General features: G+C 41.7%; 4 protein-coding genes, 1 non-coding gene and 2 pseudogenes across 14 annotated transcripts; 4 read left to right on the forward strand and 3 right to left on the reverse strand.

The window, feature by feature from the left end:
• The first annotated feature begins 13,204 nt into the window (after window positions 1–13,204).
• Window positions 13,205–117,917, forward strand: FBXO34 (F-box protein 34). 9 transcript variants are annotated; one of them, XM_054239959.2, is made up of 3 exons: window positions 13,205–13,343; window positions 101,759–101,895; window positions 114,707–117,917. In XM_054239959.2, the coding sequence occupies exon 3, from the start codon at window positions 114,717–114,719 to the stop codon at window positions 116,844–116,846; it is 2,130 nt and encodes a 709-aa protein (XP_054095934.2). In that variant the 5' UTR covers window positions 13,205–13,343; window positions 101,759–101,895; window positions 114,707–114,716; the 3' UTR covers window positions 116,847–117,917. The 9 variants fall into 9 exon arrangements, with proteins under 9 accessions (XP_054095934.2, XP_054095933.2, XP_035116473.3 ...); XM_054239958.2 differs by having other exon boundaries at window positions 101,783–101,895; XM_035260582.3 differs by lacking the exon at window positions 101,759–101,895 and adding an exon at window positions 107,108–107,243.
• On the forward strand, window positions 20,290–21,069 carry LOC100408928 (peptidyl-prolyl cis-trans isomerase A). The gene has a single exon (XM_009006071.5). It carries the CDS (start codon window positions 20,337–20,339, stop codon window positions 20,829–20,831), a length of 495 nt encoding a protein of 164 aa, XP_009004319.3. The 5' UTR covers window positions 20,290–20,336; the 3' UTR covers window positions 20,832–21,069.
• On the forward strand, window positions 57,864–57,970 carry LOC118145244 (U6 spliceosomal RNA). The gene has a single exon (XR_004730372.1). It is a non-coding gene; the product is annotated as a U6 spliceosomal RNA (small nuclear RNA).
• LOC108593483 (tubulin beta-8 chain pseudogene) lies at window positions 91,719–93,867 on the reverse strand (annotated as a pseudogene). Its single transcript, XR_013521234.1, has one exon. The product of XR_013521234.1 is annotated as a tubulin beta-8 chain pseudogene (transcript).
• A 13,172-nt stretch (window positions 117,918–131,089) lies between the features above and the next one.
• On the reverse strand, window positions 131,090–177,196 carry ATG14 (autophagy related 14). Its single transcript, XM_002753930.6, has 10 exons — window positions 176,968–177,196; window positions 160,905–160,967; window positions 159,140–159,182; window positions 156,101–156,182; window positions 151,141–151,378; window positions 147,165–147,394; window positions 145,843–145,960; window positions 143,033–143,123; window positions 142,869–142,954; window positions 131,090–134,565 (listed from the first exon to the last, which is right to left on the reverse strand). The coding sequence occupies exons 1-10, from the start codon at window positions 177,186–177,188 to the stop codon at window positions 134,259–134,261; spliced, it is 1,479 nt and encodes a 492-aa protein (XP_002753976.3). The 5' UTR covers window positions 177,189–177,196; the 3' UTR covers window positions 131,090–134,258.
• Window positions 177,197–180,454: 3,258 nt separating this feature from the next.
• TBPL2 (TATA-box binding protein like 2) lies at window positions 180,455–210,569 on the reverse strand. The gene is made up of 7 exons (XM_002807237.6): window positions 210,357–210,569; window positions 205,873–206,318; window positions 204,527–204,614; window positions 202,482–202,573; window positions 196,992–197,159; window positions 192,480–192,574; window positions 180,455–180,744 (listed from the first exon to the last, which is right to left on the reverse strand). Exons 1-7 carry the CDS (start codon window positions 210,408–210,410, stop codon window positions 180,668–180,670), a joined length of 1,020 nt encoding a protein of 339 aa, XP_002807283.3. The 5' UTR covers window positions 210,411–210,569; the 3' UTR covers window positions 180,455–180,667.
• LOC108593485 (large ribosomal subunit protein uL23 pseudogene) lies at window positions 188,670–189,153 on the forward strand (annotated as a pseudogene).
• Window positions 210,570–288,358: the final 77,789 nt, after the last annotated feature.

Below are 288,358 nucleotides of genomic sequence, written 5' to 3' on the forward strand. Positions count from 1 at the left end.
TGACCTTCTAAAGCATTGAGATTACAGGCATGAACCACTGTGCCTGGCCTTAGAGTCACATAATTTATCTTTGACAACAGTGTGCAAATAGTCCCATCTGTGATAATAAGGTCCAATCTGCCAACATTTGAAATCAAACCTCCTGAATAGAACATGTAAGTCATCTTACCCTTGAAAAGGCACCAAAAAAAATCTGACCCTTTGGAAAGGCCAATAAGATTTACTCTAGCACATTCAGGTAATGAAAACTAGTTAACTATTCAGGAAAAGATTATAAAGCTATGGCCTTTAGGGAGGGTCATACTCTTTAATTTTGTTCCATTTATATAATATTGACAAATGTGGCAATTTAAATATTGCACTTAATGAAGAAGTATTTTTATCTCGGACTATGTGATATAGTAAATGAAATTGTTCTTATTGATTATTCATCCACTCACTGATTCAATAAATCAGTAGTGTATGCCCTGTGTATACCCTTAAAGAGCTCACATAGGAAGAGGGGTAGTTCTATTCATAAATTACATTAAAATGTTTTAATGGTGGGTCACACCTATAATCCCAGCACTTTGGGAGGCCGAGGCGGGGAGATCACCTGAGGTCAGAAATTCGAGGCCAGCCTGACCAACATGAAGAAACCCTGTCTCTACTAAAAGTACAAAATTAGCTGGGCATAGTGGTACATGCCTGTAATCCCACCTACTCGGGAGGCTGAGGCAGGAGAATCACTTGAACCTGAAAGGCAGAGGTTGTGGTGAGCCCAGATTGTGCCCTTGTACTCCAGCCTGGGCAACAAGAGTGAAATTCCGTCTCAAAAAAAAAAAAAAAAAAAAAGAAAGAAAAAAGAAATAGCAAACGTGTAAACAAAGTATACCATAAGATTATGGATGTTGGGAATGACTAATTTGTTTAGGGAATCAAGGAAGAAGTCATGGGGCAGTGACACTGCAATAGGTGGGTAGGAACATGTTAGCTTGGACCACAGTGCTTGCCTCTTCTCTTGGCGGCTTGACAGCCACCCAGGAGAAGAGTAAGGGTGGAATTGAAAGAGGCAATGAATACCAACTTTACTCATTTTATACTTTGTAGTCTCTTGAAAGAAGGATGACTCAGCCAAAAATTTGGGGGCTTGAAAAACTCCACAACTGCTTTTTTTTCTGTGATGTTTTAATTGGGCTTTTATTTATCAGAATACAACTTTCTCCTTAAAGCAAGAAATTAAGAGTTGGATGTGCTGGCTGGGCACAGTGGCTCACACCTGTAATCCCAGCATTTTGGGAGGCCAAGGCAGGCAGATCATGAGGTTAGGAGTTCGAGACCAGCCTGGCCAATATAGTGAAACCCTATCTCTACTGAAAATACAAAAATTAGCTGGGCATGGTGGCACACGTCTGTAGTCCCAGCTACTTGGGAGTCTGAGGGAGGAGAATCACTTGAACCCAGGAGGTGGAGGTTGTGGTGAACTAAGATCGTGCCACTGCACTCCAGCATGGGCAACAGAGCGAGACTCCATCTCAAAAAAAAAAAAAAAAATTTGATGTGCCAACACACAGAATAACATAGATGTGAAAACATACTTAGGGCATTTTTGAGAAGAATGTAATGAACTTAAGAATGGAGCTGGTGACCACACTGTTTTTTTTAGAAACAGGGTCTCAATCTCTCACCCAAACTGTAGTGCAGTGGTGCAATCGTAGCTCACTGCAGCCCCAAACTCCTGGGTACAAGCAATCCTCTAACTTCAGCCTTCCAAGTGTCTGGGACTTCAGGCACACATCACCATGCCTAACTAACTTATTTTTTTGCAAAGATGGGGTCTCCTTATGTTGCCCAGGCTGGTTTCAAACTCCTAGGCTCAAGCAATTCTTCCTCCTAGACCTCCCAAATTGCTGGGATTACAGGCATAAACACCCATACGCAGCCATTACCACACGTTAGTGTTATTCAGAGGATGGAATGCTAGAATTTTTCCAGTACTGAAAAATGTAAAAAAGAAAATGCATGCATCCATGCAAAAGCAGCCCCTGAGTAGCAGGGAATGGAAGAAAGAGTTGAGAAAGGGAGAGGATTCAGATCTACACTCGACATGCAGAGACCAGAGGGATAACATGTGCAGATCAAGAGGAGTCTCCTTGGCTAGCGATGACTTTCTGTTGGAAAGAAAAACAAAATATATGGGAGATACGGTGGGGACAGAGACAGGAGAGAGAAAGAAACATACAGAAAGCTAGAAAAGTGCAGCAATAGTAAAAGTAACAGATGGCAAAAGCCACAGGAGCAATGGGGCATTAAGGAGCATATAATCTGGGTGTGAAAATGTCAGCTCCAAGCTAAGAAAACCAGAATAGCTCTGAACCAGAAGGAGCAATGAGATGCTCACACCTTCAATAATTTTATAAGGTCACCCTTATGCTACTTTGAAGGTACACTTTGGCTTTGTTGAGGGGAGGGACATCAAGAGAAAAGACAAAAAGGGCTCAACTGACTTTAGTGATACATGTAGGCATTACTGTTCAAAGTGTGTCTTGCTGAAGGCACACAAAAATACATATAGCTCAGCAGTCTTAAGAAAGGCCAAGGTGTGAGTTGCTGTGAAAAGTCAATGGGCTTCTCTGTCAGTGACAGTGAACTGTATAATACAGTGGCATGATGGAGAGTATATAACAATGCATTCCAAAAAAGCCAAATCTCCATAAACTTTTCCAAGGAAAGTATCTGAAGGCACCCCTCTTCGGGTTCAATACTAATTAACAAAACAAATGATTTTTGTTTGGTAAGGAAATGCTGATATCTGAGCTCTGTGCTTTTTGAAAAGTTGTCTTTGGTATTTCAAAGTAAGACTTGGCAATAAAAGCATAGTTACGCCTGGTAAGAAAATGTCAGCAAACTCTAAAACTGCAGAATAAGTTGCTGGTTTTTTTGTTGTTGTTCAAAGAACCCAATGCTGAGCAAAATCTATCCCCACGACCATTTTTAACAGGCTGATGTAACTAGGTTATTTTAGGCAGGCAGTTCCTTCTGTGCTGTAGCAGGTGTCTGTGAATTAGGTGGGCTAGGGCTTAAGAAGAATAAGGACAGGCTGACTGGTCTCATGCTAATGTTGCAGACTCCCTGACTGGAAAATGTCATTTTCTTAAAGATTTCAAAATGTCACATGAGAGCCTACTCATTTACTTAAAAAACACAATCTTATGCATTAATAGACAGATGTTTTTCCCCCACTGATTTTATCAACTTCCAGTATCATAAGATCATGAGTTAGTTTCCAGGCCATTCTGGAAGCACAGCAAAGCAAAATTATTTTATCACTAGACAATTGTAGAGCTTGCCCCAAAGGAGGTTAGTATCTTTCCTCCTATGTTTTATTTTTTTTTTCCACATATCAAATAAAAATATAAAACGTATGCCAGGATGTTTTCAGCTATGAAAAAAATTTAAAGCCCTATACATGACTTAAACAGCAATGGAATTGATTATCTCATATAACAAGAATTCTCAAGGACTGGTTAAATGAGAGGTGTACTGATGTCCTCAGCCTCAGGTAACTTCCATCCTTCCACTTTGCCATCCTCCTGTTTCTTCAGCTAACTCCTCTCATGGTTCCAAGATGACAGCCATAGTTCTAGACACCACATCACAGACACAATGGCATCTAGCAGGAGATAAGGAAAGGTTCTTGCATGTTTCTCCTTTTCTCATTGTTGGTAAACACAATTTTTTTTTAAGGGAAGTAATGCAGTTCAACAGAAAATGACTGTCTCTTTTTAGGGGTAAGAAAAGGTAGTATCTCAGCCAACTTGCCATTGCATTTTATTGGCTAGAATTACATCACACTACCATATGATTATTATGTGAGTTGAATCAGTCACTGACAGGGAGATGAGGACCACACTGATTACCCTAGAGCAGGTTCTCTGAACCTTGGCACTGCTGACGTTTTTGGTGGATAACTCCTTGTTGTAGAAGCTGTTCTGTGCATTTGTAGGATATTGAGTAACAGCATCCTTGTCTCTCCCTTCTGGATGCAGATTGTGCTTCCTTTCAAGTAGTGACAACTGGAAATGTCTCTAGACATTGCTGATGTCCTCTGGGAGGCAATATCAATCACTCCATGAGAAACATTCACACAATGGTTCTGGGCCCACGTCCCTGGAAGCACAGATAGGGTAGCCCGGATCAGGATTCTCTTAATAAGCAAGAAAAGGGGAAATTGCTGTTCAGTAGCCAGTCAGAGGGCAGTGACTCCCACACCCCTACCATTTTCCATTTTTGCTATTTTCAACAGACAGACCAGGAGCTTATTAAAAATATAAAAAATGTCAACATGAGTTATTTGGCATTACCTAATGAATACTAGTCATTATCTAAATGCCAAGTGACTAATGTTAATATCCTTGTAATCAGTGGGTGATCTAGATAATTAAATCACAGGTAATTTGTGTTGAAGCACAAAAATCATGACTGGCTGGTTGGCTAGGTTCTGTAGGGTTCAGATGTTCTTACTTTTGGTCATGTAGTTGCAGCAATGCCTTAGATTCTGCCTTTATCAGGTCCTATTTATAATGTACATGTCTCTCTACTCGTGTTACTTTTATTAGTCATCCACTGTAACATTTGTGTCCTGGATTAAATCTTTTAGCAAAAAAAGTATATATATTTTTTATTAATTCAACAGATAATTATTGGGTACCTACTATGAGTCAGGCATGAGGTGCTGTAAAGGAAAGCAACAAGGCTGAAATGCTACACTGGATAGTTAGGGGAGGCTCTCTGAGGCAATGACATTTTAGCTGAGACAAGTAGGGAGAATGAAGAGAGGCTGATAAAAGGAACATGTCTGATTATGCTGGGCCACAGTAAAGGGTTCTGATTTTATTCTAAGAGTGAGGAGAAGAATCAAAAGGCTTGAGGATTTTCTCTCTCTCTCTCTCTCTCTCTCTCGTGGTGTGTGTGTGTGTGTGTGAGATGAGCTGCTTCCCTTTGCCTGTTATATTTTTGTACTTGGAATGCAGCTGGGTTTAATTCCTTCTGTGCTATAATAATTAGTGGGATATGCAAACCTGCGTTCTCCTTTTGTGATTTTTTTTTCCTTCTGTTTTTTAAGGCAATGTTACTATTTTGGCTTCTGGTCTCCTATGCACAGCTCTTACATCTCCTGGCTCTTTAAAAGGACCCAACCTCTGGGCTCAAGCTCCAGGGTCTATGGCCTCATCTGGATGTTTTGTTTTTTTTTTTAATTTTTTTTTTGAGACAGGGTCTCACTCTGTCACCCAGATTGTGCAATGGCACAATCTCGGCTCACTGCAACCTCCACCTCCCAGGTTCAAGTGATTCTCCTGCCTCAGTCACCCAAGTAGCTGGGATTACAGGCACGTGCCACCACGCCCACCTGATTTTTGTATTTTTAGTAGAGATGGGGGAGGGGTCTCACCATGTTGTCTGACCTCAGGTGATCCACCTGCCTCGGCTTCTGAAAGTCCTGGGATTACAGGCATAAACCACCTCACCAGGCCTGGATCATGTCTTTTAATCTTACTCCACTGGCTGGGGAGAGAACACTTCCTGGGGGAACATTCCACTTTCCTAAGGAGCAAGATTCCTTATTTTCTTCCATCTCCCTTTCAAAAACTTCTTCCATCTTTCATAACTGCAAGGGTTAAATGATTCTAAATATAGATCACTGTTGTCCTTGCAGAACATCTTCCTAGCATTTAAAAACAAAGTATTCTACTATTGTAGAATCCCAAAAGCCAGATTCAAGCATCTGGTGTACAGTAAGCCAAATACAGATACATCAGCCTTAGTAGAGAAAGGCTTATTCAATTCGGCCAAAGTATGAGGATAGGAGAGGTACATTCTGAAATCCAACCTGCCTGTGAACATAACTGTTTTTATGAGAAATCTCATGGAATAGGTGAGACTTCTAGGCTGATCAAACTTCTGAATGCCATCAAGGTCTGCATGACCTATGAAGCATTGTTCTTTGAAAGAAAAACAAGTTCATTTATCTCGTGGGCAGCCCTTGAGGGTTAGGATATGAAGTTAATCAATTAGTAGTGACTACCCTCCACTGAAATGACTATGTCTAAGCAATCACACATGGGGGAAGAAAAGAACAAAGAAGAAAGGAAAACAAGTGTTAAATAAGTATAGTCTAAAGCTTCCTCCATATATATTTTAAGTTCAGCCTAAAAATTTCTTCATTCATAGAAAACTGAAACCTAACTGGATGTGTAAACAGACTAACCTATTTGTTAGTACTAACCCTCTGGCTTGGCCAATAGGTGGCCAACTATTCAAACTGTGTTCAAATAAGGCAAACAGTGAGCTGTATCCAATCTGGCTGTTTCTGTACCTCACTTCCATTTTCTGTAAGTCACTTTCCATTTTCTGTCCAAAGATCTTCTACCATATGGCTGTGCTGGAGTCTCTCTGAGCCTACTTTGGCTCAGGGGGCTCCCTGATTTGTGAATCTTTCTTTGCTCAGTTAAACACTGTTAAATTTAACTTGCCTAAAGTTTTTCTTTTATCACAAGTAAAACAAACACCTTATAATGGTGGTTGTTTTTTTAAAAATAATATAGGCTCAACCAGGCATGGTGGCTTATGCCTGTAATCCCAGCACTTTGGGAGGCCAAGCCCAGTGGATCACCTGAGGTCAAGAGTTCAAGACCAGCTTGACCGACATGGTAAAACCCATCTCTAATAAAAATACAAAAATTAGCTGGGTGTGGTGGTATACCCTTGTACTCCCAGCTACTCAGGAGGTTAAGGCACGAGAATTCCTTTAACCTGGGAGGTGGAGGTTGGAGTGAGCTGAGATCACGCCACTACACTTCAGCCTGGGTGACAAGAACAAGACTCCGTCTCAAAAACAAAAATGTATGTGTGTATGTGTATATATATGTATATATGGGCTTGATTACACACCACCATTACTTATTGAGTACCTTCTAGGTAGCAGGCACCAAGGTTCGTATTGGGATAAAGTAATGAATAAAACAGTTCCCATGCTTTCCAAAGCTATCATTCTACAGAGGTTATAACAAATAATCTCTAGTGTAATTAGTGTTTTGAAGGAATTAAACAGCTTTGTGAAAGAGAATAATTTTGGGGCAACTAGATAGGAAGGCTAGAGAAATCCTGGCTTGAAGAAGCTCTAGCCTTCTCATGCCACCCCTAAAAAAAAATCTAAGTAAAAACCGTGCTGGCTAGGCAAATGTACGTTAAGTTCCCCAGTTTTGCACTCCCCCCGCCACCCCCAGCACCTCCAAAATACCTCTAAATATAAATTCTGGCACCTTCAGTGCCCCAAGGAGACTGTTAAGCCAACATCTATGGTAGCGTTGGGACCAATCAGGTGAAAAGGGGAGAGGAATCTTCCAGGCTGAGGGACCTCTAGATGGAACAGAGATTGCGTGACTTGACAGAGAAGCTAACATAATGCTTTCATTGATTTCTGTTGCACTGCGCTTGAGTTCCATACACTACATAGAGATTTTCAATGTAGGGACATCAGGAATGCAGATTGGCACTTCTAGAATTCTAGCAAAATTTCAAACATTAAGAAGTAACTTGGAGATCTTTGTGGCCTGTTATCTAATCTGCCCAAGTGTTAATTTTGATGAAAAGAATGTGGAGATTTCAGTCTAAGCCTTGCTTATAACTTTAGCAAGAGAAGGAATTTCTCCTTTTATATGCTGTCAGAAGTGAGATATGGGCACAGTGGCTCACACCTGTAAACCCACCACTTTGGGAGAGTTGAGTTGGGAGGATCATGTAAGCCTGGGAGTTTGAGACCAGCCTGGGCAACATAAGGAGACCTCATCTCAGCAACAACAAAAAATTAGCTGGGAACGGTGGCGGGCATCTGTGGTCCGAGCTACTTGTAAGGATGAGGTGGGATGATCACTTGAACCTGGGAGGTCAAGGCTACACAGTGAGCTGAGTTGGTGCCCCTGCTCTCTAGCCTTAGCGACAGAGCAAAACCCTGTCTCAAAAAAAAAAAAAAAAAAAAAGCAAAAAAAAAAAGCATTGAGATATGTGTGGAAATTGTGTAACTTACTGTATTGACAGTGCAGAAACCATCTTCTGTGTGTTCTGAGGGCAATACCATGGAAATAGGAGAATCTGGGATGTTGATTCATCTCCCATTCATTTTACTGGAAGAGGTGCCCTTGCTCTACATGTCTCTTACACCTGTTTATGGGAATGCAGATCACCATAACACAAGTTGATCTAAGGGACTTTAGAAAAAGTTAAAATTATCTTCGAAACTGTGTATGTATCAGGGCGAATATTTTTATTTCTGCCAAGAGTCTCCAAAGACTCTTGGTTTTTAGTTCTTATTAGATTTGTATACAGGCACAAGATTTAAAAAGAAGGATAAAAACTATGATTTTCTGGTTTCAACACTTATTTATGTCCCTCACCATCCACATCTCAATTATAATAGATACCCATATCTGTTCAACAGTCTGCTGCCTTGGTCCTCTAGTTTCACGTTAGTTGTTTTATTTATTGTGGATAATATTTATATTCTCATGGTTGAGTAGCCCCTGCCCATCCCCCCGTCATCACCACTGAACTTCATACATGCATAAACCTGGGCATAAGATCAGGGCTTGAAGCATGTTCCAACGGCCACATTCCAGGCATATTTAAGCACGTGCTTTACCTTTGCAAAGTTGAAACTTCTAAAAGCACTTTTGCTTCTCTTTTTTTATTTGGTCTTTATAATAACACCGTCAAGTAGATAGAGAAAGGCACCCAGTGGCCTAGGTTCTGCAGCAAAGATAGGTCTAGATGCAAAGTCTTATGGCATCTGCTCTTGGTTTCCTTTCTCCAGCAGGCGGAAAGTAAGTTTGATAAGGAGGGGCTGGGGGTGAGAGGGAGAAGATGAAATGGTAGGTGTCCTAGTCTGTTTTGTGCTATTATAACAGAACACCTGAGACTGGGTAATGTATAAGGAACAGAGATTTATTTCTTACAGTTCTGGAGGCTGGGAAGTCCAAGGTCAAGGAGTTCACATCTCCTGAGGGCCTTCTTGCTACGTCATTCCATGTCAGAAGGTGAAAGAGCAAGAGAACATGTGACAGAGCAAGAAGGTGCAGATCACCAAAGGCAAATTGATTTTTTTTTTTACAGTCCCTTAGATCAACTTGCCTTATGGTGATCCCCACTCCCATAAGAGTGAGATAGGGCCAAGCTTGCTTTTTTCTTTTATTTAGACAGTCTTGCTCTGTCATCCAGGCTGGAGTGCAGTGGCACAATCTTGGCTCACTGCAACCTCCACCTCCTGGGTTCAAGCAATTCTCCTGCCTCAGCCTCCCAAGTAGCTGAGATTACAGGCACCCACCACCATGCCTGGCTAATTTTTTTCTATTTTTAATAGAGATGGGGTTTCGCTATGTTGATTGGCCAGGCTGGTCTTGAACTCCTGACCTCAGGTGATCCAACAGCTCGGCCTCCCAAAGTGCTAGGATGACAGGCTTGAGTCACCATGCCCAGCCCAAGCTTGATTTTATGGTAACTCACTCTCTTGATAACTAATCTACTCCCTTGATAATGGCATTAATCCGTTCATGAGGACAGAGCCCTTATGACCTAATTGCTTCTTAAAGGTCCCACCTCTTAACACTGTTGCATTGAGGATTAAGTTTCCAACACGTTTGGAGGACACATTCAAACCACAGCAGTGCGTGTTGAAGCAAGCTTATTAAGGAATAAGTGATAGGTTTTTAGTTTTTTGTTTTTTCCTCAGCAGAGAACAGAAATGAAACCAAGTCTATACAAGACAAGCCCATTGCACTGAGTTTTAATTTAATCTGATGCTAGCTTGAGACAACTAAATTTTAATTACTGATGGAATACCCAAGCTTATATACTATCTATATTTGGAACTTTTCTGCCGCTGTGCCACCTCGGTCTTGTTCTTCTTTCAGCTCTTACCAGTCCCATGGCCTCAATGTGCCACTGCCTCCCCACTTGGGGAGAACCTTCCTGAGGACCTACCACAGGGCCTGTGGCTTCATGTACTATACTGGCTCGACTAGGTTTGTTTCCAGGGGATCATTGCCATTATACAAATGGAGAAACAGAATCAAGAGAAGGACTTGATTACACGGTTACATTCTCTCCTAGCTCTTTCTCCTAGACAGGGGCTATTCAAAGTGTGGTCTGCTGGCCAATCTGAGGCAAGAGCAGAAATTGAGAATACGATTTTAGAAATTTTACTAGCAAATTGATGGAATAATTTTGTGTCTGTGGACTTTAATTATCAATAATTCATAGCAAGGTATGGTGGCTCACTCCTGTAATCCCAGCTACTTGGGAGGCTGAGAAAGGATGATAGCTTGAGGTCATGAGTTTGAGACCAGCCTGGGTAACATAGTTAGACCCCCCCCATCTCAAATGAGATGAAAAAATACAATAATTAATCGTTTGGGCTTTTATTGTGTCTTTTAAAATTAATTTTATTTTTATAGTGGTTTATTCCATTTTATAATCAGTTCAGAATGTATTAAATATTTTAAAAAAAACAAAATGACAACAAAACTAATCTTTACAAATTGTTTGAGAAACACTGCACTAGAACACATGAATTCTGTTGGAACTTTTGACAGTGATGTACTATTCACATGGAAACCACTATCATTTCAGTTCAATGATACCTGCATGGTGCTTTGTAGTTTCAATGTCTTTGAACCATTTTAGGCTCCCAATAACAATATAATGGCATGGTTGGGGCTCCAGAATCTTTGCTAACTAAGTTTGAGTCTATACCCTGGGCCAAGTAGCTTAATGCTCTAAGCCCCAGACTCCTACTTTGAAATAACAATAGTCCTTATCTCACAGAGGTGTTTTTCTGATTAAATGAAATAATGTATGCAAAGTACTTAGCATAATGTCTGGATGATACATCATAAATATAATTTTGGATACTAACACTATGCAGTAAACACCATTAAAAAATATATATGCATATGTTTATTTTTTTTTTAGAGACAGGGTCTCCTTCTATTGCCCAGGCTGCAGTGCAGTAGTATGATCTTCGATAACTGTAGCCTTGAGCCCCTGGGCCTGGCCAATACCATTATAAAATATACATTATACTCATCTATCATCATGAGAAAAGTGTACATCACTAATATGGTTATAATTATTAATTAAACATTTAAGCAATATTAAGTGCAAAACCCTTTAGTGAATGCTAGAATATAATCTTTCTCTTAGCAGTTTAGAATCTAGCAAGGACTACTAAATACACATATGAAACATGTGTGCAGATTAAATAAGGGCCATAAAAAAGAGGAAAAAAATTGGAGGAATCAACTTTTTGATTCCCCTAATCAACAGGAATCAAGAGGTTTGTTTTATTCGTTTGAGATGAATCCAAAAGGATATATTGAAGTTTTATAATTTTGAGCTGACTATGACAAAAAGAAGTTTCAAATGATCATGATATATTGGGCTAATATTGATCATGTATTAAAGAAGACATACAGTTTGATGCCAATGTGTACCATATAACATCCCTCCTTAATTTTTTTTCTTTTTCTTTTTTCTCCTGGGTGGAGAGTCTCACTCCTCCACCCAGGCTGGAGTGCAGTAGTGCCATCTCAGCTCACTGCAACCTCTGCCTCCCAGGTTCAAGCGATTCTACCACCTCAGCCTCCCAAGCAGCTGGAATTACAGGTGCATTCCACTATGCTCAGCTAATTTTTGTATTTTTAGTAGAGCCGTGGTTTCACCATATTGGCTATGCTGGTCTCAAACTCCTGACCTCAGGTGATCCACCCTCCTTGGCCTCCCAAAGTGGTGGAATTACAGGCGTGAGCCACCTTGCCTGGCCTCACCTGCTCCAATTTTTGTTGAAAATATGTGTATAGATAAAGGTCTAGATGGAGATAGTAAGTGGTTATTTCTTAGTGATGAGATTATGTGAAATATTTATTTTTATTTTGTTTTTATGTTTTGATATTTAATATTTTACACGTATCTTTTACAAGAGTAGTTTTATAATTGGGCAAAAGTACTTTTGTTAAGGACTGGTTAAAATCACAGTTGCTGATTTAAGTGTAACTTGGTACAACCTTTTTTTTAAAAAAAATAATTTTACTTTGTATTTATTCCAGCTCCAAGAAAACCTTTCAAAAGTCACTTGGCAGTTTGTATTAGTAACTGTGAACATGCTGATACTCTTTTTTCATCTAGTAATTTCACTTTTGGGTATCTTTAAAAATCTACATTCATGAAGATAAAAATCTACATCCATGAAGATTTCTTCATAATGGTAAAAAGTGAGGGGAAAAAAGTTATGTCCAAGAATAGAGAATTAATGCAGTAAATTTCATTTAAATGCAGTAAAATTCGTAATGTAATTTTATGCAGGGGTTAAACTGGTTATGAAGCTTATGTAGAAATATGAGAAATACAAGAAGATGCAAAATCATGTACCACTGCTATTACAGTGTTGTAAAATAAATGAGATGGGGCAAAAGGTCTAGAAGAATATACATTGTCCTCATGTTTTTCAATGTTGTTAATATTACTTTTACAATGAAAACAATAATAAGTTTAAAGGTTGAGGATCAAAAGTTCCTCACTGGCCCTCTGATTTGAAAGTAGAGTATTAAAAATTTATATCCATCATTAACAAGCCCTTAAGCTTCTACAGACTTTAACAGTGCGGTGTCAACCTCAACGTTTATCTACTTTCTTACAGGTACTCCTGCCGTGATTTGCATGGGAAAGAGAGTCAGAAGGGACTTTTCCAATTTTGTCGTTTTACAAATTGAAACTCTGAACCCCAGCCTTCCAAGCTAGCAGCAGAACCAAGATGGGGATCCAGGTCTACTGGGTTATCTAATAGCATCTGAGACCATTTATAGCTTCAGGTCCACCCACGAATATTCATGAACTTGACATGTCTGCTAACTGAACCTTGGCGTCACTACCCTTCTGGCTGGCATGGAGGGGTTTGATTGCTTTCCTTACAGTAGTGCTCAAACTTTCACTCTCCACCACTTGGAGGCGGCAGACGCCTCATCCAGGTCTCCCTTTTTACTTCCCCCTTCCTTCCCCCAGCGTCCAACAGAGGGCGCCGTGACACCTTGGTACAACGGCCCCTCCCCCGGCCAACCGTCGATTGGGCCGGCGCGTGACGTCACGCCGTTTTAGCCAAACAAATGGGTTTCGGGGCGAGCGTTGGGCGCCGCCGCGCCGCGCTGGGTGCTCGGTCCGCCTCAGCGGTGGGGAGCGAGCCAGGCCTCCTGCCGCCGCCGCTACTGCATTGGGCTGGAGCAGCCCCGGGCCAGGCCGTGGCCGGGGCAGAAGCGCAGGTGGGTCCGGGCCGAAGTGGGGCGTGGCGCGAGGGCCGCGGGGCTGGGGTCCGGCGGTGGCCACCGTGGCCGCTCCCCGCCCCCTCCCGCCGCCTGCCTGCGCTCCCGGGGCGCCGGGCGGGTGGGGGCGGGGGCGCCGCCCGCAGGTCCCGGGCACGGACCCGGCGGCCCGCGCCTCCTCCGGTACAGCCCTCCCAGCGCGCACGGCCCGGTTGCTAAGCGCCCCCACGGGCCACCGAGGGTCGGGCGGGTAGGCGGGAGCGGGGTCCTGGGTCCCGGCTGAAGCCAAGGAGATCACCGATAGGCCGTGAGCGAGCACCGAACCGGCGCTCCCACCTACGGGACTCTGGGCGGTGAGGAAGTCAGGGTCTGGACTGGGGTCGCCTCGCCCCTGTCGCGCCCGCCCGGGCTCTGCCACTCTGCCCTTCCCTGCCCCAGCGCAGGTGAGCTGGCGCTTGTCCTTAACCTTCCACGGGGACGGGGCGGGGTGGAGGCTGGGACGCCTCCCCGGCCTCTGGGCTGGCGCAAGTCGACTGCGGTTCGGCCCCAGTCCGCGATGAAGTCATAGGGCTATGGGTCCTTGTGTCTGTGACGTCAGAAAATGGGTCCTGGGATGTCACCGCAGGCCCGGGCGGGGACCTGGACGCGCGGAAGGGCCGGGGGAACCCGCAGGGAAGAAAAAGGAACTTGTCTTCCATCGATGCCTGGAATCACAGTGGATTTGAACCGAAAGTTCGATATCAGCATTTTGGAATTTTAATGTAATAGTTGTTCATTTCTATAACTTCATGTCAAGCAGGCATCGTTAGTACAGCTCAATATAAGACATTTGACTTAGAAAATTTAAGTCAAGGTAGGAGGTTTTTTTGGAGGCTGTAATGTAAAAAGCATTTTAGGAAGCTTAAATTTATAGTTTCATGGTTTGCGGTCAGAATTACTGAAAAAAAAAAAAACAGTGCTGATAAATCAGTTTGCTTTACTTTTTTTTTAAACTGGACGTCTGCTATCTGCTGTTAGCATTTTTTTTTGTTAGAAAATGGCCAGGAGATGGGAGAGTGGATCTTACATGATTTTTTTTTTTCTATTATAAAGGGAGGGAGGAGTTTGAATTAATTCAACATTTGTCTTAAATGATGATCACCTGAGTTCATTTATCCAGGTTGTCCCTATCCTACCCCATGCTACTATAGATAATTGAGGGTTTTCTGTGGTTTAGAAGTTAGTAACAAGCCTTTTTCTTGCTTTCTAAGACTCTGCTATAACTTAATATAATAACATATCCAAGGACCGCTTGTGTGGATAGGTAACTAAAATATTGTCTGTAGTGCTTTTAAATATGAAATTACAGAATTTTACAAAAGTGATTTGCCTATTAATACTGTTTTTCTTTCAACGCTTTCAAAAAAGATTTAACTGGAAGAGAAGTTAGTCACTTGTCAAAGTGACCCTCTTCAGGCATTCCAGCATATCAGTACTTTCATTTCCTTCTCTCTATAGAATAATGTAAATGGAATTTAATTCAAAAGGTAGATGGCTTAAAATTGAGTCCTCATTCCTTCCTCGCTGACCTTGACTTGTAATGGTAGGTTTTTTTTTTTCTCTCTCTCAATACTTCCTGCTCCCCATTTGCTTTTTAAAGGTGATAAGTTAGTGTCTCTCTGGATTTTACATCAACATGCAGATGGAAGTTGTGCCCATTGTAAGGCAGGAAATAAAAGCAAACATTTGCCCCTGTTAGGTACTATTGGATTTGACTGGAAGTTCACAAAACAAGGTTTTCCTGTAAATCTTATTTTGAACCTCACCACAACCAACCTTGGGAATTTGACAGCATTGTGTGTACTAAAAGTTCTGCTTTTTTCTACCTTCTTTTAAGAAATTAGGAATTGTATGCTGATAGTGTTGAATGAAGGCTCTAAAGATACAATTTGAGCCTCTGGATCACCGGAGACTGAGAGGCATCTGAATTAATATGGAAACTGGTGATATTCAGAGTGTTAGTCAACCTTCTCTTTAAGGTGAAAGAATTTTGGCAAGATATTATGTAATGTAATTAAAGGAGATCCAAAATGGACATTTGCATGTGTCTTTTCCAAGTAGTAGTCATTCTGGGAGCCAGCTACATGGCTCTATGTAAGTTAGCTGTACTAGTTTTTTTTTTGGGAAACGGAGTGTTGCTCTGACACCCAGGCTGGTACATTCTCAGGTCACTGCAGCCTCCACCTCCTGAGTTCAAGTGATTGTCCTGCCTCAGCCTCCTGTGTAGCTGCCACCATGCCTGGCTAATTTTTGTATTTTTAGTAGAGATGGGGTTTCACTGTGTTGGTGAGGCTGGTCTTGAACTCCTGACCTTGTGATCCGTCCACCTAAGCCTTCCAAAGTATTGGGATTACAGGCATGAACCACCGTTCCAACCAGGTGTACTAGTATTATTGGGAAAGGATGAAAGTCAGACTAAATGAGAGTTGAAAGACTTCAGCTGATAAGGAGATAACTGCTCTTGGGCAGTGCATTTTCCCCCTCTGTTTTGCTTAGCAGTTATGAAGCTTTTATTTTTCCTCATGGAACATGAGTTAATAGGTGAAGAATAAATGTCTTAGTGTATATTGATGTGACTGAGGAACAATGACAGATATTTAAAAAGCCAGCTTGTGAGTGTTGTATAATTACCTAACAAGCCATAACTTGTGTTAAACATTTTTACAGTCTGTTTCTATTTTTGGCAGGATATTTTTCACCCCCATGCTTTCCAGTTTTGGATCTGGGAAGTAGCTTTTACTTCTTATGAATGGTTTTAAGGAAATTAATTTTGAGATTGCTTTTATTATTTTAAGTCATTTTATTCACTTATATCATTTGAAGGCACTGAATTAACCAATCATTGGTTGTGTAGCATCTTTCTGATGGATAAAAGCAAATGTCAAGAAGAATGGGAGTGCTGTGCTGTTTTATAGAAATTCTTTAGGATATGTTTATTGGATCAATTATTTTATTAACAATTGGGATTTAAATTCTTATAAAATTTTCTACTTTTTAAAACTTAATTTATGTTCAGCTAGCTTAATTTGACAGTTTTTATAGTCTAGTGAACTTTAATCTTAATATTTCTTTGAGAGAGAACATACTTATCTTTAGAGACATCATTTAGTGTTGTCTTCCAAAATTTGCAGCTGTTTAGAACCAGATACTTGAGGGAAGCTACTATGGTATGATGAATGCCTTCCTTGTTAGGTCATGTGTGACAAAGGCAAAATTCAGCAAGTGCATAATCTGCAGTCCTTTGGAAGCAACAAAAACAAAAAAGAGCAGATTAACTCGAAATGCATTTAGGTCATCTGGAAATTGAATTCCTGTCAGTTCTTATCTTTGCATAATTTATCTTCTCCCCTTTAGTTAATGCTTATGGTATTTTGAAGCTGATGAGCATACTGTATTTTCCAGGAGAGCATTAATACATTGTAGTTTCTTAGTGTTAAAAGAACTTAACCTTTCATTCCCACCTCCACTAAGTAGTGCTCACAGAAGAGGCTCTCATTAGTTCTTTTTTTATTTTTTATTATTATTATTATTTTTTTGTTAATGAGAGCTTGTTATGTTGCTCAGGTTGGCCTTGAACTCATAGCCTCGCCTCCTCAAGTGCCAGGACAACTGGCCGGAGCCACCACGGCTCCCCTATTTATTTTTAAAGACGGGGTTTCACCATGTTGGTCAGGCTGGTTTTGAACTCCCAACCTCAGGTGATCCGCCTGCCTTGGCCTCCAAAGTGCTTGGATTACAGGCATGAACCACCATGCCTGGTCTCATTAGTTCTTTTAAAAATATTCCGTTTCAGAAACCTAACATGTACACTTCCTCAGTACATTGTAGGTGTGAATATGAAACTAAATGCTTTGTAAGTGTGGTTATTGCGTTGTTAGGTATGGATTTCATTCATCCAACAAACATTTTTTGAGTATTTCTGTACCAGGTACTCAGCTAGGAACTGTGACACAGGGATAAAATGCCTTTGCTACAAGGACCCTTAACCTTTGTTTTTTTTTTTTTAGGGAGGGAAGGAGGAAGGGAGGAAGGAAGGGATGAAGGAAGGAAGGGAGGAAGTGGGGTGGAGGGAGGGAGGGAGGGAGGAAGGGAAGGGAAGGGAAGGAAGGAATTCAAGCAATGAGAGACATTGCTGACCTGGATCTAGAGGTTTACAAGTTGATTTCTTTTTTTGAGAGAAGGAAAGAAAAAAAAATGAGTAAAGGAGAGAAAGAAAGAGGAAGTGAGAGAGGGAGGGTGAACGGAAATACTGCTTTATTCTGAAAAAAAAAAAAAAACAAAAAAAAACAGGGTATTAATAATGGCCAATCAGTGTTTCATTTAAACCTATGAGTAGGTGTGATGTGGTATTGACAAGAATGTATATTTTGTGTATTTGAAGTGGAGAGCTCTATAAATATTTATTAAGTTTACTTGTTCCGGATCTGAGTTCGAGTCCTTGATATCCTTATTAATTTTCTGTCTCATTGAATCTGAGTGTTAGGATCTCTATGTATCTGGGTGTTAGGATCGTTAGCTCTTGTTGTTGTATTGATCCTTTTACCACTATATCTTTGTTGCTTTAAAATCTATTTTATCCGCTACGAGAATTGCAACTCCTGCTTTTTATTTATGTATTTATTTATTTTTGCTCTCCATTTGGTTGGTAAATCTTTCTCCATCCCTTTGTTTTGAGTCTTTGTGTATCCTTGCATGTGAAACAGGTCTGGATGTAACATGCTGTTGGGTTTTGGCTGCGTCTTTTGATTGAGGGATTTAGTTGATTTAAATTTAGGGTTACTGCCATTTGATGTTAACTGGCTGTTTGATCCATTCGTTGATGAAAATTCTTCTTTATGTTGGTGCTCTTTACTTTTTGGTATATTTTTAGTAAGGCTAATAGTGGTTGTTTCTTTCTGTGTGTAATGCCTCTTTCAGAAGCTCTTGTAAAGCAGGCCTGGTGGTAATAAAATCTGAGTACTTGCTTGTTCATTAAAGATTTTATTTTTCCTTCGGTTGTGAAGCTTAGTTTGGCTGGATATGAAATTCTGGACTGAAGGTTCTGTTCTTTGAGGATGTTGAATATTGGCCCCCACTCTCTTCTGGCTTGTAGAGTTTCTGCTGAGAGATCTGCTGTAAGTCTGATAGGCTGGCCTTTGCGGGTAACCTGACCTTTCTCTCTGGTTCAACCCTGGTGAATCTAACGATTATGTGCCTTGGGCTTGCTCTTCTTGAGGAATATCTTTGTGGTGTTCTCTATTACCTGGGGTTGAATATTGACCTGCTTTGCTAGTTCAGGAAAATTTTCCTGAATAATATCCTGAAGGGTATTTTCCAGCTTGGATTCATTCTCTCCGTCGCATTCAGGTACACCTATCAAACGTAAATTTGGTCTTTTCACATAGTCCCACATTTCTTGGAGACTTTGCTCATTCCTTTTTATCCTTTTTTCTCTAATCTTTTCTTCACATTTTATTTCATTAAGTTGGACTTTGACCTCTGATATCCCTTCTTCTGCTTGAACAATTCGAGTGTTTAAACCTGTGCATACTTCTCGGAGTTCCTGTATTGTATTCTTCAGTTTCATTAATTCACTCATACTCCTCTCTAAGTTGTCTATTCTCAATAGGATTTCATCAAACCTTTTTTCAAAGTTCCTAGTTTCTTTATGTTGGGCTATAACATGTTCTTTTAACTCACAGAAGTTTGTTATTATCCATTCCTTGAAGAGTGATTCTGTCATTGGGATGCGCTCATTCTCCATCAAGCCTTGTTCCATTGTTGATGTGGGAACTGTGATCATCTTTAGAGGGAGAGGCGTTCTGATTTTGAGTATTCTCAGCCTTTTTACGCTGGTTTCTTCCCATCACTGTAAATTTATCCTCCTGTCGTCTTTGAAATTACCATCTTTCAGATTAGTTCTCTTGATTGGACGTCCAAGTTGTTAGTTCCCAGGGCCAGAACAGCGGCGTTAAGACTGACGGTGCTTTTCTGCCCAGGATTCTCCTGTCTGGCTTCCTTCTTGTGTCCGTAATGGGCGACTCTGCCTTCCCCGGGCTCCAAACCTCGGTCAGAAGGGGAACCAGTCTTGTTTACTCTGCGCCGAGAGCTGCTGCGCTGAGGTGCCTTCACAGCCGTTGCGCCGGTCTCGTCTCAGGAGTTGTGCTGGGGACCCGTGTGGGTCCTCCAAACCTAGGTCAGAAGGGGAGCCGGCCCTGTTTACTCTGCTCAGAGAGCTGCAGCACCGAGGTGCCGGCGCAGCTGCTGCGCCGGCCACAAGAGTCGCGCTGGCGGCCTGTGTGGGTCCTCCAAGCCTCGGTCAGAAGGGGAGCCAGCCCTGTTTACTCTGCTCTGAGAGCTGCTGCGCCGGCCACAAGAGTTGCACTGGCGACCCATGTGGTTCCTCCACTGGGGATCTTCTGCTCCGTGAGCGACCAGAATTTGTCTGAAAGTGTGGCGTCCTCTAGTTCTCTCAACCTTTGTTTTAATATTGCCTTGCTAAGGCAGGTCTTGAGTCTGAAAGGCTAGAGTTGGGTCAAGAGGATAACTATGTTATGTTAGATTGGCCAGAGGTCTTAGTTAAAGGTAAATTTGACTGGGCACAGTGGCTCACGCCTGTAATCTCCACTTTGGGAGGCTGAGGTGGACGGATCACAAGGTCAGGAGTTTGAGACCAGCCTGACCAACATGGTGAAACCCTGTCTCTACTAAAATACGAAAATTAGTCATGCGTGGTGGTGCGCGCCTGTAGTCCCCGCTACTCGGGAGGCTGTGGCAGGATAATCACTTGAACCCAGGAGGCAGAGGTGGCAGTGAGCCAGGATCTCGCCACTGCACTCCAGCCTGGCAACAGAGCAATAGTCCATCTCAAAAAAAAAAAAAAAAAGTCAATTTAAGGAGGTATTAGAAACTCAGTTAAAAAGAATAGGCTTTGCAGACGCCGCCGCCGCCGTCTGGAGCCTTGTTGTAGCAGCCATGGTCAACCCCACCATGCTCTTCGACATTGCTGTTGACGGCGAGCCCTTGGGCCGCGTCTCCTTCGAGCTGTTTGCAGACAAGGTTCCAAAGACAGCAGAAAACTTCCGTGCTCTGAGCACTGGAGAGAAAGGATTTGGTTATAAGGGTTCCTGCTTTCACAGAATTATTCCAGGGTTTATGTGTCAGGGTGGTGACTTCACACGCCATAATGGCACTGGTGGCAAGTCCATCTACGGGGAGAAATTTGATGATGAGAACTTCATCCTAAAGCATACAGGTCCTGGCATCTTGTCCATGGCAAATGCTGGACCCAACACAAACGGTTCCCAGTTTTTCATCTGCACTGTCAAGACTGAGTGGTTGGATGGCAAGCATGTGGTCTTTGGCAAGGTGAAAGAAGGCATGAATATTGTGGAGGCCATGGAGCGCTTTGGGTCCAGGAATGGCAAGACCAGCAAGAAGATCACCATTGCTGACTGTGGACAACTTTAATAAGTTTGACTTGTGTTTTATCTTAACCACCAGACCATTCCTTCTGTAGCTCAGGAGAGCACCCTCCACCCCATGTGCTCGCAGTATCCTAAAATCTGTGCTCTCGCTGCAGTTCCCTTTGGGTTCCATGTTTTCCTTGTTCTCTTCCATGCCTAGCTGGATTGCAGAGTTAAGTTTATGATTATGAAATAAAGACGAAATAACAAAAAAAAATAAATAAATAAAATAAAAATAAAAAGAATAGGGATTAGTTTATCATAGCCCAAGACAGACAAAGGGCCTAGATACTGCATATTGAGATTGTGCTGCAATGAATGGAGCTTAATGAGTTTGGGCTTCCTTTGAGGCAAGAACTAGTCTATATAGGCAATTTAAAATTAGAGGCAGAGAAAAGAGGGACAACTGGAATATCTGTTCTCTTTTTCTTTCCACTCTGAGGCATGTATATAACTTCTTTTTCTTTAAAGTCAATCCTTTAATTGATGAACTTGGGAGAGATGCAAGCCTCTCACAGCCTTCATTTCCAATGTTTGCTTGCTTTCTTGAAGATTTTCTAGTGAAATATTTCATTCATTACAGAAGAGTGGAGTTGTTTGTACATTGCATACCTAAATACCTACCACCTATATTGTTAGTCATATTTTGCTATATTTGCTTTATCACCTATCGGTCTATCCATTCATCAATCCTTTTGTTTTTGTTGTATTTCAAAGTAAGTATTCTTTTTATTTATTTATTTTATTTTTTTAGGTTGGGTTTCACCGTGATGGTCAGGCTGGTCTTGAACTCCTGACCTCAGGTGATCGACCCACCTTGGCCTCCCAAAGTGCTAGGATTACAGGCATGAGCCACCGTGCCTGGCCTCAAAGTAAGTATTCTTTACACCTAGACATTTCCCCATGCCTATTAACTATTTGTTCATTTGTTTTTAGGTAAAACTTGTATATAGCAAAATATACAAATCTTATACTATTCCCTTAGTTTGAACAAGTTCAGACATTTGTGTAACCCATATCCCTGTTGACTTATAGAACATTATCATCACCATAAAAAGTTCCTTCCCACAGCTTCTAGGTTAATTTCTCTCTCCTTTTTTTTTTTTAAATTGAGTTGGAGTACAGCTCTGTTGCCCATGCTGGAGTGCAGTGGGGCAGTATTGGCTCACTGCAGCCTCTGCCTCCCGGATTCAAGTGATTCTCCTTCCTCAGCCTCCTGAGTAGCTGGGGTTATAGGTGCGAGCCACCATGCCTGGCTAATTTTTGTGGTTTTAGTAGAGACAGAGTTTCACCGTATTGGTCAGGCTGGTCTTGAACTCCTGAACTTGTGATCCGCTGCCTCGGCCTCCCAAAGTGCTGGGATTATAGGCCTGAGCAACCGATCCCAGCTTCAGGTAAATTTCATTAGCTGTTTAATCACCTGCAGTCTTATTTCTACTAGTTTCTTCTGAAACTACTTGTTCAGATGGTCTACTTTGTTAGAAGTACACTAGGATAGTGTTATGCTTGGTGTTAAGAGAATAAAGAAGTGAACACAGCCCTTACTCTCTCTGTAAGCTTATGATTTAGTGTTTTGTTTTGTTTGTTGAGACAGTCTCACTTTGTTGTCTGGGCTGAAGTAGAGTGGTGCAATCATAGCTCACTGTTAACATTGAGCTCCTGGACTCAAGCCATCCTCCTTCCTTAGCCTCCTGAGTAGTTGTAGCTACAGATGTGTACCACCATGCCTGGATACTTTTTTTTTTTTTTTTTTGAGAAGGGGTCTCAGTGTGTTGCCCAGACTGGAATGCAATGGCTATTCACAGGTGTAGTTCTACTACTAATCAGCATGGGAGTTTTGACCTGCTCAGTTTCTGACCTGGGCTGCTTCACCCCTCCTTAGGCAACCTGGTGGTCCCCTGCTCCTAGGAGGTCACCATATTGATGCCGAATTTAGTGCCTACACCTGATTAGCATAGTGCAAGCCCAGAACTCCTGGACTCAAGCCATCCTCTAGCCTCAGCCTCCCGAGTAGGTGGGACCACAGGCACGAGGCTACCATGTCCCATGCTTTTTTTTTGAGAGGCTACAACTTGCTTTGTTGCCCAGTCTGGAGTGCAGTGGCTGTTCAAAGTCCTGGTCACAGTGTGCTGCAGCTGTCAACTTTTGGGCTCGAGTGATCTCAGCCTTCTAAGTAACTGAGACTACCAGCACATATCACAGGCTTAGTTTGGGTTTTAATTAGGTATTTGAAGAGAGATAAGTAAACGTGACATGAATTCAGAGGAGGCAAGTTTCTTAGGAGTAGGTCTTGAATTAGGCCCTGCTAAGGTCTGAATGTTGGTGTCCCTCCAAAATTTAAATGTTGGAACTTAATCCCCAGTGATAGTATTAAGAGCTAGGGCTTTTAGTAGGTGATTAAGTTGTGAATTGGATTAATGCCTTGGTAAAAGAGGCTTGAGGAGCCCTTTGTCCCTTCCATCCTGTAAAGTGCCGTCTCTGAGGAGCAGGGCCTCACCAGACACTGAATCTGCCAGTGCCTTGATCTTGGACTTCTCAGTCTCCAGAACTGTCAGCAATAAGTTTCTGTTGTGTAAAAAATACCCAATGTAAGATATTTTATTATAGCAGCCTGATTGAACAAGGACAGGCCTTTAAAGATCCAGAGAATAATTTTTTTTTAAATTTTTTTAAAGACTGTGATTAGAAGCTTTGCATTAAAGGAACAGTAGCAGAAAAGGGTGGGTTGGGACCAGGTTTTGGAAGGAGTTTGAGTATTATTTTGTACCCAGTGATAGTTTTTGAGGAAAGGAGTAATGTTTTCCACAGATCTTTTAGTTAAATCTTTATTCTGTTTGTCATCTTTGATACTTAGTTTTAGAGAAGACCTCGTTTTTTGAGTTCTCTCTTCTCTTCTTTGCTTATCTCTGATTTCTCAACTTTGCTGGCAATTCTTTCTCTTCCAGATTCAGACTATCTAATGCTCTGTTCTTGAACCTTTATTGCTTCTTATAATTCAGCCCTTATCTCTTAGGGCTTCTCAGTTATAATTCTTTCCAAGGCATGCATACATTTTTATTCATAAACTGTTAACTCTTGTTGGGTTTCTCACTACTAAGAAGATGCTTCTTTTGTGTATCCCTTTTTACTTTGACTTATTCAGGACCCTGTAGCAAGAGCATTTGCTCCAGGTAGTTGGAGCAAGCAGGATTTATTGAGAGAAAGATATGTAAACTTTGAGCAGACTGAATGAACAGGTTAGTCTGAACTTCTAGAAACAAACCCCTGAATGATACTGCAGAGCTTGCCTGCCAAAGGGGCTACAGCCATCATAGCATCTAGAACCAGGTTGTTGAATCAGAAAGCTGCTTTAACAGCTTTAACTTCCTTGGGTAGGACTGTCAGTTCACGTTACGTCTTTCTGTTCCCTGTATCTTATGCAGGTATGTCTGCTTGCCCACACTAGGCCATATGTGAAACCTTAGCATTGCCTATATATAAAACAGGAAGTACATGTGAAAGCTTGATGGGAGTATTGAGTCTGCAGTACATTCAGTTTGTGAGGAACTGAACTCATTTTTCCTAGATTCCCTCATTGTGACAAAGTTAAGCCTTTTCTTAGTTTTCTTTGTCTGTCCAAAGATATGGGTATTGTTCTAGTTTTCTGAGATAGAACCTACTGAAAATTGTATCATTAAGATTTTTTAATGCTGATAATAATAGAAAACCAACTCAAATTCACTGGCTCACAATATTAAAAAGTCCAAAGGTGAAGCTTGATTCAGTTAAGCAATCAGACCTCATCTTTCTCTTCCTTTATTTAATGAGGTCTGGTTCCGGGGTTTTGGTCCCTTTATGTTTACAGCATGTTTGTTGAAGCTCAAGTCCTACGTCCTCATGGTGCCCAATCCAGAGGAAAATACATAGGACTACTGTACAAAGAAAACGAGTTGCATTAAAATGTAGTTACAGAAGTATTTTTAAAAATTGTTAGTAATACCTGTTTCTTCCTCCCTTTTTTTTTTTTTTTTTTTGAGAGGGAGTCTTGATCTGTTGTCTAGGCTAGAGTACAGTGGTGCTAACACAGCTTATGACAGCCTCAGACTCTTAAGCTCAAGTGATTCTCTCACCTCAGCCTTCTGAGTAGCTGGGACCACAGGTGCACACCACCACACCCAAGTAATTTTTAAATTTTTGATAGAGATGAGGTCTTGCCATGTTGCTCAGGCTGGCCTTAAATTCCTGGTCTCAAACCATCATCTTGCCTTGGCCTCCCAAAATGCTGGGATTATAGGTGTGAGCCATCATGCCTAGCCTGTTTCTTTTTTTTGTTTTGTATTTTTAGCCTGTTTCTTTATTAAAAAGATTTAGTGGGGGTCTAATAATTTCCAAGTGGTGATGAGTATTATCACTATTTGGAGGTATCTGCAACTACAGATCATGTGATAGAAAAATAAATACCTGTGATTTCTACTGGTGACAAAATGAACAGATATTGCTAATATAATACTATTGTGATGTGTTGTCTGAATTCACAGTGAAAGGAAATGCTAAATTTCAGTTAGAGGTTAGTGAAAGTAAAGATGTAATTTGTTTTTCTCATCTGAATTTAAAGACACCCTGAATTCTAGACATAAACCCTTGCAGTGTCTGTGAGCCTCAGCTTAAGAACCACTGCTAGAAGAGAGTTTCTCTTCCTGGAAGCTCAAGAAATGTCATCTTGTGTCTCATTGACTTTGGGTTACATTATCATTCCTGAATCAACCACGAAGGCAAGAGAAATAGGATTTCCTAATTAGTTTAGCCAGCCTGGGCCTACCTCTGGAGTTGCACTTAAGCAGCATCATGGTAGAGGAAGTAGATTTCCAAGGGAAAATCAAGAAGCAGTGGATGGCAGGGTCTGGGAGAATTTGCTAGGTGCCCCTCCCCCTCAAAAAAAAAAAAAAAACAGTAGATACTGAGTGGCAAATAGCATTATGTCTATCCTCTCCCTCTGCTTCCATGGCCAATCAGTCATTAAGTTTTAGTGAAACTTCAATTTGCATTTGCCTTTTTCTGTTTAGTCTCTCTGAAAATATCTTAGGCCTCCAGTGTGGTAGTGTGTGGATTAGTCCATTGTATTGTGGAAAGAAATATATATATATATATATATTTTTTTTTTTTAAAAGACTGGGTTTCACCATGTTGGTCAGGCTGTTCATGAACTCCCCCGCCCACGCCCTGCACCGGACCTCTGGTGATCTGCCTGTCTTGGCCTCCAAAGTGCTTGGATTACAGGCCTGAGCCACCACGCCTGGCCAGAAAGAAAAATATTGGAACTTGTGTTTATTCTTCTCATCCTACTAGTATTTATATACATTTTATATGTATGTAAAATATATTAGTAGAGTGGTACATGTATATGTATCACATTTATAAATATATTTACGTATTTGTGGGTACATGTTAAAAATGTTTTTAAAAAATGGGAATGGGAGAATCAGAAAAGTTGAGAACTGTAGAGCAGTGCTGTTGAGTAGAAATAGCCCTCTGTATCTGTGGGTTTAGCATCCATGGATCCAACCAACCTCAGATGGAAAATGCTTGAGGAAAAAAAAAATTACATCTGTACTGAACATGTGCAGATTTTTTTCTTGTCATGACAGTACAGTATAACTCTTTACATAGCATTTACATTGTATTTGATATTTTAAGTAATCTAGAGTTTATTTAAAGTATGTGGTAGAATGTGTGTAGGTTATATGCAAATACTACACCATTTTATATCAGGGACTTAAGCATCCACGGAGTTTGGTGTCTAAGGGAGGTCCTGAAACCAACCCCCCATGCATACTGAGGGATGACTGTCATATGAGCCTTGTATGTATGTAATTTAACATTTTCTAGTTAGCTACATTAAGGGAAAAATAAACAGGTGAAAATTATTTTAAAAATATGTAAACACAATATATCCAAAACATGATTTCACATTGTAATCAATATAAAAGTTACTGAAATCGTTTACAGTCTTTTGTTTTCATATAACATCTTTGAAATCTGGTGTGCATTTTACACTTAAAGCATATCCCTCTGGGCATGGTAGCCCATAGTCCTAGCTGCTCAGGAGGCTGAAGCAGGAGAATATCTGGAACCCTGGTGTTTGAGGTGATGGTGAGCTGTGATCATGCCACTGGACTCCAGCCTGGATGACAGAGTGAGACCTGTCTTAAAAAAAAGGAAAAAAAAAAGCACATCTCAGTTCAGACTGCTAATATTTCAGGTGCCAAAAGCCACATGTGGCTAGTGTGGCTGCTGTATTGGATAGCACAGATCTAGACCAATGAAAATTGTGGATTTAGATTTCTGTAATTGTCTCTGTGATGGTTTTTTATAATTCAATATTTGCCCCCTTCAGTTTTTTGTACACAGTTGGCAGGTTAATTGGACAAGAATTCTGGTGGGATGATGTTACTCTCCAAATGAGAACCTGTTCTAGGTTTAGATGTTTTAAGATAGTCCCACCCTTCCTCTCCATTTTCTGGAACTTCCTGCAGTAAACCTGGTATCAGGCAGTTTGCTCAGCCTTGTTTTCACCTTTTATTTCTCCAAATGTAACTTCTGTTTTAAGAAGTCTGTTTCCATGAAACCTTGTTGGACTCACCAATGCCTCCGTAGCATCCTTTCCCTTTCCCAGATTTCTATGATGTATGTATACTGAGTGCTTTGCCACTTAGCACATTGGCATTTCATTGTATACTGTTGCTTGTTGCTGTCTAATTCACTTGTGATTAGCCTTGTCTCCACTAATAAATTGTAAGCTGAACTGTAGGCATATATTGAAGACTTAGTTTTTCCTTATCTTTAGTAAGCTTTACATTTCAGTAGCTTTACATTTTTTTGAAATTAAAATTTTTTTGTTATCCCAAAAGTTACATTTTTAAATTTAGCTTTTTGACTCTGTGCTTGTGCTTTGAACACTTCCACAATGATTTTCTGCTTCTTGATAAGGAAGGCACCCTTGATCCTGTCATGGACTCATTTAGCACACATAATAGGCCCTGCTAACATGTTTTTCATTTTAGACAACCTTATAAGAACTTTAGGTCCACAGCACAAACCCCTCAAAGTCTGGCTGGGCACATGCCACATGCAGATTTTGTGTCTTTCCCAACCTTCTTGGTTGGTAAACAGTTCTATTGCCAGGGGTTTTGGTCAGCCTGTTTCTTTTGAAAGCTGTATTGTAGGAAAGCCAATGACTGTATGTAACACACTGGACCATTCTGAGTGACTCTAGACAGTGTCCCCAGAAAAAAAGCAGTTGTTTTGTTTTCTACTCTGCTTGTTAACTTAGACACTTTTTAGCAGATTCATTTGTAGTAGTTGTTCATTTGCTTTGTGACAGTTAAAGAGGTTAATTTTGTTTATAGTTTATTTAAAACTGCAACATGATTCTTTGAACTACAGAAAAAGAAATTATTGATTAGCTGGAGTTTCTGAAGATGAAATTTGAGTTTCTTAAGTTAGTCTCAAAGGACTTTTGCTTTAATGTCCAGAAACCAGAAGAGGCAACTTGTTTCCAAAGTAGGGCAAGAGGTTTTATTTCAAGTTCAGTCATCAGGATTATTCTCTGGAGGTTGTCAGTGCTTTTTATAAAACCCAGTCACCTTAACCCTAGGGAATAGGTTTCTCTTTGTTCAGGCTGTCTTCTTTCCTGGATGAAGAGCTCTACCATCATCACTGCATCTTAGCTCATTTGCGGAACAAAGGACTATCAAAATGTTTCTTGAAAATAAGTCCAAAGAGGGCCTTAGAGCTTTATGCTTTAAGGAATCGTCTTTCATTTGACATTTTCTTTGCCTGTTTTATTTAATGCAGGCTATGATTAGATTGATAAAAAGCTAAAAACAATGCACCAACATTTTTAACTTGTGGAATTTCACAACCGATTTATTGTAACATATTTTATATGCCAGGTATTATGTTAAGTGCATTAGTTAACTCCCATCACTTTTTCTTTTAGCATAATTTTACAGATACTTATATTCTTTGGCAAATAGTCTTTATTTATTTTCCTAATTTAACACTTCATTTTTTACCTCGTTTTAGGTAAATATAAAATTGGTTCTTTTTTTTATAAAGTTTTTTCTTTTTTGAGAAGGAGTCTCGCACTGTGGCTCAGGCTGTAGTGCAGTGGCGTGATCTTGGTTCACTGCAGTCTCCCTCTCCTGGGTTTGAACAATTCTCCTGCCTCAGCCTCCCGAGTAGCTGGGACTACAGATATGAGCCACCATGCCCAGCTAAATTTTTTGTATTTTATTTAGGCCAACTGTAACAGAAGACTGATGGTTAAAGATAGATGAGAAACCCTTCTACTCATAAATATGTCACAGTAAACTGACAGGAAGACAAGGGAATCATGTATTTTTAGGAGTTTTTTAATTAAAAAAGTAAATTAGGGCTGGGCATAGTGGCTCATGCCTGTAATCTCCACTTCAGGAGGCCAAGTTGGGAGGATAGCTTGAGGCCAAGAATTGGAGATCAGCCTGGACAACATAGCAAGACCCCTAATAAAAACCCCAACAAATTAGACAAGTGTAGTGACATGCACCTGTAATCCCAGTGCTTTGGGAGGCCAAGGCAGGAGAAATTGCTTGAGCCCAGGAGTTTAAGACCACCCTGGGCAATGTAGGGAGACCACGTATTTAGGGAAAAAATTAGCTGGGCATAGGGTGGAGTGCACCTGTAGTCCCAGCTACATGAAGGTGGCTGAGGTGAGATGATCACTTGAGCCCATGAGTTCAAGGTTACAGTGGGTTGTCATTGCACCACTGCTCTCCAGCCTGCATGAGAAAGACCTCGTTTCTTTCTTTCTTTTAAAAAGGATCAATTTATGTGTAAGGTTAATTTACCCTTAATTTTCTTTGGTCCTGTTTTCTATCACATGCATTTCTTAACATTCAGAAATGTATTTTTAACTGATCTTAAAGTACACTTTAACCTAATGGGGAAAAAGAAAGTAATATGTATTTTTTGGTTCTTTTTATATAATATTTTTTGTTGTGTTTTCTTAACTTTCTTTTTATTCTCCAGTTGATAAATGGGTTCAGATATATTACATGATATGTATTCTGCTTAAACTGTAATTTTTTAAATAGAATGTTAAATGTCCATAATTATATTTTTAACTCTAAATATGAACTTTTCATTGAGACTTAAGGAAAAACTTTCTAGTAATTTTCTGTACCACTGGGTAGTATTATAAGCCGTATTTATTTATTTATTTATTTATTTATTTATTTTGAGACAGGGTCTTGCTCTGTATCCAGACTGGAGTGGGGTGGTGCCAACACAGCTCACTGCAGTCTCTACCTCCCAGGCTCAAGTGATCCTCACACCTCAGCCTCCAGAGTATCTGAGACGACAGGTGTGCACCACCGTGCCCAGCTAATTTTTGTATTTTTCTTGGTAGAGACATGGTTTTGCCATGTTGCACAGCTGGTCTTGAACTGCTGGACTCAAGACCCTTCTGCCTCCCAAAGTGCTGGTGTTATAGGCATGAGCAGTTGTGCTCAGCCTGTACTTATTTTTAAAATAGGAAATGGGAGGATTAAAAGAAAGGATATATATGGATGTTTTTCCCATACCACCTGATAACTTAGCAGAGACCTCTTACTTGGCTACCATAGGTACTATGGCATAGTAGATTAGACTCCCAGTAGCAATGTTTTGGCCCTTCTGGGTGAGAGGGAAAGGGGTAGATGTTAGCAATTTTAAAATGTAATTTCTTTAGGTCAAGAACTTTTTTGTTTGTTTGTTTAAGTGGAGTCTCACTCTGTCACCCAGGCTCAAGTACAGTGGCATGATCTTGCCTCACTGCACCCTCTGTCTCCCGGTTCAAGCAATTCTCCTGCCTCAGCCTCCCAAGTAGCTGGGATTACAGGTGTGTGCCACCACATTTGGCTAATTTTTGTATTTTCAGTATAGACGGTTTCACCATGTTGGCCAGGCTGGTCTTAAACTCCTGACCTCAGGTGATCACACACACACACACACACACACACACACACACACCGCCTTGGCCTCTAAAAGTGCTGGGATTACAGGCATGAGCCACTGCACTCTGCCTTTGTTTTTGTTTTTTTTTTTTAGTTTACATTTAAAATATTTGTATTTAAAAGTATTATTTTCATTATTTAAAAAGTAATTTTAAATTTAAAATAATTTTAAAATTTTGCTTTTGGAGACTACTGTGTTCCATAATTATATCAGGGATGCAAAGCTGTGCTAAGTTGAAGTACTATATTCTGTTGGTGGAAAAGGACTGAGTATTAGTGTGCCCAAATACATCACTTGCCTCAGTCTTCTAGTGGTTTTGTGGTGAAGTTGCTTTCAGTGGTGATTTAGTTAATGCTGTTTGACTTAGGTCCCAATAAATCAGTTGAAAATAAATGCATTTAATATAGCTAACCTACCAAATATCATAGCTTAGCCTAGCCTACCTTTAACATTCTTAGAATACATATATTAGTCAACAGTTAGATAAAATCATCTAACAAACAGAGCCTACCTTATAATAAAGTGCCAATATCCTATTTTATTGAATACTGAAAGTGAAAAACATCAAAATTTGAAGAGCAGTTTCTACTGAATCTGTATCATTTTTGCACCATTGTAAAGTCAAAAAGTCGTAAGTTGAACCATCCTAAATTGGGAACCTTCTGTAATGGAATAAAACCCTCTAGGTTTGAATGTGTTCCATGGTGTCCAGATGGACCATCCCTTTCATACTGGAGGTAGCTTTCTGCAAAGTGAGGTGTGACAATGTTAATAGTTAGCTTTATTTATTTCTTAATGTGGACTAGGCCTTATGCTAAGCATTTATATGTATATTATCTATTCTAATTTTTGAAACAGCTCTTTGAGGTAAATAGTCTTTTTATTTTTGAGACAGAGTCTCTTCTCTGTTGCCCAGGCTGGTGTGCAGTGGCATAATCTTGGCTTACTGCTTTCTTCCTAAGCTCAAGCAATTCTCCTGCCTCTGCCTCCCGACTACCTAGGATTACAGGCATGCGCCACCATGCCCAGCTAATTTTTTGTATTTTTAGTAGAGATGGGGTTTTGCCCTGTTGGTCAGGCTGGTCTCGAACTCCTGGCCTCAAGTGATCTGCCTGTCTCGGCCTCCCAAAGTGCTGGGATTATCGGCGTGAGCCTGGCTGAGGTAAATATTCTTGGCCATTTTTTCTTGCAGAAAATTGATTCATACATTAAACACCTTGTCTAGCTAGTAAGTTTTGAAGCTGGAATTCAAATTTTGGAAGGAGGAACTTGACTGCACAAAACACTTTGCTATAATAGTAAAGAATACTTTGAAATAAAAAAGAAATTAAGAACAGCTTAGTGGAACACTAATGTCACAAAGAGATCATTATCTTTTATTTGCCCTAGCTTCCCATGATTTACTAGATCAAATGAGACTGCTGTGATTGAAGCAGTAATGTTATGTTAACGTTAACCATTGCTGTCAGGTGCAGTGGCTTACACCTGTAATCTCAGCTACATGTGAGGCTGAGGTGGGAGGATATTTTAAGGCCAGTAATTCAAGGCCAGCCTGAACAAGTCCCTTATCTCTCTCTGTTTTTTGTTAGGTTAACCAATGCTACTTTAAATAAAGTAAATACATTTTAAATAAGCCAGAATTGGCTCTTAATTATCTATTCTGCTACTTAGATTTAGTTCAGTTAGTTCAGGAACAGTTTGGCTTCTTTTGGGGGCAGAATTTGTATGTTCTCTCTTTATCTTCCCTAAAAATTAGATTCAGCAGGAGGGCAAAAGTTAGAACTGTGTAGCTGGAAAAGAAGTATAATTTTAGTGAAGGAGTACAGGGATGGTAGACAAGTGGATAGGTTTTACTGTTCCTGATGTTTTTCTTTTTTTTTTTTGAGACAGAGTCTCACTCTTATTGCCCAGGTTGGAGTGCAATGGCACAATCTCAGCTCATCGCAACCTCTGCCTCCTAGATTCAAGCGATTCTCCTATCTCAGCCTCCCCAGTATCTGGGATTACAGACATGTACCACCCCTCCCAGCCAATTTTTGTATTTTTTGTATAGATGGGGTTTCTCCATGTTGGTCAGGTTGGTCTTGAATTCTTGACCTCAGGTGATCTGCCCGCCTTGGCCTCCCAAAGTGCTGGGATTACAGGTGTGAGCTGCCACTCCTAGCCTGTTCTCGATTTTTAAAAGAAAAACTTCCCCATCATTTATATAAAATTATAGTAATGGAAACAGTCTTCCCCTGCCTACTCTAGAAAACAATTTTTAATTTAAAATTTTGACTAGAATATTCTGATTCATTAATGTGAATTACTTTTGAATCTTAATTAGCAATTTGTCTTCTAAAAACTATATATATTTTATTCCACACCATACAAATATTTCTGTTATAAGGAGGTTCAGACTATGTACCTGGTTATCTCTCCAGTATCATAAATCAGTTTTAATTTGTTTTAAAACAGTGGTTTAGAGGAGTAAATTAGAATCTACGATTGTAGGAAGACCCACTCTAATCTTACTATGCAAATGGACTTTCCCCTTGACCGGTGCCTTTTTGGCTACTTACTGTACACATGGCTGGCAAGGAGAAGGGAAGATGGAGCCACCATTTTAAACATGATTGGCTCAACTGCCAGCATCTATGTCTGCAGCTTTATTTTACAGGCTGCTCTTTCTTAGGAAAATGATTTGGGGCTGCTTTTCATTAAAAGGAAAACCTTACCAAGGACTCCTATACTCTCACTATCTGTCTAAGTAATTTCTTTTGTAACTCCTGTATCAGTATTAACATAGAGTAGTTCAGGTGTTGAAGTCAGACTGCTAGGGTTCACATCTTGGTTCTGCCGCTTACTGTTGGGTGCCGTAAGTTACTAAACACCTTATTAGCTGCTCAGTGCCCCGGTTTCTCATTTGTAATATTTGGACAGTAATAGTACCCATCTATTAGGGTTGTTATGAAGATTTAGCCTAAGATACATATTAAATGCCTAGCATATAGTAAGTGCTCAGAACATGTTAATTTTCCTTTTCTCTTTACCAGCAAAAATTATTATGTGATTTAGATATGGTAGTGATAGCATCTATCTGAAATTTTGATAGGATGAGGTAATTTTAGATGGTGTTTTTCTTTTTCTTTCTTTCTTTTTTTTTTTTTTTTTAAGAAAAAGAATTAAAAAAAAAAGAATGAAAGGAAAAAAGAGGAAGAGAAAGAGGGAGAGAGAACGGGCATGTTGCTTTATTGCCCAGGCTAGAATGCAGTCTAAAAATGGGTATTGAAAACCCCTTTTATGCCAATAATTGTGCTTAACAATGGAGACAGGAAGGAATAAGGAAGGAAAATAACAAACAAGCAGCCAACCAATATTTCATTTAAACCTATGAAATGCTATGCAATTACTGAGGAGTGATTTACTTCCAATTATGTAGTCACTTTTAGAGTAGGTGTGGTGTGATACTGATATGAATGTATGTTTTGTGTATTTGGGGTGGAGAGTTCTATAAATGTTTATTAAGTTTACTTGTTCTAGGTCTGAGTTCAAGTCCTGGATATCCTTGTTAATTTTCTGTCTCGTTGATCTAATATTGACAATGTGATGTTAAAGTCTCCCACTATTATTGTGTGGGAGTCTAAGTCTCTTTATAAGTCATTAAGAACTTGTCTTATGTATCTGGGTGCTCCTGTTTTGGGTGCATATATATTTTGAATCTCTTCTTGGGTGCATATATATTTGAAGCTCTTCTTGTTGCATTGATCCTTTTACCATTATGTAATGTCCTTCTTTGCCTATTTGATCTTTGTTGCTTTAAAGTCTATTTTTTTTTTTTTTTTTAATTTTTTATTGGATTATAGGTTTTGGGTACATGAGCAGAGCATGCAAGACAGTTGCATAGGTCCACACATGGCAGTGTGCTTTGCTTTTCTTCTCCCCTTCACCCACATTTGGCATTTCTCCCCAGGCTATCCCTCCCCACCTCCCCCTCCCAATGGCCCTCCCCTTTTCCCCCCAATAGACCCCAGTGTTTAGTACTCCCCTTTCTGTGTCCATGTGTTCTCATTTTTCATCACCCACCTATGAGTGAGAATATGCGGTGTTTCATTTTCTGTTCTTGTGTCAGTTTGCTGAGGATGACGTTTTCCAGATTCATCCATGTCCCTACAAACGACACGAACTCATCATTTCTGATTGCTGCATAATATTCCATGGTGTATATGTGCCACATTTTTCCAATCCAGTCTATTATCAATGGGCATTTGGGTTGATTCCAGGTCTTTGCTATTGTAAACAGTGCTGCAATGAACATTCGTGTACATGTGTCCTTATAGTAGAACGATTTATAGTCTTTTGGATATATACCCAGTAATGGGATTGCTGGGTCAAATGGAATTTCTATTTCTAAGGCCTTGAGGAATCGCCACACTGTCTTCCACAATGGTTGAACTAATTTACACTCCCACCAACAGTGTAAAAGTGTTCCTTTTTCTCCACATCCTCTCCAGCATCTGTTGTCTCCAGATTTTTTAATGATCGCCATTCTAACTGGCGTGAGATGGTATCTCAATGCGGTTTTGATTTGCATCTCTCTGATGACCAGTGACGATGAGCATTTTTTCATATGATTGTTGGCCTCATATATGTCTTCTTTCGTAAAGTATCTGTTATATCCTTTGCCCACTTTTGAATGGGCTTGTTTGTTTTTTTCCTGTAAATCTGCTTGAGTTGTTTGTAAATTCTGGATATCAGCCCTTTGTCAGATGGGTAGACTGCGAAAATTTTTTCCCATTCTGTTGGTTGCCGATCCACTCTAGTGACTGTTTCTTTTGCCGTGCAGAAGCTGTGGAGTTTCATTAGGTCCCATTTGTCTATTTTGGCTTTTGTTGCCAATGCTCTTGGTGTTTTGTTCATGAAGTCCTTGCCTACTCCTATGTCCTGGATAGTTTTGCCTAGATTTCCTTCTAGGGTTTTTATGGTGCCAGGTCTTATGTTTAAGTCTTTAATCCATCTGGAGTTAATTTTAGTGTAAGGTGTCAAGAAGGGGTCCAGTTTCTGCTTTCTGCACATGGCTAGCCAGTTTTCCCAACACCATTTGTTAAACATGGAATCCTTTCCCCATTGCTTGTTTTTGTCAGGTTTATCAAAGATTGTATAGTTGTATGTATGTTGTGTTGCCTCCGGTGCCTCTGTTTTGTTCCATTGGTCTATATCTCTGTTTTGGTACCAGTACCATGCTGTTTTGATTACTGTAGCCTTGTAGTATAGTTTGAAATCCGGTAGTGTGATGCCCCCCGCTGTGTTCTTTTTGCTTAGAATTGACTTGGCTATGCGGGCTCTCTTTTGGTTCCATATGAAGTTCATGGTGGTTTTTTCCAGTTCTGTGAAGAAAGTCAATGGTAGCTTGATGGGGATAGCGTTGATTCTGTAAATTACTTTGGGCAGTATAGCCATTTTCACGATATTAATTCTTCCTAACCATGAACATGGAATGTTTCTCCATCTGTTTGTGTCCTCTCTGATTTCGTTGAGCAGTGGTTTGTAGTTCTCCTTGAAGAGGTCCCTTACGTTCCTTGTGAGTTGTATTCCAAGGTATTTTATTCTTTTTGTAGCAATTGCGAATGGCAGTTCGCTCTTGATTTGGCTTTCTTTAAGTCTGTTATTGGTGTAGACGAATGCTTGTGATTTTTGCACATTGATTTTATATCCTGAGACTTTGCTGAAGTTGTTTATCAGTTTCAGGAGTTTTTGGGCTGAGGCGATGGGGTCTTCTAGGTATACTATCATGTCGTCTGCAAATAGAGACAATTTGGCTTCCACCTTTCCTATTTGAATACCCTTTATTTCTTTTTCTTGCCTGATTGCTCTGGCTAGAACTTCCAGTACTATATTGAATAGGAGTGGTGAGAGAGGGCATCCTTGTCTAGTACCAGATTTCAAAGGGAATGCTTCCAGTTTTTGCCCATTCAGTATGATATTGGCTGTTGGTTTGTCATAAATAGCTTTTATTACTTTGAGATACGTTCCATCGATACTGAGTTTATTGAGGGTTTTTAGCATAAAGGGCTGTTGAATTTTGTCAAATGCCTTCTCTGCGTCAATTGAGATAATCATGTGGTTTTTGTTTTGGTTCTGTTTATGTGGTGAATTACGTTGATAGACTTGCGTATGTTGAACCAGCCTTGCATCCCTGGGATGAATCCTACTTGATCATGATGAATAAGTTTTTTGATTTGCTGTTGCATTCGGCTTGCCAATATTTTATTGAAGATTTTTGCATCTATGTTCATCATGGATATTGGCCTGAAGTTTTCTTTTCTCGTTGGGTCTCTGCCGGGTTTTGGTATCAGGATGATGTTGGTCTCATAAAATGATTTGGGAAGGATTCCCTCTTTTTGGATTGTTTGAAATAGTTTTAGAAGGAATGGTACCAGCTCCTCCTTGTGTGTCTGGTAGAATTTGGCTGTGAACCTGTCTGGACCTGGGCTTTTTTTGTGAGGTAGGCTCTTAATTGCTGCCTCAACTTCAGACCTTGTTATTGGTCTATTCATAGTTTCAGCTTCCTCCTGGTTTAGGCTTGGGAGGACACAGGAGTCCAGGAATTTATCCATTTCTTCCAGGTTTACTAGTTTATGGGCATAGAGTTGTTTGTAATATTCTCTGATGATGGTTTGAATTTCTGTGGAATCTGTGGTGATTTCCCCTTTATCATTTTTTATTGCATCTATTTGGTTGTTCTCTCTTTTATTTTTAATCAATCTGGCTAGTGGTCTGTCTATTTTGTTGATCTTTTCAAAAAACCAGCTCTTGGATTTATTGATTTTTTGAAGGGTTTTTCGTGTCTCAATCTCCTTCAGCTCAGCTCTGATCTTAGTAATTTCTTGTCTTCTGCTGGGTTTTGAGTTTTTTTGATCTTGCTCTCTAGCTCTTTCAATTTTGACGATAGGGTGTGAATTTTGGATCTCTCCATTCTCCTCATATGGGCACTTATTGCTATATACTTTCCTCTAGAGACTGCTTTAAATGTGTCCCAGAGGTTCTGGCACGTTGTGTCTTCGTTCTCATTGGTTTCGAAGAACTTCTTTATTTCTGCCTTCATTTCGTTGTTTACCCAGTCAACATTCAAGAGCCAGTTGTTCAGTTTCCATGAAGCTGTGCGGTTCTGGGTTGGTTTCTGAATTCTGAGTTCTAACTTGATTGCACTGTGGTCTGAGAGGCTGTTTGTTATGATTTCAGTTGTTTTGCATTTGTTGAGCAGTGCTTTACTTCCAATTATGTGGTCAATTTTAGAGTAGGTGTGATGTGGTGCTGAGAAGAATGTGTATTCTGTGGATTTGGGGTGGAGAGTTCTGTAAATGTCCACCAGGTTTGCTTGCTCCAGGTCTGAGTTCAAGCCCTGGGTATCCTTGTTGATTTTCTGTCTGGTTGATCTGTCTAGTATTGACAGTGGAGTGTTAAAGTCTCCCACTATTATTGTGTGGGAGTCTAAGTCCTTCTGTAAGTCATTAAGAACTTGCCTTATGTATCTGGGTGCTCCTGTGTTGGGTCCATATATGTTTAGGATCGTTAGCTCTTCTTGTATCGATCCTTTTACCATTATGTAATGGCCTTCTTTGTCTCTTTTGATCTTTGTTGCTTTAAAGTCTATTTTATCAGAGATGAGAATTGCAACTCCTGCTTTTTTTTGCTTTCCATTAGCTTGGTAAATCTTCCTCCATCCCTTTATTTTGAGCCTTTGTGTATCCTTGCATGTGAGATGGGTTTCCTGGATACAGCACACTGATGGGTTTTGGATTTTTATCCAATTTGCCAGTCTGTGTCTTTTGATTGGTGCATTTAGTCCATTTACATTTAGGGTTAATATTGTTATGTGTGAATTTGATACTGCCATTTTGATGCTAAGTGGCTGTTTTGCCTGTTAGTTGTTGTAGATTCTTCATTATGTTGAAGCTCTTTAGCATTCAGTGTGATTTTGGAATGGCTGGTACTGATTGATCCTTTCTATGTGTAGTGCCTCTTTTAGGAGCTCTTGTAAAGCAGGCCTGGTGGTGACAAAATCTGAGTACTTGCTTGTTCGCAAAGGATTTTATTCTTCCTTCACTTCTGAAGCTCAGTTTGGCTGGATATGAAATTCTGGGTTGAAAGTTCTTTTCTTTAAGAATGTTGAATATTGGCCCCCACTCTCTTCTGGCTTGTAGTGTTTCTGCCGAGAGATCTGCTGTGAGTCTGATGGGCTTCCCTTTGTGGGTGACCCGACCTTTCTCTCTGGCTGCCCTTAGTATTCTCTCCTTTATTTCAACCCTGTTGAATCTGACGATTATGTGCCTTGGGGTTGCTCTTCTTGCGGAATATCTTTGTGGTGTTCTCTGTATTTCCTGCAATTGAGTGTTGGCTTGTCTTGCTAGGTGGGGGAATTTTTCCTGGATGATGTCCTGAAGAGTATTTTCCAGCTGGGATTCATTCTCTTCGTCCCCTTCTGGTACACCTATCAAACGTAGGTTAGGTCTTTTCACATAGTCCCACATTTCTTGGAGACTTTGTTCATTCCTTTTTGCGCTTTTTTCTCTGATCTTGGTTTCTCGTTTTATTTCATTGAGTTGGTCTTCGACTTCAGATATTCTTTCTTCTGCTTGGTCAATTCGGCTATTGAAACTTGTGTTTGCTTCGCGAAGTTCTCTGTGTTTTTCAGCTCCTTTAATTCATTCATATTCCTCTCTAAGGTATCCATTCTTGTTATCATTTCCTCGAATCTTTTTTCATATCTTTTTTCAAGGTTCTTAGTTTCTTTGCATTGATTTAATACATGATCTTTTAGGTCACAAAAGTTTCTCATTATCCATCTTCTGAAGTCTAATTCTGTCATTTCGTCACAGTCATTCTCTGTCCAGCTTTGCTCCCTTGCTGGTGAGGAGTTTTGGTCCTTTCTAGGAGGCAAGGTGTTCTGGTTTCGGGTGTTTTCCTCCTTTTTGCGCTGGTTTCTTCCCATCTTTGTGGATTTGTCCGCTGGTCGTCTGCGTAGTTGCTGACTTTTCGTTTGGGTCTCTGAGTGGACACCCAGAATGTTGATGATGAAGTATTTCTGTTGCTTGGTTTTCCTTCTACCAGTCTAGCCCCTTCGCTGTACGACTGCTGAGGTCCGCTCCAGACCCTGCTTGTCTGGGGTGCACCTCTAGTAGCTGTGGCGCAGCGAGGGATGCTACCAGTTTCTTTTTCTGCTCTCTTTGTCCCAGGATGATGCCTGCCTACTGTCAGTCTTTTGGATATAGAGGGGTCAGGGAGCTGCTTGAGGAGACAGTTTGTACTTTATAGGGTTTTAATTGCTGAGCTGTGCACTCTGTTGTTCATTCAGGGCTGTTAGGCTGCTATGTTTTATTCTGCTGCAACAGAGCTCATTAAAAAACCCTTTTTTTTTTTTTTTTTTTCTCAAATGCTCTGTGTTGAGGGGTTTGGGCTTTATTTTTGGATGTCCGATCAGGTGTCCTGCCCAGCTAGAAGGCAGACTAGCCACTGTTTGGCTGTCGAGGCTCTGCCCTGCTGTTGTGTGATTCGCGCTGTTCCTGCCAGCTCTGCTGTGGTCTCCGCCACGCCCTGTGGTGGAGTCTCTTCGTTGTAGCGTGTTGCTTCAGCAATGGCAGGCTGCGTCAGCAGTGGGCGTGTATCTCAGTAGGGACGGGTTGCCTCGGCAACGGCTGGCTGCGTCAGCAGTGGGCGTGTATCTCAGTTGGGGCGGGTTGCCTTGGCAACGGCTGGCTGCCTCAGCAGTGGGCGTGTATATCAGTTGGGGCAGGTTGCCTCCGTAGTGGTGGACGCCCCTCCCCCACAGAGCGTCTCGGACCGTCTGCTCGGGATAGTTTGAAATCGCGGTTTTGTTCGTCCCACTGGGTATCCCAAACGATCTGTCCCTGCAATCCCCTGGGCTGGGCTACTGTGCGAGTCTCGTTCAGTCTCAAGTCCAGCCCTCTCAAGTCTCAGGTTGCCGGTTCAACAAGGCACTCGGACAAGCGCGCCCTGTGGGGATTGCTGGGTAGGGCCGGCCGCCGCCGCCCCGGCTTCCAGCTTCGCCAGGCAGACCTACTGCCTGGCGTCCCGTGTCTTTTTATACTTGGGAGTTTCCCCGTTCTGTGGGCAACACAAGATCAGTCTGGAAATGCAGCACTGACTCACCGTTTGCAGATTCAACGCGGGCTCCAATCCTGGGTTGTTCTCACAGCGCCATCTTGAGTCCCCTCTCTCGCTTTAAAGTCTATTTTATCAAAGGTGAGAATTGCAACTCCTGCTTTTTATTTATTTATTTATTTTTGCATTCCATTTGGTTGGTAAATCTTCCTCCATCCCTTTGTTTTGATTCTTTGTGTATCCTTGTATGTGAGATGGGTCTGGATGCAGCATACTGATGAGTTTTGGCTTTTTATCCAATTTGCCTGTCTGTGTCTTTTGATTGGGGGATTTAGTCAATTTAAATTTAGGATTAATAATAATATATGTGAGTTTATTACTGCCATTTGATGCTAGCTGGCTGTTTTGCCCATTAGTTGATGTAAATTCTTCATTATGTTGATGCTCTTTACTTTTTGGTATATTTTTGGAAAGGCTGATACTGGTTGTTCCTTTCTATGTGTAGTGCTTCTTTCAGAAGCTCTTATAAAGCAGGCCTGGTGGTGATGAAATCTCTTAAGTACTTGCTTGTTCACAAAAGATTTTATTTTTCCTTTGCTTGTGAAGCTTGGTTTGGCTGGATATGAAATTCTGGGTTGACAGTTCTTTTCTTTAAGGATGTTGAATATTGGGCCCCGCTCTCTTCTGGCTTATAGGGTTTCTGCAGAGAGATCTGCTGTGAGTCTGATAGACTTCCTCTTGTGGGTAACCTGATCTTTCTTTCTGGCTGTCCTTAGCATCTTCTCCTTCATTTCAACCTAGTGAATCTGACGATTATGTGCCTTGGGGTTGCTCTTCTTCAGGAATATCTTTGTGGTGTTCTTTGTATTACCTGGAGTTGAATATTGTCCTGCCTTGCTAGGTTGGGAAGATTTTCCTGAATAATATCCTGAAGAGTATTTTCCAGCTTGGATTCATTCTCTCTGTCACATTCAGGTACACCTATCAAACGTAGATTAGGTCTTTTCACATAGTCCCATATTTCTATTTATTTTTTTTTTCTTTTTTTATTTTTTAGAGGGAAAAAGAGAAAAAGAAGGGAAAAAAAAGAAAAAGAGGGAAAAAGGAATATTACTTCATTTCTAAAATGGGTTTCAATAATGGCCGATCAATATTTTGAGTGTTTAAAGTGGTTAATGCATATTTTATGTGTTTAAAATGGAGACCTCTATTGTGTTTATTCTGGCTCTGAGTTCAAGTCCTGGATATTGTTATCAATTTGTTGTCTCGTTGAATCTAAATCTCATTATGTGTCTTATGTATCTGGGTGTTAAGATCTCTTATTGTTACATTAATACTTTTACCCTTGCATCCTTGTAGCTTTGAAATCTATTAAGTATGAGAATTGCAACTCCTGCTTTTTATTTATTTATTTTTGCTCTCCATTTGGTTGGTGAGTTTTTTTCCATCCCCTTGTTTTGAGTCTTTGTATATCTTCAGATATATCGTTAGATTTTGTGGATAATGTATATTTTGTGTGTTTAAAATGGAGAGCTCTATTGAGTTTATTTGTTCTGGATCTTAGTTCCAGTCCCAGGTATCGTTATCAATTTGTTGTCTCGTTGAATCTAAATCTCATTATGGGTCTTATGTATCTGGGTGTTAAGATCTCTTATTATTACATTAATCCTTTTACCCTTGTATCCTTGTAGCTTTGAAATCTATTTTGTCAAATGTGAAAATTGCAACTCCTGCTTCTTATTTATTTATTTTTGCTCTCCATTTGGTTGGTACGTTTTTGTTTTTTTTTTTTCCAACCCTTTATTTTGAGTCTATGTATATCTTTGGATATACCGTTAGATTTTGGCTGTATCTTTTGATTGGGAGATTTGGTCGATTTAAATTTAGGGTTGCTGCCATTTGTTATTAACTGGCTATTTTGTCCTTTCGTTGATAAAAATTCTTCTTTATGTTAATGCTCTTTACTTTTTGGTGTATTTTTAGAAAGGGTCATACTGGTTGTTCCTTTCTGTGTATAATGCTTCTTTTAGAAGTTCTTGTAAAGCAGGCCTGGTGGTAATAAAATCTCTGAGTACTTGCTTGTTCCTAAAAGATTTTATTTTTCCTTCAAATGTAAAGCTTAAATTGGCAGGATATGAAATTCTGGGCTGAAAGTTCTGTTGATTAAGTATATTGAATATTGGCCCCCACTCTCTTCTAGCTTGTAGGGTTTCCGTTGAGAGATCTGCTGTAAGCCTAATAGGCTTACCTTTATGGGTGACTTGATCTTTCTCTCTGGCTGCCCTTAATATTTTCTCCTTCGTTTCGATCTTGGTGAATCTAATGATTATGTGCCTTGGGGTTGGTTTTCTTGAGGAATATCTTTGTGATGTTCTCTGTATTGCCTGGGGTTGAATAGTGTCCTGCTTTGCTAAATTGGGAACATTTTCCTGGATAATGTCCTGGAGAGTATTTTCCAGCTTGACTTCATTCTCTCCGTCACATTCAGGTACACCAATCAAGCGTATATTAGGTCTTTTCACATAGTCCCATATTGCTTGGAGACTTTGCTCATTCCTTTTTATCCTTTTTTCTCTATTCTTGTCTTGTCGTTTTGTTTCATTAAGTTGGTCTTCGACCTCTGATACCCTTTCTTCTGCTTGATCCATTCGGCTGTTTAAGCTTGTACATATTTCACTAAGTTCTCGTGTTGTATTTTTCAACTCCATAAGTTCATTTGTATTCCTCTCTATATTGTCTATTCTTTTCAACATTTCATCTAACCTTTTTTCCAAGTTCTTAGTTTCTTTACATTGGGTTAGAACAAGTTCCTTTAACTCCCAGAAGTTTCTTATCATCCACCTTTTAAAGCCTACTTCAGATAATGGAACACAGTCCTTTTCCATCAGGGCTTGTTCCGTTACTGATGAGTCCTCTTCCATCAGGGCTTGTTCGGTTGCTGATGAGTCCTTTTCCATCAGGGCTTGTTCCGTTGCTGATGGGTTCTGATTTTGAGTATACTCGGCCTTCTTAGGCTGTTTTTTTCCCTTCATTGTAGATGAACCGCCTTTCTAATTAGTTTTCTGAGTCGACATCCGACTTATTGATTCCCAGTGCTGGGATCCGAGCAACCCACTGTGGCAGCCTAAATAGCAGTGATAAGACTGATGGTGCTCTTCTGCCCGGGAATCTCTGGTCTGGCTTCCCTCTTGAGTCCGCAACAAGCGGCTCTGACTTCCTGGAGCTCCAAACTCCGGTCAGTAGGGGAAGCAGTCCCGTTGGCTCTGCATGAAGAGCTGCTGCGCCGAGATGCTGGCAAAACCGCTGCGGCGGCCACAAGAGTCGCGCTGGCGACCCGTGGGGCTCCTCCACTGGGAATCGGCTAATCGGTGAGTGACGAAAATTCGTCTAATGATGTGGCATCGTCTCGTTCTCTGAGCTTTCACTGGGAGCTACAATCCTGAGCTGTTAGTGGTTGGCCATCTTGGATCTCATCTGGAACCCCATAGTCCCATATTTCTTAGAAACTTTGCTCATTCCTTTTTATCCTTTTTTCTCTAATCTTGTCTTCTCATTTTATTTCATTGAGTTGGTCTTTGATGTCTGATATCCTTTCTTCTGCTTGATCAATTTGACTGTTAAAACTTGTGCATACTTCGCAAAGTTCTCCTGTTGTGTTTTTCAGCTTCATTAATTCACTTATATTCCTCTCTAAATTGTCTATTCTTGTTAGCATTATGTCAAACCTTTTTTCAAGGTTCTTAGTTTCTTTGCATTGGGTCAGAACATTTTTTTTTTTTTTTTTTTTTGAGACAGAGTTTTGCTCTTGTTACCCAGGCTGGAGTGCAATGGTGTGATCTCGGCTCACCGCAACCTCCGTCTCCTGGGTTCAGGCAATTCTCCTGCCTCAGCCTCCTGAGTAGCTGGGATTACAGGCACGCGCCACCATGCCCAGCTAATTTTTTGTATTTTTAGTAGAGACGGGGTTTCACCATGTTGACCAGGATGGTCTTGATCTGTTGACCTCCTGATCCAACCGCCTTGGCCTCCCAAAGTGCTGGGATTACAGGCTTGAGCCACTGCGCCTGGCCTAGAACATGTTCTTTTAGCTCACAGAAGTTTCTTATTATCCACCTTCTGAAGCCTGATTCTGAGAATTCATCACACTTGCTCTCCATCAGGCCTTGTTCCCTTGCTGATGAGGAGCTGCGATCCCCTGAAGGAGGAGAGGCATTCTGAGTTTGAATGTTTTCAGCCTTTTTGTGCTGGTTTCTTCCTATCTTTGTGGATGTATTTGTAATTGCTTCTGGCTTCTTTGTAATTGCTGACTTTCAGATTGGGTCTCTGAGTGGACTTCCAGTTTGTTGGTGATCATGTTATTTCTGTTTCTTTGTTTTCCTTCTGTGGACGCCCCTCCCCCACAGAGCTGGACCTTCCCGGGTTTAGCTGTGCTTGCTGTGAAACTCTCAACCGTCAGTGTTTCCAATTGCTGTGTTTTTTGTGGGGGTGGGGCCAGCCGAGCCCTATCTCCTGTCTCCCCGCCTCAGAGCCCCCTTTTTTTCTTTTCCTAATTGAATGGTCGATTCTCTCCCAGGTGCCCCAGTCGCCAGCTGAAAAGGCGCTGGAATCTATTCAATTTCCCGTGCGGCGACCGCGCTAGCTGAAACAGTGGCGCTGAGATTCATGGCGCTTTTCTGCCTGGGAATCTCCCCGTCTGGCTGCCGGCTTCAGTCCCCCTCCCAATCAGCTGAATGGGTGACTCTGCCTTCTCTGAGCTCCAAACTCTAACTAAAAGGGCACCCAGTCCCGCATACTCCGCACTGAGAACCGCTGTGCCGGCCAAAAGAGTCACGCTGGCAACCCGTTGGGCTCCTCCGCTGGGAATCTACTGGTCCATAAGCAACAAAAATTTGGAAGTCTGGCGTCCACTCTCTCCCTGCACCTTCACTGGGAGCTGCAACCCTGAGCTGCTGCTAGACGGCCATCTTGGATCTCTCTCTCCTCGGTGTTTTTCTTTTTAGAACCTTAAAGAACACTTGGTATCATTACATCAACTGCTAAAATGTGTATCTCTGTCTGTGTGCGAATGTTTTCATAAAAGTCTTTGAAAAGCCTACTTCTTCCCAGGAAAGGATCTCACTAAAGATTACATGATAAAAAAAGAAATCTTGGAGCACAGCCAAAAAACCAGGACCGGAAAAAGTACTGTTTTCATGCCCAGAAACTGTATATGTATAATCAGAATCATTATGTCTTAGGATGTTAGGGAAGCTTTTTTGTTGCATGTGAAACATACACTGACTGTCTGCTTCTTAGATTTGAGAAATGTTGAAAGTTCCTTTATAAATGGATGTCTAGGGCAGGACTGGCAGGAGGAAATCATTGTTTTCCCAAAACAAACTTTTTTTGCTTCCAGTAAATGGTGGAACACTGTGGAAACTTCCCTTACCACGTCCTCTGCTGATTATTTGTGAAACTCAGGTGAGTTAAATGTGTAGTTCAAGCTTGTCCAACCTGAAGCTTGTGGTGGCTTTGAATGTGGCCCAATACAGATTTGTAAATTTTCTTAAAACTGAGATTTTTCTTTGCAACTGTTTTTTTTTTTTAAGCTCATTAGCTGTCGTTAGTGTATTTCGTGTGTGACCCAAGACAGTTTTTCTTCCAGTGTGTCCCTGGGAAGCCAAAAGATTGGACACCGCTGGTGTAATGGTTTCTCCCCCTTCTCCCGTACTTGACCCTTATTTGAACTAGGATTATTTCTCTTTTTTACCCTCCTGGGTGAGTGGAGGAAGTAATTGAAATCTATTTTATTGCTATTGTTATTACTATTTACTTTTTAAAATGGAAACTTACACAGAAGTAGAGTCAGTGAGCCCTTATGTTTGTACCAGTTAGTTTTAACCCACCCCTACATTTGCCCTACTTGTTATTGTCCTTATCTTTTAAAAAAGAAAATTCTAGATATGTTATATTGACCCAAATTACTTTGGTATGTATCTTTTAAAAAGATAATTTCCCCCTATAACCACAGTGCCATTATCCCACCTAACAAAACTAACAGATTGATGTGATGCCTTAGATTGATTTGAGTCTTGGTGTCCTCAGATTTTTTTTTGTTACCTAAAACTCAGATATATTTAAGTTTGTGTTTATCACTTTTAAATGATCCATTTTCTTCACTTACATACAAAGTATTTTGTAAATGTTTGACTTCCTAACTTGATACGGAAATTTTCAAGCAAAAGTAGATGGAATGCATATAAGAAATCCCCGTGAACCCAACTTCCAACAGTTACCAATCATTCTACTCATGTAGGAGGGGAAATTATCAAATCATGCCCAAGTTTGTTTCATCTATTCCCCTCTTACTTCCCTCTCATGAATTATTCTCAGGCAAATTCCAGATTGGATATTACTTCTTGGCAGTCTAGTCAGTATCTTTGAGAGATAAGGATTCTTTAAAATGAATATCTGTGTGTGTGTATGTGTGTCTGTGTCTATGGATAAGGATTCTTCAACATGAATTAGGTATACATATATAACTCATACATATAACTCATGTTAAAGAGTCCTTGTCTTTTAAAGATAGAGTATATCTGCATATGTATATCTCCACAATACCATTATCACCCTTTCATTCTTTAATATCTTGAGGTATTTGGTATTCAAATTTCCATTAGTCTCAGATGTCATAGTTATTTTGGTAATGGTTTGAATCAGGATCCATATAAGGTTTCTACCTTGCAGTTGGTTGGTAATGACCGTTAAGTCTCCTTTAGTCTGTAGGTTCCATTTTACTACCTCTCTCTGATGATTTTTGTTGTTGTTAAAGAAACCACATTTGTTCTAGTGTTTTTCAGAGTCTGGATTTTGAAGATTACATCTGTGGCTTAGTTCAGCATGTTCTTTCTCTGTAAATTGGTGATTAAATCTAGAGGTGTACTTAGTTTTAGAATATATAATACAAGCACATGGTAAATTTAAAACAGTTCAAAAGTCTGTGTATTGAAATGTTGGTCATTTTTCCACACAGTATTTTAGGTATTTACTCCAGAAGGAATTATTCTGTCTAGAATGAATGATCTGTTTTTATTAAGCTTTATATCCTATTGAGCATACTAAATATTCTTTTAATTCTGAATACACAAAGGTTATTCTTTTGTAAATTTTAGAATTGTAATGTCGATTGAGAAAAAAAATAAAGCAGCAGTTCCTGGCTCTTTAAGTGTTAGTTTCTTTTATGAGACTTCAAAACAGTTTACTGATAAGAGTATTCCAACTAAACTTTAGATTTGAATAGCGAACATTACATGGAAGTGATTTTTTGGAAAATATTTCTCTGTCAGCTATATAGTGATAGGTACATAGGTAGATTTGAACCTGGGGTAATTGTCATCTTTTAGTTTGCCTTGCCAGGTTGTGTACAAAGTTTGTATGATGTTAGGCAGTTAATAGAATAGAAAGTTTTACATAGCCTTGCTCTCATCAAGTGACTCTGTAGTCTCTTTTTTAAAATTGAGGCAGGGTCTCACTATGTTACTCAGGTTGATCTAGAACTCCTGACCTCAAGCTGTCTTCCTGTCTTGGCCTCCAAAAGTGCTTGGATTACACGTGTGAGCCTCTTGTTTGGGGGTGGGGAAGTATGGAGGTACAGGAGTCTTTTCAAGCCTTTTCAGTTCCCTTCAGTAGTTACTGTACTCATGGAGTCTATGGCTAGAGTAGGCTTTATAATTAGAAAGTATTGCTAAGTGGTTACTTATTAGGTACCGAAAAAGATTTTATGATGATTCCTGAGTTTAGAGAAGAATTGGTTAAAGACCAAGAAGTTGTTTTCTTTTTTTTTTTTTGAAAATCTTTTAGAATCTAATGTAGGTAGTTTTGGGGTAAATGCAGCAAAGAATAAGGGACTTACCTTTGGTTTGAGCTAGATGTATTTCCTTTTTTTTGGTGAATAATGAAAGTAGTAAAGAGGTTGACAGTTGTCAGGGCTTGTCAAATGATCCTGGGATTGAATACTGTTGATAGATCTGAGGTGAGCAAGACTTGCCACCAGTGTTTGCCCTCTAAAGATCTTTAATTTAGGCAAAGATACTTTCTCTTCTGGAATAGAGTCTGAAAACAGAATAGTGTGTTTTAATGTTCATTAATTTCTCTTTACAGGCTTAAAAATTATTATTTTTTTTTAGCATAGGCTATTCTTTAAATTTTGAGGGCTTCACTGTGTGTTAGCATCATCATAAGAATTGTCAGGCTGGGCACAGTGGTTCACTCCTGTAATCCCAGCACTTTGGGAGGTGGAGGCGGGAGGATCACAAGGTCAGGAGATCGAGACCATCCTGGCTGACATGGTGAAACCCTGTCTGTGGTAAAAATTAAAAAAAAAAAAAAGGAGAGGAGAGAGTCTTACTTTTATTTTTTTGAGACAGAGTTTCACTTTGTTGCCCAGTCTGGAGTACAGTAGCATGATCATGGCTCATTGCAACCTCCACTTCCCGGGTTCAAGCAGTTCTGCCTCACCAAGTAGCTGGGATTACAGGTGCCTGCCACCACACTCGGCTAATTTTTGTATTTTTAATAGAGACAGGGTTTCACCATGTTGGCCAGGCTGGTTTTGAACTCCTGACCTCAGTCCGCCCGCCTTGGCTTCCCAAAGTGCTGGGATTACAGGCGTGAGCCACCATACCCAGCAAGTCTTACATTCGTAAATGAGTAAATCTAAACTAAAGTCATGATACCATAATTTAGTAAGCAGACCAATTTTTACCAAGTATCACAAAGAAGAATTTGGTAGTTAGGACAACTCCCTCCTCCCCATTCTTATCTTTTTTTTTTTTTTTTTTTTAAATAGTTGTAAAATTCCTGGGAATTTATGGGAACATGCTTTTCTTTCTCAAACCCTTAATTTCCTTCTCCCTTATTTTGCTTCCCATTCCCCCTTAATAAAAATCATAACTTTTGTGAAAGAGGGAGAATGGTGTTGTGAACTTAGCAGGTTCAGACAAGTGTTGTGAGTTTGGAGGCCAGGAAGACTTGTTTACCTGGACCATCTTACTGCCTAAGAAGAAATGAGAGAGTCCAGAAGTAAGGGTAGTGAATGGAGAGTCAGTTTCAGTTCCTCTTGGTTACTGTGAGTTAGATCTTCTGGGACTGATGTAAAGAAGAGTTGTTTCACCAGACTTAATGGGAAGCCCTCTGTTTTGTTTTCCTTGTAATACTGATTTTACATCAGAAAGAAGCCATCTGATACAGGGAAAGAATAGTGTTTGGATTTATTGCTTAGTTACAGTGACGTGTATGCTGTTAAAGTGATGAAACTGTTTAATATGAGTTAGTATATATCTTCTAATGAAACTAGCTCCAAGTCTGTGTTTACGCTTGCGATTTTAGCTTTTACTATGGTAACCTCATTTCTATCATTAAAAATAGTAAAAACTCTACCATGCATTGAGTGCTGTACTTTTAGGAATAGCAGATTATTTTCAGCACTTGAAACACCAGCCCCTTAACTCATTAACACCATCATGGTTATTCTCATCCTTGAAAATCTCTTTTACTTTTTTTTAATTTAAAAATTTTTTTGTGGAAATAGGATCTCACTATGTTGCCCAGGGTGGTATCAAACTCCTGGCCTCAAGCAGTCCTCCCTGTTCAGCCTCAGAATGCTGGGATTATGGGCATGAGGCATAGCACTCACCCAGTCCCCCACCCAATGTTTATTTTTTTTAATTTTAATTTTATTTTTTTGTTTTATTTGAGATGGAGTTTCACTCTTTTTGCCCAAGCAGGAGTACAATGGCCTGATCTCTACTCACTGCAACCTCTGCCTCCCAGGTTCAAGTGATTCTCCTGCCTCAGCCTCTTGAGTAGTTGGGATTACAGGGGCCTGCCACCACACCCAGCTACCCACCATCAATTTTTTGGGACAAGGTCTTGCTCTGTCACTCAGGCTGGAGTGCAGTGGCATGATCATAGCACACTGCAAGGTCAAACTCTTGGGCTCAGGTGATCCGCTGCCTCAGTCTCTGGAGTAGTTGGGACCACAAGTGCATACCACTATGCCCTGCTAATTTTTACATTTTTAGTAGAGACGAGGTCTTGCTGTGTTGTCCACGCTGGTCTCAAACTCCTGGCCTCAAGTGATCCTTTCATTTCAGCCTCCCAAAGTGTTTGATTACAGGCTTGAGCCATTGTGCACAACCCAACCTAGCCCATTTTTATTGTAATCTTTCTAGGTTTGAAGCTTTATGAGACAGGTTTGGTTTTTCAAAATCTTTTTAAAAAAGATTTATTTGGCTGAGATCACAACTGTAATCCCAGCACTTTGGGAGGCTGAGGTGGGCAGATCACGAGGTCAGGAGATTGAGACCATCTTGGCCAACATGGTGAAACCCCTTCTCTACTAAAAATATAACAATTAGCTAGGTGTGGTGGTGCGTGCCTGTGGTCCCAGCTACTCGGGACGCTGAGGCAGGAGAATTGCTTGAACCTGGGAGGTGGAGGTTGCAGTGAGCCAAGATCTCGCCATTGCACTCCAGCCTGGGTAACAAGAGCAAAACTCCATCTCAAAAAAAAAAAAAAAAGATGTATTTAAAATGTGGTTTTTGCCTACTTTGTTTTTGTACTTTTTGGGTGGAAATTATTATAGTCTACCTATTCTTAGAGTAAATTAGGGCAGGAGTTGCCGAACTCACCTTTCAGTCAACTCCTTTCAGTTTAGTTTGAGCAGATATCTCTCACACAAGCTTTTAACCTCAAATATAAATTTGAATTCGTGCATTAAAATTGCAACTGAAAAAAAACTATTTCAAAAATGAGTCTTAGTTTGGGTGCGATGCATGGTGGCTTATGCCTGTAATTCCAGCACTCGGGGGGTGCGGGGGGGGGTGCCTAGGCAGGCGGATCACTTGAAGAATAGCTTGAACCCAAGGAGGCAGAGGTTGCAGTGAGCCGAGATCCTGCCACTGCACTGCAGTCTGAGAGACAGAGTAAGACTGCATCTCAAAAAAAAAAAAAAAGTATTTAAAAGTCTGCAATAGGAGTCATACAGGGGAGGGGGAAAGTCAGCAATAAAATTACTTCATAAAAATTTTTACCTAATCAGTTCAATAGCAGGATTTTTTTCCAGAACTGAATTTTATTTCCCACATTTCTCCATGTTACTGCAAGTACTGTAGTCGTAATTTATCATTGTTGAGGCTGGTTTTTCATTCCCTTTGTGATTTTTGCCCTAAAGCCTGTCAATAGAGTACTAACTAGTTAAATTAGACTGATGCATCAGATAAAATAATGACAGGCCACAACAACAGTATCAGATTTTAAACCTGTGTGGTCTAGTAGTGGAGTAGTTGTGTGTTTGATCAAGGTCAACTGAACTTGACCTTCTAGCTTAAAGACCTACTTAAATATGTGTGCGTGTATATAATACATAGTCCTCCTCTTTTCCCAGTCTTTAAAAAAAATACAATTTGAGTGTATGCTCAGGTTGTAGTAAACCATGAAGTTGAGTTATGTGAACACTAGATTTCCAGAAAGTTGCTTAATTGCTTAATGTTTTGGACTTCATTATGATTAGGGAAAATGGAGTCAGGAAAACCCTATGGGAGAATAATTTGTTTCCTAAGGAATAAAAGCAGTAGAAACCCATAAGAAACCACACATTAGGCTTTATGTTGTTACTTGTTGGCTTCATTCAGTTTGCACTTTTATTGTTTGTGAAACAGGTGGTTTTCTTTAGAGTTGCAATGCTTATATATTTTTAAAGGTTTCTACTAAAGTCATTTCTACATAGCATCATTTTGAAAATTATATGATGTCAAATCCAGTATCCAGTGCATATATTTTAACAGATTATACAAGGAAATCGATAGGTCTTTTAAACCTTTGTTTAAAAACAGGCCGGCTGGGCGTGGTGGCTCATGCCTGTAATCACAGCACTGTGGGAGGCCGAGGTGGGCAGATCACTTGAGGTCGGGGGTTCAAGACCAGCCTGACCATGGTGAAACCCCTTTTTCTATAAAAATACAAAAGTTAGCCAGACATGGTGGCACACGCCTGTAATCCCAGCTACTCAGGAGGCTGAGTGCTTGAACCTGGAAGGTGTAGGTTGTAGTGAGCTGAGATAGTGCCACTGTGTGACAAAGGGAGACTCTTATCTCAAAAACAAACAAAAAAAAAACAAGCCATGTTTCAGTCTTAGTAAATGGAAACCTTTCTCGAGTAGTGCTTTTCAAATAGTAAAAAATTTTATTGTGTAAAGGAGGAAGGGAACTTAGCATCTGCATTGGAATCATTTTTTCCTATATCCTATTAGCTAATTCTGAGATTGTTTAATATGGTATCCACCCATTTCATTTGGCTGCACCCTTTGCTCTCATGAAAGTAAGACTGATTGTTTTAAATTGCTATGTATATGTGCTTTGGCACAGCATGAAGGTACCCTTAATCACATTGCCATTGTCTTTAAAACAGCTTGCAGTTATGGCTACAAATAAAAGGGTGTGACAGGAGGGCATGACAGATAATGGTTTTTTTTTCACCCCTTTTTAGCAGATCTGCTTTGTACTACTCGCCTTTTGTGTTCTCTGGACTACCTACTCTATTTTCTGTATGTTGTTCTAGTCAACTAAAATGTGTTTGCATATTTGTCACTATAACTTTAACTTGCCTAGAACCGACCTCTTTGAATTCTTTTAATGGAGGCAGGCAAAACAATGTGTGGGAAGAAGTTGAGTGGCCTTGCTGCTGTTGGCATTCCCGCCCCCCGCCAGCTTTTATGATTAAATACTTAATCATAAAATACTTAATCATTAAATACTGTTGTTACTTTGTGTGACTCTTGTCCTCGAAATGTTTATTTAATTTTGTCTGGTTTAGAAATTTGATTATAATTCCTTTCCTTTTTCACTGCACATATTTACTGTGAAATTTCTTTTTAAACAAGATTCTGTGGAAAAAGTGGCTGGTAGTTTGAGTGGTTAAATTGCTGAGAGAGAATGTACTGACACGAGGAAAGGTTTTTTGTGTCCTACTTTATTCTGATTTAAAATAACTTTATCAAGTGATGGAGGGAAAAGTAATGCAGAAATTAGAAAATTCCCTTGTTGCTTTGGGAGGTTACCTCTAAATTATATTTCTAATGGATACCTTTAAGAGAAGGGGACTGACATTTAATGACCTTCATGGCAGTCTCATGTTGGCATTTATTCCCATTTTACTGATTTAGAAATGGAGGATGATAGGCCAGGCGCGGTGGCTCAAGCCTGTAATCCCAGCACTTTGGGAGGCCGAGGCGGGTGGATCACGAGGTCAAGAGATCAAGACCATCCTGGTCAACATTGTGAAACCCCGTCTCTACTAAAAATTACAAAAAATTAGCTGGGCATGGTGGTGTCTGCCTGTAATCCCAGCTACTCGGGAGGCTGAGGCAGGAGAATTGCCTGAACCCAGGAGGCGGAGGTTGCGGTGAGCCGAGATCGCGCCATTGCACTCCAGCCTGGGTAACAAGAGCGAAACTCCATCTCAAAAAAATAAAAATAAAAAAAGAAATGGAGGATGAAATGGTTTGGCTCACCTTGAATTGTAATAATCCCCATGTGTCAAGGGCAGGGCCAGGTGAAGATAATTGGCTCATGGAGGCAGTTTCTCCCATACTGTTGGCCTCTTGGTCGAGAGTTAAGTCTCGGGAGTTCTGATGGTTTTATAAATGGGAATTCCCCTGCACAAGCTTTCTTGCCTGCTGCCATGTAAGATGTGACTTTGCTCCTCATTCACCTTCTACTATGATTGTGAGGCCTTTGTTAGTAGTATGAGAACAGACTAATACAGAAGGTCGGAGAAAACAAGCATTTTGCCTAGAATTGCAGACATATATCTTATTACAGGCACATATATGACTCCAAAGCTAGTTTTTTGTTCTAAACATATTTTCCACTTGAAGTGGCTTATAACTAAAGTCAGTTTGTCCTTCAGGAGATCTGCTGGATAGTGTAAGATATTTAATCTATGAAATCAGAATTTGATGATACTTAAAGAACACTAAGGAAAAAGAATAACGTCCAATTTCTCATGGAATTCATTAGGAGCCTTGCCTTGCTGTAGTACTTAACATGAATTTTAAAATTTGGTTTTCATGTTAAGGTTCTTCCATAGTCGGGTTAATTACCTTTATTTTACAGATGATGAAACTGAGGTGCACACAGAAGTTATAATAGGTCTTAGCTTGAAGCATATTGTTCTTGGTGCTCTATTGTAACTGCTAAGTATTGCTAGATTGGAGATTCAGGTTTTCAGAAGAAAACAGTGGTTTACTATAAACAGTACACAGTGATTCTTGATTGGGAATCAAGATACTTTAGGCAAGCAGTATCTCCAAATTCCTCCTTAATTCTCTCATCTTTAAAATGAAGAGTTTGAACCAAGTGATCTTAGTATCTCTTTAAATGCTTCTGAATGATTATGGTTTAAAAGCTTCAGAGGTCTGTGAATTTGAGAAAAAAGTTACTTATTTTTGCTAATCTTGGACTGAAATTTAGCATTTCCTTCCGCTGTCATTCTACCAGTACCTGTGATTTTGTCATCTACAGAAATCACAGCTGTATTCTTACTTCATTGTAGTTTTTGCAGACATCATGAAAATACCATTTGTGTTGATCACAATTTGGAAATTTTGATAACTAATAGACTTGTTATTAGAACTTGTTATTTAATATGTTAAAAAAACAAACATTATCATTTGTTTTTGAAACTATTTTAACTGTATTTTAATATAGTTGGTATTCTCTGTGTGTGTGTGTGTGTGTGTGTGTGTACATTTTGCTTCAAATTCTGGTAGTTTATAGTCTTTACACACTTTCAGAAGTGTTTATGGAAGAAAGTTACATACTCTTGTGAATACAAAATGGCCAAGGTTGATGAGAAAAAAATGTTCTGGACACTGCTGTTTTTTTTGCAGGAGCATGGCTGTCCGTGGATGAGGGAGGTGTCTCTACAGCAGTATTTCAGGTTTCCAGAATGATGCGCTATGATTGTGTCATATTCCTCTAGTACTGAGCAAGCTAGATAGAGCAAAATAATGATAAAAATAAATTTATGATTAATTGGATATCGTTTTTGCAAGAATTCAGCTCCTAAGCAGTTGTTCCATTTGAGGGTTTAGGAGAAGACTTATTTTAAACTTACCTTATTTTTCAAGCAGGAGGACTAGCTTGCCAAGAGCAGAAGTTACCCACACAACACATGTACTGCACAGAATTATTTCTCAAACAGAAAATCAGTTGGAAGGATGCGTTACTTTAAAAATGTTAGCACATTCACTGCTGAGTTTTGTGTGTGTGTTTGTTGTTTTGTTTTTTTTTTTGCTTGCTTGGCTCTTAGTAATTTACATAGTAACTGGTTATTGAGGGAGGAAATGGTAACAAATTCTTCATATGAGTAATAATTAGAAATATATACAAAACTTAGTAGCTTCATTGTGACACAAACACCACTGGAGTTCTCTCCTTTGGTGAGCATGTTATTCCATTCGTAATGCATTTATCTTTAGATTGAGTGGGGTGGAATTTGCATTGAGTTAACAATGAGTTTTCTGATCCTTATCAGTCAGTATTAGGAGTGACTGTTTTTAATAGTGATAATGAGGCAGCTATTCCCAGGAGAAGACTTAGTCACTGGCAGAATTGTCAGAACCCTGAAATACTTTGGGAAAACTCAGGATGGAAAAAGTAAGCTGTTTCAAAAACAAAATAAAAAGCTTGAGTTGCTTTTTTGGGAAGGTTGAGATGGGGATGGATAGAGGTAGCAAGAAACCAGTTGAACTTCTCGAAGCTTGTGAGCTGTCTAGAATGGAGAAGAGACTAGTACTGTTTACCTAAAGTACTGGAGTGTGAACATGAAGGTTGGATTAAGACCATTTAATAGCTCTTAATGTGGAAGTATGTTTGTTCTCTGTGTAAATTGGCAAAATTTAATTTGGCTTTGAGAAAAAGAAATACTAGTAGCAAGTTGCTTTTGTTATTGCCAGTTTGAGAGAAAAATTCAAGTCACATTTCATGTCAAGAGAGTACTTCATTGGTGTTAGAGTGGGAGTGAGGAGTGCTCATTAGACCTGCAGATTATACCACCCCAAGCCACGGTTTACTGGTTAATAATGGAGACAGGGTAATTTTTTGGCCTCATTAGGAAGAATGAAGATGAGAAATGTAGACCATGCCTTCAGATATATCTATCCTACCTCAATTTTAAGTGTAAAGAGAATCTTTTAGATTAGGGTTTCTTCATGGCTGCTTGCCTAGCAACGTAACAAGCTGTAAAACCTTGTTTAGTTTTCCTTAAATCCAGAAATGATTCTATACCAAATCCAAATAAATCAAATCACTCTTAAGGGAATAAGTGAAAACGTGTATCTGCCTTGGGTAGACTATATCTATCTGCAGATTGGCTCAATTCTCTTTGCTAAGTAAATTTCTTAAACATCCTATGGTGACTGTCATCCAATTTGGAGTTAAATACAAGATATGATAGCAGTTTCTTATCCGAACAGTTTTATAAACTCTGATCTCACTAACTTTTCTAGCTAGATCAGAATCAACCTATCACTGCCCCCCCCCCCCCCCCCCCCCCCCCCCCCCCCCCGCCAAAAAAAGCCAAAAAACCCGGCAGAGGTATATAAAGACAAAGTAAGAACAATGCTGTTTGATTACATTAAAACAATATACTGCATGTTGCAAGTTGCAATATTGTATTTGTCTGTTCTCACAGTGTTGTAAACTGCCTGAGGTGCTGTAATTATAAATGAAAGGTTTAACTGACTCACAGTTCCATATGACTTGGGAGGCCTCAGGAAACTTAAAATCATGGTGGAAGGTGAAGCAGACACCTTGACAATGTGGCAGGAGGGCGAATGAACACAGGCGGAACTAGAAAACACTTATAAAACGATCAGATTGTGCTCGCTTCAGCAGTACATATACTAATATTGGAACGATACAGAGAAGATTAGCATGGCCCCTGCGCAAGGATGACACGCAAATTTGTGAAACGTTCCGTATTAAAAAAAAAAAAACATCAGATCTTGTGAGAAGTCATTGACTATCATGGGAACAGAATGGGGGAAACTGCCCCATGATTCAGTTACTTCCACCTGCTCTGTCACTTGACATGTGGGGATTATGTGGTTTATAATTCAAGATGAGAGTTGGGTGGGAACACAAAGTCTAATCATATCATTGTGCTCCTCACCCCTCCTAAATCTCATTTCCCTTTCACATTTCAAAGTCAATCATGCCTTCCCAGTAGTCCCCTAAAGTCTTAATTTATTCCAGCATTAACCCTAAAGTCCAAAGTCTCATGTGAGACCAAGCAAGTCCCTTCCGCATAGCAGCCTGTAAAATCAAAAGCAAGTTAGGGGCCGGGCGCGGTGGGTCACGCCTGTAATCCCAGCACTTTGGGAGGCCAAGGCGGGTGGATCACGAGGTCAACAGATCGAGACCATCCTGGTCAACATGGTGAAACCCCGTCTCTACTAAAAATACAAAAAATTAGCTGGGCATGGTGGTGCATGCCTGTAATCCCAGCTACTCAGGAGGCTGAGGCAGGAGAATTGCCTGAACCCAGGAGGCAGAGGTTGCGGTGAGCCGAGATCGCGCCATTGCACTCCAGCCTGGGTAACGAGCGAAACTCTGTCTCAAAAAAAAAAAAAAGCAAGTTAGTTACTTCCAAGATACCTTGGGGGTATAGGCATTGGGTAAATGTTCTGTTCCAAATGGGAGAAAGCCAAAACAGGGACTACAGGTTCCATGCAAGTCTGAAATCTGGCTGGACAGTCATTAAATCCTTTTTTTGTTTTTGTCTTTTTGAGAGGGAGTTTTGTTCTTGTTGCCCAGGCTGGAGTGCAATGGTGTGATCTCAGCTCACTGCAACTTCTGCCTACTGAGTTCAAGGGATTCTCCTCCCTTAGCCTCCAGAGTAGCTGGGATTACAGGTGCCTGCCACCATGCCCAGCTAATTATTAATTAAATCTTAAGGTTCCAGGCCGGGCACAGTGGCTCACACCTGTAATCCCAGCACTTTGGGAGACCGAGGTGGGCAGATCACAAGGTCAGGAGTTCAAGACCAGTCTGGCCAACATAGTGAAACCCCACCTCTACTATGAATACAAAAATTAGCTGGGTGTGGTGGTGTGTGCCTATAATCCTAGCTACTTGGGAGGCTGAGGCAGGAGAATCCTGTGAACTCAGGAGGTGGAGGTTGCAGTGAGCTGAGATCACACCATTACACTCCAGCCCAGGCAACAGTGCAAGACTCCATCTCAAAAAAAAAATGTATATTAAAAGTTCCAAAATGATCTTCATGTCTCACGCCCAGGTCATGCGGATGCAAGATTTGGGATCCCATGGCACTGGGCAGCTCCACCCCTGTGGCTCTGCAGGGTACAGCCCCCCTCATGGAGCTTTCATGGGCTGGTGTTGAGTGTCTATGGCTTTTCCAGATGCACGGTGCTAGCTGTCAGTGGCCCTGCCATTCAGGGGTCCAGGAGGTTGGTGGCAGCCTTTTTCTCACAGTGCCACTAGGCTGTGCCCCAGTATGGATGCTGGGGGCTTCCACCCCACATTTCTCTTCCACACTGCCCTAGCATAGGTTCTCCATGAGGACTTCATCCTGCAGCACACTTCTGCCTGATTATCCAGGTGTTTCCATACATCCTCTGAAATCTAGGCAGAGGTTCTCAAACTTAAATTATTCTTGGCACCCACATACCCAACATCATGTGTAAGCTGCCAAGGCTTGTGGCTTGCACCTTCTCAAGCAACGGCCTGAACTGTCCACCGGCCCACTTTCACCCCAACTGGAACGCAGAGCACCAAGTCCCAAGACTGCACAAAGCAGCAAGGCTGTGGGCGTAGCCCAGGAAACCACTTTTTTTCCTCATGGGTCTCCAGGCCTGTGATGGGAAGGGCCGCTGTTAAGATCCCTGCCGTGTTTTGGAGACATTTTCCCCATTGTCTTGACAATTAACATTTGGCTCCTGTTATTTATGCAGATTTCTGTAGTTGTCTTGAATTTCTCTTCAGAAAATGGGTTTTTCTTTTCTGTCACATCATTAGGCTGCAAATTTTTTAACTTTGTATACTCCACTTCCCTTTTAAACATAAGTTCCAATTCCAAACCATCTCTTTGTGAATGCATAGAATTGAATGCTTTTAAGAGCACCCAAGTCGTCTCCTGAAAGCTTTGTTGCTTAAACGTTTCTTCTGTGAGATACCCTAAATCATCTGTCTCAAGTTCAAAGTTCCACAGATCTCTAGGGTAGGGGCAAAATGCTGCCAGTTCCTTTGCTAAAGCATAGTAAGAGTCACCTTTTTTCTAGTTCCCAGTAAGTCCTCATCTTCATCTGAGACCACCTCATCCTGAACTTCATTGTCCAGAAGGTAAAATGCTTGCAGCATTTTGGTCAGAGCCATTTAACAAGTCTCTAGGAAGTTCAAACTTTCCCACATCTTCCTGTCTTCTTCTGAGTCCTCCAAACTGTTCCCACCTTTGCCTTTTACCCAGTTACGAAGACACTTCTACATTTTTGGCTATTTTTTATAGCAGTGCCCCACTCTTCGTACCAATTTACTATATTAGTCTGTTCTCACACGGCTATAAAAAACTGCCTGAGCCTGGGTAATTTATAAAGAAAAGAGGTTTAATTGATTCACAGTTCCACATGGCTCGGGAGACCATGGGAAACTTATAATCATGGCAGAAAGTGAAGCAGACACCTTCTTCATAATGTGGCAGGAGGGAGAATGGACGCAGGAGGAACTACCAAATGCTTATAAAACCATCAGATCTCGTGAGAACTCATCTCACTATTAGGAGAACACATGTACTCTCTCCCTTGATATTCAGGGGTTATGAGGATTATAATTCAAGATGAGATTTGGCTGGGGACACAAAGCCTAACCATATCACATACACTAGAAACTTCTTTACATGTGAGACAGTCTTGGTCTGCCATGCAGGCTGGAGTGCAGTGACATGATCACAGCTTACTGTACCCTCGACCTTCCAGGCTCAAGTGACCCTCCCATCTCAGCCTCCCAGGCAGCTAGGACCACAGGCATGCCACCATGCCCAACTAATTTTTTTTTTTTTTTTTTTTTTTTTTTAATTTTTTTTGAGAGCTGAGGTCTCCCTTTTTTGCCCAACCTGGTCTGGAACTCCTAGGCTCAAGTGATCCTCCCAGTTCGGCCTCCCAAAGTGTTGGGATTACAGTGTGAGCCACCGTACCCAGCCCTGAAAACCTGTAATTGAGTATTGTGAATGATAAAGATATGAAAAAAATTGATTTGGTTGACACCTTAAGGCACATTCTAGAGTTTATTGTGTTTATCAATTTCTCACAACTTAAGTGGAAACAGTCTTACAATGCTTTGACAGACTGTATGTACCCTTGCAGCAGGAAACAATGTGAGATAAAGAGGTACCCAAGTACACACCTTGGTGTAAACTACTGAGCTGCCTCCTGGAAGGGAAGCTGCCGTCTTCCTCAGGTGTGCCAGGTTGGGTGTCATACACGTTTGTCCCCACCTTGAGTCTATTCCCTGGGAACCGACTGGGGTATCATATGACATAGGAACAGCTGAAAATAATGGGAGTTACAGATGATTTACATATCAGACAGTAGTAACAGTTACGTATACAATGATAGTGGTAAGATAATTATCAAGTTTTTATTATATAAGCAATAAATTTTTGTTTTCAAAAAATTAGAGAACACAATAAATGGAGAAAATAAAACTTGGTTGGAAAAATTTAATCTGGGAAAAATTAAAGACATGAACTAAAACGTTTTGAACTTATATCACTATTCTTACGCTTTTATATTGTATTTTTTATTGAGATATTAAATGTGCATAGTTTAATTGGTAGCTGTTTAAGACTTGTTTTGAAAAGCAGCAGTCTTTCTCTCACTTCGTCCTCCCACTTCTCCCTCCTGGAGGCTTTCTTTTAGCTTATTATTTTGGCATTTACCTCTGTGGTTTTGTTGTTTGTGTTGTTTGTTTGCCTGTTTGTTTTTGAGACAGAGCTTCGCTCTTGTTGCCCAGGCTGGAGTGCAATGGCGCAATCTTGGCTCGCTGCAGCCTCTGCATCCCAGGTTCAAGCGATTCTCCTGCCTTAGCCTCCCTAGTAGCTGAGAATACAGACAAGTTCTTAACAGCATTCTTGTGTTCTGATTTCTTGATTTCTCAGCTTTAGGTGTTATCTTTTGATTTTCTATTGTGGCACATGAGGATTTAGTTCTTCTCACCCCTAGGAATTTTTTTCCCCCTCATTTCCCTGGTATTGGTATTTATAACATTGCTTAGACTGGTATTCAGTGTTGACACATTAAGACTGAAATTGCTATTCACAGTTAAGCCATGTAGTAATTGTGACTACTTTTATTACTTTTGCTTTTCCATGAAATTTATATTTTTCTTTGTTTACTTTTCTATGAACTTCTCACTAATTTAGTTCAAATTGTAACTTGTCCTTATTTACTTTCAGGAAGGTCACACACTTCAAGTATTCTATTAGCTTCATATTCCTGAAGATGTGTTACCATCTGGACTGATCGCCTACTGGATTTATGCATACCTGTTTTCCTGGGACTTCCCTTTACCCAGGACCTTAGAGATACTCATTACCTCTTTGTGTTGGATTACCTGTGTTTTTAGATCTCATGTCTTCTTGATTTGGTTTTGGCAGAACAGGTTCTCCAAGTAGCTGCCTGTGAAAGGGTTTATGTAAGTTAAACTTTGAGATCCTAATAGGCTGAAAATTCTGTTCTTACTCTTGATTGTATGGCTGGTATAGAATTTTAGCTTGAAAATATTCCTTTGGAATTTTAAAGGCAAATTCCATTGTTTTCTAGTTTTGTTTTTTTTTTTAAATTTTTTATTGGATTTTAGGTTTTGGGGTACATGAGCAGAGCATGCAAGACAGTTGAATAGGAACACACATGGCACTGTGCTTTTCTTTCCTTCTCCCCTTCACCCACATTTGGCATTTCTCCCCAGGCTATCCCTCCCCACTTCCCGCTCCCACTGGCCCTCCCCTTTTCCCCACAATAGACCCCAGTGTTTAGTACTTCCCTTTCTGTGTCCATGTGTTCTCATTTTTCATCACCCGCCTATGAGTGAGAATATGCGGTGTTTCATTTTCTGTTCTTGTGTCAGTTTGCTGAGGATGACGTTCTCCAGATTCATCCATGTCCCTACAAACGACACATACTCATCATTTCTGATTGCTGCATAATATTCCATGGTGTATATGTGCCACATTTTTCCAATCCAGTCTATTATCAATGGGCATTTGGGTTGATTCCAGGTCTTTGCTATTGTAAACAGTGCTGCAGTGAACATTCGTGTACATGTGTCCTTATAGTAGAACGATTTATAGTCTTTTGGATATATACCCAGTAATGGGATTGCTGGGTCAAATGGAATTTCTATTTCTAAGGCCTTGAGGAATCGCCACACTGTCTTCCACAATGGTTGAACTAATTTACACTCCCACCAACAGTGTAAAAGTGTTCCTTTTCCCCACATCCTCTCCAGCATCTGTTGTCTCCAGATTTTTTAATGATTGCCATTCTAACTGGCGTGAGATGGTATCTCAATGTGGTTTTGACTTGCATCTCTCTGATGACCAGTGATGATGAGCATTTTTTCATATGATTGTTGGCCTCATATATGTCTTCTTTCGTAAAGTGTCTGTTCATATCCTTTGCCCACTTTTGAATGGGCTTGTTTGTTTTTTTCCTGTAAATCTGTTTGAGTTCTTTGTAAATTCTGGATATCAGCCCTTTGTCAAATGGGTAGACTGCGAAAATTTTTTCCCATTCTGTTGGTTGCCAATCCACTCTAGTGACTGTTTCTTTTGCCGTGCAGAAGCTGTGGAGTTTGATTAGGTCCCATTTGTCTATTTTGGCTTTTGTTGCCAATGCTTTTGGTGTTTTGTTCATGAAGTCCTTGCCTACTCCTATGTCCTGGATAATTTTGCCTAGATTTCCTTCTAGGGTTTTTATGGTGCCAGGTCTTATGTTTAAGTCTTTAATCCATCTGGAGTTAATTTTAGTGTAAGGTGTCAAGAAGGGGTCCAGTTTCTGCTTTCTGCACATGGCTAGCCAGTTTTCCCAACACCATTTGTTAAACATGGAATCCTTTCCCTCTTGCTTGTTTTTGTCAGGTTTATCAAAGATTGTATAGTTGTAGATATGTTGTGTTGCCTCCGGTGCCTCTGTTTTGTTCCATTGGTCTATATCTCTGTTTTGGTACCAGTACCATACTCTTTTGATTACTGTAGCCTTGTAGTATGGTTCCATATGAAGTTCATGGTGGTTTTTTCCAGTTCTGTGAAGAAAGTCAATGGTATCTTGATGGGGATAGCGTTGATTCTGTAAATTACTTTGGGCAGTATAGCCATTTTCACGATATTAATTCTTCCTAACGATGAACATGGAATGTTTCTCCATCTGTTTGTGTCCTCTCTGATTTCATTGAGCAGTGGTTTGTAGTTCTCCTTGAAGAGGTCCCTTACGTTCCTTGTGAGTTGTATTCCAAGGTATTTTATTCTTTTTGTAGCAATTGTGAATGGCAGTTCATTCTTGATTTGGCTTTCTTTAAGTCTGTTATTGGTGTAGACAAATGCTTGTGATTTTTGCACATTGCTTTTATATCCTGAGACTTTGCTGAAGTTGCTTATCAGTTTCAGGAGTTTTTGGGCTGAGGTGATGGGGTCTTCTAGGTATACTATCATGTCATCTGCAAATAGAGACAATTCGGCTTCCACCTTTCCTATTTGAATACCCTTTATTTCTTTTTCTTGCCTGATTGCTCTGGCTAGAACTTCCAGTACTATATTGAATAGGAGTGGTGAAAGAGGGCATCCTTGTCTAGTGCCAGATTTCAAAAGGAATGCTTCCAGTTTTTGCCCATTCAGTATGATATTGGCTGTTGGTTTGTCATAAATAGCTTTTATTACTTTGAGATACGTTCCATCGATACCGAGTTTATTGAGGGTTTTTAGCATAAAGGGCTGTTGAATTTTGTAAAATGCCTTCTCTGCGTCAGTTGAGATAATCATGTGGTTTTTGTTTTTGGTTCTGTTTATGTGGTGAATTACGTTGATAGACTTGCGTATGTTGAACCAGCCTTGCATCCCTGGGATGAATCCTACTTGATCATGGTGAATAAGTTTTTTGATTTGCTGTTGCATTCGGCTTGCCAATATTTTATTGAAGATTTTTGCATCTATGTTCATCATGGATATTGGCCTGAAGTTTTCTTTTCTTGTTGGGTCTCTGCCGGGTTTTGGTATCAGGATGATGTTGGTCTCGTAAAATGATTTGGGAAGTATTCCCTCTTTTTGGATTGTTTGAAATAGTTTTAGAAGGAATGGTACCAGCTCCTCTTTGTGTGTCTGGTAGAATTTGGCTGTGAACCCATCTGGACCTGGGCTTTTTTTGTGAGGTAGGCTCTTAATTGCTGCCTCAACTTCAGACCTTGTTATTGGTCTATTCATAGTTTCAGCTTCCTCCTGGTTTAGGCTTGGGAGGACACAGGAGTCCAGGAATTTATCCATTTCTTCCAGGTTTACTAGTTTATGTGCATAGAGTTGTTTGTAATATTCTCTGATGATGGTTTGAATTTCTGTGGAATCTGTGGTGATTTCCCCTTTATCATTTTTTATTGCATCTATTTGGTTGTTCTCTCTTTTAGTTTTAATCAATCTGGCTAGTGGTCTGTCTATTTTGTTGATCTTTTCAAAAAACCAGCTCTTGGATTTATTGATTTTTTTGAAGGGTTTTTCGTGTCTCAATCTCCTTCAGTTCAGCTCTGATCTTAGTTATTTCTTGTCTTCTGCTGGGTTTTGAGTTTTTTTGATCTTGCTCCTCTAGCTCTTTCAATTTTGACGATAGGGTGTCAATTTTGGATCTCTCCATTCTCCTCATATGGGCACTTTTTGCTATATACTTTCCTCTAGAGACTGCTTTAAATGTGTCCCAGAGGTTCTGGCATGTTGTGTCTTCGTTCTCATTGGTTTCGAAGAACTTCTTTATTTCTGCCTTCATTTCATTGTTTACCCAGTCAACATTCATGAGCCAGTTGTTCAGTTTCCATGAAGCTGTGCGGTTCTGGGTTGGTTTCTGTATTCTGAGTTCTAACTTGATTGCACTATGGTCTGAGAGGCTGTTTGTTATGATTTCAGTTGTTTTGCATTTGTTGAGCAGTGCTTTACTTCCAATTATGTGGTCAATTTTAGAGTAGGTGTGATGTGGTGCTGAGAAGAATGTATATTCTGTGGATTTGGGGTGGAGAGTTCTGTAAATGTCTAACAGGTTTGCTTGCTCCAGGTCTGAGTTCAAGCCCTGGATATCCTTGTTGATTTTCTGTCTGGTTGATCTGTCTAATATTGACAGTGGAGTGTTAAAGTGTCCCACTATTATTGTGTGGGAGTCTAAGTCTCTTTGTAAGTCATTAAGAACTTGCCTTATGTATCTGGGTGCTCCTGCATTGGGTCCATATATGTTTAGGATCGTTAGCTCTTCTTGTTTTATCGATCCTTTTACTATTATGTAATGGCCTTCTTTGTCTCTTTTGATCTTTGTTGCTTTAAAGTCTATTTTATCAGAGATAAGAATTGCAACTCCTGCTTTTTTTTTGCTCTCCATTTGCTTGGTAAATCTTCCTCCATCCCTTTATTTTGAGCCTTTGTGTATCCTTGCATGTGAGATGGGTTTCCTGGATACAGCACACTGATGGGTTTTGGATTTTTATCCAATTTGCCAGTCTGTGTCTTTTGATTGGTGCATTTAGTCCATTTACATTTAGGGTTAATATTGTTATGTGTGAATTTGATACTGCCATTTTGATGCTAAGTGGCTGTTTTGCCTGTTAGTTGTTGTAGATTCTTCATTATGTTGATGCTCTTTAGCATTTAGTGTGATTTTGGAATGGCTGGTACTGGTTGCCCCTTTCTATGTGTAGTGCCTCTTTTAGGAGCTCTTGTAAAGCAGGCCTGGTGGTGACAAAATCTCTGAGTACTTGCTTGTTCGCAAAGGATTTTATTCTTCCTTCACTTCTGAAGCTCAGTTTGGCTGGATATGAAATTCTGGGTTGAAAGTTCTTTTCTTTAAGAATGTTGAATATTGGCCCCCACTCTCTTCTGGCTTGTAGTGTTTCTGCCGAGAGATCTGCTGTGAGTCTGATGGGCTTCCCTTTGTGGGTAACTCGACCTTTCTCTCTGGCTGCCCTTAGTATTTTCTCCTTTATTTCAACCTTGTTGAATCTGACGATTATGTGCCTTGGGGTTGCTCTTCTTGCAGAATATCTTTGTGGTGTTGTCTGTATTTCCTGCATTTGAGTGTTGGCCTGTCTTGCTAGGTGGGGGAAGTTTTCCTGGATGATGTCCTGAAGAGTATTTTCCAGCTTGGATTCATTCTCTTCGTCCCCTTCTGGTACACCTATCAAACGTAGGTTAGGTCTTTTCACATAGTCCCACATTTCTTGGAGACTTTGTTCATTCCTTTTTGCGCTTTTTTCTCTAATCTTGGTTTCTCGTTTAATTTCATTGAGTTAGTCTTCGACTTCAGATATTCTTTCTTCTGCTTGGTCAATTCGGCTATTGAAACTTGTGCATGCTTCGCGAAGTTCTTGTATTGTGTTTTTCAGCTCCTTTATTTCATTCATATTCCTCTCTAAGTTATCCATTCTTGTTATCATTTCCTCATATCTTTTTTTAAGTTCCTTAGTTTCTTTGCATTGATTTAATACATGTTCTTTTAGCTCACAAAAGTTTCTCATTATCCACCTTCTGAAGTCTAATTCCGTCATTTCGTCACAGTCATTCTCCGTCCAGCTTTGCTCCGTTGCTGGTGAGGAGTTTTGGTCCTTTCTAGGAGGTGAGGTGTTCTGGTTTCGGGTGTTTTCCTCCTTTTTGCGCTGGTTTCTTCCCATCCTTGTGGGTTTATCCGCTTGTCGTCTGCGTAGTTGCTGACTTTTCGACTGGGTCTCTGAGTGGACACCCAGATTTTTGATGATGAAGTATTTTTATTACTTGGTTTTCCTTCTGCCAGCCTAGCCCCTTTGCTGTACGACTGCTGAGGTCCACTCCAGGCCCTGCTTGTCTGGGGTGCACCTCTAGCAGCTGTGGCACAGCGAGGGATGCTACCAGTTTCTTTTTCTGCTATCTTTGTCCCAGGATGATGCCTGCCAAATGTCAGTCTTTTGGATATAGAGGGGTCAGGGAGCTGCTTGAGGAGACAGTCTGTACTTTTTAGGAGCTCAATTGCTGAGCTGTGAGCTCTGTTGTTCATTCAGGGCTGTTAGGCTGCTATGTTTGATTCTGCTGCAACAGAGCTCATTAAAAAAACCCTTTTTTTCTCAAATGGTCTGTGCTGGGGGGTTCGGGCTTTATTTTTCGATGTCCGTTGAGGTGTCCTGCCCAGCTAGGAGGCAGACTAGCCACTGTTTGCCTGCCGAGGCTCCGCCCTGCTGTTGTGTGATTCGCCCTGTTCCTGCAGGCTCTGCTGTGGTCTCCGCCACGCCCTGCGGCGGAGTCTCTTCGTTGTAGCATGTTGCCTCGGCAACGGCAGGCTGCGTCAGCAGTGGGCGTGTATCTCAGTAGGGACGGGTTGCCTCGGTAACGGGTGGCTGCGTCAGCAGTGGGCGTGTATCTCAGTTGGGGCGGGTTGCCTCAGTAGTGGTGGACGCCCCTCCCCCACAGAGCGTCTCGGACCGTCTGCTCGGGATAGTTTGAAATCGCGGTTTTGTTCGTCCCACTGGGTACCCCAAACGGTCTGTCCGTGCAATCCCCTGGGCTGGCCTACTGTCCAAGTCTCGTTCAGTCTCAAGTCCAGCCCTCTCAAGTCTCAGATTGCTGGTTCAACAGGGCACCCGGACAAGCGTGCCCTGTGGGGATTGCTGGGTAGGGCCGGCCGCCACCGCCCCGGCTGCCAGCTTCGCCAGGCAGACATACTGCCTGGCGTCCCATGTCTTTTTTATACTTGGGAGTTTCCCCGTTCTGTGGGCAACAAAGATCAGTCTGGAAATGCAGCTCTGACTCACCTATTTGCGGATTCAACGAGAGCTCCAATCCTGGGTTGTTCTCACGGCGCCATCTTGAGTCCTCCCCCTGTTTTCTAGTTTTTTCCGTGCTTCTTGCATTGTTCTTGAAAACCAAAGCCATTCTGATTACTGATTTTCATGTTATCAGCTCTTTTCTTTCTCCCTCAGCATTAGAAATTTCATTGTAATCTGCCTTAATGTGGTGAGCCACTTGAGGCTGAGTACTTGATGAATCCTTTCCATCATTGTGAGTAATTGGTGAACCCCTGCAATCTGGGAATTACTTTTGCATTACTTTGTTGATGACTTTCTTCCCTCCTTTTTTCTTCTTTGGTTTTCTCTTGAACTCTTGTCACTCAGATATTGAACTTTTTGAACTGGTCTTCCAATGTTCCAATATTTTTTCTCCTTTTCTCTTTTTTCATTTCTATTTTTTTGAGTTTTTTATTTCTACTCAGAAAGCATACTTGTGCTTGCTGTCTATCTCCTTTTAGTCTTTTGATAGTAATACTGCTCTTATTTTGATATTTTCTCTTATACTTCTAAAAATAATAATGATTTGTTTTTTCTCCAGAGGTTTCTTATGCCTGCGTGGTCTCTATCAGGACTTGATTACATAATTTGCAGGGTTGAGTACAAGATGAAAATATGGAGCCCCTTGTTCAACATTGATTTAACAATTCCACTACATGCTGGGTGCAGTGGCTCACACCTGTAATCCCAGCACTTTGGGAGGTTGAGGTGAGTGAATCCCTTGAGCTCAGGAGTTCGAGACCAGCCTGGGCAACATGTCAAAACTCCATCTCTACCCAAAAAAAAAAAAAAAAAGTTCTTTGACCATTCTGGCACATGCCTGTAGTTTCAGCTACTCAGGTGACTGCGGTGGGAGGATCACTTGAATCTGGGTGGTTGAGGTGCATTGGGCTGAGATCATGCTACTCTACTCCAGCCTGGGTAACAGAGCAAGATCATCTAAAAAAAATACATAAAAGAATATCAAGCAGCAACAGCAAGATTAAACCAATTATCAGATTCAAAGTCCACAGCTCAGTGTGATTGTCGAAGCCTATAAAGTTGATCCTGGTCTCTTTTTTTTTCCAATTTGTTTTTCTTGCTTTTATCTTAACTTCTATGCTACAGATGTCTAGCAGTTCCTGGCTGTTTGTTCATATTCAATAGTAAGATTCTAAAAAGCTGATTAGAAGCTCTGAAAATGCAAGTAGGGCCTATCAACTAACTAAGCTTCACTGTGGGATGATCTGGTTGGCAAATTTAGACTGGGGAATTTTTCAGTATCTCTGCATTTCTGCTCTTAGGGTAATTAATGACTTATCAGATTTCCCACAGAAGTCTCTTCCCGGAAGAGATTTCCTCTCCCTGAAAGTTAAAGGCCTTAACTGTATCAGCCTTTTGGGAACTTACCTAAGGGTCTTGGGTAAGTGATGTGTTAGAGCTGGTTCATACTAGCTTATTGGAGCCAAGTGTTAAATTTTCAGAAAATTTGCAAGCCAGTTGCTAAATATAATAATTTTTAAAAATTATACAAATTTATAGTTAAGTTATGTAAAACAAAAAGGTAAATACAAAAATTAGCCAGACGAGGTGGTACATGCTTGTAGTCCCAGCTAGTTGAGAGGCTGAGGTGGGAGAAACCCTTGAGCCCAGGAAGGCAGAGGTTGCAGTGAGCCAAGATTGTGTTACTGCATTCCAGCCTGGGTGACAGAGTGAGACTCTGTCTCAAAAAAAAAAAAAAGTGAAGGTAATATATACTAAAAACTTATCAGTTTCTAATTATTTTGTTGCATTGTGTTCTTATGGTTGCTCTCAAGGTTATTCACTCCTGTTCTGTCTGTATGGTGAACTACTGTATGGTAATATGCTACTGTGCATCTCTTCTGAACTGTGTTCACTGACATCATTTGGTAGCTTGAAGCTGCCTTGGTAAGATATTTTTACCACAGAATCAGCAAATACTGTAAATAACTGCTCTCATTCTCCCCATTCCCCTCAGCTGGTAAACATTTACCAACCCACCATGGGCTGGGATCTGGCATGGACATGTTCACTTAAACTGCCCCACCTTATATGGTGATCCCTAGTCCATTTAATCCTCACTTTTAACCCTATGCAGAGATCATCTTTAGTCTTTTGCAAAGGTGGGCATATGCCTGCCTGCCAGTGAGAAAGGGAATATGGGAATTAGATTACATTTCAGAAAAATTTTCTGTTACTCCTTACCATATTCTATTTCTAATTTAGGAACCTTTTACAGGAGAATGTTCCCTGATGTTTACCTTAGGGTTTGGTGTTTTGGTGTATATCTGAGTCCTTCAGGTCTTATTCATTTATTTTTCAGCTTTTAAAATTTATGGCTATAATCTCCATTTCTCTTTGACCTTATAATTTGTCTTGAAATTTCCCTTGGTCTTTGTGGAAGGATCAAAAAAGAGCTATGTGTTTAGTCTACCATCCTTACCCAGAAGTCTGGGACATAATTCTTGATTTAAAAACAAAAACTAAATAAGCCAGGCACGGTGGCTCACACCTGTAATCCCAACACTTTGGGAGGCAGAGGTGGGGAGATCACCTGAAGTCAGGAGTTCGAAACCAGCCTGACCAACGTGGAGAAACCTTGTCTCTGCTAAAAATGCAAAATTAGCCAGGCGTGATGGCGCATGCCTGTATTCCGAGCTACACCAGAGGCTGAGGCAGAAGAATGGCTTGAACCCTGAAGGTGGAGGTTGCCGTGAGCCGAGATTGCGCCATTGCACTCCAGCCTGGGCAACAAGAGCAAAACTCCCTCTCAAAAAAAAAAAAAAAAAAAAGGTAAATAACCTCAACAGTTTAAGTTCTAAATAGGCATAACCAATCCCCTGATGATTTGAAGTCATCTATATGTCCAGTCAGTAAAATTTTTTTTTTACTGATTTTGGAATATTTTTTATTTCTGTAAAGAAAGAAGTAACTATCTATATGTAATTGTTCAACCACATGACGTGTATTTGTTTTGTTTTGGTTTTGTTTTGTTATAATTTATTTGTTTATTGCATTTTAGATTTTTTAATTGCATTTTAAATTTTACTGTTGCCTAATCAACACTATTACATGTTCTTCACATGTAGCCCCAAACCTAAAATGCAATTAAAAAAAAATTGTTGCATAGGTACATGCATGGCAGTGTGGTTTGCTGTCTTCCTCACCATCACCTATATCTGGCATTTCTTCCCATGTTATCCCTCCCCATCTCCCCACCCCCCGCTTTCCCTCCCTTAGTTCCCCCACAGACCCCAGTGTGTGATGCTCCCCTCCCTGTGTCCATGTGTTCTCATTGTTCATCACCCACCTATGAGTGAGAACATGCGGTGTTTAATTTTCTGTTCTTGTGTCAGTTGGCTGAGAGTGATGGTTTCCAGGTTCATCCATGTCCCTGCAAAGGACACAAACTCATCGTTTTTTATGGTTGCATAGTATTCCATGGTGTATATGTGCCACATTTTCCCTATCCAGTCTATCATCGATGGGCATTTGGGTTGGTTCCAAGTCTTTGCTACTGGGCTGGGTGCGGTGGCTCAAGCCTGTAATCCTAGCACTTTGGGAGGCCGAGACGGGTGGATCACGAGGTCAAGAGATTGAGACCATCCTGGTCAACATGGTGAAACCCCGTCTCTACTAAAAATACAAAAAATTAGCTGGGCATGGTGGCGCATGCCTGTAATCCCAGCTACTCGGCAGGCTGAGGCAGGAGAATTGCCTGAACCCAGGAGGCGGAGGTTGCAGTGAGCCGAGATCACGCCATTGCACTCTAGCCTGGGTAACAAGAGCGAAACTCCATCTCAAAAAAACAAAAAACAAAAAAACCAAGTCTTTGCTACTGTAAATGGTACCACAATGAATATTCGTGTGCATGTGTACTTACAATAGAATGCTTTATAATCCTTTGGATATATACCCAGGAATGGGATTGCTGGGTCAAATGGAATTTCTGTTTCTAGGTCCTTGAGAAATCGTCACACTGTCTTCCACAATGGTTGAAGTAATTTACACTCCCACCAGCAATGTAAAAGTGTTCCTATTTCTCCACATCCTCTCCAGCATCTGTTGTCTCCAGATTTTTTAATGATCACCATTCTAACTGGCGTGAGATGGTATCTCAATGTAGTTTTGATTTGCATTTCTCTAATGACAAGTGATGAGCATTTTTTCATATGTTTGTTGGCCACATAGATTTCTTTTGTAAAGTATCTGTTCATATCCTTTGTCCGCTTTTGAATAGGCTTGTTTTTTTCTTGTAAATCTGTTTTAGTTGTTTGTCGATTCTGGATATTAGCCCTTTTTCAGATGGGTAGATTGCAAAAATTTTTTCTTATTCTGTTGGTAGCCGATTCACTCTAATGACTGCTTCTTGTGCCATGAAGAAGCTGTGGAGTTTGATCAGGTCCCATTTGTCTATTTTGGCTTTTGTTGCCAATGCTTTTAGTGTTTTGGTCATGAAGTCCTTGCCTACTCCTATGTCCTGAATGATTTTGCCTAGATTTTCTTCTAGGGTTTTTATGGTATTCGGTCTTATGTTTAAGTCTTTAATCCATCTGGAGTTAATTTTTATTAAACAGGGAATCCTTTCCCCATTGCTTGTTTTTGTCAGGTTTGTCCAAGATCAGATAGTTGTAGATGTGTGGTGTTGTCTCTGAGGCCTTGTTCTGTTCCATTGGTCTGCATCTCTGTTTTGGTACCAGTATCATGCTGTTTTCATTACTGTAGACTTGTAGTGTAGTTTGAAGTCAGGTATTGTGATGCCTCCAGCTTTATTCTTTTTGCTTAGAATTGACTTGGCTATGCGGGCTCTCTTTTGGTTCCATATGAAGTCTAAGGTGGTTTTTTCCAGTGGTTTTTTTCTGTGAAGAAGGTCAGTGGTAGCTTGATGGGAATAGTGTTGAATCTGTAAATTACTTTGGGCAGTATGGCTATTTTCACGAATCTGATTCTTCCTAACCATGAGCATGGAATGTTTCTCCATCTGTTTGTGTCCTCTCTTATTTCGTTGAGCAGTGCTTTGTAGTTCTCCTTGAAGAGGTCCTTTACGTTCCTTGTTAGTTGTATTCCTAGATATTTTATTCTCTTTGTAGCAATTGTGAATGGCAGTTCATTCTTGATTTGGCTCTCTTTAAGTCTGTTATTGGTGTATAAGAATGCATGTGATTTTTGCACATTGATTTTGTATCCTGAAACTTTGCTGAAGTTGCTTATCAGTTTCAGGAGATTTTGGGCTGAGACGATGGGGTCTTCTAGATATACAATCATGTCATCTGCAAATAGAGACAATTTGACTTCCTCCTTTCCAATTTGAATACCCTTTATTTCTTTTTCTTGCCTGATTGCTCTGGCTAGGACTTCCAGTACTATATTGAATAGGAGTGGTGAAAGAGGGCATCCTTGTCTAGTGCCAGATTTCAAAGGGAATGCTTCCAGTTTTTGCCCATTCAGTATGATATTGGCTGTTGGTTTGTCATAAATAGCTTTTATTACTTTGAGATACGTTCCATCGATACTGAGTTTATTGAGGGTTTTTAGCATAAAGGGCTGTTGAATTTTGTCAAAGGCCTTCTCTGCATCAATTGAGATAATCATGTAGTTTTTGTCTTTGGTTCTGTTTATGTGGTGAATTACGTTTATAGACTTGGGTATGTTGAACCAGCCTTGCATCCCCCGGATGACGCCTACTTGATCATGGTGGATAAGCTTTTTGATATTGTGTTGCAGTCTGTTTGCCAGTATTTTATTGAAGATGTTTGCATTTATGTTCTTCATGGATATTGGCCTGAAGTTTTCTTTTCTTGTTGAGTCTCTGCCGGGTTTTGTTATCAGAATGATGTTGGTCTCATAAGATGATTTGGGAAGGATTCCCTCTTTTTGGATTGTTTGGAATAGTTTGAGAAGGAATGGTACCAGCTCCTCTTTGTATGTCTGGTAGAATTCGGCTGTGAACCCATCTGGACCTGGACTTTTTTTGGTTGGTAGGCTATAAATTGCTGCCTCAAGTTCAGCTCTTGTTATTGGTCTGTTCGGGGTTTCGACATCTTCCTGGTTTAGGCTTGGGAGGATGCAAGTGTCCAGGAATTTATCCATTTCTTCCAGGTTTACTAGTTTATGTGCATAGAGTTGTTTGTAATAATTTCTGATGATGGTTTGTATTTCTGTGATATCTGTGGTGATATTCCCTTTATCATTTTTTATTGCATCTATTTGATTATTCTCTCTTTTCTTTTTTATTAATCTGGCTAGTGGTTGGTTTATTTTGTTGATCTGTTGAAAAACCAGCTCCTGGATTCATTGATTTTTTTTTTTTTTTTTTTTTTTTTTTGAAGGGTTTTTCAAAAAAAACCTGTCTCCTTCAGTCTCTGTCTCCTTCAGTTCTGCTCTGATCTTAGTTATTTCTTGTCTTCTGCTAGATTTTGAGTTTTTTTGATCTTGCTCCTCTAGCTCTTTCAATTTTGACGATAGGGTGTCGTTTTTAGATCTTTCCTTGCTTCTCATGTGGGCATTTATTGCTATATATTTTCCTCTAGAGACTGCTTTAAGATTCTGGTATGTTGTTTCTTCATTCTCGTTAGTTTCAAAGAATATTTTTATTTCTGCCTTCATTTCATTGTTTATCCAGTCTACATTCAAGAGCCAGTTGTTCAGTTTCCATGAAGCTGTGCGATTCTGAGTTAGTTTCTGAATTCTGAGTTCTAACTTGATTGCACTGTGGTCTAAGAAACTGTTTGTTATGATTTCAGTTGTTTTGCATTTGCTGAGGAGTGATTTACTTCCAATTATGTGGTCAATTTTAGAGTAGGTGTGATGTGGTGTTGAGAAGAATGTATATTCTGTAGATTTGGGGTGGGGAGTTCTGTAAATGTCTATTAGGTTTGCTTGTTCCAGGTCTGAGTTCAAGTTCTGGATATCCTTGTTGATTTTCTGTCTTGTTGATCTGTCTAATATTGACAATGGGGTGTTAAAATCTCCCACTATTATTGTGTGGGAGTCTAAGTCTCTTTGTAAGTCATTAAGAACTTGCTTTATGTATCTGGGTGTGCCTGTATTGGGTGCGTATATATTTAGGATCATTAGCTTTTCTTGTTGCATTGATCCTTTTGCCATTATGTAATGTACTTCTTTGTCTCTTTCCGTCTTTGTTGGTTTAAAGTCTATTTTGTCAGAGACTAGGATTGCAACTTCTGCTTTTTTTTTGCTCTCCATTTGGTTGGTAAATCTTCCTCCATCCCTTTATTTTGAGCCTTTGTGTGTTGTTTCATGTGAGACGGGTTTCCTGGATACAGCACACCGATGAGTTTTGGCTTTTTGTCCCATTTGCATGTCTGTGTCTTTTGATTGGGGTGATTAGCCCATTTACATTTAGGGTTAATATTTTTATGTGTGAATTTGATCCTGCCATTTTGATGCTAGTTGGTTGTTTTGCCTGTTAATTGATGCAGTTTCTTCATTGTGGTGATGCTCTTTACCATTTGGTATGTTTTTTGAGTGGCTGGTACTCATTGTTCCTTTCTATGTTTAGTGCTTCTTTCAGGAGCTCTTGTAAAACAGGCCTGGCAATGATGAAATCTCTGAGTAATGCTTGTTCATAAAGGATTTTGTTTCTGTTTCGCTTATGAAGCTTAGTTTGGCTGGATATGAAATTCTGAGTTGAAAGTTCTTTTCTTTAAGGATGTTGAATATTGGCCCCCACTCTCTTCTGGCTTGTAGGGTTTCTGCTGGGAGATCTGCTGTGAGTCTGATGGGCTTCCCTTTGTGGGTAACCCAATCTTTCTCTCTGGCTGCCCTTAGCATTTTCTCCTTCATTTCAACCCTAGTGAATCGATTATGTGCCTTGGGGTTGCTCTTGAGGAATATCTTTTTGGTGTTCTCTGTATTTCCTGGACTTGAATATTGACCTGCCTTGCTTGGTTGGGGAAATTTTCCTGAATAATATCCTGATGAGTATTTTCTAGCTTGGAGTCATTCTCTTCGTCACATTCAGGTACACCTATCAAACATAGAGTAGGTCTTTTCACATAGTCCCATATTTCTTGGAGACTTTGTTCATTTCTTTTTACCCTTTTTTCTCAAATCTTGTCTTCTCATTTTATTTTATTGAGTTGATCTTCCACCTCTTATATCCTTTCTTCTGGTTGGTCAGTTTGGCTATTGAAACTTGTGTATGCTTCGCGAAGTTCTCGTGTTGTGTTTTTCAGCTCCATCAATTCATTTATGTTCATCTCTAAGCTGTGTATTCTTGTTAGCATTTCGTCAAATCTTTTTTCAAGGTTCTTAGTTTCTTTGCATTGAATTAGAACATGTTCTTTTAGTTCAGAGAAGTTACTTATTACCCACTTTCTGAAGCCTGTTTCTGTCAATTCATCACATTCATTCTCCATCCAGCGTTTTTCCCTTGCTGGCGAGGAGTTGTGATCCCTTAAAGGAGGAGAGGCATTCCAGTTTTGGGTGTTTTCATCCTTTTTGCGCTGGTTTCTTCCCATCTTTGTGGATTTATTTACTTGTGGTCTTTGTAGTTGTTGACTTTCAGGTGGGGTCTCTGAGTGGACGTCCAATTTAATGATGATGAAGTTCTTTCTTTCTGTTTTCCTTCTAACAATCAGGCCCCTCTGCTATAGGACTGCTGGAGGTCCACTCCAGGCCCTGCTTGCCTGGGGATCACCTGCAGCGGCTGCAGAATACTGAGGGTTGCTGCCAGTTTCTTTTTCTGCTGTCTTTGTCCCAGAAGGATACCCACCACATGTCAGCCTCAGCTCTCCTTTATGAGGTGACTCTTTGGATATACGGGGGTCAGGGAGCTGCTTGAGTAGACTGTCTGTCCTTTATAGGAGCTCAGGTGCTGAGCTGTGAGCTCTGTTCCATTCAGATCTGCTAGGCAGGTATGTTTAAGTGTGTTGCAGCAGAACTCATAAATGCTTTTTTTCCCCCCTGGTGCTCTGTCCCAGGAAGGTAGGGCTTTATTTATAAGTTTCTGTCGCACTGCTGCCTTTTTTTCAGGGCTTCTCTGCCCAGCGAGGAGGCAGCCTAGTCACTGTCTGCCTGCAGAGGCTTTGCTGAGCTGCTATGGGCTCTGCCCAGCTGTCGTGTGAACTTCCCTGCCGTCCTGTTTATACGGGTATAGTTAGAACTGCCTCAGCATTGGTGGCCCACATCTGTAATGGTGGACTCTATCTGTAATGGCGGACTGCCTCAGCAATGGTGGGCTGCCTCAGCAATGGCGGACTACCTCAGTAGTGGTGGACTGCCTTGGTAATGGCAGACACCCCTCCCCCACAGAGCTGGACCGTCCTGGGTTTCAGCTATGCTTGCAGTGAACCTCTCAATCCAGAGTGTTTCAGATTGCTGTTTTTTGTGGGGGTGGAACCGGCCTGATCACCTGGCTCCCTGCCTCAGACCCCCCCCTGCTTTTTTTTTTTTTTTTTTTACAGTTGTAAAGTGTGGTCGGTGGACAATAAAAATCCATCTGGAAATGTGGCGTCCACTCACCCTCCGCGCTATCACTGTGAGCTGTAATCCAGAGCTGCTCTTAATCGGCCATCTTCTGTTTTTCTTTTTAGAGACAGGATTTTGTTATGTTACCCAAGCCTGGTCTCAAACTCCTGGTCTCAGGTGATCCTCTTGCCTTGGTCTCACAAAGTTTTGGGAATACAAGGGTGAGTCACTGTACTGGGCTTTGTCACTTTTTTATATGGTTGTGTGAGGAGATAAGAAAACACACAAAACAGTTCCAGGTCACATTGTTTTGGTCTTGAGAATTGGAACAATCAGTACTCCATTGTCTCTAATTCTCTAGCAGTTCCAGTTATCCATCAGTGTGGCTGGTTCTGGTGACCTGGTCATCTTACCCACTCCCAAGTTGGCATTTATTGCTTTGTCAATCAAGACTGGAAGATTTGTCTCTATGAGATTGGATGTTACTGAGTTGGTTAAACTCTCGTGCTAATTTCACAGTAGGTCATCTCATAGTCCACTAAGTTCTCCTTTGTCTCTTTGTTGATGGTTACCTTTAAGGCCTGTGTAGAAGGGTCATAGGATATAAGGTGGCAATTGAAGTAGAAAAATGTTCCCATTATTCTGATGGATTTAGAAGGGGAATGTGGGCTGGTTAGGCACTTAAGAAACTCATGGATTCTTCCATTGAGGAATACACATCTTTACATTTTTTTTAAAAGAAGATTTTTGTGGTTCAAGACAGTGACAGCTCTATCTCAAAGAAATAAATACTTTTGACAGTGTACCTGTGATACAGTGTACATGTGATTTTTAGGTGAACCTTCTCTTTCAAAGTTGTGAAATGGTAATTATTTTTTAAAATCCAGTATATACAAATATCCAGGTGCCAAATTTTATTAAGCATTTATACAGAAAGTACTTCTCGCAACAGCTTTTTATTGTTCTTCTTTCCATTCTGTCCTTTCCTCACTATCATTTGTATTTTAGTTGTTTTCAGTTTATATGATGACTCTGTATGGGGTAATGGCCGTTTTGTTTTTAATCCTTTGTGATTTTTGGTGATAACCCTGGGAAGAAATGCTTCTCTTTCCCTGGATCAGTGGCAGGGGAATTAGTCCAGGTTTTTTCATAGGATTGTATGCACAGGACCAACATTCTGTATAGCATGTGAAAGGGTTTTTCCTGGACTTTCATAGGAAACTTTTAAGAGTACAACTGTTAAATCACCTTGAAAGGCATATTTAACAAAACACCTTAAGTGAAAAAAAAAAGTATGAAATTGGTCTGTCTCAGGTTATCCAGGTCCTATAACTGCTATGCTTGCCATAATCTTTTCTCAAAACAGACCTGCACCTACCTTGGCATTGCCTGAAGCATGCCTTGGAAAGAAGAAATCTACCAGCAAGGAGGGACCTCCTTGGCATGGTTTGGGGAGAATTATGGTATGTTTAGGATAAGCTTGCTCAGGTAGTTAGTTGACTTTGTCAAAGTAATGGTGTTTGTGTGCTTGACCAGCAGCCTCAGACAAGCTCTTTTCCTCAGCCTAGATGGGAAAGTGGTTAGCTGCTCAAAGCTAAATGGTAGGGTGAATTTTTTGCCAGACTTATCAGCAGATTCTTTTTTCTTGTCTCTTTGCTAATACTGGGTGCTTTTAATAAAATAAGTTTTATGGTGAGAAAGTTGAATAATTTTAATGTACAGTCATAGTCTTTGTTAAAACTTTTGTTAAATCTAGGATACTGTTGAGATAGCAGATGGGTGTTATAAAATGGGAACATGTCAGCTGTAAAAAGAAACCAATGTGGATTAAATCATAATTAAAAATATCTCTCATTTGGCTGGGCATGGTGACTCATGCCTATAATCCCAGCACTTTGGGAAGCCAAGGTGGGCAGATCACGAGGGCAAGCCAACATGGTGAAACCCCATCTCTACTAAAAAATACAAAAAATTAGCTGGGCGTGGTGGCATGTGCCTGTAGTTCCAGCTACTCAGGAGGCTGAGGTAGGAGAATCACTTGAACATGGGGGGTGGAGGTTGCAGTTACCGAGATCGCGCCACTGCACTCCAGCCTGGTGCCTGGTGACAGAGTGAGACTCTGTCTCACAAAAAAACAAAAAAAAAAAGAAAAAGAAAAATCACTCACTAAAATATTTTTCCTTGGGATTAAATATTAATGTTGTGATAGTTTTCTTTTTATTCATTTTTTGAGAAAACCAAAAAATAAATAGTGGACAAGGAGAAAATGACCTTTGAAATTCCTTCATTCAGAGATTTTTAGGGCTTGAACTTTCCAAAGTCAAAGAATGTTTTTAAAAAGTTACTTGTAAGGGCAAGGCTGATACGGGCTTTTTGTTTTTTTTATTCAGTAAGTTGTCAAAGAAAAGATTATACTTACCAGGACTACTTAACCATCTTGTAATATAAGGAATGTCAGAAGAGTATTGTCCACGAATGCCTTAAAATGGCAAGTGCTTTCAACGTCCCCCACCCCCAACCCCCAAAGAACAGATGCCTTCTATTCCCTGGTTCCCTTGCACTGTTGCCCAAAGTAGTTATATATGACCTATTACTGAGACAACTTGCAGTGTGTTTGTTTGTTTTCTTTCCTTTCTTTTCTTTCTTTTGCAGATCTTTTCTTTCTTTTGACAGGGTCTCGCTGTTGCCCAGGCTGAAGTGATCTCAGCTCACTGCAACCTCCACCTCCTGGGTTCCAGTGATCCTCCCACCTCAGCCTCTCGAGGAGCTAGGATTATAGGCATGTGCCACCACCTGTGGCTAAGTTTTGTATTTTTTGTAGAGATGGGATTTCACCATGTTGGCCAGGCTGGTTTCAAACTGCTGACATCAAATGATCTGCCCACCTCAGCCTCCCAAAGTGTTGGGATTACAAACAAGGCACAGCCAGGTTTTCATCATTTGTTGAATGAAGAAAAGGAATCAATACCTATTTTCATACTTGTGTCTCTTATGTCCATTCTCCTTAATGCTGCTGCAGGGATTTGTCAAAAATACTTATCTGTAGTGACCCTCAGATGCCTACAATTTTGCCTTTCAGACTTTTTCCTATCCAAAATTGTTTTTGAAATTATAAAATTTAACATGTATTTGTGATCAGAAATTCAAACCACATTGAAATCAATGTAAAAAATCTCTAATTTCTTCCCCAAATATCCAGTATGCCAGTTATTGTATAATAAAGATGTATATAAAGATGTATAATACATTTTTCTGTGTATTTGCAAACTACATATAGTCTTTTCAGGTTTACACTGATAATATTGTGCTAAAATATGGTCTCTCCCCTCCCCCAGCATTGGCTTCAGTAAATGATTTATTATCATGGAAAATTTTAAAAAACAATTTATATATTTTTAATGAGGTAGGGTCTCACTCTGTTGCCTAGGATGGTCTGAAATTCCTGGGCTCAAGTGATCCTCTCACCTGGGGCTCCCAAAATGCTGATAGTATAGGCATGAGTCATCACGCCTGGCCAGTGTCATGGAAATTAATCTTTTATGCATATTGCAAATATTTTTGTCCCATTCTTTTGCTTGTGTTTTAACCTTATGGTGTCTTTTTTCCAAATAAAAGTTTAACATTTGTGTTTAGATATGTCAGTAGTTTATGTCTTTAGGAAGGAGGAGTTAAGTTATAAAGCATTCTCCCATATTTGACAATATTGGATTTTACATTTTGCTCAATCTTTTTAATTAAAAATCTTTTAATTAAAATTATTTTTTTGTATATACAGGGTCTCATTTATGTTCCCAAAGCTAGTCTCAAGCTCCTGGCCTCAATTGATCTTCCCTTTTTGGCCTCCCAAAGTACTGGGATTATAGGTATGAGGCATCCCCCACCATGGCCCCCCGCCTTGAAATTTTTGTTTACGATGTTTTTTGTTTATCATTTCACTCAGAGATCCAGTTTTTTCAGTTTATTCAAACATCTTGCATTTCCCATTTACTTGGTCTCTCCTTAATCATTTGGGGTGCAGTTTATTGAACCACTTATTTCCGCACTACTGCCTTATTATCTTGATTACTTTAGCCCATTTTGGGAGTTAACATTTTTCCCACTGCTTATATTACTGACCTATTTAAAAATTTAGATATTAATCACATAGCACAAAATACACTCTTTCAAAGTGTACAGTTCACTGCTGTTTAGTGTGTTCACAAAGTTGTGCAGTTATCACCACTGTTTAATTATAGAACATTTTCATCACCCCCAGAAAAACTCCATACCCATTAGCAGTTACCCTCATTCTCCTCTCCCCCCACTTTCTGTCTACTTCTGTCTTTAGAGTTCTACTTTCTGTCTTTAGAGTTGCCTCTTCTATGGACATACAAATGGATCATATGGTATATTTTTGTGTCTGGTTTCTTTCACTTAGTATAAAGTTTATCCGTGTTGTAGTGGGTATGAACACTTAATTCCTTTTGATGGCTGAGTTAATATTCCATGTATGCTGTGCTACAGTTTGTTTACCTATTTATCTGTTGGTAGACAATGGTTGTTACTACCTTTTAGCTATTCTTGACAAGATCAGGTGCATTATTCAGGGTGGTATAGCCATACCTTTTAGCTATTCTGAATTGTACTGCTATAAACATTTGTGTACGATTAGTTGTTTGAGATCTTTTGGGTGTATACCTAGCAGTGGGTCATGTGGTAATTCTTTTTTTTCTTAATGTTGATTTTTTATCTGTTAAGTTTATTGAGGTTACTGGTAGACTAAATAATTTTTAATTTGTTGGTCTAACTTGAAAGCTCCAGATAATGTGTAGTTTGCAAGTAATAGGATAGCTGGCATCTTTATTTCTGGCTCTATATGGGACTGTTTTTAATATTTTCCTATTGTATGTATGCTGTTTTCTGTAAGTTTCTGGTGGATACCTTTTATTAAGGTAAAAGAAGGTTTCCTCTATCCCTAGTTTGCTAAAAAAATTTTATCAGAAATAAGCACTGTCTTAATCTGTTCGGGCTGCTATTACAGAATACCATACACTGGTGGCTTATATACAACCATTCTGGAGACTGAGAAGTCTCAGATCATGGGAGCAGGTGATTCAGAGTCCAGTGAGGCCTGCTTCCTGGCACTTAAATGATCATCTCAGAAAGGATCAGTGAGTTCTCTGGGTCTCATAAGGGCACTAATCCTATTCACAAGGCCTCCATCCTTATGATCCAGTCACCAACAGGCCCCACCTCCTAGTACCTTCACATTGTGGATTAAGTTTCAACATACGAATTGTGACCAGGGGGAATGAGCATTTAGTCTGTTAATAGTGCTAAATATTATTATTTCCCTTTTAGAATTTGTTGAGAATACAGCTTCTTTAATCTGTCATAATTTAGCAACATGAGGCTTGCACAGTACTATTTTCCTTAGTTGGTTCCTAGTTACTATAATGGATTTTTCTTCCTAACCAGACTGTTGCTTAGGAACCTTTTAGACTTATGAATATTTTAATGTGCTTGTGTATTTATGAATAATCTGAAAACCTCTGTTCTGAAACATCTGCAGTGCTGAGTCATGATGGTGTAGAGCTGTACATGTTAGAATATGGTCTAACATGTTTATTTTCTTTGGTCTTCTTCCCTTCTTTTTTCTTATAAACCAAACTTTTTTTTTTTTTTTTTTTATATACGGAGTTTCGCCCTTGCCCGGGCTGGAGTGCAATGGCACGATCTCGGCTCACCGCAGCCTCAGCCTCCTGGGTTCATGCGATTCTCCTGCCTCAGCCTCTCGAGTAGCTAGGATTACAGGCATGCGACACCAGGCCTAGCTAATTTTGTATTTTTAGTAAAGACGGGGTTTCTCCTTGTTGGTCAGGCTGGTCTCAAACTTCTAACCTCAGGTTATCTGCCCGCCTTCGCCTTCCAAAATGCTGGGTTTACAGGCGTGAGCTACAGTGTCTGGCCTAAACTGAACAATTTAAAATCTTGTTACTGAGAATCAAAAAACACACTCCTTTATATGTTATTTAAATATACTCTATAATTGGTTCTGCTGCTCCTCCCACCTCATTTCTGATTTAAAAAAAAAAACAAAACTATTTTAATGCTTAAATTTTCAGCAAGTAGCAAATTATCCCCATTCGTGGGGTGTTTATTACCATGGTAACAAGAAGCCAACTCATTCTTTAAGTGGGGCAGGATTCTGGTCCACTGTTTTCAGGATATAAAACAATCCAAGTATCTTTTTGTACCTTTGACAGCATGGCCTCTACAATGTATGTCTAAATGTCCTTAGCATACACAAAGCACAGCTGAGATAGTTTTCAGAGGAAGTAAAATCCCCTGAGTTGAGGTTCTCTGTCACATTAGGAAGCCCTAAAACAAATCCAGACTTTGTTTATTTCTGAGGATAATCACATAGTTTCCTATTAAGGTCCATTACTCTCCCTCTGTCTCCTCCCCCTTTTCCCCTTTGAAAATAGCTAGTAGAGAAGATCTGGGGGACTAGATAATTTAATGAGACAGAAGTAAAATGTGTTTTTTTTAAGACTTGGGCCAAGTTGCCTAGTGAGGGCTACAGGTAATCTTCGGTCAAGATACATTGTGTTAAATTTTGAAGTGCCTTTTCTTAGGTCTTGCTGTGGGACAAGGTTGTTTGGGGCCTACATGTTAGAAATTTTCCTTAGCAGTTGTGTTTGATGGAGGAGCAGGTTTGGTGAGGAGGAAAAAAAAAATAGATCAAGATTTGAGAGTTGCTGTCTAAAAATGATTTTTAGAGAGTGTAAGAAATAAATTTACCAGTAGCATGTAATAGAGGGCAATTTAGTTTCTTAGCTTATGAATAGAATTTAAGAATTTAGGAAAATCAAAGTATAATTCCTTTTGGAGCAGTCAAATCTCTTGTTTATGGATATGATCAAAAAGAGCATTACATTTTATTATTAGAAAGAGAGTTTCAAATGCAGGATAGAAAATCTCCCAATAATAGGAACTTTAGGGATGTTTTGATGTTAATTAGGACAAAACAGTTGGTATAATTTTACTTCCTAAAATGGCTGGTATAATTTTTATTCTGTATTTGAGTGTCTATAACATATTATTTTGGGCCTGTTAAATATGGCAATGAACAAAACTAAGTCTATCCTCTTAGAACAGATGATCTAGTGGAGAGACGCACCAAGGACACATGTCAGAAAGGAGGACAAAAGTGCTGCAGAGAATGTATAGCAAGGAGAAAGGGGGATAGGGAGTGCGCGGAATGGTACTATATGAGGACAGTCAAGGAGTACCTCTCTAAGATGATATTGAGCAAAAACCTTCAGGATGCAAAAGAGTGACACGGGTAAATATCTGGGGGAAGGAGCAGAGGGAACGACAACATGTAAAGGCTATGAGGTGGGATTGTACTTAGTGTGTTCCAGAAGGAGCAAGATAACTCTCTTGTTGGAGCAAAGGGGAAAGAGATAAGTAGAACATGAGAAAAAGAGGGGGCATCTTAGAAACAATTGAACGGTGTGGTACAGAAAATGAGATGATGGAACTTCCCCTTTTATAGGATCATTCTGGCTACCGAGTTTGAAAGTAGAAGCAAAATGCAGGTGAGAAATGGTGGTGGCTTAGAACAGGGTAGTAGCAGTGGAGGTGGTGAGTAGCAGTTGTATTCTGAATGTAATTTGAAGGTAGAGCAAACAGGATTTGCCTCTTGGTTTGTGAGAGAAAAATGGAGTCATTTTCCAATAGCATTAGCTACTGGGAAAAAAAGTGTTGCTGTTTACTAACATAGGGAAGACTTTGGAGAGAAGTGGTAGAAAGTGCACAGGGAATCAGGATTTTTATTTTGGACACGTTGAGTTTAAGGTGCTTGATATCCAAGTAGAGATTTCGAATAGGCAGTAGCCCCTCTTATCCTTGGAGGATATATTCCAAGGCTTCCCATGGATGCCTGAAACCTTGGGTAATGCCAAACCCTATATATATTATGCATGAATTATTTTTTTATTCACAATTTTATGGACAGAAGATTCATCCTTACCGCAGATCTTAGCAACCTCATCATATGATTTTCTTTATTATTGTTGTTTTTTTGATACAGAGTCCCACTCCATCACCCAGGCTGGAGTGTGGTGGTGCTCTGAGCTCACTGCAACCTCTGCCTCCCGGGTTCAAGCAACTCTCCTGCCTCAGCCTGGAGTCTTACTCTGTCACCCAGGCTGGAGTGCAGTGGCATGAGCTCACTGCATTCTCCGCCTCCTAGGTTAAGCAATTCTCCTGCCTTAGCCTCCTGAGTAGCTGGGAGTACAGGTGCATGCCACCATGCCTAGCTGATTTTTGTATTTTTAGTAGAGGCAGGGTTTCACCATGTTTTGGCCAGGCTGGTTTTGAACTCATGATCTCAGGTGAACCGCCCACCTCGACCTCGCAGAGTTCTGGATTACAGACTAATTTTTTTGTATTTTTAGTATAGACAAGGTTTTTGCCGTGTTGGCTGGTCTTGAACTCCTGACCTCAAGTGATCGGCCTTCCCCAGCCTCTCAAAGTGCTGGGATTAAGGCAGGAGCCACAGTACCTTGCCGATGTTTTTTGTTTGTTTATTATGTCAAGAACTTTCATTTTTCACTTGAAGGAGACACTATAAGTCTTCTCTTTGGCATATGTGAATTGCCAGCATCACTACTCTTGCACTTTAGGGCCATTATTAAGTAAAATAAGGGTTGCGTGACCACAAGCACCAAAACAATAGAGCTGATCCCTAGAGAGGCTACTGAGTGACTAACACATTGGGAAGCCTAGACAGCGTGGATGCCCTGGACAAAGGGATGATTCTCATCCTGTGTGGGATTGAGCAGAGATTTCATCACACTTCTCCAAGTGGTGTGCAATTTAGAACTTAATTGTTTCTGGAATTTTCCATATATTATTTTTGGACCATGGTTGACCTTGGGTAACCAAAACCATGGGTAAAGAGGGACTACTGTATACACACTTGTAGGCCTGGAGAGAGAGGGGTTTGGGTTAGCTCCTTGGAGAAACGCATAGGTAACATTTAGAGCCATGAGATCCAGTCCAGTTGGTGTATTCATTCCCAAGCTGTTTGAAGTGCCCTGGGGGCATTGCAGTGAACTCACAGGATATTTTAAAATTTCCAGGAAAACAGTGTAGTAGTATAACAGTATAATAGGATGTGTGCCTGATATCCACGTTTTCAAAATGAAGTTTAAGATGTAGTAAGCATGTGTGCATTTTGTGTTCCATGGGGCTGGGTTCAGCTGTATGCCTTTGTATATGTGTACCTAGTAATCCTCACCAAAGTTATGGTACATTAGCAAACAGTTTCCATTTTACTCAAATTGTTCCTCCAATGTATCAATTAGTCCTATTATAGAAAGATTTTGAACAGTCAAGGAAACTATTTCAGACTTTGAATATGAACACTTACGGGAAGGAAGTTAAAAATCCATTCAGTTGTTTCACCTGAAGCAAGTGTGTAATAAACCAATTCAATGGTCTTGAAGGATGTTTCACCAGGTTTTATGTTTCTTGACACTTGAAGCACTTCTTTTCTAAAGGTTTAAGTTTCTATTCAGCCATATTTTTTGAGGAGTCATTTGAGTTTTCTTTGTTTCTGAGATTTGCAGTAATTGGGTAGAAATAATGGAAAAGTGAAGGGGAGAAGAAAAGCAAAGCACACTGCCATGTGTGTACCTACGCAACTGTCTTGCATGCTCTGCTCATGTACCCCAAAACCTATAATCCAATAAAAAATTAAAAAAAAAAAAATAATTGAAAAGGATTAAAATATCTGTGAACCTATTTTTAAAAAGAGGTGTTTTGGCTTGAAGTCCTTTTTTAAAGACCAGAAAGAAAAGTTCACAGTAATTTCATTTCTCTGATTAAATTTGACTAGTATATTGGATATTTTCTCTTAGCCTTTTTTAAGCCTTCCTATTTGTCTTTTCCTAATTTGTTCTAGGAAAAATATTACCTTTCAAGCAGTGTTTTCTTTACTTTCTGGCCAGTGTTTTTACATTAAGATACAATAGTTTTTATTGTTTGTTTGTTTTTAAACTGCTTGACTGGCCTGTTCTTTGTTTCTCTAACTGGTATTCCTCTTCCTCGTTTCCGATTTTCCTAAATGAGGGCCTGTGGAGGGCATTTATGTGTAGTTTTAGATTTGTGTGTTCCTCTAATTGTGCAAGAAATTTAGAGCTCAGTGGCATCAGATAGCTATGATGCCACTTTCTGCTTCCATCCAAATTTGGTTTTAGTATTGTAAACTTGAGAAATACTACACTTAATTGCTAACAGAGCGACTTAAAAATCTGACATTTTAACCTGATTGGTAGGTGTTCTTTCCATGTATTCTTTCCCTTTTAAGTTTTCTTGTCTCCATAAGTGTTCTTCTAAAATTTGTTTCAAATCTTTATTTTAGGAATGGTTTGCACACATACCAGGATCAGATTCATTTTCAAAAGCACCTTGTTTTTTGTGCCATTTTGTTTCTCTCTCTCACTCTGATGTTCTCATCCCATTTCTGAATTTGTCATATAAATGGGCACTCATACTATTTTCTTTTTATGAGTTTTGTTTTTCAAAAATTTTTGTTCTATGATCTGCATGACTATAAAATAGCTTTCCAGATTTTATGACTAAGTCGTTTGTGGTGGCTCACACCTGTAATCCCAGCACTTTGAGAGGCCAAGGAGGATTGCTTGAGCCCAGATGTTGGAGACCAGCCTGGGTAACATAGCAAGACGTCATCTCTAGAAAAAAATGAAAATTAAAAAAAATTAGCTGGGAGTGGTGGTATATGCCTATGGTCTCAGCTACTTGGGAGGCTGAGGTGGGTGGATGGCTTGAGGCTGGGAGTTTGAGGCTGTGGTAAGCAGTGATCACACCACTGTACTCTATCTTGGACAACAGAGTGAGACCTTGGTTCAGTTAATCAAATGAATCAATAATAATTTCTGTATGGCACACACATACCTTGCTCCCTTTTTTCTCCATAACCTTTTATATACTCTGTACCTTATTAATCTGTCTCTCAGCTAGAACATAAGCTTGTTGAGGATGGTGATTTTATGCTTTAGTCACTTCTGTATCCCCAGTCTCTGAAAGAGCACTTGGTACATAGCAGATGCTCAATATATACTGAGTGAGTGAATAAAAGGTCTGTTTGATAATTTAGCTTCCAAATTGTGGGATTTCAATAGGAGAAATGATTTGCTTGAACATTCGAATTAGAGACAGGAAATTTTTTTAGACTTGTGATGGGAAACAGAAGAAAATTCACCAAGGTTACAGTTTGGGCTTCTATTATAATACCTTGATCTCTTTAGGCCCCACTAGGTAGTTTCAATTTAAGCAAAATTTTCCAGTGTTGCACATCTGGAGGAGGCTGGCTAGGGATTTCTACTTTCTTTGTGGTTTTTATTAAACCTGTCTGGTAAAAATACATTAATGGCTTTTCCTATGCTGCTCTTATCCTCTCCTGCACTGAATAATTTCTGTTCTAGTGTATTATTTTGTAAATTTGAGTAAGGTATGAATTCTACTCAAAAGAAGAAAAGTATTGAGGTTCTTCAGTGTAGATACAATTTTCTAATTTCTATTATATATATATATAATAGAATATGCATATATATATGCAGCTCTAAAGAGCAAATACATAATACATATAACACCTCAATATTATTTTGACATTAATTTGGTTAGTTTGGGAAACTAAATTGATGTATGACATGCATATATATATTATACTAAATCGATCCATGACACGTGTGTGTGCGCGTGTGTGTGTATGCGTCAACACCCACTCTGCTAATTCTTTTGTGTTTGTCATTTTTAAAGATACTGTGGTAACTCACTCTCAATATTTTATTCCACTTGGACTGCTGCTAGAACCTTTGATCACACATTGTTTAGCTTTCATTTTCATTTATTAAATCAGGGCTTGTAGCATATTGGAGCATACCTGTAGGTGTTAAATCGTTATTAGTAAATTCACAAGCTAAAGTATACCCTTTTTTATTATCCTTGTGCATTTTTCTCATAGTAGAAAAATTATAGCAAATGTTACTCTCCTTAAAAGTGTTATGTATAAATGAACTGATTTTTAAAAGGTCTGCCTACGTGTGAATGGAGGTCTCATGCTGTCACCTCTTCATAAGATCTCAGGTAATGCAGGTTAACTTCTGTTTTGCATCTAGGTAATGTTTAGTTAGTTATTGATTATTGAAGTCTTTTTGGATAAAAAGCTCTCAGATTGTCTTTTACTTTGCTTTCTAAAACTAGGAGGGAAGTATAATACATAATGGGACTGAGTGTTAATATGGACATACTGTCAGATGTTTTCATAGGGAGAACTTGGTGTACCTAATCTAGGTTTTTTTTTATAACTTAAAGTGGGTGTTTTGAACTTTTAGTATATCAGAAAATGTTGACTTTTGATGTAATGGCTATTTCTGTAGTTACTGTGATCTTGAGCAAGTTTCACTTTCTGACCGAACTTACTTATTTTGAGACAGAGTCTGGCTCTGTCACCCAGGCTGGAGTGCAGTATCACGATTTTAGCTCACTGCAGCCTCCCCCCTCCTGGGTTTAAGCAATTCTCCTACCTCAGCCTCCTTAGTAGCTGGGATAATAGGTGCATGCCACCATGCCCAGCTAATTTTTTGTATTTTTAGTAGAGATGGCATTCCACCATGTTAGTCAGGATGGTCTCAATTTCCCAACCCTCGTGATCTGCCCTCCTTGGCCTCCTGAAGTGCTGGGATTCCAGGTGTGAGCCGTCGTGCCCAGCCGCTTTCTGAACTTTTGTCTTTGCAATGGTTGCAGGTTGTGAGGTATGAAGATACTGAGGGGTATGAAGCACTGTTTGTGGTGACATGTTTTTTGTTTTTTGTTTTTTTTTTTGCTATACAAATGTTTTATTAGGCCAAACTACATACTAAAAAATGCTTTAAAATGCAGCAGCAGGAGATGTAAAGACTCAAAGAAGTGCTCAGTGACAATGGCTATCAGAACACACTAAAGAATCCACAATGCTTCCCCCTTTAGTTTGAAAAGGGGCCGGGCATGGTGGCTCAAGCCTGTAATCCCAGCACTTTGGGAGGCCGAGGCGGGTGGATCACGAGGTCAAGAGCTCGAGACCATCCTGGTCAACATGGTGAAACCCCTTCTCTACTAAAAATACAAAAATTTAGCTGGGCATGGTGGCGCGTGCCTGTAATCTCAGCTACTCAGGAGGCTGAGGCAGGAGAATTGCCTGAACCCAGGAGGCGGAGGTTGCGGTGAGCTGAGATCGCGTCATTGCACTACAGCTTGGGTAACAAGAGGGAAACTCTGTCTCAAAAAAAAAAAAGCAAAGGAAGCTTCTAGGCTACCTCCTCCTCAGCCATGGAGTCTTGATGTTGCTGGTACTTGGACACCAGGTCATTAAGGTTGCTCTCTGCCTCAGTGAACTCCATCTCATCCATGCCCTCGCCCGTGTACCAGTGCAGGAAGGCCTTGCACCTGAACATAGCTATAAACTGTTCGGAGACATGTTTGAAGAGCTCCTGGATGGCTGTGTTGTTAACCGATGAAGGTGGCCGACATTTTTAGCCCCCGGGGTGGGATGTCACAGATGGCTGTTTTCACGTTGTGAGGGAGCCACTGAGCAAAGTAGCTGCTGTTCTTGTTCTGAATATTGAACATTTGCTCATCCACCTCCCTCATGGACATTCGACCTCTGAAAATGGCAGCCATGGTTAGATAGCGGCAATGATGGCACGGGGCGGGGTGGCGGGGGCAGTCACAGGCGGCCATCATATTCTTAACATCAGACAGCTGCTGGGTGAGTTCAGCCACGATCAGGGCCGGGTATTGCTGGCTGCCCCAGCTGGTCAGCAAGGCAAAGCCAGGCATGAAGAACTGCAGCCAGGGAAATGGAACCATGTTCACAGACAGCTTTGGCAGGTCAGCATTCAGCTGGCCCGGGGAAGCGCGGGCACGTGGTGACCCCACTCATGGTAGCAGACACCAGGTGATTCAGGTCACCGTATGTGGGTGTGGTTAGTTTTAAGGTCCTGGAACAGATGTTACAGAGCTTTTCATTATCGATGCAGAACATCTTGTCCACATTTCCTATGAGCTTGTGGATGGAGAGGGTGGCATTGTAGGGCTACACCACGGTGTTTGACACCTTGAATGAGGGCAGAATGCTGAATGTGTTTATGATCTTGTCTGGGTACTCCTCCCAAATTTTGCCCATGAGAAGGGTACCCATCCCAGACCCAGTCCTCCCACCCAGGGAGTGGGTCAGCTGGAAACCCTGCAGGCAATCACAGCTCTCAGCCTCTCTTCTCACAACATCCATCACCAACTCCATCAGCTCCCCACCTTCAGTGTAGTACCCCTAGGCCCAGTTGTTTTTGGCCCCACGATGACCAAAGATGAAGTTGTCTGGCCTGAAGATCTGCCCAAAAGGCCCCAAGCACACAGAGTCCATGGTGCCCGGCTCCAGATCCATGAGCACAGTGCAGGCCATGTACCTGCCACTGCTGACCTTGTTGTAGTACACATTGATGCACGCCAGCTACAGGTCACTGTCCCCATGGTAGGTGCCAGCGGAGTTGATGCCATGTTCATCAGAGATCACCTCTCAGAACTTAGCACCAATCTGGTTCCCGCACTGTCCAGTTTGCATGAGCACAATCTCCCTCATGGCCAAGGGGGGACTAGGGCAGCAGGAGGAGAAATGCAAGGAGGAGGAGCAGTCACACTGGGGAGAAGGATTGATCAGCTGGCACATTGGCCCCAACATGAAGATGAGTTTGGGAACAGAAAGAGGGACAAATGATATGTTTGTGAAAATACTTTGTAGGTTTAAAACGTTTCTTCCAATTCAGGTGCTGTTAAGTTTAGGGAAGATGTGTGTGTTTTCTCTTACCAGTGGGCTGTTGTTAGCTACCAGGTGACCTTGCCTAGGGAATAGGATCCTGCTTTGAGGGAAAAGGAAAAAGTTGGACCCACGAGTCACAAATTTTTAAAGTCTGTAGTTATTGCTGGAATGATTACTGTTATTTTAATAGTTGTCATTGGGTGCAATAGCATATGCCTGTAGTCGCAGCTACTCTGGAGGCTGAGGTGGGAGGATCACTTGAGCCCAGGAGCTCTGGGCTGTAGTGTGCTATGCTGATCAGATGTCTGCACTAAGTTTGGCATCAATATGGTGACCTCCTAGGAGTGGGGGACCACCAGGTTACCTAAGGAGGGGTGAACCAGCCCAGGTCAGAAATGGAGCAGGTCAAAACTACTGTTCTGATCAGTAGTGGGATCGTCGTGGGATTGCGCCTGTGAATAGCCACTTGCACTTCAGCCTGGGCAACACAGGGAGACCCCGTCTCTTAAAAAAAAAAAAGAAAAATAGTCGTTGTCTATAAGATTGGTAATAGGAAAGTGAGAATAAGCTTATTCTTAAAAAGTTTTGGTGAGGGAGTTAGGAATGATTTCTGACTCTTACCACGTTCCTCTTCAACCCTCTTGGCTTTGTTTGGTATGCTCTAGTTTTACCATTTAATAACCCAGCATGAAAATATGATCTTGGGTATCAGATTCTCCTTTGTGGTTTGGTTTGTTAATAATTGAAGTACCTAACGGTTCTGGGTGTGAACTGTGCATACTTTACAATTAATCTAGAACCAGAGAAGTGAGTTTCCTATTGAAGTAATTAGCAAAACCTTGTGGTTCTTAAAAATATATAAAAATGTTATACAGAAATAACCAAAACATAACAGGATATAGTTTAATTCTGTTTTTATAACATAAACCTTAAAGATAGAAGTATTTTTAAGCTTGTTGGTGTCCTCTTCCTTTCCAGTTTGGGTGTGTAGGAGTCTGTTAATCAGGAATTTTGTTAGTGCTAATGCTGGTGTGGCTTTTTTTTTTTTAATCTATGTAAACATGACCCTGTAAGACAGCTGTGTTTAATGTAGTAAAGAATCATGGGGAGACTTTGCAGTGTTTTTTGTTGGGACTTAGTGTCTGTATATTTTAGTATTAGAGGATGTGGTTTGGTACTTTGAAAATGAGAGGGAGGTCACCTAACTCATAGCTGAATGCCTGCATGTCTAGATTGTTCCATTTTGGAGGTTATTAACAACATGAAAGTTGTTTTTATTCTAGTTAAACTGATAGTATTAAGTTAAATAACTTTATTGTGGAAGTGTTTGTTTACACATGGCTGCTGAGTAGAATTTTCCTTAAAATCTGCTTACATAGGAATGTTTTAGGTAACCAGAGTGCTGCTACACAAACCAAAGCCCTTTGTGCTTTGCAGAACAATAACCAAGATGAAGAGTGTCCTCTTTTTCTCCACCTTTTCCACCTCTCGTCTTGGAGAAAGCAGGGTGCTAGATCAGGTGGAGTTGCTTAATTGCGTTAACATCATGGGCTGCACAAGTATTGATTAGTCAGACACTCATAAACTTCCACTTATGAGAGTCTTGCCGACTGGCTGGTTTAAATCCTTAGGTTTGACGTAGATTCACTCTGAGTACTTACCATGTACAAGACACTGGTGCGTACCCTATGAAGACACAGAAAATAATAAGATTACTTCTATCTTGAAGACAGGGTAGAATCTGGGAAGTGTCCCAGGGAAGGCACAGTTCTGGGAATTCAACGGAGGCATATAGTTAGTAGCCATTGGGTAATATTGACGGGCTGGGGGTGGGGCAGTGGATGTGATCTGGGCAAGGAGGGGGCCAGTTGGAGAAGTGTTTTCAGTAGTTCCAGTGGGTAAAGGGTAATAAAGATGCTCACAAAGCACAGAGGAAAGGTCAAATTGACAGGATCAGGCCACTGTGAATATGAAGGACAAGTTCAAAGAGCTAAGGCAGGAGCTCTTAATTAGGAGCCCTGAGCTTTCCTCCAAATCCTACCATTTAATGTGTATGCTTTGGTATTTTTGGGAAGCAGAGAACTTTTCTCAGATGTTCAAAAGGCTCCAGCATCCAAAAAAGGTTGATCCCTGCTGCACTGAGTTTTCAACCATTGGTGACAAGATGGTGAGACCTGTAGAGAAATGAGGTAGTTTGTGGTAGAGCAAACTCTTCCATGTGGGAGGTGTAATGGGATTTGGGGAATAGGGTTTATGAAATGGTCCACAGACTTGGATGGCTTGCCTTTGCACACTGGGTTTCCCACCCATCAAGTTAGGTTGACCCATTGCAGTGGTTCAAGTGGAGGGCACATGTTTCCAAGTCAAAGGAGTTCAGGTGAAGGGCAGGTGCTTTTATTCAAAGGAGTTCCTTAGCATTATCTCCTCCTTTATTTAGAGATCAGATTGAAGATGCAGGGGACTAGAAAGCAGTTGAAAGTAGTTTCAGTGTTTACTTTTTATGGAAAAGTGCCTCTTTTTTTTGTTTATTTTTATTTTTATTTTCGGAAAAGTGCCTCTTATGTGAAAAGTATTTTGTGCTTGATCCTGGGGCAGGGGATTATAAAAACATCACACCTGGGATCTTGTCTTTAAGGAGTTGATGGTAGTAGGTAACGCTTTCCTTTGGCTTTTTGTTCAGCTTGGATCTGTGTATGTTCAGTTATTTTCAGCCATTTCCTGGGCAATGGGAAACACTTCTGTTAAAACAAACTTCGGACTTTGATCTGTGACTTATATTTCCTTTTAGAGAATGAAGAACCACTGGGATTAGAGGGTGTATAAAATACAATAATAAATATGGTGTATTTGTAATTAGGAACCTTCTGTACAACCAGTTTGGTGGCTTTTAGGCAACTCTTTTGACTCTTTTTTTATATGTGTGTGCATATGGCTTTATTTAAAATACTATAAAGCACATTTTTAAAAATGACCCAGTACTTAGTATTCTAAGATGAATTGCCATTTGTATAATTGATCATTTAAAAATGCTTATTATACTTTTAATCAGTTTCCATGTTTATAAAATGGGAATAATTATATCTAGCTCATAGAGTTGTCCTTAAGATGAAATTTATATGCAGATATACCTAATGAAGCTCTTTAGAGCAGTGTATAACTACATGCTGACTGCTCAAAAAATATTAATGGCTACATCATTATTAAGAATATTTTAAAATTAGTACTGTCATTTTCCCTTCCTACATGACTGAATATGGGAGGTGACTATTTTTATTTATTTTTTTTTTTTGCAGTTTTTACAGTTTTATTTAAACACAAAACATGCACATAAGCTGTCTACTCATTTTTGCTGTGCAGCCTGGCATTGGAGTTGGTGACTCTGATGGCCAGTTGGACAGCTTTTTCCACGACGGCTTTGCAGTTCTTGGAGGAAATACTGTGAGCGATCTCAGCACAGTAAGATTTGTTGCACATCAGCAGCACTTCCAGCTCTCCTTCACGTTGTGGACTAGGAACTTCCAGAAGCCACTGGGCAGCATGTGCTTTGTTTTCTTTTTGCTCCTGTAACCAATGTTAGGCATCAAGATCTGGCCTTTGAACCTTCTGTGAACCCTGTTGTCAGTACCTCTGGGATTCTGCCAGTTACGCTTAATTTTGACATATCGGTCTGACTGATGCCGATGAACTTCTTGGTTCTCTTTTTGACTATCTGGGACTTAACAAGGGGTCTAAGGGTGGCCATGATGCCAAAGAGGAGATGGCTACCACCTCCTCAGGCAGTGCCGAGGATGAGAGTGACTATTCTTGTTATAAAAGGATTTACAGTGAGATACCTTTGAATGGTAAAATTTTCTATGCATTTATTCAACTGTTTACATGATCTTTAAAGTGTGAAAGTTAAGTGCACTTACACAAGGCAGATTCAGGTGCTAATTAGACTACTCATTTAGATTACAGAATAAGGGATTGAAAGTTACATGCATTTAATTAGGAATTGGATTGATTGTTCTTGACTGGTGTTGTCTTTTAGTTCTTTTTTATTGTTAGACTTCCCATGTGTTTGTCTCTTTTTCTTTTTATCTTTTAAAAATTGCTTTCTGACTTATTTCCTGTTGAGTTTTCAGTAATGGGTGTGGAGTAGGGCAAGAACTTATGTTGGTGCCCGTTGTTTGAACCAGGAAGGAGCAACTGCATTAGATAGCCTGGGGCTCAGTGGGAGGGACTTTAGATGAGTCCCTGCAGAGCTGCCCTGCTCAAGGAACAACGGAATTCCAATTTCCTAACTCCAAATTGGGCAGTGTGTGGCTCTACACTGTATGTGCATATGAACATTTTAAGGCCCATTCATCCAGTATTTTCTGAATGCTCCCATTTGTTTGGTTCTCCTTTTTAAAAATCCGTAATTGTGAGAAAATTTAGCTATGTAAAGAAATAGTAGTGAGAAACCCTTCACTCAGCCATCATGCAACGTTAGCAGTTGAGCATCTCATGGCAGGTCTTGTTTGCGCAGTATTCCCAATTATTTCTTTTCTCCCACGTTATTTTGTGAGAAATCCCAGGCATATCATTTAATCTAAAAGTATTTCAGGATGTATCTGTAAGAGATGAGGACTTAAAAATGCATACACATATTTTGAGAACGTTCCACAAATGTTTTTCAAAAAATGCATACACACGTAAAGAATACATATACGCATATGCCGCGTACACACACACATTTTCTTTTTTTCCTTTCTTTCCTTTCTTTCTCTCTCTTTTTTTCTCTCTGTCTTGTCTCTGTCACCCAGGCTGAGTGCAGTGGCAGGATCTTGGCTCACTGCAACCTCCGCCTCCCTGGTTCAAGCAATTCTCCTGCCTCAGCCTCCCAAGTAGCTGGGATTACAGGTGCATGCCACCACCCCCGGCTAATTTTTTGTATTTTTAGTAGAGACAGGGTTTCACCATGTTGGCCAGGATGATTTAGATCTCCTGACCTCGTGATACACCCACCTCAGCCTCTCAAACTGCTGGGATTACAGGCATGAGCCACCGCTCCCGGCCCATATAATATTTATTTTATGGTCTGTGTAACTCAGAATCGTATATAGTGTATTTGGTTGATTGGTCTCTTCAGTGTTTTTTGGAAATGGTCTCACTCTGTCTCTCAGGCTAGAGTGCAATGACATGATCTTGGCTCACTGCAACCTCTGCCTCCTAGGCTCAAGAGATTCTCCTGCTTCAGCCTCCTGAGTAGCTGTGACCACAGACGTGCACCACCATGCCTGGCTAATTTTTGTATCTTTAGTAGAAAGGGTCTAGCTGTGTTGCCCAAACTGGTCTCAAACTCCTGAACTAAGGGGATTCACTCACATAGCCTCCCAAAGTGCTGGGATTACAGGCGTGAGTCACTGCACCCAGCCTATATTTTAATGTCATTTTCTTCTGCTCTCTAGCATTTCTCATTCTATAGAACAAAAATTTTTTTGTAAACAAATCTAGTATAAATTGACACCACAACAGTATCTGTGTATTATCTAGTGTGTGTTCTATGTAGTTGTTCCAGCCTTACTGCTTGGTAATATCATCTGTCCTCAGGCCTTCAAGACTATCATATTCAATTTTTGAAGTCTCTTTTTGCCAAAAATAAAACTTGAATGTTTCTAATGATGGCTTATTTTGTTGCTAAGTTGATTTCAATACATTAGATAATTACAGATTTGGAAATGAATGAAAGGCTAAGGGATTGATGTGTCTCTCTCAAATGTGTCATGAGGGCAGAAATTCCTCATTTTAGTTCATGCTGAAGCCGCAGACTAGCACAATGTCTGACACTTAGAGGGAAGTTAAATATTTGATAAACAAATGAATTAATTTTAAGTAAGGTATCAAACTTGAGGCATCTAGAATTGAACCTGAAGCCCCAGTTCTGCTTCCTTTCATAGTCACACCTCTTGTACTCTACTTACCACTTGAGGATAAGCTTGCTGAGGAGTACCTCACCGCGAGCTCTTCAGAATCTCCTTCCCTCATTGCGTAGTGTGGTGGTAAGACCATGGGCTTTGGCTCCTGACTGCGCACATACTCTATGATAGGCTTGCCGTGCGATCTTTGCAAGTTTCTTAACCTGCCTCTGATTCAGTTTCTTCATCTACAATTGGAGTTAAGACTATGTGCTGCTTTTATGGATATTGTCACCTTGATCTTTGCAAGTTCCTTAACCCATCTCTCCGTTTCTTCATCTACAAGAGTATGTACTTCTTGGGGTTTTATGGGTGTTGTGAGCTTAAAACAGTATGTGGCACATAGTAAACATTTTAGAGGTATTAGAGCTATTATTATTCTAGAATAAAAAGTTATTCTAGTCTTATTTGTACCTTTTATCTCTAGCTCTACCTTGGTTTCTCTTTTTTTAGGCCTAAAAACAGTTCTCTAAGATAGATACAGAACCCTTGCCATAAAACTTGCACGCTGGTCTTGCTGGTAGCAGTGAAAATTAGCATTATCCCTTTGAAGAGTGGTTGGGCAAGATATATATCTAGTCGTAAAAATACACTCCGACTCAAGAATTTCACTTCTGGAAATCTTTTCTAAGGATATACACTTAAATGCATGAGACTCTGTTTGTGAAGATGTTACATTATAATGTCCAGGCTTAGAGGAAATGGTTAAATATTTTCTGGTACTTAGGCATTTATGATACTGCTTTTGAAGCCATGTAATAACATGGAAAATATCTCCTTGTGATAAAAAAAGTACATTGTATGTACAATATGATCATAACCACATTAAGTAATATATACTGACAAAGGGCTGATATCCAGAATTTACAAAACTAAAACAGATTTACAGGAAAAATGCCCATTCAAAAGTGGGTGAAGGATATGAACAGACACTTTACAAAAGACATACATGAGGCCAACAAACATATGAAAAAATGCTCATCATCACTGGTCATTAGAGAAATGCAAATCAAAACTACATTGAGATACCATCTCACGCCAGTTAGAATAGCGATCATTAAAAAATCTGGAGACAACAGATGCTGGAGAGGATGTGGAGAAAAAGGAACACTTTTACACTGTTGGTGGGAGTGTAAATTAGTTCAACCATTGTGGAAGACAGTGTGACAATTCCTCAAGGACCTAGAAATAGAAATTCCATTTGACCCAGCAATCCTATTACTGGGTATATATCCAAAGGATTATAAATCCTTCTGTATAAGGACACATGCACACAAATGTTCATTGCAGCACAGTTTACAATAGCAAAGACCTGGAACCAACCCAGATGACCATTGATGATAGACTGGACAGGGAAAATGTGGCACATATACACCATGGAATATTATGCAGCCATCAAAAACGATGGCTGCATAATATTCCATGGTGTTCATGTCCTTTGTAGGGACATGGATGAACCTGGAAACCATCATTCTCAGCAAACTGACACAAGAACAGAAAATCAAACACCACACGTTCTCACTCATAGGTGGGTGGTGTTGAACAGTGAGAACACATGGACACAGGGAGGGGAGCATCACCCACTGGGGTCTGTTGGAGGGAAATAGGAGAGGGACAGTGTGGGGTGGGAAGTTAAGGAGAGAGAACATGGGGAGAAATGCCAGATATAGGTGAAGGGGAGGAAGGCAGCAAATCACACTGCCATGTTTGTACCTATGCAGCAATCTTGCATGTTTTTCACATGTACCCCAAAACCTAAAATGCAATAAAAAATTTTAATTTAATTTAAAAAGAAAAAGAGAAAGCACAGGTCACCAATGCTCTTGCATGCTTTTATGTTTCCCTGAGTGTGTCTTCAGCTTTAGCTAAATAAACTTGTATTCATTCTGAAAAAAAATAATAATACACACGCACGCACGTGCGTGCGCTCGCTTGCGCTCGCTCGCTCTCTCTCTCTCTCTCTCTCTCTCTCTCTCTCTCTCTCTCTCTCTCTCTCATATTCAGGAATTAGGACTTGTAATTTCCCCTTTAATCACCTTCCCCAAACCCCTCTTCTGGATTTATGCTAACCTGGTTCTAAAGGCCCAAGTTTTACCTTGAAACTAAGTATTCTATATACTTTGTATAAGCCATTATACTTGATATATGGCTTTAGGAATTCCCAAGTTTTGTCAGATTCTGCAGAATAATAAACAAAGATGCAGACTCTCTCTGTGTACTTAAATAGTTTTATATGAAGGATAAGACAGGAATACCAGGTAGCATTACAGTTTGGGTTCTTGGTACCCAATGATTGATTTATCTGTAGTATAGATTTATTTCTCATGGTACCCCTTGGAATACTCATTTTTAACCCCAGTAGTTAAAAATTTACCTTGGTAAGCTCCAAAAACAGGCACCAAAGCAGCAAATTTTTTTATTTTTCTGTTGACCATAAATCTCATACCTTTTTTTTTCTTTTTTTTTGAGACAGTGTCTTGTTCTGTTGCCCCTGCAGGAGTGCATTGGTGCAATCTTGGCTCGCTGCAAACTCCATCTCTAGGGTTCAAGCGACTGTCCTGCTTCAGCTTCCTGAGTAGCTGGGATTACAGGCGCCCACCATCATGCCCGGTGAATTATTTTGTTGTTGCTTTGTTTTTTGAGATAGTCTTGCTCTGTTGCCCAGGCTGGAGTGCAATGGCGCAATCTCAGTTCATGCACCCTGCACCTCCCGGATTCAAGCGATTCTCCTGAATAGCTGGGACTCACAGGCGCATGCCACCACGCCTGGCTAATTTATAGTAGAGACGGAGTTTTACCATGTTAGCCAGGCTGGTCTCAATCTCCTGATCTCATGATCTGCCTGCCTCAGCCTCCCAAAGTACTGGGATTACAGGCATGATCTACTGTGCCCAGCCAAATTTTGTATTTTTTTTTTTAAGTAGAGGTGGGGTTTTACCATGTTGGCCTTGTTGATCTCCCAACTCCTGACCCCAGGTGATCCACCTGCCTTGGCCTCCCAAAGTGCTGGGATTACAGAGAGTGAGCTTTTGCACTCAACCAATCTAATTTCTTTACAAGCAGTATTTCTTAACCGAGTGTACCTTAACCAACCAGTGCACAGACCGCTACTTCAGTCTTGGTTCAATAGATTCTAGAGGTGTGTGGAAGGAGGAACAGTTACTAAACAGGTAGGCAGGACAGTGGCTTTGGCTTTCTTTGGTAAACACCGTGGGGCCTATTTCTGAAGTAATTCCCTAACCCCTTTACTCCCACTCAGTATTGCTGATGGAAGTTGTAACTTACCAGCTCTTTTGTCTACAAAGATGCTACAAGCAAACTGTTTATTATTATTTTTATAGACAGGGTCTTGCTGCGTTGCTTAGGCTGGACTCAAACTTCTGGGCTGTAGCTACCCTTCGACTTCAGCCTCCCGAGTTGCTGGGAGTACAGGGAGTACAGGGGTTCACCACTGTGCCTGGCTTGCAAGCAAACTCTTTTGCTTAGTGCACTAATACTTGTTACCCTGAATTTTTACCAATGTTTGCTTGTTTTTAAGACCAAATCTCTCTCTCTCGCCCTAGCTGGAGTGTAGCGGTATGATCATAGCTCACTGCAACCTCTTAACTACTGGGCTCAAGTGATCCCCCAGACACCTCCCAAATAGTACTACAAGTACATGCCACCATGCCTGGCTTTTTTTTTTTGGCCGGCAGGGAGGAGGGGGTACATAGGGAACCTCCCTATATTGCACAGTGTGGTCTTGAACTTTTGTGCTCAAGTGATCCTCCTGCCTTGGTATCTCAAAGTTCTGGGATTATAGGTGTGAGCCACCAGGCCTTGCCTGCTCTGAATTTTTATTTTAGCCTCTTTTTTTCTTTCCCCAGGGTTAAGCCATTTTAAAATTCAGTTACCTACAACTGTGTTAATGGGCCAGCATGTGCCCAGCTGGTGTGTGTTAGGTACTTGGCCTAAGATCATTGTCCAGTCCAGGGATTTGTGTGTATGGCTGCAGACAAGGGCAGTGTAGGGTTGTATTTATACTCTAGAATTAGTAGCTGTTCTTTTACTTTTCATATCAAATGTTATTTTATACATAATGGATTTTCGAACTGTATTTAAGGCTAGTCTTAGAATCTTTGAACTGTATTCAAGGCTAGCCTTTAGAATCTATCCCTTAAGAGAGCCTTATGTTTGAGTTACCTTTTGGTCAGATAGGGTATATGTTAAAGCTCTGATCAACTCTGAAAGTACTGCATATGCAAGTGATGTCAGAAATTGCTATTGCAATTTTAATAATTTTTTTAAAATTTATGTTTACATAAAAATATATGTTAAAGAAAATATATTTAATGATAACCTGTTAAAGGTTGGCAAAGAAGACTATTCAGGACTATCTCAGTAAGTATAGAGACCACTGCAACAGGGTCTTGCAGCAGAGGAAAGAGATTGGGCTCAACTCAAAATACAGCATGGGCAAGGAGCAGGGTAGGGGTCAGTCAAAGGTAAACTGCTAAGAGCAAACATTTTGAGTAAGGGGGATTCTAGTTAAACCCATCTAACAGGATTCTTTCTAAAGACAAGCCAGGGTGATCAGATACCACCTGGGCGATGGTGGAGAATGAACAACCTGATCAGATATTGAAGATCGGGGGGGGTCTTTTGATAAAACTGGATTTTATGAGGTGCACAGATGGGCCTGGAAGAAAGTTCAGAAGCCTTACTAAAGTTTGGCCAAGCAAAGTATCTTTGTCATATGGAAGAATGATTGGTTTCAAAGTAAAAGCAAGCGTCAGCTTACTCAAGGAATTAGTGGTTTGCTATGCAAAGGAGTTTTATTTTCCTCTATTTTCTGTAAAAAATACTAGAATAGGTTAAATAAGCAACAGAGTTGTTAACAGGAACTCTGAATATCTGAAAATCATTGGAAATGAAATTTTCCTGGTAATGCTCAATATACTTTTCAAAATGTATTAATAATATTTTTACTTTAACTTTTTATTAGTTTTCATCTGCTTTTTGATCTTCATTCTAGTGGCATTTATCGTTGGTAGGCTTTTCATTTGCCTGCGTAGCAGGTAAATGTGATATGCTGGAGTTTTGTGGGTGTTTGGCATTATGTCACAGGAGCAGTAGGAAATGACTGTGGAGCAACTTACATAAACATCATTAAGTTTAACAAAATAAGACTACTTCATTTGTCTCTATGCTGAACTGTTATTTAATAATTCACAACAGCCTAAGCAAAAGTTTTTTTGTTCCCTCCCTACTCCAACAAAAGCAGGCTGGGGAACTGTGTAATTGCATAATATTACTAATTTTCTGTTTCTTTTTTTTGTTTGTTTTTAGTTTTTTGTGGTTTTTTTTTTTTTGAGACGGAGTTTCGCGATTGTTACCCAGGCTGGAGTGCAATGGAGCGATCTCGGCTCACTGCAACCTCCGCCTCCTGGGTTCAGGCAATTCTCCTGCCTCAGCCTCCTGAGTAGCTGGGATTACAGGCACGCGCCACCATGCCCAGCTAATTTTTTGTATTTTAGTAGAGACGGGGTTTCACCATGTTGACTGGGATGGTCTCGATCTCTTGACCTCGTAATCTACCTGCCTCGGCCTCCCAAAGTGCTGGGATTACAGGCTCGAGCCACCACGCCCAGCCTAATTTTCTGTTTTTAATACTGTCATACTGGGTGTTGCATTTGTTGTAAATGCAATAGAAAAGCAACGTAGTGGCTGTCATCCCACCTTATCAGTATTTCTTTTTAATATGTTTGTTTTCCCATCAAGCTTATCATACACCTTACAGTACTTTCTGGAAGTTAGCTTTATTTGGTCAATATTGTAGATAACTGTGAAGCAGATGGGTGCTGTATTTAAATACCATTGTGAATTTTAAGATGGAAGCTGTGAGCGATGAGTTTTTGAAAACCATACATGTGTTTCCAAAGGCCACTGTCTATATCACTCAGTATCTATTAACAGACAATAAAGGATTCTTTCTGTTGCACCACTAACCCTAACCACCTAATCCTCCTAAGGCAAAATTCAGAAGTTCCATGAATTGGCTTTAGAGAATAGTCCCAAAAAAGAAAAAAAGGAGTGGACGGCCTCCCCAAAAAAGTCATTGTCCGATATTTTGAGACTTAATTTGAGAAGTACTGTGTTTTCTGACCTATAAGGTTATTTTTCCCCTTTTTTCATTTTTTAAAAAAGGCACATTGTGGGAGTTGGATGCATTCTTTCTGTCAGTGCTTAGAGACATATGGAGGGGGATGTCTTTTCTTGTGCCTCTGCCTATATTCACACCCTCCTGTTCTTGGCATTTTTCCAATTTAATAGCCGTGGAAGCAGCCTTTATGTGCTTTTAGATTAGTATGGTTTATGTGATATGTCTGCTTTAATGCATCACAGCTCTGTGTAGAAGTTTTATATGGCACTGACCTAATTTGAAAGATAAAAACTCTTGGAATAGATGCTGTCAGAATTATTTAATTTTATTTGAGTCATAATTTAATGTAGGTTTTTGATATGTTTTCCTTCATAGAGGGAAAGTATAGATCCAGGAGACTGTATTTCCTATCTAATTCTAATCTTAATGGAGCTTCAGAATTCACTTTATTTGTGCTTCCTCATTTGTAAAAACAAAGATTTCATTATATATATCTGCAGTACTTTGCTGAAGTTGCTAATTGTTAGTACAACAATCCAGTGAAGAAGGCTGTCATAAGATGGTCTCTGAAAGCTTTTTTTTTTTTTTGAGATGGGGTTTTGCTCTTGTCACTCAGGCTGGAGTACAGTGGCACAACCTCTGCCTCTGGAGTTCAGGTGATTCTCCTGCCTCAGCCTCTGAGTAGCTGGGATTACAAATATGCGCCACCATGCTTGGCTAATTTTGTATTTTTAGTAGAGACAGGGTTTCTCCATGTTGGTCAGGCTGATCTCAAACTCCTAACCTCAGGTGATCTGCCCACCTCAGCCTCCCAGAGTGCTGGAATTACAGGTGTGAGCCACCATGCCTGGCCAGCTTTTACAGTTTTTAAGAAACAAATGATGAATTTCCTTACTGTTTACTTATTTCCTCCCTAAAAGTATTATGTAATGAGAAGGGGCCTTTATATACTATTCTATTTTTATTCCTCTGATTTTTTTCTCCCAAGACAGAGTCTTGCTCTGTTACCCAGAGCTGGAGTGCAATGGCGCAATCTCGGCTCACTGCATCCTCCGCCTCCCGGGTTCAAGTAATTCTACTGCCTCAGCCTCCTGAGTAGCTGGGATTACAGACACGCACCACCATACCCATCTAATTTTTGTATTTTTTTGTAGAGATGGGTTTCACCATATTGAACAGGCTGGTCTGAAACTCCTGACCTTAGGTGATCCGCCCACCTCCACCTCCCAAAGTGTTGAGATTACAGGCGTGAGCCATGTGCCTAGCTAGCCATTATTCCTCCAATTTTTATAAAGAATGGCACGTATGCTAATAAATACTCTTTTTTGGAATTAGCATTCATGTGCCTTTACTGAAGCAGAGAGAAATATGAACCGCCTTATCTTCTAACTTGAGTTGATAGGCAAGGCTGAAGACTAACAAGTTAGAAAACCGGCATCTGCCTTTGATATTATGGCTTCCTATTTAGCACTAAGAGAAATCTCATCCTTTCTGTATTCTGACCATGTATTGCCATTCAATTCATCTTACCCCTCTGTGGACAAAAGTTAGTATGACTCCTGAGGCTTTGGGATTTATCCAGTTACATTTTTTAAAAAGCAAAGTTTAGTTGTCTATTATGGCTTCATTTAGGTGAAAGTTTTCTCGGGTTTCGTTTCTTTCTTTTTTTTTTTTTTTAAGCTGAACTTAGAGTCTGAAGGGAATACTGGAAATATTGAATGCTGGATTTGGGCCTCTACTGGAATAAAGTTGCTCCAGTTATACCAGGTTCACTGTTACATCTCACCATATTCCTGGAAAGCATTTAAGATGACAGGTATGTAGAGACTGTTCTTCATTGCCAAGCTTAGTGAGAGAGTTGCTGTAGTTGGTGCTCACTCTTACCTCCTAGTCACCCTTCCACCATGAACTTTTGCCTTCTTGTCCACTGCACTTCCTCATAGCAGGTTCACCAGCGGTCTTTATCACCAAGTGGGCACAGTTCTTTATTTGACCTTGCCGCTGACTGTGCCCTCCTTTTATTGACTTTTTTTTCTGATTATGAAAGTAATACATGGTTGCTGTGAAAAATTTCGGAAAAGGACTTGTTATCTCTATCCAGAAAACTTTCTCCTCATTGTAATGTTTCTGTGACAACTGTCTTCTTCCTTTCCTCCTGTTTCGCTTGACCAGACATGAATCAATTCATCTTCTGGATATCTCTATCTTGTAGGCATTCAAACCCAACATTAATTTTTTTTGTCTGTACTTTTTTTTTTTTTAGTTCTGGGATACATGTGCAGAACATACAGGTTTGTTACATAGGTATTCATGTGCCATGGTGGTTTGCTGCACCTATCAACCTGTCATCTAGGTTTTAAGCCCTGCATGCATTAGGTATTTGTCCTAAGGCTCTCTCTCTCCCTTTGCCTCCAACCCCCCACAACAGGCCTCACTCAGTGTGTCATGTTCCCCTCCCTGTGTCCATGTGTTCTCATTGTTCAGCTCCCACTTAGAGTGAGAACATGTGGTGTTTGGTTTTCTGTTCCTTTGTTAATTTGCTGAGAATGATAAGGCAAACATTTATTAAAGTGAATTTACCTCTGCTTCCCCTGCTCCAAGTATGCTCAGCCACCTGTCCCTATCTCACTGAAAGGCATCACTTTTCATGCAGTTGCTGAAGCCATAAGATGAGGATACATCCTTGATTCCGGTCCCTTATCCTCCATTTTCAGCCAGCAGTTAGAATCCTGTTTGTTATTCCTATGAACCCATTTACTTGTCATCTCTCTACTCTTAGCACCTAACTTAGACTCTTAGACTCTATTTACCACCTGCCTGAATTTCCTGAAAGCATTATCTGTTTTTGAATGGCTTAGGACTTTGTATATCTTCCCTCAGGGCTTAGCTTAGAAAATCAGGACTTCTCTGACCTGTTCCTATACCCTCAGGTGAGTCTGGTGTCCCCCTCTCTCTTTTTTTTTTTTTTTTAATTTACTATTTTAACCATTGTTTAAAAAAAAAAAAACTTAATTTTTTGAGATGGAGTTTCGCTTTTTTTTTTTTTTTTTTAGACGGAGTTTTTGCTCTCGTTGCCCAGTCTGGAATGCAATGTGATCTCGGCTCACTGCAACCTCTGCCTCCCAGGTTCAGGCGATTCTCCTGCCTCAGCCTCCCGAGTGGCTGGGATTACAGGCATGCACCACCATGCCCGGCTTATTTTATATTTTTAGTAGAGATGGGGTTTCTCCATGTTTGTCAGGCTGGTCTCAATCTCCTGACCTCAAGTGATCTGCCTACCTCAGCCTCCCAAAGTGCTGGGATTACAGGCGTGGGCTGTTGTGCCCAGCTCCTCCTCCTTCATCCATATATCTTCCTCCTCCTCCCTCTCTCCCCATGGGCACTCACAGCACCCTGTGCGCTCTGTTTGACACGTATCACATTTGTTATAATTATCTGTTGGCTTTTCTGTCTCAAGGGCAGCAGCTATGTTTTACTCATATTTATACCAGTATCTAGCCCAGAGCGTTAGGACATCTCTGATAATAAATGGGTAGGGCTGGGCATGGTGGCTCACACCTGTAATCCCAATACTTTGGGAAGGTGGGAGGATTGCCTGTACCCAGGAGTTCAGGACCAGCCTGGGCAACATAGTGAGATCCTGTCTCTACAAATTTTTTTTTTTAAAGATTAGCTGGCCATTGTGGCATGAGCTTGTGGTCACAGCTACTTAGGAAGCTGAGATGAGAGGATTACTTGAGCCTGGAAGGTCGAGACTACAATCAGCCAAGATCACACCACTGTTAGCCTAGGTGACAGAGGAAGGCCCTGCCTCAGAAAGAATGAAATTAAATAAATAAGCCGGGCATGGTGGCTCAAGCCTGTAATCCCAGCACTTTGGGAGGCTGAGGCGGGTGGATCACGAGGTCAGGAGATCGAGACCATCCTGGTCAACATGGTGAAACCCCGTCTCTACCAAAAATACAAAAAATTAGCTGGACATAGTGGCGCGTGCCTGTAATCCCAGCTACTCAGGAGGCTGAGGCAGGAGAATTGCCTGAACCCAGGAGGCGGAGGTTGCGGTGAGCCGAGATCACGCCATTGCACTCCAACCTGGCTAACAAGCGAAACTCCGTCTCAAAAAAAAGAGAAAAAAATATTAAATAAATAAAAAATGAGTAGAAGGAAATGAACAGGCTGGAGGTTAGTATAAAATGAACACGTTGGAGGTTAGTATAAAAAAATCTGACGCTGTGTGTTTTATGGTCTCGGTCTTGGCTGCCATAAAATTACATCTTAACATGATTGGCCTTCACTACCTAGTCCGGTGGTCATGGTTCTGTGAACAAGCTTTCAAAGTGTGAAGTATGGTAGAGCATAGAAGGGGTAAACCTATCAGGTTGGCTGGAATGGGTCTCAGTACTTTGCTTATATTGATAGAGATTAGGTTTTCCAATAACTGATGACAGTGTAACAGAGATGACTAGGGCAGTTGTGCTAGGGATAAAGAGAGCACAGTTTAGCAACTTGGTGATGAGATGTGGGGATCAAAAAGGAGGAAACTAAGTGACTCAAGCTTCTGGCTTAATAGACTAGGTACGGCCAGGCATGGTGGCTCATGCCTGTAATCCAAGCACTTTGGAGGGCCAAGGCGGGCGGATCACCTGATGTCGGGAGTTCAAGACCAGCCTGACCAACATGGTGAAACCCCGTCTTTAAAAAAAAAAAAAAAGAAAGAAAAAGAAAACTAGTAGTGTTGATTTTGAGATTCTTTCTGATATCCAGATGAGTATGTATGTCTACCAGGCTGTAGGATATGAAGTTTGGGAGAGTATGCCACTGGAAATGTTTGAGTTAAAACTACAAGAGATCACTTATAGCTTAAGAAGACTAGTGGTCTGGAAATGAAGAACTCTGAGGAACACTGATGTTTAGGAGCTAGAGAAGAGAGCTGGGGAAGGCTGTTGGTGGTTGAAGAGGGAATTTGGCAACGAAATGGCCATTTGACCTTCAGCTCTAAAAGCCAGGTAAAAGAAAAAAGGCTATTGATTTTACTGTGTTTCAAAGAGAAAATATCAAGAACACAGGTCTGTTTTTACCCAGCCCTTAGATTAGATGCTTCAGTATGGATTGTCTGCTTGGCTTTTTGTTGGCCAGTTCCACCCTACCCCTGTCAGTAGCCCAGCACCCCAGTCCAAATCCAGAATCCCACTCGTAATATTAGATCTAACACATGACCTCTAAAGTCCCTTCCAATTTCAATTTAACATTAAAAACAGATTCTGGGCCCAGTCTGAGAAATTGTGATTCAGCCGGCCTAGGGGATCTTAATTTCTTCTAAAGCTCTTTCTGACAATCTAAGGTACGTTGTTGCTGTGTAGGTGCTGTAAACCTGCATTTTATTTTATTGCAAGAGAGTAGGACTTTATTATAGCAAACTTTTAAAATACAACTGTGATGAAGAAGTTGGCAACCATGGAAACCTAGCTGGAGCTTTACCCTACCCATGCTTGTCTTTGTGTGTGGGGGTGACTTGGGGGTGGAAAAGTGCCACCATCTGTTGTAATCTGTTGGAGATTTAAAGTTTTTGCTTTATGGCTTTTTGCAGCAGATGCCCTTTGTTCCCTGCATTATATCTTTTCAGACTATCACTGGTTTCAAACAAAACTTAGATTTTTGTAGTTTTTCTGCGGCTTGCCAACACCTTTCTATTTTTTGCCTCAGGGCTCTCAAACCCACCAAAGGAAGGGGAAGGGTTAACCTCAGGCAGCCTTCAACCAGTGAGGGATTGGAGTGGGGTGCTTAAATGTCTTGCTTCTTGATTCTTGTCCCCCAGAATCACCCCACTTTCCAGCAGTCACCTTGTATGTCCTTATTGGCTATTTTCCTTCTCTCACATCTGTTCCTTGGGATCATCTCCTATTTTAATCTTGCTAAAATCTTGTACACAAGTAAAGTGTCAGTTGAGCTGACTTTATAGCTCAAATGCAAATAAAAGCTTTTTCTAATTATATTAGTTTCTTTTTAATGTCCCTGTCTATCAATAATAGCACCTAAAATAATATGTGGGGAGGAAGTCGAAGAGAACATATTGTGCAATGCAAAATGGTGCACATATTGCTAAAGTTTAAATAATTTTTTTTTTTTTTTTGAGACGGAGTTTCGCTCTTGTTACCCAGGCTGGAGTGCAATGGTGCAATCTCGGCTCACCACAACCTCCGCTCCTGGGTTCAGGCAATTCTCCTGCCTCAGCCTCCTGAGTAGCTGGGATTACAGGCACGTGCCACCATGCCCAGCTAATTTTTTGTATTTTTAGTAGAGACGGGGTTTCACCATGTTGACCAGGATGGTCTCGATCTCTTGACCTCGTGATCCACCCGCCTTGGCCTCCCAAAGTGCTGGGATTACAGGCTTGAGCCACTGCGCCCAGCCAAGTTTAAATAATTTATTTACAGATACTGTGTAATGAGATCATTATGTGAGAATTTATTGGGTTTTTCAACACTTCCATTTCTTTCATTTCATTTAGGAATGGGGATGAATGGATATGAAAACCCAGAAAATAGTTGGCACAGAGAGACAATGCTAGGTGTGCCTCTTTTATTCATTTACATGTCACCTGTTCTTGAATTCTGGGTGGCTCTTTTTGTAAGACTATACGGTATAATGACAGAAAGCTATTAAAGATGTCACAGTGCAGAAAGGGGGAAGATCTCTACAGATGGCTAGGATATAAATTGCCAAAGATCAGAAAGATCTGGATAAGATCTATTACAAAGGTTTTGTTTGGTTGGTTGGTTGGGTTTTTTGTTTGTTTTTTGTTTTTGGAGACAGGGTCTTGCAGTACTGCCCAGACTAGAGTATAGTAGCATCATCATAGCTTACTTACTATAACCTTAAACTTCCTGGGCATAAGCAATCCTTCTGCCTCAGCCACCCCATTAGCTGAGACTACAGGTGTGTGCCATCACAACTGGCTAATTAAAAAAATAATTTTTTTTTAGAGATTAAGTCTTGCTCTGTTGCCATGCTTTCCTAGTTGAAATATGTGTCTTGGACAGCTCTCAGTATATTCATCTTCGTTTGCTTTACATTTACTGAGTGCCTGCCATATGGCCGCCTCTGTGGTAACTGTTTTCAGATAATCAGTTTTAATCACCAGGAATGAACTTGGTCCTAAACTCCTGGCTTCAAGGGGTCCTCCCACCTAGGCCTCTCAAAGGATTGGGATTATAGGTGTGAGCCACCATGCCTAACTTATTTCAGGAGTATCTTTAAAAAGACATTTTGTATGATTTAAATGCAAGATTTCTGTTTATCTGGCTAGAAGATATCCATATTCATAATTCTTCTTTTATCTGAAACTAGACCATAGGAATTAAAAGTTGAAGTGAAGGGTAAACTTGTTCCAGATGATCACTTTAATTCTTGGTGATTAAGACTGATATCTGGACAGGTGCGGTGGCTCATGCTTGTAATGTCAACAGTTTAGGAGGCCAAGGCGGGTGGATCACAAGGCCAGGAGTTTGATACCAGCCTGGCCAACATGGTGAGACCCCATCTGTACTAAAAATAGAAAAATTATCCGGGCGTGGTGGTGCACACCTGTAATCCCAGCTACTTGGGAGGCTGAGGTAGGTGAATCACTTGAACTCGGGAGGCGGAGGTTGCAGTGAGCCGAGATCATGCCACTGCACTCCAGCCTGGGCAACAAGAATGAAACTCTGTCTCAAAACAACAAGAACAACAACAACAACTGATACCTGAAATCAGTTACCACAGTGGTTGCCATGTGGCAGGCACCCACTAAATGTGGAGCAAAGGCGGATGGATATACTGAGCTGTCAGAGATGTATGTGTTCAATTGCTGTCCCAATGAGCAATAGTAGGTGAAACTTAATGTGCTTAGATCGATAGGTGCTGTTGCCTCACCCCCACCAAACTGTGACTACATATCTTTATTTTGGTCTCTAGGTTTTTTGCAGGAAGCCAGGCATCTCTAGAAAACACTCTTTCCGCAATTCAGGGTGTTTTATGTAGCAGTGGGCTAATTTATGTAAATTGTAAATTGACAAGTTCATTAGGTTATCTGGTATTTCAGTCCTTCAGTTAACCTTTCAGCTGAGACTGAGAGAGGAAATGACTTGCCCAAGGTAAAATCACCCTTGTCTAGATAATCATTGATATGGCAGGGACTAGAACACAAGTCTCTGTATGTAATCATCTTTTTGTCTCATTTCTGAAATAGCTCCCATCCCTACCCCGGTTAAGGACCAAAACAAGGCGCCATCTCTTTAAACTAGTTCAAAATGGTTTTTAGAATTAATAAGGACTGTAGGATCTATGTCTGATTTAAGACGGTTACAGGAAATTCGACAGTTAAATATTTCTACACATAGATGATTAAGAAAATCAAGACTCATAGTTGGGTAGAGTACACAAGGAAACAAGTGAAAAATTGTAAACATCTAAGTATTTCATATTCAATGGTATAGGAATCATTTAGGAAGCAATAATTTTCTTTCCTTTTTTTTTTTTTTGAGACAGAGTCTTGCTCTGTTGCCAAGGTTGGAGTGCAGTGATGCGATCTTGACTGCAGCCTCTGGCCTCCTGGGTCCAAGCGATTCTCAGGCCTCAGTCTCACAAGTAGCTGGGATATTACAGGCATGCGCCACCACGCCCAGCTAATTTTTGTATATTTAGTAGAGATGAGGTTTCACCATGTTGGCCAGGCTGGTCTGGAACTCCTGTGGCCTGACTCGCCCTCCCAAATTGCTGGGATTACAGGCATGAGCCACCGTGCCGGGCCAGGAAGCAGTAATTTTGATGGACTGTTAGCAACTAGTAAAATGCTGATTGTGATGATCTAGAAAGAAAGGGTGTTTAAAAACCTAAGAGGGATCGTGGAGGAGTTCTTTTTGTACTTTCTTCTATATTATGCCTAATACTTAGGTGTTTTCAGGAAGTTCAGGATTTTTTTTTTTTTAATTTAAAAGGTTAAGTTTACCAAATGTTAACTGATGTCAGTTTCTGAAGTTCCTCAATCAAAACCAATTTATTTTCTGTAAAAAAAAAAAAAAAAAATTATGTTCTACACACCATATAAACTGGTTATATTTTGCTTTTTGTTCTTGATATGTGCAGTAAAAACTAGCTATCATGAGAGAGTTGGTAAAGATTTAGTGAACTGTTAGAAAATGTTTTTGTTACTTGCTAGAACCATCTGAGCTTAAATTTAAAAACAGTTTTTTCTAAAAACAAAATTGGTTTCTAAATCAAATGTGTATTTCTTTCCTATAGGGCCTTTGTTATGCACCTAAAGCCATATTGGAAGCTCCAGAAGAAAGAGCACCCCCTCAGCAGGGAAACGCAGAGAACTCCTATGAACCACCAAAAGGCTGTCAATGATGAAACATGCAACCCTAGCCACATAACACCAAGTGTCTTTCCTTCAGCCTCTCTTGGTAAAACATTGTCTCGAAAGCCTTTTGGGATCCTTTCTCCAAATGTTCTGTGCAGTATGAGTGGGAAGAGTCCTGTAGAGAGCAGCTTGAATGTTAAAACCACAAAGAATGCACCATCTGCAACCATCCACCAGGGTGAAGAAGAAGGACTTCTTGATATCTGGGCTGTTGTGAAACCTGGGAATACAAAGGAAAAAATTGCATTCTTTGCAGCCCACCAGTGTAGTAACAGGATAGGATCTATGAAAATAAAAAGTTCCTGGGATATTGATGGGAGAGCTACTAAGAGAAGGAAAAAATCAGGGGATCTTAAAAAAGCAAAGGTCCAGGTAGAAAGGATGAGGGAGGTTAACAGCAGGTGCTACCAACCTGAGCCTTTTGCATGTGGCATTGAGCACTGTTCTGTCCATTATGTGAGTGACAGTTGTGATGGAGTCTATGCCGGGAGGCCTCTGTCGGTTATACAGATGGTTGCCTTCTTGGAGCAAAGAGCCAGTGCTTTGCTAGCTAGTTGTACAAGAAACTGCACAAACTCACCTGCTATTGTGAGGTTTTCTGGCCAATCCAGAGGTGTGCCCGCAGCCTCTGAGTCCTATTCTGCCCCAGGAGCTTGTGAAGAACCCACAGAAAGGGGAAATCCTCAGGCTGTTGAACCACAAAGCGAACCAGTCCGTGTCCTCGACATGGTGGCCAAGTTGGAATCTGAGTGCCTGAAGCGGCAGAGCCACCGTGAGCCTGGGAGCCTCTCAAGGAATAACAGCTTCCGTCGAAATGTGGGTAGAGTATTGCTTGCAAATAGCACTCAGGCTGATGAAGGCAAAACAAAGAAAGGCGCCTTGGAGGTACCCGACACTCAGGTGAATCCCATGGGGTCTGTATCTGTGGATTGTGGCCCCTCAAGAGCTGATCGTTACTCTCCTAAAGAGGACCAGGCCTGGGATGGTGCTTCTCAGGACTGCCCCTCATTGCCAGCAGGTGTGAGTTTCCACATAGACAGTGCAGAGTTGGAGCTGGGTTCGCAAACTGCCATGAAAAACAGCAACAGGTATGATGTGGAAATGACAGATGAACTTGTTGGGTTAGCTTTTTCTTCTCATACCTATTCCCAAGCCTCTGAATTGCCCACAGATGCAGTTGATTGTATGAGCAGAGAGCTCGTGTCCCTTACTAGCCAAAATCCTGATCAAAGAAGAAAAGAATCTTTGTGCATTAGTATCACTGTGTCCAAGGTAGAGGAAGACCAGCCTTCCAGTTTAAACTCCTGTGAAGACCCACTTCCAGGGATGTTGTTTTTTTTGCCACCTGGTCAGCAGTCGTCAGACTGTTCCCAGTTGAATGAAAGCACAACAAAAGAGGCTTCAGAGGCCAGCCAGCTTGAAGATGCTGCTGAGGGTGACAGTGCATCTGAGGAGAAAAGTGGGTCAGCTGAGCCATTTGCATCACCAGCCTCTTCTGTGGAAAGTACATCACCAGTGCTTGAGGCATCCAGTAAGAAGCAGGTGTCTCATGACTTCCTGGAGACCAGGTTTAAAATCCAGCAGCTTTTGGAGCCTCAGCAGTACCTGGCTTTTCTACCCCACCACATTATGGTAAAAATCTTCAGGTTACTTCCCACCAAGAGTTTAGTGGCCCTTAAATGTACCTGCTGCTATTTCAAGTTTATCATTGAGTACTACAATATCAGGCCAGCAGATTCTCGCTGGGTTCGAGATCCACGCTATAGAGAGGATCCTTGCAAGCAGTGCAAGAAAAAGTATGTGAAAGGGGATGTGTCCCTGTGCCGATGGCACCCCAAGCCCTATTGCCAGGCATTGCCCTATGGGCCAGGGTATTGGATGTGCTGCCACCGGTCTCAGAAAGGATTTCCCGGCTGTAAGCTGGGGCTTCATGACAATCACTGGGTTCCTGCCTGCCACAGCTTTAATCGGGCAATCCATAAGAAAGCAAAAGGGACTGAAGCTGAAGAGGAATACTAAAGTCCATGTGAGAGGCAACAACAGGACCGATTTTTAAAACTGCAACACACTTAGATAAACCGTTCAAATGAGCATTGTCCCTGAGTCCTCACTCTAGAAGAATCTGTACTTCATCAGGACCGCCATTGCTCAGGCATTTTTTAAACTCTAAATTTACGAGCCATACAAGAAAATTGGCCTCGTTGTTCATAGTGGCATCTCACATTTGAACCCGGGTGGTATCCCGCAGTTTGATTCAGTTGACTGTGAATAACTCTGCCTGTTTTCCTAAATCAAACCCATCCTCAAGCTACCATCCAGGACATTCAGAAGAGTTCACTGCAGACACTGCAGGGAGTCCTCAAAAAGGGGTTCCAGAAATGTTTTGAGCACTGGCACCATATTTGAAATAAGTGAATAGTGTCCAATGAAAAGAACAGTAGGACTCTTGGATGAAAAGGATTCTTAAAAAGGAAAAGTCAGGCACCTTACCTTAGACCTTGTATGCTTGATCCTGTGAGACTGATGTTTGTGGCTGGAGATGGATTTCATGCCCTGTGGTGTTTACAGTGTATATAATGGTTGTGTTTTCATAGGGCTATGAAAGTGCACATTAAACCTGAGCGCCTTTACCTTGAGATGAGTGCTTTGGCCCCTCTGTAAATAGCACGATTAAAATCCAGTTGCATATAATGGACAGCTGACTGAACAACATAATCACCACAATGCAGCTAGGATAGTGTTGCGGCTATAATTGTGTGTGTTTTTTTAATTGTTTAGTCTTAAATTTGTACATCCTGTATAAAATATGAATGTTTCCCAAATAAACTATGAATGTTCCTGTATAATATATGAATGTTTCTGAGAAGAAACTCTAAATAGTTAAAAGGCTAACCTGCTCAAAGGATACCAAATAATGGTTTAACTGGACAACCTGAAAATTAGCATAGAAAACAATCCTTTGTTATATTTTAGTGATCCACAAGATTGAGAGAATATTATATAGTTAGATCATAACATTCTTGTCTATCCTTTCTGTCTGGTTACAAATTTTTTTTAAAACTTCAATAAAAATATGCATCTTAAATGGGACCCAAGTTTTGCAAAGATTTTTTTTCTATTTTGATACAATATTGAAGACGGTTCTTGTGAATTGAATTTGTAAGAATTTTTTTTAATTGTTGGAGATAAAGTGTTTTTTTTTCTGCCACAGAAAAGGCCATCTTCACTTATTGAAGTTTAAATTTTTGCAACCCATCAGTTCTTCTGTTTGTTGTCTGTTCACAACCACTGTATTTCCTGTTTGGGTGAGGTGTTATCTGGGACTTTCTTACAGCTTATCTAGGTATAATCAATTATTTGGGAGTCACTAAGGATCTGCTCAGGCCTGTAGCTGGGATGTGCCTGGTGGGGTTGGCAGGTATGGGACCCCAGAAAGCTGCTGTGGGTGGAAGATCTAAAACCTAGGCTGGCTTGAAATTGAGTACCCACCAAATGCCTTGTGACCAGTGTCAGCTGCAGGCTGTGGAGAAGGGTGGTCCATGTTCTAGGGGAGAGGCTGGGCTGGGCTGGGCTGACGTGTTTGGTGACATGGTAGGCTGCAGCCTGCAGGCTCATCAGATTTGTCTGTGATATGGGTTCAAGAGGAGGCTGAGAATAGCTTTTCCTTCAAGAATGTAAGATTATTTTTCCTCGTGACTTACCCTGTGAGGCATGTTGGAAAATGCTTCTAAATCCTACTTGTCACCTTGGCTGAAGTTTCCAGTGCTTGTCATATTCCCCTTTGATTTGCTCTAAACTGGCCATCTCAGTAATGCCTTCCTGATTGGTTTGTTATGATTCACAATTTAGGATTAAGGGAGATAAACATGAAGGACCTAGAGTACAGCTCTGGCTGACATTGGCTATGATTCTACATAGGTCCAGTGTGGACACTGGTTAAACAGTTCTCTTGGTTGGTTTTCATGTCATTCACTCCTGATCTGGTTTTCATGTGGGCCACGAAGCTGTGACTGCATGAGGAGTTAAAGTGACGAAGAGCAGAAGGCACAGTAAGTATGTCCCAGCCCTACTTGTCATGCAGTACTTGTGGCCCTGAGAAATTGCCAAAGATCTCTTTTGAACTATATGTGGCGAGACCTGATTCCCAGTGCTGTCTGCATGAAAGGTAGAGGCATCTACCTTTAGCAGGTGACATCAGAGGACCCCGCCTCTTCCTGGGCTTCATTTCTAGGCAAGTGTAGCTTTCCCCTTAGGTGAAAGATGACACTGTTCTTCAGGGCCCCCTAGTGCCAAGCTGGTGAAAACAGCCCGCTTTTAAAATAATCTCCAGCAGCGCCACACTACCTGCTTTCCTGCATTGCTGTAGGATCACAGAATTCAGGAAAGGAAATGACAGTGTGTCAGTGTGGGCACCAGCATCCTAGCCTCCCTCACTGCATCCCTGCCGCCACCAAAAAAAGGGAAAACCTCCCCCTTCAGCTTTTCTTAAGGGGATCAATACACCTGGCTTAGTTTTTTCTCTCCTACCTCTCACTTCAAGCCTTGACTTGACATATGAAGCAAAAACCTGAACCAGGGAATCTAGAGGAGTTGGAGAGCTGCTCCTCCACGTGCTTGGAGTGTGTGTGTCGGGCATGCCTCGTTTAAATGCATTCTCTACCGTGCGGTGTCTGGCACTTGGGGAATCTGATTGTTTCTTGTTTTTTTTTTTTTTCTTGTTTTGAGACAGGGTCTCTGTTGCTCAAGCTGGAGTGCAGTGGCATGATCTCAACTCACTGTAGTCTCAATCTCTTGGGCTCAAGTGATCTTCCTGCCTCAGTCTTTGGACCCAAAGAAGAAGTGAATTGAAAGCTAAAGAAGGGCTAAGTTAAGATTAAAATTTGCTTTTTTAGGCCTTCTCAAATGATTCCAGGTTAAAACAGCCATGCAAATGGACTGTTCAAACCCTGTCTAAGTACACTGGTGGCTCTGTGTGGGGGAGATCCCTCTTTTGGAATCCCAACCCCATGCCCCCACTTCACTGGGTGCCTTTCAGCGCCCTCTGCACATCTGCCACCACATAACCCTTTTGTCTGTTACTGTATTGTTGGCCCTTCCCATCTGTACGTTCCTCATTGCTGATTCAACCAGCCTAATTTAAAATACTCAGAAAAAAATATTGTGCCTTTACTTAAAGTACATACTTTTTCCCTTGTCATTATTCCCTAAACAATATAAGCATAACAGCTGTTTACATTGCATTAGGTATTATAAGCAATCTAGAGGTGATTTAAAGTAGATGGGAGGCTATGTATTGGTTAAATTCGAATACTAAGCCATTTTCCATCAGGGACTTGAGCATCTGCAGATACCGAGGGATGACTCTAGAGCTTGCTCACCCACTGCACTCAACTCAGAAGGCTTTGCCGCAGTGTCTCCCACACGCTCCGTAAATGTGGCATTCCTCTCGAGTGACCATCTTAATGTGAGGAGTGCTGGCAGGACCTGACTGCTCTGGCCATACCGCAATTTCCTTTTTAGCATGAGAAACCTGACAGGGACGTACGGGGTCTTGGAGGACCTTGTCCTCTGGCCACAGCTGGTCTCATGGGAACATCCTTGACAGAAACTCCCACTGCAGCTATGTGGGTTTGCTGGGTACCTCTCATTGTGCATCTATTATAACCTCAGCTCTGTTATCACCAGTAGGTCCCCTAGCAGCAGGCTGTGAGCCGGTGGTTATGTTGACTAGAGGTTCCCTTCCTGGGCTTTGTCCAGTCACCACTTCTAACTTGGACTTGTCAGTGCCACCCTGCCAGCCTTTGTGGACCAGCTTGGGAGACTGTTTTTATGTGAGTGTTACCAGGTGTTTTCCATGGCTTCATTCCTTCTTCACTCACCAGACTGGCTGGCTGTCCTCCTTCATAGCCTGATTCAAAAACATGAAATTAGCCTGCACTGCGAGCCCTTTTTTTCTGTACATCACCGACTAAACCAATGAGAATTGATGTTACCTAGCTGCATGTTGGGCATGCCTCATTTAAATGCATTCTCTACCATTTGGTGTCTGGCACTTGGGGAATCTGATTGTTTCTGTTTTTTTTGTTTTGTTTTGAGACAGGGTCTCTGTCACACAGACTGGAGTACAGTGGCATGATCTTGACTCACTGTAGCCTCAACCTCTTGGGCTCAAATGATCCTGCCTCAGTCTTCTGCGTAGCTGCAACTACGGCTTCGTGTCACTATGCCTGGCTAGTATTTTGTATTTTTTTGTAGAGACAGAGTTTCGCCATGTTGCCCAGGGTGGGAATCTGATTGCTTTTATCCCCATTTTTCCTCTGGGTTCAAATAAGCTAGTGTTGCAGTCTTTGTGAGTTGGTCAAGATACCTGTGTGGGAGATGTGGAATCTCAGCTGACACACATGTCATTCCTGCCTGTCATTTGTGGCAGTAGCTGATGTTTGCACAACTTCATGGAAAAGCCGACATCGGTGGTTATAAACCCTTGGTTATAAATCCAGTGCATTTATAGCAAACTGATTTAAGGAAAACCACAGTAAGGTGGCGTCACCATTCTAGGTGGTTGGTTTGACTTCGGTGTTGTTTTGGGGAGCAGAGCCAGTGTCTGGAAAGAACTGAAATGGAAGCAGAGACTACAGTCCATTATGTAGCAGCAGCCCATGTAGAGGTAATGTTCCTCTGTTTGAAAAGCAGAACAAAACATTTCACCCTTTCCCCCAGAGGCTCCCTCTTCCATGCATTCAGTGAGCAGAGAACAGGCCTCAAAACAAACTCCTTTTGGGATCCCCTCTCATTCTTTTTGAATTAAGGTGGGTTTTTCCTTTACATACTGGTACTGAAGTCTCAGATCTGTTTATTAAAAAGTATGAAGGGCTGGGCATGATGGCTCATGCCCTGTAATCCCAGCACTTTGGGAAGCTGAGGTAGAAAAATTGCTAAGCTCAGGAGTTTGAGATCAGCCTAGGTAGCAATGTAAGACCCTGTCTTTGTACAAAAAATAAATTAGCAGGGCGTGGTGGCACACTCCTGTAGTCCCTGTTATTTGGGAGGCTAAGGCAGGAGGACAGCTTGATTCTAGGAAGCTGAGGCTGCAGTGAGCCATGATCACATAACTGCACTGCAGCTTGGGTTACCCTGTCTCAAAAAAATAGGAAAATGTTGATAAAGTTCTTAAAAAACTAAAATCAAAGTCAGTTAAAAAAGAAACAAAATCAATTAGTTGCCAAACATAATGAGTAAAATGGAAAGCAAGGTTGTATCTGTTCCCTCTCCATTGTGACATTGGATAGCCTATTTGCATAACTTGAGTGTTTGCAATCTGGTTCAAGGGTAGGGATGGAGCCAGGCCTGGCCCACCCAGCCTTCCTGATTTTTGGACTGAACTGTTGTCCTTCTCTGCCCTTCCTCTTCAGTCCTCCCCTATGCAGGCAACCCAGCATGATTCTGCTGCTGGATGTGTGACCTGCTTTGAGCAATTCCCTTTTTTCCTTTTTTTTTTTTTTTTTTTGCGACGGAGTCTCGCTCTGTTGCCCAAACTGGAGTGCAGTGGCGCGATCTTGGCTTCACTGCAACCTCTGCCTCCTGCGTTCAAGCAATTCTCCTGCCTCAGTCTCCCAAGTAGCTAGGACTACAGGCGCATGCCACCATACCTGGCTAATTTTCTGTATTTTTAGTAGAGATGGGGTTTCACCATGCTAGCCAAGATGATTTCAATCTCCTGACCTCGTGATCCACCTGCCTCGCCCTCCCAAAGTGCTGTGATTACAGGTGTGAGCCACTGCACCCAGCTGAAATTCCCTTTCTATACCAGCCCTTATTTTCTCCCCTAAGCAGAGATAACTTGGCTAAGGTCCCCAGTGCCTAAGCTGGGACCTCTCACATGAACTTGTCCGTGGCCTGTAGTCTTAGCTTTAGGCCCCTCAGATTTCTTTTTTTTTTTTTTTGAGACGGATTTTCGCTCTTGTTACCCAGGCTGGAGTGCAATGGAGTGATCTCGGCTCACCGCAACCTCCGCCCCCTGGGTTCAGGCAATTCTCCTGCCTCAGCCTCCTGAGTAGCTGGGATTACAGGCACACGCCACCATGCCCAGCTAATTTTTTGTAGTTTTTAGTAGAGATGGGGTTTCACCATGTTGACCAGGATGGTCTCGATCTGCTGACCTCGTGATCCACCCTTCTTGGCCTCCCAAAGTGCTGGGACTACAGGCTTGAGCCACCGCACCCGGCCAGGCCCCTCAGATTTCTAAGTCTGTGCTCTGTGCAGGGTTTTGAAACTGCTGCACACTGGAAATGAGTAAATTCAAGGATTTATTATAAAGGTGTAGATATAGGGACAAGCCCTCAATATTTGCAGGGCCCATGGCAAGAACACAGCCCTCCTGTAGTGCATCCCTCCAGCACCCTCCCACCCTCTGCACTGAGGACAAAGCTGGGGAAAGGCTGGAGGTCCTGAGGCTCTGGGAACCTTAGGTAATGGTTTCTAAGGGGAACAAAGGTTTTGGGAGAGTGCTTGCCCCCTTGATCCCACAAACTCCGTGCTGATGGAGAGGGGCAGGGCAGGAATGTCAAAGGATTGGCCCTACTACTGTGCAGAAGCTGGTGCAGAGGCTCAGCTGCCTGATTGGGGATGGTATCAGGCAGGGTAGTGGCTGCATGTTAGAATCAACTGTGGGGCTTTTAAAATTCCCAATGCTTAGGGCCCACCCTAGACCTATTAAATCAACCAATGGGGGTGGGCGCTCCCCAAGTGATTTAAGGTGCAGGTGGGGTTGAGAACTACTGATATGAGTAATAGAAGCACAGGGTGAGTGTGTTTGGGATGATGGCTCCCAGGTCTGGTGGAAGGAGGAGGGTGTTTGCTGGGATGAGAAGGAGGGAGAAAGGAATACAGACAAGGCAGGGAAGGAACCAGGGAATGAACATCTTGGGCCTCAAAAGGCACAGAGTCTGCTGATGCAGCACTCCCAGCACAGTCTCCCTGGCAGTGAGCAGGATGAAGTGGGGGAGTGGACCCAGAGGGACAAACAACCAGAAACAGCTTTCTGTGGAACACTGAAGCCGGGACAGAGTCACTGTTTTATATCAGAACAAGCCTCCCCAAGTTCCTCTTCAGCCACCCAAAGGCCAATGCAAAATTTCTTTCCTTCTTCCTACCTGTGGAAGAAGGAAACCTATTTCCTAAAACTTGATGATCTCTAGGAGGCCCTAAATGCACATCTGGGAAGGTGTTCACCAGGCTCTAGATAAAATTTGTTCCCTTCAACAGTTCCAGACGACTGCAATAAAGTGAGTCCTTAATTTTTCAGTGCATATACAAGTTATGTTTATGTGATACTGTACTAAGTGTGCAATAGCATTATGTCTAAAAACCAATGGGCATACTTTAAGGAATGCCTTATTGCTTAAAAATGCTAACAATCAGCTGTGAGTCAGAATCTTTTGCCGGTGGATGGTTTGCCTCAATATTGATAGCTGCTGACCAATCAGGGTGGTGGCTGCAGAAGGTTGGGGTGGCTATGGCATTTTCTTAAGATGACAGTATCGACTGACTCTTCCTTTCATGAAAGATTTCTCTGTAGCATGTGATGCTGTTTGATAGCATTTAACCTCAGGATCACTTCAGAACCTCAAACCCTTCTGTTGTCATTTCAACGATGTTGGTAGCATCTTTATCAGGAGTAGATTCCATCTTGCTTTCTGCTAATGATCTCAGCACTTTGGGAGGCCAAGCTGTGAGCCCAGAAGTTCAAGACCAGGTTGGGCAACATAGGGAGACCTTGTCCCTACAAAAAAAAAAAAAAAAAAAAAAAAAAAAAAAGGATGTGATAGTATACACCTGTAGTCCCAGCTTACTTGGGAGGCTGAGGTGAGAGGATCACCTGGGCCCAGGACATCGAGGCTGCAGTGAGACATGATCATACCACTGTGCTCCAGCCTGGATGAGAGTGAGGAAAAAAATATTCTTCGAGATGGAGTCTGGCTTTGTTGCCCAGGCTGGAGTGCACTGGCACGATCTCCACCTACCAGGTTCAAGAGATTCTCCTGCCTCAGCCTCCTGAGTAGCTGAGGCTACAGGCCCGTGCCACCACGCCCAGCTAATTTTCATATTTTTAGCAGAGACGGGGTTTGACCATGTTGGCCAGGCTGGACTTGAAATTTTCACCCAGATGATCTGCCCGCTCAGCCTCCCAAAGTGCTGAGATTACAGGTGTAAGCCACCATGCCTGGCCAAAAGAAACACTTTCTTTTGCTCATTTGTAAGAAGCAACTCCATATCCATTAGAGTTTTATGAAACTGCAGCCATTTCAGTCATTTCTTCAGGCTTCACTTTTAGTTCTCTTGCTATTTTTCATGACATCCGTAGCTACTTCCTCCATGGGTCTTGAACCCTTGAAAGTCATGCATGAGGACTGAAATCAACGTCTTCTAAACCCTGGGGTTTTGTTGTTGTTGTTGTTTCACTCTATTTTTCCCTTTTCTGTTTTACACAAGATGTGTAAACAACCAGAGACTAGACTTGAAAGTGAAGGTATAAAGGATTATAAGCCAAACTCCTGTTAATGTTGATATTTTGGCCAGGAGCGGTGGCTTACACCTGTAATCCCAGCATTTTAGGAGGCCGGGGCAGGTGGATCACCTGAGGTCAGGAGTTTGAGACCAGCCTGGCCAACATGATGTCTCTACTAAAAATACAAAAAATAGCCAGGTGTGGCAGTGCACGCCTATAATCCCAGCTACTCAGGAGGCTGAGGCAGGAGAATCGCTTGAACCTGGGAGGTGGAGGTTGCAGTGAGCTGAGATTGCGCCATTGCATTCCAGCCTGGGTGATAGAGCGAAATCCTGTCTACAAAATAAAAGAAAAACTTGATATTTTGGCCTCTTTCCATGAATTACAATTTTTTTTTAATGGCATCTAGAATGGTGAATCCTTCCCAGTTTTCAGGACTTTGCTCAGATCCATCAGAGGAATCACTATCCATAGCAGCAAAATGTATTTCTTAAGACTTGAAAGTCAAAATTACTCCTGGAGCTATTGGCTGTAGAATGGATGTTGTGTTAACGTGCATAAAAACATTCATCTCCTTGTATATCTCCAGTCGGAGCTCTTGGGTGACCAGGTACAATGTCAATTGGCAGTAATAATTTGAAAGGAATCTGTTTTTCTCAGCAGTAGGTCTCAATAGTGGGCTTAAAACAATCTGTAAACCATGCTGCAAACAGATGTGCTGCTATGCAGGCTTTGTTGCTCCATTTACAGAGCACAGGAAGAGTAGATTTAGCATAATTCTTAAGAGGTCTAGGATTTTTGCAATGATAAATGAACACTGGCTTCAACTTAGAGTCACCAGCTGCGTTAGCCCCTAATGAGTCAGTTCTCCCAAGCTTTGAGGCCAGGCACTGGCTTTCCTCTAGCTGTGAAAGTCCTAGATGGCATCTTCTTCCAATAGGATGCTGTTTCATCTCTTGGAAATCTGTTGTTTAGTATAACCATCTTCTTCAATTACCTTAGCTAGATCTTCTGGATAACTTGCTGCTTCATCTTACACTTTTATGTCACAGAGACAGTTTTTTTTTTTTTTTTTTTTTGAGACGAAGTTTTGCTGTTGTTACCCAGGTTGGAGTGCAATGGCACGATCTCAGCTCACTGCAACCTCTGCCTCCTGGGTTCAAGCAATTCTCCTGCCTCAGCCTCCCGAGTAGCTGGGACTACAGGCGCGCACCACCATGCCCAGCTAATTTTTGTATTTTTAGTAGAGACGGGGTTTCACCTTGTTGACCAGGATGATTTTGATCTCTTGACCTCGTGATCCACCCACCTTGGCCTCCCTAAGTGCTGGGATTATAGGCGTGAGCCACCGCACCCGGCACAGAGACAGCTTCTTACACCTCATGAGCCAACCTCTGCTAGCTTTCAACTTTCCTTCGACAGCTTCCTCACTTCTCAACCATCAGAGAAAAAGAGAATGAGGGCCTATTTCTGGACAAGGCTTTGACTTAAGGTAATGTGGCTGGTTTGATCTATCCAGGCTACTAAAGCTTTCTCCATATCAGCAATAAGGCTGTTTTGCTTTTTAAATCATTTGTGTGTTCACTAGAGTAGGATTTTTAATTACTTTCAAGAACTTTGCCTTTGCCTTCACAGCTTGGGTGTTTGGCACAAGAGACCTAGCTTTGAGCCTGTCTTGGCTTTTGGCATACCTTTCTTACTAAGCTTAATCATTTCTAGTTTCTGACTTAAAGTGAGAGACACGGGACTCTTTCATTTGAACACTTAGAGGCCTCTGTAGGGCTATCAACTGGTCCAATTTCTTTTTTCCTTTTTGTTTGTTTTGGAGACGGAGTTTTGCTTTTGTTGTCCAGGCTGGAGTGCAATGGCACGATCTCAGCTCACTGCAACCTTCGCCTCCTGGGGTCAAGCGATTCTGCTGCCTCAGCCTCCCGAGTAGCTGAGATTACAGGCATGTACCACCATGCCTGGCTAATTTTGTATTTTGATTAGAGATGCGGTTTCTCAATATTGAATTCCTGACCTCAGGTGATCCACCCACCTCAGTCTCCCAAAATGCTGGGATTACAGGTGTGAGCCACCACCCCTGGCCCTAAATTTCAGTATTGTTGTGTCTCAGGGAATAAGGAGGCCCAAGGAGAGGGAAATTGGGGAACAGGAGGTCAATGAAGTAGTCAGAACACAGATTTATTAAATTTGCTCTCTTATACAGACACAGTTCTTGGACCTCCAAAACCATTACAATAGTGACATCAAAGATCACTTATCACCATAACAGATAAAATGCAGAGATCTGAAATGTTGAGAATTACCAAAATGTCGTCAGAGACATGATGAAGTGGGCATATGCTGTTGGAAAAATGGCACTGATGACTTGCTCAGTGCAGGGTTATCACCAACCTTTAATTGGTAAAACAAAACAAAACAAAACAAAACAACCCTCTATCTGAGAGTGCGACAAAGCAAAGTGCAATAAAACCAGGTATGCTTGTATTAAAGTAAAAAAAAAAAAATGTAAAATATCTCAAAGGAGTAGCAGAACTCCCTTAAGCCAGTACCAGTGGCCCCTGAACCAGAAAAGAGTTACTTCCTCCTGTGGATACTAGACTTAGTCCTCTTTAATTTGAATGCAACTGTGAAAATGGCTGATCACAGAAGATCCTCTCTGCTCCTCACATTCTTTCATCAGCCATGGGTTGGGAAATGTCTATTCCATCTACCATCAAACCACTGGCACTTTCATTCCCAAATTGAGAGCAACATACTTATGCTCCAGAAATGTTGTCTTGACAATTTTTTCTTTTCATGAGGGAAATAAGCTGCTGGGAAGGGTAGTAATGTTCTTTCCTCAAAATCCAGGTGTCTTCTGAAGCCATAAAGCAAATGCTAAAGATGCCATACCCAAAGGGAGGGCAAGGTCAGGGACAATCTGATATGGATCTGGAGGTGTTGATGCCACAGGACCCTTTTTTCCGAGATGGAGTTTCGCTCTTGTTGCCCAGGCCGCGGTGCAATGGCATGATCTCAGTTCACTGCAACCTCCGCTTCCTGGTTTCAAGTGATTCTCCTGATTCAGCCTCCTAAGTAGCTGGGATTACAGGAATGCATCACCACACCCGGCCCATACATATATATTTTTTGTATTTTCAGTAGAGATGGGGTTTCAACATGTTGGCCAGGCTGGTCTCAAACTGACCTCAGATGAGCCACCCACCTTGGCCTCACAAACTGCTGGGGTTACAGGCATGATCCACCATGCCTGGCCTTGTCTTTCTGAGACAGTCTGGTCTGTTACCCAGGTTGGAGTGCAGTGGCATGATCTTAGCTCACTGGAACCTCAGCCTCCCAAGTTTACATGATCTTCTCACTACAGCCTCCTGCGTAGCTGGGATTACAGGTGCCTGCCACCATACCTGGCTAATTTTTGTATTTTTAGTAGAGATGGGGTTTCACCATGTTGGTCAGGCTGGTCTTTCACTCCTGACTTCAGGTGATCCACCCACCTTGGTCACCCAAAGTGCTGGGATCATAGGTGTGAGCCACCATGCCCAGCCCACAAGACCTTTTTATGCAAGCTTGTCTAACTTGCAGCCCAGGATGGCTTTGAATGTGGCTCAAAACAACTTTGTAAACTTTCTTAGAACATCATAAGACTTTTTTTTAAAGCTCATTAGCTATCATTAGTGTATTTTGTGTGTGGCCCAAGACAATTCTTACATTGTGGTCCACAGAAGCCAAGATTGGACACTCCTGCTTAATGCCTGAGTTTTTTTCCACTCAACTGGCTCTAGCCCATTTTCAACACTTAAATAGTGTCATCTATTATCTTCTGCCAATATTCTCACTTTGTAAAGGGGAGCATTCATTCAAAGGCTCTTAGATCCCACTCACCACCACAGTATCTCTTACTCCTCCTTACAAAAGGCACAACAAAAAAGTCATTGATGTAACTCTTGCTAGTTTATTATCCTCTTTCTTGGAGGAAAGATTGTCTCACTGGTGGTTTCTGGTTTTTTGTTTTTGTGTGATGGAGTCTTGTTCTATTGCCCAGGCTGGAGTACAGTGGTACACTCACAGCTCACTGCAGCCTCTACATCCCAGGCTCATGTGATCCTCCAGCTCAACCTCCTGAGTAGCCACAGGTGCACACCACCATGCCTGATTTGTTAAATTTTTGTAGAGATGGGGGTCTATGTTGCGTATGTTGGCCTTGAACTCCTGAGCTCAGCCAATCCTCCTGCCTTTGGCCTCCTAAAGTGCTGGGATTTACAGGCATGAACCACCATGCCTGGCCCTAAAAAAATTCACCTCATCTGTATAAGTTTAAGCAGACTGTGAACTCTTTCCAGTGTATTTTCTCACCAGGTTGGCTGGTGGTGGTTTTCCTCATTGAGAGTTTCAAGGCCGAGATGCAGATGGCTTGCCCAGGAGCCCAGTTTCAAGTTTCCTGGTACATTTTACTGATGCAACTTTTAAATAACCTCCCCAATACTAATGACAAAAGTCATTCCTTTTTTTTTTTTTTTTTTTTTAAAGATGGAGTCTCACTCTTGTCCAGAGATGGAGTCTCACTCTTGTCCAGCCTGGAGTGCAGGGGTGCAATCTCAGCTCACTGCAACCTTGGCTCACTGCAACCTCTGCCTCCCAGGTTCAAGCGACTCTCCTGTCTCAGCCTCCTGAGTAACTGGGATTACAGGTGTGTGCCACCACACCCAACTCCGTTTCCAATTTTTAGTAAAGATGGTTTCACCATGTTAGTCAGGTTGGTCTTGAACTCCTGACTGCGTTCTCTGCCCGCCTCAGCCTCCCAGAGTGCTGGGATTATAGGTGCGAGCCACCACACCCGGCCTAAAAGTCTTCTGTAATTCCTCCCATCTACTTCAATCTGATTGCTTCATCAACCATGATACAACTCAGGATGGGAAATCTCCCTTTAAACACTAGATGGGTGCATGCTTTTAACTGCTGCCTAGAAAGACTGACGGTGCCACTGAAGCGCGCACATTGTTTGACAACCCTCCGTTTCCTTGCCTATTTCCTCCTGTTCCTGCCAGCCTTCTGCTCCAGGTAAAGGGGCAGTGTGATCATAGCATGGCAATAGCTCCTGGGGGTATCCTGGCTGGCCCGGCTCTGCCACAGCAGTCACTCTTGGTAGCTCTCCACCACCTGTAGGTGGTCCCTGTCTACAATAATCTAACCTGAAGGGTACTGATACCCACTTGGGAGAAGTTAGTTATGAAAAATAAAAAGGGGTGTTAGGTGGGGAAGGGAAGGGATTCTCCAAAGCTACTCAGGCCTGTGAGTGGTCCCCTTTAACATTTCCCTTTTTCTCTTGTCCCAAAGAAAGTGTGGGCAGGTTCCACATGGACATCCTAGAGATCCCTCCTCCAGGGGTCTGTTGCACAGAACCAAGTCACTGTAGGCCACATGCATCATATGATGGCTACCAAAGAAAAACACATCTTTAGGGTAAGTGTGCAACCAGCTTCCAGCTTGTGAAAGACCATTAATACCACCATGATCCATCATTTAAAAAGAATGTATTAACAGACATTTTTTCTTACCTGGCAAAATTCTAAAAAATTCTATGATTTGTATCAAGTGTTCCATGGTTCAATCTCATTCTTTTTTCTTTTTTATTTTTTTTGCCTATCTTTCCCAGTAACATGTATGGAAGGTTCAATCTCATTCTTGCTACCCTCGATGTGGCAGTGGAAATGAACAGAGTTTGAAAAAGACACACACACTAGCAAAGTACTGTTAAAAGGTTTATTGCAGTAATACAATAAAGTTTAGAAAACATCTGTATGACTGAAACTGATTTGGAAGTTGCAGAGCAATGGGGAATTCCTGCAACATGACACTGCGAGGAGATTCTCAGACACTAGTCCTCTTAACAGCACGCCACTGAATGCTCTTCCCCGACTTCTGTGAGTCCTTACATGAATCCTGTCCACTCGACCCAGCTTTCCCCTCTAACTTATAGATGTGCAAAACTTTTCTTATAGTCCATTACCAAAAATGTCTTTAATAGACCATTTTAAGCAGCCTGTTTGGTGCCTGTGTGGGTTTTTATTAGTATTACCTTGTTTCAATAAATCACTTTAAAATGGAAAACATGACCAAGTTCTATGGCTTTTTATTTAAAAAAAAAAAAAACCAGCTTCAATTTTTTAAAAATGCTGTTTACATATGGTTCTGGCACCTACATGAAAGATTTTAATGAGCAGCAAAAAGAGTAGAAAAAACAGTGGTTGAAATGTATACTTCAGAGTATTTACAGGGTGGATCCAGTGCAAAATAATGAAACCCAAAATATTTCAGCAGTGTAAGCCAGTATGTTGGTGTTCCAAACCACAAAAGGGTTCGATCACTTAACCCTACATAAAGTGCCACTAGTTGATATTAACAACAAAATATCCTATCAATCCCTAAAGTTCCCACATCTTTGTAAATTTTGTTGAAGTATTCTAGATATGAGTTTGTGATCTCTGGATTCTATAGCTTCATCTCACATTCATGGTTTCATAAAAGGCTTAAGAAAACCGTAACTACTGTTCATCTCAGATGAAGTCGATCTCTACCTCCAAGCTCCAAATCCAATCTTGCAACTCGTGAGACCAAGTTCTTCCTTCTGAGAGTTGTAAGTAGTAACTAGATGACTATTAAAAGATCGTAAGTTTATTTGGTATCTGTTCAAGTCCACCATCTCCACTCTCTATGAACTCCAGAACTGGATGGGAAAATGCAAGCAAGCCCAGTAATCATGTAGCTGGGCACTTAACACAGCAGTGTAGATGAACCCACAAGGGGTCGAGTGCAGTGGCTCATGCCTGTAATCCTCGCACTTTGGGAGGCCAAGGCAGGCATATCACCTGAAGTCAGGAGTTCAAGACCAGCCTGGCCAACATGGTGAAACCCCATCTCTACAAAAATACAAAAATTAGCTGGTCACGATGGCAGGTGCCTGTAATCCCAGCTACTCGTGAGGCTGAGACGGGAGAACTGCTTGAAACTGGGAGGCAGAGTTTGCAGTGAGCCGAGATCACACCACTGAACGCCAGCCTGGAGGGCTGAGCAAGACACTGTTTCAAAAAAAAAAAAGAAAATCCACAAGGAGTAAAGTCTACTTCCTCCTTTCATGGAAAATTCACAGAGCCAAGGAATTTGAGACTCCTGGATAGAAATAAACTCCCTTCTGCAACTCTACCCACAATTATACCAAACACCATATATACCATTAGCAAAAGCTATATAGCACCCCAGACTTGGAGGCAAAGTATCAACTACAATAATTACAATGAGAAAAGAAGGTGGGACATGGCAAACCTCTGAATGACTTAGCTGAGGTGCTATCATGCTAATCACGTAAGATAATATGGTAATAATGCCTGTTAGGAATTTTTCATAGGATTTTTTTGTGCAGTTATTAAAAATAAAAAACTACTTACATATTTGTACATAATGCCTCTCTCATAGTTTTCTTGTAAGATTGTCACTAAAAGCATGACAAGACACATGAGCTGAAAATGATCTCCTGGTGAGGGACATTCTTTACATTGTGCTTTCCCCAGAACAGAGACAAGCAGCATTAGCTGTAAGGATCTGCGCTGCGTTTCTGAGCAAAGCTGTGTCCTCAGAACAAAGACCTTGGAAACAAGCAGGACGTTTCCCCTGGAAACACCTGTCACCTAGGAAATCCCATAGAAAGAAACTGGACAACACAAGAATGACCAGAGGCCGCTTAACTAAGTGGCTTTTCCCCTGTGCCCATGCAGGCATTGAGCTTACACATAAGGGAATGACCTTCACGACTTTTCTTTCTTTCTTCTGGAGATGGAATTTCGCTCGTTTCCCAGGCTGGACTGCAATGGCGTAATCTTGACTCACCGCAACCTCCACCTCCTGGGTTCAAGCGATTCTTCTGCCTCAGCCTCCCAAGTAGCTGGGATTACAGTGTATTTTTAGTAGAGATGGGTTTCTCCATGTTGGTCTCAAACTCATGTAGCTGGTTTCAAACTCCCAACCTCAGGTGATCTGCCTGCCTCAGCCTCCCGCAGTGCTGGGATTACAGGTGTAAGCCAGCCAACCTTCATGACTTATCATCCCTCAGAGAAGTTCAATTTCAAAATGCTCATGGCGTGGATGGCAGGAATTCAATAAACTAGGTAAGAATAAGCTTAATTCTCCTCAGAAAACAAGAAAATAGTTTAAAAAAAATCTTTAGGACATTATTGCAGCCAGGATTTCTTCCATTTATAGATGTGGATCCTAAAGAAAAAGACTTTCATTTTCTTTGGTGTGTGGGGGGAAAAGAAAAACAGGTATGTCTGACAAACTATGACAAAGCAGCACGAATGAAACACATTGAAACATCCTCTCCCCAAACAAAACCAAAGGACCAAATAATCAAATGATTCCAAATTGCCTGCTGGTTCTCTGTACAAAAAACAATAGCAGAAAAACTCCTATTAAAGAGCTTTTCCCATTCATGTCCTAATCATCAAGAATCACCTCTTATGATTCAACCAACCTCTAAAATTAAAGTGTCAGCAACAGACTCAGCACCGCAAGGACCAGAACACTGACGCACGTCTGTGGACCCTGTAGCTGGGCCCAGAGGGAACCCAAATTAACTGCTTCCTTGGCAGAACTGGCCATAATCACAGGTCCTTCTTCACCAACACTGGTCTGGGTAGAAAGACCTTTGACCCTTCTGTTCTATTAATTATCAAACACATTGGTCACCATCACAGGCCACTTGACAAACAGAAATGTTTGTCTCCCTGCTTAAAAAAAACCCAAAACACCACTTTAACCTCTATGTTCCAGGCACTATCTTAACTAAACAGATAATGTTGACTAGAGTGTAGTGGGAGAAGAACTTTCTTGATGCAGATTTGGCATGTTTTAGTCCATGCTCGTTAACGGTGTCCAGTGTAAGCTTTAAACCAGGAGGTCACTGAGGCTGCTGCAGAGGAGATCATCCCACCTGCACTGCTGCTTGCAATGGGTGGGGACACCTGGGTGCTCTGACTCTGGGAGACTTCCACAGGCTGGGAAGGGATATCACAAAACCGGGGACTAGGCAGGTTCTCCCAGTCTGTGCCCAGGTCGGTTTCTTCATCGCTTTTGTGCTCATCTCCACTCTCATCTGATTCTCCAGCAACTCCGGGATCCACAAATTCCATGGACTCCTCAAGGTCTGCTCGCACTTCAAAGGGCCCTGACCTGTGTGCAGACAATGAGGGCCTCTTTAGGATAACCACCATTCTCAACACCAGAAAATAAGCCATCTTCCTGAAGGCCCTCACCTGAGGGGATGAGGGACCACGCCATTCATTCCCCAAGTCTGTGCTGCACTCTGTTGACATATGATTGAATTTTCCTTTACCCAAATAATCATCTCCATCCAAGTTATAAATCAAATTGTGATATCACACTTTTCCACAAGTCTACCTACTTAATTGGTGAAGACCCTGCATAGGAAAAAAACCCATTCACTGAGATGGTCCATGCTGGTCCTCAGTCTGATTTCCTGTTGTAAAGAACTGCAGTGTCTATAAGGTGAACACACAGCACTCCAATGAGACAATTGTAACAAAAAGCCACTTGAGTACTCGGTATATTATTTAGTGTAACAAGTAATAAATGGAATAAATGGTATACAAAGAAAACTCAGTGGGCTCCTGTACATGTTTAAAAATATCACCACTATTTTCTAGGACACATTTATAGCACAGAATGAAGCACAACTGTTTAGAATATATCAGAGGCAATTCTGAATATTACTGCACTGTATTTCAGGAGAAAACTGTTTATTTCCCAAAGGTCCCTAATGACATCCTCACTGCCAAGTCCAATAACCCTTTCTTAGGCCTCATCCTCTCTGCTGGCTCCTCAGCACAGGGAACCGAATCGGCAAACCATGGAAGCCTTTCTGCTTTTTTTTGTTTGTTTGAGATGGAGTTTTGCTATTATCACCCAGGCTGGAGTGCAATGGCGTGATCTTGGCTCAATGCAACCTCCTCCCAGGTTCAAGAGATTCTCCTGCCACAACATCCCAAGTAGCTGGGATTACAGGCACCCACCACCATGCCTGGCTAATTTTTGTATTTTTAGTAGAGATGGGATTTCACCACGTTGGCCAGGCTGGTGTCAAGCTCCTGATCTTTTTTTTTTTTTAATTGAGACAGTCTTGCTCTGCCGCCCAGGCTGGAGTGCAGTGGCACAATCTAGCTTACTGCAACCTCTGCCTCCCAGGTTCAAGTGATTCTCCTGCCTCAACCTCTTGAGTAGCTGGGATTACAGATGCCCACCATCATGCCTGTTTAGTTTTTTTATTTTTAGTAGAGACAAGGTTTCGCCATGTTGGCCACGCTGGTCTTGAACTCCTGACCTCAAGTGATCCACCCACCTCTGCCTCCCAAAGTGTTGGGATTACAGGCATGAGCCACCACAACCTATTGCCTTTCTGCTTCTTTTTCTGCTCTCTTTCAAATGCCCCTCAGCTTCTGCTTCAGGGCAGCTAGCCACCCCACCCATAGCCTTTCAGGGAACTGCCCTGCAACAAAGCTCCAGGGTGGGACCAAGGTGCCACTATCTCCCTCCTGCTGCCCCCAAGATAAGCATACTAAATGCCATGCTTCACTTAAGGGTTTCACTGATAACGACTTTGGGGAAAATAAGAGAGGTCAAAATAAGTAACAGAAGTGAGAGCCTAGAAGTGTACAGCCTGACATTGTAGTCTAGAGTCCAACATTCTTTACAGCCTTCACAATGATAAAAGGCTAGCAGTGGCCTCCAATGCAGCTCACCAGTTCTGCACCTTTGACTCACTTTTTACAGGAATAAGCAGCCCTCATTCCTCCCAGACACCTGTACTTCCCGGCTGGATAGACAATCATAATGGCCAACATTTATGCTCCAGTGACTGTTTTCAGGGCTTTACAAGTACTAATTAAATTGGAAGATATGCCTGCGGTTTCCCACTTGGTCTCCAGTGAGCAATTTTCAAAGAACCCCTGAGACTAGGGGGGCTCCCAAGTTGACTAGGCCCCCACTCTGCCCAAAAGTCAGTATTTTGCAAGGGTGAAGGGAGTGGGACTTGGGAGGGTCTCTCCAAATCTTCCTACTGCCCCTTGAATTTCTCTACCAAGCAAACTAATGGCCACTGAGCATCCTTTTATGTATCCTCAAGTTTCTCCTTGGGCTTCATCTCTTTTTTTTTTCCTTTTTTTTTTTGAGATAGAGTCTGGCTCTGCTGTCAACAGGCTGGAGTGCAGTGGCACAATCTCGGCTCGTTGCAACCTCCACCTCCTGGGTTCAAGCAATTCTCCTTCCTCACCCCACTGAGTAGCTGGGACTATAGGCACGTGCCACCATGCCCAGCTAATTTTTGTATTTGGCCAGTATGGTCTCCATCTTTTGACCTCGTGACCCACCCACCTCAGCCTCCCCAAGTGCTGGGATTATGTTCTCGAGCCACTATGGCCGGACTGTGCTTCATTTCTTTTCTCCCCTTTTTCTTTTCCTCGAGCCACTATGGCCGGAGTGTGCTTCATTTCTTTTCTCCCCTTTTTCTTTTCCTCGGCAGACAGTTCTACTCTAAAGCCATCTTTTCAGATTCCTAGCGCCACTCCAAATCGCCCCTGGTTACTAAACCCTCAGGCTCATCTCAGATATCTGAACCAGTCTCAAAACATTAGCCGGCTAGGACTCCTCCCCTCCTCCCTCTTGATTTATGTCTGTGGTCACCAGGACTACCTGTAATCAAATAAGCCCCTTTTCCATTTTCAACGTGTCACCCTGGCCCAGAGCCTCACCACATCACCATCATCTCCCACCTGCCTCCTCTAGTTGGAGAGCTGCCTCTCTCTCCTCCTGGCACGCACTCACTAAAAACGTTCACAATTTCAATTCCTTTGCTGGGCTCCCTCCTTTATTAAATGCAGGGCGCTCTGATTCTGTTCTGTTCAGCTGTGCAGTCCAGGGGACCTCAGAACTGACTGCCAGGCTGTTTTCCCAGGATCCCCCTAAGGCCCCAGTCAGCTTTTTAACTACAGCTCACTCCTCCCTTCTCTCTCCCTCCAAGGCTCAGCCTGTTTTCTCTTCCTCTTTGATGCTGCCTTCTCTATTCCTGGGGTCCTTCCAGACCCCCTCTTAGTTTTCCCAGGAGACATGCAGAATGAATGCAGAGGAGGAAATGATATTTCCTCTAGGCAGAGTTCCTGGTGGATTCCAGTTCTCTGCTTAGAGAAACCCACCTGGCACGGAGCAGGCGCTCAACTAAGTACAATGAAAAGCGACTGAATGGAAGACTCCTCAAGGGGCAGTATGGAACAATGTTGGTTCTGATGATCAACCTACATTTCTGAGAAGCCACAGAGCAGGAGAGTCCTGGCAGAGGCCCCTGCAATGTCTCTCCACTCAGTGCCTCTCTCTACCACCACTTTTAAGTTAGAGATCTACCACCTGCCTACCAGACTCCAAGCTAGAGACATAGCACACACACCGGCTAGCAAAATAATTCATTCTATTTCACTTAATGTCGTTGGGAAATAAAGATTATAAAGGCGCTTAATTTTTAGTTTAGCTGAATAATGGATATCTTTTTATTCAAGACCCTGAAGCAGGAATACTCATTTTTTCATAGTGCTGCAAGGAGGTATTCTATTAATTAAGGCAACAAAAGGATCTTTCTAGCTTTGTTAAAGTCACTTTTACAATCTTATTTCAAGTATGTGAGGGTGTGTGCATTTACGGACACACAGAGACTGCACAAAGGATAAGCAATGGGCAAAATATTAATAGGTGAATCTGAGTAAGGGTGTGCCTGCACTATTTTTATTTATTATTATTATTATTTTTTTAATTTTGAGATGGAGTCTCACTGTTTCCCAGACTGGAGTGCAGTGGCATGATCTCAGTTCACTGCAACCTCCGCCTCCTGGGTTCAAGTGATTCTCCTGCCTCAGCCTTCCAAGTAGCTGGGATTACAGGCACACGCTACCACGCCCGGATAATTTTAGTCTTTTTAATAAAGATGAGGTTTCCCACGTTGACCAGGCTGGTCTGAAACTCCTGATCTCAAGTGATCTGCCCACCTCAGACTCACAAAGTGCTGGGATTACAGGTGTGAGCCACCACGCCTGGCCCTGCTATTTTTCCTAATTTTTCTGTAAGTTTAAATTTGTTTCAAAAAAAAAAAAAAAATGAAAGTTTGTCTCTTCAGAATAGAATCCTCAGTTCTGCTGGTCTGAATGGAAACAGGAAATCCCACTCAGGTTCCATTAACAACCTTCTCTACACTTTGATTCTCATTGAAGCAGTGTGAAAAGGGACTTCGGAAGTTCTACTTCCTGTCCTCTGGCCATAAACTCAGGTGTGACCCACAGCCTAATTGTGTGTGCAATTCTTAATGGAAAACCTGACTCAAGAGGAAGCCCACAGAAAACTTTAAAGCCTCTATAAAAACTCACTTCCTGTATGAGGGTCTTTTCCCTCAGCCACCACCAACACTGGATTCATCAATCCTTCCTATTTTTGCCAAACGGATGGTTGCAAATGAAAACTTGTTTCGAATTGCATTTTAATTTTTTTATTAAAGTTTTTTTTTTTTTTTAATTTTAGAGATGGGGTCTCCCTGTGTTGCCCAGGCTGAAGTACAGTGGTTATTCACAAAAGTGATCATAGTTCACTGCAGCCTCCAACTCCTCAGCTCAAGTGATCCTCCTGCCTTAGCCTCCCAATTAGCTGGTACTACGGGCACATACCACTGGGCCTGGCTGCACATTTTTTTTTCTTGATTGAGCCTGAAGATTTTTTTCTTTTTTTTTCTTGTTTTTGAGACGGAGTTTTGCTGTTGTTACCCAGACTGGAGTGCAATGGCACGATCTCGGCTCACCGCAACCTCCGCCTTCTGGGTTCAAGCAATTCTCCTGCCTCAGCCTCCCAAGTAGCTGGGAATACAGGCACGCACCACCATGCCCAGCTAATTTCTGTATTTTTAGTAGAGATGGGGTTTTCACCTTGTTGACCAGGATGGTCTCGATCTCTTGACCTCATGACCCACCCGCCTCGGCCTCCCAAAGTGCTGGGATTATAGGCGTGAGCCACCGCACCCAGCCTGAAGGTTTTTTTCATTTAAATACCGACTACTTACATTTTTTTGGTCTATTTTTCTATAGGTTGTTGGTCTTTCCTTTACTGATTTGAAATACTTAAGTTGTCTAGATGTTAATCTGTTGTGTGTTACAGGATTACAAAATCTATTACCTGCCTTTTAACTTTGTTTATGGTAGCTTTCACTAGACACATTCAGAGTTTTTACACAGTAAGACGTGTAACTCCTTTCCTTTACCGTTTTTGGGTTTTGTGGCTTACTTGGGAATTCCCTCACCACCCTATCATTATAAAACACGGTCCTTTTGCTTAGTTTTTTTACAGCTGTATTTTTTTTAAATAAGGTTTTGTATATCATTTGGAATTTATTTTTTGTATATGGAATGTGGTATGAATTCAACTTTTAACCCATATGAATATCCAACTGGCCCAACACTGAACTATAATCGGACTCAATGCCTCCCCTATCATAAGACTATTTCCACATAAACGAGAGTCTGTTTTGGGACCATTCTCTTCCTCTAATCACTCTACCTATTTGCATGACAACAGCATTCTGTTTTAAAGACCTTTATGCTGTGTTTTAAATGGACCAACCCCATCCCTCATTATTCTTTTCAACACTTCCTTGCAGACTATACTTCTAGTGAACTTTAGAATCAGCTTGTCAAAGCTCCATGAAATATGATCAGTCTTCCTTTTGAGAAGTAGCACTTTCGAAGTATTGAGGCTGCTCATCCTGAAAGCCTTTGGCTTTCTTTCAGCTCCATTCCTCAAATAGTGTGTAGCAGCCATTAAAAAAATACATGTGGAATAAAAATAAGTTTCATAATTTTTGTAATCATTTTACAGATATTTTATTAAGATCACTGCTGTATAATTTACAGGTTTTGCTGCTACAATAAAAGGAACACTTTTTCCATTAAACTTCGAAACTGGTTGTTATTGGCACCCAAGAAAGCAACTGCTTTTTGTACGTTTATCTTTTTCTTTTTAAAGAGACAGGGTTTCACTGTCAGCCAGGCTGGAGTGCAATGGCACAATCAGAGCTCACTGCAGCCTAGAACTCAACTCAAGCAATCCTCCCACCTCAGCCTCTGGAGTAGCTGGGACTGCATAGGCATGCAATACCAGGCCCGGCTAAATTACTTTTTCTCCTTTTTGTAGAGACAGAGTCTCACTAGGTTGCCCAGGCTGGTCTTGAACTCCTGGGCTCAAGTGATCCTCCCATTTCAGCCTTCCAAGTAGCTGGGATTATAGGTGTGAGCCACCACCTGATTTGAGCTATCATTTCTAAGTTTCTTAGTTCTCTTGGATATCCAGTTTAATAGTTATGCCATCTACAGTAATGCTAACTTAGTTTCTTTCTTCCCAATATAAATACACCTCACTTCTTTTTAAGAATGCTTTGCCTTGGCAAGGCCTCCAGAGCTATGTTAACACAGCACTGATAGTAGGCACTCTTGATTTTTCCTATGTAATCTATTGCATAAATTACATCGATATCTATGTAAGTAATCTGTCATTGAGTATAACTTTCCTTGTAGGTTTATGATAGCTATCCTCTAGTAATAATCTACTTTTAACTTGCTAGTCATTTCCCCCCCAATTATTAATGGGAGCTGCATTTTATTTAATTATCTTCAGCATCTATCAGGTTGATCTTTTTTCTTCTTTAATCTGTTAATGTGATGAAATAATATATGCTGGTTAACGGCATGAGTATCTACTACCGTGGATCAGCCAGATGTGTGCTAAGACCCTGGCTCCGCCACTTGTACAAGCTCTGTGCCCATGGCCACGAGTTATTTGATCATACTAAGCTTCAGTTTCTCCCATCTATAAAGTAGGAATAATATCCAAGGGAAGTAAAGAGGTTGGCCCTTTGTCAATAAAGACTGGCCCCAAAAATATTGGTTCTTACTAGTAAGGATAGATTTTCCTAATGTTGAGCCCTTTACAGGTAAATTTCCTAACGTTGAGCTCTTTACAGCCCTTTACAGGTAAGGTACAGAGAGGAGGGTGAGTAAACTCACAGAAACCAACCACTAAAACTAGGATGGATTTCTAATGCTCAGGTTTCCACAGTTCATGAACCAATGAATGGGATCAGGGGTGACAGGCATGAACTCCCTGTAAAATGGCACATTTTAAGTATATGTGCAGTTTCCTGGAGAGTTCACAGCTTTTTATAAAGGAGTCTATATCCCGGAAATGTTAACTATCTGATGTGGGGAGGAGGAGGAAGCGTAACACAATGGCTCAAGGCAGATTTTAACTGCCGAATGGGGGAAGCCAGGCACACTGTCAGTGGAGGAGGCCTCCCCTAATTTAACACCTTGGGTTTCAGTAGATGGCTGATGCAGAAGGGAATCCAAAAAGAACTTTCCCACCATTTGTCTTTCTTTGAGTACTCTTTCAAAAGTGTAAATACATAACCATATCACATCTCTGCAGAATTGTATGCAGACTGGTAAGAGCAAGGAAAAAAAGTTAAGTGCCCGGCACAAGGGTGCCTGGATGGAACGAAGCTGAGCCTCATATACTTCATGCTTTCATGGGCTGACAGAATAAAAAGATCTCACAGACCAGCCCTGGTTGGTATTTTTTATTTAACTTTCTTTAAGCTAATTGATTTCAAACCAGTTCATCCCCTAAACCTCTTAACACCTATTATCTCCAACAAATGGTGATTCAGATTGACTCAGTGATAATAAGAAAATTGTGTGGCTGGGCCTAATGGCTAATGCCTGTAATCCCAGCACTCGAGAGGCCAAAGCGGGTGGATCACCTGAGATCAGGAGTTTGAGCCTGGCCTGGCCAACATGGTGAAACCCCGTCTCTACTAAAAATATAAAAATTAGCTGGGTGTGGTAGCACAAGCTTGTAATCCCAGCTACTTGTGAGGCTGAGACAGGAGAATCACTTGAACTCAGGAGGTGGAGGTTGCAGTGAGATGAGACTGCACCACTGCACTACGGCCTGGGCGACAAGAGTGAAACGCCATCTCAAAAATAAACTGAATTGTTACGATGGACAAGGAGTGAGCAGGAGCAAAAGAAAATGCACAGGACGGACACTCGGTAGGGCCACAGAGTTCACAGCTTTTTATAAAGGGGTCTATGTCCAGGAGGGGCGTATACGCAGATTCAAAGATGTGACCTTTGGCCTTCTGTGGTTTCTTCTACTGCGTTTTATAAAAATGATTGATATCATTTTTTTCTAAGACATGATTACAAAAAAAAGTTCAAATATAATTACCTTTGTTTCTTTCTGTATGGAACTGCACTATTTTTGTCTGGTTTGAGGAGTTTGGGATTAGGGAACAGGACTCCACTATGTCAACATACAACTCTTCTAACAGGAGTCACAAAAAACACTCAGAGAAAAGCAACATATATCCTTCTTACCTGCCTAGGTGTTCAGAGCTCGGACTGACCAGGTACATTAGATTCCTGAGGGTATGCAGTGGTTGTAATTGATCTAAATTTACATGCTAAAAAAATTAAAGAATTGGTTAATATTTTCAATTGTTTAAGAAAGTAAAAGTTAGTTCACAACGTATTTTTCATACCTGAGAAAAACAAAGATAAAGAATATTTGCATTCAGTTTCTTCACTGCTCGAGTAAATTTCTGCTTGCTTAGATTTTCGCCACAAAATTCACTGTAAAACAAACATACAATTTATAAAGCTGTATTTTTTTGAGGAAATTCTATGTTAAAATTTCTATTTACAGTACAATTAGGTATAACACATACCCTGTGCCCTTTGCCTCCTTAGTAAATTACACTTAACAAATACTTTTTAACAGAACAATTATACTGCATCTACCCAAATCACAAATGCACATCCCCTTCCACCAAGCAATTCCACTTCAGGAAATTTATTCTACACAAACATCTGAAACACTTAACAAATACCCGAAACACTAATGAAATGAAAAATGGACAAGGTTATTTCTTGAAGCATCAACAGCAGACTGCTAAGATCTTGATACCTTTATAGAAAGGAAAACTATACAACTGTCATCTACTTTATGCAAAATGACCGCCAAACACTTACATGGCCCCCCCCTTTGATGCCTACAAGATTTGCACCACGTATTCCTCTTTACCCTCGTTATTCCATCCAGGACACTGCAATTGCCACTCTTTTTGCCTGCAGCCTCTTTCCTAAGGGGCCCTCACAGCTCCCTCCCTCCTTCCCTCCCTCTGGTTCCCTAGGGGGAACTGCATACCTGCCCACTCAAACACAGCAAGCCCCTCTCTCACCACATTCCCTTTCTCTTATCTTTTTTGTTTTTTATAGGAAGGGTCTCATTCTGTCACCCAGGCTGGCATGCAGCGGTGTGATCATAGCTCACTGCAGGCTGCAGCCTCAATCTCCTGGGCTCAAGTGAGCCTTCCACCTCAGCTTCCCAAGTAGCTGAGACTATAGGTGTGTGCTACCACACGCAGCTAATTTTTTTTTTTTTTTTTTTTTTTTTTAGTAGTGACGAGGTCTCACTACGTTGCCCAGGCTGGTCTCGAACTCCTGAGCTCAAGTGATCCTCCTGCCTCAGCTTCCCAAAGTGCTGGAATTACAGGCAGGCCTGAGCCACCCTCTCATCCTGTTTTAATGTGCTCCACAGCATTTATTGCCATCTGACGTGCTGCTGATCTGTTTACTATTTATGCTGAGCCCTCCATGAAAATGTGAGCTCCAAGAGCGTAGGGATTATTTTTTTGTCACCAGTGTGCCCTCCAGTTCCTACAACAGTGCTGGCACACAGCGGGAATTTCATTAACATTTGTTACTAACTAAAAATTTTAAAAGCAAAGTGTAAATCATTATAGTATAGCATACTACCATCTGTGTTTAAAGGAGGAAGATGGTAGCTGGGTATAGTGGCCCATGCCTGTAATCCCAGCACTGTGGGAGGCGGAAGGGGGGAAGATTGATTGAACCCAGGAGTTCAAGACCGGCCTGGGCAACATGGGGAAACCCTGTCTCATGCAAAAAATACAAAAAAAAATTGCCAGGTGTGGTGGCATGCGCCTGTAGTCCCAGCTACTTGGGAGGCTGAGGTAGAAGGATTGCTTGGGCCTGGGGAGGGGTGAAGGTTGCAATGAGCTGAGATCATGTCACTGCACTCCAGCCTGGGCGAAAGAGTGAGACCCCTGTCTCAAGAAAAAAGAAGAAAGGAACTTTTAAATTTTTTTTTTTTTTTTTTTTTGAGACGGAGTTTCGCTCTTGTTACCCAGGCTGAAGTGCCATGGCGAGATCTCAGCTCACCGCAACCTCCGCCTCCTGGGTTCAGGCAATTCTCCTCCTTCAGCTTCCTGAGTAACTGGGATTACAGGCACACACCACCATGCCCAGCTAATTTTTTGAATTTTTAGTAGAGACGGGGTTTATTTTTTAAAAGTGGGAGAAGATGATAATGTCTGCATGTGCTTGAAATGCAATGATATAGCTGGAGGGTAGGAGGATGGTTGTAGTGCAAACTGGGTAGACTGTGTATCTTTAAATTTTTTGAAATTTATTTATTTTTGAGACAAAGTCTCACTCTGTCACTCTGGCTTGAGTGCAGTGGTGTGATCTTGGCTCACTGCAACCTCAGGCTCCCAGGTTCAAGTGATTCTCCTGCCTCAGCCTCCAAGTAGCCGGGATTACAAGCACCCACCATCACGCCCAGCTAGTTTTTGTATAAATGTTTTGAATTTTAAACCATGTAAGTTTTTTATTTAAAACAACAACAACAACAAACAAACCAAAAGAATTCAGGGCAAGGCACAGTGGCTCACCTGTAATCCCAGCTCACCTGTAATCCCAAATTTACTTTGGGAGGCTGAGGCAGGCGGATCACTTGAGGTCAGGAGTTCAAGAGCAGCCTGGCCAACATGGCAAAACCCCTCACTCCTAAAAATACAAAAATTAGCCAGGCATGGTGGTGGGTGCCTGTAATCCCAGCTACATGGGAGGCTAAGGTGGAAGGATTGCTTGAACCTGTGAGGTAGAGGCTGCAGTGAGCAGAGATTGCGCCCCTGTGCCCCAGCCTAGGTGACAGAGCAAGACTGGGTCTCAAAACAACAACAAAAACAACAAAACCAAAGAATTCAGTGGTTACACTTTAACATGAGTATCTGCAGCAAACCCTTGAATATCCTGGTACTCCCCTTTAGATTTTCTGCGGTCTTCTGGAAGACTTCATGTACAATTGTAAGATAATGAAACAAATTAGCACATAAGGCTTTTGAAATTAATCTCGATATTTCAATCAGACCTTCTCAGTCTTGATAATATTTACATTCCTATTTTTGGTTTACTGGAATAAATGAGGACAAAAGAGAAACTTGAAAGAGCTACGATAAAGATGACAATATCGCCTTCAATTACTTGCCTGTTGCACAGCTTTTTGGGAAGATTTACATCAAGTATATGAGACAGAATGTTGACCAGCTGAGTTGCATAGCATAGCGCAGCACTGATGGTGTAGGCAGGGTTACTCTGCTCCATATCTGCAGTATGAAAACAACCACCATGGACAAAACCTTCATTCCAACAACATTCTAATGATCTAAGAGTTGATCATAATGACTTTATCATGATAACACTGTTAGGTTTTAGTCCTTACTTAACAGATACTCCATGACCAGACATAAATGGCCCATTGTTGGTATTTTGCTGAGCAATGCAACAGAGCAAATGGGCCTAAATAGGCCCAGCATAAATGAAATTAAAGTCTGACCTGTGTGAACCTGATAATGTAATATCAGAACAATAAATGCCCAACTTGAATGTCACCTCCCCGGAAAGGCCTCTCCTGACAAACCTATGAAAGAGTCAGCCCTTCCTCCGTACCCATCCTGCCCCAGGAAGGTCCCCTAATTCCTTCCATGGCACCCACTGCATGTACAGCATCTTGATTATTTACTTACTTCCTGCCTTTCTCTCCTAAGAGGAAAGGGCCACATCTGTCTTGGTCACCTTTGTATGTCCAGCACCCAGCAATGTGCATGACACAAAGCATGAGATCACTAAATATTTAATGAGTGACTGCAAACAATCTTTCTCCACCAAAGAGAATCTGCAGGGGTTTTAAAGGGTTTTTCCACTGGGGGATTTAAATCTCCATTTAGGACTACTAAAACACATTACAAAGTTGTACACTAAAAATACAGATCTCAATAGGCTAAATATACTTCTTTAATGTCTTCTTATATACCAAGCAGTATTAACCCCCCAAAAAGTGAGACATCTAAAAAATGTTTTCAGTCCATCAAGTGATGAATGAATAAAACAAAATGTGGCTTATTTATCCATACAATGGAATTCAAAGGAATGAAATAATATATGCAAATCATGTGGATGAACCTTGAAAATATCATGCTAAGTGAAAGAAGCCTGACACAAAAAACCATAGATTCGATGATTCCATTGATACGAGTTGCCCAGAACAGGCAAATCTACAGTCATAGAAAGCGGATGTGTAGTTGCCAGGAGCTGAGGGGAAGGGAGAGTGGGGGAATGTGACACTTTTCATGCCATGGGGTTTCTGTCTGGGATGATCAAAATGTTTTGGAATGACATGGAGGTGACGGAAGCACATGCCAGGAATGTACTAAATGCCCCTGAACTGTTTGTTTGAAAGCTGTTCATTTTGTTATGTCAATTTTACCTAGAACTCTCTATCTAGATTTCAAAGGATATGCAGCTTCTCACCAGGCCCCTGGGTTGTTTTCTTCTCCTCCACCCAGCTATAGTAGGCAGAGTAGTCCCCATTGTTCGGGAGGCTAATCCAAGGCCCTGTAATGCTAATGCTGGTGTCTCCATTGTGATCATCGCAGACCCATCGTCCTGAGAGGTAAGTTGTCCTCCGGGCTTCAGCAAGCTTGCTCACAGTGCTGGAGGTCATGGCACTGTCGCTCTCTGAAGACAAATCTGCGGGATCTCTACAAGTCAAGAAGACACATACAGATTTCAAGAGAGGATTTTTAAGGGCATGCAATATACCCGCAACACAAGCCAGAACATCAAAGAGCTGCATGTGAGCACAGGAATTCTACCTTCGTTTTTATTTTTAGAGATGGGTGTCACCCTGTTACTCAACATGGAGTGCACTGACAGACGCAATCATAGCTCACAGAAGCCTTGAACTCCTAAACTCCAGAGATCCTCCTGCCTCAGCCTCCTAAGTAGCTGGGACTACAGGCACCTACTACCAAACCTGGCTAACTTAAAACATTTTTTTTGTAGAGATGAGGTCTCACTTTGTTGCCCAGGCTGGTCTTGAACTCCTGGCCTCAAGCAATCCTCTGAAAGTGCTGAGCTTATAATCATGAGCTCCTGTGATAGGCCAAAGTGCAAATATTTCAGTTGTGAGCCACCATGCCTGGCCAGGAATTTAACTGGAATATATGTAGGTAAGAATTTGCTATCAGAGATGAGGACCAAACCAGCTGTGGCATAAAAGCCCACACACTATGAGGAAGACGGAACCAAGAGGTAGGGCCAAACGTAGTAGGTCCTCCAACTAGTTGGTCTTGACACCCTTTTACTTGCTTTTTTAAAACACTTTGGAATCCCAAAGAACTTTTGTTTACATGGGTTAGATTACTGATACTTACTGAATTAGAAACTGAGAAAAATTTAAATAATTCATTCAGAAATATCAATAAACCTATTAAACCTGTTAAACATTTTTATGAAAAAAATCTTTTCGAAACAAAAAATTAGTAAAGAGTGACACAGTTCCGGGGTCCAAAGTGGCTCCCGCCGGAGGTCATGGAGCTCGCGAAGGCGAGGTCATCAGTTCAAGGCTAACCTGAGCAACTTCATAAGCTCAAACTGATTGGCAAAAAAAAAAAAAAAAAAAAAAGAGTGACACAGTTTTACATTTTTTAAACTCTCTTTAATACTCAAGTCTTTCTGTCAAGTAAAAATAGCATCCCACAAAAATAGCAGCTAGCTCAGCTTGCAGCTCAAGCTCTAGTGCTTTTCCCTGTGCCAACAATGGCCCTTCAGTACGCAGCACAGGGCCTTGCGCCTGCTCGCCATGCCCTCATATGCCATAGCCATATTCACAGGCTCCATATTGCAAACCAACTGAGGACTGAAAGAAAAGAAACAACAGGGCTAGGTGCAGTGGCTCATGTCTGTAATCCCAGCATTTTAGGAAGTCAAGGCGGGTAGATCACTTGAGGTCAGGAATTTGAGACCAGCCTGGACAACAGAGTGAAACCTCATCTCTACTAAAAATAAAAAAATGAGCTAGGTGTGGTGGCAGGTGCCTGTAATCCCAGCTACTTGGGAGAATTGCTAAGGTGGGAGAATTGCTTGAACCCAGGAGGCAGAGGTTGCAGTTAGCTGAGATTGTGCCAGTACACTCCAGCCTGGGCGACAGCGAAACTCTGTCTCAAAATACAAACAAACAAACAAAAAACTGAGAATAACAAAAAATAACAAGCCCACCATGATGGCTCATGCCTGTAATTTCAGTGCTTTGTAAGGTCAAGGCAGTGGGATTGCTTAAACCCAGGAATTCAAGGTTATAATAAGCTATGATCACATCACTGCACTCCAGCCTGGAAAACAGAATGAGACTCCCTCTCAAATCAAAAAAACAAACCCACCATGAGAAGTCACAGCAGGTACAAATGCAGTGATGGGAAAGGACACAGCGCACTTGGGGAACAGAGATGTTCAGTGTGGCTGGTATGTGGGACACACAAGGGAAGTGCCAGGAGACGGACTGGAAAAGCAGGCAGAAAGCAAGCGGACTGGGAAAGGCCTTCTGTGCTGCTCAAAGTTTAGATTCTGTCCTCTTGGCCAGTGGTTCTTCATATCTTTCCTTCTGCCACAACATATGTGTAAGATAACTGCTACCAGCTGTCACAGATAAGACTGGCCAATTCTGAGCTGTACTGCTAGCTCTCCCTCCTCCCACAAGAAGTTACGAGAAGTAACTTATAGTAAGATTTCTTACTATAAGGAAAACTTTAAAACCATCAACTTCTTTTTAAAAAATGAATGGCATATAATAATTTACACTAAATAAAAGATTAAAACAGCACAGAAATAAGAGTTTTTCTTCATTTTCTCTTCGTGTGTTCTTGAAAAAATATCAGCCTTACAGAAAAACGTCAAGAATTTTAAAGTTTCCTTGTATACACTTCACTCAACTTTCCCAAAGTATCAATTCACGAAAATATTATACAATTATCACAACCAGATAATCAGCACTGCTACTACACTGTTAACTCATTTACAGAACTTGCTCAACTCTCTCCAACTGTCCTGCTAATATCTCTTCTGGGATACAGGATCCAAGATCACATACTGCACTCAGCTGTCAGTCTCCTGAAAACTTGATATTCTGCTCTATTTTAAATCTGCCTTTTTATTTTTCTATTTGCCAACTCTTACTAATGACAAATTACTTAAGAGTCAGAGAGCAGGTTCTCAAGCTAGAAGAGCAATCAGTCTTTTTGGGTTTTAGGAAGCCAACTCTGGCAACAGACTAAAGGACAGACTGGAGAGAATAGTTATGAAACTAGCAATAGTCCAGTGAGTGTTTCCAGGGAAAGCTGCTGGAGAGTCGGAGCACCCAGAGAGGCAGGAAAATCCTCAACTAGAGCAGCCCGGTGGCTTGTGGGAATAAATGAAAGCCGGTGGTAGTTGTCAAACCTGCTGATGAGCAGTAGCATCAGGGAAGTTTAAAGATACAGAAGTATTACAAGTTGGACTGGGAGGGTGGAGGGGTACCCTCTGGAACCTCTATTTCTCAGATGAACAGCCAGATGGGGGAACCACTGTCCTGTTCATCCCACCAGAGGTTATCCATGCACTAGCGCCTAAGATTAAAGTCACAGTATTTAGTGCTCAATAGCAACTAACACAATAAATAGCAGTCACCAGGAAAAGGTTAAGTCAACATGTAGTGCCGACCATCTCTAAGAGACCCCAAGCTCTAGATGTTTTCTTATGTATTTGCTCATGATTTCTCTGTGAAAGGGCATTTTTAAATCCCCATTTGTCAGACAAGGAAATCAAGACTTTGAGGTCCAAGAAGATGCCTCCCAAAACACAACTAATAAATGGCCCAACATCAAACATCACCCATCAGATAGTCCTTTTTTTTTTTTTTTTCCCTTTGGAGATAGAGTCTTGCTCTCTTGCTCAGGCTGAAGTACAGTGGCATGATCTTGGCTCACTGTAACCTCGGCTTCCTGGGTTCAAGCAATTCTCCTGCTGTACTGTAGCTGGGACTACAGGTGCGTGCCGCCATGCCTGTCTAATTTTTGTATTTTTAGTAGAGACAGGGTTTCATCGTGTTGGCCAGGCTGGTCTCAAACTACTGACCTCTCAGGTGATCCGCCCACCTCGGCCTCCCAAACTGCTGGGATTACAGGCGGGAGCCACCACACCCGGCCATCAGGTGGTTCTTAATTAGAAGTATGAGTCAGCACCTCACCTAGAAGCTCTAGGAGAGTACACAAGCCTGGGCCCCACCGCTCACCTGGCTGCCTAACCAGCTTTGTGCAGTGTGCACTGTTTGTTGAAACAGATAAGACTTATGTTCCATCATCAGGAAAACCAGTGACCCTAGAATAAGGCCCAAGAAATAAGGTGCTGACATACTTCAGAAAGTATTTGGAACTTGATCTATTCCTAGAGTGAAAAGGTTTGCTGAATGTACCTCACACCAGTCTTTACTTCCTCGATTGGGAAAATGACAGAAGTGAGCTCTAATATATGGGATCGTCGAAGATTTGCCAGACGCTCATAATGACTTCTTAAGTCAATGGTCTTTTTCTCTACCAGGTCGCCAAGTTTGCGATTATGCCTCTGAATCTTCTCCTTTTTCTCTTGGTGCCGCTGTGCTCGACTGTAAAGCTTCTGATTCTTCTCCTTGGTTTTGAGAAGACCTTCAGAATCTAAAATAAATAGATCACACCCAACAATTATCTCTGCAAACAGTTCCTATGCACTGCAGAGCTCCACCCCACAAACATACATGTTTTCCTTTGCAATCTAAACTGAAAGCAAAACATCAGTAAAATCAACTCATGTTCACTAACTGAAAATTTTGAGTTCAGTTCAAGCAGACATTACACATAAGAGAAAGAGAACCATGATTAAAATGACTCTGGATCTCCATCTGTACTCATCCTTAGTAAATGGAGTCACTCGATGACTGTCAAGTTTAAGTTTAGCACAAGAAGGACCTGACTTTCCTAAAGTGGGCACCAAGAATAGCCATGTTGGGCAGAAAAGAGATTTACTGCAAATGTGAAAAACTTACTGGCTATCTGATTTCCTGAGAAACCTCTTACATGTGCCCTGGGTTATAACCAGAAAACCCAGGGATAAACCCACAGCAGATGGTTATCTGGTAGAGAAGAGCAACAGAAACAGCCCAAGAGCTCTTCAAAGTCACAGTGGAGTATGGCAGCAACCGGCAGGGTGGGTGGGAACGTATCTGGTGAGGTATCTGGAACACACATGCCCAGCATTTTAAGCGCTGCAAGGGAAACAAAAGCCTGGCCACACAACCAGGAGAGGAGACATACATTCGCCCTGTCACATTTCGATCCTTTTTGTGGCGTTCCTTTGAGTTCTGGATCCTACACCTGCTAGCTACACCTGTTGCGCTGTAGCGAAACTTCACTTGAATGACAGAAACTAGCTGTAAACTCTCAGACAGATATCCAGGAGTTGCTCAGGCAACTTAAATCCAAGTTCAAAACCAAGTTCATTATTTTTCCAGAAAAATCTCCAGTTTCCCCCCTTCAAGATTACTTTTTTTTTTGAGATGGAGTTTCGCTCTTGTTACCCAGGCTGGAGTGCAATGGCACGATCTCGGCTCACCGCAACCTCCGCCTCCTGGGTTCAGGCAATTCTCCTGCCTCAGCCTCCTGAGTAGCTGGGATTACAGGCACACGCCACCATGCCCAGATAATTGTTTGTATTTTTATTAGAGACAGGATTTCACCAGGATGGTCTCGATCTCTTGACTTCGTGATCCACCCACCTCAGCCTCCCAAAGTGGGGGGATTACAGGCGTGAGCCACCGCGCCCGGCCGGCCAAGATTATTTTTGACTTATCCACTGCCTAATCAATCCGGCGATGGTCAATTCCATTACCAGTTCAAGTCTTTCTATCTAGACCTTTCTTTTTATTCCTACTATCACAACCCTAGTTAACGCTCACCAAAACTCTGCCTATCTCCAGCATGGCTCAACTCCATGCCTTCACATGCCCTTTTTCACTTGCTCAATCTTTATAAATTGTAGCCAATGCTCAGTGCTTCCCTAGTCCCCATCAAATACAGTCATCACTCCCTAACACTCATACTATCTATTTGCTCCTGTTTTCTAAATGTTCGAATTTTACTCATTCAGGAAGACCCCTCCATAAACACTCCCCATACCTTTTGCTCCTCAGAACCCTATGCTAATGTGTTTGGACACCTCTGATGGCATATAGCTCTTGCTTCCTTACATGAGGTCCCACCAAAGGCTTGTTGTCTCCTAACTAGGATATAAAAAGCACCTGATAAATGTCTGTGGATCCAAATCATCCTCCCACTCTCTTTCACGGAGCATCACTGAACTTAGGTATTTGGTTGCAGGCCTTAGATTTCTGAGTTTTTTTGTTTGTTTGAAGACGGAGTTTCGCTCTTGTTGTTCAGGCTGGAATGCAGTGGCGCAATCTCGGCTCACTGCAACCTCCGCCTCCTGGGTTCAAGCGATTCTCCTGCCTCAGCCTCCCGAGTAGCTGGGATTACAGGCACATACTGTAGCTGGGATTACCACCACACCCAGCTAATTTTTTTATTTAGTAGAAATGGGGTGTTGCCATGTTGGCCGGGTTGGTCTCACACTCCTGCCCTCTAAGTGATGCATCTGCCTTGGCCTCCCAAAGTGTTGGGATTACAGGCATGAGCCACTGTGCCTGGTGGATTTCTTACAGTTTTGAAACAAAAATCAGCCAGGTGTCGTGGTGGGTGCCTATAATCCCAGCTACTTGAGAGGCTGAGGCAGGAGAATCGCTTGACTCCAGGAGACAAAGGTTGCAGTCAGCCGAGCTGGCACCACTGCGCTCCAGCCTGGGTGACACTACATCTCAAAACATCATCATCATCATCATCATCAACATCATTATCATCTCTTTATCATCATCATCATCATCATCATCATCATCTCTTTGTCATCCCTGCTCAATGTGAATGTCCTAAAGGTTCAGTCTCTTGGTTCCATCACATGCTACCTTATTTTCATAATCTTTACTGAGCTCTTTACAAGTGCTGAAATGAATCTACCCCAGCCATGATCCTGAGTCATACAGTGGTCAGATTTTTGGGGAGGACTCTATTTCAAATTTATGATCATGACCACTCACAGGTGGCAGGAAATCATCAGTCACCCCATCTGCAACCAGTCATCCTTCTCTCCCTGCCATCTCCCCCCAAACATCAAGATGTTTGGTGCTGCATCTGTATCTTCTCTCTTCTCTTACTTCTTTAGATAAATAACTCTCACTATAGCACAGATCAACTCAACACTGCAACTGCATATAACCTAACTTCCCTATCTATGCCATATATATATACATTATACCATATAATGTGTATCATGACCCTTTAAGTCAAAAGATTCTAGATAAATAATTAATCAGTCTCTACAGTCAATTTAGAACGTGTGCCCTTTCATGAATACATGTCATAATTTGACCACAACAGAAAGACTTTTGGGTAGCAAGCTCTTAAAGATGAGTTCCAAGCATAGCTTCTGGAATCCATTAACACCTTTAAAACTGTTTGCAATTTTTTAAAGTCGGGTCTAGAGGGTGGGAAGGAGACTGTATTTACATTCTAAAGAGCAGCAGTTCCCAACCCTGGCAGGTCATCAGAACCACCTGGAGTAGTGCTATTCAAGTGTGGCTTCTAGATCTGGGCCCATCTGTAAACTGTTACCAGTCATGAAGACAGGAGGACAGAGATACAGAGTATGCACATGGGAGCTTTTTTCAACAACATGGCGATCTGACATTGCAATAACATTCAAGCATGTGATCATTTTCCTAAGTCCAGGATAGATCCCAAGGTTCTCTCTCTAGATTTTAGAAGGGTCACCAGGTGACTGATGATGTGTTGGGGATAAAAACCACTAGGGTCCACTCCTTCAGATCTATGTCTAATTCTCTGTGGTGGTGGTTTTTGTTTTGGGGAGGTAGGAATGAGTTAAAAACAGCTGATCAGAGCTTTTAACCTGCTCATCAGAGAAACAGGCATGCTCAGTAAATGCAGCAATTTCAGGAGGTTCACAGACGCCTGGTGGCAAAGCCCTGAACATCATGGGAAGACAGGGAGAGCATGAACTAATGTTAAGGAATGGGTTCTTATGTTGCTACTGAACCTTTGGGGATCACATGCAAGATTGGGTGGAAAGTGGGTTCTAGAGAGTTCTGTGCACTTTCCACTGTGCTGCCCTAATTCTCTAGTAATCCCATGAAACTCCAGGTGAGCACTTTATTAGGACAAATGTTTTCAACGGAAGCTTTACACCATTACATGCTACTATAAAAGACTTGCTTCTGGAAGCAACGAGTTGACAAGAAAAAGATTCACGAGGTCTGACGGTGACTCATCCTAAACTTTAAACACTGATCTTCAGAAATTCATGGACTGCAGCTTGCTGCTGGCGCTCATTTAATGTTACGTAAACACACTCTGAGTCTGAAATAAATCTGATTTTCAGGGTGAAAATAAAACATAAAAGCTTTTCTTGGAGTTATTTCTAAACAGAACATGTCTCTAATCTTAATGTAACAGAAATGAATATGATGTTATATTAGGATTAGAGACAAAAGTATTCTGGGGGCAAATGGGAAATAGGTTAAGATGTAGGATTTCTAAGAGAATTCATTTTGACAATGGCCTATGATAAAGTATAAAGTGTACAAATATGATGTAAAATTAATACAGATTAAAATGTGGAGACTCACTAAGGGAAAAAAAAAAAACCAATATTCTGTGCTTCTGCCATGTCATTACAAGTGAGTACTAAGTGAGACTGTGAGCTTCCTGTTAGCCAAGGCAAATAGAAACATACATTCCTTAACTTTTTTTTTTTTTTACAGAGTTTCGCTCTTGTTGTCCAGGCTGGAGTGCAATGGCGCGATCATGGCTCACTGCAACCTCTGCCTCACGGGTTCAAGCGATTCTCCTGCCTCAGCCTCCCGAGTAGCTGGGATTATAAGCACCTGCCACCATATCTGGCTAATTTTTGTATTTTTAGTAGAGACAGGGTTTCGCCATGTTGGCCAAGCTGGTCTCGAACTCCTGACCTCAAGTGACCCACCTGCCTTGGTCTCCCAAAGTACTGGGATTATAGGTGTGAGCCACCACGCCTGGCCAACTTCTTTAACTGAGAAAAGAATCTGGTTGTTTGAGGCCTCTATAAGTGTGTATCTAATTTTTAAAAATTCCTTACACAAACGTTTTACAAGGAAAGATGAAGGCAAGTAGTAAACTTCTCCCAAGTTGCCACTGCCCCATCCCTTGCTTTCTTTCTATGTCCCTCTAGTTTATCATTCCCACAAAATTCCACCTAAGTGCTTTCTAGGGCTGGAAGAAAGGGGGCAAGTTACTTACTTTTCTTCATTTCTTCGTTTCCTTTACATATTGTTTGTTTTAACTGTTCAATCCTCATCTTGCAGGACATTATTTTCCATCTCTGAAAAAAGCATGTAATAAATGTTACAAACGTTGGTCTCTTATGATTATTATATGATTACCTATCTGGGATCACTACTTATTTTCAGGTATGTCAGAAAACCTAACGAAGAAAAGGGCACTATAATTATGTTTGTTATAGCTTTTGTAACTATGGAAGATTACGAAAAAGAGAACAATGTTTTTCTGGCTCAATGCAGACAAAAGAGAAAATAAGGGAAATTATGAGAGCAAAGAAAAAAGTTGAAGGACATTCTCTAAACCCTCTCTGACTATAGCCACATGTGGTTACTTAAAACTCATTTTACATCATACCAACTCAAAACTTCAGTTCCTTACTCACACCACCCTCATGTCAAATGTTTGACATCACACATGTCTAGCGGCTACTGGATTGGACAGCAAAGATACACAACACAGGCATCATCACACAGAGTTCTACTGACGTACTGCTCCAAACCTCTAGTGCTGAGGTTATATTAACGTCTAGAGGAGACAGTTAACATAACCGAGTCATCTCACCCAATAAACAAATAGTACTTAAAAGTTAATAAAAATGGCAACAAAACAAACATTACTTTTTCAGTGCATAACTCAAGTAAGAGCTCCTGAAAAGCCTCAGAAAATTATACAAAACATGAAACTGCCTCTTTATATTACCAGGAGTTAGGTTCAGCATCCCCTAAAACAGCAGTCCCCAACCTTTTTGGCACCAGAGACTGGTTTTGTGGAAGACAATTTTTCCACAGACAGGGTGGGGGATGGTTTACAGGGATGAGACTGTCCCACCTCTGATCATCAGGCATTATTTTCTCATAAGGAGTGCATAACCCAGATCCCTCGCACGTGCAGTTCATAACAGAGCTCATGCTCCTATGAGAATCTAATGCCACCACTGATCTGACAGGAGGTGGAGCTCAGGTGGTAATGCTTGGCTCACCCTACTCTTGCCTGGTTCCTAACAGGCCATAGACCAGTAGCCATATGTGCCCTGGGGTTGCGCACCCTTGCCTTAAGTGAACAGAGAGGATCAATAAAAATAGGATCTATGGGCCAGGTGCGGTGGTCACACCCGTAATCCCAGCACTTTGGGAGGCCGAGGTGGGTGGATCACAAGGTCAGGAGTTTGAGACCATCCTGGCCAACATGGTGAAACCCTATCTCTACTGAAAATACAAAATTTAGCTAAGCATGGTAGCACGTGCCTATAATCCCAGCTACTCGGGAGGCTGAGTCAGGAGAATTGCTTGAACCAGGGAGTCACAGGCTGCAGTGAGCCAAGATCACGCCACTGCACTCCAGCCTCATAACAGCGAGACTCTGAGACTCTGTCTCAAAAAAAAAAAAGGATCTATGGCCTTGTGCAGCCACTCACACCTGTAATCCTAGCCTTTGGGAAGCTAAGGCAGGCAGATCACTTGGGCTCAGGAGTTCAAGGCCAACCCAGGCAACATGGCGAAACCCCGTCTCTACCAAAATACAAAAAATTAGCCAGGTGCGGTGACATGCGCCTATGGTCCTAGTTACTGGAGAGGTTAGAGTCCAGTGGTGTGATTACAGCCTCACTTCAGCCTTGACCTCCCTGACTCAAGCGATCCTCCCACCTCAACCTCCTGAGTAGATGGAACTACAGGAATACACTACTATACCTCACTAATTTTTGGTTTTTGTTTTTGTAGATGTGGGGTTTTGCCATGTTGCTCAGGCTGGTCTTGAATTCCTGGGCTCAAGCAATCCACTTCGGCCTCCCAAAGTGCTGGGATTACAGGCATGAGCCACCACCGCACCCAGCCCAGATTTTTTAAGAGTATTTTATATTTAAGGGACATACTCGCATAAATGGAATCACACTTTACCCTACTTTACTTTTTTTCCCATTAATAAATATAACGTGGACATCATTACACAGCAATATATGTAGACTTTTTTGTTTGAAGATTTATTCTTTCCTGCTGCTTTTTCAGCTTTGTTTCCACTTTTGCAGGAGCAGACTCAGCTGACAACCGTGCCAATCTCCTCTTGGGCTCTTCCTTTGTGGCCCCTTCAGTGGAGGTCACTGACCTTCCTCTTAAGCTTCCAGTTACAGGGAGGGCATGTGCCAAGAGTGCCTGCAGGGCACAGCACACCTGTCTAGAGCCTTAGCAAAGCAGGGCTGCCTGGCCTCTGCCATGCCTTCCTCAAACTCTTTATTTTCATACGCTCTACTCGTTTTTTCCCCACAGTTTAATTAATTGTTAAACTTTTTTTTTTTTTTTTTGAGGGAGTCTGACTTTGTCACCCAGGCTGGAGTGCTGCGGCACCATCTCGGCTCACTGCAGCCTCCACCTCCTGGGTTCGAGTCATTTTCCTGCCTCCCAAGTACCTGGGATTACTTGACCAGGTGTGAGCCATTACACCTGGTCAGAAGTTTTTTTTTTTTATTTTTATTTTTTTGCCAATCAGTTTGAGCTTATGAGGTTGCTCAGGTTGGCCTTGAACTGATGACCTCGCCTTCGCAAGCGCCATGACCTCTGGCAGGAGCCACTTTGGACCCCCAGAAGTTTTAATCTGTTAGGTAATCTGTCAAAATGCTTTCCTCTATGGTTTATAAAGGTTCTCCCCACTACAAGATTATGTAAATACCTACCAATATTTTCTTTGACACATTTAATCATTAACCCATTTGAAGTATGTATATGATAAATAATTTTTGCAAAAAGGATAATAGCCCACTGTTTTTGTTTTTCTATGTCAACACCAAGTTTCATAATTATCCTTTATGATGGCTCCATAATTAATTGCTGATACCCCATTTTTGGTATCTGGATGAAATATTTGAGAAGGTCACACTACAAGTGGATTTAAGCAGAGGACTACCAAATATGACTTAAAAATTTTTTTAATTAAAAATGATTTTATAAGCTCTACCAACTTAAAACCAAGTTGCCTCAAGTAAAAAGAACATATATTACAGCTTACCAACTGATCTGTTATCCATTTTCCTTCCATAGCTTTTAACACTCTGTATGGAAAAGAGACAGAAAATAAGCTCTTAAAAATTAAAAAATTCTGTGACTTTCAAGAATGTAAAACCAAAAACTTTTAAAATGAAGTTCTTCGAAATGGCTAGAAATATCAAAACGGGACTTAGCATTTAAAGTGTTTTCCAGAATCCCTGTTCTCTGCAATTTTTTTCATCTCCTTCCTTTTGCAGTTCTGAACACTCCTAAGAGCCTTTCTACAAATGCCCACAATAAATCTGCCTAACGGCCTTAGCCTTTGTCCTCAGTCATCAGTAATTTCCACCCATCATAATTCACAGTAATAGTTACAAGAGAATGAATTAATGATCTAAAATACTATGGTTAGTTCCCAAAGAAATGATACATGCCAGTATCTCCAAAGATTTGTTCTATAGAATAAAATGTTCTATGGGAAAAATAAAGTTTTCATGTTTGAGTAAGTTAGAGAAATTTCGGAGTTAAAAAAATTCAAGCAGGTTTCTCTAATACAGAATATCCTGGAAGATTTAAACTGCTCATGAATGTGTTTATCAGACCATTGCAGACTCTAGAGAAGCTGGGGTCACACTGTGGGAATCACTGGCCTGATCATTAACTGTTTCCACAAAGAGGTGTGAGACATCCATGTTGGCATGGTTTGGGGAGTGTCACAAAAGAGACAACCCTTTAAAAGCCTTGAGAGATGGGCAGGATGTGCTCAGAGAGGAGGAAAAGCACTGAGTTGGAGAGAAACTGAATGAAGGCACAGAGATGCAAACATCTGGAGCACATCTGAGAAGCAGGTTCTATACCAGAACGTTCTATAGGACAATTTTCTTTTTTTTTTTTTGAGACGGAGTTTCGCTCTTGTTACCCAGGCTGGAGTGCAATGGCACGATCTCAGCTCACCGCAACCTCCACCTCCTGGGTTCAGGCAATTCTCCTGCCTCAGCCTCCTGAGTAGCTGGGATTACAGGCACTTGCCACCATGCCCAGCTCATTTTTTGTATCTTTAGTAGAGACGGGGTTTCACCATGTTGACCAGGATGGTCTCGATCTCTTGACCTCGTGATCCACCCGCCTCGGCCTCCCAAAGTGCTGGGATTACAGGCTTGAGCCACCGCGCCCGGCCAGGACAATTTTCGCGCCCGGCCAGGACAATTTTCAATACTAGGGAGTGGGAGATTCATCAGGGGTGCCTGTTAATAACTCAGATTCCCCCTGCCCCGCCAAAAAAAAACAAACAAACCTAAGATTCCTGGGCCTCACCCCGTATCTACTGCATTTGAATCTCTGAGGATAGGATTCTAAAAATTTGAATTTTTAACCATTATCTCAGCTAATGAATTCTGATAGAGATGATGTGCAGACCATATGTTGCAAAATACTGATACGCACAAAGGAAGAAAGGTAAATGGAAGCAGTAATGTCCTATGGGAGCCAACAGCACTAACTTAAGTCTAATCATACCCACTGTCCTGGACCCACACACCAATTATCAGTACCAGGGATTTGATTCATTATCTACTGTGTACAACGCACCAGGTCTGAGACAAGTATTTTCTAGAAACTTAATAACTTCTCCTGCTTTACCTCTCTCAGATGCACTCCTTTTTCTACACTTTAAGAGATTGTATCCTAAATTCAGTAAGTTAGCAATTCATATATCTGCATACCACAGCAATGAATTAAACCAAATGGTGACTAGATCTCCTCCACAAATTAAAAGGCAAAACACTCACTCTTTTTGAAATTCTTCTTGCTTGCTCTTAAGTCGGCTTAACCTTTCCTTCTTGTCAATAAACCTGTAAGAAAAAATTCAATGTCTTATTTAAATATTCATTTGTTTTTGTTCTATGAGACTATGCAAATTCCCCAGAACGAATCATTCTGCAGTCATGTGAAAATGTCATTGTCCTGATAGTAAATACACATCTTCTCAATGGGATGCACACAAATGCTAACCATCTGATTCTTTTAAAACTAAGCTCAAATCCTCAACTTTAAAATTCTTCCTGGGTTTATAAAATATAAACTGTATCTTATATCTTCCCCCCAGGTTAAATGATGTCAAAATAGGCACATCACAAGATTAAAGTGAATCTGAATCCAAGGAAATTGATGCTTTCAGTAGAAAACAAATTTTAATTACTAATCTGGATTCAATCCTGCTCTCTCCTACAAACTGATTCCTTATAATAAGTTTTTTAAAATTGTATGTACACTTTTTTTCCACTAATTTTATTGCTAGTCAGTATAGGCTAACAAATTAGTAAAAGTTATCAAAAAGAAGGGATATCACATTGCAATATGTGGTATTGTAATACTATATGTCCGTTTCTATCCTTATCCTTATTTTCTTCCTGCTAACTTACTTGGGGGTTTGTTTTATAATTTTACAGTTTAAGGTGATAACTCAGGTCAATTTTAAACTTCTGTTTCTTTTAAATGTAATCACATGAAGTTTTACATTTCCTTCTATGCACTGTTACCAGGTCATGTAATCTTGAGGATATCTGGGGAGATATACCTGCTGGTTTAGGAGCCATTGATTTTCACGTGTGGATTAAAAAAGAAAGACAAATGTGGGAGCACATACATACTACTTTTATAACTAGGTTTTCAGGAATGTTGCCACATTACCTTCACTGACAAGTTTTAAGAATATACGATTGGCCAGGTGTGGTGGCTAATGCCTGTAATCCCAGCACTTTGGGAGGCTGAGGTGGGTGCATCACCTGAGGTTAGGAGTTTGAGACCAGCCTGACCAACATGGAGAAACCCTGCCTCTATTAAAAATATAAAAATCAGCCGGGCGCGGTGGCTCACAGCAACCTCCGCCTTCTGGGTTCAGGCAATTCTCCTCCCTCAGCCTCCTGAGTAGCTGGGACTACAGGCACACGCCACCATGCCCAGCTAATTTTTTGTATTTTTAGTAGAGACGGGGTTTCACCATGTTGACCAGGATGGTCTCGATCTCTTGACCTTGTGATCCACCCACCCCGGCCTCCCAAGGTCCTGGGATTACAGGCGTGAGCCACCGAGCCCAGTACTACTGTTACTGTTTCTAATTTAATTCATTCTGATGTAGTTACAAAATATATTCTGTGTGATTTCATTCTTGTGACTTGAGACCGTCTTATGGCTTTGCATATGGTAGAAAGTTCCATGCACATCTGAAAGAATGTGTATGCTACAGCTGTTGGGCAGTGTTCTATAAATGTCAACTAGTTGAAGGTGGTTGACAGTGCCACTCAGCTCTTCTCGATCTGTGCTGTTCAACGTGGTAGCCACCAGCCACATGTGGCTACTGAGTACCTAAAATGTGGCTTGCTGCTTAATAAGGGCATGAACAAAAAAAAAATTGTATGACTAACATCATATAATTGATTATGGAATGAACAGTGACCCACTGACCATTTTCAAGAAAAGAGGGATAATGACGCATGCTGCAGTTACATGATGTGATGTCCAAGAACAGACTTTTGGCTATCTCCCAGCATAAAGGAAAACAATTCAACAGGCCATAACAGACCTAAAAATAATGTGGACAAAGAAGTCTTTCCAAAATACTATTACTTCAATCCCATGTTTGAAACATACCCCAAGATATCTACTTCTAAGAGGAAGAAATAGATTAGTCTAATCATGACCCTAACAAATTTAATAGTCGCTGAAAATGCACAATACACATTAAACAGAAAAAGCAAATAGGCAATATAATATGTGACACAATTATATGAGTATTTAAATTTAAATTTAAATTAAATGAAAAGTTCAGATCCTCAGTTGTATTACATCCACATTTCATCAGCCACATATGACTGACTGGATGGCATGGATACAGAACACTTCCACCACTGCAGAAAGTTCTACTGGATAGTACCTGCAGTGCCCAGTAAGGTGACGTGAAGTTAGAAAACTCAGAAACCAATGTGGAATGTGGACGAACCCACAGATTCATCAGTCAGTCTATCAGGCATTTACTATGTACCTGCAACAGAGAAAAAGGCATCCTCCAGAATATTAAGAAATCTAATAAATTCTCCTGCAGTGACTGTGAAATTGTCGGACATATCACTTGTTGTATGCTTCCATTTCCTTGAAACAAAAACGAGAGACTAATGTGGTATTTACTTTTACATCACCGAGACAACATGGTGATTTATGTTCTGCTGATAATCTATAGAAAATGACAAACTCACAAGTTAGCAATCTCAAGCCATGCAAGGGACTGACATGGACAATAAAATCTTGCCTTTACAGGTTAAAAAAGTTTTCCTTTGAGGTCTGTTGTAAAAACGCCACTTTTCTCTAAAACAAATTCAGAAGACAGACAACTGTGTCTAGCTTAATAGTGAGCTGATTCTCCTGCACTTTGTTAAAAACACAAAAGAAACAAACTCTTACAAACAAATACACAGATGGCAGCAGCAATAACAAAAGGTAAGTCCTACTGTATCAAATATTGAAAAGAATGGCAAAAACAGCAATTACTTTTGCACCAATCTCATCCTTCATGAAAGAAATTAAAAATAGGTGGTGTCAGCAAAGCTCAAGAGCCGATGACACCAAGCCACACAGGTGGGTCAGCGCCTCAACTGCTCACTCAGCCACTTATCCAGGCTCTGCATTCTCCACCCCACCACTCACAGGAGATAAAAAATTCATTCCACAAGTCTGTGCTTTCTCAATATGGCTTCCAAGAAGTGAAAAATAAAGTATCACTCACTATATTCTAACCAATTTAATGATACATATTATATGTATAGTTTTTAGAAGTATACTAGGGGGGAATCCATATTTCACATATTGTTTTCACAAATTGGGGCTATCACATAAAATATCTTGGTCTCTTTTTTCCATGCCAGAACACATTGATCTAATTCACTAATAGGGACACAGCATTTTGCAGAATGGATGCCATACAAACCTCTACAGGTGAACACCAGTCTTCCTTCCAAATTTTCACTATTATCAGTAATGATACAAATGAATAGCCTAGTGTACCTTTACAGACTTTTCAGTTTCTCTATAAGAAATACCTATAAATAAAATTAACTTGGCCGGGTGAGGTGGGGTCATGCCTGTAATCCCAGCACTTTGGGAAGCCAAGGTGGTTGGCACACCTAAGGGTCAGGAATTTGAGACCAGCCTGGCCAACATGGCGAAACCCCATCCCTACTAAAACTCCAAAAAATTAGCTGGACGTGGTGGCAGGTGCCTGTAATCCCACTTACTTGGGAGGCTGAGGCAGGAGAACTGCTTGCCCGGGAGGTTGCAGTAAACCGATGATGCCGCTGCACCCCAGTCTGGGTGACAGAGCGAGACCATCTCAAAATAAATAAAATAAAAAATAAACTGCTTACTTAAAGAATATTTACATGCAAAACTGTGGGTAATCCTCAAATTCCCTCTAAAACACTTCACACAATTTACAACCCCACCAACAGAATGTGCTTTCTCACAATCTCCACGAAAACTGGACATTTCTTATTTTTTGCTAATCTGATTGGCTCCTATCTCTCCCTCTGAGAGAAGACTCATAATTCACGTATTTGCATTTATTTCATTATTATAAAGGTTGAACAACTTTTCGTATTTTATTAGCTACTGATTTTTCTTATTTCCCTATGTCCTTCAATTTTTTTAGTTTTCTTTTTCCTTCAAGGATTATTTAGCAAGAAAATTGACCATTTTTCTTTCACACATCTCAAAATTATTTTTCCTATTTTCTTGTTACTTATGTTTCTGCTCTACAGAATTGTCTGAACTTTTAATGTAGGCACACATCATTTTGTTGTTGTTATTAATGACACTAGTTTTTGTGCTGTTTCCTGAAAGAAATCTGCCAGTGAACCTGTTCAATGCCTGGCTCTTTCTTATAACACTATTTCCTGTATTTTCTCTCCCAATTAACAAATGTCTTCCATATTGTTTACTAAATTACTCCATAGTTAAATGATTTGGGTTCACTCCCCCCAAAAAAAGTATTCTCTCAAATGAATTTTTATGTTTCATAAATTCTTCCATACGTTTATGACTTATGATTTTTTTCTGTTAAAAAACGGTACTCCCTGAAACCGACTTTCCAGCAGTCCCTCTGTGATCCAGACTGATGGGAACCAGGAGAGTAGTACTCACACACAGCCCCAGTGGTATAGAGAAAGCACACAACCTGGGCTTGGGCTTCAGAGGGAGCCACCCTGTAGCGCTGCCTGTCCAAGCTGAGACCTGAGGGTGAGTCAGAGTTGATTCCATTAAGGGAAGGAAGACCATGGAGACGGAAAAAAATTCTATATAAATGCACCGAAGCATTTAACACACCAAGTGGGAAAAAACAATGATGGGAGAATGCTAATGAGGTAGTAGTTAATGAGAGTCTCATTTCCACTCTGTTCCCTGACTACAATCGTGGGCAACTGAGTAGACCTATATACAGGTCAGACTCTTCACAGAAATCTGCCCTGTAACTACCAGAAAAACAACACCAGGGCATGTACTCCACTCTATTGGGGATGCATACTATTACTTCTGTGCTAGGAATAATCAGCCTCACCAAAACACCCACAATTTACTGAGCACTTACTATGTCCCAAGCACAGCACCTTTCATAAAGTAACTCTCACCCCTCCACCTCCCTGCCCAGTCCTTTCCCTCATCCTAGAGCGATACATTTACTTTGTGCCTAAGGTTACGGCAATGAAAGGCCTCAGAAACACTCCTAATGGATTTTAACAAAGACAAAAGATAGATTTCAAATAAGCAATTGAGGGCCTGAAAAAATATTCAACCCTTTGATTAAGTTACTGAATTTCACGAAATCTATCCTAAGAAAGTAACAGAGATGAGGAAATACTCATGTTTGAAGGCACCAAATCACAAAATCAGTCCTAATAAGAAACTGGAAACTTTAGTGTTCAATGGGAGAAAGACTAAATGATGGTTAATTGCCACAAAGGACACTAAAATATTTTTATAGGCAAAGATATGAGTATGCCTTTATTCTTTAATCATACTAGAGTATGATTTTTATAGGCAAATAAGATATAAAAAACCTGGTCCACAGGATTTTTTTTTTAACCTTACATTAGAATATTTAGGATATGAGGAAGCATAGTATATATTCCATTGTCAGGAATAAAGGTTAAAAATCATTTACAGAAATTAGAAACAGGCCAGGTGTGGTGGCTCACACCTGTAATCTCAATACTTCAGGAGTCCAAGGCAGGAGGATTATTTGAGGCAAGGGGTTCAACACCAGCCTGGCAACACAGTAAGACTCCATCTCCACAAAAAAAAAATTATTAAAAAATAGTTCGGCATGGTGCTGCACGTCTATAGTCCTAACTTCTCTGGAGGCTGAGGTAGGAGGATCCCGTGAACCCATGAATTAGAGGCTGCGCTGAGCTATGATCCTACACTACACTTTGGCCTGGGTGGCAGAGAACCTGTCTCTCAAAAAAACAAAATAGAATAGAAACGGTGTTGTTCAGTTTCCTCATTTGTAAAATGGGAATAACGCTTACATACTCCTTGGTAAAGGGATTAAGATAAATATGAAAGCAGTGGGTACAGATGCTTAGCACATACATATGCCAGCTTCCCATTTCTTCACTGCAACGAGTGATTCTGCACTTAATCTTACTGGGTATTAAACTCAACTATAGAATCAGACCATGAGAAGAGACAGAGGGATTATGAAACCAGGATAAGGCAGTCCTAACTAGACTTGCTTCTTCTGCACATAGAGAAAATGCATACTACAGTTACTTCATTCAACTTACTCTAAATTAAGAAGACATCCTTTAGAAACAAAAATAGAAAAATTCCATTGTAAAATAGTAAACAAATTTAGAAAAATAAAAGGGATAGTCATATATAATCTTTTTTTTTTTTTTTCATGAAGTGACTGAATAATTCTAACTTAGGATTTTAAAAAGATAAAAGTTTACAGCTAAAAAAGGAGTAAGTAATATTCTCTGTACTGGCATGCCAAAAAATAAAAAACCACCCAGCAAAATAGTATGTGTTGCGTGATCCCACTATGGCAGAGAATACACATAGAATACTGAAGACCGAATCTCATCTATAACAGAGGCACCTTTATGTGGGGAAACTGTGAGAGAATTTTGCTATTTCTATAATGTTTGAGCTAAACACTTCCAAAGTCATATTTGTAATATTTAGCTCTTTTTAAAAACATGCATTATACATTTAAATGTAAATTTAAAATTCTAAATACTCAAATTCAACTACATCTTCTTTGAAGAAAATATCCAAAATAAAAATGTTTTGAAACTGTGATGGGATGGAAATGGTCACTGAGAGTTATTATTCGCCAAGTAGGGGACCCATGGAACTGACCTGGGAGCATGGATTACATCATTTACTAAGAGGAGTTCACAAATACCTGTCCTAGAAGGACTCTGATTATTAAAGGAATTTTCCATTTTGAGACACAACTACAAATTCATCTGAAAAATGTTTTGAAGAATTAAACTAGGGCTGGAGTCTTTCACTTGGTTCTGGCGGAAAGTAGTTCAATTTTACTAAAAAGACACTCACTGAACTCTCACACCTTAACCACAACCCTGATCCCCAAAGCACCCTGCTCCTTTCTGGCAGTTTCCAACAGAAAAACGTATGCTCTCTCTGATTCCTTACACAGCCCTCTGGGATGTGCCATCACGGCTCTGCCATGCCCAAGTAAGCACTCAATTTCTATCACCACATCAATTCAGTACCTTCCCAGGCAACAGGAGGTGGCACATCTCAGGGTTATTTTTATAATCACATTTTCCATGAAGTATGTCTTTTGGTGTTTGAAAGAGACTTTAGATTATAAAAGCTCTTTTGCATTATGACAGGCCTTGAAAATATCTAGAAGTGAAGGAAATTAGGCATTCCAGGAAGCTTTACACAGTGACAGAGTGTACAGGTGGGGGGTGCTGCCTCTTCAGGGTTAATCCCAGCCCTTGGTTCACTAGAGCACATATAGCCTTCCAAGATACAGCATAATCTGTGTAACAAAATGGGATGTTTTCCTCTTCTGATACTGTTACACACACACACACACACACACACACACTCACAGAGTATAAAAATAAAGTTCAGATCTAAAAGTGAACTTAAGAATTAGCATAACCCTGTATTAAGCCAGCCAGGACAACCCTGAGACTCAGTTTCCTCTGCTTTAAATACCTTAATAACTCATGGGGTGAGGGTAGGGAAGAAATGAGATAGCAAATGCAAAAACCTTTTATAAGTTCTAAAAGGTATAATCATAAGAGTAGCCAGTGGCCAGGCGCAGTGGCTCAAGCCTGTAATCCCAGCAATTTGGGAGGCCAAGGCGGGTGGATCACGAGGTCAAGAGATCGAGACCATCCTGGTCAACATGGTGAAACCCCGTCTCTACTAAAAATACAAAAAAAAAAAAAAAAAAAAAAAAAAATTAGCTGGGCATGGTGGCGTGTGCCTATAATCCCAGCTACTCAGGAGGCTGAGGCAGGAGAATTGCCTGAACCTAGGAGGTGGAGGTTGCGGTGAGCCAAGATCCCGCCATTGCACTCCAGCCTGGGTAACAAGAGTGAAACTCCATCTCAAAAAAAAAAAAAGAGTAGCCAGTGATAGTGGATGAAAACAAGTGATATTTCTCAGCAGACCCACATTTTCTGGTGGAAAGACCATGAACAAACTCCAAGGGACAGGAATAGAGACCCTCTGAAGAATATAATGAAATAGTCATAAGGTAGATGAACTCTTATCTACCTTGTAGAGCTTTTGTTCTGCTGAGTTGAGTATACAAAACTGAATTCTCAAGACAATAGATTCTTATGGGCCACAGTGGCTGACAACCAAAAATATACCAGAGGGAGAACAGAACTATCTAAAGGATATTTTTTGGATTTCGGTTGTGCGTTCCCCTTCAAATCAGTAGCAATATTTAAATTTCTTCCTCATCTTTTATCCCATTTCTCAATTTGTTTAGGGCATGTATTCCCGTTTCCTGGTAAAAGTATAATCATATACTTTTTTTTTTTTTTTTTGAGAAGGAGTTTCGCTCTTGTTGCCCAGGCTGGAGTGCAATGGCGTTATCTCCGCTCACCGCAACCTCCACTTCCTGGGTTCAGGCAATTCTCCTGCCTCAGCCTCCTGAGTAGCTGGGATTACAGGCATGCGCCACTATGCCCAGTTAGTTTTTTGTATTTTTAATAGAGACAGGGGTTTCACCATGTTGACCAGGATGGTCTCAATCTCTTGATCTCGTGATCCACCCGCCTCGGCCTCCCAAAGTGCTGGGATTACAGCCTTGAGCCACTGCGCCCGGCTGATTTTTATATTTTTAATAGAGGCAGGGTTTCTCCATGTTGGTCAGGCTGGTCTCAAACTCCTAACCTCAGGTGATGCACCCACCTCAGCCTCCCAAAGTGCTGGGATTACAGGCATTAGCCACCACACCTGGCCAATCGTATATTCTTAAAACTTGTCAGTGAAGGTAATGTGGCAACATTCCTGAAAACCTAGTTATAAAAGTAGTATGTATGTGCTCCCACATTTGTCTTTCTTTTTTAATCCACACGTGAAAATCAATGGCTCCTAAACCAGCAGGTATATCTCCCCAGATATCCTCAGATTACATGACCTGGTAACCAATTTCTTTCCTGTTGTGAGTGGAATGATTACTTCAGGTATCTACTGGGTATCAGTGCTATTTCTGGTGTCAGACAAATATATAATCCATACAGTTCTTTTCCTGTTTGTTTTTTTTGAGATGGAGTTTCGCTGTTGTTACCCAGACTGGAGTGCAACGGCACGATCTCGGCTCACCACAACCTCTGCCTCCTGGGTTCAAGCAATTCTCCTGCCTCAGCCTCCTGAGTAGCTGGGACTACAGGTGTGCACCACCATGCCCAGCTAATTTTTGTGTTTTTAGTAGAGATGGGGTTTCACCATGTTGACCAGGATGGTCTTGATCTCTTGACCTTGTGATCCACCCGCCTCGGCCTCCCAAAGTGCTGGGATTATAGGCGTGAGCCACCACGCCCAGCTTTTGCTGTAATTTTAACATGTCCAGCAGTACAGATCCAAAGAAGATTGTGTTGGAGGTACTGCCTAATACCATTCCTCTTCTTTATCCCTTATGGAAGCATATAGTTTAAAAGGCAGATGGCAGGGAACATAGTTTCAGTTTACACTGAAGGCTGGGTCTTCCCCTTGGCGGGGTGGGGGAAGAAAAGGCAGATGAGAAAGCAGAGAAGGTATTGTACTGTTCAGGACTGGGGGCAAGATGGGAGATGAGGAAAGGATGTGGGTGAGATACCAAAGTTGTGAAGAAGTCTTCCCATCAAACAGCAACAAAAAAATGATGAGTTTAGATATTTCTCAACTAATCTGTCTGCCAAACTCATATTGTCCTCAAAAGTATTTAAAGACACATGTTCCCTTCTTAAGAGTTAAAGGAATTAATTATGTGAGATAGATTTATTTCTTTAATACTTAATTTTCCTTGAGCTGCTAAACCACTAAAACCTAGATATTCAGCTAGTCTGTTAATGAAACCTGAAAAAAATACATTTATCTTTACAAGAACTTTGATATGCACGTTCACATTCAAGATCCACATAGGCACAGCCAGTTTGGCTAATTTACTGAAAATTGGAGGTTAAACAAGGGTTTAAAACTGCTGTAGGGTTCCATATTTTATTACCAAGTGGTTTTCCACAGTTAGTGAGGGGCTTTTCATGAAGTTAAAAGGAAAAGGAGTCTAAAGGCAAATACAGAATACAAAATTTTCAAAAATAATGTAGAATATCTCACAATCGGCCTGTGGCCCACACAATTCAAGGCCTACTGACAGTGAGAATCCATGAGAGCAAAGACCTGTCTTTCTCCTCTGTACTTCCAGAAAATTTTGTGCACGTAACAGTGCCCAATGAGAGCTCATTAAAAAATACTTGGTTATTAGAACAATTGTCTTGGGTCTCAAGATACTTTTCACCCTACTAGACATTGGGCACTATTCTGGAAACAAAGGAAAACTAACAAACCACTCTTCTTCAAACAGCTCAGAAAAAAGCAGGATGGAGAGTTAGGTGAACCTGACCAAAGCAGACCACTGTGACAGTCCTGTTATCCTTGAACCTGAAAATTTCCTTCTTATTCTAAACACCAGAATGGTTCCGGTATTTGCTTTATATTTTTCTGCTTGGTCAGGAAAAGAAATACACTCACTATAACATATTTCTCTTCTGAATATCCAAGCTCACATTTAGCCAGTAATTTTTTAGTTCTTTTTTTTGTTTGTTTGTTTTTGAGATGGAGTGTTGCTCTGTTGCCCAGGCTGGAGTACAGTGGAGCAATCTCGGGTCATTGCAGCCTCTGCCTCCCAGGTTCAAGTGACTCTCGTGCCACCGTAGCTGAGATTACAGGCCCACACCACCACACCCAGCTAATTTTTGTATCTTTAGAAGAGATGGGGTTTCACCATGTTGGCCAGGATAGTCTCACACTCCTGGCCTCAAGTGATCTGCCTGCCTCGATCTCCCAAAGTGCTGGGATTACAGGTATGAGCCACTGCACCCAACCCCTATGTTGAATTTTAAAAGTTGTATTGCTTTTGCCATTCCTTCAACAACATGTCTAAGTTCTGCTACTTGCTGCTGCTGGGCTGGTGATCTGAAAGAACAAGATCAGAATTCATGTCTTCATGGAACTACATTCTGGATGTGGCTATCTTCCTCAAATAAATGATGTTACACATCATGTGTGGTACCATGAAAGAAACAGTATTGTGACAGCAAATAATGAATGGGGGAAAAGATAGAAGTGGGAACCTATCTTAGTGAGGGAGGTCAGAAGGCCTCAGCAAAGAAGTGACATTTAAGTTGAATGGTGAAACACAAGGTATCTATCAGGAGGAAAAGTGTCCCAGCCAGAAGGAACCGCAAGGAAAAAGCCACAGTGGTGGAAGTTTCATGTGATTGAGGATTTGAGAGAAGGCCTGCAACTGTGGAGCAGTGAAAAAGAGGGAGCACAGGGATGAATTTACCTGAGTGCTTAATACACTGTGGCAATCATGCTAAACACTTTAAATGGGTGCTCTTTTGTAATCACTACTAGAAACCTATGAAGTTAGATACTCTGCCATTTTCAAATGAAATAAACATGAGGTCAAAAAACATGCTCAGGGCCAGGCACAGTGGCTCATGCCTGTAATTCCAGCACATGGGGAGGCTGAGGCTAGCGAGTGGCTCAAGCTCAGAAGTCCAAGACTGGCCTGGGCAACATGGGAACACCCTGTCTCTACAAAAAATACAAAACAAAAAAACAAAAACAAAAACAACTAGTTAGGCATGTTGACACGTGCCTGTCGTCCCAGATACCAGGGAAGCTGAGACAGGAGAGCTGCTTGAGCCCAGGGAGGTCAAAGCTGCAGTGAGCCGTGATCTTGCCACTGCATTCCCACCTGGGTGACGGAGTGAGACCCTGTACTCTCCCCAGCAACCAAAAAATTGCTCAAACTTACATAGCAGCCAGGCACGGTGGCTCATATCTGTAATCCTAACACTTTGGGAGGCTGAGGCAGGAGGATCATTGAACCCACAAGTTCAAGACCAGCCTAGAAAACTGAGGGAGACCTTGACTCAACAAAAAGTTTAAAAATTAGCCAGGTGTGGTGGTGCATGCCTGTAGTCTCAGCTACTCAAGAGGCTGAGATGGGAGGATTGCTTGAGCCCAGGAATTTGAGGCTGCAGCAACCTATGACTGTGCCACTGCACTCCAGCCTGGGTGACACAGCAAGACCCTGTCAAAAAAAAAATCACATAGCAAGTGGTAGAGCTTGGATTCAATTCAAGGGAGTGTGAGTCCAAAGCTCACTTTTTTTTTTTTTTCAGACAGAGTTTCCCTCTTGTTGCCCAGGCTGGAGTGCAATGGCATGATCTTGGCTCATCGCAACCTCCGCCTCCCGGTTCAAGTCATTCTCTTGCCTCAGCCTCCCAAGTAGCTGGGATTACAGGCATGCGCCGCTACGCCTGGCTAATTTTGTATTTTTAGTAGAGACAGGTTTTCTCCACGTTGGTCAGGCTGGTCTCAAACTCCCGACCTCAGGTGCTCTGCCTGCCTCAGCCTCCCACAGTGCTAGGATTACAGGCATGAGCCACACTGTGCCTTGCCCCAAAGCCCACATTTTTAATTCAACCTTACAGTCTAAGGTAGAGAGGTAAATAGTCACCAAATCACACGGGGCGTCATATGCCATAGTAAGGACCTCGGATTTTATTTTAAATGCAACAGGAGCCAATGAAAGGTTTAAGCAAAACCATGACATTATTTCATTTACATTTCTATCGTGTCTGCTGTTTGGAGACTAGAGGCAAGGTAGGGAAGACTTGTCTGAGTAAAAGAAGGGAGATCACTAAGTAGTCAGGAGAAAAATGATGGTGGTCTGAACTAAAAGTGGATAGATTCAAGATATATTTTGACATCAAAGTGAATCAGACTTGCTGATTATCTGAATGTAGAGAGTACGAGAAAAGGAAAAAGTCTAGGATAACTCCCAGGTTTCCGGCTTTAGTAACAAATGGATCGTAATGGATAACACTGAAATGGTCTAGAAACAGACTGTGTTTGGGAAAAAGGAGTAGAGTCAGTTCAATCATCCCATAAATCTTTACTTAGCTTCTACTATTTAAGAATACGACAGTTACAAAAGAGAAAAACTCTTGCCCTCACAGAGTTTCCAACACTGAGGTGGGGAGCAGTTAGGCAAATTAATATGCACAACATCAGATGGTGACAAGTGCTATGGAAAAGATAATAAAGCTAGTTAAATAGGGAAGAGGTTGGCATTTCATTTCATTTTGAGTTTTGCTCTTATTGCCCAGGCTGGAATGCAAGGGCATGAACTCGGCTCCCCTTAATCTCCGCCTCCCGGGTTCAAGAGATTCTCCTGCCTGAGCCTCCCACATAGCTGGAATTACAAGCATCCACCACCATAGCTGGCTAATTTTTTGTCCTTTTAGTAGAGACGGGGTTTCTCCATGTTGGTCAGGCTGGTTTCAAACCCCTGACCCCAGGTGATCCACCCTCCTCCCAAAGTGCTGGGATTACAGGCGTGAGCCACTGCACCTGGCCAAGAGGTTAGCATTTTAATAGAAGGATCAGAAAGAAGTCTCTCTAATGTATGAGCAGGCACCTAAAAAGAAAACAAAGGAGGCAGCCTTGAAGATTTCTGAGAGGAAAAGAGTTCCTGGCTGTCTGAATACCATTACAAAGGCCCTTAGGAAGGAGTATTCTTGGTATGTTTGAGGACAGACAAGGAGGCCACAGTTGCACAACAGAGCCGGTAAGGTAGAAAACAGGCGATTAACTCAGAGGAGGAACAGATAATATAAAACTTTGGTTAAGGACTCCAGCTTTTACTTTGGGTAAAATGAAAAACCACTCGAAGATGTGAACAGAGAAATGCAGGGGTAGCATAACTGGCTGCAATACAGAAATTACATTAAAGGGGGAGCAAGGATGGAGGCAGAGACATCAGAGGCAATAATTTTATGTTTCTGATAGATAAGACCAGGTGATGGTGAAAGGGTTAGATTTAAGTTTTGAAGAGTTGATGGGATTTGTTGACGGGACTAAATAGAGTGGCTTAAGAGAGGAGATAAGGAGAACTGAAAGGTTTTTCAGCCTGAACCCAAGGAATAATGAGACTGATATTTACTGGGTTGGAATGAGCATGGGAAAACAGATTTATGAGGAAAAATAAGGAGTTCAGTTTGCCATATTAAAATGGAAATACCTATTACAAAATTAAATATTGATGTTGAAAAGGCAGCTATTTTCTGGACTTCAGAAAAGTTTAGGTTAGAGATATAAGTCTAGCAGTTTTTTTTTTTTTTTTTTCCTTTTTTGACATGGAGTCTCACTTTGTCACCTAGGCTGGAGTGCAGTGGCAAGATCTTGGCTCATTGCAACTTCCACCTCCTGGGTTCAAGCGATTCTCCTGCCTCAGCCTCCTGAGTAGCTGGGACTACAGATCACATGCCACCAAACCCGACTAATTTTTTGTAATTTTAGTAGAGATGAAGTTTCGCCGTGTTAGCCTCAGTGGTCTCCATCTCCTGACCTCGTGATCCACCCACCTCTTGCCTCCCAAAGTCCTGGGATAACAGGAGTGAACCACCGTACCCAGACAAGTCTGGCAGTCTTAAGCATATATAGTATTTAAATTATGTGAATAGATCTAGGAAAATGTGTAGCAAGAGAAGAAGGTCCAGAAATAATAAATACCCAATTAACTCCATCAGTTTGACATTTCCATCTCATACCGAGTATTCTTATAACCGGTTTAACTTTTTTTTCTTTTTTGAGATGGAGTTTCGCTCTTGTTACCCAGGCTGGAGTGCAATGGCAATCTCGCTCACCGCAACCTCCGCCTCCTGGGTTCAGGCAATTCTCCTGTCTCAGCCTTCTGAGTAGCTGGGATTACAGGCACTTGCCACCATGCCCAGCTAATTTTTTGTATTTTTAGTAGAGACAGGGTTTCACCATGTTGACCAGGATGGTCTCTATCTCTTGACCTCTTGATCCACCCGTCTCGGCCTCCCAGAGTGCAGGGATTATAGGCGTGAGCCACCACGCCCGGCCAACCGGTTTAATTTTGAAAGCTATCACTAAATAAGCAGTTTCTAAAATCATTAGGAGGACCAATAAGAGCAACAAACTAAAAAGATTCTGTCATTCAAATCTCCTCAAAAGAGAAAGAAAAAACTCCATCCACAATCACATAAATACTAAGAACTCAAAACATTCCCAGATAGAGGATAAGGTCTAGTGGTTAGGTGCGGGTACATAGGTCCAGGCTGTCTAGATTTTAATTCTTGTTCCTACACTTATCTTTGTGGCCTAGGTTAAAACACTTACTGTACAACTTCCTTAGCAGTAAGTTGGGGATAAGTTATTGCGTTGATTTAAATGAATTAATACCTGAACTTATATGCTCAGAATGTTAGCTGTCTTACTATCATTGACACTAAGTTGTTAAAACAGAAGCTGAGAGTGGGAGAACCTACAGCTAATCACACTAATTTTTCAATTTTCTTAAGCAAAAACTTGTAGCTCTCTGTTCAGATTTCGAAATGAAACCAAAACATGTTCCTAATGCAATTCTCTTAACTAAAGGCATGCAGCTCCCAGTCTGAATTTTAAAACAAGGCCAAAACACGTCCCCAAATTCCTACGAATCCAAAATAATCTTTAGAAGCAGGGAAAGGAAAGGGGAGTTAACAGCAAGCCGTAATTCACAAATTAGAGTACACAAATCTAATAACAAACTCCATCTTCGAGAGACTACCAGGCCCAAATCCCGCTAAAGCAGTTATTTGATTCTTTTACTCTCTCCTCTAGAGAATGAATATATATGTGCTTTCGAAAATAGAAAGCCAAGCTTTTGAATGGAAGTACATACAGCAAAGAGCTGGGAATCCAACTCAATCTCAACAACAAAAGAAAACTTCTCCAGAGAGTCACCACTTACTCCTTCTTTCCCCAGTGACCAAGAGCACCGGGGGGTCAAACTTCTCTTGGGTAATTGATGGGGAAACAGCGGCCTTCCCTCATCAGGCCCCTACGCAGTCCCCCGGTAGCAAAGCGCCGGTGCAGAGCAGCTAGCTACACTCCCTCGCTCTTCCTCCTCTCGCTAGGATTTGGTGCACGGAAGGGGAGCCCCAAGTTCCAGCCTTCAGCCGCCTGCCTGGAGGAGACACAGCAGAAGAAACAATAGGGCCGTGACGGCCGCCGTACCTCTCCCGGTCGCGGCCGTCGAAGTAGACGAAATCGCCGCTCTGAACGCATTTGGCGCAGGTCAGCCGCCGGCGTGTAGTATTGCAAAGCGGACAGCGTTCTACAGCCACGTACAACCCCTCCGCGTCGTCCACGGAATCCACCAGGTCCCGGGCGAGCGGCCGGGGCCCGCAGCCAGGAGCCTCCGGCGCCTGGGCTCCCTTCCCACTGGGAGACGCCATGATAGCCTGAGAGCAGAGCCAGTCACGTGGGATTTTGTTTTCAACCGGGTGCATTCTGGGCCAGGAGGAGGGGCCTGGGGTAGGCCGTCTGGGATCCCGGAGAGCCCCAGGCCACGCCCCCGGACCCCTCTGCCGCCCCTGGCGCCTGTCAGAGGCGCCGTTGTTTCTCCGATCTGCTGCGGGGCAACAGGTGCTGAAGCAGGGAGAATTATATTAGCGGGGCGAGTCTGCCAAACAAATGTCATCATCTGCTGGCTCAGGCTAAAACTACGAATTAAAGCCTCAAACTTGTGCAGAAAATTCTAATACCATACTCTAAGGCGTCTGGGAAAACAGAATGGGAGCGGAATAGGGGAATTTAACTTGCTGTGGATGCTTTTAAATCTGGATAAAACTACAGCAAACACAGTAGGGTGAAAGGGCAGGGTCTTGGAAGTAGGTTGAATTTTGGCTCACTCGCATGCTTAATAGCTGTGGCTTGGAGCAAGTTCCTTAATCTCTCTGCTCCTGTTTCCTCAGGTTAAATGGATAGGATTATAGTACCTAATGCAGTGAGGATTAATAAATATGGTTAATAGTTTTGTAGTTTACCAATAATAGTGAAAACCAAAAATGAACTTGCAAAATCAGAATTGTATTATTATGAAAAGTTAATCTGGCTAACGTACCTTCCCTACCCTGGGCCCTACTCTAAGAGAAATTGAACTAGGTAGATAGGTAGGACTTCCCTTCAAGTTTGTTATTTTTTTTTGAGACGGAGTCTCGCTTTGTCGCCCAGGCTGGAGTGCAGTGGCGCTATCTGGGCTCACTGCAACCTCTGCCTCCCGGGTTCAAGCGATTCTCCTGCCTCTGCCTCCCGAGTAGCTGGGATTAGAGGCTCACGCCACCACCCCTGGCTAATTTTTGTATTTTTTAGTAGATACAGGGTTTTGCCATGCTGGCCAGGCTATTCTCGAACTCCTGATCTCAGGTGATTCGCCCACCTCAGCCTCCCAAAGTGCTGGGATTACAGGTGTGAGCCACCGTGCCTAGCTCCCTTCAAGTTTCTTTTGGGGGGCAGGGATATTTAAGGTGGTGTGTTGACAGAATCAAGAGTGATTAGTATTTGAATATGCCTCTAAACTACAGAGAAAAGAAGTGGATTCACGGGTCAGATTAAATAGACCAGCGAGGGCCAGTTGCGGTGACTCATGCCTGTAATCCCAGCACTTTGGGAAGCTGGGGTGGGTGGATCACGAGGTCAAGAGATCGAGACCATCCTGGCCAACATGGTGAAACCCCGTCTCTATTAAAAATACAAAAATTAGCTGGGTGGGGTGGTACACGCCTGTAGTCCCAGCTACTCGGGAGGCTGAGGCAGGAGAATCGCTTAAACCCAGAAGGCGGAGGTTGCAGTGAGCCGAGATCGTACCGCTGTGGCCACAAAGCGAGACTCCGTCTTTAAGTAAATAAACCAGTGATTTTCAAGGATTTTACTAGGCTATCCACTGATAAACTGCCCTGACTTCTCTCTATAGCCTGGATTTCTTTTTCAACTTCCATACCCAAAGATTCAGAACTGCTAACTAGGTATCAAGTAACATTCCAGGACACCACAAAGTTAAAAAAAAATTGTTAGAAACTGACCTCTACCTCCCCACAAACCTGTTTTCTTACCTTGGTGAAGGACATAATCACTGATGAGTTACCGCCAAAGCCGTGATTCGCGTTAGCCCGACCCTCCCTGTGAATCTCCACATCACCATCAAATGCTGGTGATTCTAAAGCTAATTAGGTCTTGAATCTGAGCTCTTTGCTCCTGGTCTTCTTAATCTTACCCAGTCTTTTTAAATACAATCACATAGGATTACAACAGCAAGCAAAAGCAAAAATTCTTATTTTAGAATAGAGTTTATACTAAACTTGAATGGTTCCTCAAAGTTTAAAATCTTTAAGTGACCATTCTCTGATCATTTAAAAAGGATTATTTTTTATTTATTTTTTCTTGAGACAGCGTTTCACTCCTGTTGCCCAGGCTGGAGTGCAATGGCTCGATCTTGGCTCACCACAACCGCAACCTCCACCTCCCGGGTTCAAGCGATTCTCCTGCCTCAGCCTTCCCAAGTAGCTGGGATTACAGGCATGCACCACCATGCCCAGCTAATTTTGTATTTTTAGTAGAGACGGGGTTTCTCCGTGTTGGGCAGGCTGGTCTCCAACTACCAACCTCTCAGGTAATCCGCCTGCCTCGGCCTCCCAAAGTGCTGGGATTATAGGCATGAGCCACCACGCCGGCCTAGGATTATTTTTTAAGGTCTCAGACTTAGGTTTCATTTGTATTCACACAGAATCCTTCACAGTGCTTAACACTGTTGATTAGGCATAATCACAACAGATGATCGGGATCAACCGTTCAATATTTTAAAAGGCAAAAAATATACAAATTAATTCCTATTCTGCTAGATATCACAGCTAGTACCTAATTTACTCAGTTATTTGAAATTCCTACGCGTTGCTATATATTTTCAGAGAACCCATATTAATGTATTACTTAGCATTAGAGCACTGAGGTTTTTTGGATACAAAATGTAGTTTAAATATTTCTATTTCTTAGGGGAGGTGGCACCACTTCTCAATGAAGACAAACATTTGTATAGTTCAGAATGGTTTTCTTTTGACACTTATTTTGCCAGGAAGTCATAGGGAATAGGTTCCAGCAGCCCAGGCTCCTCTCCTTTGGTTCTCACATAGTGTACTTCTCTGGATGGAGCAGGCTGGTGCTTCAGTTGAACTCAGACACCTCACGCTTTGACTTGTTTTTCTGATCATTTACCTTCACGGTTTCAGGAAATGAACTTGGCTCTTAGAGTGCTTAGTATACTCATTATACATATTCATTCTCTTGGCAAAAATCTTGCCCTTGTTTACAACAATGCCAAGAGCATGCTGGGTGACATTGTAGAGTCTTCCAGCTTTGCCGTGGTAACATTTGTGGGGCACTGCTTTTTGAAAAGCACCCATTCCCTTAATGTCTACAATATCACCTTTCTTGTAGATTTGCGTGTATGTGGCCAAAGGAACAGCTCCATATTTTCTAAAAGGCCTAGAGAACATGTATCAGGTGCCTTTCCTCTTTCCCTTTGTGTTCATCATTTTGGCAAATTACTGGATGGTGGCCCTTCTGGCCAAAAGGAAACGCTTTGAGTCTTAATGATGCTACAATATCATTCTAGTGAGACCCTAAATCACTCAAATTTTGAAATGTTTTTGTTCAATTTTTAAAATAACACAGAAAAGTCATTTTGAGTAAGTTTTCTTCAATTCGTAGACAGGTTACTTACATAGTAATGAAATAAGTAATGTACTTGGAACATCTACAATCAAGTAAGTAATATACTTGGAACATCTACAATCAAAGGTAGAAGAATCCAGCTGTTTCTGTGCTGGGCATACACACATATTCAAACCAGAATAATGTGAGATGTCGAATGATGATACACTCAGGCTTTTTTAAAACCTTTTAGAATAGGATAGATGTTTTCAAATGCTTCACAGATCTCAGAACGTTCTTTGGCACCTGTAAAGAAATCCAGGTTTATATTATTTTTAATATAAAAAATACGAAAATTTACCTAAACACTAAAATTTCATTGTATCATCTCCAGTTACTTTTAATATGATGACATGTCTTTAGCTCTACCTGAGAAATGGCATTTATTCCAGGTAAATAATTTGGCAACTACAGCCATATTTCTACAAGACACAAACTTTAGAGCAGAGTTTTCTAGAACTTCTCTGTGGGTGTCATCTTTGCTCACACAGTAATCAGTGTGAAATGTGGAATGTCATCTCTATGTGTGCCACAAATATGACCTCAAAGTAATTTCATCAGCACCTGTGGGCACTTAGCTATCAGCAAAACGGACTTCCTTTGATCCACCTCATCTCTAGTTACATCTCAATTCCCTAATATTGACTAACAGATTAAGACAAACAAGCTAGAATTGGGAAGGGATTATTAGAGGGGAAAATTGTGCTACTGTGACTGGTAAAGCCTTAGGTTTCAAGAAATCGTAAATCATAGCTGCTCTAGGAATCACAGGGATAAAAACATGAATCACTCCACCCTTGAAAAATTATTAGTCAGTCCCTACTCATCTCTCACCACCAACAACCGACGACCACCACCACTACCTCCACCTTACAGATGATGCAGGCACATTGTGCTAAGGATCATAGATTGGTACTACTTATGTTTCCATGGAGCTTCAGCTAATCAGGACACTATTGGGAAAAGTAGCAAAGGAGAAAGGACTTACAGAGTGCCTACATAAATTGGTTACGATTAACATAAAAACAAGGAACAACAAACTGTGGATGGCCTCAGGAGGCCTCTCAGGAGGAAGGCCTCTTCAGGCCTCATGTTCCAGTGCAGGCGGACCTCAGCTCTGTTACCATAAACACTGTGCTCAAGGATGTAAAACTCCTTGTAGCACTATGACATAGCCATACTTGTAGGCTCCTGGTAAGGCCCACATTTCACCAGCTGCACATAGATAATAAGTTAAAGATAACTACATGTTCTTATTTGTGAAACTCTCAAATGGTCACTGTTACCAACCTTTAGAATGATACACCAGTTCTGGCTGGCTGACTCACTCCACCATCACTCCACCCCTACGCTATAGATCAAAGTGATTGTAATCAATAAACAGTGTGGATGATCAGAGCACGGGGCCTTCACTGCCTCCTCCAGACTAATAAAGTGATGGCCCCCTGGTCCCACTGTCTCTCTTACTCTGTCTTTTTCTCATTCCTTTGTCACCACTGAACTCAGGGTACCCACGGGTGATGTAGGGCTGGCTCCCTACAGATACTAATCGGCTAATCTGGTATTTTGTGGGCTGGAGGCAAGGAAGGAAGAAAGGAGGATAATGAAAGGATTATAATAACTGTTAGCATGAAGAGAAATGGAAAACAGTTTTAGCTGATAAAGACTCTTAAGAACTATAAAGTATCTGGGCGTGGTGGCTCATGCCTGTAATCCCAGGACTTTGGGAGGCTGAGGTAGGTGGATCATGAGGTCAGGAGATCGAGACCATCCTGGCTAAAAAAGTGAAACCTGTCTCTACTAAAAATACAAAAAAATTAGCCAGGCATGGTGACACATGCCTGTAGTCCCAGCTACTTGGGAGGTTGAGGCAGGAGAATTGCTTGAACCTGGGAGGTGGAGGTTGCAGTGAGCCAAGATTGCACCATTGTGCTCCAGCCTAGACAATAAGAACAAAACTATGTCTCAAAAACAACAACAACAACTATAAAGTACATTGCTCTTAGGAACATATGATGATTCAGCTGTGGAAAATAGTTTGGTGTTTCTTTAAGTTAAAGAATTACTGCGATCGGGTGTGGTGGCTCACGCCTGTAATCCTAGCACTTTGGGAGGCTGAGGTGGGTGGATCACCTGACGTCAGGAGTTCGAGACCAGCCTAGCCATCATGGTGAAACACTATCTTTAAAAAAAAAAAAAAAAAAAAAAAAAAAGAATTACTACATGACCCAACTATTTCACACCTTGGTAAATACTCCCCAAACTGAAAACAGGTACTCAAAACAATATGCACTTTCACTGCGACACAATTCACAATTGCCAAAAGGTGGAAATAGCTTAAATGCCCATCAATGAATGGATGAATAAAAATTTATACTGTAGCCAGGCACAGTGGCTCGCCTGTAATCCCAGCCTTTGACAGCCAAGGCAGGTGGATCACCTGAGGTCTGGAGTTCAAGACCAGCCTGGCCAACATGGTGAAAGCCCATCTCTACTAAAAATGCAAAAAATTAGCCGGATGTGGTGGTAAGTGCCTGTAATCCCAGCTACTTGGGAGTCTGAGGCAGGAGAATTGCTTGAACCCTGGGGGTGGAGGTTGTGGTGAGCCGAGATTGGGCCATTGCACTCCAGCCTGGGCAACAAGAATGAAACTCCGTCTCAATAAATAAATAAATAATAGTGTAGCTGGGGCTGTATTCCCAGCACTTTGGGAGGCCTAGGCAGGCATCACCTGAGGTCAGGAGTTCAAGACCAGCCTGTCCAACATGGTGAAACCCCGTCTCTACTAAAAAAAAAAAAATTAGCCAGGCATGGTGGCAGGCACCTGTAATCCCAGCTATTTGACAGGCTGAGGTAGGAGAACTGCTTGAACCTGGGAGGTGGAGGTTGCAGTGAGCAGAGATCATACCATTACACTCCAGCCTGGGTGACTCTTTTTTAAAAAAAAAAAAAAATATATATATATATATATGTGTGTGTATATATATATATGTGTGTGTGTATACACACACACACACACGCACAATAGAATTACTCAGCCATAAAAGGAAATGAAGTGGCCGGGTGTGGTGGCTCACGCCTATAATCCCAGCACTTTGGGAGGCTGAAGCGGGTGGATCATGAGGTCAAGAGATCAAGGTGGTCAACAAGGTGAAACCCCGTCTCTACTAAAAATACAAAAAAATTAGCTGGGCATGGTGGTGCACACCTGTAGTCCCAGCTACTCGGGAGGCTGAGGCAGGAGAATTGCTTGAATCCAGAAGGCGGAGGTTGCAGTAAGCCGAGATTGTGCCATTGCACTCCAGTCTGGGTAACAACAGCGAAACTCCGTCTCAAAAAAAAAAGAAAGAAATGAAGTACACATGCCACAACATAGCATGTTTTTTAGGGTCATCTAAGTGAAAGAAGCCAGACACAAAAAGTCACACGTTATAAGATTCTATGTATAAGAAATAACAGAAGAGTGAAATCCATGGAGACAGAATGCAGACTGGTATTTGCCAGGAGCAGTGGGGTGAGGGAATAGCAGGGAATGGTTTAATGGTACCAGATTTCATTTTGGAGCAATGGAAATATTTTAGAACTAGGTAGAGCCGGTGGTATATTCACAAAACACAACCAGCTACTAAATGCCCCTGAACTGTTCACTTTAAAATGGTTAAATTCATTATGTGCATTCACCTCCAAGATTAAATAATCAGGGATGAAGTCCTTATAAGCTTAATTTTTTGAGAAGTATGGGTAGGTATGGTGGCTCGCACCCGTAATCCCGGCACTTTGGGAGGCCAAGGTGGGAGGATCCCTTGAGCCCAGGAGTTTGAGACCAGCCTGGGTAACACAGGGAAACCCTGCCTCTATAAAAATAAAAAAAGAAAAAAAAATAAAAAGAGAAAAAAATAAAGAGAAGAGAAGCTATTTATTCATTGCCAAAAAGTTTACTATCTGTAGGTTTCCATCTTCAAAGAGTTGGTATGGGAAGGAGAATGAGTGACTGACACAGATAAGAGAAACTATACTTTTGGGGTAGGAATAGCCACAAGTTTCAGCACATTTGTGGTTCTAGCACCAAAATTTTCATTTCTACGAAACCAATCTCTTCAGAAACAATGAGTTGATGAGGAAGCAGGAACCTCTGCCTCTGGATTTATGCACTTTTTGAGCTTCTAGCTGCATTTGACTGGAACAAACTTGTTAGCAGACAGTGAAGCATAATAGGTACAGCAAACACACATGCCCCTCTCCCAAAATCCCCAAAACCAAGGTTCTGCTTTTCACATTTCATTGAGGAAAACCATCCAGGTCCAGTATTTTGGAGAACCATGAACTTCACTTTTCCTTAACACTTTTGTATGAAAAAAATTATAACTAGGAGGGGGTACAGCTCAGGGGTAGAGCATTGGACTGCAGACCAAAAATCGTAATTAAGAACACTGAATTCAAGCACAAGGAACACACCATCTGGAGGGTCCTGGGAGCACCTTTTCCCAAAAGAGAATGGATGTTTGAGTGATTGTTATGTCATAAAGAAGTGATTTTAGACATCAGAGGGCTTTAAGGAAATTATCTAGTACAATTTCTTCATTCCATAGAGGCACAAGAAACGTATGTTACCTGAACCACACAGCAGCAGCTGTGGGAGGAGAGCTCATGTATCCACTGTTCCTTCCTTTACAGCAAAAGTCAACAAATCACCATTGCCAGTATTTGTAACCGGGTATTAAAATGAGAGGATTTGGTCAATTTTCTTACTAAAATACATGGCTCACACTTGTAGTCCCAGCACTTTGGGAGGCCAAGGTGGGCAGACCACCTGAGGTCGGGAGTTTGAGACCAGCCTGATCAACATAGAAAGACCCTGTCTCTACTAAAAAATACAAATTAGCTGGGCATGGTGGCACATGCCTGTAATCCCAGCTACTCAGGAGGCTAAGGCAAGAGAATCGCTTAAACTCGGGAAGCAGAAGTTGCAGTGAGCTGAGATTGTGCCACTGTACTCCAGCATGGGCCACAAGAGCGAAAACTCCATCTCGGAAAAAAAAAAAAAAAAAAGAGTTTAAGGGACCCTAAATTGGCCTCATAGTCTTTTAATAATCAAACCCCCCAATCTGTAGTACCAGACTCCAATTAGATGACCCTTGTCATTTTTTAAAAGACATTCTTGCTCAGTCACCTAGGCTGGAGTGCTGTGGCACCATCTCAGCTCACTGCCACCTCCGCCTCCTGGGTTTGGGTTCAAGTGATTCTCATGCCTCAGCCTCCCCAGTAGCTGGGATTACAGGCATGCGCCACCATGCACCTGCCTAATTTTTTTTATTTTTAGAGAGAGGGTCTCGCTATCTTGCCCAGGTTGACCTCAGACTCTTGGGCTTAAGTGATCAGCCCGCTTTAGCTTCCCAGAGTGCTGGGTTTACAGGTGATGACTTGCCTTTTAAGCAAAACTTACCATTCCTTTTCTTCAGGCTGTAATGACTGGGGAATAAATACCATTCCTAACTTTGGTGACTTAAGCGAAACTCGTGTGGCTTCGTGCACTAGATAAAAGGACTGGCTTTGAGATCAAACAATATGGGTTTAAGTGCCAGCTCTGCCACTAACTAGCTTTAAAATAACAGGAAAATAAATCACTTAACCACTTTCAGTTTTCTTACTTATAAAATAAGGACAATCAACCTTCCTACAGAGTTGTGATAAGGAGCATGTGAGCTAAGGTTTGTAGAAAGTCCTTTGTAAATCAGGACATTTTATAAAGTCTAAGGCATTTTATTGCCCTAGAGGAAGATACTTCCAGATTAGGGACATTGGAATGGCTAGTCCAAGTACACATTGCTTATCATTTCATTCTGATAAGTCAGCAACATGTAATTTATGTCTGTCTCCCTCAGCAGGGCTGGATTCCTGCCAGATGTGGAGTATGTTAGATTCACCTTTGTTCTCAGCCCACAGCACATTAAAAGTACCTAGTGGGCACCCAAAATTTATTAAATATCTGTCATTTGTCCATAAGTTCATCCCTATGCCTTAGCTACAAATATCAACCTCCAATACTACATGGATTTTCCAATTCTGTTGTTACATCAAGTCATAACTGTACATCTCATTTTCCCAAGTGATGCCACATTTCTGTGTGCCTAAGTCAAAACCTTACAAATCTCTAAAAATAGCATTGTACCACTGAAGTTATTCATTTTATGACATATACCAACTTGCTGTTGGTTGGGGGTTGCTGTTAACAATTGGCAGGGACATCCTGTTGTGTCTCTGGCCCACTCACTGATAAGTCTTGCCATTTTTCTGCTGCCCTCTGACCTACTGATTCCCAAGAAGCACGGATGCTGAGCTGATTGAGAGTGACCCTCAGCAAAATGACCCAGCTTCTTAGTCCTTTATGCTAGAGGGAAATAAGTAAATAAGCATTCTCTTGAAGCCTCTGTCTTCATATTCCTATCATCACAGCAAGGCATCACAGCAAAATTCCAGTCTTTGTCAATGATAGAGAAAAAACCAGGAGAGTGGGTTTTCACCAAGATAATAATAGCTAAACAGTGCCAGGCACAGGATTTTTGCTTCCTTACAATGCTTAGGAGGTAGATTCTATGGTCATTTTGCATATATGGAAACCAAGTTGGAGAACTTACCCAAGGCCACACAGTCAGTAAATGGTAGATTGTGGATTGAAACTGGGCAACTGGTCTCCAGTCCATCCTTTTAGTCAGCACACCTGCTGATCCTCACTCTAAGATAATCTCAATCATTCTTTCAGCTGACAAGGAGAATTAAGGAGTTGCCCAAGGGACCACACAGATGTTATTGTAGACTTCTAAATTGCTAAGGGACAGGGTATGCCCGGCTGCTCAGAGCCCTGCTGCACTGCCGCACACACAGCTGCTTGACACGGTTAAGTTTACTAAGCCTCTCCATTTCACAAGTAAGGAAACCGAGGCATCAAGTGCAATCACAGAGTTAACTAGACCCATGTGAAAGTCCTTATGTAGCACGGTGTCTGTCATATGGGTGCCCAACATATTAGCTCTGATGATTATGCCTGATCTTAGAAGTGGAAGTTGACATATTTGCTGGTTTTGTACATTATTCTAGCAGAACCTAGCTATGCTATTAATTGTCCTGTGGTTTGAGAAAAAAAACATGAGTCCTGAATGTCACGCCAGCCACAGAAAACAAGCATAGATCTAGGAGAACAGTGTACACTGGGCCCAGGTCCTGTTGCTTTCTGCTCGGGACCATGACAGAGTAGGACAGCAGGGCCTCTCTGTTCTCAGCTTACTTGACTATAGTTAGGACATTCAGAAGTAACCTTGAGCATGGTGGCTGTAGCTCTGGCAGCTCATGGAGTAAGACCATTTTACATGGATAAATTATTTTCAAAGACCTGCAAATGGTGTATGATACAAGGGTTTCAAATTGCCGCACATTTGTACTATGGGCATTGGCATTCTATAGTTCCCACCTAGGCAAGAGACGGAATTCATGATTTTCTACAGTCTTACTCATTACAGTGTTGTAACTGCAACACTTTACCACTTTGCCACTTTCTAGGCAAGATATTTATTACTGACATCTTGCTTTCAGAACATCTCTGCAGAGTACTCAGTCGTTCCATGCTACGCTAGGCCACACATGTGTCTCTCCAAGCTGCAGTTTAGGGGCAAGGCTGAAAAGAGACCTCCTTGGTCCCTTTCCTCAGGTGTTCACCTGAAATTAGGCTCTTAAGTTTTTTTGTTTTGTTTTGAGACAGACTCACTCTGTCACCCAGGCTGCAGTGCAATGGCATGATCTCGGCTCACTGCAACCTCCACCTCCCAGGTTCAAGTGATTCTCCTGCCTTAGCCTTCTGAGTAGCTGGGACTACAGGCATGCACCACAATGCAAGGATAATTTTCATACTTTTAGTAGAGACAGGGTCTCGCCACATTGGCCAGGCTGGTCTGGAACTTGGCCTCCCAAAGTGCTGCCATTATAGGCAGGAGCACTGCGTCTAGACAGGCCCTTCAGTTTTTAATCCATTTGCAGGTGAAAAGAGTCTAGAGACACAGGATTAAGGAATAAGGAACACTTGTCTCTAAGGCTGAGGCAAAAATAACCTAAATCATGTAGCTCTAGACAAAATAGTTTCAGATAGTATAGTGTAAAATTATTTATCACCTTTTCACAAGATGGCACTGAAAACGAAGAAGGAAGCTCCTGCCCCTCCTAAAGCCAAAGCCAAAGCGAAAACTTTAAAGGCAAAGAAGGCAGTGTTGAAAGGTGTCCACAGCCCCCCAAAAAAGAAGATCCGCACGTCACCCACCTTCCGGCGGCCCAAGACACTGCGACTCCGGAGGCAGCCCAAATATCCTCGGAAGAGCGCCCCCAGGAGAAACAAACTTGACCACTATGCTATCATCATGTTTCCGCTGACCACTGAGTCCACCATGAAGAAGATAGAAGACAACAACACACTTGTGTTCATTGTGGATGTTAAAGCCAACAAGCACCAGATCAAACAGGCTGTGAAGAAGCTCTATGACACTGATATGGTGTGGCCAAGGTCAACACCCCGATTCGGCCTAATGGAGAGAAGAAGGCATATGTTCGACTGGCTCCTGATTACGATGCTTTGGATATTGCCAACAAAATTGGGATCATCTAAACTGAGTCCAGCTGGTTAATTCTAAATATATGTATATCTTTTCACTATATACATGCCTCTCTGTCAATTTCTGGTTGGGTGGGAGGCCATACACAGGAAGGAACTGTTGTTGTAACTTGCCCACCGCTTGGGCAGGACTCCTGTTCTGCTTATCCTTTTGAAACTCACCCTGCCATTCACTCCTCCATCCTTGATCACCCCAGAGATCTTTGTGACTCGAGTTAGTGTCCTAGGAAAACCAGAACTCAGAGCTTGCCTCCATGGTTGAGGGTAATAAAAAGCTTTACAAGAACACCTTTCATCCCTCAAAGAGGCTGTGTGTGAAACCAGTGCCCAGAGTTTGAAGCACATTAGCATCCATTTCAGGGAAGTGTAGGTTGGCTGGCTTTCGGGTAGCATTTTGTCCTCACACACCCATCTACTATGTCCAACCGGTCTGTCTGCTTCCCTCACTCCTTACCCAATAAAGGACAAGGACTTCAAAAAAAAAATTATTTTTCATTTCAGTAGTAAAGTCATGGATTAACTTTTATTTCACAATATAAGCAGAATTTGGATTTCAGTTAATATATTTCATCCCCTCTTCCAGAAAAGCTATGATCCACATCTTGGAAGAATGGAGAAATTTAAATTTTCCTATTCCGTTATACTTAGAAATTTTTTTTTTTTCCGAGATGGAGTTTCACTCTTGTTACCCAGGCTGGAGTGCAATGGCGCGATCTTGGCTCACCGCAACTTCCACCTCCTGGGTTCAGGCAATTCTCCTGCCTCAGCCTCCTGAGTAGCTGGGATTATAGGCATGTGCCATGCCCAGCTACTTTTTTGTATTTTTAGTAGAGACAGGGTTTCACCATGTTGACCAGGATGGTCTCGATCTCTTGACCTCGTGATCCACCCACCTTGGCCTCCCAAAGTGCTGGGATTACAGGCTTGAGCCACCGCGCTCATGAAAGCTTTCTAAAAGAAATTTGGGGTAAGTGGGAAAGCTGATCTGTATTAAGGACATTTAAAGAAATCTGTAATAGGAACTTTGCCTATACTTGGCAATTTCTACTTTTAAATAAGATTTATCTGTAATGATACATAGCACTTACGAAAGTTTCCTTCCAAAGGACTTGAAAGTGTGTTTCCTTAAGTAAGGTATGTATTTGCCTCTGATATCTATGCTATTCAATTTTGTTGGCAAGCTTTTCTCACTTCCTCTAGGAAATAAAGAATTAAGCTGTACATCAGTCACTAGAGGGTCTTAATTCCTCCAGACTCTAAATTAGTGGCATCTGAGGAATTGTAGTTTTGCTGCATTTAAAAGGTTCTTGGATGCCAAACAAGCTTTCCCCACTTTGTTTTTAATTTTTTTTTTTTTTTTTTTTTTTTTGAGATGGAGTCTTGCTCTGTTACTCAGGCTGGAGTGCAGTGGCACAATCTTGCCTCACCGCAACCTCTGCCTCCCGGGTTCAAGCAATTCTCCTGCCTCAGCCTCCCAAGTAGCTGGGGTCACAGGTACCTGCTACCATGCCCAGCTAATTTTTGTATCTTTAGTAGAGATTGGGTTTCACCACGTTGGCCAGGTTGGTCTCAAATTCCTGGTCTCATGTGATCTGCCAGCCTCAATTTCCCGCCTCAAAATCTTGAAGTGCTAGGATTACAGGTGTGAGGCATTGCACCCAGAAACTTCCCCCACTTTGAAGGCACATTAAATATTTCTTAGAGAAAAGCAAACTACAAAACCCAGAGTTATAAAAGAACAGTTAAAACAGACATGTCGTTCTGCGGGACTCTGAGTTATGAATTAACTTTTCTGAATTCAGGTAATATAAGTCTCAATTTTTTAGATGATGCAAGATTTTATTAAATTCTAGTTTGGAGGAATATATATTCAAGAGAAGCTAAGAAATACAAAAATTAAAGTAATGAGGGGAAATTGGCCCTATTAGACATACCATGAGTATTAAAGCTACAATAGGATAAAGGCAATAGGGTTATAATAGGATAATCTTAGAGCAAAGGCCGAACCAAAGAACAGCCACATATGTAAAAATAAAGGTCAAATGGGGTCATTCAAAATTAGTGAGAAGAATATGTAGTGTTAATTTGGTTGGCTAGCTATTTAGATGGGGCATGGAGATCAGTTTGGCTCAGGCTGCATAAACTTGGTATTCATTACGGTAGAGGAGAGTAAACTGTATAAAAAGACAAAATTAGACAAACTAGCAACTTTCTGTAGGCTGGGCGTGGTGGCTCATTCCTGTAATCTCAGCACATTGGGAGGCTGAGGCGGGCAGATCACAAGGTCAGGAGTTTGAGACCAGCCTGGCCAATGTGGTGAAACCCCATATGATATTCAATTCTCTACTAAAAATACAAAAGTTAACTGGGTGTGGTGGTGGGTGCCTGTAGTCCCAGCTACTTCGGAGGCTGAGGCAGGTGAATCATTTGAAGTTGGGAGGCAGAGGCTGCAGTGAGCTGAGATTGCGCCACTGCACTCCAGCCTGGGGAACAGAGCAAGACTCCATCTCAAAAAATAATTTTTTGGGGGTGATTTGTTCTAAGTACAAAATAGACATAGCCTTAAATGAAAGTCCCATTTCTGAGTGTCCACACTAATAACATAATTTTTCTACAGGTAAAAACAGCCAAACATCTGTTCTTTATAAGTAGCAAACAAAGAAGGAACATTTACCTATCTAACAATGCGGCAGTAAGTTTGATTCAACAATATGTTAGAACAGATTCAGGAAAGGTAGGTCTGCTGGCGAAAGTCAGTCTGCTGCCTGTTTTTGTTAGGTGTGAGCTAAGAATGGTTTTTATCTTTTTCAGTAGTTGGGAAACAATATTACATGACACCCATAAAGTATGTGACATGAAATTCATATTTCAGAGCCCATTCCTTTATATAATGTTCATAGCTGTTTCACACTACAATGACAGTGCTCAGTAATGATGGCAGACCCTGTGGTCCACAAAACCTAAAATAGTGACCCTTTCCAGAAAAGGGTTTGTTGACCCCTGTGTTAGGACCTCGCGTGGCTGTTAAAAGCCTTTATGAAGGGTTTGTAACAGGAAGTTTAAGCCATATCTGTTATCATGGATAATTTTTTTAAAATCAGAATGTAAAGATGAAATACTTAATAAAATGACATAAAAACATGAAAAAAACTATTGTTTTAGGTATTGGGACCCATGGGTGATGTAATTCCTTTCTTATTTTTCATTCCATGTATTCTCTATTAACAAGAATTACTTTACCATGGTGAACAAAGACATTTAAAAGAATAAGCAAAGCACATGCACAGCGATTACATTTTATGAGTCAGAAAATAATCTTAGCACTTACCTGTCAACACAACTTTTCCAGATACAAAGATAAGCAACACAATTCGTGGTTTTACCATTCTATAAATAAGACCAGGAAACAGTTCCGGCTCATAACTGTTAAGATGTAAAAGGAAAATGTTAAAAATAACACTATTCATTTCCTTTCCCATAACATTTAAGGCCCAGTATATTAAAGTGCATATTAAAGCAGTTGTAAATAAGTTAGTTTATCAAAAACCTTTTAACAATCTTGATGAAAAGAGAGTCTGGGAGTGTCCTAGGTAATATCTTATGGAAATTAGAAACATAATTAATTTTTGGTCATAACACTTTTTCAAGTGCAAGCCATCCTGGATGGTTATTAGAAATCAAGGTAACTTAGGGCATCTGATTTAATGTATTAAGATCTTGTTGGTTAAACATTATCTTTTCAAGAAAATCTGTTAATAAGAATACATGTTTTTCTGGATTTCCAAATTCTCTAATAATAAATACATTTTGTATGCATTTATAAACTGCTGAAGTTAATATTTATAGCAGATAGAACCTAAAAATATTTCTAGGCCACTGCTATTTGTATTTGAACAGGTGCTATATAAATAAAGAAATTCCAATTATCCCAAGTTTTTAAAATTCAGGATTTGTTGCTATAAATAGTAACTCATATTTACTACTAAACGTAAGCTGGCTTCTCCATGGAGCAAAGGATGGTGGCATTTGAGAGCTGTTTCTCCCCACTCCAGCCTGGAGAGAAGGGCAGATTCCTAGAAAGGCTTGAGGAACCTACCAAAAGAAGTCAGGTGGTGAGAGGAGGTGAGTAAAACTATTCTCAAAGCAGTGGCTAATGGACAAGAAAGAGAAGAAAAAAAGGCATCCAAGCAATGGAACACTAGCATCTTTGCACTTAAAGGGTGAATCCAGACTGAATGGAAAAACTCCATTCAGCTCAGCAAAAAACAAAACTGAAAACAACAGGAGATGTGGAACCTCTTACTAGCTCCAGAAAGGCGCATCTTGAAGCGAGGCTTGCCCATCTCAAGTACAGGAGGTCCCTGTGGGTCGAACTGTCTTCCTGGAACACAACTCAGTCTTACTGCAGAGTATGTCCAGACTTTCACCCACTAGCCACTTCCCGACACTGAGGAGACCATGATACGAGAGGAAGCCCCCCCAAACCCCTCCAGGACTCTGAGATCCAGGCCAAGAAAATGAAGGCTGGAGACACAAAAGGAAGATTTCCATTTCATCTTCCAGCTGCATTTTAAGACTTAGAAAAGAGGAAACAAAAACTTGGGTATGTAAAGGATGTTGAACTGCACTTGGCTTTGGGAACAATGGTTTTAAGGTTACCAGCATAATGAGGTCCCAGTTAGGGATTTACTTCATTTTATTTATTCTCTGCCTCATTCCAAAAGACAGCTGGAGGCAGAGGAAGAGTGGTTTTGGTTAGGGATGGAGAACATTTCACAAAAATTGAGAATACTGAACACCTGCCAACTTCTTGGCCAACCCCACTTTGACCCATCCTTCAAGTCTCACTTTAAATGTTACTTCCCCAAGAAAGTCTTCCTTGATCTCTACCCACCCCCAATTATGTAAAAGACCTTGCTTTATGGTATCACAGCCCCTGAACGGCCTTACCTTCACTGTCACCGTATTGCTGTCATTGACTTATCCATCTTTTCTTTTAGACAGTGATCTCTATGTGGGCCAGTGGCTATAGCTGTATCACTTGCCATTATCACCATAGCATCTGCTACATGGTAGTCACCTAGATTTTATTCATATAGCAAGTATTTATCATTAGGATATCTTTGAATTAAAAATTAAAGAGGGAGCCGGGCACAGTGGCTCACGTCTGTATTTCCAGCACTTTGGGAGGCCAAGGCGGGTGGATCATCTGAGGTCAGGAGTTCTAGACCAGCCTGGCTAACACAGTGAAAACCCATCTGTACTAAAAAAGCAAAAATTAGCCAGGTATTGTTGGGGGCGGGGGCCTATAGTCCCAGCTACTCACAAGGCTGAGGCAAGAGAATCACTTGAAACTTGTGGGTGGAGGTTGCAGTGAGTGGAGATCTTCCCACTTTATTCCAGCCTGGGCAAAAGAGTGAAATTCCGTCTCAAAAAAAAAAAAAAAAAGTTAAAGAGGGAAAAATTGTCATTGACAACTATGGTCATGATTTTGACATAGAAAGATTGACAAAGAAAGTGCCTGGTAACAAAGGGAGATACTTGTATTATTAAATGTTGACATACCAATTGGCAGAACCTGGGGAACTGAATGACCTTAAGGGTTTAACACAAGGCAAATTTGGCCTGATAATTATAACTGATGATGTGCCATGTTTCCCCACAGAGCTAGACAATCAGAGAGGCCTCATGTTAAAGGTTCAAACCTGCTAAGAGGTATTTTTAACATTCCCAGTGTCAAGAATACACACTCTGGAGTTGTAATCCATAACCTGAGGCTGATGTGGAGAGGATGAAGGGGAAGCTAGAATGAGACTAGAGACAGCTGTGGGAATACAAAGCAAGCTTCCTGCCCAGACAAAAAAAAAGAAAAAACAAGTGAGATCATAAAGCTGTCCCAGGAGGAAGACAGAACAGAGATGAGCCCACTCAGTCTGATGTATTTTCACTGCCTACTGGCAACTCTTCCAGAAGCTGGTAATAACAAGGGGCACCTATTCTAGACTTAGATCTGCTCTGTAGGGAAGCATTGTTGGCAAAAAAGCAGTGAAAGGAAACTTGGGAATAACTGCACACATCATTTTAGAGCCCTGAATGGCCAGAAGGGAATGCTAAGTCTAATGTACACACACAGCCTTAGAGTTCAGGTGCAGCTCTTGCTAATGTACATTAAGCTGATTCAGAGAAAAATAGGCTGGAGGCTTGTGACTTGAGAGTCAGGAAGATAAGACAGCCTAAGCACTGGGAAAAACAAAGGCTTTATTAGGAATCTGCAACTTATGCCAAGATTGAAGGAACAAAGATACCTAAAGGGACAACGTGTCTTGCATGGGGGAACGGGAGGACTTTATAGGGTGCTCAGCTTTTTGAAAAATAGGGTATATTTTAGGCATTCAATAGCATACAGTGAAAAAATTGAAAAAAGAAACCACAATCAAGAGAAAAACAACCATGTCAAAAGAAAAATAAGCATATCATGAAAGCTAAATCTCAAAATGAATGAAAATATTTTTAGAAGAAAAAGCAATTTGTAACTTCCACTCAGTTCATGTCTGAAAGGAAAACTAACAAATGTTAGGGAAAACTCAGCAATATGATCCCTATCTACTCCATTAACAGGATAATCATTCGATGGCCAAGAGAGGGTAAAATGTTGGAACGAAAAGACATCAGTTCAAGCTTGACAAAGAGAATTTAAGAGCATCTGTGATTCTAACCCAGGTCAAGTGCCCTAGCCTAGATGTATATATTGATGAGTCGACGGATTTGGTGTTGAGTCAGTCTCTGTCCCTGCTCTCTGAGGGCCTGGGCTGGATGAGAGAACCACAGAAACAGCTAGGGGTGAGGGAGGAGCACTAGCTGTTGAGGTGTGAAGTTTGAAGTCAGGAAGTCTAGAGATATTCCCTAGGGCAAGGAATATATCAAAGACAACACTGTGATGGGGGCTGCAGCTACACACACACACACACACACACACACACACACACGCACACTCATATAGGGGAAAAACTAGTTATGACTTCTTGGAATGTGCTACAGCCATTCTTTTCTCATCTTCTCTCCAATCCATTCTCCTCTCACCAGCTGTCAGCCGCTTCCTACTGGCCTAGTCCATTTCACATGCCTTATCTCACCAGTGCCATTGCCAAGCTACATGTGTGCTTCTTTTCTTTTCTTTTTTTTTTTTTGAGACGGAGTTTCGCTCTTGTTACCCAGGCTGGAGTGCAATGGCGCGATCTCGGCTCACTGCAACCTCCGCCTCCTGGGTTCAGGCAATTCTCCTGCCTCAGCCTCCTGAGTAGCTGGGATTACAGGCACACGCCACCATGCCCAGCTAATTTTTTGTATTTTTAGTAGAGACGGGGTTTCACCATGTTGACCAGGATGGTCTTGATCTCTTGACCTCGTGATCCACCTGGTGTGCTTCTTTTCTATGTGTATGCTTACAAATCTAAAGATCAGTGAATCTTAACGCATGGTCCTCTGACCAGCAGCACTGGCATCACCTTTGAACTTTTTAGAAGCACAAATTCTAGCAAAATCCCTGGTGAAGAAGCCCAGCCAGGGATGTGCGCTTTAATCAGCTAGGTGATTGCTAAGTAATTTAAGTTTAAGAACCATAGTGGGGGGGTGGGAGAAGGAAAAAAAAAAAAAAAACATGATTTCAAAAGACTGGGCACATGTGGTAACCTATGAGGACTCAGGCATAGCATCTTAATATTTTCACTATTGTGTCCCAGGCCTTTAAAAAAATTCTCTGAAAGATACATTATATAAGCAACCTATAACATAACTTGAGTATCTTGGTAAACTCAAAGTTCAAGCTATAGAACTGTCATACCTACTGAACTGCTGATGGGTTAGCACCAAACCTTCCAGCCTGATGGGAAATTTCACATCACAGCTTCCAACCATGTTCTGAATTTTAAAATCGAGGAATCTGGCAGGGAATCCAAGCTTCTGCACCACACGAGCATATTTTCTCGCTGCAAGTCGAGACTGCTCTTCACTGGGGAGGGGCAAATATGTTTCAAGATGTTTTAATCACTACATTCTCTAAACTACTAGGATTGTATCGGATTGTTACTATTTGTACCATATTTATCTTTCAACGTGTACTATGAAGCTGAAGGCTTTGTGAGGAGGACTTACTTCCCATACTTTGGTCCCTAGCATCTTGTAAAAGGTCTTATACAATTGTACAGTTGTTAAACAGAATCATAAACAAATTTTTGTCTCCATTTGTCACCTTTCACTTATGAGGTAGTTTTTCTTTTATTTAATAGTTTGCTAAAACCATTCCAAGCATTCTCAAAGTGTGTCCCCAGACCAGCAGCTTCACCTGGGAACTTGTTAGAAATGCAAAGTCCCAGGTTCCACCTCAGACATGCAGAAACTCTGGGGATGGAACAGAGCAATCTGTCTTTTAACGAGCCCACTAGGTAACTGTGCTGCTCACTATAGTTTGGGAAGCATTCATCTGGTCTCAAAGTATGTCCCATTTAGAAGGAAACAACAGCCAGGTGCAGTGGCTCACAACTGTAATCCCAGCACTTTGATAGGCTGAGATGGATGGATCACCTGAGATCAGGAGTTTGAGACCAGCCTGACCATTATGGCGAAATCCTGTCTCTACTAAAAGGATAAAAAATATTAGCTGGGTGTGGTGGCAGGCACCTATAATCCCAGCTGCTTAGGAGGCTGAGGCAGGAGAACGGCTTGAACCTGGGAGGCAGAGGTTACAGTGAACTAAGATCACGCTGTTGTGCTCCAGCCTGGGCAACAAGAGTGAAACTCCCCCTCTAAATAAAGAAAAAGAAAAAAAAAAGAGAAGGAAACAAGAAAAAATAAGGACACATGCATACAAAAAAAAATCACATATAAGGAGGTAAGATATGTGCTGATTGAGTGGCACAGACAAGGTATCACTTCCCGAGTCTTTATTGGACACACTGTCCAAAACAACCACATGAAATACCTCGAAATCCACCTTTTTCTTGGCTTTCTCACCTACTCTTCATTCAATTCATACTCAACACAAGAAGGACAGGAATTCGTCCTATTCTATGGCTATGTCCTTAAGTGTCTGTCCTGCTGCACCCCTAAATTCTTATCAGAACATGTGAAGTCCTAAGAGGTGAGGCTTCATTTCTCCTTAGGCATTTTTCAACTGTTACTGCCAAAACAAAACAGCAGGTAGCAACACCTGGCGGGTGAATCAGATGAATTCCACCCACTCATGGATTGGCCCTATTTTTAGGCTCTAAATCAGAAACACTGAAAGAAAAGCCAGTTTGAACTTGTTTGCCTGGACCAAAGCAAGTGTTTGATTCTCTTCTCCAGATCCTTCACCAACACTGCCCCCTCTCGTGTATTCATTACTTCATATATGTGTCACTTCATTTAATGTTGATTCTCCTCACCCACTTTAAAAAAAAAAAAAAAAAAGAGACTGGGTTTTGCTCTGTTACCCAGGCAGGAGTGCAATGGCACAATCATAGCTCACTGTGCCCTTGAACTTCTGGGCTCCAGTGATCCTCCTGCCTCAGCCTCCTAAGTAGCCTGCAGGGGCAAGCACCACCATGCCTGCCCAACCTTTTATAGAGACAGGGTCTTGCTGTCTTGTCCAGGCTGGACTCAAACTCCAGGGCTCAAGTGATCCTCCCCACATCAGCCTTCCATCGTGCTGGGATTACAGGTGTGAGCCACTGCACCTGGCCTATCTGCTGATCCTCCATCTAGTCACTATATTGACTATAGGTGCACAGCACTGCCCTTGGCTCTCTTCACCCAATTCTCACTCCTGAAATGTCCTTAGCAAGTCCATGTCCCCAGATTAGCAGTGTAATAAACTTTTTCCATTTTGAGCAACTACATTTTGCCCAACTGATCTATTACATTTCCCATATTTCAAGTTCGCATAGTCCTATAGTTTCTTGGGATATCAGCTGTGATATTCTAAGGACACAGAAGTTTCTATCAAAACAGCTAGTAGTTGAAAGTCTGCATACATGTTCATTGTACATACATTAGAAAATAGTTTAAAAATCTTAAACTCTCACCTGTAGGGATGTTAACCACCTAAATTTGATATTCTGCACTTTTCCTGTGCAAACACAGGTATTCCCTCATACTCTTGCTATTACAATTGATATTCTGCACTTTTCCTGTGCAAACACAGGTATTCCCTCATACTCTTGCTATTACAACCAAAGAGAATAGGTTTGGATAAAATGTTGGAGATAATACTGGCACCTCTTTTTTTTTTTTTTTTTTTTTTTTGAGACGGAGTTTTCGCTCTTGTTACCCAGGCTGGAGTGCAATGGCAGGATCTCGGCTCACCGCAACCTCCACCTCCTGGGTTCAGGCAATTCTCCTGCCTCAGCCTCCTGAGTACCTGGGATTACAGGCACGCGCCACCACCCAGCTAATTTTTTGTATTTTTAGTAGAGACAGGGTTTCACCATATTGACTAGGATGGTCTCGATCTCTTGACCTCGTGATCCACCCACCTTGGCCTCCCAAAGTGCTGGGATTACAGGCGTGAGCCACCGCGCCCGGCCCCCTGGCATCTCTTGTTAACCAAATTCTTACACTTACTATCCAAAACTTCAAAACCAAATATATTTGGATAGCAAGTATCTCTTATTATCTGAACTCACTATCAAACTTTCACTATCAGATTTTAGAAACCAAATAAATTCAGATAAGACAAGATAATCAGGAATGTGTATAATATGTAACATGAGCGTATTTCACAATAAAAGTTGGATAACAAACACCATTTAGTTGCTTACTTCTCCATTCCCACTGCAACTTAACACAATGTGGCCATTCTTTCAGCTCAGTATGTGTGTGTGTATGACTAATACAATTTCACTTTATGACTTCAAAGAAAACCTATTATTAAATTAGGTTTTCCCTGTTCTAATGCAGAAATGAACACTGTTACAGGTATCTGGCACAACTGTCCGATAATCACTTTAAAATGGAGATTCCTGGGATCAAAATAAGAGAAATCCAGAAATGTACTCAGACACGTGAAAAACTTAATACGTAAAAACAGGTAGTGGGAAATGTGGGTCTTCAATAAGTGGAGTCTTCAATAAGTGTATCTGAGTACCGACTGATCATTTGGGAAAAATAATTACCTTACATTGAAATAAAATTCCAGATCTGGTCTGTCCAATTAATTTAACTTAAATTCAGTCCCTTGGTCATTTTAGCTGTATTTCAAGTGCTCAATAGCCACATATGAGTAGTGGCTACACCACGGCATTGAACAGTGCAGATATAGAATATTTCCATCTAGAGAAAGCACTAGATGAATCAAAATACCAGCTACCCTTTTCCCAACACAAAGCAGGATCTGAAAAAGACCGAAAAAATATAGAAAAGTCAATATTTGGGCCGGGCGTGGTGGCTCACGCCTCCAATCCCAGCACTTTGGGAGGCTGAGGTGGGCAGACCACCTGAAGTAAGGAGTTTGAGACCACCCTGGCCACCATGGCAAAACCCCATCTCTACTAAAAATACAAAAATTAGCTGGGCATGGTAGTGGGTGCCTGTAATCCCAGCTACTTGGGAGGCTGAGGCAGGAGAAGCACTTGAACCCAGGAAGCAGAGGTCACAGTGAGCTGCAATTGTGCCATTGCACTCCAGCCTGGGCAATAAGACTGAAACTCCATTTAAAAAAGAAAAAGAAAAAGAAAGTCACTATTTATATAATATTGCGCACAAATGCCTTAAGGGTAAAGCCAAATGTAGAGAACAAAGAAAAATTGGATAAAATGACTATACCCTCCAACATTTGTGTTAAAAAAAGAAAAAACCCACCATTAGCCAGATGTAGCAGCTCAAGCCTGTAATCCCAGCATTTTGGGAGATCAAGGTGGGAGGACTAGTTGAGCCCAGGAATTCGAGACCAGCCTGGGCAACATGGTGAAACCCTGCCTCTACAAAAAAAAAAAAAAAAAAAAAAAAAAAAAAAAAAAAAAAAATACAAAAATTAGCTGGGCCTAGTGGTGCATGCCTGTGATCCTAGCTACTTAGGAGGCAGAGCTGGAAGGATGGCTTCAGCCCGGGAGGTGAAGCTTGCAGTGAACCGAGATCTCACCACTGCACTTCATCCTGTACAACAGAGTGAGACCCTGTCTCCAAAAAAAACCACACCATGAAATACTATGAAGAGTGATCTGAGAAAAAAATATTTACAGTATAAAATGGTTAAAATAGTTAAACACCAAAACAAAAGATAAATATCTCCATAGATAATTGGATAAAAGACATAGCAATTTCTGTGATTCTAAAAAGTTATTTAATCTCACTAGTAAATTAAAGAAATTAAAAACAACATAACTTTTTGCCAATCAATTTAGCAAATATAAAAAGAATATTGACACTCAGTGTTCATGTGATAAAATGAACACTCAGTACATTTCTAGAGCAAGAAATTGGCACACCCTTTCAGGAGAACAATTTGCTTCTCATCTTTTAACACCGACAGGAGAAAATGGGCTCTCTCACTAGAGAGTTATGGTGAAAGATTACCCATCAACACAGGGCTTCCGCTGCATGAAATCCACGAGAGAGGAGATTTTTAAGGGATGCCTCCTGAGTTAATGTTCAAGCTAATGGTCAAGGAATGTGTAATTTAGCTCCTTTAGAAAGTTCTATCCATTTATCTGCAATGACAAAAATTCACAATAACTACTTCCCCAGGCTTATAACACTTATCATTACTTTAACTTTAAAAAAATTCACCTTAGAAACAAGTTGCAACAGCACAGTTAAGTTTCCTCGGCTTAATAGGATAAACTGTAAAATGGGGCTATGTCAGTATTTTATTTTATTTTTTACTAGAGACAGAGTCTTGCTCTGTAACTCAGACTGTAGTGCAGTGGTATGATCACAGCTCACTGCTGCCCTCAAACTCCTGGGCTCAAGTGATCCTCCCACCTCAGCCTCCCAAGTAGCTAGGACTACAGGTGTACACCACCACATCCAGCTGTTTTTTAGTTGTTTTTTTTTTTTTTAAACAGAGATGGAGTCTCACCATGTTGCCCATACTGGTCTTAAACTCCTGGGCTCAAGCAATCCTCCTGCTTAGGCCTCCCAAAGTGCTGGGCTTATGGGTGTGAGTCACCGTGTCTGGCCCAAGTCAGTATTATAAGACTGTTTTTAATCCAAAATGTGACATTTCATTGAATCAAGTCTTCAGCAGAGAAAGGCCTTTTGCCCCTACTCTGTGCTTTAGCACATTAATTCTATGCTTCCTTGTTTTAATACTAAATTGTTTCTCTGGTAAGGGTGAAGGGATAACTCCTCATACCTTCTGGCTCCTGTGCAGACCATCTTCCCAGAGCTAAATATAAGGGCTGTTGTCCTGGGCTCTCGGATCCTCATGATGACAGCAGCAAATCTCTATACCCAGAAACCAAAAGAGAATCAGACTCTGCTAGGAGTTAACATTATCCCAGTTGAAAAGCTGAGCTGAACACGAAAATCTCAAAGAAACAGATTGGATGGGAAAACTAAATGTCTCATCTATTCTCCCTACATTAAGGTTGACAAAAATCACGATGATTCTAAAATATACTTATTAACAGGTAAAAATAGTATCAGTAACTGCTAGAATTTGAAGGCCTGTTATGTTTCAGTTCCTATTTGTCCTTATGATAGGATGAACTTGTGTTCATTATTATCCTCATTTAGGGCTCAGGGAAAACGAGTAGCTATTTAACCTCCAATATTACACAGGACATGGTAAAGTTAAGATTCAAAACCCAAACTCATCAGATTCTCTGCTTTTTACTTTGACATACTTCTTTTCTTTTGATTAATCTTTTTTTTTTTTTTTTTTTAAAGATGGGGTTTCACCATGTTGGTCAGGGTGGTCTTGAACTCCCGACCTCAGGTGATCCACCCACCTTGGCCTCCAAAGTGCTTGGATTACAGGCGTGAGCTACCATGTCCAGCCTTTTGATGAATCTTTTGGGGGGGGGAAAAAAAGCATGCTAAAGGCTCACCAAGACTATAATGTACTGAAAAGCAACCAAAATGCAGAAGAGTCTATATGATAGGCATGCTAAAGATGACTGACAGAAGTCGACGTCAGGTTCTTGCCTCCTATAGTCCTCAGTGTCATCCAAGACCAGCAGCATCAGCAAGCCCTCCGGGTGATGCTGACACATGGACCTGTCATCAAATGGTCTGCTCCTACACAGACACTCTCTTCACCGCAACTCCTCTCCCTGATTAAGCTAGGAAGGAAATGGGTGAGTACTAGCTTATAGGCCAAGCCAGAATTTCTTTGGGTATCAAGCACAAGTTCAGAGAGATCCTCTACACTTCATCCCCAGCCCTGCCTACCCTTATCCCTCATCCAAAATGAAGGGTGTGCTGAGGATGGTGGATAAAAGTTGCTGGAAATCCTGATTGTTTAATAAGGTGACCACAGATGCAGCTGTGAGGGTCTTAGCTCATCTTGGTGCATCTGTCCTCACCATTGTCAGCTATATGAAATACCAAAGGGAAAGCTTTATTGTATTCGGGTAACAGTCAGGTAATATTTAAATTCAGATGTCGGTAACAGTACTACCACAACAGCAAAAACAAATACTTAATACATAAATGCTGATGCCTGCCAGGTCTCTAGGTTCCTACAAATGTGACCTTTTTCCATCTAATTCCATAGATCCTCTACCACCTAAGCCAGAGAACTTTTTCCCAGTAGGAAGCAGGTCTTACTCATCTTTGTACTCCTCAGTACAGGGCCTAGCAAATCGTTAAATGTTGATAGGATCAACAAATCCGATTACCCTAGGTAAAAACCAACCATTGAAAACAGAATGCCTGGCTTTGGCAGGATACAAGAAAGAACAGATTTTATTAAACTTCGAAGGGGAGGGAAAAAAAAAATCCCTGAATCTTACATTAGTAAGTAGGAGCTTGAACTTTGTACTTTAGGCAATTTAGCTTTCTCAATAAGAAGAATTGTAAATGGAAAGATAGGTTAGTGTCGGGGAGCTAGGACAACATTTAGCAAAAATTATTTCCAAAAATATCATGGCATTTTAAGAAAGTTCGCATCCCAATAGTCAGGTGGAAAATTATAGTCATGCCGAAAAATCTTTTTGAATGACAAGGGAAAGAGCTTATCTCCAAGGAACTGCTACATTACTTCTTTATTCAGCATACAGAATGAGATTATTTTGAATCACTCAAAAGAGTGAGATATTAAACTTGAGTTGCCAAAAGCTTTCCCAGTAACAATTTTTTTTAAGGAAAAAACAGAGGAATTAGTCAATGTTATAATATGAAGAAAGTAAATCTAAAGAGAAGCTAATTGTTGAAAGGAATACTGAGAAATCTTACCTTTGGGTTATATTCTGCATTTTTTGCATGCAAAGCTATTTTCTTGAGATCCAACTTACAGGCCAGGTTTACAGTGGAAACTATATTCCTGAAGAAATAAGTCTGTTTAGAAAAGTATATCAGATACAAACAGAAAAAAAAAAGAAAAAGACAAAATATTTTCTAATTTCTTAGGTTATACCTTAGCAATTTCCTAAGGGAAGATTTATTCCAAATGTGAAATACATGGTAACATGGTTCCTAGTAAAATGTAAAATCCCAAAGTGAAGTGCTAAAATAGCCTTTTCTAAAATTTCATGACTAGCTGCTAAAATGAAGTTTTAGATCCTTTTTTTTTTTCTTTTTTCCCCCGAGATGGAGTTTCGCTGTTGTTACCCAGACTGTAGTACAATGGCACGATCTCAGCTCACTGCAACCTCCGCCTTCTGGGTTCAAGCAATTCTCCTGCCTCAGCCTCCTGAGTAGCTGGGACTACAGGCGCGCACCACCATGCCCAGCTAATTTTTGTATTTTTAGAAGAGACTGGGTTTCACCTTGTTGACCATGTTGGTCTAGATTTCTTGACCTCGTGATCCACCCACCTCAGCCTCCCAAAGTGCTGGGATTATAGGCATGAGCCACCGCGCCCGGCTGTTTTAGATCTTTTTTCAAAACAATGCCTCAAAATATAAATCACAATTCTGAATCAATTTGCAAATCAAACTTAATTTTACATCTTTATATCCTTGGTGTTTATCCAACCCTACTCGCAATTCTCAGCAACTTCAGTGCTTTAGTATAAACAATACAATCCTAATAATCTTTAACTCCCTTCTACCCATCATAGAGGATCGAGAATTAGAGCTTCAAGGCTGGGCGCAGTGGCTCACGCCTGTAATCACAGGACCTTGGGAGGCCGAGGTGGGCGGATCATGAGGTTAAGAGATCGAGACTATCCTGGCCAACACTGTGAAACCCCGTCTTTACTAAAAATACAAAAATTAGCTGGGTGTGATGGCGCACGCATGTAGTCCCAGCTACTCGGGAGGATCAGGTAGGAGAATTGCTTGAACCCGGGAGGCGGAGGTTGCAGTGAGCCGAGATGGAACCACTGCACTCCAGCCTGGCGCCTGGCGATGGAACAAGACTCTGTCTCAAAAAAAAAAAAAAAAAAAAAGAATTAGTGCTTCACCTTATAGATAACCAGACTGTCTAAAGCCACAATCAATTTAGAACTGATAAAACAAAGAATTATGAAATCCAAAGTTCTTTTCCCTACATCATTATCCTGAAATTAGTTATCATCGCATTCAGGAATATAAAGTGTATACCCAATGTGCTCAATTAAAACAAAAATAAAAACTTACTGTAGTTGAGGTACAATTCCACAACACTCTGAAACAGAGGTCACTGGTGTCATGGGAGTTATAGATGCCAGAGGCAAGGAGTTGGAGTCTGGTTTCTCAGGAGAGGCCTGGACTGAGTCAGTATCACTAGGGTGCTGCTGTGAATGCGGATTTGACAAACTGGGGCTGTTTGAGCCCAGCCCAATGTCGCTGGGTGATGGCAACCTACTTTGGCTTTCAGAATTTTCTTCTGTTTCATGTTTGCTTCCAATGACAGGCTGGTTTTTATCTTCCTGGGTAAGTTCATCTGGTAGGAAGCTAAGATCCACAGATGAGAAACCACCACATGTTTCTTTGACTTCAGGGTTCGAATTAAACGCAGTCTCCGGATTGGATGCATTCAGTATGTACATATCATAAGGTACAACTGGGCTGAACAGGGGAGACCTGGGTGGGGCAAGGCCATCCTAGGCAATTCCCAAAACAGACAGACAAAAACACAATAGAGAGAGCAGCATGTTACACAAAAGAGATATCACTACGGTAGGCAATGTATTCAGTGTAAGAGACAGTTCAAGATTGCTTATATTTGTGCATTGCTTCTTTCTAGAAAATGTCATTAAGATTCTATTACAGGCTGGGTGTGGTAGCTCATGCCTGTAATCCCAGCACTTTGAAAGGCTGAGGCAGGTGGATGGCTTGAGGCTAGGAGTTTGAGATTGCCTGGCCAACATGGTGAAACCACATCTCTACTAAAAATACGAAAATTAGCCAAGCATGGTAGTGCATGCCTGTAATCCCAGCTACTGGGGAGGCTGAGGCACAAGAATCTCTTGAACCCTAGAGGTGGAGGCTGAAGTGAGCCAAGATCGTGCCACTGCACTTCAGCCTGGGCAACAGAGCCAGGTACCTTCAAAAAAAAAAAAAGGTTCTATAACAGCACACTTAATGGAAACAGGAAAGATTATTTTTAAATGAAGAAAAAGCATTCTTCATAAACTATCTTCACTTCTCTGGTTAGGTCCCTAGTAAGTTGCCACTCTCTAACTCCAATTTGCAATAGAGGCAATTGAGCAACCATGCTTGAAATTGTTGTATACTTTGAAGAGAACAGATATACTGCATTGTTTATTTATTTATTTTTTTTAAATTTATTTATTTTTTTGACACGGAGTTTCACTGTTGTTACCCAGGCTGGAGTGCAATGGCACAATCCCGGCTCACCACAACCTCCGCCTCCTGGGTTCAAGCAATTCTCCTGCCTCAGCCTCCCGAGTAGCTGGGACTACAGGCGCGCACCACCATGCCCAGCTAATTTTTGTATTTTTAGTAGAGACGGGGTTTCACCTAATTGACCAGGATGGTCTCGATCTCTTGACCTCGTGATCCACCCACCTCGGCCTCCCAAAGTGCTGGGATTATAGGAGTGAGCTACTGCGCCCGGCCATACTGCACTATTTAATTATAAACTTTAGTTGACTTAACTTTGAAATAATTTTGACTTTTAAAATTATATTTGAAATAGAATAAATGAAGTTTAAGATATAACTGAATGCTAATCAAGACTCGCTAAAGACCCACTGTTATTACTTCTAGGCAAAGGCATAAGAATTATTGTAATGTTCTAGTTACAAGAATTTACAATAGGAAAAATGATATTGAAACTTAAATGGTAAGAATAGTTTAAATCAGTATATTTTTGGTCCAGGGGAGGCTGCTGAGCTCCCATTAACAAGCTATGAAGAGAATGAGGTGTGCACCTGAGGGAATCAACTAATGTAAAATTCATGGGCTTTATTATGGGGAAAAATCGATTACCTCAATCAATGCATTACCACCTGCTTCACCCAAGTCGCAGACCTGGATTCCAGATTTTAAGCACTGCTTGCAGGAGAAACTCAAAAAGATCTTATTTCTTTTCTGACAACTGAAGGGTCAGGAATGCACTGTGTTGCATCTTCTCAGTGACAATGCTGTTTCAGCTAACATACAGACATCTGCCTGTTGGAGTGTTCTGTTACTACAAGTCCAGCAGGTGGCAGGGGTGACTAATTGTTTAAAGAAAGCACTTGGAAGAAAAAAAAAAAATCAAGCTATTCTCTCCAAATAAGATTTTTTACCTCCATTTCATTTTGAGTATGAGATAAGCTCCCATCTTTCCCCACCCTCAACCCACAGAGTGGCCTTAAGAAAAGTGAAATGAGGATAATGGGCCCTGATTCTACTGCAGGGTTCCTCGGCCTCACCTGTCCCAGATGGAAAGGATCTCCTCGGGCAATTTACGCTAAAGCTCCAAAGCTGCAACCCTCAGGGTCTCTCTTCCCCTTCCCCATCATGACATTTTATCAGGAAACAAAGCTCAACCTACACAAGAATGTAAGGCAATGGCTAGGAGACCTTGAAGGAGGATGTTTTATGGCAATGGAACCTTGACGGTGTCCCTGCAGGCTCTGCCTATAGGAACATGCCTCAGAGGACGTCTGTGTAGCATGTTCACTGAATCACAAGTCATTTTTTGTTAAACTGTATCCACCCATCTTTCTCAGAAACTTTCCAGCTTGGGCTCTTTGCTGTGTTCAATGCTAGGGAAAGTCATCATTTCTACCTCAGTACTGATCATTGTCTTTATAAAAAAATTCTCCCACCAAAAAAAAAAAAAAAAAGTTACCATCTTGCAGAGTTTTTTAAAGACTTTTTTTTTTTTTGAGACAGAGTTTTGCTCTTGTTACCCAGGGTGGAGTGCAATGGTGCAAAGGCGCAATCTCGGCTCACCGCAACCTCCACCTACTAGGTTCAAGCAATTCTCCTGCCTCAGCCTCCCAAGTAGCTGGGACTACAGGCGTGTGCCACCATGCCCTGCTAATTTTTGTATTTTTAGTAGAGACCGGGTTTCACCTCGTTGACCAGGATGGTCTCGATCTCTTGACCTCGTGATCCCCCCGCCTCGGCCTCCCAAAGTGCTGGGATTAATAGGCGTGAGCCACTGCGCTCGGCCTAAAGACTCTTTTCTACAATATTTGGTGCTAAAGATCTTTATTTTTTTTTCATTCTGTCACCCAGGCTGGAGTGCAGTGGCGTCATCTTGGCTCACTGCAACCTTCGCCTCCCAGGTTCAAGCAATTCTCCTGCCTCATCCTCCCCAGTAATTGGGCTATAGGCACCTGCCACCAGGATGGCTAATTTTTATTTATTGAGTCTCCCTCTGTTGCCCAGGCTGGAGTGCAGTGGCGTGATCTTGGCTCACTGCAGCCTCTGCCTCCCAGGTTCAAGTGGTTCACCTGCTTCAGCTTCCTGAGTAGCTGAGACTACAGGCACCCGCCACCATGCCCAGCTAAGTTTTGTACTTTTAGTAGAGACAGGGTTTCCCCATGTTGGCCAGGATGGTCTCAATCTCCTGACCTTGTGATCTGCTGGCTTCCACCTCCCAAAGTGCTGGGATTACAGGCATAAGCCACCACAACTGGCCTTTGTATTTTTACTATAGGCAAAGTTTCACCATGTTGCCCAGGCTGTTCTGGATCTCCTGACCTCAAATGATCCACCCACATCTGCCTCCCAAGGTGCCGGGATTATAGGCATGAGCCACCGTGCCCTGCCCGACCACTAAGGATTTTTAACTTAAAAGTCTTAAAAGTAATTAACTAAAAGAAGACACGGGTGTTTGCAGTTCACATTTGGCAAACCCTGCGACCACCAGCTTCACCAGAGACTTGACTTCTCAGGGAGGCCCAGTACTGCATCCATGCTGCAGGGAACAAGGGGTCTCTGTTTCCCCATCAAAGCAGAAGCCCTTGGGAACCCGAAGTCGCTACAGCAAGCATGAAGCCCTCTGTGCCTGTCCTTTAGAATCGGGCCGGGGGCCAGGTGCAGTGGCTCATGCCTGAAATTTCAGCCCTTCGGGAGGCCGAGGCAGGTGTATGACTTGAGGTCAAGTGTTGGAGACCAGCCTGAGTAACAAGGCAAAACCTTGCCTTTACTAAAAACACAAAAATTAGCTGGGCGTGGTGACAGGTGCCTGTAATCCCAGCTACTCGGGAGGCTGAGGCACGAGAATCGCTTGGACGCGGGAGGTGGTGGTTGCAGTGAGCTGAAATGACACCATTGCACTCCAGTCTGGGCAACAGGGCAACACTCCATCTCAGAATGAATGAATAAATAAACCAAAAACCAAACAACCTGGGATGGGCCTTGTAGTCTGGTAACTGAGTGCACAGTTCTGGATTAGCACTAGAGCGAGACTCCATTTCAGAATAAATCAATCAAAAACCAAAACAACCCTGGGTGGGCCTTGTAATCTGGTGACTGAGGGCACAGAGCTAGACGAAGTTCGAGCTCTGTTTGGCAACCTTGGGCAAATTATTTTACTTTTCGAAGCTTCTAACCTTCAACTGAAAGGCGTGGGAAAGCAAGGGTCGCTAATTTTTAAGAGAACGGAGGCAAAGCCCTTGGCACACAGGACCCAGAGGGTCTTGGCCCTGACTCCGGGAAAGTGCCGGCAGCCTCACCTGAGCGGCGCACTGGTTCAGGTAGAGCTCCAGGTAGGTCTCCTCCTCCTCCATGGACAGAAATCCCACTGTCGGGGGTGAGGGCCGGGGGCGGATACCAGATTAAGCACCGAGCTAGCAGCCTCAGAGCCCGCTCCGGCTGGGGCGCAGAGGCCATTTATGAGCCTGGGGCGGTCCCTGGCCCAGGCTCCTGCAGAGGGCGCGAGAGAAGCGATGGGCGACGGTCCAGGAGCGAGATGCGGAACTCACCGCCCGCCCATGGGCGCTGGGAAGCGGAGGTGGGCTAGGGGTGGGCCGCAGAGGGGCGCCTCGCCTGGGGGCAGTCACCCAACTCCATCGGCAGCTGGGAAGCACCTGGGCCTGCAGATTTGATTTCTTTCGATACCTGCAATGTGGCCTTTGCTTCCAGGAGAAAAGTTCTCGGTGCAAGTTGCATGAAAAGTGAGCGCGTTGGACAGTGAGAAAAAAATGAATTTTTATTTTTTATTTTTTTAATTTTAAATCCTGGGTTTCCACTCTGTCGCCAAGGCTGGAGTGAAATGACGGGCAACCATGGCTCACTGCAGCCTCGACCTCCTAGGCTCAAGCCCCCCTAGCAGTTAGAATTACAGGCAGGTGCCACCATGCCTTGTTAATTTTATAATTTTTATTTTTAGTTAATTACTTTGTATGTTAGTATGTTTTATTTGCAGTATGTTACCTAGGCTGGTCCTAAATGCTTGGCCTCAAGCCATCCTCCCGCCTCAGGCTCCCAAAATGCTGGGATTCCAGGCGTGAGCCACTGTGTTCTGCCAGAGATCTTTTTTTTTCTCTCGAGCACAATGAGTGGAATTGGAGGCGCCTTACCTAGTCAGGTGTAATATTTTCACATTATCATTACTTCTCACTGTCAAATCCCAGGTGGTTTTTCTCCAATCAACGAGCGTTCTGTCTAAAGCCCCATACAAAACAGTGTGTTGCTATACAGTTAGGGTTGAGGAAATCTCACAAAAATAACACAAAACCTTCAGAGAGGGCTTCTCTTTCTCGAAATTATTATTTGATTTTTCAGTGCCTGAGTTTCATAAGAGCTTAACTGTGTAGAACGATTCTATGAATATAATTTACGCTTTTTTTTTTTTTCTTCCAGACAGAGTCTGCTCTGTTGCCCAGGCTGGAGTGCAGTGGTGAGACCTTGGCTCACTACAACCTCCACCTCCCAGGTTCCAGCAATTCTCATGCTTCAGCCTCCCTGGTAGCTGGAATTACAGGCACCTGCCACCATGCCTGCATAATTTTTGTATTTTTAGTAGAGACTGGGTTTTGCCTTGTTGGCCAGGCTGGTCTCTGGCTTCAGGTGATCCACCCACCTTGGCCTCCGAAAGTGCTGGGATTACTGGTGCGAGCCACTGTGCCTGGCCTGTAATTGACACTTTTTATGTAAGGTATTTAAAAATGTATGCATGGCCAGGCATGGTGGCTCACGCCTGTAATCCCTGCACTTTGGGAAGCTGAGGTAGGTGGATTACCTGAGGTTGAGACCAGGCTGGCCAACATGGTGAAACCCCATCTATACCTAAAATGCAAAAATTAGCTGAGTATGGTGACTCCTGCCTGTAATCCCAGCTACTTAGGAGGCTCAGGCAGGAGAATAGGTTGAACCTGGGAGGCAGAGGTTGTAGTGAACTGAGATTGCACCACTGCACTCCAGCCTGGGCTTCAGAATGAGACTCTGTCCAAAAAAAAAAAAAAAAAAGTACAGAGACAGACGTAAAATACATCTTTTTTTTTTTTTTTTTTTTTCTTTAGACGGAGTACCCAGGCTGGAGTGCAATGGCGTGATCTCGACTCACTGCAACCTCCGCCTCCTGGGTTCAGGCAATTCTCCTGCCTCAGCCTCCTGAGTAGCTGGGATTATAGGCATGCGCCACCATGCCCAGCTAATTTTTTGTATTTTTAGTAGAGACGGGGTTTCACCATGTTGATCAGGATGGTCTCGATCTCTTGACCTCGTGATCCACCTGCCTCGGCCTCCCAAAGTGCTGGGCCACCTGGCCCAGAATTTCTAATTAAAAATAAAGGAAACATATTGATGAGATTGGAATTTCATATAATTGCTTAGAATGGTATTTAATCTAAAGGTTTGTGTTGAGATAACCTACAAATTTTTTTTAGCACAGTACCTGCCTAGCAGCTCAAATATTAGCTCTTAATTTTGTTATCAGATTGTTACAGACTGAATTGTGTCCCCCTAAAATTTATATTTTGAAGCCCTAATTCGATCTCACTGTTGGCTTTACAAGAAGAGAATTTCAACATGTAGAGAAACACCAGGAATGTTCACACAGAGAAAAAGCCCAGGTGGGCCAGGTGCGGTGGCTCACACCTATAATCCCAGCACTTTGAGAGGCCGAAGAGGGTGGATCCTGAGGTCAAGAGATCGAGACCATCCTGGTCAACATGGTGAAACCCCGTCTCTTCTAAAAATACAAAAAATTAGCTGGGCATGGTGGCGTGTGCCTGTAATCCCAGCTACTCAGGAGGCTGAGGCAGGAGAATTGCCTGAACCCAGGAGGCGGAGGTTGAGGTGAGCCGAGATCGCGCCATTGCACTCCAGCTTGGGTAACAAGAGCGAAACTCCGTCTCAAAAAAAGAAAAAGAGAGTATCCAGGCTTTTCTTGGGTAAGCCTGACCTAATCATGTGAGGCCTTAAAAGAACTGGCTCTTATTTGGGAGAGTGAGTCAAAATTTGAGAAGGGTTTGCCATAAGGGAGATTTTTCATTGCTGGCTTTGAAGACAAATGAGACCATATTGGAAAGAATGTGGGCGGAGCATGGTGGCTCACTCCTGTAATCTCAGCACTGTGGGAGGCCAAGGCAGGAGGACTGCTTGATCCCAGGAGTTTGAGACCAGCGTGGGAAACTTAGTGAGACCTCATCTGTACAAAAAAAAAATTAGCCAGGTGTGGTGGCATGCACCTGTAGTCCTAGGTACTTGGGAGGCTGAGGTGGGAGTATCACTTGAGCCCAGGAAGTTGAGGCTGCAGTGAACCATGATTTTGCCACTGCACTCCAGTCTGGGCAACAGAGTAAGACTTTGTCTTAAAAAATAAAAATCATATTGGAATGTGGGTGGCTTAAGGAGCTGAGAGTGCCCCACATTTGATAGCCAGCAAGGAAATGGGGACCTCAATCCTATGGCTGCCATCAATCATGAATCGGTTTGAAAGTAGATTCTTCTCAGAGCTTCCAGAAAGAAGTTTAGTCTGGCCAGTAATTTGATTTTAGCTTTGTAAAGACCCTTTGCAAAGAAGCTGGCTATGCTATGCCCAGATTTCTTAGAACTGTGAGCTTATAAATTTGTGTTAAATTGCTAAATTTGTGGTAGATTGTTACTTTACAAGAGAAAACGAGTATGTCAAAATTATAATAAGTATGGACACAAATTTGCGGTGATGTACCATGCAAATGATAGAGGAATAAAATGTTAACAAGTTCATTTGGGTAAAAGAGATACCAGTGTTCTTTATACTATTTTTATTCCTGTAACTTTTTGTTTCTTTTCTTTTTTAAAATGTTTCCTGTAACTTTTTGTAAGTTTGAGATTGTTTCCAAGTAAATGTTTCAAAATATAATATTAGTGATTGTTTTGTGAGTGTTTTAGTTGTTTGATAATTATTTATAGAAGATCTTTTAAATTAATTTTTTATTTTTTGAGATGGGGTCTCACTCTGTTGCCCAGATCCCAGTGGTGCCATCTTGGCTTACTATAGTCTCCGCCTCTCGGGTTCAAGCAGTTCTCCCACCTCAGCCTCCCAAGTAGCTGGGATTACAGGTGGGTGCCACCACGTCCAGCTCACTTTTGGCCTTTTTTTGAAGTATAGATGGGGTTTCATCATGTTGGCCAGGCTGGTCTCAAACTCCTGACCTCAGGTGATCCACCCTCCTTGGCCTCCCAAAGTGCTGGGATTACAGGTGTGAGCCACCGCACCCCACCAAAAATCTTGTTATTCTATTTCTGGGAATCAAAGATTGCTATGGTTTGATTGACTAGCAGTTAATTGTTAGCATTTATTCAACTCTTACTATGTACCACACACTGTTTGAAGTGTTTCACACATATGAATTCATTTAAATGTCTTAACAACCTGATGAGATAAATACTCTTTTTGTCCCCATGTTATAGTTGAGGCTACTGAGGCACAGAGAGATTGAGTAACTTGTCCCAGAGTATCTGCCTATGGAGTCATTTGATGTATTGTCCCTTACCAAAGGCTTACCTAGACCATTTTAAATTAGCAGTTTGTTTTCTTTTGAACTGTGGTTGTTAGCTGTTTTGATTCCGACTTTGTTTGTTTGTTTTAGAATTTATAATATTTTATACTTTGGCAAAAAAAGAAAAAAAACACTGGGCGTGGTGGCTTATGCCTGTAATCCCAGCACTTTGGGAGGCTGAGGTGAGTGGATCACCTGAGTCAGGAGTTTGAGACCAACCTGACCACCATGGTGAAACCCCATCTCTACTAAATACACAAAATTAATGTGGTGGTGGGCGCCTGTAATCCCAGCTACTCAGGAGGCTGAGGCAGGAGAATTGCTTGAACCCAGGAGGCAGAGATTGCAGTGAGCCAAGATTGTGCCATTGCACTTAAGCCTGGGTAACAAGAGGGGGGAAAAAATGAAAAAGAAAAGAAAAGAAAACCTTAAAACTACCTTATCTAACTCATTCTTTAAATTAAAAAAAAAAATATATATATATATATATATTATTGCATTTTAGGTTTTGGGGTACATGTGAAGAACATGTAAGATTGCTGCATAGGTACACACATGGCAGTGTGGTTTGCTGCCTTCCTCCCCATCACCTATATCTGGTATTTCTCCCCATGCTATCTTTCCCCAACTCCCCACCCCTGCTCTCCCTCCCCTATTTCCCCCCAACAGACCCCAATGTGTGATGCTCCCCTCCCTGTGTCCATGTGTTCTCACTGTTCTACACCTGCTTATGAGTGAGAACATGTTGTGTATGATATTCTGTTCTTGTGTCAGTTTGCTGAGAATGATGGTTTCCAGGTTCATCCATGTCCCTACAAAGGACATGAATTCATCGTTTTTTTATGGGTGCATAGTATTCCATGTATATGTGCCACATTTTCCCTGTCCAGTCTATCATCAATGGGCATTTGGGTTGGTTCCAGGTCTTTGCTATTGTAAACAGTGCTGCAATGAACATTCATGTGCATGTGTCCTTATAATAAACAATTTATAATCCTTTGGATATATACTCAGTAACATGATTGCTGGGTCAAATGGAATTTCTATTTCTAGGTCCTTGAGGAATCATAACACTTGTCTTCCACAATGGTTGAACTAATTTACACTCCCACCAACAGTGTAAAAGTGTTCCTATTTCTCCACATCCTCTCCAGCATCTGTTGTCTCCAGATTTTTTAATGATCACCATTCTAACTGTCATGGGATGGTATCTCAATGTAGTTTTGATTTGCATTTCTCTAATGACAAGTGATGAGCATTTTTTCATATGTTTGTTGGCCTCATATATTTCTTCTTTTGTAAAGTGTCTGTTCATATCCTTTGTCCACTTTTGAATAGGTTTGTTTTTTTCTTGTAAATCTGTTTTAGTTTTTTTTTTTTTTTTGAGACGGAGTTTCACTCTTGTTACCCAGGCTGGAGTGCAATGGTGCGATCTCACCTCACCGCAACCTCCACTTCCTGAGTTCAAACAATTCTTCTGCCTCAGCCTCCCAAGTAGCTGGGATTACAGGCACGCACCACCATGTCCAGCTAATTTTTTGTTGTGTTTTTAGTAGAGATGGGGTTTCACCATGTTGACCAGGATGGTCTTGATCTCTTGACCTCGTGATCCACCCGCCTCGGCCTCCCAAAGTGCTGGGATTACAGGCTTGAGCCACTGCGCCCGGCCCAAATCTGTTTTAGTTCTTTGTAGATTCTGGATATTAGCCCTTTGTCAGATGGGTAGATTGCAAAAATTTTTTCCCGCTCTGTTGGTTGCCGATTCACTCTAATGACTGCTTCTTTTGCCGTGAAAAAGCTGTGGAGTTTGATCAGGTCCCATTTGTCTATTTTGGCTTTTGTTGCCAATGCTTTTGGTGTTTTGGTCATGAAGTCCTTGCCTACTCCTATGTCCTGAATGGTTTTGCCTAGATTTTCTTCTAGGGTTTTTATGGTGTTAGGTCTTATGTTCAAGTCTTTAATCCATCTGGAGTTAATTTTAGTGTAAGGTGTCAGGAAGGCGTCCAGTTTCTGCTTTCTGCACATGGCTAGCCAGTTTTCCCAACACCATTTATTAAACAAGGAATCCTTTCCCCGTTGCTTGTTTTTGTCAGGTTTGTCCAGATAGTTGTAGATGTGTGGTGTTGTCTCCAAGGCCTTGTTCTATTCCATTGGTCTACATCTCTGTTTTGGTATCAGTACCATGCTGTTTCATTACTGTAGGCTTGTAGTATAGTTTGAAGTCAGGTATTGCGATGCCTCCAGCTTTGTTCTTTTTACTTAGAATTGACTTGGCTATGCGGGCTCTCTTTTGGTTCCATATGAAGTTTAAGGTGGTTTTTTCCAGTTCTGTGAAGAAGGTCATTGGTAGCTTGATGGGGATAGCGTTTAATCTGTATATTACTTTGGGTGGTATGGCCATTTTCACGATATTGATTCTTCCTAACCTTGAGCATGGAATGTTTCTCCATCTGTTTGTGTCCTCTCTTTTTTCGTTGAGCAGTGGTTTGTAGTTCTCCTTGAAGAGGTACTTTTTACATCCTTTATTAGTTGTATTCCTATATATTTTATTCTCTTTGTAGCAATTGTGAATGGCAGTTCATTCTTGATTTGGCTCTCTTTAAGTCTGTTATTGGTGTATAGGAATGCTTGTGATTTTTGCACATTGATTTTGTATTCTGAGACTCTGCTGAAGTTGCTTATCAGTTTCAGGATATTTTGGGCCGAGACTATAGGTTTTCTAAAAATACAATTATGTCATTTGCAAATAGAGACAATTTGGCTTCCTCCTTTCCTAATTGAATACCCTTTATTTCTTTTTCTTGCCTGATTGCTCTGGCTAGAACTTCCAGTACTTTATTGAATAGGAGTGGTGAGAGAGGGCATCCTTGTCTAGTGCCAGATTTCAAAGGGAATGCTTCCAGTTTTTGCCCATTCAGTATGATATTGGCTGTTGGTTTGTCATAAATAACTTTTATTGTTTTGAGATACATTCCATCTATACCTAGTTTATTGAGTATTTTTAGCATAAAGGGCTGTTGAATTTTGTCAAATGCCTTCTTTGCATCTATTGAGATAATCATGTGGTTTTTGTCTTTGGTTCTGTTTATGTGGTGAATTACGTTTATAGATTTTCGTATGTTGAACCAGCCTTGCATCCCCGGGATGAATCCTACTTGATCATGGTGGATAAGCTTTTTGATGTTCTGTTGCAATCTGTTTGCCGGTATTTTATTGAAGATTTTTGCATCTATGTTCTTCATGGATATTGGCATGAAGTTTTTTCTTGTTGAATCTCTGCTGGGTTTTGGTATCAGGATGATGCTGGTGTCATAAAATGATTTGGGAAGGATTCCTTCTTTTTGGACTGTTTGGAATCGTTTCAGAAGGAATGGTACCAGCTCCTCTTTGTATGTCTGGTAGAATTTGGCTGTGAACCCATCTGGACCTGGACTTTTTTTGGTTGGTAGGCTATAAATTGCTGCCTCAAGTTCAGCTCTTGTTCTTGGTCTGTTCAGGGTTTCGACATCTTCCTGGTTTAGGCTTGGGAGGATGCAAGTGTCCAGGAATTTATCCATTTCTTCCAGGTTTACTAGTTTATGTGTATAGAGTTGTTTGTAATAATCTCTGATGATGGTTTGTATTTCTGTGGAATCTGTGGTGATATTTCCTTTATCTTTTTTTTTTTATACCATCTATTTGATTCTTCTCTCTTTTCTTTTTTATTAATCTGGCTAGTGGTCTATTTTGTTGATCTTTTTGAAAAACCAGCTCCTGGATTTATTGATTTTTTTGAAGGGTTTTTTCTATCTCTCTCTTTCAGTTCTGCTTAACTCATTCTTTTCTTGTTCAATTTGCTATTATAAAGAATAAATGATTTAAATAGTATGTGCCAATAGTATGTATTAACTTTTTTTCCCCCCAATGGAGTCTTGCTGTGTGGTGAGGCTGGAGTGCAGTGGTGGATCCTGGCTCACTGCAACCTCCGCCTCCTGGATTCAAGGGATTCTCCTGCCTCAGACTTTGGGATTACAGGCATGCGCCACCACGCCCAGCTAATTTTGTATTCTTAGTAGAGATAGGGTTTCACCATGTTGCCTAGGATGATCTTGATCTCTTGACCTCGTGATCTGCCTTCCTCAGACTCCCAAAGTGCTGGGATTATAGGCGTGAGCCACCATGCCCGGCCAACCTTTTTCTTTTTTTTGATACAAGGTCTTAATCAGTCGCTCATTCTGGAGGGCAGTAGCACGATCATAGTTCACTGCAGCTTTGACATCCCAGGCTCAGGGGATTGTCCCCTATCAGCCTCCCAAGTAGCTGGGCCTATAGGTGTGCATCACCATGCCCAACTAATTTTTTGTGTTATTATTTTTTTTTTGTAGAGATGGGGTTTTGCCTTGTTGCTCAGGGTGGTATTGCATTTCTGCACTCAAGAAATCCACCTGCCTCGGCCTCCCAAAGTGCTGGGAGCCAGCTGGGATTATAGACATGAGCCAGTACGCCCAGACATATGTAAACTTTTACTAAGTACTTTGCATATATGAAGAATTGTTATCAGAATCTTTTAAAGAATACTGTTAAGACTTAGGAATGATGGCCGGGCACGGTGGCTCAAGCCTGTAATCCCAGCACTTTGGGAGGCCTAGGCAGGTGGATCACAAGGTCAAGAGATCAAGACCATCCTGGTCAACAAGGTGAAACCCCATCTCTACTAAAATTACAAAAAATTAGCTGGGCATGGTGGCGCGTGCCTGTAATCCCAGCTACTCAGGAGGCTGAGGCGGAAGAATTGCTTCAACCCAGGAGGCGGAGGTTGCGGTGAGCCGAGATTGCGCCATTGCACTCCAGCCTGGGTAACAAGAGTGAAACTTCGTCTCAAAAAAAAAAAAAAAAAAAAAAGACTTAGGAGTGCATATTCATGGTCATGAAGAATCTTGAAGAGAGGTCAACTCTATGGAAAATATGCCTTCAACTCTTATTTTAAGAGGACCTGTCCCTCCTCACAGAATACGCGTGCACACACACACGCACAATACACACACACACACACACACACATATATATATATTTGAAACACTCCAGGCTGGAGTCAGAGGTGTAAGCATGGTTCACTGTGGCCTCACCCTCCCAGGCTCAAGCAATCCCCTCACCTCAGTCTCCTGAGTATTAGTTAAGACTACAGGTGTGCATCACACACCTGTCTACAGATGAAGACTCCATCTCTACAAAAAAAATTTTTTAATTAGCTGGAAAATTTAAAAATTTTTATTGTAGAGCTGGGGGTCTTGCTATGTTGCCCTGGCTAATTTTGAACTCGTGGGCTCAAGCAGCATGCCCCCCAACACTTTGATCTCCCAAGGTGCTGGGATTATAGTTGTGAGCCACCACATCTGGCCTCCTCATAGACAGTTAAAATTAGCCTACATTCTACATTTTTTTCCTTTTTTAAAATTATATGTATATATATTTTTAAAGACAGGGTTTCACCATGTTGGTCAGGCTGATCTTGAACTCCTGACCTCAGGTGATCCGCCCGCCTTGGCCTCCAAAGTGCTTGGATTACAGGTGTGAGCCACCACACCCAGCCCATTCTACATTAAATATAATTTGCATGTAACTAAGAGTTGAATTGTTTGTGATTAGTTGATATTTTATAGACATTTAATCAAATTCACTAATTTCAGTTTTAGAATGTTTTAAAAAATGTTTGGAGTCAATAGATTTTCTTAACTCTTGAACTTTTTTTTTTTTTTTTTTTTTAGACAGAGCCTTGCTCTATTGCCCAGGCTGGAGTGCAATGGGGCAATCTTTGCTTACTGCAACTTCCACCTCCTGGGTTCAAGTGATTCTCCTGCCTCGGCCTCCCAAAGTGTTGGGATTACAGGCGTGAGCCACTGTTCCCGGCCTCTGGAACAATTTTACTGTCACTTGAAGAGCTCCTAAGCCCTAGGCATTGAACCTCAACCTCCCAAATGCAATCACATCACCACTAGGGCCTGAGATTTTCTGGCAAGAATAATGAAGATGGGAATTCAATGTTGGAGGGGTGTTGAGAAACATTATTCACTAGGGGGCGCTCTTCCATCTCCATGAAGGGAATACCTCCTGGTTTGGGGAGCAAATAGCTTTGGGGGGTGAGAAAAAAAAAAGAGGAGCTTGCACTCTCTACATATTAAAGAAAAAAAGAGTGGATACTTTTCCATGGCAGAAGACCAGAGGGTACTTCCAAAAATAAATAAGATTAGTTACTCTGTCAGTCAATGTGCACATTTTACACAAGGAGGTCTTATTTATAGGAGCTAAACCGAACGTGCTTGTAGAGTAACCCACATTCGCGCTACCTTGATGGTTCTTAAAATGAGAGGCAATTTTGCTGCCCACAAAAAAACTGAAAAGTAAGAATTTGCATAAATGCGATTAGGTTTCTAGAAGCCATGTTGGGGGAGAACATTTTTTAATGGTGGCAATATTTGCTAATTGCAGCCTTCTCTTTCTCTTAGAAGCTGTGGACATTGGGTATGATTAATCTGTACATTGAGCTGTCAGTTTCCAGACAGTGATTTTATACACAAGAATAGGGAGGTGGATTTGAGCACTGCACAGAGGCATTTTCTAGATCAAAATTCAATGAATTCTTGCCCTTTCAGTAATTGTTGGAAATTAAAACCCTCAGTGATTCCTTCTTCCCCTTTTTGGTGGAGGTGGAGCATGAGCGTCAGCATCTGGGAAGGAGCCTGTGTAATGGCTTAGTCAGGAGGTGCTGAAGCACAGCACAGATAACCTTGATCTCCATAGTCTTGACTCACCAGCCCCAGTCCACTGAAAATCTTGAATCATCATGGTTCAGCTTTCTTTCTCAGGCAGTACCATAAAGAAGACATTCTTTCAGTGGCCATAAAGAAGACTTGCTGAGTTAAAAGTTTCTCAGGAAAATGGCTAATTTCATGTAATATTAAAGACAAGAATTAAAATTTCACAAGTCCCTTTTTCTCCTTTGACTAATCCCTATTATTTTCTTTCTGTGTGAACATCTCCCATCAGAGCGTTTCTACAATAAATAATGCATTCTTTTAGAAAGCATATTATAACTGGGAAGTGTTATTTATAAGCATCGTTTTGGCAGTTGTTTCATGGAAACAGAACCAATCAATCAGCACTGATTCTGGGCAGGAGAGAGTTGCTTTGTCATTTTCCATGCTGAGCACATTTAGGGATGTTTGATGCAAGGCAGTAGCTACCTGCCCCTACCACACACAGCAACACAGGCAGATTCGGTTTTACAATATTTGCTTGGGAGAGTGTGGATGAAGATTTCAGCTTCTGTCTGCTTTGAACTCCACCTTTTTTTTTTGTTTTTTGTTTTTTTGAAACAGGGACTCACTCTTGTTGTCCAGGCAGGAGTACAGTGGTGAGATCTCAGCTCACTGCAACCTCCGCCTACCGGGTTCAAGCAATTCTCCTGCCTCAGCCTTCTGAGTAGCTGGGATTACAGGTATGTACCACCATGCCCAGCTAATTTGTTTCTATGTTTGTATTTCTTGTATAAATGGCTTTCACCATGTTGTCCAGGCTGGTCTCAAATGCCTGACCTCAGGTGATCCTCCTGCCTCGGTTTCCCAAAGTGCTGGAATTACAGGGGCGAGCCATCGTGCCTGGTCTGAACTCCACTTTGTATGAACCTCACTAAGAATGAATTTTTGTATGTGCTTGTACTTGTACTAACATATATACATCTACTGGGTTCCCATAAAAATTAAACATCTTCTAGAAGACTGGACTGAACAATCTCTCTAGAGCACTGGCCCCCTAGAAAGCAGCTTTACAAAATAGCTCATGGGATTACGTAGGGGAAGATTATGGTGTGTGTAGAGAATTAGCAATGCCACCACTAAAGGCTTCCACAACTCCTGTGAGGTCGTGGAGAAGGAGCAGCCTTTGCGAGGAGGCCTGAGGCAGTAGTGAGTCAGCACACCTACCCGGTTCCTGAGAAGAGTCTCCCTAGGGGCACTGAGTCACTCTTCCCTTAAATCTGGGAGTCAGCCCCTCCCCTATCCCCTTTTTTCACTTCTATTTCAGAACCACATCAGTGCTAAGAGGCACGGTGAGAATAATCAAACATAATTACCATGATGACAAATCAGCAAATGATGCTCTTTATGAAAAGGAATTCTCCTTTGGATACGCTGTGCTTGGAAACACCGGAGTGGCAGTTCTCCAAGTTGTGCTGCTTGTAAATCAGAGGGAAAACTTGGCAGGAAGTTTTGACCAAGTCTCTCCATGTCGGGGAAGACCTGAGTACTTTCCTGCTGGTTGAGTGTTGACAGAGTAGTCACTCTTCACAACATTTCCAAACATGTGCCTGTATTGACTAGCTGTTATTCCCTCCTTCTCCCTGATATGTTCACTCATCCATGATTCTGTGCAAGATACTCTATTTGTTTATATATAGTTTTTGGAGACTGAGTCTTACTCTGTTGCCCAGGCTGGAGTGCAGTGGTGCGATCTTGGCTCACTGCAACTTCCACCTCCTGGGTTCAAGCGATTCTCCTGTCTCAGACTCCCAGTAGCTGGGATTACAGGTGGACAACACCACCCCGCTAATTTTTGTTTTTTTTTTAAGTAGAGACAGGGTTTTACCATGTTGGCCAGGCTGGTCTCGAACTCCTGACCTGAGGTGATCTGCCCCCCTCGGCCTCCCAAAGTGCTAGGACTACAGGCGTGAGCCACCACACCTGGCCAATATACCCTTTAGAATCCATGGAGGCTGCAAGGCTGATTGTCTTTAAGGAGCTTACAATGTAGAAGGGAAGATACATGATAATAAAGATAAGAATAATAGCACATATTGATGATTTTCTATGTCTGGCCACTGTTCTAAGTCACTTAAAACTCCTTTTTATCAAAATAATGCTATAGGCCAGGCGCAGTGACTCATGCCGGTAATCCCAGCCGAGATTAGGTCAGGTGGGCAGATGACCAGAGGTCAGGAGTTCAAGACCAGCTTGGCCAATATTGTGAAACCCTGTCCTCTACTAAAAATACAAAAATTAGCCAGGCATGGTGGCATTTGCCTGTAATCCCAGCTACTCGGGAAGCTGAGGCAGGAGAATTGCTTGAACTCAGGATGTGGAGGTTGCAGTGAGCCAAGATCACACCACTGCACTCCAGCCTGGGCAACAGAGAGATACTCCATCTCAAAAAAAAAATAAAAAAAGAACCCAAATAATGCTAAAAATAAATGTAATCATCATCTCATCTCTGTTTTACAGATGAGGAAATTGAGGCCTGTAGAAGTTAGGCAGCTCACTCAAAGATAAGCTGTTTGTACAAACACTATATCACAAAGTCAAATTCATCTGAGTGTCTTGGCAGCTTACAGGAGGGAGAGATTCCTTCCCAGGCTAGACAACAGGGCCTGTTTCATAAAGGAGGCAGCAAGAGACCAAGAGACCCAGGTCTTAAAGGATATGCCGGTTAAATTGTGGCCTCCCAAAAGACATGTTCACTCAGAACCTGGGGCTGTGACCTTATTTGGAAAAAGGGATTTTGTAGATGTAATTAAGGCTCTCAAGATGTGACCACCTAGGATTTAGGATGGGCCCTAAATCCAATGACAGGTATCCTTATATGACAAAGGCAGAGGGAGATTTAAGACACTGAGACACAGAAGAAGGCCACACATGTGAAGACAGGCAGCGATTGGCAGTCTCAAACCAAGGAATGCAAAGGGCTGCCAGCAGCCAGCATCAGCTACGAGAGAGGTATGGAGCGAATTGCCCCTCAGAGCTTCCGGACAGAGTCAACCCTAAAGACAGCTTGATCTTGGACTTGTGAGAATATGTTTCTGTTGTTTTAACCACCCTGGGTGTGGTAATTTGTAAGGCAGCCCTAGATAACTAACACAATGAATACGTGAGAATAGCTGGGAAACAACAGCTCAAACAAAGACACTGAGGTGGAAAAATACAAGGGCTTAGGTTTGTTGGTTCTGGTTTGTCTGCAGCATAAGGACCCTAACATGGAATGTATCGCTTAAGACCTGGATCATATTATGGAGGGCTTTGAATGTCAGGTTAGGAAATTTAGATTTTATCTGATGACGAAGCTGCTGAGTTGTGTATTGTGAAAGTTAAGGTGTCCCTGAGCTAACAGGAGGTAATATGGGCCTGAATTAGGGCAGGGACAGTGGAATGAAGAGAAGTGTTAAAAGAAAAACTTCAGGCTGGGCGTGGTTGCCCACGCCTGTAATTCCAGCACTTTGGGAGGCTGAGGCAGGCAGATCATCTGAGGTTGTGAGTTCGAGACCAGCCTGACCAACATGGAGAAACCCCATCTACTAAACTACAAAATTAGCTGGGCGTGACAGTGTTTGCCTGTAATCCTAGCTATTTGGGAGGCTGAAGCAAGAGAAATGGTAGAACCCAGGAGGCGGAGGTTGCAGTGAGCTGAGATCACGCCATTGCACTCCAGCCTGGGCAACAAGAACAAAACTCTGTCTCAAAAAAAAAAAAAAAGGCTGGGCATGGTGGCTCACGCCTGTAATCCTAGCACTTTGGGAGGCCAAGGTGGGTGTATCACCTGAGGTCAGGAGTTCAAGAGCAGCCTGGCCATCATGGTGAAGCCCCATCTTAAAATAAATAAATAAATAAATGAACAAAAAGAAAGAAAACCTTCAGCTGAATTGAATTTAAAGAAGTTTGAGCAATGAACCATTCATGAATCGGGCAGCCCCCAGAATCAGCAGATTCAGACTCCAGGGATGCCTCGTGGTCAGAACAAATTTATAGACAAAAAAAGGGAAGTGACATACAGAAATTGGAAGTGAGGTAGAAACAGCTGCATTGTTTGCAGGTTGGTGTTTGCCTTATTTGAACACAGTTTGAACGCGCAGCAGTCTATGAGTGGTTGAAGCATGGCCACTGGGATTGACCAAGACTCAGCTACTGTTATAGGCGCAAACTCCTAAGTTAGGCTCTCAATTTTGTCTGCCTAGTAAGCTAGGCTACAGTTTGTCCACAAGGATTCAAGTATAGAAATACGAGATCCTTCTTGAGCCGTGTTTAGTTTTCTTTAACACAAGGGATAGAGAGGAAGTGTCTTGCAGGAATCTAAGAGACTTGGCAATCGTTAGATTCTTAATCTAACTTGCTAAGTAGCTTGATTCCTGTTTCACCTGCTGTTGTTTATGTGTTTTTGTCTTCTGGGCTACATAACACCCACACTGTAATGAGCTTCCCAAGTCAATTGCCTGCCTGTCAACTAGGATTATTAACTTGTTCTGGCTTCCTGGTAATTAATCTGTTTTGGAGTGAGGACTTTTCTTTCCTGAATCTTAGAAGCAACTTTTTTTTTTTTTTTTTTTTTTTTTCCTTTTCTGTCTCTGTTCCTCTCATATGAGTTAAGCCTTTGGAAATTGTTTCAGTACCCCCCTGTCTCCTTCCCTTGGTACCTGAGCTGGGGGCAGGAGGCAGGGTTTCAGGGCAGCTATGCTGGCCTCACTCCAGCATCCTATTGTAGATCCTGTCTCAACACTTTATGCTGAGTGTGGTATAGAGGAGGCATTGATCAAGCTGTGACATCTCAGACAGAAGCAAACCTTAGAGCCATGTAAAAATTTGAACATTACCAATGCCCTGGAGACCTTGTATGTGGTCTGAGGCTTCAAGCCTTATTAGCATCATATTCTGTTTGTTAGTTTCCCCAAATCACATGGACCCTCTTGATCTGGCTTTCTAATATTAGACTTGTGGGAAGAAAGGAAGGGGAACCAGTGTTTACCCAGGGCTTACTCAATGGCCAGATATGGTGTGACGTGCTTTGTATATATTACTTCATTTAATCTTTACATCAGAAATATGAGGCAGGTGCTATTATCCTCATTTTACAGATGAGGAAATTGAAGTTCAAAGCAATTAAGTCATTGTACAAGGTCACACTGTACAGGGAGTAGAGCTGCCAAGAGACAACCTTGGGATTTTTCTCGAATATCATACCACCTCTTCCCTAGGATATTTTTCTTTTCAGTGTCACTAAGGTGGCAGAATTCAGTGTTTGGCATATGTGCAGGATTTGGCTGGTGCATGCTGGGTTTTGACTTTGTGCCATGATTTTGTACAATCATTTCCCCTGTGGTTCCTTCTATAGCACATGCCCTGACCTAGCACCTCCTGGACCTCAGCTTTGAGAATGTTTGAGAACTTTTCAGGCTGATGAATTGTGCTGTTCTCGGAATAAACATGAGCATGTTTTAGCCTGACATGGAAGTCTTCTGGTTGCATGCCTAGGTTTGGTTAGATTGGAAAGAGTGAATAAAATGGGTCCTTGTATATAGCCTTGATCTTTATATTGGTCTAGGAAAAGCAATGACTTTGGTACAGTAACTGTGAGTAACACTGCCCGCAAAACCTGTGATGTTCAGACTTCTGTTCACACCCTCTAATCTCCAAACCCAGGTCAATATCCTTAGGAACCAAGCCCACTGTCCTTGGTCATGCTGTTTTTGTCCCATCTGCCTCCTGCTCAACCCCCAAGTGTGTTGCTCCCTTCTTTCTGCAATCCTGAGTTTAATCTTTGTTCATGGCTCTGCTCCAGCTCATTTCCTCCATGAAGCCTCTCCTGACCATCTTTCCTTTTCTGAATTCCTGCAGCCAGTTTGCTCATATGATTTTGGGTCTGTGTAATATCTTTTTAATTGACCATAGCCTCTTAGAGTGAGGCATGCCATCTTCCTTCTGACCCCATGGTGCCTGGTGTAGTGCTGGGCATGCAATGAGGGCATCAATTATTGATTGAGTTCTACCTTTCAGATTCCTACTCTCAGAAAAGGGAGTCGAATGGAAGGACTATCAGTCTGTAAACAGTAACAGCACATAAACTCCTGGTCGGAAATATTACCAACGTTCCAGGGGCTATTTCTGGGTATTGAGTTGTTGGTGGGTTTCATTTCTTCTTTGAACTTTTGGTATTTTCCAAATTTTCTATAATGAACATTTATATTTTATTCCTTACAAAAAAGAATATTTTATAAAGTGAGTACTACTCTTAAGAGAAAGGACAGTGTCTTTTTTCCATCCCCATTTCTGTCTCCTCGATGCCCATGGAGATATGATTTTTGATTTAAATAATACTTGAAGTACTATGTACTTCAAGATCAGGAATCTAGACTTCTCGCTAGCCCTGCTATTGACTTTTTAATTTTTAATCTTTTAATTTTTTGTAGAGATAGGGTCTCACGTTGCTGCCCAGGCTGGTTTCAAACTCCTGGGCTCAATGATCTCCCACCTCGGCCTCCCAAAGTGCTGAGATTACTGACTTCTGAGTGCCTCTTAAAACTCTCATTGCTTTGGTGTCTCCATCTGTAAGCCTGACCATGATAAAGGAATTCTCATATCTGCCTTCTTCCAGAACTGCAAGGCATTTGATGAGGAAATGTTGCAAAATCACTTTAAAATCATCTTTTGGTAAATGTTTACAGACCCATGTTATTTGGCTGTGCACACCCCAGATATCTATGCACCCCATTCTCTGTGCAATTCAGTTTTCTACAGCACTTTTGTTGGAAACTCAGCTCTTTGTTTAGAATTCTTTAGCCTCAAAAGCACTGTCTTAAGGAACACTGGAAGATATGTGGGATTTCTTCTGAAAAGTACTATACTAAGACTGTATACTGGGAGGCAGAATAGTTCTGTGGCTAGAAGTCTAGGCTTTGGACTCTGTGTCCCTTGTCCTGACGATGAGAACTTTCTGGGCTGATGAACTCGTGCTGTTTTCTGAAGGAGCAAGAGCATGTTCTAGCATCACATGGCAGTTTTCTGGTTGCATCCCTAGGTTTGCTTATATTGGAAAGAGTGAAATAAATGCGGCCGGGTGTGGTGGCTCATGCCTGTAATCCCAGCACTTTGGGAGACCAACCAGGAGGATCACCTGAGGGCAGGAGTTCAAGAGCAGCTTGGCCAACATAGTGAAACTCGGTCTCTACTAAAAGTACAAAATTAGCCAGATGTGGTGGCGGTTGCCTGTAATCCCAGCTACACAGGAGGCTGAGGCAGCAGAATTGCTGCCCCTGGGCAGCGGCGGGGGGGAGGTTTCAGTGAGCCAAGATTGCACCATTGCACTCCAGCCTGGGTGACAGAGGGAGACTCTGTCTTTTTTTTTTTTTGAGATGGAGTTTCGCTCTTGTTACCCAGGCTGGAGTGCAATGGCGCGATCTCGGCTCACCGCAACCTCCGCCTCCTGGGTTCAGGCAATTCTCCTGCCTCAGCCTCCTGAGTAGCTGGGATTACAGGCATGAGCCACCATGCCCAGCTAAATTTTTGTATCCTTAGTAGAGACGGCGTTTCACCATGTTGACCAGGATGGTCTCGATTTCTTGACCTTGTGATCCATCCATCTCGGCCTCCCAAAGTGCTGGGATTACAGGCGTGAGCCACTGCGCCCGGCCGAGACTCTGTCTTAAAAAAGAAAAAAGTGTCCTCTTATATAGTCTTGATCTTTACCTTGGTCTTGGGACAAGAAATGACTTTGATGACTTTGATACAGTGGCTGTAGGTGGTACTGGCTGCAAAACCTGTGATGTTAGGGCCTGCTAACAGAGTTTAACTGTAGCCAAGATGCTTAATTTCACTGAGCCCCAGTCTTCCAATCTGTAAAATGACATTAAAAGCAACTCCCTAAAGGACAATGTCTAAAACTTTTAGGATAGTGCCTAGCCGTGTTCAAGGGCTCAGTAATGTTAAATGAACGTTGTCAGGAATAAAAAAAAAAAAAGGGCTCAGTAATGTAAATTTCAGATACATTTCTAAAACCCAGATCACCTTGCTAAAATGTAAAGTTTACCTCATTCCATGCTTCTGCAAATCTGCATTGTTTTCCCCCCTGAGTTTAGAATAAAATACAAATTCCCGAGCTTGGGCAAACAAACACAAACCTTCCCATCTTCTGTTCCCAAGTGACGCTTCCAGGCTCTGAAAAAATCTGAGTATCATTGTTCTTACAGTTCCCTCAGCTGAGAATGTCATTTTTCAATTCTCTGTCTTTGGAAATCCTTCCTAGCCTTCAGATGCCACCTTCTGCGTGGAGCCCTCCTTGATCTCCCAAGACACAGCTAAGACACAGTGTTTCCTCTGAATGCCCATAATAATTTGGCTTGTATTTCATTTAACCTTGTCCTACATTTCATTGTTTACACTGCCTTCTGTATTGCACACTCCTTGAGGAGTGGAAGGCTGTTGATTCACTTTTGCATTCGGATAATGCCTAATAAAAGATAGGCAGCCTTCATAAATGCTGGGTGTGCTTGATATAATTCCTTCCTGATAGGAATCAGCAGCAGCTCTAATGCTTTTAAGCAGCAGCATGTTTGTAGAGCAGCTAAAGGGGAGGAAGGACTGTAACTGCTCCTTCCTTCTTTTGATCCCCAATCCCCAGCAGCAGAGATAGGGTTCCTAGGTCTCCAGCTATGCATGCTTGGCTAGCCTTCCTTCCTGGCATATTTGCTAGAGAGGAAATGGAAATTGTACCTGATTTAAGTGCATGCATCACATCAGAGGCAGGCCAGGGCCCCTTCATCTTATGAGTCAGCAGGCATTAAAGCAAGCTCATCTCTTCCCCTTACCTAAAAGTCCACAAAGTGGTAAACTCATTATCACTGCACAGTGAGTAATGAATAGTCCAAGGACAGATCCGTCTGGATTGTTGCTAGGGCTGCTTTTGTAAGGAAAGAGAAAGTGAGCCATTTTGCCTTCAATCACTCATTACTCACACTACTCACTGACTGAACCAGAGACACCCACCTGACATTATGCAGTAGGTAGTCCAGACACTGTTCGCAAACAACTGGGTCTGCTTGCCTGGCACAAAAAAGCCAAACACTGACATCAGGATTGCAGCAAGAGAAAGTGAAGCATTCATTGCAGGTCACCAAGCAAGGAGAATCAGGCAGCTCAGGCTGAAGACCTGAATTCTCCAATAGCTTACAGGTAAGGATTTTTTTTTTTTTAGACGGAGTCTCACTCTGTCACCCAGGCTGGAGCTTAGTGGTGCCATCTCAGCTCACTGCAATCTCTGCCTCCTGAGTTCAAGCGATTCTCCTCCCTCAGCCTCCCAAGAAGCTGGGACTACAGGGGCGTGCCACCATGCCCAGCTAATTTTTATGTTTTTAGTAGAGACAGGGTTCACCATGTTGGCTAGAATGGCCTCCATCTCTTGAACTCGTGATCTGTCCGCCACGGCCTTCCAAAGTGCTGAGATTACAGGCGTGAGCCACTGCACCCGGCATGGGTAAGGATTTCTAAAGGCAGGGAGGCAGAGGTTACAGGCAAAATCATAAGTCAATACAGGAAGGCTCTACATTGTTTTGACCTGTAAAAAAAGGTGAGACGTCTTGAAGCAGGTGCCCACAGGTCATAGGTGGATTCAAAGCTTTTCTGATTTGTGATTGGTTAAGGACGTGGAGCTTTGTCTAAACATTTGGGATCAGCAGAAAATAATGTGAGTTTTGGCTTGTGGGTGTGATCTCCTCCAGGCCCCTCAGAAAGAAATTTAGTACAAGGAACAGCGGTCGGAGTTCAGTCCTCAGTTCCCCCTTATCTAAGGTTTCTCTACCAGTGTACCCATTTGGTGGAGGTCCAAATTCTGAAAAACAACTCAAGAATATATGTTAAGATGCTAATTGTTTCTATTGGGAACCAAATACTCTGACTTCCTTGCCTATTGTTTTAAGCTACTGTTACCCTCTTGCTTATCAAGTTGCTCATTTTCTTGTCAAGGCTAGCCAGGTGCCTGGAAATTCCCTTGAAGGAACTCAAGATTTTCTTTTATTTCTGTGGTTGGGGTTGGAGGAGGAGGGTGCTGCAAACCCTTTAGAGGCGTCCCTGCTCTGTCTCAATACTGTCCCAATAGCTCTGAGAATTCTTGTTGGTGGGGCATGTGGAAAGAATCTGTGCTCCCCCTGCCACTAGTTTCTGCTTCCACTGCCTTTCTGGCCTCTACTCTGGGCTCTGTCTGTGCATTTCTGGTTCCTTTTGAATAAACCTATGTACTTACTGAACTATACAAACCCCAGACACTGGTCACTGCTGTGCATATGGTACAGACTTTAATGAATATTTGGGCAATGGTGTGTGCATGCTTGTGTGTTTGTGTGTGCATGAGTGTGTGTGTGTGTGCATATGTGTTAGTTTCCTAAGGCTGCCATAACAAAGTAACACAAACTGAGAGGCTTAGACAACAGAAATTGATTGTGTCATTGTCTCACAGGTCTGAAAGCTAGACATCTGAAGTGAAGGTGTCTGCAGGCAGGGCTGTGCCATCGCTAGCAAGGTCTGGGGAAGGATCGTTCCAGGTCTCCCCTCCAGCTTCTGGAAGTTCCTTGGCTTGTCAGCCTCACTCCTGTCTTTACATGGCGGTCCCCGTAGGAGTGTCTGTGTTGAAATTTCCTCCTTATATAACAACAGTCATATTGGGTTAGGGGTCTACCCTACTTCACTATGACCTCATCTTAATTAACTGTATCTGCAATGACTTTATTTCCAAGTAAGGTCATATTCTGAGGCACTGGGGGTTAGGACTTCAGCATATGAATTTTGAGAGGACATAGTTCTACCCCTAATTGTGTGTGTGTGTGTGTGTGTGTGTGTGTGTGGTCCAGGGTTAGGGGATGTTACATTATAGAACAGAAGGGTAAAACATTTTGAACTGCATACTCAGCCATCCCAGTTTGCAAAAGTCCTCAGCCTTGCTGTCCTCTGAGGGCATGTCCTGGGTCATGCCTTCCCCACTGTAACCAGCCTCCTGCTATAACCAGGGGATGGGAGCAGGTTGCTGGTGCCCCAAAGATGCTCACTGTTCCCGATTGGATGTGTTTTCCCAGGTCCTTGGGCCTCACTTACCCAAGAATGGGAGAGGGCCCTGGTAGCGCAGTGATATTGTTTAAGTAAATACCGGACCTAAAGAGCTTTGCAGAAAAGTGATTTATTAGGCACAGAGAGAGAGAGAGAGAGAGAGCGCGCACTTCCAGGTGGGGGACTCCCACACTGCCATGGCAGGGGATCCCAGAGAGGGCAATCCATATAAGTAAGGGAGTAGGGGGATTTTAACCCAAGAGTTACTCCTCCCACATTCAAGTTTTCCTTTAGCTTCTGGTAGTTCCAGCTTTTGACCCCCAATTCCCAGCAGCAGAGATAGGGTTTCTAGGTCTCCAGTGAGAAGAGCTTTTCCAAACTTCCTCTGGAGTAATTAATCTTTGACTCTGATGCTGGATTGGCTGTCTGGCTTACAATAGAGTCCCTCCATCCAAGGATTTGGAGGTCTTTTTAAACAAAGGAAGCTTACCTGGGCTGTCTACCTTCCTGGGTACAGGAAAGTTAGACAAAGAACTCCAGGCTTCTGGATAGAGGGGCATATAGAGGTATGGCACTGGGAAGTTCTTGCCTTTAAAACCACGCCCCTTGTAAACCCGGAAAGAGAAGTTAACATAGTCCCTCACTGCCATGTAGCAGGACACCTTCTGACCCTCCTGTTGGGTCTCTCCCCACTTCCTCCTGGTTCATTCAGCTCTAACTCCAAAAATCACTGTGCATTTCTGATATAAAACAGTTTTGCGATTTTCCTCCCCAGGCCAACCATCCAGGCCTGGCCTAGAGGGCCGTCTTAATAACTAAAAAGTCTACTAGAGATGTTTCTAACAAAGACAGTTCTCTCACTAAGGAGAAATTCTGTGGTCAGCTCTGATTGTAAGACTTTTTTTTCTTTCCTTTCATCAGTTAAATAAAATGAAATTATTTATTAGCCTAAATGTTTTATGCACTAGTTTCTGTTATTTCTGGGTACATTTAAAAAACAATGCCTACAGGCGCAGTGGGTCACACCTATAATCCCAGCACTTTGGGAGGCTGAGGCGGGTGGATCATGAGGTCAGGATATGGAGACTATCCTGGCTAACACCATGAAACCCCGTCTCTACTAAAAGTAAAAAACAATTAGCTGAGCATGGTGGTGTGTGCCTGTAGTCCCAGCTACTCAGGAGGCTGAAGCAGGAGAATGGCTTGAACCCAGGAGGCTGAAGCAGGAGAATGGCTTGAACTCAGGAGGCAGAGGTTGCAGTGAGCCAAGATCCCTCCACTGCCCTCCAGCCTGGTGAGATAGTGAGACTCTGTCTCAAAAAAAACCGGACGCTGTGGATCATGCCTATAATTCCAGCATTTTGGGAGGCTGAGGTGGGTGGATCACGAGGTCAGGAGTTCAAGACTCAGCCTGGCCAAGATGGTGAAACCCCATCTCTACTAAAAATACAGAAATTAGCCAAGTATGGTGGTAGGCGCCTGTAATCCCAGCTACTTGGGAGACTGAGGCAGAGAACTGCTTGAACCCAGGAGGCGGAGGTTGCAGCCACTGCACTCCAGCCTGGTTGACAGAGTGAGACTCCATCTCAACAACAACAAAAAAGCCTCCTGTACAAAATCATAGAAAAATAGAAATGATAGTGAGGACAGATTGTGCCTCATGGACCAGGGATATACAGCTTACTACCCCTCCTTCTAATAAATATGGAAACATACTAATAAATATGGTAACTCCTGTCAGGCAAGGTCATGGTTTCAGAACCTTTCTCTACAGAGCTGACTCAGGCCACCATTACGAGTTCATTAGAGCTGATATGAGAGATTAAGCCAATTTGCCACCACAAATGTTCTAGACATTCTGTGGAGGGAATTTTATGCTTCTGGTAATGACTTCTATTTCTGTTCATTAACAGTTGCCAGTTTTTGGAAGTGAGTGCAGGGTAGACAATGTGATTTCTGTATTAGAATAGGCTGGGTTATGGTATGGTATCAAATGTTGCCCAAATCTTGGTAGGTGACATGAATAGAGGTTGATTCCTTGCTCATAACACCTGTCCTTTCAGGATTATCTGAAGCTCAGCTCTGCATCCCTTTCATTCAGGGACTCAGGCTGACAGAGCAGCCTCTACCTGGAATATTGCTGCTCTTACATGTAGCGGAGGGAGAGAGGACATGGGCGAAACATAAGCTGGCTATTAAAGCTTCTGCTTTAAGTGAGTCAAGTCAATTCCACTCATATTTCATTGGCTAAGTCTGGTGTCAATGAGGAGAGGAAGTATTAATTCTCCCTCAGAGAGGGGCAGCAACATCATTAAAATAGATTATGTCAGGTACCTAATTTTTGTTATTGATCTTAAATGTCTGAGAGATGAAGTGAAAGAAAATGGAGGCCTTTTTTACTTATTAATTTTAATGGCTCTTTTCTTAGTATATATGGTAGAATTCTTATGAGGCTTAAAGAATAGAAATACATATTTGATGGGATTGACATCAGAACCTTTATTATTTAATGCCTTTTCTGCAGCAGGAATGTAACTAGTTTTAACAGAAGGCTACTTAATGGTCAAAATAGGTGTATTTTGACCAAGGCTAAGATAATCATGGTTAAATCCCAACTCTAACCTTTTTGTTATTGGTTTATCTTCATAGCAAAATATGGTAAACCTTACATTGTTATCCTAATGAAACATGTTGTACTCTTTTATATGCTTTTGATAGGGAAATAATCTTTTCATATCAAAATACATTAAGACAGATATTAAAGGGCCAGGGTGGTGGCCCACGCTGCAATCCCAGCACTCCGGGAGGCCTCGGCAGACAGATCACTTCATGTTTGAGTGATCTCACTTCAAGTTTGAGAACAGCCTGGCCAACATGGCGAAACCCCATCTCTACTAAAAATTCAAAAAATGCCGGGTGTGGTGGCTCATGCCTGTAATCCAAGCACTTTGGAGGCCAAGGTGGGCGGATCACCTGAGGCCAGAAGTTCAAGACCAGCCTGACCAACATGGTGAAACCCTGTCTTTAAAAAAAAAAAATACAAAAAATTAGCTGGGCACGGTGGTGTATGTCTGTAATATCAGTTACTCGGGAGGCTGAGACAGGAGAATCACTTGAACTCAGGAAGTGGAGGTTGCTGTAAGCCAAGATTATGCCACTGCACTCCACCCTGGGTTAAAGAGCAAGACTCTGTCTCAAACAAAACAAAACAAAACAAAAACAAAAAACACCCAGATGTTTAAAAATGATCACTTGCTGTTTCATTCCATTAATGTTCGACTTTCTGCAGGTTACGTACAAAGTAGAAAGTCGCTGAAGTGTGTTTGAAAGAACATTAGTTTAGAAGACTGCTGATAGATATTGAACTAAAAGAATTTTAGTACTTAAAAGGTTCAGGGAATACTTGGTTAAATACAGTAAACAGGATTCTTTGATTCAAGATATATCAGAACTTTCATAATGCATCATTTGACAAAGTCATAGCCCTTTGTCAGGCAATGTTCTGCAGAAAACACTGGGAAATGCTGACACAACTTTTAATCTGTGTTTGGTGGGGATCTCCATCTCCATTTTTAATTATTTTTAATTTTAGTTTTTGTTTTTAGAGAGTGGGTCTTGCTATGCTGCCCAGGCTGGAGTGCAGCAGCTATTCATAGTCGTGATCCCACTACTGATCAGCACGGGAGTTTTGACCTGCTCCGTTTCCAACCTGGGCTGGTTCACTCCTCTATAGGCAACCTGGTGGTGCCCCGCTTCCAGGAGGTTACCATATTGATGCCAGATTAGTGCAGACACCTGACTGGCATAGCACACTACAGCCCAGAACTCCTGGGCTCAAGCAATCGTCCCACCTCAGCCTCCCAAGTAGCTGGGACTACAGGCATGCGCTACTGCACCCACCTTAAATTTTAGTTTCTTGTTTCTTTTTTTGAAACAGGATCTGGCCCTGTTGCCCAGGCTTGGATGCAGTGGTGCAATAATAGCTTACTGCAGCTGTTGGGAACCAGCTGAACCCTGTGTGTGGGTGCCCCATGTCCCCATGGTGCTAAGGGAGTGAGAAAAGGAAATAAGGACACAAGAGTAGAAGTTCACAGCATGGGTCCAGGGGGTGAACTGCACTGGCCCTGAGCCCTGGGCTCCACAAGCTTTTATTAGGTATACACTTGTTAATTGAGGGGTGGGAGAGCAGGGAGGGATGATTAGGGGAGGCCTTGAAACTATTGGGAGAGATCTTGAAACTAATGTGGGCAAGATAGCCAAGGGGGAGAGGTGTGGTCTGCAGTATTCAGTAGCAGACGTGATTCTCATGCAAACCTAGATAGAACACAGAATTCTACCACCAGTTGCTAACAAGGTGTGTTAGCATCAGAAGCATAGCAGATAAGGCACTACCAGATCTGACCACACCTGGTGTATCACGGGGCTTTTGTCTCCCAGGCATTGTAGACACAGAGCAATCAAGATTACTCCATATTCTGAGAACCTAGGCAGAGCCTGTGGCATTCTGGTGATCTCTGCCTTGCAAGGCTTTTCCTCCTTGTAAACTCCCATCTGCAAGACCTTCTGCATGATGTTGTGAGCAGAGGTCACCTCCCTTCTCAGAGATCTTACGCAAGTCCTCTTTACGAGATCCTCATGCAACCTCCATGTTGAGAAGGCATTTGTGGGACCAAAGCAGTATTTCCTGCCCTGCAACCACCCTGCAGTGTTCCACGGTTTCACGGCACTCTCAGATGGTCTTTACCTTAGGCCTCCTGTTGCTGCTTGATTTCTATTTTACTGCACCAATATTTGATATAGCTTAGTTCACGGCATAAACTTCGGTATACAATAAGCAAAGCAAGTTTATAATCATTTAACTAGAAATAACATAGGTCTACCCCTGGCCATCTTGACCCACATGCAGCCTTGACCTCCTGGGTTCAAGCTATCCTCCTGCTTCAGTATCCCAAGCAGCTGGGATTACAGGCACATACCACTATGCCTGGCTAATTATTTTATTTTATTTATTTATTTTTTATTGAGACGCAGTTTTCACTCTTGTTACCCAGGCTGGAGTGCAGTGGAGCGATCTCGGCTCACCGCAATCTCCGCCTCCTGGGTTCAGGCAATTCTCCTGCCTCAGCCTCCTGAGTAGCTGGGATTACAGGCACGTGCCACCATGCCCAGCTAATTTTTTTTTTTTAATTTTTAGTAGAGACAAGACATGGTTTCACCATGTTGACCAGGATGGTCTCCATCTCTTGACCTCGTGATCCACCCGCCTCAGCCTCCCACAGTGCTGGGATTACAGGCGTGAGCCACCTTGCCCAGCCTTATAATTTTTTAGTTTTTAGTAGTGTCAGGGCCTCCTTATGCTGCCAAGGTTGGTCTGGAGCTTCTTGAACTCAAGCAAGCCTCCTGCCTCATCTTCCCAAAGTGCTTGAATTACAGGCATGAAACTTTACGCCTACACTTTATTTCACTTGAGGCTTCCAAATCCATAGCTGTTTTAAGCGCTGCCATCACCCAATGTGCCTGGAGTCACTAGTTCAAACTTTCCCTTTCTGGCCACAGCCTCTTGTCCTGCCAGCCTGTGTTTAATCAGTCCCAGTACAACCACTTTTCAACCTCATTGGAACACCAATCCTTTCAGACTTCTGTTTACTTCTAATCAATAGTCTGTCCTGTGCTCTCTTGATTTCCTGCTTATCACCTTAGACTGCATGATACGTCATTTTAGTAACATACTTGGCCAGCAATCTAAATTTCCCCTTTTTTTCCGTATAAAAAGAGGTTTATTTAGATGTTAGGATCATCTAGTGATTGAGCAAGATAGGACATGAGCCCACCCAGGCCCAGGGCTGGGCTGCAGGGCAGCTGCTGTTGACATCCGAGTGGATTTCACATGCAACAGGGAGCAGTCACATGCTCGCTGGCCATTGTTCTTCCAAATGTTTTTCCAACAGAGGGCTCCGATTGCAGTTTTCAGACATGCTCTGGCCTCCAAGGACTGGGAGGGGCGGGGGTCCTCTATATAAGAAGTGCTGTCCCGGGAGCTTCCTGATGGACACCTTGGGACATCTGAGTGATTCCTGGGAAGGGCAGCTTGGCCTTCCTTAGGCTACCACTGCAGCCACTGCTGGACATTCTCACCAGCAATCAACCAAAAAGCATCAGAGTCTCTGTGACCCTGGCTGTGATGATAAGAACAAATATTGGCCAGGCGTGGTGGCTCACACCTGTAATCCAAGCACTTTGGAGGCCAAGGAGGGTGGATTACCTGAGGTCGATAGTTCAAGACCAGCCTGACCAACATGGGAAAACCCCATCTTAAAATAAATAAATAAATAAAAATTTAAAAAATAAAATAAGGAAGAAAGGGAGAAAAAGACGAAAGGAAAGAAAAACCTTCCCTTGATATTACATTCTCTGTAGCTGGTCCTGCCTTTTCGCAGACAAAATTCTAATTGTCTCCATTTCCTCTTCTTCCAATCACTCCTCAATCTGTTCCTATCTAGTTAAAAAAATATGTTAGGATGATATATATGGCAAAGTGTGCTAATCTTAAATGTACAGCTCAAAGGCCAGGCTGTAATCCCAGCACTTTGAGAGGCTGAGGTGGGTGGATCATGAGGTCAGGAGTTCAACACCAGCCTGGCCAAGATGGTGAAAATACAAAAAAATTAGCCAGGAATGGTGGTGCGCACCTGTAGTCCCAGCTACTCAGGAGGCTGAGGCAGAAGAATTGCCTGAACCCAGGAGGCGGAGGTTGCAGTAAGCCGAGATTGTGCCACTGCACTCCAGCCTGGGCGACAGAGTGAGACTCCGTCTTAAAAATCAAAATGTACAGCTAGATGAAGTTTTACCTATTTATACACCTCATGTAGCTACCACCCAGATCAAGATACAGAGAATTTCCAGGAACAAAAGGTAGAATATTCTCAATGCTTGAGAATTTGTTATCTTCACTTAACAATACATCTTGAGGATCACTGCATAGCAGTATATTGAGACTTTCTTCACCTCTTTTCAACTGTGCAGTGCTTCATTACATAGCTGTACCATCACTGATCAATATTCTGCTGATGTACGTTTAGATTGATTCCATTCTTTTATTATTACAACTAGTGCTTCAATGAACAGTTTTGTGCAGATGTCGTTTTGTATTTCTGCCCATGTATGTTTAGCACAGATTCTTAGAAATAGAATTACTGGGCCAAAGATTAGACACATTTATAATTTGGCTAGATATTGTCAGATTTCTCCCCTAGAGACTGTAACATTTTACTTACCCACCAGCATTATATGAGAGTACCTGTTTCCCCATAGACTTGCAAATAACATAAGCTGATAAACTCCTGAGTTTTATATGCATGCCTCTTTATTTCTCTTTTCTTATAGCTTAATTGAGATGTGATTGACATACAATAAATTGTCACAAGTTGATTAGTTTTGCCCTTTGTATACAACCATGAAACCATCACTAAAGTCGAGATAATGAATATATCCATCTCTCCTAGAAGTGTCCTTACACTCCTCATCTATCCATCCCATCTCTAAACCTGAGACTTCCCTCAAATCTTTTATTTCCTGTACCCTTTGTCAGGGTATTAAGGGATATACCTCCCATCATGAGAGTGTAAGTCAAGGAAGAAGAAAACAGCATAGTGAACCCAGGAGAGAAGAAAGGTAACCCTCAGCATGAAAGTGAAGGGAAACCACAGGCTGATGAACTGCCACAATCTAGGCTGATGGCGCCAGCCTGGAGGACGAGAATGACATCAATACAAGGCCTGAAGTGTCTAGAGTTTTGAGTGGAAATTCAGAAACTTTAGAGAATTTGTGGCTGAAAACCAAGCAAATGAAAATAAAAGATAATTTAAAAAGAAAGGAGAAATAATCATGATAAGCCAGGTGACTCACATTGTCACTTAATGTAACTATTGAAGTTGATTTAACCAAGATTTCGATGTGATTTAGAAGAGTGGCTGAATAGGAGGGCTGGTGCATGTGGCAGAAGCAAGAGGAGGCCAAATCCTTATCTCTCCACAGGAGAGGCTGAAGGACAGCACTTAAAACTGAAAGATAAAAAAGAAGCAATAGGCTGGGCATGGTGGCTCATACCTGTAATCCCAGCACTTTAGGAGGCGAGAAGTTCAAGACTAGCTTGGCCGACATGGTGAAACCCCATCTCTACTAAAAATAGAAAAATTAGCCAGGCCTGGTGGTGAATGGCTGTAATCCCCGCTGGTCTAGAGGCTGAGGCAAGAGAATTGCTTGAACCCAAACCCAGGAGGTGGAGATTGCAGTGAGCCGAGATCACACCACTGTACTCCAGTCAGTCTGGGCGACAGAGTCTCATGCTGTCTAAAAAAAAAAAAGAAGCAGCAGCAGCAATAGAAGCACATGCTTAACTAATTCCTACATAGCCTTAAACCTTGGCTTGAATGGCACATCCTTGTGTCATTTTTTCCTAAATGCTCATAACAGAGCATGGTGGCCTTTCTGGCAATCTTATGCATACTTTTTTTTTTTTTTGAGATGGAGTTTCGCTCGTTACCCAGTCTGGAGTGCAATGGCGCAATCTCGGCCTGGGTTCAGGCAATTATCCTGCCTCAGCCTCCGGAGTAGCTGGGATTACAGGTATGCACCACCATGCCCAGCTAAATTTTTGTATTTTTAGTAGAGACAGGGTTTCACCATGTTGACCAGGATGGTCTCCATCTCTTGACCTCGTGATCCACCTGCCTCGGCCTCCCAAAGTGCTGGGATTACAGGCTTGAGTCACCGCACCCGGCCAATTTGGCATACTTTTGTCTTGGTGTTGACTTTCTATGCTCGCTCCAGTACAACAATTGCATCTTCCATGGTATTGAACTGTAGACACATATGTATCTCTACTTAACTCTTTAGACTGTCGTGAATTTTTCTTAGTGAGAATAAGTGCTTGGGGCCTGTCATGGGGACATTTATTTAAGTTTTTCATTTCTTTTCTTTCCTTTTTTTTTTGAGACGGAGTTTCACTCTTGTTACCCAGGCTGGAGTTCAATGGCGCGATCTCGGCTCACCGCAACCTCTGCCTCCTGGGTTCAAGCAATTCTCCTGCCTCAGCCTCCCAAGTAGCTGGGACTACAGGCATGCACCACCATGCCCAGCTAATTTTTGTGTTTTTTAGTAGAGACAGGGTTTCACCATGTTGACCAGGATGGTCTCGATCTCTTGACCTCGTGATCCACCTGCCTCGGCCTCCCAAAGTGCTGGGATTATAGGCGTGAGCCACCAAGCCCGGCCCCATTTTTTTTCATTTCTTAATGGAAAGATTTTTATATTCATATTTCTATCACCTCCTGCTGAGATAATTTCATAAGTCCTAGTTATATCATTAAGAATAAGAAACCACTATTTCTAGGAAGTATTATGGAATATTAAATTATGATTAACAGTGCAAATGTGTTCTACTTTAAAAGCTCAAACAGATGAATTGATAAAATATATTAATTTTGCTGTAGAGAGTAGGCTGGGAAAAGGAAGTTGGAGAGTGACAAAGTGACTACTTGATTAATAAAAATAATTTTCTTCTTGCAGACTAACTTCCTTTATATTATGAGTTCCCCAAATGCATTTAAAATGCAGTTCAATTTGCTATGGTTTGACTTACATACAGATTTTTTTTTTCTGGGAGTGCATCTATGAAATAAACATGTCAGTATTTCTTTTCCTAAAATTACAGTGTTTTGAACCCTTTGCTCCAGATTTAATAAAGAGGATAGACAAAGTGGTGACTTTTTTTTTTGCGATGGAGTCTCACTCTGTTGCCCAGGCTGGAGTGCAATGGCATGATCTTGGCTCACTGAAACCTCTGTTTCCCAGGGTCAAGCGAGTTTCCTTACTCAACCTCCTGAGTAGCTGGGATTATAGGCGTACACCACCACACCCACCTAATTTTTGTATTTTTTAGTAGAGACAAGGTTTCACTATGTTGGCCAGGCTGGTCTTGAACTCCTGACCTTGTGATCCTCCTGCCTTGGCCTCCCAAAGTGCTGGGATTACGGGCGTGAGCCACAGCGAAGGTAGTGGCACTTTTGACTACTATACCCAATGACTCACTTGCAAAATTTTCTTTGCTCATTTTCAAGATTTTGAAGCTTTGTTTGATGTCCATGGGAGAAATGATTGCTTCCACTATTGTATACAACTATGTTTCCACCAAGTTGGAAGCTGAGGTTTCCATATGCCGTTGGTTGAACAAACAAAAAAAGGGAGTTTACAATGTTGATGAGGTAATTGTGCTTGGCTCCTAAGTGGGAAATGGGATTGCTAACCATAGGAAATATGGTGAATCACCTAGATACCTTTTGGGCAAGGATTTGCCACCCAGCCACGGGCAGTACAGCCAGAAGGCAACTTCCAGGGCCTCACCAGGTCACATTCTTGCTAGTATGGCAGCCACACGAGGAGCAGGTATTTCCACCTTGTGCAGGACATGATGGCCACGCTGTCCCTGGAGCTCCCACTAGGTTAGCCAAGGCTTTGTTGGGCTTGCCCGACAGTTTAATATCTCCATCAGCCCCATTTCCCTCCCATAACTTCCCACTGGCAATCTCAATACACAGCTTACACCCCAAGCCCCACAGCAGCATCCATTTCCAGAGAACCCAATCTGCAACATGCATCACATGAGGGAAGAAGGGATATGCATGTGACTCAATGAAGTTACTGGTGCCTCTCCACTGCCACTGCCAACAATAAAAGTAGGCAGGACACTGCAATAATTGAGTGGGAACTGGACTGTGACAGGCTCAGATCCCTCATGAATGGGGTGTGGTTCACTTCATTTGGTAGAATCCCAACAAGCTGAGATGCTGGTGGAAGGTAAGGGAACATGGAGTCAATGGCAGAAGAATAAGTCTTGAATACCAGCTATGGTACTTATACAACACTGCTGATGTAAGAATGATTTCAGCAACACATGTTTTCTTCTTTGCTTTTCATGCATATGCTTTTGTACCCTAACTTCCCTCTTCTTTCCTCTCCCTTTCCTCCTGCAGTTATGGATAGTGCATATGGAGCAGGGCGTATGGATGGCAGTTAACCTTACAATTTAGTCTACATATTACAGGCTGCCAATAAGGGCTGAGATAGAGCAAAAGAGAAATGCCATCTCCCAGAGCCTGGACTTAAAGCCGGATGTATAAACTGTTTGGGTTTTGAGACTTTAAACAAGGGCTGAATATATTTTTTGTTTGCATAAGGACATTTACATTTTGTTAGATAAGGGCATTTCAGAGATTTTTTTTTTTTTTTTGAGACGGAAGGAGTCTCACTCTGTCGCCAGGCTGGAGTGCAATGGCACCATCTCAACACACTGCAACCTCCACCTTCCAGGTTCAAGCAATTCTCCTGCCTCAGCCTCCTGAGTAGCTGGGATTACAGGCATGCACCACCATGCCCAGCTAATTTTTTTTTTTTTTTTGAGACAGAGTTTTGCTGTTGTTACCCAGGCTGGAGTGCAATGGCGGGATCTCGGCTCACTGCAACCTCCGCCTTCTGGGTTCAAGCAATTCTCCTGCCTCGGCATCCTGAGTAGCTGGGATTATAGGCACATGCCACTATGCCTAGCTAATTTTTTGTATTTTTAGTAGAGATGGGGTTTCACCATGTTGACCAGGGTGGTCTCGATCTCTGGACCTCGTGATCCACCCGCCTCGGCCTCCCAGAGTGCTGGGATTACAGGCGTGAGCCACCGCGCCCAGCCCAATAAGTTATTTTTTTAGGTGACCTAGCATCTAGATCTTGTTTGAAAACTTCTCCACGTGATTTGGGTAGGAGACAGGTTCCACCTGCCACTATAAAAGCTGAAAGTGAAGATACTCACTTCCCAGGTTCCTTTGCACCTGGGCTGTAGGCCTGTAATTTAGGCCCAGCAATCAGGCCCACTCTCTGGCAGTCACTGCAGCAAGATCAAGTTATAGGAGTACCAGCTGTATCAGTGACCATGGTAGCTTCCAGCATCCAGTGCTGGATGTCAGAAGAGTGTAGTAACTATTAGATTTAAATAGCAAAATTTTTGCTGAATCAACATATCTACAACCATACAATTTTTGATAAACCTGACCAAAAAAAGCAATGGGGAAAGGATTCCCTGTTTAATAAATAGTGTTGGGAAAACTGGCTAGCTATGTGCAGAAAGCAGAAACTGGACCCCTTCCTGACACCTTACACTAAAATTAACTCCAGATGGATTAAAGATTTAAACATAAGACCTAACAGCATAAAAAACCCTAGAAGAAAATCTAGGCAAAACCATTCAGGACATAGGAGTAGGCAAGGACTTCATGACCAAAACACCAAAAGCATTGGCAACAAAAGCCAAAATAGACAAATGGGACCTAATCAAACTCCATAGCTTCTGCATGGCAAAAGAAACAGTCATTAGAGTGAATCGGCAACCAACAGAATGGGAAAAAATTTTTGCAGTTTACCCATCTGACAAAGGGCTGATATCTAGAATTTACAAAGAACTAAAACAGATTTACAAGAAAAAAACAAACAAGCCCATTCAAAAGTGGGCAAAGGATATGAACAGACACTACAAAAGAAGACATACATGAGGCCAACAAACATATGAAAAAATGCTCATCATCACTAGTCTTTAGAGAAATGCAAATCAAAACTACATTGAAATACCGTCTCACGCCAATTAGAATGGTGATCATTAAAAAATCTGGAGACAACAGATGCTGGAGAGGATGTGGAGAAATAGGAACACTTTTACACTGTTGGTGGGAGTGTAAATTAGTTCACTCATTGTGGAAGACAGTGTGGCGTTTCCTCAAGGACCTAGAAATAGAAATTCCATTTGACCCAGCAATCCCATTACTGGGTAGATATCCAAAGGATTATAAATTGTTCTCCTATAAGGACACGTGCACACGAATGTTCACTGCAGCACTGCTTACAATAGCAAAGACCTGGAATCAACCCAAATGCCCATTGATGATAGACTGGACAGGGAAAATGTGGCACATATACACCATGGAATATTATGCAGCCATAAAAAACGATGAGTTCGTGTCCTTTGTAGGGACATGGATGAACCTGGAGAACATCATTCTCAGCAAACTGACACAAGAACAGAAAATGAAATACCTCATGTTCTCACTCGTAGGTGGGTGTTGAACAATGATAACACATGGACACAGGGAGGGGAGCACTACCCACTGGGGTCTGTTGGGGGGAATAGGGGAGGGACAGTGGGGAGAGATAGCAGGGGAGTTGGGGAGAGATAGCATGGGGAGAAATGCCAGATATAGGTGAAGGGGAGGAAGGCAGCAAATCACACTGCCACGTGTGTACCTATGCAACTATCTTGCATGTTCTTCACATGTACCCCAAAACCTAAAATGCAATAAAAAAAATAAAAAAATAAAGTGACTCATAAAATTAAAAAAAAAATTTGGTGAATTCATTGGTTAACTATTTAGCCACTTTAAGGTAATTTGGGATGCTGGGCCTGGTGGCTCATGAGTGTAATCCCAATACTTTGGGAGGTCAAGGGGTGTAGATCACTTATGTCTAGGAGTCTTAGGCCAGCCTTGGCAACATGACAAAACCCTGTCTCTACAAAAAAAAAAATACAAAAATTAGCTGGGCATGGTAGTGTGCACCTGTAGTCCCAGGTACTCAGGAGGCTAAGGCAGGAGGATTGCTTGAACCTGGAAGGCTGAAGCTGTAGTGAGCCATGATCTTGCCACTGCACTCCAGCATGGGTGATAGAGCAAGACCCGGCTCCAAAACCAGAAAGGTAATTTGGGTTTTATTGGGTTTTATTATATGCTCTATGGTTTAGTTGATGTAATTGAACTTATACCAGGTGATAAAAGTGCAACAGAATCCTGTTTTAAATTCTCTTATTCTTCTATAGTACCAATGCAACATAGGTCTTGTGCTAGGTTTTGAGCTTTCGAGCAATCTGTGAGAGTATGGTGTTGCAGACATCCATAGGCCGAGTTCAGTGTTAGCAGAGACCATAAGCTCTTCCCTAGGAATTGCAGATTGGCAGGGCTTCTTCTTGTATTACCCATATCCGTTCAAATTTGCTCAAATTTTTCCATTTAAATAATCTTATATAAATAACTGAGTTGGTGCAATTCCTTTTCTCCCAGCATTCCAAAGAGAATCTGTATCAGGAAACGCAGTCTTTACCACAGAGTTTAAGAGCAATATCTGTAATTAACTTGAAATGTAAATTCAGCCCTTGTCTCTCCCTGCTCTGCATCCTGCCAAAATTTGGATCTTGTGAAAATATCTTCCCATTAGTTGCTGATGCCTGAAAAATCCTCTCATCAGTTCTTCCTGTACCCTCCTTATGCTCTTGCTGGGATCCCTGGGGTTCTCCTTTTCTTTTATGATCAAAGAAATTATTTCTGCCCTAGATGTTTATGAATCACAGTTGTAGACTTCTTGTTGATTTGTCTGTTTTCTCTGCTCTCCAAATTTATCTTTTTACATTCCGGGGAAGCAACATTTCTAGCCTCTTCCAGAGGCCCTTTGTTTCCAATAGTCTGCTCTGCCTTTCCTGTGTGGTGTTGTACTCAAGGTATGGCTCTGGGGTTAGACATACTCACTTTGTGTCTACAAAACTATCATGTATCCTGGGCAATTTATTCAATATTTTTTTCTGCTCAGTTTTTGCATCTGTTAACTGGGAATGAGGATTCTTGTCTTGAAGGGCAGTAATAAGATTAGAATGAAATTAAGAGCTCAGCGTGATACTTGGAACACAGCACTCAATGCATGTTGACCACCATTAGTATCATAATCCCCATCCCCAAGGCACGTTTTCTTTGTATTATAGGGATAAGTACATCTTTAAATTTTTTTATTGTAATCTCTATCAATTATCTATTGACCTTATCCATTTGAAGGAAGGGTACATTTTTTATTTTGTTTGCCTGTTTTCAAGTTTTTTAATATGTATTTTTTTAGAGGCAGGGTCTCACTATGTTGCCCAGGATGGCCTTCAACTCCTGGGTTCAAGTGATCCACTCTCCTCAGCCTCCCAAAGTGCTAGGATTACAGGAATGAGCCACTGCACCTGGCCTCATTTTTAGATTTTGATATATAAATACCTTTTTGAGACCTCAAGAAGCACAAATTGTGAACATAATGGTGATGACTTATTTCTTTTTGTTATTTGCTGGAGTTTTCATTCTTGTTGTCCAGGCTGGAGTACAATGGTGCGATCTCGGCTTACTGCAACCTCTGCCTCCAGGGTTCAAGCAATTCTTCTGCCTTAGCCTCCCAAGTAGCTGGGATTACAGGCACCTGCCACCATGCTGGCTAATTTTTTGTATTGTTAGTAGTGATGGGGTTTCACTATGTTGGCCAGGCTGGCCTTGAACTCCTAACCTCAGGTTATCTATCCACCTTGGCCTCCCAAAGTGCTGAGATTACAGGTGTGAGCCACCACACCTGGCTGGGATAGCTTGTTTCTCTGACTGTCTTTAATGTACACATAATTTTCTTCTGAGCTGATGTCAAATCCTTGTGAAATAGCTTAGCTATAGCAATACCTCTTGCTTCAAGAACCCTTAACAATGAGTTGATATTTAAATATTGTAACGTCAGATGAGACCCTTTTCTCTGTGATTTTTTTCACAGACATGCACAGATTGTCTTTCTCACACTTTAGGCCTTATTGGACCCCTAATCAGTGTTTTGCACACTTGTGGGCCAAAAACTTTAGTCAACAATTTTTAAAAGATTGCTTGCTAATGAAAAATAATAGCGAAAAAATTATGATAATCACTTCACATTTATAAGAGGGAAGATAATTACATGCAATTTTTGTCAAGGCAGCAGTGACAATGGATAACTTGAGCTGTGGGTCACATTAGTTTCTTTTCTTATTTCTTATTTCTCCTTAATTAGAAAACCCAAACTCACAATCATAGGCTGCTGAGAATAGCGGTAGGTGTTGGTTTTTCTGTCATATAATTCTAGTTATTATTTGGATTGACGTGGATCCCATATTCTCAAACAATATTCCCCACCCCACAGCCATTTGCAGTGAGCCTTTGCTACTCCTCTCTTCAAGAGGCAAAGTCTATTCTATGTTCTGTCCCGTGTATAGATTATTTATTGCCACATAAATTAGCAGAAACCATAGCTTGAAACAAATTTATTAATCTCACAGTTTCCATGTGTCAAGAGGCCAGCACCTTTTATCTGGGTCTTCGCTCAGGGTCTCACAAGGTTGAAATTAAAGTGCCATCCAGCACCCTCATCTGGAGATTCTCCTTGGGAAAGCTCCATTTCCAAGCTCCCTTAGGTTGTTGGCAGAATTCATTCCCTTCTGGTTGTAGGGCTGAGGTCCCCACTGCTTTGTATATGTGCTGCTGAAGCGAGCACATCCCCACTGCTTTGTTAGCTGTTGGCCGGGGAACACTCTTAGTTGCCAGAGGCCACTCTCAGATCCTTGCCATTGCCCCCTCCCCATCTCAGCGATGGGAAACTAACCTCTGTTTCCCTGAATCCCTCTCACACTTCAAATCTCTCTGACTTGCCCTTCTGCTACCAGCCAGAGAAAACTATGCTTTTAAAGGATTCATGGAATTAGGTCAAGCACAGCCACTGTGTCTTCAGGTCATTGATTAGTGGTCTTAATTACAACTACTAAATCTCTTTTGCCATGTCACATAATCATGGGAATAATGGCAGGTGCCAGAGATCATGGAAGCCATCTGAGAATTCTGCTGCTTCACTAAATCTGGGCTGGCCTATGACTTGCTTTGTAAGTCATATGAAAGTGGCCTTAAGAAGTCTTACAGCCCCTGTTTTGCTTTTTTGAAATGCTCCTTCTTGGAACCCAGACAGTATATCCTAAGAAGGTTCAAGTTGGTCACGTGAAGAGACCCAGAGTTCCTGTGGACAGCCCCAGCTGTGCCCCCAGGCAGCAGCCAGAATCAACTGCCAGTTGTGTGAATAAGGCCATTCTCCCATAGTCCAGCCCCAGTTGAGCCATCCTAATCAATATGAAGAGACAAGCTGTTTCAGCTGGAGCTGTGTCCAAATCACAGAATTGCAAGCAAACAAATGATTGTTGTTGTTTTAAGCCACTAAGTTTTGAGGTTGTTTATGCAGAAATATGTAAGTACTTTCAGGACTCTATCAGGTGCTAAGACTATCATAGATCATACTTAGACATTGGGTATGAATGTGCTGGGTTAGGAGAGTGGGTAAATGGATTCTTAATTCATTCTTTATTCACAATGGACTCTGTAAATGGCTGATTCACTGTTGGAGCTTTTGAACATGATTTAAAATATGTCAAGACTTGACAAGATGCCTCACATCTGTAATCCCAGCACTTTGGGAGGCCAAGGCTGGCAGATTGCCTAAGTCCAGGACTTTGAGACCAGCCTGGGCAACATGGTGAAACTCTGTATCTACAAAAAATACAAAAATTAGCCAGGTGTGGTGGCACGTCCCTGTAGTCCCAGCTACCTGGGAGGCTGAGGTTGGAGAATGGCTTGAGCCCAAGAAGCAGAAGTGCAGTGAGCTGTGATAGTGTCACTGCACTCCAGGCTGGGTGACAGAGTGAGAACTTGTCCCCCAAAATAAAATAAAATAAATAAAATACACCAAATACTATATTATTGGTTTATATCCCAGGTGGCTGAATCACCAAGAGTGAGTGAAAATTTAAGTTTAAAATTTAAGAATCACTAAGAGTGAGTGAAAATTTAAGGTCTTAGTGATTGAGCCAATTGTACACATTTCAGTCTTCTGAAGAGATCCTGATATTTCATGCACAACATTAAAAATCAAGATAGTTGGTGCCTGAAGTTAGCTTCAGTTAGGCTTCAGACATCCCTTGTGTTCCTCCCGAGATTTTCTTGGTTGTCACTCCGAACCCTCAGCCACTTATTCTACCTTAGCCACAACAAGGTCATCCAATGCCACTGTGGCCACATGGCTCTGCTCCCTGGGTCTAACTGGCCACTCATTGGGAGTGCTGGGTCACTTCCATTGCTGCTATCCTATATCCAGGCCAACTACCCATATGCCTGGGAGTTCTGGCTCCTCCTGCCACTTACTGACCTGGACAAATGCCATATATACCACAGGGTATGCGATCTGCCTTACCAAGAGGTCAGCTGAGGGGCTGGTGTTGTCAGGGTTCTCCAGAGAAACAGAACCAACAGGAGATATCTGTATGTATATCTATCCATATCAATCTCTATCTATCTATCTATCTATCTATCTATCTATCTATCTATCTATCAATCATCTATGAGAGATTTATTTTAAGAAATTGACTCAAGCAATTATGGAGGCTTGCTGAGTCCAAAATCTGGTGGGGTAAGCTGGTAGGCTGAAGACTCAGGGAAAAATTGCAGTTCCAGTCTAAAGCCCTGGACAGGATTTTTTCTTTCTGAGAAGGTCAGTCATTTGTTCCAGTCACGTCTTCAACTGATTGAATGAAATGTGTTCCATTGTGAAGGGCAATCTGCTTTACTCAGTTTCACAATTTAAATGTTAATCTCATCCAAAAATTGAGAATCCTCATAGAATAATGTTTGGCTAAATTTTGGCCACAGTGGTCCAGTCAAGTTGATGTATAAAATTAACCATCACAAGGCTGAATAATGCGGCCTGCAAGAGCGGGAGACATAACTAGCCACAAGACACATTTTGGCCAGTAGAAAATAGGAGACTGGAGAGAGGTATCAGAGAAGGTCCCTCTCCCCTCTCCTTCCCATAGACTGTCCCCTGAGGTCTGTCTGGAGACACCCCAAAAACCTGAGGAGTGACTTACTGGATTTCTTATGGCTCATTATGAAGCAGTGACCAGCACAGTCATGCATTTTTTGCTCTGACCCTGTTCTTCCCTGGAAACTAAACATCTTCCCTGGCCAGAGATGTTCAGTTCCCCAAAAAGTATTAGCTTTTTTTCTTAAGAAAAATACTTGTCTTTGACTGTTTTCTAGGGAATCGGCTAAGAGAAGGGTTTTCAGTATACTTTAAAAATACCATTAAGTGACACTATTTGAGCAAGACACTTCCAATCTTTTTTTGAGAAAGAGTTTTGCTCTGTAACCTAAGCTGGAGTGCAGTGGCAGGATCTCAGCTCACTGCAACCTCTGTCCTCTGGATTCAAGGGATTCTCCTGCCTCAGCCTCCTGAGTAGGTGGGATTACAGGCACCCATCACCATGCCTGGCTAGCTTTGCATGTATTTTTAATAGAGATGGGGTTTTACCATATTGGTCAGCCTGGTCTTGAACTCCTAACCTCAAGTGATCGGTCCACCTTGGCCTCCCAAAGTGCTGGGATTATAGGCATGAGCCACCTTGCCTGACCAACACTTCCAGTCTTAAAATTGGTCTTTATTGACATTACCAGTATAATTTTAAAATTTAATGTAAGTTATTCTGTATATTAGAAATAGTTGAAATATTAAAATAAAACCCCATGTGAACATCTTTCCCTTCAACAACTCATGTACTTCAGTATGGAAAAGCAGAGTTAGAGTTACTATACATTTCTTCACACAACATGCTAAAAATTATATGGCTATTAAACAAGAAAGTAAATTTTTTTTTTTTTTTGAGACGGAGTTTCGCTCTTGTTACCCAGGCTGGAGTGCAATGGCGTGATCTCGGCTCACCGCAACCTCCGCCTCCTGGGTTCAGGCAATTCTCCTGCCTCAGCCTCCTGAGTTGCTGGGATTACAGGCACGCGCCACCATGCCCAGCTAATTTTTTTTGTATTTTTAGTAGAGACGGGGTTTCACCATGTTGACCAGGATGGTCTTGATCTCTTGACCTCGTGATTCACCCTCCTTGGCCTCCCAAAGTGCTGGGACTACAGGCGTGAGCCACTGCACCCGGCTTACAAGAAAGTAAATTGATGGCAACAGTGGGAGCCAGATTTTTCACTGTTGGAGTGGGTGTTCACAGATAAGCAGAGAAAAGAAGCTAGAATAATCTCTGGAGTAATGGATTAGAGTTGGAGACAAACGTATGAATTTACATTTAGCTTAACATATATACAGATGATTACATACAGAAATATAGATTCATGTAAATACACAGGTTGGTATACCCACATATACTTCCTTGCTCTGACAGTTGAGTAGGCCTAGAAGCAGTGACATCTCAGTAGTAATGAGCACATCCAGCACCCAGATCTTGGTTTTTAGTATCATTCTCCAATTACCAGGGCTCTTTGGAGAAATGATTGATTCTAGTGTCAGAAAGTACAGTACAACAGTGCTAAACACACACACACACACACACATACATGATGTGGGTATGTCAAAATCATATAGGAGTTGGGGCTGGGCACGGTGGCTCATGCCTGTAGTCCCAGCACTTTGGGAGGCCAAGGCAGGTGGATCACCTGAGGTCAGGAGTTCGAGACCAGCCTGGCCAACATAGTGAAACCCTGTCACTACCAAAAATACAAAAAATTAGCCAGGCATGGTGACCAGTGCCTGTAATCCCAGCTACTCGGGAGGCTGAGGCAGGAGAACTGCTTGAACCCGGGAGGCGGAGGTTGCAGTGAGCCGAGATTGCGCCACATCACTCCAGCCCAGGTGATAGTGTAAGACTTCGTCTCAAAAAAAAAAACATATAGGAGTCAACTGAGGTCAGGCGTGGTGTCTTATGCCTGTAATGCCAGCATTTTGGGAGGCCGAGGTGGGTGGATCACGAGTCAAATGATGGAGACCATCCTGGCCAACATTGTGAAACCCCATCTGTACTAAAAATACAGAAATTAGCTGGGGGTGGTGGTCCGTGCCTGTAGTCCCAGCTACTCGGGTGGCTGAGGCAGGAGAATTGCTTGAACCTGGGAGGTAGAGGTCACAGTGAGCCGAGATCGTGCTACTGCACACCAGCCTGGCGATGGAAGGAGACTATATCTCAAAAAAATAAAAAATGAGTCAACTGAAAGCATTCCAAATGGCCAAAGATGGAATGATTTTACCAACAAAATAAAGCACTGAATTTTAAGTCAAAGGATAAAATAAATGTCATGAATCTATACTGATTCATCAACAGTGGTAAGTCATGATGGTAGTGTGTACCCCTGATATGGAAGACCACTTCACCTCTGTGGTTTTCCTCCCCAGAACCCAGAACCCCAGTCGAATCATGAGAAAAACATCAGACAAATCCCAATTAAGAGGTAACCTACACAATATCCTACCCGTCTTCTTCAAAACTGTCAAGGCTACCAACAACAAGGAAGGTCTGTGAAATTGTCACAGCCAAGAAGAGCCTAAGGAGACATGACTATTAAACAGTTATTAATTAAATAGCCATTCCAGGATGAGATCCTGGAATAGAAAAAGGACATTAGATAAAACTAAGGAAATCTGAATAAAGTATGGACTTTATTAATAATAATGTATCAATATTAGTTCATTAATTGTAACAGATGTACCACACTAATGTAAGATCTTAATAATAGGGGAAATGAGAACTCTGCCAGGAAATATGAGAACTCTCTGTACTACTTGTCACAATTTTTCTATAAATTGAATCTGTTCTAAAAGTAGTTTAATATAAAAAATGTGTAGTGAAACTTGATCATAGTCATAATTTCCAAAATTTCCTTTAACATTGAACTGTTGACTGCCCACCATTTTCTCTGAATATAGTATAGTGTGCGTTGACATTCAGTTGAAGCCTCTTATTTGAATACCATTCTTGTAGCATACCTGTTTGGTGCTTTGTCAATGTTGATCTTAGCATATTTTTTCCTGTTACTGTTATGACTTACAGAACTTTGGGCAACCAAGCAAATGATTAGCATGGATTTTCAGGCATAAGGAGAACAAAGTCATCCAGCACTTCTCACTTGCAAATTGTATCACAATACACTAAGAACTGATTTATGCCTTTGTACTTATCAGTGACTTTCCTCCTGCAGTAAAGTACTAGCGTGTACCATGGATAATAACTGCTCTTCCACCTTGTATGCTGTTATTATTATCTTCTAAAACAAAGCAGGTATATGTCAGGTGCAGTGGCCTGATATAATTTTGCCAATAGCTTTTCCTGTCTTGTCGCTGAATATTATTTGCATTTCCTTTGCAATTATTGTTCAGCAATACCGTGATATATACCTACTTTTTTTTTTTGAGACAGAGTCTCACTCTGTTGCCCAGGCTGGAGTGCAATGACATGATCTCAGCTCACTGCAACATCCGCCTCCCAGATTCAAGTGATTCTCCTGCCTCAGCCTCCCGAGTAGCTGGGATTATAGGCGTGTACCACTACGCGGCGAATTTTTGTATTTTTAGTAGAGACAGGGTTTCACAACTTTGGCCAGGTTTGTCTCGAACTGCTGTCCTCGTGATTTGTCCACCTCGACCTCCCAAGGTGCTGGGATTACAAATGTGAGCCACTGCACCTGGCCTGACATGTACCTGCTTTTAATAAGACTCATAAGTATAAGTGATAGTCATTATTTCAGACTAGCAAATGTTATTTCTTTTACATTGGAGAACGTTATTTTTTGTTTGTTTTGGAATAGAACAGATGATTTGTTCACACCAGTGGTCACTATGCAGTATTTAAATACTACACAAAAGATTCAGTGGCACCATACTACTATTTGACAACATTTGAAGCAGACAGCACACTGGGAACTAGAGAATAGATGGATAAATGAATAACATTCCATTTCAAAGATTCATTGTAGCCAGGAGCAGTGGCTCATGCCTGTAATCCCAGCACTTTGGGAGGCCGAGGCAGGTGGATCACGAGGTCAAGAGATCAAGACCATCCTGGTCAATTAGGTGAAACCCCGTCTCTACTAAAAAAAAAAAAAAAAAAAAAAAAAAAAAATTAGCTGGGCACGGTGGCACGTGCCTGTAATCCCAGCTACTCGGGAGGCTGAGGCAGGAGAATTGTCTGAACCCGGGAGGCAGAGGTTGCGGTGAGCCGAGATCGCGCCATTGCACTCCAGCCTGGGTAACAAGAGCAACACTCCATCTAAAAAAAAAGAACCCAAAGATTCGTTGTAGTTCCTCTTCTTTCTTTTCATCTTTGGTTGCTTGTGGGAAATCAGAATACCCACAGATTTACTTGTCCCAACTTGAATAGACTCACATTCTATATTTGTTTTGGATTCTTGTTCATTTTTTATGTTTGTGTTGTCAATTACAGTGTGTCTATTACTACTTTCATGACTACATTTACACTTCAATGACCAACTTTTAAGCTACCCCTTCACTTTTGTGATTTGGACGTAAGATAGAATAGTTTCAAAATATGTGTACTCAATACATATAAATACCATTTAAATGGTATGAAAACATACCCTCTGAGGTGAAACATACTCTCTGATATATCACATTAATCGAATGTGAGCTAAAGCAAACTGATTGATGTAGTCCTCGTAACACCTTCAAGGAGGTAATAATTGTTATGCATGAAATGGTATTCATAGGAACATCATATTTAATTACATGAATGCTGGTCACATTTTAAAATGTTTAACAGTTTATTAGGTTTTGCTTGAAGTTTTAAAATATGATAAGTTTCAGATGCCAAAAATTCTGAGACCATCATGCAGAAAGTTTAAAGTAGGTGTTCAAGAATCAATAGGACTTTCTGCAGTGCTGTGAATGTTCTATATCTGCACTGTCCAATACAGTAGCCACTAGTCACACGTGGCTATTGAACACTTGAAATATGGCTGATGTGACTGAATTTTTAATTTTATTTAATGTTGAATAATGTACATTTAAATAGTGGAGGACAGTACAGGGTCAGATAGGTCTTAAATCCTTCACTCACACCAAGAATATAGACAGGTCATGAAAAGAAGAGTTGGAGAGAGCTGTAGTATGGATTCCCCCACTCCTTGGATTCCCTCCAAAGAGTAGAGCTGGTACATGGGTGCACCTCACTCAAGCCTGATGAAATAAGCTCTGTTCAGAAATGCAAAGGATGAGAGAGGGGCTGGCTAGCTGGTGACATGCAAATAAAAGTGTACTGGGAGCAAGGCAGCCTAAATGTCTCCCAAGGCCGTGTGTGTGTGTGTGTGTGTGTGTGTGTGTGTTGTCAGAGAGAGGGAGAGGAAGGTGTGGGTACCTATCCCAAATACTGTATGACAAGGCTCCCTGGAGTGGTGATCAGGACCTAGCTGAGCAACTCTGAAGCTATCACTAGGTTTCCAGGAAGGCCACAGAAGGAATAAGGGACCAAACTTGAGGTATGATTACTCAGGTCAAGGAAGCTGCAAGCAAAAGATCTCTGATTGGGAAGTTTCTGAAGAAACCGTGAAAGTTACCCACGAATGAGTCAGCTTTAAACATCTGCCTGGACCAAAGTTTTCAAGGGCATCTTAGGTCAATCAGGGGGACATTTCCTGTCTTCCTTGTCTCTTCCTCCCACCCACTCCCCTCCTTGCCTAAGGGGTCCGACGTGGTTAGCAAGGAGGACAACAGGGAGTGTATGAGCCCAGGCATTCTACTTCTGACTAAAGGCTGTTTGGGTATTTCAAGTCATGGTATAGATTTTTAGTTCCTAAAAGCAATCACAAAAGTAGTAAGATTGCCTGGGTTTCATTCAGAGGCAGAAGAACTTGACCCATCTAATGAATCTGAAGAGATAGTAAAAGGCAAAATTAAATTGCTCTATGATTATGACTCATGGGGTCCAACTTGTTCAGTATTCTAGATATATCTGTGAACAAAAGTTTCATCACTTTTTCCTCTGACATAGACCACCAGAAAACCACTCTGCTGACATACCTGTGACCCTGAACTGGAATACTTGGGTAAATAATGATCTTACTTGTTTTTATTAATTTTTCTTAAATGTATATATAGCTCATATTTATCCCAACAGCTAACATTAGAAGTGTTTTGGGTCTTTATTTAGAAGTTTGGTGTTTTTTGTTTTGTTTTGTTTTGAGACAGAGTCTTGCTCTGTCACCCAGGCTAGAGTTCAGTGGTGCAATATTGGCTCACGGCAACCTTGACCTCCTGGGTTCAAGCGATTCTCGTGTCTCACCCTCCCGAGTAGCTGGGATTACAGGTGAGTGCCACCATGCTGGCTAATTTTTGTATTTTTAGTAGAGATGGGGTTTCACCATGTTGGCCAGGCTCTTCTGGAACTCGTAACCTCAGGTGATCTGCCCAACTTGGCCTCCCAAAGTTGGGATTACAGATGTGAGCCACCACGCCCGGCCTGTGGTGATGTTTTTGTTCCAGAAATATCAGTTAGCCTACGTTATACGTCATTTTGCTTCAGGTCATTTTTTAAGAATCTATGGATGACATTAAGTGAAGACTTCCTGTACAATTGTGGAGCCCTTTCCAAGAAAAATTGTTTACAATTGTCCTGCTTTTTCACAGTTTACAGAAATATACGACCAGGTAAATGTATTGGTAGGATCTCCCTTCTTCCCCCAAGCTAGGGTCTTGGAAGGAGCCTGTGTAGGTGAAGGGTTCTAAAGCTTAAGCCTCTTTAGTTTCATGGTAAATTGGTCTCTGGCAGTCTTTCTGTTTTTGGGTATTGTTGTATTTATGTGACAACTGGAACTGTGGCAGCCATCTTGGGACCATGAGGAAAGTCAGGTTAAGAGGACAAGCCAATATGTGGAGGATTGCACAGGGCAAAGCGGAAAAGAAACTCGTTAGAGACACTGAGCGCCTAAATTTCTCAACCTTGGAAGCCCTCTAAGTGCAGACTTCTTGATGAAATAATAAATATATTTATTGTTTAAGCCTCTCTCCAACGACTTGTAGGCAAAGGCATCCAAACAAAAACTATCACCATGCATTCTCTTCGTTGTTTCATACACATTCATGCATACACACAAATAAATAACCCTAAATATGTGGAAAGGAAATTAATTTCAGAATATAGGATGATCCTTTACAATAAATTAATTTGCCTTGGGAAAACTCAATTCATTGGCCTACTTTTTCTTATTGGCTGTATACCCAAGGAAAAGTTTACATGGCATTTTGGGAAGTACTGGTCTAGACCAGAGATACTCAACGGAGTGGTTTGTGAGCTAGCGTCAGTCTAAACTGTTCCTTACCAATCCATGAGACAAGCACAGAAATTGAGAGGAAGAATATAGAAACTTTTTGTAGCATTTGGAGACGTGACAGTAATTTTACATCTATTGAGTATAATTATTAAAAATTGGGGGATTTTTACTTAGTATATATGTATTTCCTTCTTTCTTTATTTATTTAGAGACAGAGTCTGCCTCTGTCGCCCAGGCTGGAGTGCAATGGTGCAATCTCGGCTAACTGCAACTTCTGCCTCCCAGGTTCAAGCAATTCTTCTACCTCAGCCTCCTGAGTAGCTATACAGGTGTGTGCAACTGTGCCCATCTAATTTTTGTATTTTTAGTAGAGACAGGGTTCTACCATGTTGGCCAAGGTGGTCTTGAATTCCTGACCTCAGGTTATGTGTCCATCTCCAGCTCCCAAACTGTTGGGATTATGGGAGTGAGCTACCGCACCCAGCTTATTTTTGTCTAATTTAAAATAAACTTTTAATTTTAGAACACTTTAAGACTTACAGGAAGATAACGAAGTAGTGCAGAGGGTTTCCAAATACCCCACAGCCAGTTTCCCTTATTGTAAACATCTGACTTTAGTGTGGTACATTGATTACACGTAATGAACCAATATTGACACATTGTTATTAATTTATTCAGATTTCCTTAGTTTTTACCTAATTTCATATTTCTGTCCAGAATCCCATCCAGGACACTACGTTACATTTAGTTGTCATGTTTCCTTAGGACAGTGTTGGCTGTGACAGTTTTTCAGACCGTCTTTGTTTCTGATGGCCCCGACAGTTTTGAGGAGGACTGGTCAAATATTTGATAGAATGTCCTTCAATTGAGATTTGCATGGTATTTTTCTTGTGATTAGTATGCTTTGTTTTTGTTTTTGAGATGGAGTCTTTGTCTTCCAGGCTGGAGTGAAATGGCGCCATCTCAGCTCACTGCAACCTCCGCCTCCCAGGTTCAAGTGATTCTCCTGCCTCAGCCTCCTGGGTAGCTGGGATTGCAGTGCCCACCACCATGCCTGGCTAATTTTTTGTATATTTAGTAAAGATGGGGTTTTGCCTTGTTGGCCAGGCTGGTCTCGAACTCCTGACCTCAGGTGATCCTCCTGCCTCGGCCTGCCAAAGTGCTGGGATTACAGGTGTGAGCCACTGTGCTCGGCCTGCTTTATTCTTTAATTTGATTTTTCTAGTATAGTAATCTATTTTCATTGTATCTACTGAAAGCATCAGTCTGCAACAGATTAGGAAAAATAAAACAAAAAAAACGGGCCAGGGGTGGTGCCTCACGCCTGTAATCCAAGCACTTTGGAGGCCAAGGCGGGTGGATCACCTGAGGTCAGCAGTTCAAGACCAGCCTGACCAACATGGTGAAACCCCGTCTTTAAAAAAATAAAAAATAATAATAATAAAATTTTTTTAAAAAAAAGATAAAACAAAAATCATTCCTTCTCACAGATTGTTTGAGAAGCACTGTTCTAAACCACTATTGTTCTAGCCTTAGTATTTCATATTTGCAATTTCTCCCAATGAAATCATTGGTTTATTCTGAATACAATCCTGTCATATTGATTAAAGTGTTTGGCATGGGGCTTCTAAATTTGAGTCTTTAAGAAAAAGGTAAATTACCTTTTTAAAAGATTCTCTTTTTTGGCTACCTATAGTGTGGCAATAAATCCTTGACGTCTTACAAAGTGTTTGAAAGAGCACACAAATAAACTCCCAGCTATCAGGAAAATAGAAAATGTATTGTTTATAAGTCAACATCTTTATCCAAGAGGCTTTAGTAAAATTTAATCTACAAGTTCTAGAAATAGAGAAACCAGAGCATAGCCACAGTGATGATTTACTACATTCTGATTTGTGTTGCCTAGTTGCCATCTCTTTCTTTCTTTCTTCTTTTCTTTTCCTCCCTCCCTCCCTTCCTTTCTTCCTTCCATCTCTCTCTCTTTCTTTCTCAGTTCCACTATAGCAAGTACCTTGAGCATTGAGAGTCAAACTTTTCTCATTATATCATATTCCTCAGTAGGTTATCACTGTCATCTTTTTTTTTAACGTCTTTCCTGGTGTACTCGTTTTGATTATATAAGGAGTCCCCAAAACCTTCTTTCTTTTGGGATTCTCTCTTTGATCCTTGTATTCAGAAGCCTTGCTTTGGGCTTTGACGATAAAATCTTCACATGGTATGTGTTTCCTCTCTGGAACTGGATTCTTCCAGTTGCAAGGTTTGTGTTAAATAATGTATACAAACCATTGTTTCCCACTTCCTTTGGTTTATTTTTGTAATTCACAAAAGTATTGCCATTTTACTCTTTGCTGTCATAGCCTTTAATTTTTGGTTTATGCTTCCTTTTTATTTTTAGAAGCTTTTGACTTCATTTTGGAAAGTGGGTTCTAATATCTTGCCTCACTTATTATGATAGACACAGCCATGAGCTTGAATTCATTTTGTTGAATTCATTATTAATTCAAATAATCTGCCTGCCTCAGCCTCCCAAACTGCTGGGATTACAGGTGTAAGCCACTGCACCAAGACCTTAAATCTCATATTTGAATTGTAGTAAGACTGTCCTCAATCCCTCCTTGATTGCTAGATAACAGTTGCCAACACAGAAGAATGATGAAAAGTGCACATAAGACTGTCCTGTCATTCATTCAGTGATGTTCATGTGCAAGATATGGCTGCCTCCACATAGTTGTGCTTGTTCAAAAGGTATCCGCTCTTGTTTGATGGAAATGCAGATATGTGTGTGTGTGTGTATGGTATATATAAAAATATAAAAATAATATATATATAAAGTATTTTTAGTAGAGATGGGATTTTGCCATGTTGGTCAGGCTGGTCTCGAACTCCTGATATCTATATATATGTATAACTGTTTTTTACTTTTTTCTTTTGAGACAGGGGAGTCTTGCTCTGTTGCCTATGCTGGAGTGCAGTGAAATGATCTTGGCTCACTGCAACCTCTGCCTCCTGGGTGCAAGCGATTCTTCTGCCTCAGCCTCCTGAATAGCTGGGATCACAGGTGCCTGCCGCCATGCCATGCTAATTTTTAGTAGAGGCATTGTTTCACCATGTTGCCCAGGCTAGTCTTGAACTCTGTACCTCAGGTGATTCACCCACCTTGGCCTTCCAAAGTGCTGGAATTACAGGCATGAACCACCACATCTGGCCATCTCAGGTATATTTTTAATGCCTTGCCAGAGATTTTTTTTTCTGAATATGTTACCTTAGAACCATTTTATTTCCTTGCTGGCTTTAGTCTGTCATGATCAATTTCTTTATTTCTTTCTCTATTTCATTTTAAACACCTCAAGGAAAGACAACTTATATATTATCTTGCTGTAGTACTAAACAAATGTGAATTTTTTTTTGATACATGGGTTCTCACTCTGTCTCCCAGGCTGGAGTGCAATGGTGTGATGATGACTCACTGCAACCTCAAACTTCTGGGCTCCAGCAATCCTCCCATCTCAACCTCCCAAGTAGCTTTATCCTTACAGGTGCATGCCACCAGGCCCAGCTAATGTTTTAATTTCTTATAGAGATGGGGGTTGTGGGTCTCACTATGTTGCCCAGGCTGGTCTTGAACTCTTGGCCCCAATCCTCTTATCTCAGCCTCCCAAAGCACTGGGATTACAGGCATGAGCCACCATGCCTACCTGGTTGTTTGCTTGTGTATTTGTTCATTCACTTACTCATTCATTCACAAATTCAACAAAAGCAATGCCAGTGCTAGGTATTAAAGAAACAAACAGTGAAGACAGACAGGATCCTTGAGCTTAAGAAATTTTCAATTTAATGGGAAATAGACACATTAAATAAATACATATACACAAACATAATTACAAATGAAATTGTGACCCATGCTGTAAGGAATTAGTATAACTACAATCACTTTAATTTTGGGATCAGGGATTAGAGACAGGCAAAGGCTTCCTTAGGGACATGACCTTTACTTATTATTATTTTATTTATTTATTTAGAGACAAGATCTTGCTCCAGGCTGAAGTGCAGTAGCATGATTACGGCTCACTGTAACCTCAACCTTTCAGGCTTCAAGTGAACCTCCCACCTCAGCTTCCTGAGTAGCTGGGACTACTGTGCCGTGCATACCACCATGCCTGGCAAATTTTTGTATCTTTTTGTGGAGATGAGATTTTGCCATGTTGCCCAGGCTAGTCTTGAACTCCTGAGCTCAAGTCATCTGTCCACCTTGCCCTCCCAAAGTGCTGGGATTTCAGGTGTGATCCACAGTGCCTGGCCAGGATGCGGCTTTTATTTATTTGTTTATTTGTTTTGAGATGGAGTCTTGCTCTGTCACCCAGGCTGGAGTGCAGTAGTGCGATCTTGGCTCACTGCAACCTCCGCCTCCTGGGTTCAAGGGATTCTCTTACCTCAGCCTCCAAGTAGCTGGGATTACAAGCACCCACCACCACGCCCAGATAATTTCTGTATTTTTAGTAGACATGAGGTTTTGTCATGTTGGGCAGGCTGATCTTGAACTCCTAACCTCAGGTGATCCACCTGCCTCAGCCTCCCAAAGTGCTGGGATTATAGGCGTGAGCCACCACGTCTGGCCTGGACGTGGCTTTTAGGCTGAGACTTGAAGAGGAGAGTTGACTGGGACAGGTGGAGAGAAGTGCTTTCTACAAGGAATCCATATGCTGGGTGGATTTGGCTCTGTTTGTTTTCCTCTTTAGCCTGGAAGGATTTACTCATTCAAATAATATTGAGAACCTACTATGTGCCAGGCAGAGATAAAACCTTGTATGTGGAAATAATTTCGTATTAAACACTTTTTTATTTTTTCAAAACAGGGTCTCACTGTGTCACCCAGGCTGGAGTGCAGTGATGAGATGACAGTTCACAGCAGCCTTAACATCCGGGTTCAAGTAATCCTCCTACCTCAGCCTCTTAGGTAGCTGGGGCTACACGCATATGCCACCATGCCTTGCTAATTATTTATTTATTTATTTATTTATTTTTGTAGAGATGGAGTCTCCTTTGTTGCTCAGGCTGATCTTGAACCCCTAGCTCAAGGGATCCTCCTGCCATGGCCTCCCAAGGTGCTGGGATTACAGGCATGAACCACCACAGCTGGCCTGTACTAAATAGTCTTTAATGATATAGGGAAATGGTTTTATTTATGATTCTGAGATTATTTCTGCCTCTAGAGTTTATTTCTCCTCTTTATTTCAGTAATTAAGAAAATAAGTAAAAGGACTAAAGCTAGAGGAATCAATGATAAGGGTTGGCAAAAAATAATGATTATCTTGGACTTGTTAAAAGAAGAACTTCAGTTGACTTAAATTTAAAGGAGTTTGATTCAGCAACAATTTGCAAATCGGGCAGCCCCCAGAATCACAACAGATTTAGAGACTCCAGGGATGCCTCGTGGTCAGAACAAATTTATAGATTAAAAAAAAAGGAAACTGACAAAAATCAGAAGTGAGGTACAGAAACAGCTGGATTGTTTACAGGTTGGCGTTTGCCTTATTCAAACACTAGTGAACACTCAGCAGTCTATGAGTGGTTGAAGTATAGCTGCTGGGAGCATTGGCCAAGACTCAGCTATTGTTACAGGTGCACACTGCTAAGTTGGGTTTTCAATCTCATCTGCCTACAAAGCCAGGTTACAGTTTGTCCACAAGGACTCAAATATAAAAATATGGAGTTCTTCTCAGGCCAGATTTAGTTTGCTTTAACAGACTTATTAATAATTTTTTTCTGGGTTTCACTTTCTTCATCATTAATATGATAGGATGGACTAGATACTGTGCAAGGCTTCATCCAGCTTCAAGTTTATGTCAGTACTAACTTCAGTATTTGCCTATGAGAAACAATTCTGGCAGCGTTACTACTTTTTTTTTTGCGTGAAATATACCATTGAATTACTTCTGGGAATATATTTAAATTATATGAAGTCATTTGCAAAATATTATTTTAATTTAGCTGTCAGTAAATTTTGTATCATTATTTATTCCTTTTTCAATTCGCCAAATGTATTATTGTTTGGAGAGTTATACTCAGAGAACACTAGACTTATTAAGTGTATACTCAGGCAAGTGTAATCAGTTATGCAGTTAATTATGTATATAAATTTCTTTTTGAATCTGCTGCTGTTTAAGCCCTGAGATTTAAAACTGTTATTTGGAATTGGAAAGCAAAATGCAGTGCCAGGCATTAGATTTTTTTCCCTCTCCTGCTCAGTTGCAGAAAATTATTAAGTACTAAAATCTCAGCCAAGTAATACAGGTATAAAATGTTATTTTTTAATAAAATCCTTTGTGTGCATGTACACACACACACACATATATAGATTGTTTGTTTGTTTAGACTGAGTCTTGCTCTGTTACTCAGGCTGCAGTACAGTGGCATAATCTCGGCTCACTGCAACCTCCACCAGCAATTCTCCTGTCTCGGCCTCCTAAGTAGCTGGGATTACCGGTGCGCACCATCGCACCCAGTTAATTTTTGTATTTTTAGTAGCGATGGGGTTTCACCATGTTGGCCAGACTGGTCTCAAACTCCTGACTTCAGGTGATCTGCCCTCCTTGGCCTCCCAAACTACTGGAATTACAGGTATGAGCCACTGCGCCCAGCCTGCATGCATATTTTTCAAAGGGATATGGAAACACTGTTAACTGTGTTACAATTTGGCCAGAAATGAAGCTTCTGGGGTCAGACTGAGAATGCTGCAGCGTTTTGCCAATTTTAAACCTGTTTTCATTCCTTTTTTGATTTCTGGATGAAGTATGAGCCACTTTTATCATTCTGCACAAATGGCCATCAGCCCAGCTGTTCCCTCATCAAATTAATTAATAAAGATTCCAAATGAGTCGTAACTTCATCCAAGGAGTAATTTTGGCAAGAGGATGACTTGGCTGAAGTTTCTCACTTGCTTTTCTCCAAAGAGAACATTAGTCTTAGAGTTCGGCTGCATTCTGTACCGCATCCCTGTGGACCATCGCCTGTCATTGGATGGAGTGGGGTTTCCCTACTCACTCTAAAGATGACAACACAGAGAATAAAACTTCTACTATACTCACATATTTCGAGGGAAAAATAACCTAACAACTATTTAGGTGGGGAATGGCATTGGAGTCTGATAAGTCAGGATTGAAATACCATTTTCATCAGTTATTTGATCTATTACTTCAGTTTCCTGTCTAAAAATGGAGTAATAATTCTGTAACTCACATGCAAGTAGACCTTGTTAAATTACCCTATGCTTATATAAGATCGAGCTCAGCCTATTGACATTTTTGGGAAAAAACAAAAAGCCAAAATGTGCATTGAGAAGTAATGAAGACCTATGTTACTCAGGAAAAACTAATATTGCATTATACATCACACAAGGAAGCTTCTCTAAAACTCCTTTTTAAACATTTTTACTTCTCCCCACCATGCCCCTCCACCACTATTTCAGTTTCTACATCCGTTTTCATATGCATTAGTCAGGGTAATGCCAAGCTTCTATAACAAAGAGTCCCAAAATCCAAAATGCAGTGGTTTAAAGGAAAAAGATACTCTCTCTGTCTTTCTGTCTCCCCATCCGACTCACAGCGGCTAAGATACAAACAATCCTGGCCAGCAGGGCAGCTCTGTTCTCTATCGACAACCCAAGTTATTTCTAAAGGGTAGCTCTGCACTGACATTACCTGCATAATATCGTAAAAGTATACAGATTCTAGATGGAGGGAAGGGAAAAAGGTGTGAAGGAAGCACAGCTCTGTGTCTGAAGATCCAGGCTCATAAGTGCACATTTCACTTCTGCTTATTACCAGAAAGGGGTCCTAATCCAGACCCCAAGAGAGGGTTCTTGGATCTCACTCAAGAAAGAATCCAGGGTGAGTCTGTAAAGTGAAAGCAAGTTTATTAAGAAAGTAAAAGAATAAAAAGAATGGCTATTAAATAGGCAGAGCAGCTCTGAGGGCTGCTGGTTGCCCATTTTTATGGTTATTTCTTTATGATATGCTAAACAAGGGGTGGACTGTTTTTGCCTCCCCTTTCTAGACCATACAGGGTAACTTCCTGACATTGCCATGGCATTTGTAAACTGTCACGGTGCTGGTGGGAGTGTAGCAGTGAGGAGGACCAGAGGCCACTCTCTTCACCATCTTGGTTTTGGCCGGCTTCTTTACTGCAACCTGTTTCATCAGCAAGGTCTTTATTGCGTGTATCTTGTGCTGACCTCCTATGTCCTCAGTCAGACTTAGAATGCCTGACTGTCTGGGAGTGCAGCCCTGTAGGTCTCAGCCTTATTTTACCCAGCCCCTACTCAAGATGGAGTTGCTCTGGTTTAACACCTCTGACATGCTGACATTTTGATACAGGAGCTAAAAAGAAATTATTTAAGCAGTTATTGAGGATAAGAGAGTCCTCAGTAAGGCTTCCCTTTTAACACAAAGCAGCCCCAAATCATTTCTTTTCTAGGAAAGAGCAGCCTGTAAAATCAAGCTGCAGACATAGATAAACAAGCTGGAAGCTTGCATGAGTGGATGCCGGCAGCTGTGCTAATAGGAAAAGGTTACCTGGGGGCCAGGTGTGTTCAGTATGGACACTCCATCTTCCCTTTTGCCAACCAATGTGTACAGTAGAGGAACAGGCACCAAGGTCTGGCCAGGTAGAGAACCCATTGGCATAATAAAATATTAGGGTGGGGTGGCCAGCTTCTTCCTGTGCTATGTAAATGGCACATCTGGTCCAACCAATCCTTTGGCCTGTGTAAATCAGACACCGTCTCTTCAAACTCATTTCTAAAACCCCATGCATTTCACTATGAAACTTGAAGATGCACTCCGGAGGCCCTCTCTCTCCATGGGAGAGAGAGCTTTTCTCTTTCTCTCACCTGTTAAACCTCCGCTCTTAAACTCATTCCGTGTTTGTCTGTGTCCTTGATTTCCTTGGCATGAGGCAACAAAACTTGGGTATTATCCCATTCGAATGACACCACTTCATTTTTACTGTTGACGACTTAATCATGTGAACTAAAGTGGTAGTTGGCAAATTGGCCAAATCCTTCATTCTGCCTTATATCCAAGCCTTTTTCAATGTGATTTTGCTTCTCTTACTAAGGAGGTAGAGACGATTTCTTCTCCTTTAGAATCTGGCCTGTGTTTGTTTTTTGTAAATAGAGTGTGGTGGAAGTGATGTGGCAGTTCAAAGCCTAAACTTAAAGAGCCATTCCACTTTCTCTTCTGGAATTCTCTCCAGGGGTCACGTGAACAAGAAAACAAGTCCAACTGGCCTGCTGGAGGATGAGACACAGTGAGGAGTAGAGATCAGCCATCCCAGCTGAGCCCAGTCCAAACTGACGACCCATAGAATTGGGAACTAAATAGGTGGTTATTTGTTGCAAATTGGGTTACCTGGGAGGTATTATAGATGCTGAGATGGAGTTAGGAATGCAAAATACCTGTGAAAGGGGATAGAAAGGAAGCAAGTCTTGGCTAGGGGAGTCATCATGTTCCTGACAAGTGTCTGTCAGTCCAACAAGAAGTTCCAAAATAAAAATTGCCCATTAGAGGATGTAGGGGAGAAAAGTAATATCTCTCTTTTCCATTTCTAGGTTCATGGCTGAGACACCTGTGAAAGAAAAATAAATCTTGGGACCTCAAAATCACTAAGCCAAAGGGAAAAGTCAAGCTTGGAACTGCTTATGGTAAACCTGCCTCCCATTCTATTTCTTTTTCTTCTTCTTCTTCTTTTTATTTTTTTTGTTTTGAGACGGAGTTTCACTCTTGTTACCCAGGCTGGAGTGCAATGGCGCGATCTCGGCTCACTGCAACCTCCGCCTCCTGGGTTGAAGCAATTCTCCTGCCTCAGCCTCCTGAGTAGCTGGGATTACAGGCGCGCACCATCATGCCCAGCTAATTTTTGTATTTTTAGTAGAGACAGGGTTTCACCTTGTTGACCAGGATGGTCTTGATCTCTTGACCTCGTGATCCACCCGCCTCAGCCTCCCAAAGTGCTGGGATTATGGGTGTGAGCCACCGCGCCCGGGGTTCCCATTCTATTTCTAAAAAAGATAGCTACTAAGATTTAAAAAGCTACATACCTCCCTCATAAAGAATTTCCTTGTGGACAAAGGACAGACAGAACTCAGTCATTCCTCTACTGAGATAGATGCATATCTGACTGCCTCCTTTGGAAAGGCTAATCAGAAACTCAAAAGAAGGCAACCATTTGTCTTTTATCTACCTATGTATGACCTGGAAGCCCCCATCTCTGCTTCAAATTGTCCTGCCTTTCCAGGCCAAACCAATGTACATCTTATATATATTGATTGATGTCTCATTTCTCCCTAAAATACATAAAACCAAGATGTGCCCTGACCACCGTGAGCACATGTCATCAGGGCCTCCTGAGGCATGTCCTTAACCTCAGCAAAATAACTTCCTAAATTGATTAAGACTTGTCTCAGATACTCTTTGGTTTACAAACTTATAACTAAAGACAGATTAAAAAGAGAGAAGCAGGCTGGGTGCAGTGGCTCACGCCTGTAATCTCAGCACTTCGGGAGGCCGAGGCGGGTGGATCTCGAGGTCAAGAGATTGAGACCATCCTGGCTAACACAGTGAAACTGTCTCTACCAAAAATACACCCCCCCAGAAAAAAAAATTAGCCAGGTATGGTGGTAGGCACCTGTAGTCCCAGCTACCCAGGAGGCTGAGGCAGGAGAATTGCTTGAACCTGGGAGGCAGAGGTTGCAGTGAGCAGAGATTGTGACACTGCACTCCAGCCTGGGCAACAGAGCAAGACTCCATCTCAAAGATAGTAATAATAAAAGAGAAAAACATAAAAATTTATTTAATATGAGTTTTATGTGACACTCAAGCTTTTGAAAATGAAGACCCAAAGAAACAGGAAAAGGTATGTATTTTAATACCAAGTTTGATAAAGTGGAGAGTTGTGGAGAAGTGTGATTAGACCAAGGGCATATGATCTAAAGGTAATAAACTGGGAGTAACTTAGCGAGAACTATTTGTTCAGATTCTTCTGTGTCCCTGTGTCTTCTAAGATAATGGCACTCCTTTTCTCTAGGTATAGGGAAGATGTCTCTGGGACTTTTGTTTTTTGAGATGGGAGTCTCATTCTGTCACCCAGGCTGGAGTGCAGTGGTGCCATCTCAGCTCACCACAGCCTCTCACCAGGTTTAAGCAATTCTCTTGCCTCAGATTCCTGAGTAGCTGGGACCACAGGTGCCCCCCACCACATCCAGCTAATCTCTATTTTTAGTAGAGATGGGGTTTTGCCATGTTGGCCAGGCTGGTCTCGAACTACTGCCTTCCAGTAATCCATCCGCCTCAGCCTGCGGAAGTGCTGGGATCATAGGCATGAACCACCTCGCCCGGCCTGGGAGAGTGCCTCTGCAAAGAGGGTCTTATGACCTGCTTCAGAGGAAGGTCAGATAATTCTTTTATGGCCTGCTTCAGGGAAGAAGGGTGGGAGAAGATCAGAGAGCGCTTTCTGCTTCCACGATTTTCTCAAATGCAAAGGTGCCATATTTTGTGGCAGTATGTTCTGAACCCCATCAAGGAGTCCTGCATTGAACAGAAATGGCTAGGCCTTTGCACCATTACCTTGCTCAGTCTTGGGCTAGGGATTACCCAGAGATGAGAATGACTTCAACTATGAGAAAAGCTGTCAGCTAATTATGCTTCTCACTGTCCAGCAGTGGGTCCTCTCTTGAAGAAGGATCTGAATGGGGCATCTTCATGTATGCCACATAATTACTTTAGACCACCCAGTCTTCTGGTTATTTGTTATGTAGCAAAAGCTAATTCATTCATATAACTGCAAGGGAGGTTGGGAATTAAGCTAGGCACCCTTTAAAAAAAGAGAGAAAGAAAGTGCGTGGGTATAGGTGTGTGTGCAGGTGATTCGAAGCCTCTCTTGCAGCCAGGGACAAGCCTTTCAATCAGAGCACATGTTTTCGATTTTGAAATAAAAATAATGATGCAAAGAAGGAGCCCAGCAGAATCCTGTCTGGTAGCTGTTTGGAGGCACAGGAGCAGTGTCTTCAGCAGCAATGTCCAGGCTCCAGTGTCAGTGGGTGGGGATGCAAGCTGGCTTTGATCAGTGACGGCATCAGCGGTATCTTCCCTGCACAAATTTGAAATTAGTGCCTGTGGTTCATGGCTTTCCACAGATTCCATCAGATGCCCAATATCTTTCCAACAGATTTCCTCTCCTGCTTAAATCAGCCCAAGTAGTTTTCTGCTGCTTGTGACTAAGAGCCTTACTGAAATAGAATACATGACTTTTTAATTTCAGCCCACACAAGTGGGGAGCAGGAAACATTCCCTTCCACTTTGGGTAAATTCTTACATCTGGAGATGCTGTGGAAAGAAGAATGAGCTTACATGAGAATCTGATGGAAAGCATTTTCCTCCTTCAAGTCAAATTACTTGAATTTGATGTCTTTTGCCATGCACTTGTGATATGACTTTGAGCAATTCTCAGTTTCTGAAAGTCTCTAAAATATTGCTTACAATACATGCACCTGGGAGTTGTTGTGAGGTGTAAATGTGATAGCACATGTGAAAGTCATCTTTAAATTGTTACATACTTAACAAGTGTAAGTTATTTTTAAATGGAAAAAAAAATCTACCAAGCTCTTGTTCCAAACCTGCTACACTAATTTCCGCCTTGGGACAGGGTGGATAGTAATTAGTCAGTTTATGAGCTTGTACACATTCTTCACATAATTTGAGCTTGTTCCAACTTGTTTGTATAATTAATTGGTGGCATTTTCTGTGCCAAATGTACCTTTGTAATATTCTTGCTGTATAAGTAGTAGGAGTCACACTCATAAGTATTTTTAAAATTTTGTGAAAAAATAAATTTTGTTGTGTGGGATCCAAAATAAAAGTAATAAATGTAATGCGGGTGAAAAGTATGGCTTTCATGCTCATTCGTGCAGTCCACGGATTGATCTTTTTTCCATTCTTAGTTTGGAGTTTCAGAACTTGGTTAGATAACTTGGATAGGGAGTGGGGAAGCAGTTCAGGAGACAGTAGGCTTAAGAGTATTTCTGTGATTCTTCTTGCTATTCTTTGCAAAACATTGTTTGGCTTGCTTATGACATATATTTATTACAGAGAAATTAGAAAATATAAATATTTTTGAGTGCCATTATTACTACTTAGGTTATCTGTTGTTTAGTTGCTTATTTTATGTATAATTCATTTTTGTGTGATGTGCTTTGGATCTGTGTCCCTGCCCAAATCTCATGTCAAATTGTAATCGTGGAGTGTTGGGGGTGGGGACTGATAGGAAGTGTTTGGATCATGGGGGTGGATTTTTCCCTTAGTACTGTGTTGCCATAGTGAGTGAGCGAGTTCTCGTGAGATCTGGTTGTTTAAAAGTGTGTGGTTCCTCTCTGTCTTCCTGCTGCTCCAGGAATGTAAGACGAGTCTGCTTCCCTTTGTTTTTGTCTATGACTGTAGGTTTCTTGAGGCCACCACAGAAGCAGAAGCAGACTGTGCTTCCTGTACAGCCTGCAGAATTGTGAGCCAACTGAACGTCTTTGCTTTACAAATTACCTATCCAGTCTCAGGTACTTCTTTTTTTTCTTTCTTTCTTCTTTTTTATGAGACAGAGTCTTGCTCTGTTGCCTAGGCTCGAGTGCAGAGGTACAGTCTTGGCTCACTTCAACTTCCACCTCTTAGGTTCAAGCAATTCTCCTGCCTCAGCCTACCTAGTAGTCGAAGCTACAGGCATGCGCCACCATGGCTGGCTAATTTTTGTATTTTTTTGTAGAGATAGAGTTTTGCCTGTTGGCCAGGCTGGTCTGGAACTCCTGACCTCAAGTGATCCACCCGCCTCAACCTCAGGTATTTCTTTATAGCAGGGTGAGAATTGACTAAAACACTGTGTAACATACCACCACAAACTTAGTGGTATAAAACATTTTGTGATGTGTACAGATTCTGTGAGTCAGTAATTCAGGTAGGAAATTGTGAAATGGTTTGTCTCTGCTTCAAAACATTGGGGGCCTCAACTGGGAAAAGACTTGCTGGTGACTCACTAGCTGTGGATTGGGGTCATCTGGTAGCATCCTCACTCAAATATCTGCTAACCGGGCTGGGATAACCTGGAGGCTAGTCTCAGCTGGGTTGGTTGACCGGAATCTGGACCATCTACATTTAGCCTCTCAATGTGATGTGAACTTCTCACAGCATGATGACTGGGTTCTGAGAATAGTGTTACTTCTGTTTTGCTCTATTGGTCAAAGTGGTTATAAGCTTGCCCAGATGCAAGGGGAGGGGGACAGACATAGATCTCACCATGCAAGGGGAGAAATATCACAGAACCTGTGGACCGACTTTAAAACACATATCTTGCAAGGCTTTTTTGTATGGCCTACAAAATATACCCCCACACACATACATATGCATTGAAGTGCAATTTAAAAACAAAAATACCATGCATTCTGTGTTAAGCACAATCTTATGTAACCAGGAAAGAAAACTTTTATTGAGATGACTGTTACCTTTCAAGAATATTTAAATTCCAAGAAGTTCTATACAATGATCTTAAGATGATCATCCATTGAAGCACATTTTAGAGTTTCTTAAAGATTAATTCAGTCAAAAAATAAATTTTTGGAAAGACACTATCCATTGAGAGTTGCAGAATACAGGTCTGAACAGTGATAACTTTTCTAATTTCTAATGTATTGAGGTCAACATTTTATTTGAAGACTCTTAAATGGAGCCATAATGTTAAAAAAAAAGCTAAATAAGGTGTTCAGTCTCAAATATGTCTTAAGAGAATGTGAGTTCCACATAGCAAAATCATAGTTTGAGGTTTTGTTATGGTCATAGACAGGCTGTAGAAAGGGTCCCTCAGACAGAGCCATGCACAAAATCCAAGTATCTGGGATTACAGGCACCTGCCACCACACCTGGCTAATTTTTGTATTTTTAGTAGAGATGGGTTTCCCCATGGCTGGTCTTGAACTCCTGACCTCAAGAGATCTGCTGACCTCAGTCTCACAAATTACTGGGATTGCAGGCATGAGCCAGCGGCACCCAGCACACATGTACATTCTTAGTATTAAGAATACTAATATTAAGAATACTAAAAATGTACATACTAAAAATACTAAGAAATACTAAAAATGTACATATTTAGTATGTATAGTAAATTAGTATGTATACTAAGCATGTATACGTACATTTTTAGTATTTCCCCTTTCTTTGAGCTGTTGGTTACATACTACACTGGCTACTGGACCAGGCTTTAAACATTTTCTCTCTATGAATCTTGATGATAATTACATACGTATACATTTAGAACTTCCTCGTCTTTGAAACAACTACATAGTATTTCATTTGTGGCTGTACTTGAATTTATTGTTTTTGTTTTTTGAGACAGAGTTTCAATCTGTCACCCAGACTGGAGTGCAATGGCACGATCCTGGTTCACTGCAACCACTGCAACCTCTGCCTACCAGGTTCAAGTGATTCTCCTACCTCAGTCTCCCGAGTAGCTGACGTAGCAGGCGCCTGCCGCCATACCTGGCTAATTTTTGTATTTTTAGTAGAGACGGGCTTTCACCATGTTGCCCAGAGTAGTCTTGTACTCCTGACCTCAGGTGATCCACCCTCCTCGGCCTCCCAAAGTACTGGGATTACAGGCGTGAGCCACTGCACCTGGCCTGTACTCAAATTAATTTAGCCAGTCATCTTATTGATAATATTGGCATTTCCAGTATTTTTTTAAAGTCAAGTTTATTGAGGTATGCAGGTAGTGAAGTTCACCCTTCTAAGTGAACAGCTCCATGCATTTTGGTATGCATGTATAGTCATGTGACGACAGTCAAGCTGCAGGACATTTCCATCACTCCAGAAATCTCCCTAATGCACCTGTGTAGACAGACCTCTTCACTCATCCCTAGCCCCTAGCAAACAGCATGAATCGTGCTTCCTCTCCACTGCCTTCAGTATCCCATGTGTCAGCTTTCTGTCCCTATAATTTGCCTTTTTCAAAAGGTCATATCAATGGAATCATACAGGATGTAGCCTTTTGAGTCTGGTTTCTTTCACTGAGCACAATGGATTTGAGATTTGTCCATGTTTGTGGTGTGTACCAGTGTTTGGCTGTTTTTTATTACTCTATTATTGCACAGATTCCATCGCACCACAGTTTATCCATTTGACAATTGTAAGACATTAGGTTGTTCCCACTTATGAAGGATTATAAGTAAATCTGTTATTATTGAGTACTGGCTTTTGTGTGGATGTAAGTTTCATTTCTCTTGGGTAAACAAAATTTTTGTTTCTCAGAATGAGATTGCTGGGTAGTATGGTAAGTGTATGTTCAATTTAATAAGCAATTGCCAAACTATTTTCCAAAGTGGCTATACTACTTTGTTTCTCTGCCAGCAATATACGCATGCTTGCCAGCATTTGGTATTATCAGTTGGTTTTATTTTAGCAATTCTGATTAAGCTTGTATAGTTTTGTCTACTGTAATCAATGCTACAGTGAATATCTTTATACATAAGAACTTTGTAATTAGGTATTAGTGTACTGGTAAGATACTTAGAGCTAGAATTGATGGGTCAAAGGGTGTGAAACGTTGATTAGATGCTGCCAAACAGCCTTCTGAGAAGGTGGTGCCAATTTACCCACTTACCAAGTAGGTATGGTACTGCCAGTTTCCCCACATCCTCACCAGTGCAATGCATTTCTTAATTTTAGCGCACGTTTTAAAGTGAAGCTTTACTTTAGAAGATTGCTGTGTAAGTGTCTGTTGCTTCGCGTTGTCGGTGAGGACTCAGGGCAAAGAGTTTAGGGCAGGGCCTGCTGCACAGCAAGTGGCAACAGATGTCAGTTACTGCGTGATCACCACTCCTAACAGCTCCACCACACGGTTGCTTGCCCCTCTCTCTCTGTGTTCCTCATCGGTATATCCAGGAGTGATTTCCTCTGAAGAGCTCAACTGTTCTACCTTTGGAATTTAGTTAATCCCCATAATCTCCTTAAATGCTGGCCAGGAATTCAGGCACTGTGGCTTTATTTTGCTTTTGTTTTTTAATTAGTATACTTTATTTTTTTTAGAGCAGCTTTACACTCACAGTAAAGTTGTGCAAAAGTACATGGAACCCCTGGGTAACCCCATCCCCCCACCACACACACACACACACACACACACACACACACACACACACAGACACTCCTCTACTATCAATCCCTTCACCACAGTGGTACATTTGTTACAACTGGTGAACTTACATCAACACATCATTATGACCCAGAGTCCATAGTTTACCTTAGGGTTCATTTCTGACGTTGCACATTCCTTGGGTTTTCAAAAATGTATAATGACATGTATCTACTATTATACAGAATAGTTTCACTGCCCTAAAAATCCTTGGCCCTCTGCCCAATTCATTCCTTCCTCCCTCCTAACCCCTGAAAATCACTAATCTTTTCACCATCTTCATAGTTTTGCCTTTTCCAGAAGGTCACGTAGTTGGAATCATACAGTATATTACCTTTTCAAATTGGCTTCTTTCACTTATTAGTATGCATTTAAGTTTCCTCCATGCTGTTTCATGACTTGATAGCTTATTTCTTTCTATTGCTAGATAATATTCTATTGTCTGGGTGTATCACTGTTTATCCACCCACTTACTGAAAAACATCTTGGTGGGGTCCAAGTTTTGGCAATTATGAATACAGTTACTATGAACATCCTTGTGCATGTTTTTGTGTAAACATAAGTTTTCAATTCATTTGGGTTAATACTAAGGAGTGTAATTGCTAGCTCATATGGTGAGAGTATGTTTACTTTTGTAAGAACCTGCCAAACTGCTTTCCAAAGTGGCTGTACTAGTCTCATCAGCAATGAATGATTCCTGTTGCTCCACAACCTTGTCAGCACTTGGTGTTGTCAGTGTTTTGGATTTTGGCCACTCTGGTAGGTATATTGTGGTATTTCATTGTTTTAATCTGCAGTTCTCTAATGACATAGGGCATTGAACATCTTTTCATATGTTTACTTGGCATCTATATATCTTATTTGGTGGGGTATCTGTTCAGGTTTTTTCCTCATTTTTAAATCATATTTTTTGTTTTCTTATTTTTGAGTTTTAAGAGTGCTCTGTATATTTTGGATAACAGTCCTTTACCAGGTGTACTTTCTGCAAACACTTTCTCCCAGTCTATGGCTTGTCTTCTTGTTCTCTTGGCTTTTTTTTTTTTCTCCTTCAACCTCTTCCTTCTTCATGTAATGGTGCCTCTTCTACTTCATTATTTTTCACATCAAGCTCCATTCTGGGAGGGCTGTTTGCTTGGTGTACACACTCTGGGCATAGGCTTGTGCTCTCAGGTTCAAATAAGTACTTTTAATAATCCTTGTAGACATTTTTTTTTTTAGACAGAATCTTGCTCTGTTGCCCACCTTGGAGTGCTGTTGTGCCATCTTGGCTCACTACAGCCTCTGCTTCCTGGGTTCAAGTGATTCTTGTGCCTCAGCCTCCTGAGTAGCTGGGATTACAGGCACCTGCCATGATGCCCAGTTAATTTTTTGTATTTTTGTAGAGATGAAGTTTCACCATGTTGACCAGGCTGGTCTTGAATACTTGACCTCAGGTGATCTGCCCACCTCAGCCTCCCAAAGTGCTGGGATTACAGGCGTGAGCCACCACTCCCGGCCCTTGTAGATATTCTTAACTTAAGGCTTTGAAAGACAAGAGGAAGGTTAGTTAAAAGCTCTGACTCTATATCATGGAATGAATTATGTATGGTTATAGCTTAGGTATAACTCTGTACTGTGTATAGAGTTATAAAAATTTTCAGGCATAATTAATTGTGACTTTTTCAAAATTTTTTTTATTCTTATTTATTTATTTTTGTAGAAATGGGGTCTGACCATGTGACTCCGGCTGGTCTTGAAGTCCTGGGCCCAAGGGATCCTCCCACCTCTGCCTCTCAAAGTGCTGCGATTATAGGCATGAGCCATCTGCTCAAATAATATGTTTTTGATCATCTATTTTCTACTGACTCCAATAAAATATAAGTGCTAGGATAATATGAACTTTGTTTTGTTCACCAATGCGAGCCCCAAACAGTGTCTGGCACATAGTGGGCTGTATATTCACCTATGATGAAGAACTTGAATGCATTTATGAATGAATTACTCTGGGATCCTGTATCCTTCAGATACTGGTGAGACCCTATGGCAGCTGTGGCTGTAGGAAGTATCTGCCTTGGTTCTGGGCTATTCTCTTCTCTGCTTGTCTGCTTGCCTATGTATCCTGTGCCAAGTAATGACTGCATTACTTTCTACTGTTGGAAGTGGGAACCCTAATTGCAAGGAATCATTGGTTCCGCTGTCTAAAATTGCTCAGGGTGCAGATTTGAAGTACAGAGTATCCAAGAACTGTACTTTTATGGCTCTGATTATAATATATGTGACTCTAATTCTGCAAAATCCTTGCCATAGCTGCCAGGAAATGCTCCTGAAAGCTGCCATCAGCTGCCTTCTGCAAGCACTGCGGCTGCTGGAAGAGTTTCAGGAGGAAGAGAACAACTTCAAATTTTGGGCTACCTGGAAGATTCTCCATCCTCCTCCCTCTACTCAGGAGACTTCTCCATTGTCACCTTGGCTACCATAACTAGCTGAGTGAAAATAAAGACATTGCCCTGCTGGGTTGCTATGGATCCAGGCCAGGTGTATACTTGGGGTATTAGGTGGTCACACAGTAGAAGAGAGTACGTTGATTAAGTCTCATTAATATTATTTCAGGTCAATAATTAGGAAATGTGTATCTAAAATTATATTATGACAAAGAAGATAAGCAAGTAGTCAATAAACACATGAAAAGATGCTCACCATCACTAATCATTAGGGAAATGCAAATCAAAACCACAGTGAGATACCACTTCACACCCGTTAGAATAGCTGTAATTAAAAAAAGAAGAAAACAGAGTTTCCAAGAATGTGGGGAAATTGAAACCCTGTGTGTTACTGGTGTGAATGTAAAACAGTACAGTCACTGTGGAAAACAGTGTGACAGTTCCTAAGAAAATTAAACATAGAATTATATGATCTAGGAATTCCATGTCTGGGCATATATGTAAAAAAAAAAAAGGGATACAAACATATATGTTTTTTTTTCTTTTTCTTTTTGACTATTATGTATGTATGTATAGATGTATGTATTTTGAGAAAGGGTTTCACACTGTCACTCAGGCTGGAGTGCAATGGCACAATCACAACTCACTGCAGGCTTGACTTCATGGGCTCAAGTGACCCTCTCACCTCAGCACCCACCCCCTAACCCTGAGTAGCTGAGACTACAGGTGCACACCTCTATGCACAGCTAATTTTTGTATTTTGTGTAGAGATAGGGTTTTGCCACATTGCCTAGGCTGGTCTTGAACTCCTGGGCTCAAGTGATCCATCCACATTGGCCTCTGAAAGTGCTGGGATTACTGCATGAGTCACTGTGTCCAGCTTAACTTTCATTTTAGGTTCAGGGGGTTACATGCGCAGATTTGTTATGTGGGTAAATTGCCTATCCCTGAGGTTTGGTGTAGGAATGATTCTGTCACCCAAGTAGTGTGCATAATATCTAATAAGTAGTTTTTCAATCTCCCACTGTGCCCTCCTCCACAAGTAATACCCAGTATCTGTTGTTCCATCTTTATGTCCATGTGTGCTCAATGTTTAGCTCTCACTTATAAGTGAGAACATACGGTATTTGGTTTTCTGTTCCTGCATCAGTTCACTTAGGATAATGGCCTCTAGCTGCATACATGTTGCTGCAAAGGATATGACTTCATTCTTTTTTATGGCTGCATAGTGTTCCATGATATATATGTACCACATTTTCCTCATCTGATCCACCACAAACAGATATTTGTGTACCAATGTTCATAGTAGCATTATTCACAGTAGCAAAAATATGTAATCAACCCAAATGTCCATGAATGAACAAGAAAAATGAATAAATCAAATGGGATGTATACATGCAAAGGAATATTATTCAGCCTTAAGGAATATAATTCTGAAACATGCTACGACATGGATGAACCTTAAAGGTATTATGCTAAGTGAAATAAGATAGTTATAAAGGACAAATACAGTATGATTCCACCTATATAAGGCACCTAGAATAATCAGATGCCTTTCTTCACAGGTACAGAAAGTAGAACAGTGGTTACCAGGTGCTGGAGGCAGGGGCAATGAGGAGGAATTCCTGTGTACAGAGTTTCAGTATGGGTTGATGAACAAGTTTTGGAGATGGATAGTGGTGGGGGCTATACAATGGTATGAATGCACTTAATGCCACTGAACGGTAGGCTTAAAATGGCCAAAATGGTAAATTTTATGTACATTTCACTAAAATAAAACACCTCTAAAAGTACATTATATACATTTGGATTTGACTAATCTATCTCCTTTTAACAATGTTCATGAAAAGAAGTAACAATAGTAGTAAATGCTTAGACTTAATGCTTCCTAAGTGCTTTGTATATATTCATTTAATCCTTCCAACATCAATAATGAGTCAGCTTCTGTTATGTTCCCCAACTTAAAGCTAAGGAAATGGAGACAGAGAAAGATCAGGTGACTTGTCAAGGATCACACAGCTGGTAAGTGGTGAAGCCAACTCAAACCCAGGTCGCATAGCGAGACTGTCCCTGTGCCCGCTGCGGCATGCCGCCTCTCTGATCCTGTAATGCACAAACATGAGTGCAAGTGGGGCAGCTCACTGAATGTGATCTGCTGTTCTGCTGCGCTGCAGCTCTTTCATGTCCAGAGTTGACAAGCTCTGTGCTGGGGAAGGCCTGCAGCCTCTGAGCAGCGAGGAGTATTCTAAACTCTCTCCAGGATTGGGCTTGCAGATTGTTAAACACCGATGTGCACTTCACATGGGACTCCTCTGGGATATGCGTAATTTAAATTACGACATGAGCATTTCATTTTGTATTGGCTGGTACACAGTAAATGGAGCAAGTGGGAGCCAGCTGATTTCCAGAGAGACAGAAAACTCGAAAATTGCAACTGAGAGTCATTTACGCCTTCCACTCCACAGAGTTCTCTCACTGAAGTACAGAAATCAGACTGACATGCGATGGCCAGCCCCTCTGTCTCTGGAGGATGCAGCACTCCAGAAAGGCAATCAGGGATAAGGAGGAGGGGCCCGGATCTGCCCTGGAAATTAGGCACAAGGAGTCATGGTCCCTGCTGTGCTTTGCCATGATTTCAGAATCTCTCATTCCAATCAACTGAGAGAGGAGGAGAACTGGATCCAATCATCACGTGCAGTTACCTCACCCTATCAAGCCATTATCTGTGAAACTTCATTTTTTTGTTGTGCTGTTGTGAAAATACTAAGAGCTGACGTGGAGAGCTGACTAATGCCAGGCATATTGTACTAAACGCTTTATGCATCTTAGCTCATTTCCACCTCACCACAACTATCTGAGGGAGGTATGGTTCTTACCTGCATTTTACAGGCTGGGAGGCCCAGAAAGGTTAAGAAACTGCCCAGGTTCAGACCCACAGACAGAGCCAGGATTCAACTTCAAGTCTTTTTGAATCTGTTGCCTATACTCCTAAATATCAAGTTATGCTTTTTGTTATAAAAGAAGAATGCATTTACATTAATTCTCTGATAGATGGAGAGAAAAAGAGGTAGGATTCCGTTTAGGTTGAAAAGCCTGTTTTGTAGGTCAGAACAGTAAACCACTGGCAGTTTCAGAGTTCAGTCTAATCGTTCGTAACTGAGCAACTGATGAATTTTCTCTTTCATAGCCTGAAGATGGTAATGGGACTAATACACATAAAATTAAGAGTTGCTGTTAAGTTTTGTCATCATCCTGAAAACAAAAGTGTCCCTTGAAAGCTGGGTTGGATCCCTGATAGGAAAGCAAGTCCCCAGGGTAGGGCAGGACTACCGAGGAGACCTCAGGCCTCTGTCCAGCATATATGGACAAAAAAACCATGCTCTTTATGTTGCTTTTTTGGGGAGGTGATAGGACCGGTGTATCCTGGAATGCTTCAGGTTTGCTAGTGTCTCTCCTCTCCAAACAGTAAGTCTTTGCATTATTTGATGTCTGAAAAGTTGCCTCTGAATATCTCTTTACTTCATTATCCTATAGTGTGAATTATATTGTTAAGACACATATTCTATGTGTGTGTGCGTGCATGTGTGTACATACATAGTCATGTACCATGTAATGGCATCTTGGTCGATGACAGACCACGTATGTAATGGTGGTCCCATAAGATTATAATACCATATTTCTACTGTACCTTTTCTATGTTTAGATATGCAAATACTTACCATTGTGTTTCAGTTGCCTACAGTATTCGGTACAGTAACATGCTGTTTGGGTTTGTAGCTTTGACCATAGCATTAGGCCATACTGCATAGCTTAGGTGTAGAAGTTGTACCCTCTAGGTTTGTATAAGTACACTCTATGTTTCCACAATGAAGAAGTCGTTAGCCAGGCATGGTGGCACGTAATCCCAGCTATTCAAGAGGCTGACGTGGAGGATTGCTTGAGCCTGGGAAGTTGAGGTTGCAGCGAGTCATGGTCGCGCCACTGCATTCCAGTCTGGGTGACACAGCAAGACCTAATCTCAAAACCAAAAAGAAGAAATCACCTAACGACATATTTCTCAGAATGTATCCCTATTGTGAAGTAATGAATATATATCTAGTTACTATTAACTAAAAGAAAACTCTGTTGCTTTCAAAGCAGAGCATTTCTATTTTTCTTCTCATTTTTACAAAAACAGGTTAAAGTAAGTTTTTATAATACATTAAAAGATTAAAGTTTTTTCACAGATGGAATGGAGAGCAAATTTTTTTTAATTTTAAAAATATTAAAGTTTTTAAAGGAAGGAAAAATGTTTTATATTGATCTATCAAATGGAAAAAGGAAGGAAATTCCCCTTTTTAAAAAAAAAATTTTTTTTAAAGATGGGGTTTCACCATGTTCGTCAGGCTGGTCTCGAACTTCTGACCTTAGGTGAGCTGCCTGCCTTAGCCTCCCAAAGTGCTGCGATTACAGGTGTGAGCCACCGCGACCGGCCAAGGAAGGAAATTCTGACACATACTACAACATTGGCGAAGCTTGAGGACATTGTGCTAAGTGAAATAAGCCAATCACAGAAGGACAAACACTGTGTTATTTCCCTTATATGAGTAGTCAAACCTACAGAAAGTAGAGCGCTGATTGTCAGGGCCTAGGGGTTGTGAAAAGAGTGGGAAATGAAGGGTTTTTATTTGGTCAGGCATGGTGGCTCATGTCTGTAATCCCAGCACTTTGGGAGGCTGAGACAACAGGATCACTTGAGCCCAGGAGTTTGAGATCAGCCAGGGCAACATAATGAGAACCTGTCTCTAAGATAAATAAATAGGAAAAAAAATATTAAAAACAGTTCTTGTTCAATGAGTACAGAGTTTGAGTTTTGCAAGATGAAGAGGTTCTGGAGATTGGTTGTACAGCAATATAAATACACTTAACACTACTGAGTAGTATGCTTAAAAGTGGCGAAGATGGTAAATTTTATGTTATGAGTATTTTACCACAATTAAAAAAAATTTTAAATGAAAAGAAGTACAGCTTTCCCATGATTTCTTATTATATGGGAAGATATGTAGATGGTCTATGAAAATAATTTTAGAATTCAAAAACCAAAGTGAAGACCTTCTAAGATAGAGATTTATTCCTCTTTTTAAACAATTAATCCTTGAAAATGAGAGTTTTTTGTTTTTTGTTTTTTGTTTTTTTTTTTGCGGAGTCTCTGTCACCCAGGCTGGAGTACAATGGCATGATCTCGGCTCATTGCAACCTCTGCCTCCTGGGTTCAAGCAACTCTCCTGTCTCAGCCTCCTAAATAACTGGGACCCAGTCACACCACCATGCCCAGCTAATATTTTGTGTTTTTAGTAGAGATGGGATTTCACCATGTTGGTCAGGCTGGTCTCGAACTCCTAACCTCATGATCTGCCCACCTTGGCCTCCCAAAGTTCTGGGATTTCAGGCATGAGCCACTGCACCTGGCCAATGTGACTTTTTAAATAGAAAAAGCTAATTGATACTTTTTCTTTCTTTTAATGTCAGAAATATGACATTTTACCCATAAATATTTATAGGATTTTAATGCCTTACTTGTAAGCTCCTTCCAGAACAAATAAACATGTAGCTTTAAAAATATACTGACAGGAATTCCTAGGCAAGTCCTAGTTCTGGGCTGGGCTTAGAGCCAGTGGACTAGGGCAGCCTGTGACCTAGGGAGATACCAGGTCTCCCTGGGGTGGCTAAGGAAGTGATTGTGCCACCCCTCTTTTAACCCCAGGCAGTGCAGCTTGCAACAAAGAAAGTGACTCCTTCCTTCTGCTTGAGAGGAGAGAAAAGAATAAAGAGAACTTTGTCTCGTCTCTTGGATACCAGCTCAGCTACAATAGCATAGGGCACTGGGCAGAGTTGTGAGACCCCCATTCCAGCCTTACCTCCCAGATAGTTTCTGTACATATCCTGGGCCAGAAGGGAACTCACTGCCTTGAAGGCAAAGACCCAGTCCTGGCAGCATTCTGTACCTATTGACCAAAGAGCCCTTGGGCACTGAATAACCAACTGAAATACCCAGGAACGACTCCCTGGGCCTTGAGTGAGCCTGTGAGATGTGCTGGCTTCAGGTGAGACTCAGCACATTCCCAGCTGTCGTAGTTATGATGAAAGACTCCTTCCGCTTGAGAAAAGCAGAGGAAAAAGTAAAGGGGACTTTGTCTTACACCTTAGGTACCAGCTTGGCCAAAAGAGGGTAGAGCAAGAAGCGGGTTCTTGGGGTCCCTGAGTCCTGGCCTAGGCTCTTGGACAGCATTTCTGGACCTTCCCTGGCCCACAGGGGGAGCCCATTGCTCGGCAGGGTGAGTTCCTTTCCTGACAGCATTCACCACAAGCTGACTGAAGAGCCCTTGGACTTTTAAGAGAACGTTGGTGGTGGCCTGGCAGAACTTTCCAAGGGTTAGTGGTGATGATGGCCACTGGAAGAGGCTCCTTTGCCTGTGGAAATGGGAGGGAAGAGCAGGAAGAATTGGTCTTGCGGTTTGAGGGCCAGCTTAGCCACGAATGGAACAGCAGGTAGATTTTGAAGGGTTTTGACTCTAATCCATGGTAACATCTCTGGACCCGCCTGGAGCCAGTAGGAAGTCCTGCCCTAAAGGGAAGGACACAACTTGACTGGCTTCCCCACCTGCTGACTATAGATCCCTAGGGTCTTAAGCAAACATAGGCAATAGACAGGTCGTGGTTACAGTGAACCTTGGGTGAGATCCAGTGCTAAAGTGGCTTCAGGTCTGATCCAGTGCAGTCCCAGTGATGGTGGCCACAGTGGTACTTGTGTCACCCCACTCCAAGCTCCAGGCAGCTCAGCACAGAAAAAGAGACTCCATTTGTTTTGGAGAAAGTAAGAGAACAAAAACCTCTGTCTAGTAATCCAGAGATTTCTTCCAGGTCTTATCCAAGACCACCAACACAGTACCTTTATGAGTCTGTGAGAACCACAGCGTTACTGGGCTTGGGCCTAAGTCTTTTGAATACATGGAAAGCCTTTCCAAGAAAGACAGGCACAAACAAGACTGTGAAGACTATAATAAATACCTAACTCTTCAATGCCCAGATACCAAAGAACATCCACAAGCATCAAGACCATCCAGGAAAACGTGACCTCACCAAACAAACTAAGACACCAGAGACCAGTCCTGGAGAAACAGAGATATGTGACGTTTCAGACAGAGAATTCAAAATAGCCATTTTGGCATGTTACATCCAGACCTGTTTCACATGCAAGGATACACAAAGACTCAAAACAAAGGGGTGGAGAAAGATTTACCAACCAAATGGAGAGCAAAAATAAATAAATTAATAAATAAAAAGCAGGAGTTGCAATTCTCGTATTTGATAAAATAGATCTTAAAGCAACAAAGATATAGTGGTAAAAGGATCAATGCAACAAGAAGAGCTAATGATCCTAACACCCAGATACATAGAGACTTAGATTCAATGAGACAGAAAATTAATAAGGATATCAAGGACTCAAACTCAGATCCGGAACAAGTAAACTTAATAAATATTTATAGAGCTCTTCACTTCAAATACACAAAATATACATTCTTGTCAATACCACATCACACCTACTCATAAGTTTAAATGAAACATTGATTGGCCATTATTAATACCCATTTTTTTTCAGAATAAAGCAATATTTCCGTTCACCCTCCCTCTTTCTCTTCCTCTTTCTCCCTCTCCTTGACTCATTTTTTCTTTTCTTTCCTTCTCTCAAAAAAAAAAAAATAAAGAAAGAAAAAAGAAATCAACTTGTAAACCTCTAGATCCAGGTCGGCAATGTCTCTCTCATTGCTTGATTTCCTTCCTTCCCTTCCCTTCCCTCCCTCCCTCCCCCGTTCCTCCCTTCCTTCCTTCCTTCCTTCCTCCCTTCTTCCTTCCTCCCTCTCTTCCTCCTTCCCTCCCTTCCTCCTTCCCTCCCTTCCTGCCTTCCTCCCTTCCTCCTTCCCTCCCTTCATCCCCCCCAAAAAAAAAAAGAAAACAAAACAAAATAGCCGTTTTGAGGAAATTCAAAGAAATTCAACACAGAGAAGGAATTCAAAATTCTATCAGATAAACTTAACAAAGAGATTGAAATAATAAAAAAAGAATCAAGCAAAAATTCTAGAGTTGAAAAATGCAGCTGACACATTGAAGAACGTATCAGTCCCTTAACAGCGGAACTGATCAAGTGGAAGAATGAATTGTGCCAGGTGTGGTGGCTTATGCCTGTAATCCTGGCACTCTGGGAAGGCCTGGAGCTCAGGAGTTTGAGATCAGCCTGGGGAACATAGCAAGACTCCATATATATATACACATATACACACACACAAATATATATACATACTATATATACACATATTTCATATATATATGTATACACACTATACACACACACACACACATATATATGAAATCTTGTAGGCATGCTTCATTATTTTTTATTCTTTTTTCTTTTGTCTCTTCCTGGCTGCATTTTCAAATAGCCTGTCTTCAGGTTCACTAATTCCATAGGCCTAATATCACTGATAAAAATATTGATGCAAAAATGCTAGCAAACCAAATTCAACAACGCATTAAAAAGATCATTCATCATGGCCAAGTGGGATTTATTCAGGGATGCAAGGATGTTTCAGCATATGCAAATCAATCAATGTGATACATCATGTCAGCAGAATGAAGGACATAAATCATGTGATCATTTCAAGTGATGCTGAAGAAACAAAGTAAAATTCAGCATCCCTTCATGATAAAAATCCTCCACAAACTTGGCATAGAAGGTACGTACTTCAACATAATAAAAGTCAATGACAACAGACCCACAGCTATTATCATAATGAATGGAGAAAACTGAAAGTCTTTCCTCCAAGATCTGGAACATGACAAGGATGCTCACTTTCACCATTATTTGGCAAAGTACTAGAAGTCCTAGCTAGAGCAATCTGATAAGAGAAAGAAATAAAGGGCATCCAAATTGGAAAGGAAGAAATCAAATTATCCTGGTTTTCAGATGATATGATCTTATATTTGGAAAATCTAGATTCCACCAAAAAAGCTATCAGAACTGACAAACTTAGTAAAGTTGCAGGATACAAAATCAACATACAATCCTACACTGAACACATTGGATTCTGACAAGATAATTATAATATATAATAAAACATTTTAAAAGTGGGAATAAGAAATAAGAAATGAGGACTTCTATTCTGATAGCATGGTCGATTAGACAGCCTGAACAATACTCATATTAGAACAACCACAAATGCTAGATAAAATATGAAACATTTTTCAATGCATTGTTGAGCTGGCAAAACTGTAAGGAATTTCTGAAGCCAAAAACAAAGGGAAGGAGAATCAGGAAGGTGAGTAGAGCAGTTTTCATCTCAAGGACAACTGCTGAATCTTGCTGACTATAAGCTTCAGATTTGACAACCACACAGGCATGGGACAGGAGATGAAACCCAGGGCCCAATAGAAGTAGAGAGTTTAATGGGAGCTGCTTGCAAAAATGTTGGGCCAAAAAAAAAAAAAAAAAAACTATATTTTTAGTTTAAGGGTGAACTAGACATACCTGCTTCACAAAAAAAAGGACAATTAAAAAAAACTTGTCTGCCTCCAGTATGAAAGAAGAATAAAATTGCAAATCAACAGGAAGTTAAAAAAAAAGAAATTTGGGGGGCCCCAAATCACTAAGCTAAAGATAAAAGTCAAGCTGGGAACTGCTTAAGACCAACCTGCCTCCCATTCTATTCTAAGTCACCCCTCCCTCTACTCACTGAGATAAATGTACATCTGATTGCCTTCTTTGGAGGCAAACTAAAAAAATACCTCTTTTCTCAGGCAACTCCCAAAAATGCTACGATTTGTCCCTTATTTACCTGTGGCCTGGAAGCCCCTCCCAGGTTTGAGTCTTTCTGCCTTTGCTTCAAGTTGTCCCGCCTTTCTAGACCAATCCAATGTTCATCTTTCATATGTTGATTGATGTCTCATGTCTCCCCAGAGTGTACAAAACCAAACTGTGCTCTGACCACCTTGGACACATGTCTGAGGCTGTGTTGTGGGCACGTATCTTTAACCCTGGCAAAATAAACTTTCTAAATTAACTAAGACCTGTCTCAGATTTGAGGGGTTCACACCAGCTTGATGCTAGGTGGAGAGGGTAAAAAATTTCTCCCTGAGAATTCACGGTCACAAGCCAATCTTCATATGATTTTTCAGCCTAAATTATACTTATTTATTTATTTTTATTTTTGAGATGGAGTCTCTGTTGCCTAGGCTGGAGTGCAGTGGCG

Source organism: Callithrix jacchus, chromosome 8 (assembly GCF_049354715.1).
Source record: "Callithrix jacchus isolate 240 chromosome 8, calJac240_pri, whole genome shotgun sequence".
Taxonomy (NCBI): domain Eukaryota; kingdom Metazoa; phylum Chordata; class Mammalia; order Primates; family Cebidae; genus Callithrix; species Callithrix jacchus.

Bases quoted from the DNA above. Each gene is read 5' to 3' on its own strand.
- TBPL2 (XM_002807237.6), bottom strand. From the start codon at position 210,410: ATGGAGGAGGAGGAGACCTACCTGGAGCTCTACCTGAACCAGTGCGCC. The intron at 202,574-204,526 runs GTAAGATTTCTC...TTCTGGGTATAG, and splicing joins ATGCAGAATATAACCCAAAG to AGATTTGCTGCTGTCATCAT. The intron at 180,745-192,479 runs GTAAGTGCTAAG...ATTTCTTTACAG, and splicing joins TGGAAAAGTTGTGTTGACAG to GTGCCAAAGAACGTTCTGAG.
- LOC100408928 (XM_009006071.5), top strand. From the start codon at position 20,337: ATGGTCAACCCCACCATGCTCTTCGACATTGCTGTTGACGGCGAGCCC.
- ATG14 (XM_002753930.6), bottom strand. From the start codon at position 177,188: ATGGCGTCTCCCAGTGGGAAGGGAGCCCAGGCGCCGGAGGCTCCTGGC. The intron at 159,183-160,904 runs GTGAGTGTTTTG...TTTTCCATACAG, and splicing joins CAAGAAGAATTTCAAAAAGA to AGTGTTAAAAGCTATGGAAG. The intron at 143,124-145,842 runs GCAAGTAATTGA...TTTGTTTTACAG, and splicing joins CCCAAAAAGCTGTGCAACAG to TGAATTTTGTGGCGAAAATC.